This window comes from Saimiri boliviensis, chromosome 10, assembly GCF_048565385.1.
Source record: "Saimiri boliviensis isolate mSaiBol1 chromosome 10, mSaiBol1.pri, whole genome shotgun sequence".
Lineage (NCBI taxonomy): Eukaryota > Metazoa > Chordata > Mammalia > Primates > Cebidae > Saimiri > Saimiri boliviensis.
In genome coordinates, this window is record NC_133458.1 from 78,848,089 (window position 1) to 79,108,921 (window position 260,833).

The window sequence follows — 260,833 nt, forward strand, 5'->3', positions numbered from 1 at the left end:
ACTTTCCAAAACACTCTCTTGTCACCTTAGGTCTCAGGGAAGAAAGACAGGAGGAGGAAGGAAATATTAATGTTGCAACAACAGGATCTCTTTTCCTCTGCCTCTATGACAGGTTCAGAAATGGAAGACAGAGAAGGATACTTTATAGAAACACATGTGGTCAATTATGGTCTATATACTGATGACTGCAAAAGCTTGTTCAGTGCTAACCACTACCCCGAGCCAAGACCTGTAAATCCACATGCTCACTGAGCAGCTGCCTTGTAAACCTCAAGAAACCAATGTGTTCCATCAGGACTACTACACTGTTCACATACCCACTTCAACACTTCTCCTTATGATTTCCTATTTCAGAGATAATTCCTTTATTTCCACTGAACCAGAGGCCTGGAAGACATCTCTGACCACTCTACTTCACCCCATAGCCATTCAACTTTTAAAACATGTCCTTTCCTCTGATATCACTCTATTCTATTCATTTTCTTCCCTTCTCTGACAATACATTAGCGCATATCACTATTGACCTTCACCAGGTTGATGAGGACACTAGCTCACCTTCTTCCCTTCATTTGTGCTCCCACACCTCTTTAAACTCTTTGAGTGGCCGCACAGATAACCTACAGGAGTCTGCAGCGCTGGCTACTCTTCAACCCTATTTCTCTTTCAGTCTCCTACCCCAATACAGCCCTCCAGTCTCAATAAACAGCTTGAGATGATGGACACTAACCAAGCCCTCCTGCATTTTCTCACAATATTGGATCTCTGGTCTCAATTTTTCTCTTCTTCACCTTTACCTGGCTTTCTCCCGCCTAAGCTTAAGCCTCAGCTGTGACATCTTATTCTCCTCAGAATTTTCTTCACCACTAAGAAGGATTCTCACAGCAACCATCCTTCACACTCTCACAGCTCGTTTACCCACTGCATTAAAAAATCCCCTTTCCCTGTCTAACCCACCAAACTCCGAGGTCTGTGAAGATGACAGTTTCTGTGTCAACGTTATCCCCAGGGCTGGCCGAGTGCCTGAGACATCATTGATCCTCAATACAAACTTGCTTGATGTAATTGAATCTACCCAAACTATAAATTTTACTGATGTGGAATGATAGGTCTGTGTCCTCAGCGGCCAAACTTATTCAGCAGATTGAAAAGGGAGCCAGGAATAAAGTCCAGGCCAGAGCTCCAGCAGTCAGAGCTGCCTGTGTGGCACCAGCTGCGAGTCCTGGCTTCCCATGCAGGAGGGCGCCAAACTGCCTGTTAAACAGCGGAACTGCTTTGTCCTCTCAGTTAAATTGTTCCCTCAGATACTTACTAAACAAAGAGAAAATCTAGTTAATACATATGTTCTTTCCAAATTGGCTTTAATTGCCTCTAGGCACTATTAGGCATAGAAAATTTTCTATAGTTAAATACATTTTCAGGAATCTGGTTGTTTCAAGTCATGGTGTAATCTATTCCAGACTACACTTTCTCAGCACTGCACTATTTCAGTAATACCACCTGGCCATGTAAAAATTTCAATTATGGTTTCAGTAGTAGTGGAAAAATTAATTATATTAAAATACTTAGATGATCTGATTCTAAAGGGCTCAGTTAGAGCTTGAGTATATATGAATATATGAAGAAGAGTTGAAGTAAATATGAAGGTAGGATATTTTGTGGAAATAAAGCAACATTTTAAAGTCACTTTCCTATAATACTCTATAAAATCTGTGGTAATTAAATCTTAATAAGTTTGTTTTGGTTGGGGGGTGAAGTACTGAACATGCTAGATGCTTAAATATATCAAAAATATGAAAGCAGTATTTCAAAATAATGGAGGGTAGCTATTCCTGTGAGCTTATAAATTATATTATAAAGCAGTAATTACTTTAAAATTAGGTGGAAATAGCCTTAATTACATAGTGGAATTTGGAAAGCAAGAAATAAAATTTCTCAATTCATTGGAAACATGAATTATCTCATAAACTATGTTGGGATAAATGGCTAAACATTTGAGAAGAAAATAATGCTGGATTTCTAATTTAGTTCTTACACAAAACAGAGTAAAATAAAAATCTCAAACATAAAAAAGGAAAATAATAAAAATAACACAAAGAATTTTATTTTTTTACTTCTTAGATTCAGAAGATTTTTCCAAGTCAAAAATTAAGCCCAAGCCAAGTACAGTTAGTCACACATATAATCCCAGCACTTTGGGAGGCTCAGGTGGGAGGCTTGCTTGAGGCAAGGAGTTCCAAGACCAGCTTAGGCAACACAGTGAAACCTCAACTCCACAAAACAAACAAACAAACAAACAAACAAAAACAAATTAGCCAGGTATAATGGTGCACACTTGTAGTCCCAGCTATTTAGGAGGCTGAGGTAGGAGGATATCTTGAGCCTGGGAAGTCGAGGCTGCAGTAAGCTGAGATTGTGCCACTGCACTTCAGCCCGGACATCAAAGTCAGATCCTGACTAAAAAATAAAGTCTAAAGTCCAAAAGAGAATATTGTCACTGTGCAAAATTTGGATATATTCCAATATGAAACAATATCATAAATAGTATTACAAAGGTTACAAGGAAAAAACAAAATAAGAAACAAATGCTTGCAAAATGTCCATTCCCCAAAATTTATCTATGAATTTAGAGCTAATCTAATAAAAATACTAGTAAGTTCAATTGAGGATGTATTTTTTTGTTATTTTTATACGTCTTATGTATTGTTTAGAAACCAATCAAAATTAAGGTAAAAATGAAGTTACATTCAAAGATTGCTATTGTGATTCATAGCAAACTGTTCCTAATGTTTTAGACATCTCTACCTTGTCATGTAAAACTACAATTATAGTTTAAACAGGAGTAGGTCACTTAATTAAATTAAAATACAATACTTAGATGATTTAATAATAATGAGTTCCAGGAAATTGATATTATATATTTAAAAATTAGATTAAAACCATCTATATTTTGAAAACTATTTTAGGAACTAAAATAATGTCAAATTTCAAATGTACCATCAAGTAACACATTCATCTACAATACATGAATCAGAATTATTTTAAAGAGAGAAAACACATCAGATGTCCTGTTCTACATGTGGGTGCTCAGGAGTTTGCTGCTTTAAACCTAAATCAAACCTGTACATTTGTCTGTATGCCCGAGCTTTCACAGCTCACCCCTCCTACTTCCTTGGGGATTTGAGGATGCAGGGGATGCCCAGACCCTCTAGGGCCACTGCCCTGGGCTTCACACAGAATAGTAGGCTCTAAGTGGTCATGTGAAAAAGCTGGATTTCAAACTCTAACTCAGCCATTTTTGCTTATTGTGATCAGCTTATTTTTTCAGATCGTTGAGCTTTCTCTCAGTTGACAGAGCTGTCAAGCACCTCTCTTGAGCTATTTTCTCAATTTTGATGAAGGAAATGGTGTTTTCCAATGGTTTCTCCGAGTCGTTGGCCATTATTCTGTAGAAGTCAAGGTTTAGATATTTGCACATAGCTCGGGATGTTTCTTTTTCTAAGCAGTTAATTCCCTTCTCTATTGATTTTCTGCAAAGCTGCATTTCAGGTTCTTGATGTCGTTCAAGTCGCATCTGGCACTTTAGTGAAAGCTTTTGAGTTTAGCTTTCAAATTGTGCACTGTCACCCTGTGTTAACTCTGCTTAGAGAATTTCGACTTGAATTACAAGTGCTTCCTACATTTGATTTTATTCACATAACCTTTTAAATATTCTATTTTTCTCTCAAGATTTTTGTGAAGGAAACATTTAAGGATATTGATGAATTTCTGCATATTAACTTGAGTCTGATACTCTTGGTTTTCAATTTCTGACTTACTGTTTTAGTCTGGTTCCTTTTGTCTCATGCATATAACCTTCTGTTCACCCTTTAACACAGTTTAGACAGAGAATTTAACTAGCTCCAGTTATCACTTACAACCCCTTATGTGCTGAAGTTTGCAAGCATTTCTTTAGTTCTTATACTCTTTCTTGTCATTCACATGCAGCACCTTTAGGCTTTCCTACAACTGTACACTTTTATCAAAATTATTAGTTATACCCCTCTGACGCTGTTCTACATATAGGCTTCGGAGATGCATATGTTGTTGGCCTCAATTACGGGACTGGTGGAATTTTGATGTCTCTTTGAGTGACTATATCCTTTCTTGAAAATGAGCCATCATCACTCTATTAAGTGTCATTTCAGAGGCCTTTCCTGCCTGTTCTTTGTACAAGAACAAGATCTTTGCACAATACAAGATCTATTGTATCTTCCAGTGAAAATGAAGACCAGTTCACATCTTTACTAAGTACTAACAAACACAAAATTTCCAAAGTTCAGAGGACTAGTCTCCATTGCAGGTGACTTCAGGGCTTCAAAGGCATGTAGGTTCAGTCTAAGCTTTAAACTGACATGACTGTATTCTTCAACTTGGGGAGAAAATCTTTTAGCTAGCTTGTATTCCTTCAATGTACATCAGCAATATACTATAAAAACAACCAAAATTGCACACACCAAGATTACCAATGGAATATTATTCCAGACAGAACAGTACAGATGCTCCAGGACTAGCCAGAAGAACATTTTTATGGTGATGGTAAGTCCTCCGTGGCTCCATGTGGGCACTACAGCTCTGCCTCTGACTAACAACTGGTAAACTATAACTGCCTGTCGGGAATATTGTGTGTATTCTACCTCAAACCAAGCCAAGTACCTGGCACCAGCACAGACCATCAGTGGAGCTGAAATTAAAGAGAGGCTTGTGTTATAAACTAGTGCTCATGAATTTTGGTTAGTTACTGTCAAAATAGAAAGGATTATTCTTTGTAGAGTACCTTGTGTGGATGGAAAGAGCTGATTACAGCTAGAAGAGACTGAACTGATTAGCCCGTAAGCTGTGTGACCAGAGGCCACACCTGATCCTACAGAGCTTAATGGATCCAGTCAGTACCATGTCACAATCCATGCTCCATACATGAGCTTTTCAAGGTTTAATTGTACAGCAGACTGCAGTAGCAGATTCATGTGCCCATGTCCCTGGGTAAGGTTCTTGGATTTGAAAATTCCGTCTACAAGATGTTGATGCCTCATCCATTCTGTGTACTAAGATCGTAGCAATTTCCCTCCTCTGGGAGGAATCACCTTATTTACTTTCTTTCAGTCACAGTCCCTAAGCCCCTTTGGCCATGACTTGAGACTTTGCTATAAGCAACTCCATTCACTTTTCTGCCATGAACAAGTCCATTCGAAACTCCATTTTTTCTTGAAAAAACAAAACAAAAAACAGGCTCTTCTTTGGTTTTTCCTATTTGTTGTTGTTGTTACATGTTTTAACTTTTAAAGCCATGGTGATTTTATAAAATTCAAACTAATCACACATTCAGGCCAAAGAAACAGTACCGAAAGGCAACTGCTAATTAGCAACTTCTGAAGAGATTCCAGATGAGGGAATGGAGGACCAGAAATCTTCATGATTCAGTAAGTCTGGCATAGGTTCTGTGACCTCGGTGTCCAAATGATAGTTCAATAACACAGTGATTTTTGATTTGAGATGTCTGACCTGATTGTGCAGAAATTAAGAGCTTAGACTTTATGGCTGGGAGGACCTTTCCAGAGTTCTAGCTGTGGGTCTCATTGTGTCTCTTATTTCTAACATAAGGGTGTAAATATGTGTGTCCTAGGGTTGTGGTGAGGGTGAAACCGGAAAGCAAATGAAAACCACTCTCACCACTCCCACATGTAGTAATCGCTTGATAAATTGAGCTATTACTAAATTTTAGATAGGAATGAAAATTTAAATATGAGCTAGTGGGAAAAGAAAATACAGGCCTAATCAGCTTCATTGGGTAAGCATGACTATGCACTACTACATGCTTTTCTCTATGGGCCTAAAGAAGAAACCTTTCTAGTTTTATAGCATGAATCAGAAATATGTGCTCCTGCGTTGTTTTGCAATAAATACAAATAAACAAGTCCATGGATTTATGTAGATCTTTCAAATGAGGGATGAGATAAGACTGTAGCTCACCACATTATTAACACTGAACATCAAGTACACAAAACCGTACAGGAGAGTGTCTTTGTCAGTTGACAAGTGAAACGTTATACATTTCAGTTTACCCAAAAAGCTTGACGTTTGCTTCATGTAAAAGAGGAATAAACTGCAGTTCAAAATAAGAAAACAAATGAACATAATACACTAGAATAGTAAACAAAACAGTGTGCACATTAAGAAAACATGGACTTTTTACAAATGACGTCATGTTTAGCAGGACTTTAATGGCTTTCAATAGAAATCAGCCTTTCAATGGCTAAATTATCATAATCCAACAATGTTTTTCACTAAATGTATCATATGATAACATGACATCCAAATTTTATCTGGGTTTCCTAATTTTGAAGGCTTATTGGAAGTACCTATTATTGCCAAAATCTTCTTACGTGGTTTAAAAGTTTTTTTTTTTTTTCAAAATTATTATTTACCAAACAAATATTTTGTCACCCCAATAACAGATAAGCTTTATGGATTACTATGTAAGCTTTATGGATTTCTCCTTATAAAAACCTGTATGTATAGATTCTTGTACTGGACTCTATATTTTTGTTTGGTGATCCCTGAGAAAAATTGTACAGTTTGGTTAAATTTATTTTTGGTAACTTGTCTCCTTCCCTTGTCAACAAAACCTCCCTCTCTGGCTATCCCTGAAGGATTTATCACCCAATCCAAATGGCTTTTTCTAAATTATTCATCAATTATTTTCTGATAAGATATAAATTAGCTCCTCTAAAGTATTTGTGTCATAATACAGAATAATCTTGAAAAATAATAACTGCTGTGAATGCAAGCATCATTTCAATGCACTTTTCTTCTCTCTGGAATCTTTGCCCTTCAAATCCAGTTTGCCTAGTTGTACTATGATACCTCAAACAGCTATTGATTTTGGGTTTTATTGTTGTTTTGAGAAGGAATTTTAGTTTAATGTAAGCTATTTCATATAGTCAAAGAGAGAAGTCAAGAGCATGCTTAACAACAGATTTTCCAAATACCTAGAGAGTTACAGATTTACATATCTAGCTAAACAAATAGCTATCAACATAGGTATAGGTATAGATAGATATATATAGATTTATTTTTGCAGGAATGAAGAAAGAAGTGACCCAGTATCAGCCGCCCATTATCTAATCTCCTACTCCTTTTAATGAAGGCATAGCATTATTTTGATCCAGGCACTCTTTTTGACATTGATTGTTGAAAACGCAGTATTACTGTGCCCTGCTGAGCCATGTTTTTGTTGTACTGGGCACCCACAGCAATTCACTTGTTCCAAGAAAAACACAATGTTTTCCAGGTGTTGTGATTCATTTCCATAATCCCAGCTACTCAGGAGGCTGAGGTGGGAGGATAGTTTGAGCCTAGATATTCATGATCACCTGTGAGACATAGCGAGATTCCATCTCAAAAAAATACATATAAAAAAGCAATGTTTTGAATCAGTGTTTATATACCATCTAAATAAATGTGATACACAGCAGACTTTCCCCAGTCCATGCCTGAAGTTCCCAGTCATGTCCCATGTTCCCAAGGTCTGTTCTCACTATCAGAAGGTGAGAGGGAAGGTTCCCTGCAGGGGCACATCTACCCGAGAGTTGTTATCCCAAAACTTATGCCCTGCTTTCCATTGATTGAAAACCACCTCGGTCATCTGCTGTAGGGACCTAATTTCTATCGGCAAATATACTTAATCGTCTTTGTCGTTCTGGAAATAAACCTATGTGTAACCGGTGACAAAAAGTCAATTGTTGCTTTTCTTTCCTTTCCATTACAGCTGTATTCCATAAAGAATGTAGATGCTTTTTGTTCTAAGCCCCCAAAGCAAAGTGATTAAAAATATAAATTAGATAAATTCATGTTATAAGAAATCTGCAATACTTGCAGAATGAGGCAGTCAAGTAGAACCATGAAGAGTCTACTTAAAGTAAGTACCAAATGATAATAATGGAGTTTGATGATAATAATTAGATGATGATGATCATTCTTTTCTTCCTTATGAAGGCAGACAGCAAAAATCAATTTGTCTGCTAAAATTTCATATGTATCATTTGTGCACCCAAGTCACATTTTTGTACTTGCCATAATATCTAAATCATAACCATAAACTGGATAGTTAGTATGTTTCACAAGTTATCAAGTTAAGTATTTACTCAGTCAATAAATGAGTTTACCGACATTCTAAGATTCTAGCCACACCAACATCAATACTATACACTATGTGAATTTGAGTAATTTTGCTTGCTAACAATTACTTCATAAATTCCCTCCAACTCTTCTCACACTTGAATTCGTAACTAGGCTTTGCAATAACACTACTCCAATATTAAAAATAACAGCAACAGCAGGAGCAGAAGCAAAAACAAATGAATTGCTACCCTATCCTTTTCCCTCACTGAATACTAACTTAAGACCAGAAGTAATAGTCACCATCCTTGCCTTGATCTGATCTTAAGGGGATGCTTTCAGCATTTCACCATCATGTTGTCTGTGGGGTTTTCGTAGAGGTCTGTAATCAAACTGAGAACATTTTCTTCTATACCTAGTTTGCTATGTGTTTTAGTGGAAACAGATTTTGAATTTTCCAAATGCTTTTACTCAATTTATTGAGATGATCATATGTTTTTGTTTCTTTTTTAGATAATTAGTATACAAGTCATATTGACTTATTTAGTCATTTTAAAAAATTTCACTTTCACGACATAAACCCCACTTGGTCATAATATTCTATCCTTTTGTTATATTACTAGTTTTAATTTGATAAAATTATTTTAAGAATTTTTGTATCTACACTCATAAGAGATATTTGTGTTGAAGAAGAGGTAGGGCTAGTACTGGGATTCAGATGATGGAGGCTGAATAGAAAACTGAGGTGCCAGAGGTTTATGACTTGGTGTTTATGGCTCACAGTCCAGGACTTGTTCAGTATTTTGCTGCAGGATGTACAAAATGGACAGTGTAGAATTGGTCCAAGGACCTTACTTTTCCAAACCTTTTTCTGTAAGAACAATCAAATACATTTAAAATTTATGCTAAATTGAATAGATTAAACAATGCACATGAATCTTCAAATTACTTACTAATATAAGCAATTTTTAAAATCATATATGTTGTTTGACATTTGTCCTTCACAAAAATGGATGCTTTCTTGAAAACAAGCACTAAGCACTTGAAGAACTTAAATATTTTTCTCTTTCAAATTCATTTTATATATCATATATACTTCTGGAAATATAAACCAAGCACACAACACATGTTTAGTAAATATTTTTTGGCAAATAAGTGCATTTTTATGCATTATTTGAGATGGCAGAAAGACAAAAGACATAAATCTAAATACCTGACTGAGTATGCAGAACATCAAGAGTACTATCAAGCTCTACAAACAAGCAAAAAGGACACAAAATCTTATTATTTACAAAAAAATAACAAGTTCAAAACTCGAAACAGATTAAGGTCAACAAGATAGACAAAATTTTATCCTAAACAGTTTTTAAATAGTGACTTTGTTTTCATGCTGTAGATAGTTGTGCATAAGACAGATCTAAAAAGTAAGGATGCTCAGAAAATAATAAAAAGCCACACTTATTTAATATCCCTATCTGTAAGAACACAAGAGCTGTTAAGACAGGCTAATGAACGTTCCCTGGTTTGCATTTTTTTAATTATACTGTATTTTAAACTTTGTTATTGATTAATAATAACAAAGTCATTGCTATAGATTCTAAAAGTTGGAAGGATAGTTTCTAGAGATCTCTTTTACAGTACAAAAAGATACATGAATCATATCCCATATAGAACACTGCTGACTTACAGGGGTTCAAATCTCCAATTAACAATTCCAACAGAACAAGCGCAGTTTGAAAGTGAACTCATTTCCAGTAATGAGAAAACACGTGCCCAACAAAAAGGGTCGGAGGGCCTCAGAGCAGCCGAGGAGGAGGCAATCACGCATGCAGGAAAGAGAAGGGACCCAAAACCATCGCAAAGACAAGACCAGCGCAGGCTGGCCATGGGTCTGGGCCAAATATCAGGTGAGGTCTTAATACACAAGGATACTTGCAAGTCTTCTGAGAGTCAGGTCTTCCCACTCTGGGCTGGACGAGGACCCTGCCCTCCACTCGCCATTTCCCTCTCTCTCTGACCTTGCCTGCGCTGGGAGCATCAATGTCATCACTGCTGTCCCTGGTGGGGCCCCAAGAAGTTACAGAGCCCAGCCTACTGCTGCAGGAGGATGGGGCCACCACAGGTCTCAGCCTTCTTCTCTTTAGACATCCTCTGCTACTGATCTGCCTTTGGTGGATCCCCACCCCTTTTCCAGGCATCATTACCTCCTCTCATGCAGTGAAGCAAGCTTCACAGAACCCTATGATCTGATTAGAAGCTAAGGTCCCCCTGATTACACCTGCAGACAGGTCGTTATCTCCTAATCTCAAATGCTGATGTGACAATGAAGGTGGACAGACTTCCCAGAACGCCCGCGCTTGTCACCTCTGGTCCCAGGGAGAAAAAGTGGAGATTAATGATGTAGCAGCAGGATCTCTCCTCTCTCCCTAAGAGTTGAGTGGAAAACTTGACAAAATTGTATTGGTCACATCTGGATGATTAAATATACCAAAATAATGAGGGAATTCTTAAACACTATAGTTAGTGACTATCCTTGTAAGTCTTAAAATGTGAAGCAATGATCATTTAAAAACACAATGGAAATAATCCTAAATACATACAGGAATTCAGGAAGTAATAACTAGGACATTTAAAATAATTGGAAAACTCAAATCATCTCAAAAACATATTTTGGGATAACTGGCTAGCCATTTAGAAGAAGAATATAAGGGTAAATTTCTTGTTGATTTCTTATCTAAAATAGGATGGAATCAAACCTTGGACATAAAAAAAAGTGAGACACAGAGGAGACTGTGTAAAGGCAGAGGCAGAGATGAAAATTATGCAGTCACAGGCAATGAAATGCCTGAAACCTCCAGAACCTGGTAGAAGCAAGGAAGGGGTCTCCTCTAGAGTTTTCACAGGAAGTGTGGCCCTGTGACACATGGAGTTCACATTTCTGGCCACAAGAGCTGGGGGGTTCCAGGACAAGCTGGCTAGTTCTTTTTCTATAGTCTGTGGTAAACATGCCACAACCAGTCACGAAGAATAGCAACAAAAAAAGTCTGATGAGGCAGAGAAGCACTTTACTCAGCACCATAAGTGCTTCATCATTTGATTTTCTTCACATAACCTTTTGGATAGTTCTTGATTTTCTCTTTGAGTTTTCTTTAAGGAAATATTTAACAGCATCAGTGAATTTCTGCACATTGACTTCTGACTGATAGCCCCAGTCTCCATCTTCTAAATCGCTCTGATGATGTATTTCCTTGTCGCATCATCTATGTAACCTCTAAAGGCAGCAGGCACATGTAAGGGATTTAGCACAGTATCAGTGAGAGATTTTAATCAGCTCTCTTTATCATTTACAGTGATCCATGCCCTGCTGTTACTCTTCTCCACTCCTATGCTCTAATTATGGAGAAGGCTGCTGTAGAAGACATATATGTCCATGTCCCTGGGTGAGGCTCTTTCTTCTCCAGATTTAGTTTCCTTCTGTAGCCTGTTTTCTTCTGTGTTGAAATTTGCAAGCATTTCTTTCTGTTCCTTCAGTTCCCATACTCTTCCTTGATATTCAGTATGTTCCTGGGCAAACACTTTTAGACTCTTCCAAACATGAGTGTTTTCATCAAAACCATTACTCATTCCACCATGATGTTGTTCTCCATATTTTTGTGATGCCATTAGAATAGTTCTGGCCCCAATAAAATGGGACTGAAGGAATTTTGATGCCTCTTTCAGGGACTATATCTGTCATTGAGGATGAGACATTCTCTCCATTGAATTTTAGAGGACTCACCCTTCTGTTCTTACTTAATCAAGGAAGTCTACTGTATCTTCCAGTGAAAAGATAGACCTGTTATAACCTTATTAAGTGCTTCCAAAGACAGAGTATGTAGCAACAGAGGACTGGCCTCCACTGCAGGTGCCGTGAGGGTTTCAAAGGCTTCTGTAATCAGTGTAATATTTACACTGTCTTTTCCATATACTTAGACTTGGGCATAAAACATTCTGGCTACCTTTTTTTTGCCCTCAAAGTATGTCCACTTTTAGCTGTAAAAACAGTAAAATTTTCACACACAAAACTTCCCTAAGGAAACTCAAAGATAAATGATATCTTTGTCAATACTTCAAAATGAATGAATAGCTGCATAGCTTCTGTAGGACTGGCTGGACTGATAGTTTGGTTGTAGACAAAGCTCCTCCATGGCTCCAAAGGGTACTTGCAGCTCTGCCCCTGCTAGTATCCTGTGGGCTGTGACTACTTGCCTAGAACCCTGTGAATATTCTCCTCTGACTCATACCAGTGTCTGGTGCCAGGATGGACCATGAGTGGGACTGGAAAGGGAAGCCAGGTTTTCTCAATGAGTGCTCTCTAACTTTGCTTCCAGCACTGCAAAAGCACAAAGGATGGTAATTATATAGGACATTGTGAGGCATGGAAAGGACTTAAGACAGCCAGAGCCAATCAGTCATAAACAGTTTTCATCCTAGGCCACCCCTGGCCCAATAGGAACATTAAAGGATCCAGGCGATGCCCTGCTTTAACTCTTCTCCATTCCTATGCTGCAATTCTGGAGGAGGCTGCTGCTGAAGACATACATGCCCATGTCCCTGGGGGAGGCTCTTTCTTCTCCAGATTTAAGGTTTCCTTCTGTAGTCTGGAAGACTGATCCTTTCTGCAAAGGCCACATAAAGCTCACTTCCGTGGAAGAAAAGTACTTCTTTTGTGTTCTGTCAGAACAGGAGAGCAGACATCCAGGTAAGTAGGTCTTCACAAAAGTCTGGCCTCATACTTGCATAAAATAGTCACTTGAGAAGTAAAGCTGCTTTAAAATTTTAGGAATGAAACCTTGGATGTGAATTAGGAAGTAGAGAGAAAGCACAGGGCCTACCAGCTTCACTGGGTAATCATGAGTATGGACATGTCTTTTCCTTTCTTTTAAATACCAGTCTTCCTTATTACCGATTATACAAGGCATATTAAATAACACTGATTGTATTAGTTATATTAACTATTAGCTAATAGTCATTGCATATTCAGGTATAATCTATTTTATATATATTTAATTTTGAATTTTATATTCAAACAAAAAAAATGGATGCATGATTTATTCTGCATGCAGACTTTTCAGAAAGATTTTCTGGAAAGCAACCTGAAGTTTATTCCTAACCTTTTAAAAAGGAATGTGTGACAGAATAAAACAAGGCTCTCTAGACAGTCTCCTGCTGCTTCTCCTATTTTTCCTGACCTAAACATTCTCCCAGAAAGGTTTCCTCTGCTTCTCAATCAGTGGTGTGGTTCACTCCTTCTTCCCTGGCAAACTGCTCTCCTCACTGGGCCTCTTATCTGTTGAACAACAGATACTGTTCTTACTCGCTGACTCATACGCGGGTATCACCAGTCCTGACCTTTTACAGATTTATATACTCAACGTGTATTCAGAATAAGCCAGACTTAACCCACCTATAATGTACACATTTGCCTACAATCTGGGCTGCATCTAACTCAGCCTCGCTACTCACTTGCACTTCAGGAAAACCAAACATCACTCTTGAATCAAGCACATTTGCTTTTATCCCATGGAGTTGATATTGTATCTTTCTAGAGTTATTTTACCCACTGGACTACAAGATTCTTGAGGATTAGAGCCTTGCTTATTCATATTTGAAGGCCTAATGCATAACTCAGTATTGATAATTAAAACATTGACCTAAATTTAACTGAACTCAAACCTACATCTAATATTCTACATCTGTCTAACTGAAACCTACATCTGTTTTATTCATAACTTGACTGCTGATGGATAGATTATTAAAGTAACCTGGTAAAAACCATAATATTCTATTCTTATCCAATGGTAGTTCCTAAAATTAGGGGAGAAAGATGATAAATGGTCTAAATGTGCCTTAGATACAATTTATCATAGAGGTCAAAATTACTTTAAAACTTAGTCTTTAAGTGAATAGTAACTGCATAAGTTTGCCACATGTGTTGAGCAAAACAAAGAAGTCACAGTCTATAAAACTAGGAGTTCCCTGAAGTGTTCTTACCCAGGATTCTCTGGGTCACCTACAACCCTTCATTATCTCACTCTTCCCAGCCTTTTTACTTTCAGGTAATACAATCACAGTTTTAACCACATCATTGATGGAAAGAGCTTCCCCAAACTTTTAAAGAGGCATAACATTTCAGTATACATTGCACAAATCCCTGATTTTACCACACCCTTAGGTGCCTTATAACAAGGATACACAGCATTAGGATATGTGAAAAGATGGCCCAATTTTTTTTTATTGAGAAAAAGATCTTAATCTAAACACAATTTTTTCCCAAGAATCTAGTTTGCCATAGTTAAACAGTATCTATTGTTATGTAGGCATGACCATAAAGTAGCAAGAGATTTATGTAAGTAAAAGTCAGTGCACCAAAATATCAAAGATCATAGTTTTTTTTTCTTAAAGTACCAAATGTAAATATGACATTCACATTTTATCCATGTTTTGTAATTTTTTAAGGCTTACTAATGATGTCTTTTTAATTTTTATAAAACAAAAATAAACTTCCTATGTAGTTTAAAATAATTTTATCTGGAAGTTGAAATTATTGTTTAACAAATAAGATATTTTGTGTCATCTTGCAAAGAGGTAAGCTCTGGGGATTTATGTAATTGGTAGAGAATTTACCTTATATAAGGTTTGAAGAACAGGTTCTCATGCTGGACTACACATTTCATATGATCTCTGAGCAAAATTATGAATTTGTTTATTTGGCTAAGTTACCTGTGCCCTTTGACAGAACAAAACCAAAAATAAACAACCTCCCTTAAGGTTATTCCTGAATTATTGGATTTCCCTAAACAATTTCTCATTTAGTAACAAAATCCCCATGACATATTCATATCACAATACAAATGGCTCCACCAATAACAAAAAATACTGCTATTTCACCTTTACCTTAATTCTTAAGTAACCAATTATTACTGTGCCTTACGTCATTCTGCATATTCACACACACACAGATATCACACGTGCTCATGCACAAACATATATGGGTACATGAAAGAGGCGTTAAGGATTTCTGTTTGTGTTTTTACAATATTGAAGTTACGTTAGAGTTATCTATGCAGATTGTTTTCTGTGTTAAAACATATTGTAAATTCCTCTATGTAGATATATAGAGAGTTAACTCATTATTTTTAACTGACACATGATATTCCATATTGTGGACGTATTACAATCTAGCCAACATTTCTCTCTCAGTGGATAAAAAAGGTAACTTCAGATTTAGACGCCCCTGACCCTCAATGCTGCCACAGATCTCTTACAAATACCAGTAGGTCTGGGCCACTTACCTCTGTGGAATTTATATTCAAATGAGGGAGTACTATATATTTTTAAATGTTTCATAATTTTCCCTGGTGAAATTCTAAGTGAGGGAAAATAATTAGTATTCCAACCAAAAATAATGAGATGTGCCTTCTTCGTATTCATGACCCTTTAGATTGTATTTGTCCTATCACTTGGCAATATGATGGATGAACGAGGGTATCCTGTTGTTGCTTCGATTTTATTTTCCTCAATCCCAATCAGTGAAGTCGAACATTTCTTCTTACCTATTGACCACGTGAATTTCTTAAAATGTGCCTTTCTGCCTTATATTTACCTCAGGTTTGTAATGGGCTGACTCTTCTTTTTAAGAACTTTAGGTATAATTACGGTAAATACCTTCAATTCCCCACTAGCGGCAGCTTTTTTTTCTCACTGTCTCTTCTGTCCTTTGAATGGCACACTTTTAAATACCTGAAAGGTGATGCTATTCAGGCTACAACAGTGGAAACATTTCTTTCCTTGAAGCATACTTTCTCAGGATTATTCATATGTTCCTTGCAGTGAATTAATTTGGTCCAGTGTATAGCAATTATCAAGTAAATTTATTTAAAATGAGGCATGAATGAGATATTGGAGAGAAAAAAATAAAAATGGATGTATCAATTCATACTTGCAAAGAGTACTCTATCCTCAGGAGTACTTCAACAAATATTTTCATATGTACAATCATCAAGTGAGGGCAGTACAGATATAACTTTAGGTCTATGTTATTCATTTTACAGATACAGATACTGGGGCTCTCGGAAGTTAAGTGGCATAGCCATGAAGGAACATTTCATAAATGACAGGCCACAATCTAGGACATGACACTCCTGGTTCCCAACTCAGAGCATCTTCCACAAAATCATTCTCTGCTACAACTTAAAGCAAACAAAACAACTTTGTTGTTAGCCTAATAATACCTATTTTTATAAAGACTTTTATTAAAATGTATACACAGTAAAGTATACATCTTAAATGTAACCGGTTGATAAATTTTTTTCAGAGTAAACCTACCTGCGTAACCTATGCCCTCTTCAAACTTAGAACATTATCAGCTCTTTTCTGGTCTGCCATTACCCTGCCAAAGTTAGACTGCTAATCTGATTTCTATTACTATAGGTTGTTTTGTAATTTTGAATGTCATTCAAATGGAATCTGTCATTATTTACACATGTCAGTACAGGTGACAATCTTTCTTCTGTCTCACACCTTATGCTGGTGACTTTTATCCATAGCATTAGCAGGACTACATTGGGTATACAATTCCATTGTATAAGTTGACCATAATGTAATTAACCATTGTTCTGTTGATGCATCTGTAGTTTATTGACTGACAATCTCTGTCTTATTTATGGGAGTATTTGTACCATGTACATTTAATAAAATTACTGATGCTCTTTTGTTTATATCAATTAAATTGTTTTTCATTCTCTATTTTTTCATCCTTGGTTCCATTTCCCACTATTTTTGCTTTCTTTGAGTAAATCAAATTTTTAATATTTAGGTTTGTTGGGAGTTTTTTTTTCCCAAACATCATCCTATGACTTTGAGATTATGCCTGTTTTACTATTCCTTTACTGGTATTATAGAGATTACAGCATGACTCCTTTACTAAATGGGTTTTACATTAACATAGCACTTTCTAAATTCTAAATTTTATAAAAGTTTCAAAGTATACCTAATTCCCACCATCATTGCTATTGTTATTGATTATATTAATTTTACATTTATGTAAAATCATAGATGGAATTACTAGTATTATTTTGTATTTGTCTTCATGTATTTACATTTTCATCTTCTTCATTCTTTTTTTTTTTTGCTGACATATGAAATTATTACTTTAGGAATAATTCCTTCAGTTGATGAATGGCATTGAATCTGGGTATATGGGAGGTGTGGCCAGGACTTGTGGTGGAAGCTAAAACAAAGTATTAGTGGATTTCCTGATCTGAACAGCATGGCTCATAGTGCTAGTCTGGTTGAATGTTGCCACAAGTCATAAAATCAGGAAACAGTGACATTTGGTCCGAGAACATTAGATTGTCAATCTCTGACCTAGAATAACAATGGAATAGATTTAAAGTAGAAGGTAAATTAAATAGATTAAAAAATACACAAATTAAAATCCCTAAGATATTTATTAATATCAAGAATTTTGATAGTCACATTCATATAGTTTAGGTATTTGTCCCCACTCAAACTGCATGTTGAAATGTAATCCTCAATGTTGGAGGTAAAGGTGGGGTCTGGTGGGAGGTGTTAGGATCATCAGGGCAGATCTCTTGCAAATGGCTTGGACCATCCCCCTGATAATAAATGTCTCCTGCTCTAAGTTCACATGAGATCTGGTCATTTGAAAGTATGTGGCAACTCCCCACCACACACCCCTTCCCCTGCCTTGCTCCAACTTTTACCATGTGCAGTACCTTCTCCCACTTTGCCTTCCACTATGAGTGAAAGCTTCCTAAGATCTCCCCAGAAGCAGGTGCCAGTGTTATGCTTCCTGTACAGTCTGCAGAACCGTGAGACAATTAAACTTTTCTTATAAATTACCCAGTCTCAGATATTTCTTTATAACAATGCAAGAACAGCCTAATACATATATGTATTGTTTGACTTCAAAAATTCATCTAGACTTACACTTTCTGAAAACAGATCACATAGGAAATTTATATTTCTTTTATTTTTCCCAACTTGTTTTATATCTTCTTCTGGAAGCAGCACACAATAGGAGGTCTGTATGCAAGTTAAAATTAATATATGCACTTTGTTGAGTTAATTCATTGAGATGACAGAATACATAAATATAAACTCTAAATTAATACACGGAACACAGAGAATTCCATGAAAATATATAAACAAGAAAAAGGATGTCAAATATACTGTTAACAATGAAAGATAACAGGTTCAAACTTACAAAAGATAAGTTCAAAACTATTGTGACTGTTCTGATATCATCAGTTAAGATTCTTGAAGTTTAGGCATCAGCAGCTTCCTGAAATGTAATGTGAATTTAAAAGCTAAAAGTTTTAAAAGATCTACTTACTGGTCGACCTTTAGGAAACTCTAACATTACATGAAATAGTATAAATAAATGAATACAAAAAAAAATGTGTCTTTTGTAATATGAAATACTCTTCATCACAATATGATACAACTCTTGCTATCAAAAACATCTAAATTTCTGAAACACTATATTTTCGATTGGATAAATCGCTATGATCTCTCTAAAAATGAATATTCTGTGCCTTCTGATACAGCAGTAGCTTACACACTTGCACACACATGTGCACACACACACAAATCAATGCGGGATACAATAAAAATAGCTCTTTAGATTCATATTCTATTACAATTGGCACCCATGTCATCTAATATCTGAGAAGATAGTAGAAACAAGGGAAAATTTTTTGTTGGTGACAGTACAAAATTGTCTAGAAAATTTTCAAAACAGACAAGCAGTAAAGACAAGTTTGTCACCTCCTGGTTACTTACACTCACCTTCCAACATAAAGCATCCCATCTGGGATCAAATCTGGGAATACGCACCTTGGTCATGATGGATGTGAAAAAGGGTGGACATAAAACAAAGATTATTTTCAAGTCTGTATTGGTTCTATGACTGAATGAATTTTAAGGTATTAGTGGTGTGTAAACTAAGCCATTTCCACACTTTGAATATGTGATAATATTCTACATTATTATTGAGCTATACATTCAAAACAAGAAAAATAAACAGTAAAGATACTATCACCTCCACTTACATATTAACAAAAACAAAACAGGTACACAACATAGTATTTCCCCTGAGCCTTCTTTGAGGTGTTCAGAAGATGTTGACAGCTATAAGTATGATCCCCTAATTGTTACTCTTTTGATTTACAGTAAGTTCTCTTTATAGCTTCTTCTTCAGGAGAACCAAGTAGAAGACACCTTATTTCCCATTCAAAGGTTTTCATAATGATTTGAGTCAAGAATTCAATAAAAATTATCATATCATCCTTATTTTATTTTGATACTAAAATTGTACGTTATAAATTCGATGACAACATTCTAGGAAGTAACTATCACAGTCATTGACTCCTTTATCAGCTGCATTCACTATAAAATGTTTTCTAATATCATGTCTCGAAGATAAAACTTCTTATATTACTGCAGTTAATGACTTGTAAATAACATATCTCAACTGAAGCAATCTTTCACTTTAATTATATAAGGATTTGAGTTAAAGATTTTAATGCCCTTGTGATGCTTCCTAAATATAGTAGATATTCAGTAACTAAAAATTTCTTCTCACTTCCCCTCATATTTCTATCAATAAAACATAAAAAAGTTATCCTGTTACGTTTGAAGGAGCTTGGAACCTGGTAAGTGACACTCTTTGCCTTAAATAGAAAGATACCAGGGCTATTTATGTTAAGGCTAAGAAGATGCGGACATGTGGTCTATAGCAAAAAATGAAGTGTTTTTTTTTTTTTAATTTTGGTTAATTTTTTAAATATTTTGTCTAACTGTAATAAATGCATCTCTACTACATTATTTGGATGTATTTTTTAAATGTCTGTAAGAAAACATGGTAAATCTTCATGCAGAAAAACTAAAGTATCTTTTCTGTTGAAATTGTGCTCATATTTTCACAAAATATTTTAGCTAATTGTAATAGATACTTATTTTGTATAGCATACATAAATTTTAAAAAGATTTTTGTGATGATATTTCCATCAGAAAGAAAGCCACTCAATATTCTTGAGGGTTTTTATGATACGACTTCATAACTTGGGTCTAATATTCATTTTTAAATAGTATGATGTGTGGGAGGATAGCACTTCATTTTTATAAATTAAATGAACCATAATAAAATAGATGAAGATTAAATAGATAATTACAAAGGCAATATCATATCCTAAACAAGTAGGTATTGCACTTAATTTTTTAAGTTGCAGATATACTTCCCATATGTGGACAGATTAAGTTTTTACAAAACATAATAGTATGTGGAAAGTAAGACCAAACCATGTTTCATTTAATATTCCAGTCAGTATAAAATACCGAACAGTAAGTACAAATGCCTAAGGAATACGTGTGTGTGTGTGTGTGTGTGTGTGTGTGTGAACTGAACTGTATATTAAGCTATGTTTTCTTTGACAAGATTGAAGGAGTTGAGCAGGGGGCTCCTTTATGGAGATCTAATTCAAAGTAGCAAAAAGGACTGTAAAAGAATCAGTGTCTGATTATCTTTCTAGTAATTAGAATTCCTTTGCTTCTTGGAAGCCTAACAGGGTCCATTAGAAGTTACTGACAGCAGACTAAAGGAACCTTAAGACACAGAGTACCAGAACAACAAAACAAAAAACAGGACCACAAAGAGGATACCACAGCTGCCCGCATGCAAAGGAAAACTAAAGACCAGTGGTGCCAAGTGACCGTTGCAAAGGCAGGGATAGTGCAGAGCGGCCATCAGTCAGGGCCAATCATCAGATCTAGACATAAAGATGCCCAGGGACATCCTACACGCCATCTAAGAGTCACAGCCTCCCACCTCCACTCCAGGCAGTGCGCCTCTCCCCACAGCTCCCACCTTCCCATCCCACCAGGCTTTGCCTCAAAGCCAGGATGCTCCGCACCAGGCCCAGGCTCCTCCAGTCACCACTGCTGCACTGGTGACAGTCAACGAGGTCACACTGCCTGGGCTGCCAGGACAAGGAGGATGGGCCGCTAAAGCCCCTCAGTCCGTCTCCCTGACATTCCAGCCTGTTCCTGCTAAACCTTCAGGGTAGCTGTGGCTAATAACTCTTTGGCTCAGCCGGCCCTTCCCGTGGACAGTAACACAGGCTTTGTGCTGTCCCTCCCTGACGCCTCCCTCTCTCTCTCCTCCCTCCCCAAACCTCAGCAGCCCATGCCCCTGTCCATCCTGCAGTTGATTCCAGCATTACCTCCCACTGGGCGTGGACAACCATAGGGAACACTCACAGAATGTACCTTGGCACCTCTGAACTCGAAAAGTCACAAGTGTTTGGAGAAGAGTTGGTGAGCTGGTTGTCATAGAAACTCACCAACTATAGGAGGCAGAGGTGGACCCCCCATAGATGAAGCCTGACAGATCAGTTGGAAGGGACAGTGCCCCTGTCATCCCTGCCCACACATCCTTAACTGTTCTATCTCCAGGGCTTGATTGCCCATGAAAATGACCATGCTTCTCAGAAGGTACCTTTGGTCTGAGTGAGAAGGTGGGACAGAGAAGACATTCATGTGATCATAGCAGCATCCTTCTTTCCCTGCAGCATTCACAGGATTTTAGAAATGAAGGGAGCAGACTCTATCCAACTTGTATAGTCAGTCACCACTTATATGATGATGTTTCCAGAGCTCTCAGCTCAAACCTCTCTCCTAACTTCATACTCATAGATTGAAATTCCTATTGAACAGCTGCCCCTGGTCTCTCAGATCACAATATGTCCAGCCCTGGGCATATGTCCAACACTGCACCATTCACATACCAGCTTGAAAAACTTACTTTCATAATTTTGTATTGCAGAAATAATTCCTTCATTTCCCTTAAACTGGAAGCTTTCAGGTCATCCTTGCCTCTCTTCATTGCAGCTCTCACTGCCTAGCAGTACCCCAAACCTCTGTGCTCCCTTAGCATCATTCAATTCCATTCATTTTCTTCCCTTCTGACACTGCATGGATATAGCCTCTCCTCTAGTTTACAGTCTAACTTCTTTCCTTGCATTTTGCTCACATTCCTATTGAAAAGTTAACAATTCAGCTAGGCGTGGTGTTTCACACCTGTAATCCCAGCACTTTGGGAGGCCGAGGCGGGTGGATCACGAGGCCAGGTGTTCGAGACCACCCTGGCCACCATGGTGAAACCCCATTTCCAGGAAAAAAAAGAGAAAGACAGAAAGGAAAGTTAACAATTCATCCTCACTGCCTTTTGTATAAGCCCCAGGTGCAAAAACTACAAAACTCTTCAGAGTGGTCCCATCTTCATATTTGTCCTTTTTTCCCACAAGAACATATCACCTTTCCCACACTCTCATCTGGCCATGTTCTTCCTCATATCTTTTATATAGTGCTTCCCAGGCCAGAAGGCTTTCAGTTTCTTACCTTTTACCTATCACCTACTCAGGCTTAACTCTCAGCTGATACTAGTTTTTCCAGCCTTTTCTTGACTTGCCAACAAGGACTCCCAAAGCACCATATACCTAACATTTTCAACTCTTACCTCTAACAACTGCATGAAAATTCCCCATTGCCCCATGTCTTTACTCCAATAATTAATGAGGTCCTTAAAGATAATGTTTAGTCAAGATGTTATTCCCAGGGAAAAGCTCAGTACCTGACACATTGATGACACTCAAAAAAATACTGGTCTGATAAAATCGAATCTGGTAAAACGGAATGGTGTTGATAAGTAATACAAGGGTGTAAACGGATACAGTTATTCAGTAGGTTATAATGGAGTTAAAAAATAAGGCCCATGATTGGTTTTGGTGGACAGAGTTGCTTCTGCAATCCCCTAAGCTGAGAAACCAAGCTTAAAACTCAGCCACTTTGTTCTCCAATTTTTTCTCTCAGATGTTTAAAACAAACAAGAGTTGGTGGTGATGAATAGGTTTATGACATGGATCTTGGTCATGGTTTCACCAACGTATACATGCCTAAAATTAATCAACTCATATACATTAAAAAATCCAGCTTTTTGCATACTAACACTAATTCATACATCAACAAAATCTCTTTGAAAAAAAGGAGAAAACCTAAGTTGACATCCTATTATTGCCAAATGGCTCTATCAATTAAAAAATAATAATTAAACAAGTTCTCAAGAATTTGTCTATTGTTTTTTAACTCACACTACAATCTATTGCAGACTACATTTCCTTAGCAGGACACATCTCAGTGGTATTATGTCTATACTATAGAATATCAGCTGCTAAAGAGGTGCTATAGACCATCCACCTCACTCCCTTCATTTGACAGATTACAGAATTGTGATTCATTCATACTCCTTTCTGTAAATGCAAGGTATTGCACTGTGAAGTCAAATGTATCAAATGTCATCATGCTACTGTTTCTTTGTTTATCCTACTTTCTCTTCCTATTATACCTTTCCCAGAATTTCTTACTGACAAGACCCTTTTATGAATCAGCAGAAATAAATCCAGTGTTGATGAAGCTATAAATTTCATACTAAAAGAAGTGTTCTCTAGAGTCACAGTCATTGCTCTCTATGGCCCCTCATTGTTGGACCCATTAATCTTCATTCATGCTTGCACAGTGATTGCCAAGCTGTATTTTAATAAACTTTACGTGACTCTCTCCAACATAAAAAATGATTTATTTCTTCCAAATATATAAAAGTGATACTGACAGCTTGTGTTCAAAAAGAAATGCTGTTGAACAGATAGCCCTAGAACTATAAAGCGAATACGGCACTTTTATAAGCATTCATCTCAATCGCACTCTGCTAAGTGAAACTAGACAGACTCACGTGGCTACATGCTGTTTGATTCTACTTATATGTAATTGTTGCAATGGCAACACTGTCTGGTCAGAGAACAGATGATTAGTTGCCAGGGGCTAGGAGTAGGGGCTATGTTGAGTCCAAATGGGCAAAGAGGGACATTTTGAGGTAATGTATGTATATCTTGTTGCAGAGTTAAGTACACACTATTTACATTTATGAATACTCTCAGAACTATATACCAAGAGGATATATTTATTGTATGGAGATTACTGTATGTTAAAAGAAAAAACAAAAATAAATAGACAGCAGCCACAGTGTTGACTCATACCCATAAACCAGAACCTTATTTCTGCTTAAACTATCCAGCCCTGCAAGAATGAGGGCATCAGAGAAATATGCTACCAATACTCTTTCTTTCTTTCGACTATGTTGCTGTAACAGAGAGATCACTGAGGACTCAAATGGGCACTATATAACTCTATTTTATTGCTTTTTTGTATGTAGGTAATAATCTATGACATGAGAAGGTTTATGTAAAAAATATAACTCACAAATAACCTTATTCTTAAATTTCAGACTATAAAAAAGTAAATCCCAAATCTCTAGAGATACAGAACATATAAATGGTAAATTCTGAAATAACACAAAACTCTAAAATTTGAGACACTCACAGAATTAAATAAAATTAGAGAACAGCAATTTAAATGTCAATATGTTATTTACCATCTGAAATAGCAAAGTTAGAAATATAGTACCACGCTTTTATTTCTCATGAGTCCACAAAAGAACTGAAATAAGGGACGGCACTAATATATATATATATTTAATATAATAATATAAAAAAGTGACTATTATAAAAATATATATTTTTTTGTTTGTGTCTGCATGTGTGTGTTTGATATAGGGGTGTGCAGAACACAGGAGAGTGCTTGGTTTTTATGGGCCTATTGCTTTAGTACTTTCTAGGTACTGAGAACTCTGTTTAGTAACCAGCTTTGTCAGGGCATGGGACTTTTGTCTTGGTCATCATGGATCTGTATATCCCCTAAGTCTAGGCAGAAATACAATATCACTTTTGAGTAATGTATCCAGTGCCCCACTTGCTGCTACTTTATAGTCATGTGGGGCACTGGATACATTATTCAAAGGTGTTATTATTGTGTTTCTGCCTAGACTTAAACTACATTCACTCTTTAAAAGACTCTGACCCTCTATCTATCATTTCTTTATTTTTTAATTCTAAAGGAGTCTGCTTCAGATATGCCCATGTATTTTTGTGTTTGTGTCAGGTGACAGGTAAAGGGGGATTTTCTGTTCTCATCATCTTTTTCCCAAAAGGATTTTTTTTGCCCTCCAATTTTTCTATCTCATTCAGGATTTAAAATTTTCAAAGTGAAGAGCTAGAATATACTTTAACAAGTCTGGTCTCATCCTTTTAATAGTCATTTTATCAGTCATTCATTATACAAACAGCCTAATGAAAGGGAATAAAGAGAGAAAAGAAACCAAAAATAGATTAGATTATCTAAGTATTGTACTTTTATAATTATGACAAAATGATTAAAAGTAAGCTTAAAAATAAATATATGGCACGTGAAGAAAAATCTAATAAATATAGAAAAACCCTTAATCAATATAATTTTACCTATAATTTATCACAACACATATTTGTTATATATAACAAATATTATATTTGAATATTTCAACATATATACATTTGAATCAATATATATGCAAATGTATATTATAATATAAATACATATATAAAAAACAAAGAAAAAGAAGAACCTATATGACATATGGGACATAATAACATGACAAAATATTCAAATGTTGGGATTTTTAGAAAGAGATATCAAAAACATATAAAATCTCTTTATTAGAATAATAGCTGAAAACTTCCCAAGTCTTGCAATATGTATACACATTTAGATACAGGAAGGTCACAGATCCCCAAATCGATTCATTCCAAAAAGGTCTGACACAAGGCCCATTAAAGTCAAGTTACCAACATTCAAACAGAGAATTATAAAAAAAAAAAAAAAAAAAAAAAAAAAAAAAAAAAAAAAAAAGCAAGAGAAAGTCATTGTATCAGTCCATTCTGATGCTGCTATAAAGAACTAAGTGGGCTTGGCTAATTTATAAAGAAAAGATGTTTAATTGACTCACAGTTCCATATGTCTGGGGATGCCTTAAGAAACTTACAATATGGCAGAAGGTGAAAAGGAAGCAAGTACATCTAACCACAGTGAAGCAGGAGAGAAAGCACAAAAGGGGAAATGCCTTTAAACACACTTTTAAGTCATCACATCTCCTGAGAACTCAAGGGAACAGCAAGGGAGAAATCCACACCCATGATTCAATCACCTCTCACCAGGATCCTCCCCTGACACATAGGGATTATAATTCAACATGAGATTGGGTTAGGGTGGTGGGCACAGAGCCGAACCATATCAGGCATCCAATCACATATGAGGGAATTTACATCAGACTCAGCAAAAAACTTACAAGTCAGGACAGCATGGAATGATATATTCAAAGTATTGAAAGGAAAAAAAAAATAAAAACCTGTCAACCAATAATACTGTACCCAGAAAATCTAACTTTCAAAAATTAAGGAGAAATAAAGTCTTTTCCAGATAAGCAACAACTGAGGGAATGGATCACCATGGTCTTACTCTGTAAGAAATACTTGAAGGATTCCTACTTATGGAAGCAAAGAGACAGTGTTTACCATCATAAAAACACAAGAAAATACAAAACTCACTGGTAGAGCAAATATAAAAATGAAAAAGCAAAATGTCAAATGTTACCACTATTAAAAAAAAAAACACCAAACTGCAATGACAAACAATAAGACGGAATGAAAGAACAAAGGATATATAAAACAACCATGAGACAATTAGCAAAATGACAGATATAATTCCTTACTTACAATAACCTTGAATGTATACAGATTAAATTCACTACTTAAAAAACATAAACTGGCTTAATGAATAAAAAGCAAAAACAAAACCAAACCAAAAGACCCATGACCCTACTATAGGCTGCCTACAAGAAACTTATTTCTAAAGTGATGAAAAAAAGATATTCCACACAAATAGACACCAAAAGAGAAAGGAGTAGCTATACTTATATCAGATAAAATAGACTTTATGTTAAAAACTGTCACAAGAGACAAAGAATATCATTATAAAACGATAAAGGATCAATGTAGCAAGATAATTTAACAAATATACATACATATATGTATGCACCTAACATTGGAGCACCCAGATATATAAAGTAGATCTAAAGGGAGAGATACACTTTAATACAAAGCTACTGTCAGCATTGAACATACCATGTAGACAGAAGAAACATTTAATTTAAACTGCACTTTAGACCAAATGGACTAAAAAGACATTTGCAGAACATTCCACTGAACATTCTTCTCACGAGCACAAGAAGCATTCTCCAAGATATACCATTTGTTAGGCCATGAAACAAGTTTCAACAAAGTTTTAAAAATCAAAGTCTTATCAACTATTTTCTCAGACTACAATAGAACAACACTGGAATTCAATAGCTAGACAAACGTTGAATACTTTATAAATACACAGAAATTTGTTTTTAAAATGCTCCAGAATAAACATTGAGTCAATGGGGAAATTAAAATGGAAATCAAGTTTTTTGAAACATGCAAATTTGCAACATATCAAATTCTGTAGAATATAGCAAAAGCAATATTAAAAGTTTATAGCAATAAATGCCTACATCAAAAGAGTGAAAAGATTTTAAATAAACAACCTAACAATGCAAGAACAAGTCACACCTAAAATTACTGTAAGTACAAATTATTATAAGACAAAAGAAATTTATTCTATCATGGAGCTGAAGGGCAGAAGTCAGACATTAGGATTGCTTAGCCAAAACCAAGGTTCCTACAGGGCTTCCCCTACTTCAGAGACTCTAGGTTAAATTCCCTCACTGCCTTTTCTAGATTCTGGTGGCAGCAGGTATTCCTTGGCTCTGGCTACATTATCAATGCTGCTGTTCCTCCTATCAATGTGGTTGTTCAATTAAAGCAGAAATCTTTTGCCTAGCTCTGTTTCCCTCAAATCAGCTTTTTATGATAAACACAATCAAAGCAGCATATTCCAGAATTCCGTGGGGAAATCTAAACAGACTTGAGCCATGTGTCTGTAATTCAGACCCATCTATTAGAGCACCACACCAATGCTCAGGATTAGCTAGAAGGACATGTATGTGACCATCGGCAGGTCCTCCCTGGCTCCAAAAGACACCACAGCTCTGCCTCTGGCCAGTGTCTATCACTACAATGCTTGACTGGTACTCTGAATGTTCTACATCAAAGCCTAGCAGTACCTGGCAATCAGGACCGACCATTAGTGGGCCTGGTAGAGGAAAGCAAAATTTTGCAAACTAATGCTCTCTAACCGTGCTCTGGTACTATCAAGAAGAAAGGGCTGTTATTTGTACAGTACATGGAGTAAAGTGAAAATGAAAAGGCTGATTACAGAAAGAACAGAGTAGCCCAGGAACTGTGAATACTCTAGGCCCACCTGGTGCCATAGGAAACCAAGGAAATGCAATCAATACCTTAACCCATTCTCCACACATGAATGTTTCATGGTATAATTGCAATGCAGGCTGAAAGTGGAAAGCTGGTATTGGGTTCTCGGTTTTTCAGATTTTTAGTTTTTGCAGTCAGGAAGACAGATTCTGTCTACAAAGGTCCCAGAGTTATCACCTTTCTAGGAGTAATCTCCCACATTTGTGTAGTTGGACTAGATGATTAGACTCAGAGAATAGAAGGGACACAACAAAGACATTACCTCACAAATCTGGGTGTGCGTGTCAATGGCAGGAACTTGAGAGAAATCAATCTGACCCACTGTATATTCACACTTCATGATTTTTCAGTGGAGCCAATGTGTTTCATTTCAATCCAAGCATCCTTAGTTAGGAGGGATTCTCCCCTAGTTGTAACCCAGTGAACCAGAAACCCTCGATCATATGGACCTTCTAACTTCAGCACAGCACAAAGACACCAAGGTTTTCCTGGGGAGGATCTGCAATTCATCGTGTTGTCTTCAGAAGTGTGTTTGCTTCTAAAGAGAAAATGAATCTTTCTTTCAATTATATCAGCACCTCTCATATTTTTTCAATATAATCTCATTGACCTAGCTTTTCTTCTGGCAGTCTTAGTCCCTGTCTTTGTCCATTTTGTGCTGCTCTCACAAAAAGTACCACAGACAAGATACTTTATTAAAAACCAAAATGTATTCTTTCACAGGTCTGGAGACTGAGAAGTCCAAAGTCAAGGCACTGGTATCTGGTGTCTGGTGAGGGCCTTTTCACCATGTTCATTTTTGTTAATCACACAAAGAATATGTGCTTGTTATAAATATTTTGGTAAACAGAAAAGGAGACAAAACTAACATGGCTTTAAAACATATTAATATTTCACCACCATCAAAATGATTGAAATGATTTTCAATCGTTTTCCAATTTAATTAAGCTTACTTAAAAGCATTAGTTAAAATGTTATATAGAATTATTTGGATAGAAATGTCATTATTTATTTAACATTCTCCTATTAATGTATGTTTAATTCGTTTCAACGTTTTACTGCTACAAATGTAGGAATGGTAAATATATTTGTACATAAAACTGTGTACATCTCTGATATGACTATTGTTATATTTCTAAAAATGGATTTAGTAGATTTAATGTATTAATATTTTCAAAGTTTACATGATGGCAGATAGCTTTCTAAAAAAATACCAAAGTACACCTTCATTACAAAGAAGTGTCAGCCAGTACACATACTCAATTAGCACTGAGCATTATACATTTCTAATAATTTGATGGTTAATGAAAGTTACTAGAAAGAATGACCATGTTTCCAGAAGGCAGGACTCTCCTCTGAAACCCTTAGTTATATGCAAGGAACTGAAAGAATAGCGAAGAGATATACTTTTAGGCATGTTACATAGTACTAAGATATGTACTTCTTTAATATTTATTTTCTTTGGATATATATCTTAGAATTATTGGGTCAGAGATAGGTTCTTATTTTTAGAACACATGCTTAGAATAATTATAGATATACAGATACATTATAAAGTTAATACAAAGCAGCCCTGTATACCCCATACCTAGTTGCCTCTATCATTAGTGTCTTATGTTAGTACAGTGCATATGTTCCAATTTATGAACCAATTTGACACATTATTATACAAAAGAGTATATATATTATTCATATTTTCTTAGTTCTAATCTATAATGTCTTTTGTCTGTTAGAAGATGCTATCTGGTGCTGGGGAGGATGTGGAGAAACAGGAATGCTTTTACACTATTGGTGGGATTGTAAATTAGTGCATCTATTGTGGAAGACAGTGTGGCAATTCCTCAAGGATCTAGAAATAGAAATATGATTTGACCCAGCAATCCCATTACACAATCCCGGGTATTTACCCAAAGGATTATATATCATTTTGTTATAAAGACACATGCACACATATATTTATTGCAGCACTGTTTACAGTAGTACCGACTTGGAGCCAACCCAAATGCCCATCAGTGATAAACTGGATAAAGAAAATGTGGCACACATATACCATGGAATACTATGCAGCCGTAGAGACGGATGAGTTCATGTCCTTTGCAGGGGCATGGATGAAGCTGAAACCATTATTCTCAGCAAACTGACACAAGAACAGAAAACCAAACACCACATATTCTCACCCATAAGTCGGTGTTGAACAATGAGAACACATGGACACAGGGAGGGGAGCATCACACACTGGGACCTGTCAGGGGGTAGGGGGACTAGGGGAGGGATAACATTAGGAGAAATACCTAATGTAGATGACCAGTGGATGGATGCAGCAAACCACCATGGCACCTGTATACCTATGTAACAAACCTGCACGATCTGCACAGGTACATCAGAATTTAAAGCGTAAAAAAAATAAAAATTTTTAAAAAGACATGTAGACGCAAATGAGCAAATGAAAAATTGTTCAATGCCATTAATATTTAGAAAAATGCAACTTTATGTAAAAGAAGATGCTATCTGGGTTACCGCATTATATTTACATTATATTTTTTCATCTTGTCTCCTTAAGCTTCTCTTAGCTGTGACTGTCTGCTTTTTTTCTTTTTTTGTTTTTTGAAGACTGTAACAGTTTTGACGTGTACTGGTCAGGTCTTTTGTAGAATATCTCTCAGTTGGGATTTATTTTATATGTTTCCTCTTGATTAGATTGGAGTCATGGGTTTGAGAGAAAAATATTCCATAGGCAAAGAGAAACAATGTATTGTACTCCCGTAAAGTCCTAGAATTTGTAATGTTTTTGGCATTAAGATATTAAATTTTATCATATAAAGAAGAAAGAACACAAGTTATCAGTTTCAATGAACTTTGAATCAAGTTTGGGATCTTATACTTTACAAGCTGGATAATTTTGGCCATTAAGTGTTTACAATCTTTTCTTCTGGATTTTTGAAATGAGACTCACAGTCCAATGATTATCTAGCTAGAGAGGCTTTCAAGATTCTCTAATTTATTGCTGCATTCACTTTGTGACTTCCCTATTGTTTAAACTCATTGACACTGGTTGTATCTGATTGAACCAGAAATTCTTGGCTGGTTCATGTGAAGAGACCTGGCATCACAGTTCTGCCCCATGGCATGTATTAGTCAGCTCTGGCTGCCATAGCAATATGCCATCACCTGAGTGGCTTAAGCAACAAAAATATATGTTCTCCCAGTTCTGGAGGCTGGAAGTTCAAAATCAAGGTGCTGACATGGCTGGGTTCTTCAGAAGGCTCTCTTCCTGGCTTCCAGAAGAGAAGGCCACTTTATTCTGTCATCATATGGCAGAGATTGATTTTCTCTATGTTTCTCTCTCTCTCTCTCTCTGTTTCTCTCTCTCTGTCTTTCCCTCTCTGTCTCTCCCTCTCTCTCTCTCTCTCTCTTTCTCTCTCTCTCTTCCTCTTCTTATAAGGCCACAGTTCCATCAGTATAGTGTCCCACTCTTATTTCACTCACCTGACCATAATTACCTGCTAAAGACTCTACTTCAGGTACAGTAACACTGAGTAAGGGCTTCAACTTAAGAACTTTGGAGGAACACAATTCTGTTCATAGCAGACAGTTCCAAGTCAGATTCTGATTCTCTAAATCCATTATGTCCTTATCTTTGAATAATCTGAAAGTCACCTGACTGAGGGATGAGCTTCAGTCAGATCAGTATTGCACCAAGAGCCACAGCAGTACACTCAAGAAGGAACAACACGAGGCAGATATGTGCAGTGGTTAAGGCCACAGCTCCTGGAATCAAAACGACTTGTTTTGAAAATTGGCTCTGCCACTTACCAACCAGATAATTCTGCGTAAAATACTTAACTTGTTTTTGCCTCTGTCTCTACTTCTGTAAAATGGGGATAATAATAGTATTGCCTCATAAAGTTATTGTGTGGATGAAATAGACCACACATGTGCGGCTTTAACAAACCTGGCATGTAAAATGTGCTCAATAAAGAGTTGAGGCTTTTGTTATTGTTAGTATTGTTATTTCTCAAGTGGTCTATCAATGGAATCTCATTAACTGAGCAAACTCATTTAGTGCAGCCAAAAATGAATTACACATTACTTTTTGAAATAGTCAGAGTAAGAAACTGCCTATGGCCTCTGTATGCCCACCCTTTCTCTCATTTTTCTTTCTTTCTTTTTTTTTTCTGGTTAACTGTTTTCCACCCATCACAAGTTATCTAGTATATCACATCTAGCAAACTTACCGGCCCTCAACTGCTTCCATGCCTCCCTAATTTCAGTATTAAGAACGGAGGCTCTTGACATTGTGTTAGTCTCAATGTGACTTTAAGCATGTTACACAAAGTACCCAAGCACCATTTTCTCCTTTAGAAAATAGGAATAATATAGAATTGTCTGTCACTGAGGCAGTATGAAATTTAAATAAATGATGTACATACAATAATGAGCATGATGCCTAGTGAGTACTCAATAATTAACAGAATTCTTTGGGTACTAATCTTGCTGTTTCATTATTACCTGCACAATGATTGAAATACTCTATTCATTTGTTGGTGACACAGTAAATACATAAATTAGAATATAAGATCTAAGATGGCAAACTACATCATCATAACCAAAGATCTCTAAATACTAACTTCCCCAACTGAACTAGAAGCATTTGGCTCTATAGGTTCTGCCTAGTTTTTGTTCTAGGCTTGTCAATGTTTTTTTTTTTTTTCTTTTTTAAAGGGTCACACAGTAAAAATTTTTGGTGTTACTAGCCAGTCTTTTGCAGAGAATATTTCTCTCTGCAATGTGAAGCCAAAACAGTTACAGACAATCTGTGACAAATGGGTACAGCTGCGTTCCAGTACAAACTTATTTACACACACAGAACACTGTTGTGTTTGGCACACCAGACATCATTTGCTGACAGATTCCTTGCAGATTACACTAATAATTTTCTATGACGGCTTTCCCTCATTTTGAACTACACGATCTTATTTTTCAATCTGTTGAAACTCCTGCCACACCTCTATTTTAGAACTTCTGTGTGTTCTAATCTGTACAATAATAAAACCAGAGTAATATAACATTCCAATTATAACTGAATAAAAAAATGAGTTTTGGTTAGAGCTGGAGATACCTTCTCAGTGATTTTGAACCTTTTTTAATATAAAAGAAAAATTGCAAGAAAAGTGGGTCTACTAGTTTTGTTGAAGATGGAATGAGAGTCCTGGAGCCCCATCCCCAGATTCTAGAACAGCTGCCAACTGGCAATCATACCCAGTAACTAGGGCTGACTTAGCCAAAGAAGGTATTTCCTGGAAAAAACAGGCAATGATATGAAACAGAGCCTAGAATCTTTGAAGAATCTGATGGTACATTGCCCTTGCCTACACTTCTCTGGCCCAGCAGTCCTCATAGTTTATTTCCTGTATGTTGTTGTGTCATTTTGTCAGTAAAGCTTTCAGCAGTCGACACCATTAATATAAAAATGTTAAATTCATTTTATATGAGATAATGTTAATTTTGTACATAAAACAAAATTACTTTGCAAATTGAGATTCAACGGTAACATTCTATTAAAAAAAAAAATTTCTTTGGCTCGGCACTGTGGCTCACGCCTATAATCCCAACATTTTGGGAAGCCTAGGCAGATGGAGGACCTGAGGCCAAGAGTTCAAGACCAACCTGGCCAACATGTCTCTATTAAAAAAAAAATAAAAAATACGAAAGTTAGTGGGGCAAGATGGCTCCTGCCTGTAGGCAGTCCCAGCTATTCTGGAGGCTGGGGCAGGAGAATCACTTGAACCTGGAAGGCAGAGATTGCAGTGAGCAGAGATAATGCCACTGTACTCCAGCACTCCATCTCAAACAAAACAAAACAAAACAAAAAACCACGCTTTTTTCTTACATGCAGGGTTTATTTTTATAATTAAAAAAAAAAAAACACCTCTATGGTGAGGACATAAATACCAGTTAATTCTGACCTTACATTCTAAAATTGATTGTATGTGACATATTAACTCCCACAAATTACTACTACGCTCATTATACTAACTGCTATAAGTTAATGTTACATATTCTATTGAATCTATTATTTTTATATATTCTGTATTTTAAGTTTAGTGGAAATCAAAAAACTTTGTGCATTGTTTTATGCTGGTGTTTTGTCTTTTTATCCATGAGCACCATGTGATTTTATTAAATTCTTTTCCTTTTTCTTTTTTTCATTCTGAGGTGGAGATTCTCTCTGTCGCCCAGGCGGGTGGAGAACAGTGGCATGATTTTGACTCACTGCAACCTCTTCCTTCCGGGTTCAAGCGATTCTCCTGCCTCAGCCTCCCAAGTAGCTGGGACTACAGGCATGTGCCACCAACCTAGCTAGTTTTTGTATTTTTAGGAGAGATGGGGTTTCACCATGTTGGCCAGGCTGGTTTCGAACTACTGATCTCAAGTGATCCACCCACCTTGGCCTCCCAAAGTGCTGGGATTACAGCATGAACCACTGCGCCTAACCTAAATTCTTTTTCTTAAGGATCCTGAGACACAGGAAGAAATAATTTAAAATTTCTGCTCAGTGTCCTTGAGATCTCTTGTTTTATCCTTATAAATGATTATTTGGTAGATTTCTTGCTCATTTGACTCCTAATTAATATATTGTTAACTTCTCTTCTCTGTCCATTGCTTCTTTCACTTTGTCTACATACTTTTCTTGCATGATACATTCTCTCCCATGGCCTATCTATCATTCTTACCCACCAAATCATACATGTGTATCCCCAGTCTGGATGTTGTAACTGAGCTTAAAATCCATATACCAACCTCTGACCCCAGCATGTCCAGGATTTAACATATACCACCCACAGCACACAGTTTTCCATGATTTGAGCTTTGTAATTGCTCAGCCTCTACTCCTCACATTTCCTGTATCACACTCATAGATCATTAAAACTGAACTCTACTCCTTCCTCATTATACATTTGTGTTAACTTCATAGAATTAAAATTATATCCAACTTTATTTTACCTACTAAGCTATCCACTCCTTGAGTTCAATAATTCATCAACTTCAAAGTTTTATTTATTTATGAAGATCTATTACCTAACTTGGTATTTAATAGTGATAATGAATATTGTTTGCGTTGAAGTGAACTAAAATACATCAAACTCAAGCCTCTTCTGATATCCACAGTTATATAGCTCACAGGTGGATGTGAGGGTGTGTTGGTGCCAATTGTAATACTCTATTATTATCCATAGGTGGCAGCAAGCCCCTGAAACTGGGGGAAAATGGGCCTGAGTACAGAGGCTTAAAGGACATTTTCTAACTTATATTTTAGTCTTAAAATGATTAGCAGCTGCATAGGCCCTTGTTTTCCAAAAATGCTAAGCAAGGGGAAGAAAACACAATCTATTAAGTTGGGAGCTCCTTAAAGTGGGTGTTTCTGTCTTAATTACTCAGTATCCCCAGCGTCCCTACAAGACCTCATCGTCTCACTCCTTCCAGCCTGTTCTATGTGCTGTTGTGTTGGTCTCTACATCTGTTTGCTGGTAGCTGAGAAAAGCAATGAAGTTGATTAAATTTGGTTTTCTAACATATTTTTCTCTGGACAAACCTCTCTCTTTGGCTGTTCCTGAAGTGCTTATCACCCATTGCATATGGCTTTTCCTGAATTATTTTTCAATTAATTTCTAATGAATGTTAATTTTTTGACATATGACATAGACTGTATTATCTATATATGTCCTATGAAATATTTATACCATAATACAGAATAATCTTTAAAACAATGATGACAAAAGTTACCAAATTCTGTCCATTCTTGTATTTTGTAGGTAACCAATCATTACCACAGGGCATGCACCTTCTCCATATTTATACCCACTCATAAAAAGCACACACACACACAGAGAGACACACACAGAGACACACACACAGGAATTTGAGGTGGTTTTGGTTCTTTTTTTTTTTTAATGAGCTTATGTTGTCTTAATTTGTATAAAATAGTTTTCTACCTTAAAACATATTATACATTCCTCTGGATTCATATGTGTACATCTAACTTATTTTTAATAGATACAAAATATTCCACAATATGGACATACCACAATAATCAATATTTTTTTATAAACAAGTTAATATCAGTTTCTGATAGCCCCCTCCCTCAGAGTTTCATCACATAGATATTTTACAATCTATCTGAAGAAATTACCTTTAAGAAAAAAAGAAATGGTCTTTTTGTCTCTGTGGAAATCAATAGATAGAGACTCCAAATCATTTTTTATTTTTAATTGTATTTAATTTTATTGATATTGCCAAATAAGTTTCTGGAAAGCAATAACAATAAATATTCCCATGAACATGATAAGGAGTAAACCCACATCTTCAATGGGGAAAGACTGAATGCTTTCTTTGCATTATGCCTGAGGTTGCAATGTTTTGAATTTTTGCAATCAGACCTTGGCGATGACCTTGGACAGTAGAATATAAATAATTCCCACATGCTTAGCATTCCAATAATAGAACACTAGGCATAAATGGGTTTAAGCTCAAGAACAGAACAAGAATGTCTGCTTTCGCCGCTGCTATTCATTATTGTACTAGTAGCTCTAGCCAGTAAAACTAGGTAAGAACAGACATCTAAATTGGAAAGGATTAAGTAAAACTATCTCTTTTTACAGATTACATGATTCTGCATATAGATAATCCAAAAAATTCACAAGAAAGCTATTAGTGCTAAGAAATATAGTTAGCAATGTTGAACAATATCAATACACAAAAATTGTGTTTCTAAAATAATTGGAATGAACAATGCAAAAAGGAAATTAATAAAGCAATTTCATTTACAATAGCATTTCAAGAATAATATACATATCTAGGAAATAAATTTAACCAAAATGTGCAAAACTTGTACTTGAAAACTACAAAACATTGTTGAAACAATTTTGAAAGAACTGAATAAATGGAACAACATTCCATGTTCATGAGTAGGAAGATTTAATATTGTTAAAACATTACCTCAATCCAAAGTGATCTAATATTGTTAAAACATTACCTCAATCCAAAGTGATCTACAGGTTCAGTGCAGTCCCTATCCAAATGTCCACAGCTTTTTAGCAGAAATGGAAAAGATGATTCTCAAATTCATATGAATTACAAGAGGCTGTGTACAGCCAAAACATTTGTTAAAAAGAAAACCATAGTTGACTCACATTACTTGCTTGTTATGGACTGCAGGTTTCTGCACCCCTAAGACATTTTTGTTGAAACCTAACCCTCAATGATGTGAAATTAAGAAGTGGGATCTTTGGGAGGTAATTGGATTTAGATGAGATCTGCTTTCACAAAGGGAAAGAGACTAGAGTTCACTTTCTGTCCACCACATGAAAATAGAGCAAGAGGCTAACCATCTGTAAGCCAGGAAGAGGTCCCTCATCAATACCCAACCATTCTGGCACTTTAATTTTGGACTTCCCAGCATGCAAAAGTCTGAGAAATAAATTCTTGTTGTATAAGCCACTTAGTCTATGGTATTTTTGTCACAGCACTCTGAATGACTAAATACTGCTCAAACTGACTAAAATGCTGGTTTTATTATAAAACAAAATAATCAAAACACTGTGGCACTGGCATAAGGATAGACACATAGATGAATGAAATAGAATTCAGAATCCAAAAATAAACTCATACATCTATTGTCAATTGATTTATAATAAAAACCACACATCTACAACCATCTGATCTTTGACAAACCTGACAAAAACAAGCAATAGGGAAAGGATCTCCTATTCGATAAGAATGCTGGGAAAACTGCCTGGCTTATGCAGAAAACAGAAACTGGACCTTTTCCTTATACCTTATACAGAAATTAACTCAAGATGGATTAAAGACCTAAATGTAAAACCCCAAACCCAAAAACCCTAGAAGAAAACCTGGGTAGTACCATTCAGGACATAAGCATGGGCAAAGACTTCATGATGAAAACGCCAAAAGCAATTGCAACAAAAGCCAAAATTGACAGATGGGGTCTAATTAAACTGAAGAGCTTCTGCACAGCAGAAGAAGCTATCATCAGAGTGAACAGGCAACCTCCAGAATGGGATTCACATTTTGCAATCTACCCATCTGACAAAGGTCTCATATCTACAATTTGCTGTAAAGACATATGCACACATGTTTATTGCAGCACTATTTACAATAGCAAAGTCATAGAACTAACCCAAATGCCCATCAATGACAGACTGGATAAAGAAAATGTGGTACATATGCAACATGGAATACTATGCAACCAGAAAAAGTAATGAGATCATGTCCTTTGCAAAAACGTGAATGAAACTGGAAGCCATCATCCTCAGCAAACTAATACAGGACAGAAAACCAAACACCGCATGTTCTCACGCATAAGTAGGAGTTGAACAATGAGAGCACATGGACACGCAGGTAGGGGAACAATACACACCAGGGTCTGTTAGGGGCTGGGGGAACGAGGGGAGGAAACTTAGAAGACAGGTCAATAGATGCAGCAACCACCATGGCACACATACGCCTATGTAACAAACCTGCACATTCAGCACATGTGTCCCGGAACTTAAGGTAAAATAAATAAACTAACAATGACACCAAGTCTAGTCAATAGGAGAAGAATAGTCACTTCAAGAAATGATGCTGGGCAATTGAATTTCTACGTGCAAAGGAATAAAGTTGAGCCCCTTTCCTCACATTGTATGCAAATGTTAGCTAAAAATGGGTTAATGACCTAAATATAAGAGTCAAAGCTATAAAACTCTCAGAATAATATTTGGATTTGACAATAAGTTCTTAGATATTATACCAAGAAACACAAGTAACAACAACAGAAAAGATAGATTGGACTTCATCAGTATTAAAATCTTGGTAACTCAATGAATATTATCAAGAAAGTGAAAAACAATCTACAGAATGGTAAAATATATTTGGAAATTATATATATAATGAGTTTACTATCCAAAATATACAAAATATGACATTGTCTGGGTGGGGTCTCCAGTAAAAAATGATAATTATAAAATGGGAAAAAGACTGGAAATAATATTGTTCCAAAGAAAATATGCACATAGCCAATAAGCACACAAAAACATCCTCAACACTGTTAGTTATTAGGGAAACACCAATCAAAGGGTATATTTAGATATAGACATAATGGCAACCATAGCTATATCACCTATCAGTTATCATCTACCTTTCTGTCTCTATGAAATTGCTTATACCTGATATTCTTTATAAATGAAGAGCTTCAATTTCTTTTTTATGGCTGAATAATATTTCATTAATGTATTATACCTATTCTATTTTTTATTTCAAATAGCTTTTGGAGTACAAGTGGTTTTGGGTTACATGGATGAATTACAGGGCAAGAAATTCTGAGGCTGAGATTTTGATGGATCCGTCACCCAAGTCACATTGTAGCCAAGATGTAGTTTTTATCCCTCACCAACTCATCCCCCATCTCTCTTGTGAGTGTCCAAGGTCCGTTATATCACTCCATATGCCTTTGTGTATTCATAGCTCAGCACCCACTTATAAGTGAGAACATACAGTGTTTGGTTTTCCGTTCCTGAGTTACTTCACTTTAAATAACAGTTTACAACTCCATCTAAGCTGCTACAAAATATATTATTTCATTGCTTTTTATGGCTGAGTAGTATTCCATGGTGTATACATACCACATTTTCTTTATCCACTCATTGGTCAGTGGGCACTTAGGTTGGGTCCCTATCTTTGCAGTTATGAATTGAGCTGCAATAAACATATGTGTGCATGTGTCTTTTTCATATGACTTCCTTTCTTTTGGGTAAATATTCAATAGTGGGAATGCCAGATTGAATGGCAGATCTACTTTTACTTCTTTAAGGAATCTCCATAGATGTTGCACTAATTTACATTCCCACCAGCAGTGTGTAAGTGTTACCCTTTCACTGTATCCACACCAACATCTATTGTTCTTTGACTTTTTAATAGTGGCCATTCTTGAAGGACTGATAGTATCTCATTGTTGTCAGCTCAAGTAGTAAGTCATTGGTACCCAGTGGGGATTGCCAAGCTCAGGGAGGGATTGTTTTAGGCTAGGGATTCATCATGGACAGCACTTATCAGCGCAACAGAAACAGTATCAGCCCCAATTGAAGGAATTAATACAAACTGCTGCTTCTCAAAGCCCATGATTCTCAGCAAAAGCCTCCTAGACGTAAAGCTCTGGGAACAAATGCGGAGAAATCATGCATAGGAAAAAGCACACGGGAAATGCTCCAGCTATAGGTCCTTGTCTTAAACAGCGTTACGGGAGGAACTCAGCCTGCCCAATAATTGATAATTGACAAGGCAATCAGGTGTATGTTTATAAAAAGATAAGGCAAAGCATTAGAAGCCAAAGCTGCGTTGCCAAGCAAAAGGGGAAAAAAAGGAGAAAAGAGGCTCTGGCAAGGAAGCTCCGCCCCAGCCGGCAGCTACCTCTCAGGCAGAGGAAGCAGCAGTAAGCAAAAGGAGAGGCTAGACACCGGGGGAGCGAACACAGCAAAAGGGCTCGCAAACCCAGAGCCCGCAATTGCTCCGAGAAACTCAGCTTGTGTGGAGAAGGGCCGAGCCCAGCGCCCCGGAGTTAGCCTACTAGGGAGGGGCAGGAGGCGTGCACAGGAAGGTCCGCTTCCCATTTTAATGATCACGAGCTCAGGAGTTTGAGACCATCCTGGCCAGCATGGTGAAACCCTGTCTCTACTTTAAAAAAAAAAAAAAAAAAAAAAAAAAATTGGCTGGGCGTGGTGTCACATGCCTGTAGTCCCAGCTACTCACGAGGCTGAGGCAGGAGAACCGCTTGAACCCAGAAGGCAGAGATTGCAGTGAGCTGAGATCGTGCTGTTGCACTACAGCCTGGGCGACAGTGCGAGACTCTGCCTCAAAAAACAAATGCATCTTTAGTAAGGAAAGTTGTAAAACTAAGTCAGAAGAGACTTAAGGCATGTTAAAGTTGTAAAAAGTGTTATAAAAGGGAATTTATGCAAGTAGGTTATATAAATTTTGTTTTGAAGGTCTCAGCAAGTTTTAAAATATTATTTGCAGAAGAAATTCTGTGTGTAAACATATTAGTTAAAAGTTAAAGAAGTATCTTTCAGTTTTTCTATAAACATTAAAATAAAGCATAACAAGCTTTTCTTAAAGCACTAACCTGCTCTTTTACAAAGATTATAAAAAGTCTCTTAGCACAGGCACAACTCCTAGAATTTCCAGTACACTAGCACCAGCCTGGAAATTGCGTCCTTAATAAAGAGTGAAAAGAAGAAACTCAAGCCAGCCTAAGAAAAACCCTGAAGAATAGAGCAGCTACCTCAAAAGAAAAAGAATTTAAAAGGCTAAGCAAATCCTGCTTCACTTGTTATTCACTTTGTCTGCAACCTGTACTTGCTACGCTCTATGAAGCCCATCTTCTAAGCTACTTCTCTGCCCTATTACTTAAACTAACACCTCTTTCATAGCTTCTAACAACACCAACTGCTTAACTAAAACAAATTTACACACTTACCCCCAGTAAAGTTTCTCAGTAATGGCATATTGTAAACTGAAATGCCAAATAACACTACAAGTCAGACACAAAAGATTCAGTTGCACTTACAGCCTTGATAGTCTCAGCCGTAGTCATCCTGGGAACTGCCAGCGTTGCAGTAGCATCTATTAAAAGTCAGTACAAACAGCTGCTTTTGTAGATAATCTGGCCCAAAATGATAGAAAGGTGTGCAAGATCAGCTCTCCTAGTTAAACCCCATTCCTGGGAGTCACTTTTTAACTGAAAAAGAATGTTGCTAATTGTACTCATAATTGTCTTATGTTATTTGTAAATCCTAGGCTGTAAACCAGAATAAAAGCAAGAACCACCTTGCCTAACAGACCCATGGCTAAACCCATCAGTGTCCAGCAGACAACAAAACCTAATATTGTTAACAGAAAAAAGGGGGAAAGGTTGGGATTTGAGGTCTCAATTTATTAAATAGGTTGTCTGTTCCTCAACTTATGTTTTCTCATGCTTTTTCAAAGATCAGTTGGTTGGTAAGTATTTGGCTTTACTTCTTGGCTCTCTATTCTGTTTCATTGGTCTGTGTGCCGGCTTTTACGTCAGTTCCATGCTGTTTTGGTAATGAGAGCCCTAAGTATTAAGGTAGGAGGCGAGACTTGACTGTGGAGGCAGGGCTCAGACACCAGACCAAACGGAAGACTAGATAAAACAAGGCTGGGGCAGAAGCAGCTTTTCATAGCACAAGCCCATCAGCGTGCCACGTCAGTTTACCATTGCCACAGCAACACCTGGAAAGTTAGTGCCCCTTCCCACAGCATAACCCGACAACCCAGAAGTTTCCATATTTTTCCTAGAAAGTTCTGTATAAGTATGCTTTAATTTGTATATAAGTAAAATTGGGTATAAAATATGAGTGCAGAGCTGCCTCTGAGCTGCTATTGTGAGCATACTGTCTGTGGGGTGGCCCTGCTTCCCAAGGAGCAGTACTTCTGATGCTGCTGTACACTGCTACGTCAATAAAAGTCAACACCACTGGATCACCCTGAATTCCTCCCTTTGGAGAAGCCAAGAACCCTCCCAGGCTAATCCCCAATTCTGGGGCTTGCCTGTCCTGCATCAGTATAATTTGAAGTCCTGTAATGTGAAGCCTCGAGATTTGTGCTTTTTGCTAAGGACTGCTTTGGCTTTTTGAGCTTTTTCTTGGTTCCATTTGAATTTTATGATTGTTTTCTCAAATTATAGGAAAAATAATGTTAATATTTTGATGGGAATTGCATTGAATTTGTAGATTGCTTTGGAAGGCCAGTCATTTTTGCAATATTGAGTCTTCCAATGCATGAACTTGGCATGTGTTTCCATCTGTTGTGTCATCTATGATTTCTTTCAGTGGTGTTTTGTAGCTCCCTTTGTAGAAACCTTTCACTTCCTTGGTTACACATATTCCTAGGTATTTTATTTTCCATTTGCAGCGGTGGTAAAAATGTTGAGTTCTTGATTTGATTCTCAGCTTGGGCATTGTTAGTATTAGTGGAATAATATTTCATTAATGTATACATATTACATTGTGTTTATTCCTTTATCTGTTGATAGGAACTTGGAATATTTCCATCTTTTGACAAATTTGAATAATGCTGCCATGAACATTGGCATACAAGAATGTATAGCTATATATTCATCTACCTATCTATCTAATTTGAATTCAATGAGAAAAGAGGCTATGTGTGGGCATGAGCAGCCCCTCTCACTAATCTGATACTCCTGTTGCTAGAGGCAACTCATTTTTTATGATCCAGACTCTCTTTAGGGCTTGACTGGTGATAATCATGTTATAGATCCCTCCCTGACTATGTCTTTGACTACCTCAGGGCACTTTGCTTTAGCTCACAGCTCACTTAGAAAGCTAAATTTGTGAGTTGCATTATCTAATAAATGTTGTATTCAATGCAGCTGTCCTACTCAGTTCCAGATCAGTTTTTGCCCATGCTCCCAAGTCTATTCCCACCACCAGATGCAAGAAGCTATTCTTCATCGAGGCATGTTCCACAGAACTGTTATACCAAAAACTTGGGTCTGGTTTCTAATTGATTCAACAGCACCTCAGTTGTTTAACAGTTTGCCAAGTTGTTATTGTCAAAGATACTTGTTAGTAATTTAAGGAATTAGAATTTTGTGCAATCAGACCACAAGTAGCCATACTGTTACTTTTATTTTCTTTATAGATGCAGTCTATAAAAAACTTTGGTGCCTATCCTTTTTTTCCCCTAAGCTTCCCACAAAAATCACAAAGCATAAGGAAATTCTCATGGTAAGTAGTCTACACAAATGAGAGTAAAGCAGCCAGGCAGAAGAAAAAAGTGTTTACTAAAGGTGAAGTTCAAGGATAATGATGAAGTTTGAGAACAACAGTAACACGATGTTAATGAGCATGTGTCTTCTCTAAAGGAACAGAGAAACATTTTATGCTGTTAAAAATCAAATAAATCTTGTTTATATCTGCCAAAGTCTACAGTAGTAATGGCCGTATATCATTCATTATATTTGTCAAAGTATCCATTTTAATTTAATCTAATTTAATTCAGCCAATAAATATTTACTGAGACTATGGGATCCTAGGATTTTATGAATTTTAGAAATTGATGGTCTATAAAATTATCTCATAGGTTTCTTCCAGCTCCTTTTAAACTTGAAAGTATAACGAGGTTTGGTAATAACATAGTATCTGCATTAAGAGCAACAGTCACAGCAAAAACAAAACAATTCTCAGAAAGACTTTTCCTTAGACTATCTGGAAAAACAAATTAGAAATTTTTTTATTTTATTAAATCAGCATTAGGCTCTTGTTTCTAATATATGCCTTAACACTGCCAAACATTTTACTAAGAAATAAATACCTAATGCAGTGATATTACCTTTCACGGGTTTACATATATAATTTGAATAGTCATAATTTTATTTCATTATTTAATGACATTACTGTATTAGTATTGATTATGTCATAAAATAAAAATGTCATTACTAAAAAATACAATAAATTCAAAGAACTTTAAATTACAGTGAATAAGAAGAAAATAGGTGTACGTTTGTGTTTGTACATTTGTATGTGTGCCAATTTCGGTTTACAGCTGTAAATACTTTCTAAAAAGACAAAGCATGTAACTTACAGACCTGACATTTGATTCTCATGTGACTCACTCTGATTTATTGAGTGCCATATGGCTTATTTCACCATATTTTAAATTCTGGCATGCTATGAAACACCTTTATTATATTACTTATGGAAAAACAATCCCTCATTCATGTGAAAATATTTTGTTTATCCAACAGGCCCCACAGAAAAGACTGATATTTTGATGAATAATTTTGGTCTCTTCCTATCTTTTAGGTAGAAACAATAAACTTAGTCTATCCACGGGCTTCTAAATTTTTTCCTCTTTTTAGTTAATAACTGTATGTAAACAATGAGGGGAACATTTAAAAATAACAACATATTATTAAAGTTTAATATATCAGGAATGATATAACTTATTTACCCTGTCTTTATTTTCCTATTTTGCTTTGATAATAATGTCAATACATGCTTTGAAATAAATGTTTTGGGAAGTTAATATAAAATTCTAAAAAGCTGAAAAGTATGACCAATAGTCACAGTAGCCAGAGACAACTATTCTTAACATTTCCTTCTTTATCTCCTTTTTATTCACCTTCTTTTTAATATTTTTATTAGTTACATCATGCTTGATCCCTCACCATAAAAAAAATTTGTAAATAGTAATGTTTGGGGTTTGGGAGTTCTTGTTTGTTTGTTTGAAGGTAGTAGATTCAGAATAAACAGACTTCTTACTGAGTTACTGGCTCATCCCAGAGCAAGCATCCCAAGAGAATGATGTGGAAGCCAATGGCCTTTTTCTGAAATCATATAGCATTATTTTACTGTGTTCTACTGGTGGAACTGATCATAAACCTGCCCAGATTCAGAGACAATTACAAAGTCTTCCACGTCTCAATAGAAAGAGAGTCAAAGAACTTTGGTCTATGTTTTAGACTACCATTATATGGTAAGACAAACTAAAACCCAAAGTCATTACTGACACTAATTTAATAGGAAAAACGTTTCTACAGTGGAAATGTCTGTGCTGTTTCTTATTCTGTTCCTCTAAAAGAGCTCATATGCTACCTTTCTTACATTTAAGTATGTGAGAATATTTGTAAACATCTCCAATAAAATTAAGTTCCACAATAGGAAAGAGATTTTAGAGATATTTTAGAGGTAAAAAATCAGAATGTTGTCCCTCATAATTACTATAAATGACAGCCAGAATTACTGATAACTTGCTTTGTGTCACAAATGGCCAAGTATAGTATCGGCTCATGTAATTTTCATAAGATATTTTAAAACAGTTATACTGAATGTTATACTGTGGAATATTCTGCCATAAAGTGGACCTAATATGTATTGATTTGTAAAGAAGTCCATCATATACCAAGTGAAAAAGAAAGGTTCACTGTGCATTATATAAATATTTATTTGTTTGCAATTGTCAACTAAAATATTCATGTCTGTCATTCTAAAGGATGGTATTAACTTAGAAAAACATCTATAGGAATACTTATCAAATTGTTATAGTTGGTACCTTACAGAGTTGGAAATGAAGTAGGAAAGGGCATTTTAATGTTTGCATAGACTTCAAATTGTTAGAATGCATATATGTGTTTATATATTGCTTCTACAGTAACAAAACAAATTAATATTAATTTTTTTAAGGAAAAGACTTGGACCAAAAGAAAACTGAGAGTAGGAAACATAAAACAAAGCCAGGAGCCTAATCAGGATGATGGGCAAGATTTCCAAGCCAATGTCTGTGCTTTGGGAACCTAAAGTGACAGTCAACAGATGACTGGATAAAGAAAACATGATAAACATATCAATGGAATGCTATTAAGTCACACACAAAAAATGCAATCATGTTTTTTGCAGCAACATGGATGGAACTGGAAGCCATCATTTTAAATGAAACAACTCATAAATAGAAAAACAAATTCCACATGTTCTCACTTATAAGTGGGGGCTAAAGTGTATGCATGAGCATAGAGTGTGGAATAATAGTCGCTGGAGATGCAGAAGGATGGGTTGGTTGGGAGGATGAGGGGTGAGAAATTACTTAATGGGTACAATGTTTGCTATTTGGGTGACGGTTATCCAAAACGCCCAGACTTCACTAACATAATATATCCATGTTACAAAACTACACTTGTATCCCTTAAATTTATACAAACAAAATAATACAATGTTTTATTTGCCGTTATTAAGGTGAAGAAGAGCTGTTTCAAATTTGTAATTTAGTGGGTATGGTTTTGTATTTTGAAGACTGTTAGAGCTTGATCCTAATTTGTTAAAAATGGCTTAAAATATTATTACAAGCAGAAAACCCGACTCAGCCATTGGCAATTATATTTGGTAGTAAAATTTCTGACTATTTTTAAAGAAGAAAATTATTTATCAGAATCATTTTGGGCTTAAAATTTTTGACCCAGATTTTCATCTAGACATGTTTAAGGACAATGCATGCTAATTCAGAAATAAATTTTAGTACGAAATTTTTGTTTAGCTAACAGAAATAAATTTTAGTATAGTGTATATTGTTTACTACATATGCACCCAAAATGTCAATAGCTCTGACTTTTAAACATCTGTTGATAATGTGAAAAACAGCTCATAAGAAACAATTATTCAAATTCTAAGATAGACATTCAGTTAAATAATTTCTTGTTTATATGTTTTAAATGCATGCTATTTCATTCTCTCTCTTTTGTTTTTAATGGTGGCCACTAATGGTCATACGACAAATATATAAGGTCGCTTCAACCTTTTTTATTGTAGTAGTTGAAAAAGCTGCCTTTGAGGAAATTGTTGCCAGATCTAGCACCCTGAAATACAGGCAGTGCTTTGTGTTATTCTGGGAAGGACTCCTGTGAACGGGCCTGTTAGTGGGAGTTACTACTTCCTTATTGTTTCTGGGGTTTTATACTGCAATGAAGTGTCCCAAAGCAGATGTTTCAGACCAATAGACAAATGTTAAATCAAATGCAAGAGCAGCCCATTTGCTAACAATAATCCTTTTTCCCTGGGAGATATTCTTAGAGATGCATTTTCCTCATAATCTATCAGGAACCGTCTTTCCTCCAGCCTAGACTGGAGGAAAAATGGGCAGGAGCAGAACTGAACTTGAAACAGTAGGCAATATAGGCTGGACTGGGCATGCTACATTAATCATTGTGTGTGTGTGTGTGTGTGTGTGTATGTGTATTTGAATACACACACACACACACAGAGAGAACATTTGACTAAGTCAGACTTAGTCAAATGTACTGCCATATACTTTGACAGTCTCCTCTGGGCCATAGAGCCAGATTCTTCCCTGTGGTGGTGGTAGAGGTACCCACCTAAAGAAAAGACATGTGATTTTACTGTTAACATACTCAGTAAGGGCCAGGCACGGTGGCTCATGCCTGTAATCCCCCCACTTTGGGAGGCCAAGGCGGGCTGATCACTTGAGATCAGGAATTCGAGACCAGCCTGGCCAACATGATGAAATCCTCTATCTACTAAAAATATGAAAATTAGCTGGGTATGGTGGCACATGCCTGTAATCCCAGCTACTTGGGAGGCTTAGACAGGAGAATCACTTGAACCTGGGAGATGGAAGTAGCAGTGAGCCAAGATCGCACCACCGCACTCCAGCCTGGAGGATAGAGTGAGACTCTGTCTCAAAAAAAAAAAAAAAAAATGAAACCCAGTAAGAATTTAATTGTGGAAATGGGAAATGAGCAAGGTTTTGGCCTTGAGAGATAAGCATTTGCTTTATTCTTGGAGAATAGGAGGAAATTGGACATGGACTCTGAGGTGAAAAAATGCCTGGAGCATTCAGTGGTGGGTGAACTGACTTCTGTCTAGAGCAGGCGTCCCCAAACTAGGGCCGCCGGGCCGCATGCAGCCCCCTGAGGCCATTTATCTGGCCCCCGCCACACTTCAGGAAGGGGCACCTCTTTCATTGGTGGTCAGTGAGAGGAGCACAGTATGTGGGGACCCTCCAACGGTCTGAGGAACAGTGAACTGGCCCCCTGTGGAAAAAGTATGGGGATGCCTGGTCTAGAGAATGGTGATTAGCTAGGCAGACAGCCTGCCTCTGAAGGACTGAAGCAGGTGAAATTCAGCGTGTTTCTGCTTTAATCTAACACTGCAATGTATTCTAGATATTAAAAGTCACAGCCCGTGCTGGGCATGGTGGCTCACACCTGTAATCCCAGCACTTTGGAAGGCTGAGGTGGGCAGATCATGAGGTCAAGAGATTGAGACCATCCTGGCCAATGTGGTGAAACCCCACTAAGAATATAAAAATTAGCTGAGTGTGGTGGCACATACCTGTAGTCCCAGCTACTTGGGAAGCTGAGGCAGCAGAATTACTTGAACCCAGGAGGTGGAGGTTGCAGTGAGCTGAGATGGCGCCACTGCACTCCCGCATGGTGACAAAGTGAGAGTCCATCTCAAAAAAAAAAAAAAAAAGAAAAAAAAGTCACCGCCCCTTCTCAGCTGTGCTGTGAAAAATACGAGCACACAGAGTGCCCCTATACCAAGGCCTAGGAGGTCATCAGCAGTGGTGTCTCTAGAAAAATGGCTGGGGCATTGCTCCAGATTAAACATGAGGCAAGAGTGTGGGACATTGAAAGAGCTAGGAGAATGCTTAGGGCTGATTTCTAGTGGGGTTTAGAGCTACAGTAATTATGACATAAATAAGCATTACTTTATCTTGTATCAGAGACTACAGTGGCCAGATATAAATAAAGGTTCAAGTATTCCAAGAATACACTTTTGTACTATTTGTTAAAAATTCTCACCAAAAATAGAACCCTATCCAGGGAAGTTATTTGAATTAGTGTCATTTCCAAAATGACTTGGAAAATGGAAATTACTTGTCAAACATATACCACAAGTAAACTACATAAAGAGCTTGAAACCCCTAAATTGCCAGCCATAAAGTCCATGTCCCTGCTACAATAAAACAGCTATCTTTGTATTCTCCATAGGTCTCTGTATGCTTCATTGCAGTTTTATTAAAATAGTCCATGTTTTCTTAATTCTCTTCACTCCCTTATTCTCCACACTGTTACCTCGCACACCGGGATGTCAGCTCCCCTGCTGTCTAGCATCCAAGCACTTACTGGAACCTGGCCTCAGTTGTTCCTGTTCTAACCTTCCTCCCAAAAGGAATCCAGAGGAATCAGGACTGTACATCAAGCCAAAGACTTTTCTTTAACATTCTCAAACAGGAGCAAAAAGAGGAGGTCTATATTGCATATTTCATAAGAAGAAACTAAGAATTTTTTTTTTTTTTTTTTTTTAGAAAGTCTCACTCAGTGGTCCAGGCTGGAGTGCAATGGCATTACAGTTCACTGCAGCCTCACTCTCTGGGCTCAAGGGATCTTCCTGCTTCAGCCTCACCAGTAGCTGGGACTACAATCACCACCATGCCCAGCTAATTTTTGTATATTTTTTTTAGAGATGGGGTCTTGCCATATTGCCCAGGCTGCTCTGGAACTCCTGGACTCAAGCGATCTACGACCTCAGCCTCCCAAAGTGCTGGGATTACAGGTGTTAGCTACCACACCCAGCCCCAGAAATTCTTATCGTTATTTTGGCTCCTCCCTCCGTCTTCCAACTCCTTCCATTTTCCCTCAAAGGCTCAGCCCTGCTTATTCTTCCTCTTTCTAGAGTTTCCCTTTGGAAAGCAATTTTCTCTCTCTAAAAGCTCTCTTCCTAAAAACTTAAACAAGAGACAAAGTAGGTATGTAGAGGCTCAGTCTGAACCCCAGCACTGCCTTACTATATCCTCTCCTCCACAAGAACAGGGAACCTCTCTCTTCAAGAAGTCTCTCACCAATAGTCTTGAGGGTGAAACGTTCTTCCTAGGCATGAATGGGAATTATCTCCCTGTGAGAAAATACCAGTAAGCTGGTAAAGAGAAAAAAAAAAAAAAAAAGAAAGAAAAGAAAAAGAAAACAGATGGAGTCAGGAGGTGTTTCCTTTGTGTCTGGAAGGCTGGTTGTGTTATGTGCAGACTCGGAGCAATGGGAGGTTGGCAGCGCTCTCCAGTGATGAGCCTTTATCCCCAGTCATCCCTCGCTGCTTTCCACAGAGGCCCATGTGGATGAGGAGGGGCCAGAGAAGGAAGTGGGGAGGGGAGGATTCCAGAGCTAATCGATCAGATGTCTCTCCACAGATTACTCCGACAGGATGGGAAAGATATTAATAGCTTGCAAGGAATAGCTTGTGCTTCCCTCAGAAAAGGATGCCCTATAAGCTTGAATATTTACCATATATCATGTGATTTATGTTCACCTTCCTCTTATTTTTTCATGCATTTAAAAACTAAAATTGTAATAAATTAATTAGGTAGGTAATTCTAGGGTCTTTGATGTAGTAAAAAGGCAGTAATATAAACTTAAAATCTATTTGAACTGTGCTAATGGGGACCACTCTTAACTTGTCCATGTTTGAGCCAAGTTCTTTAAAACAATAACTTTTATTTTTTAAAAGCAGTATTTTTCAATGTAGAAAATTAATATAAAGACTGTCAAAAGAATATATATTTTTAAAACTATTAATAATCCTACCACAAAAAGATGACTAACAATTTTGGTGCACTTTAGTAGGGGAAATATGGTATGTAAATAAAGAGAAAGAAATCTATTTCCCTGCATGCTGACCTTGGTGACAGTGTCAGTAATCAACTTAGAAAGCCGTAAGAAAAAAGGTCATTGGACAGCTGCCTGTTCCTTCCTCTCTGAACAATCACTGGCTAGCGTTCTTCTTTCAAAGTTCTCAAGTAAGGGGCAAAACCATGTTTTATGAGGTCTGAAGCTTATATTATCTGCACTCTCCTCATAAAAAAGAATGCAAAATTATTCATACAAAATCAGATACAATCATGAACATTATTTAGAAAGAGAAAAATCACAACATATTGCATAATTTTAAAAGCTGAAAAATATCTACAATACAAAATGCAAACAAAATGTATATATTTTTTAATAACTACCTCACATGCTTCTAAAATACTTTTTCCTGCACTATTTTTGGCTACATACCTTTTGAGTATCTCCTCATGTGACAAAAGTGTTACAACATTTTCTGTAAAGAGAACAGGAAGATAAAATTCAGGCTTCTGGCATAGATGATAGAAAATTTTTATTAATAATAACATAGAAAATATTATTAAAGTTTCATAGCTCATCACTAGAGCTACTGTATAAATTTTTAAGGCTACTGTTTCTTTCTTTTATAAGCTATAGGATTTGTATGAATTTCCAGAGACTAGCTTTTGAGCATGTGTATTTCAAGACCAAGTTTTTCAGCATTATGCACATTTCCACTGTCTGATACTGTTGGGCATGTTTATACAGTGACAGGCCTCTGATTCGGATGCTGACATCCTTGTGACCTGACACCACCTGAATTGGAAAGAATTGATAGAAAGTCATTCCTACACAGAGGAAGCTAATAATGACAGGAATATTCATGGAAGAGACTGTAAACCACATAAATATATCTCAGCATGCTCAATCTCAATGCATCCTCAACTTCCTTTTAGCCAGCCAAAAATGACTGCAATCACTCTAATTACCATAGTATACTTACATAAGAAAAGTATAAAGAAAGTAAGGTGGAGAGAGGACTGTCTTAACTGATTCCATACATAACACTGTACTTCTGGGAATGTTACAAAAGCAAATACTCACAGGTATTCCTAAGGCCCCTTGCTGGGACTTGGAAGTAAGGGGTCAGTGGAAGGTTGTAAGAGGCCTCAAAGCTTGTGCTTATTGGTTTCCTGGTAAATCCATCTCTGCCTCCAGACTATGTTTTGTTTTACTAGAAGCTCATCCTCTGAAATTCCTCTCTCACTCGCAATTGATAACTCTTCGTGAACATGAGCAGAGCTGTATGGCACAAAGCATCCACATAGTTTTGTGACTATTAACCCAGCTGAGCAGGTCTTTTCATGCCAAAGTGTATTTCAGTATTTTAGTGGATGGCACTAATAAATTCAATCATGGTTGTAAATGTTATTTGTTTACATCATAAAAGCAAACAATAATAATAGTTAACTCACATATAATGATGTTCCCTTATGTTTATATGATGTTTTTAACTTTCCAATGTACATTTCCATAGAGCACTATGGTTATTAACTAGATTTACTCTCACCAGTAAAAATCCAGACAATACATGTAAATATGGATTAGTAGAAAGACCCATCATCTCACTTATTTACATAGAACAAAACCTGCATTTACCTACAGTATCATGGTTTAATGCGTAAGCACACACATCAGGAGCTACAACGCCTCCCCATGTAAATACACGCTATTCTGTATATACAAACTACTTCTATAGCAACATGAAGATTCAATAAATAGAATTGAAAATCTTAGTGCACTATTTTGTCTTTATAAATATGTCTTTAAGTACTTTCAAGTATTCTAAAAAGCATTGTCATTAGAAAACTTTATTTCAAATAAAATATATACAAAAAACAAAAATGAGAATATAAACAGAAATGCACAAAATAGGCATGGCATTCTGGTTTTTGTTTAAGTGGTAATTCATCAATAGCCTGTTACTCAAACCAGAAAAAAAAAAAGAAAAAAGAAAAGAAAATGTCTGAATACTACTTTAACTAGGGGAACAGTACACTAGCTATGTCAAACTGCTTATTGAACCTAAATCCATGTTCTGACTCCACATTATGGGATACCAAAAAGCTGTTTTTTCCAAGCAAATCATGGACATGATTGTCTATGAGAAAAAATTGACTTGAAAAGGTATTCCGTAAAAATCAATTTGATTCCTTTTTAAAGCAAAGACTTTCTCTGACTACACCAAAGAAAGTGTTATAATCACATCTCATTCAACTAACACTAAATTAAAGTCTCACAAATATATTTAAAATTAAAATTAACCTTGAAAACAAGTAAATGTAGTTCTGACCAAAAGAGTTTTTTATTTATCATTGGTAATTTTTAAAAAGGTAAAACACATAAATAAAATAACCAAAGATCTTTTTATTAACATGCCCCCAATATATGAAAATTCCAACTGTTTGAAAATTTAGCTATTATGGCCTCTGTATATGTATATCAGTTAGGACAAGGATGTTATCTTGAGTTCTGTTATTTATGAATCAACTTCAGATTCCATGAAGTCTCTGAAATTATAGCCATATTTTCTTTGAGGAAAAATACTTTTAAAGGAAGGTAATTCATAGTGTTCAACAGAATCTCATATGGACTGTGACCCACAAGGCTTCAATACCTAATGGACATCACTGTCAGCTGGAGTGAAAGAAAGCAAAAAACTAAAATCTAAGAGAGGCACTGGTGCCCCAGGAGATCAGGCTTAAGTATCTGTCTTCAAATGAATTTTTATACTGATGAGTTAACTCTATATATAACTATTATTTGTTTCACCCAAGGTAGATTTCCCTCTTTCTTTCCTAGGAACCAGTCATGTATTACAGAAAATACTTAAATGAAGATATGGAACTTTTTCACTTAGTATTTCTGAAAATTACTAAAATCTAAGGCTACATATTTTTCTCTTAGTTTCAAATAATTTGTAATAAGAATTGCAATTTCTCTTGTAAATAAATAAAAGGAAGTCTCAAAACGGTTCACTCATTTTTTAAACTTAATAGGCTACTCTTAAAAAATAAGAAATAAACCCTGCTTTTTGGTTCTTGCGGTGTGTGTGTCATTTGCTAGAGAGGAGCATTCATACATATACAGTCCATACTTGTTTTTTCCACTCAACATTTCATCATTCTGTTACTTTCTTAAAAAACTCTAATAATTTGCTGCCATTCATTTTAGACATATTAATTTTTCATATCCACTGATATTTACCTTGTAAAAAACTGGTGGTTGAAAAATCATCAGTATATGCAGTCAGGATTTCGACTTTTAAGATATGATTTATAGAAATTCATTTTAATTCCGAAAACTTTCTGTGTTATGTTTTGATTTCCCTAAATTAGGAGGGTACTTCCCTCCACATTTTCATTTTTTGTTTATATTTTGCTTTATGTGCTACTCTTAAATGTGTAAAACATCTTGTTCTTTTTGTTCCCCAAGGGATTGTATTTGGCTTCAGAGTTGTAATATATTTCGTTTCTTAAGAAAATAAAAATGTCTTTTATTGATATCACGATTATTAATTTTTGCAATTAAATTATAATATCCAGATTTCAGAGTACAAAAATAGACTAATCCTCTTGTTTATGAACAACATAATAACTTATTGGGTCTTCCAGGCCCTTCTGTGCTAGTAATATCATTCTTATCAAGTGGTTTTTTTTCCTCAATTACTTTCAGAGTAATGTATTTTTTTGAGATTTTAAAAAAATCAGAGCTTTTTAAAAAGTTATTCACTACATTATAAGTTCTTAAAAATTAATCTCAGAAGATTCTGAAACATCTATAGAAAAATAGTAGTCTTCGATAGTCAATATTAATAGCAGTGATTTCAAGAATGTTTTAAGTTTGAATGCTAAATTTGCTTGTCATAAAATATATATGCACTTCATCCAAGAAGAAACTATTACAAGGCAAATTTATTGAGAGAAAAAAGGATTTTTTAATTATGTTGAATAATATTGATGTTAATGTTATAAAATTATCTGAACTCTGCTATGTGAGAGGACTAATTAAAACCACTTGAAATAGCTAAAGCATCTTATAATTTCTCTGTAAGTAATTCATAAATCCACTGCCTGGAGCAAGTAGAAGATATACAGATGGCTTGATTCAGCAAGTTCCTAATGTGAGATGTTTCAAAAGCTCAGACAGTTTCTTATTAATGTACATTCTTATTAATGAAGTCCACAGAAAAGCAGGAGTATATTTGGAAATTTTTAAAAAACACATTTGTAAAATGTTTTGTTTTGCATGTAAGATATTTTTTCATGCTGTTTCTATTCATATATAAGTAGATGACTTCTTTGCTCCCTCCCAAGATATTGATTTTATCATTACGACTGACCCTTAGCCTGGTTTTCACCTCTGGCACCAGCGGTGAAAAAGAAGAGTCTTTTCTTGGAACCCCGAGCCTCAGCTTTGCAGTTCTACAGGAGAAATCCCTCTTTCGCCCATCATAAAAGACACAATATAGACAGATAGGCACCCTACAGAAGAGGGGTATGTGTGTGTGTGTGTGTGTGTGTGTGTGTGTGTGTGTGTGTGTATGTGTGTGTGTGCATACATTATTTCAAAAGAAATTTTAAAAACTATTCCATAATTTAAAAAAAAGATTTCATTAAATGTACTCTTTTCACCTAGCAATTATAAACTATCAATTTCATGTGAAAGAAATTTTATGAAATCTATACATAATTCATGAAACCTTATTTTAGATACTAACTTCAATAAATTTCCTTACCAAGGGGACCAATATTACAGGGAGCAAAATTAATCATAATTTCCTCTTCTTTTTAAATCCCTATTCTGTAGTAGAGATATTAACAAACAGTAAAATAAACTTGAGGTAGCGGGAAGAATCACTGTTTATACCATCAGTCTATGATGTTCTTTATCAGTGCAGCCCAGATAAACAACTAGGAGCTGAAACCCTTGTCAGAGTACTTGATCAGTTGTACCTCTCATATTCACCAGGTGATTTCCAATGTATTCTAAGCTCCACCTGAAGATGGTATTTTAAAAGGCATGGACACATTAAAAAGCAAAGCATAATAGCTAAATTAAAGAATTCCTATGAGAACTTCTTTCTACAAAAAATGTAACAAGTTTATCTTCCCAAATAAATATGCAGTGACATTTAGTTATATACAAAGAATTAAGTTTGCTTTTCTAATCCGGAAACTGTTAAAAGCATAAAGACCAAAAAAAGTAGTCAGGCACAGTGGCCATGCCTATAATCTCAGTGCTTTGATAAACTGAAGCAGAAGGATTGGTTGAGGCCAGCAGTTCAAGACCAGCCTGGGTTACATAGTAAGATCTATCCCCATCTCTAAAAATATTAAAAATAAAAAACAGGCAGCAGTTATAAAAAGATGATACACAGAAAGAAACCTTCAGTGGATAACACATGTATCTAAAAAAAAAAATTCAACCACATTTACAATAAAAATGCAAATAAAATTAAATTGAGTGTCATTTTCCTTATCAAATTAGAAAATGTCTTGGAAGGATTACACAAAATGCTGCTAGATGTACAGTAAAACAGAAATGCTCATATTCTGCTGATGAGATATAAACTTTCACAATTTCTCTGGAAACAATGGGGCAGTGTCTATCTTGAACTTAAAAATGGTTATGTACTTTGATTCACTCCTCCATCCCAGTCTAAGGAGATAATCAGAAATGCAGCCAAACACTTGTACGCAAAGATATTCTATCTAATATTACATAATCAAAAGTTGGAAACAACTTGAATGTCTAACAAATTTAAAATATTAAACTAATTATTGTATAACTATATTGTAAAATTGTATTTACCTATTAGAGATGAGGTTTTGGTAGATTATTTTACATCGTGAGAAAATGCTCACATTCTAATGAAAAGAGAAATAAGTTATGTCAATGAGTCAGTTGTCTATTAATGCATGACATATATACATAGAACCCCTTTTATAGTCAATATGTTTAGAATGATTATAACAGTTCTTTTCTTTTTCAAAATAAAAACAATGTAAAAGTATTGAAAGTGTATGCACCTGTAATTCTAGACCTAGGTTTATTATTAATCTATATTTAAGCCAAAAATATTAAGCAATGATAGGGCTTACCTTCTTAGAACTATGATTAGCTTTGACTGAAATGTTTAGTTTTCATTTGGAATACCGACAGTTAGGCAAATAAAAAATGTGCTTTTAACCAACGCCAAATACTGATAAGTTTTATTCGTGGGTCATCTGTCAATTCTAGTGACTGGTAGACAGGAGGGAAAAGGGGAATCTGGGTTGGACTCTAGAAAACGGTAAGACACCCTGGCTCTGACAGTCACGAAGAAAGTCCGATACAAGGGAGTAACTGTGGGCCAATAACGGCAGTGGAGCTGCCAGGCTCCTGCAGGAGAGAAGAAAGCTTCCGCTTGGGATAGGCGGGGCCTACGCCACTATTTGGTAAAGGAATATGCTCTAGACAGAGGAGAGTTTACACCAAAATGTTCTACTTGTCTCCTATTCTTCATTTCTAGCTGCTTCCTCTACTATTTTTCTTCAACACAGCCTTAATAAATGCAATTTCAACATGATTTTGCAAAGTTGTAAAGACACCCCTTCTGGAGAAGATGCTCAAGGGAAGCAAATATTCCCTCTGCTCTCCCTCCTTTAATTTGATAAAAGCCAGAGTTATGGCCAAGCATCTTATTTATTTCCTCCATTATGATGCAAGTCTTGATTGCCTGCTTACATCAGAAAGGACTGCATTTTTGAATAATGATTTGCCGACTTTTCTAGGTCCCTTTAGTCTGAGTTGACATATAAAGACAAATCGTTGCATAAGCGAAACTTGATGTACTTAAAAATTTGCCAAGAGGATAGATCTTAAGGTTATGCGTACTCTAACCACAAAAGGAAACAAACAAAGGGAATGAGAGGAAATATCTGGAGGTGACGCCTAAGTAAGTTTATGGCATTGATAGCAATGATGTGTTTTTTTTGTTGTTGTTGTTGTTGTTTTTTTTTTTTTTTGAGACGGATTTTCGCTCTTGTTACCTAGGCTGGAGTGCAATGGCGTGATCTCGGCTCACCGCAACCTCCGCCCGCCTCCTGGGTTCAGGCAATTCTCCTGCCTCAGCCTCCTGAGTAGCTGGGATTACAGGCACGCGCCACCATGCCCAGCTAATTTTTTGTATTTTTAGTAGAGACGGGGTTTCACCATGTTGACCAGGATGGTCTCAATCTCTCGACCTCGTGATCCACCCGCCTCGGCCTCCCAAAGTGCTGGGATTACAGACTTGAGCCACCACGCCCGGCCGCAATGATGGTTTTAAGGGTACATAGTTATCTCCGAATGCTTAAAGTTATCTACATTAGATATCTACAAATTCTTGTATGTCAATCATAAAGCAATTTCTTTTTTAAAAGCAGTCTTACTCTCAAGAGGTTAATGGTAGAAAAAAATAGCACTGAGCTGTTTTTCTTCCTTTTCAGGGCCAATATAAAACATGTTTTAGCCCCGCTGGCATGCATAAAGTATAGAACCAGGTTTCGATGCTTATTTCCCAAGTTAATGTGGTGCTGACCTTAATACAAAACATGGTGATTAGACACACACTTTTGTAAAATAATGGTGTAACCGCAGGGATGGTATGGTGACTATATTACTAATAAAAATAAAAGAGAAAGAGATGCTAGCCATAGGCTTTGCTTTCACTTTTGGAGAGGAATCTGTGTAATAGAAACCATTGTTATATTGAACTGTCTTTTTAACAAATATTGTTAAATTTCCTAGGAAGAGTAAGGTCACTCATAATTTTAGTGATCTTTATTCATCTAATCACGGATAACCAAACAATCATGAATACATTATTGGGCAAAGTTTAAGGTAAATGGACAGATACCCTTTTTAGTTGGAAAAGAGCTGCTATAGCAAAAATACTTCAAGGAAATTCTCAAGATTTTTTACTCCTTTTCCTCTATTACCAGCAATCATAGAATGTTAGAAAAATCAGAATATATGTATTTAAAAACAAACACCTACATCTAATGCAAATTTAAAAAAATGTCAGTCCCAGAAAGCTAGTCTTCATAATTGAACATCAATCGGAGTCTATTTCCTAGAATCTATATTGTATTACCAAGAGGTAGAATGGTACTAAGCACACATATTTTGATGCACATCACACTGGAATGTACTTCCAAGATGACTGATGTGTGTCACCTTGGAAGAAGAAACGTTTCTAGTCTATTTATTCATTTTTATATGTCACAGTCATAAATACACTGGCTTGATAATTTCAGTTCAGAAGAAATATGTCTCTTAGGAATATTGGCATTTGTATGTGGATACTTTTTGAGAAAACTATCAATCGATTTATACATGATACTGTGAACATAGCCTATTTACTTTCCCTCTGATTTAACACAGAAGGCCTACTTAACCACATCTGTATGAAAATCAAGGAAGGGTGGTACCACTTTTTCTTCACTTACAGATGGACGGATCATCACATGAACCAAAAATTTCATATATTGCCACTTCTACTCATCAGTTCTGAAGTGTCTCCAGAGTTGAGCATGGAGCTTCTCATTGTCTACAAAGGTTTTTCTTGAGATAGCATCTGTTAGATTTGAGACAAGGAAAAACACACTTTGATTAAGCTTTTCAGATTTCTTAAACACAAAGAACAGAAATTGATTTCGTATTATGAACAGTGCAAATTATCATACTAAAGCTAAAGAACATAAATGGTGGTGGTGTTTTAACTCATTGCTGATTGGTTTTTAGCTGCTATGAATCTTTTAATCTAAGAATATCACCATGAGAGGATCAGAAAAATGGCAAGGGACATACCTTTCTCCAACAAATTGCTGTTATGGTTCTCTTATCGTTTTGAGCCTGGAGTGTCTCTAGAAGAAATACAAAGATAAAGCTGGATCTTATGTTGGATTATGGTCACCTTGCATATGGAATGGATATCAAAAAATAGATAATGATAATAATCTCTGAAAAAGGGACAGATAACTATAAAAATACTTAAGCACTGTAGATTTATTCAAACTTACTGAAGCAATTTGGTTTTCAAATTGGGCTAAGTAATAGCAACCTTCCATGATTTTTAAAATAGGTTGTTCTTAGGTGTGTTTTGAACCATGATTTGATGTTGTATTCTTTTCATATTTCAAAATATGAGATGGCTCAATTATGGAGGAAATGTGACTTAATATATCTAAAAAGTATTCATTTATGTATATGGAGATCAGAACGTTTCTGCTTCTATCAGGTACTTTCTGATTGAATTTAGATAAGTTACCTAACGTCTTGACTAGTTTCCTATCTTTGCAACAGAGAGAACTCTTCTTTCTACAAGTACAGAAGTAGAAAGTGTGTCATTTAATTCTACCCTATTTACGTATTTTCTTATAATGCATCAATTTGCCGGCATAATGTATAATGTATATATGTATACACTATGCTATTATCACATATTCTGCCATCAGTCACTTTTTGTGATTTCATGGAATGTCATACATCTGGAGGTGAGCTACAGTCTATTTCATGTTGGAGGTGTAATAGAATAGAATACACATTGTACTTTTATTAGTACAGCATTCTAAATACTTTTTTCTGATTCTTTGGATTAAAGCTTTCTTATTTTGTCTGCTTCTTGTATGTTATTTAGGATTTACTCAGTTGCAATAAATTTTTAAAAAAAAATTTAGATGCTCCTCCCCCAAGTTTGCCTCTGTTTTATTATCTTAGGTAAATATCTGTCCTCTTCGATTAGTTCATAGCAACTAATTTGTATTTTGCATCTCTGTATGACTTTCAGAAGTATTTCATTCTTAATTTTTTATTGGATTAAATTGTACAAAGGAAAAATAAAAATAAATTTTTGAAACCAAGCTTTTCTCTATGCCATCATTCACTAATTGCCTAACATTCAAATTATAATTTGCATATAATAAGGCCTCTAAAGTTGAATTTCATTAGACATGCTATCAGCTGGGTTAAAGGGAGTTGAGAATAGAGTTGACTCATAAGAAGATACATCCAATAGAGTCATCACGAAATCATGAAATCGTATTTATTACCTTTCCTAGATGAGACATAGCTCATGAAAAGGTATCTCCACTGATTCATCATTTTAGCAGATGAGTCTGAAAATGCTGACAAAATCAAAACTGTAAATTTTCCTGTGTTTCTTCTATATATTTGTTTTGCCTGGAAGGAAATCTAACCCCAGAAAATTAAAGTGGCCTATACAAGTTCAGCCAGCATTTATTTATATAATCTTGAATAAGTCACTTACCCTTTAAGATTCCAACACAGCTTTCTCTATTAAATGGGGATAGTTGTGGTGGAATACAACTCCATTCCTTCCAGCATTAAAATTTGTATGAGTCCTAGAAGTTCTATAGTTCATATAACGTTCTATAGTTACATGTGAGTCCTGTAAGTTCATCTGAACTTAGTTATATCTCATTTTCCACACACTATTCATTCAACAATATTTACTGAGTACCTACTGTTAGGTTCTATTTGCTGTTTGCTGCCCTAGTTCCATAGCATCTAGGTGCAGTCTGATAGGCTGACAATACAAGGTCAACATTTTACAGTTTCATCATTTTATGGATTACCTCTTAGACAATGTATTAAATCTATTTTTTCTATTTCTGTATATAGGGAAGGAAAATATTATACCCATTAAACTGTGATTTTTCAGTTGATTTTACATTTTTCAAACTGTTTTGATGAAGCAAAGTATTCCAATGTAATATATGATAGTATTTTAGCCAACACTGTGGGCTCTGGATAGAGTCAGACCACCTATATTCAAATTCTTATTTTCACTCTCCTTCAGCTTCATTCTCTGCACTACAATTATTTTCATCAACTCAGATAATTTCATAATTTCGTGGTAAGAATTGAATGATAGTAAGTGTGTAGAATAATTTCTTTAATATTTTAAGAATAAAATTACTATCTGATAATATTATGGCAAATAAACTGATAAATTATTGTCAAATCAAAATATAATTATCAAGTATCCTTAATTTTTATAATTTATTCAACCTAGTTTTTTTCAGAAATTAACTTCATGAGTGTAATTCAACATATCTCTAAGAAGTATCCATTTGTGTATATGGAGATTGAAACATTTCTGCTTCCCTCATGTATTTTCTGGTTAAATTTAGGTAAGTTACCTAACATGTCAAGACTAGTTGCCTATCTCTGCAGCAGAGATAACTCTTTCTTCTAAAGCAGGCAGAAAATTCAAAAAATCAAATGAAATACTTTTGGGAATAATTTTGGCAGCTTAAAATATGAGCCTGATAATTACCCTATTTGGATTTCTCATCCACCTGATACTTACAATGTTGTTATTCTAGAAACTTGGGAAGAGAACTCAGGAACTAAATTTTTTTTTCTTTCTTTTTTGTTTTTCTTAGGAAAGAGGAAAACCTGAGTTAAATTGAGGTAACATCTTTCTTTTTTCTTTTTTGAAATAAAGAAAGAGAAAGAGAAAGGGGGAGAGAGAACAGGAGTCTTGCTCTATTGCCCAGGCTGGAATGCAAGCTAAAAATAGGTATTAAAAACCTCTTTTATGCCGATAATTGTGCTTAACAGCGGAGACAAGAAGGAATAAGGGAAGAAAATGACAAACAAACAGCCAACCAATATTTCATTTAAGTCTGTGAAATGCTATGCAAATGCTGAAGAGTGATTTACTTCCAATTACGTTGTCACCTTCAAAATAGGTGTAATATGGAACTAAATTTTACAAGTCTGACTTTGAGATCAAAATCCATAGAGACAACCTATTAGAATAACAAAATAAACTCAAATAAAAGTAAAACTACACTGATCCTTTAGGAAAATGAAGATATAGTTTATGGCCTTCAAAATGCGGTTTCTCCGGAGCCTGGAGTCTGGCTTCAGCAAGAAGACAGTGAACCAATGTGTGACCAAGGTGTCTTTTAAAACCATATAAACTCCTCCTTTTACTTCTTGTGACCACATAATAACAACAGAACAGAATGTCAGTGAAATTTTGAGTCAGTTCTTTAGAGAAGGCTAAAAAATATTGTGAATGTTTTTCAAGGGATTAAACTAACCCAGCAGATTAATTTGGACAAATGAAGGCTTCAGTCTTTAAAGCCCAGTCTCTCTGCAAAACTTCAGTAAGAAAGCCAGGGTAGTGGAAAAATTGCAAACAAAAATATTTTCAACTGAAAACATAAAAACAGATTCAGTCTCCTTTAAGTGATCTATAAAGCACTTAGCCTCATCACTGGCATGTGGAACAAGTCAGTGTACCTGTTTAAAATTTTTAAATATTTGTGCAGTTATAACCAATAAGAAACAAACAAGCAGCTCTCTATGCATGGGAGACACCAGGTCATAATATCAATAATGTATCTCTTAATTTCCAAACTGATTTATGGACATTATCTCACCATGCTTAGAATCAAAAAATTCTGTTACCACTTTGTTCAAAGCAAACACAAAAAACTTTCTACAGGAAGCATGCCAATTCTCAAGTATCGTGTAAGTAATCAGAAGAATATATATTGATTGAAAGATGATTAAGCTAAAATTAGTTTAATGAACTATAAATATTCAGTGCCTCTGATAGATATTATTTTTCTTTAAAAAGAAATATTTTTTTTGGTAAAACTTTCAAACATTGCTTAATTTGAAAAACATCTATCTTCATTTGGCTACTGCCCTTCCCAAATCTCTATCAAGACTATGAATTAGTAACTTCAAGACTGTATAACTCACCATTAAATTTCCTATATCTGAGAAAGAGCTCTTCATTAAAACTCTGCTTCCAAAATGAGATTCAATCATGGCAAATGCAAAACAGTCCACATATGACAGGAAAATCACAAATGCAAATACAAACTAACTAAATTGTAGCTTACTCTCCATTATACTTTTAGAATAGTTCTTGGAAAAGTCAAGTTTTTTCTTCAATTAAATGATGTATATAGGGAGGCAAATGAGAGCCAGAATCTAGGATTTCAGAATGAAATAAGTTCTAGATAAATTCAAATCTCATCACAGAATCGTTTAGCCAACAGCCCATATGGCCAGCTGCACCTTTATGAATGTGACAAAAGCAGAGTGGTTTGAAACAGCTCAGCAAAAAATTTTTAAAGCACTTGGACATTCAATGTGGATAAATTATAGCTTATAAATTATGTATTTATCTAAGAAGTAAAATTTAAAAAGAATTGCTTGAAAATTATATCCATAGCATATATGCATTCTGAGGTAGCTGTCATAAGAAAATGCAATTTAACAATAAAATGTTTCTTGTAAAGTATTATTTTCAGAGAAATTAATCTTAATTATAGTCAATATGTGGGAGGGTTGGGGTTGGCTAAGAAGAGTTTCCATATATTTGCCTACCTTTTATTGTCCTAGTTTACCCTGGAAATTTGAAAGAAAAGACCATAGAAAAGAAATATCCAGATACTGGTTATTTATGGTGAAGATATTTGCAATATAAAAGGATTCTTATTGTTGCACTGGAATAAGAAGTATTGGGGGCATATAAAATATCATTTTCATCATGGCCAGTAACAGTATAGACAAAAAGCAATGGACATCTGTCATGAAAAAGATTACCCCAATAGTCAGTATACATTTCAAGATTTTTAGTCTAACATTACATTGTTATTAATAATTAGGCATGTATATATCATTTGGCTGGTCATTCATATGCCACTGCTGTCCCTCATTTACTCAAGTCTCTTTAATTCAGCAAGTTTATTTAGTGAAACACATTCATAATAAAATATTAATGAAAAGAGAATTTTTGGAAAAGAAGACTGAGATTGATTGAACTTTTGTTTTAACTAAGAAGCAGAATTCTGTATAGGTCTACAGTATTTGAAAACTCAGTTAGCAGATCCTTTTAAATGTATACACTAAATGTATGTAACTTCGTCTCAGAAAGGTAACTTAGGACATTAAGTTATAAACTGTGCAGATCCCATTTATTTTTCATTTACCCCATGATCATGACACTGGTCTACGGTTTGGTTTGGAGCTGAAGTTTCTTCACCTGTATCTAGAATTGGGAATGCCTCCACGAAGCCAGAGGGCAAGACAAATACCATTTGCTGGGCAGAGTCGGGGTTTATCAACCAGAAAAGCCAAGATCAAAAACCACAGGCAAAATTGATATGTAGGTCATAAAATCAGAATTTTAGAAGAGATAGGGACAGGAGCAATCCTGCTACATTTTGGACAGCAGTGATGTGTAGAAGATGGACGGCGAAATAACGAAGCTGGCAGGAGAATGTGACAGGTGGCATGGACATCTGCTTTCAATGGCTAGTGGATGTATCCTTCATGGAAGACCCTGGGGGTCTCTAAAAACCGTGATGGATGTAGACAGTGGGTGGTAAGTCTAGTCCTTTCATTTTTGAAATTTTCCAATACTGTTGCAGTCTTAGATTTAGCCTTTTTGCTGAAAATATTTCTTCATAGAATTGTTATTTTCTTACTGTGGTAAACACAATATGAGGACAGACATTTAATAATATTAATAGCTAACATTTGTTGAGTGGTTAGTATCATTCAGCCAGGGAACTGAGCACTTTGAACGCCATGCCTTATTTTACAAAGTAGTAGTCTATTTACATTTTATTTCTGATGTAACTAAAGTTCAGTAAGGTTATATGAACACCTGTTTGTAATAGACAGACGAAACTCACTTTAACATGGTAAGAATGCCCTCTGCTGGTGGTTAACAGCTTCTACACCATCTACTTTTTGAAATGATGCTGGTAAACAAGAGCCCAGGACGATGTCTTCATATTAATTAATTACTACGCACTACTTTTATAACTCTGGTTTGCTATTCCTAAGGTCAACATTGCATCCAGAAGGCCATGAAAACAGGATATATTTCAGGAGAAGGAATTTTTTTATTAAAATGTTATATTCCAGGAGTGGTTTTCAAGTCTGGAAAGGAAATTGCCTTTAGTTGGGGTATGATATGGAGAGGGAACATTTTATTAAAGTGTCCTGAACTTATAATAAGTCAAAAAGTGTTCTGGGGAAAGAGCTACATTTGAGACAAGATGTATGTGGCAATAATAGGGAATAAGTATCTGTCTTCAGGATGCAGCACTTAACATTAGGAAAAAATAAAAGACAGAAGCAAAATGCCAATAACCAAAGCAAAACATACTTGTAATAAGATTTTTGTTGTTGTTGCAAAATTGACCAAGAGTGAGAATGAAATGGTGCCAAGGGAGCAATTTTTCCCAGGATGTAATTCGAAGACCTAGCCATCATTCAAATCTTCAAATTTGCATTCCTCCAGTTTCATCTGAAGAGCACCAGATTCAAAAAGTAGTCTCTGATTTTCTTCCTTAGAGGGAAAGCTAGTGTAAGACTCTACTCATGACACAGGAGCCAACAGAAGATCAGATTTCTTGGTGCTGTGTGCTCCCATCAGCAAGATCGTCTGGAGGGAGTATTTAGTACCATCTACAAGGAAAAGCCAAGACTTGTTCGAGGAAACATGGCCTTCTCTTTTTCAACTATTCTTCATGTTATCATCATGTCAGCAGAATTCTTCACAGGGATCACAGTAAATGGATTTCTTATCATTGTTAGCTGCAATGAATTGATCAAACATAGAAAGCTAATGCCAATGCAAATTCTCTTAATGTGCATAGCGATGTCTAGATTTGGTCTGCTGATGGTGTTAATGGTACAAAGTTTCTTCTCTGTGTTCTTTCCAAACTTTTATGTCTCAAACATTTATGGTGCAGCAATGATCTTTTTTTGGATGTTTTTTAGCTCTATCAGCCTCTGGTTTGCCACCTGCCTTTCTTTATTTTACTGCCTCAAGATTTCAGGCTTCACTCAGTCCTGTTTTCTTTGGCTGAAATTCAGGATCCCAAAGTTGATACCTTGGCTGCTTCTGGGAAGCCTTCTGGCCTCTGTGATCATTGCATTTCTGTGTATTGAGGTAGATTACCCTAAAAATGCAGAAGAAGATACTCTCAGAAATACCACTCTAAAACAGAGTAAAACAAAGATAAAGAAAGTTAGTGAAGTGCTTCTTGTCAACCTGGCATTAATATTTCCTCTTGCCATATTTGTGATGTGCACTTCCATGTTGCTCATCTCTCTTTACAGGCACACTCGTCGGATGAAACATGGACCTCATGGCTTTAGAAATGCCAGCACAGAAGCCCATATAAATGCATTAAAAACAGTGATAACATTCTTTTGCTTCTTTATATCTTATTTTGCTGCCTTCATGACAAATATGACATTTAGTTTACCTTACAGAAGTCACCAGTTCTTTCTGCTGAAGGACATAATGGCAGCCTATCCCTCTGGCCACTCAGTTATAATAATCTTGAGTACTTCTAAGTTCCAGCAACCGTTTAGAAGAATTCTCTGCCTCAAAAAGAAATGATGAAGAGGAGGACCAATGTGAACTATTTCTTTCCTTGATATAGATTCAATGGACTTACTTGGGTTTTGTATGCTGACTTTCCCTCTCTCTGGTAATTTTCTGCCAGTGTCTGTCCTCCAGGACAAGTGAGGCACTAATACTGATGTTGGATGGGTGGGATATGTTGCTATTTCAGGACTTATCTACTTAAAACTATTGTATTGGTGATACATTTAAGTAACAAGTACTTCTGCTGGAATATAGTTATATATTAGAAATTAAAAAAATACTAAGACTTTATTTGGCTGACCAAGGTAGTTCTTTTAATTTCTCTTTCCAAGTCATTGGGAAGCACCTGGCTTAAACAAGGAAAAATATCTTGATTTAGTTCAAGAATTGAAACAATAAAATAATTTAGATTTAGGGGCACTTAAGTATTTTTCAAAGAGATTCAAATTTTATGTTGAACCTGTCTGTCATAGCAATGTCCCCAGAAATACTGGTTAGGGTCTTATTTTGCTTTAGATTTCAGATTGGTAGATGATAAGATGCAAACTGAGCTGGCCTGCCTGTGTACACATAAACATAATCCAAAGTCTCTATTTTTTGTTGTTGTTGTTTTTACAAAACAAATATTTTTCAACTGTCAGGAGTACTAAACTCACTCCCAGAGAGAATGTTGAGGAGGTTGCTAACAGCGAAATCCCAGTAAACAAATGTTCCACAATAGCGACCTTAGCTTCTTTCCAACTGAGAATTTTGTCTGGAGTATGGCAGCAGCAAATGCCTTGAAGGTCTAAAAAAGCAGGTCTCTGTTCACTATCAAAATCTATTGTCATATTTGAATTGATTCTGCTTTTTGAGGATCTTGAATAGTCTTACCGTAAAAAAGAAAAATATGTTTTGCAATATCTGATATCACTTAGGATATCTGTTTAAATCTACAAAATCCATGCTGGATGTGGTGGCTCATGCCTATAATCCCAGCATTTTGGGAGGCCAAGGTGGGTGGATAGATTGAGCCCAGTAGTTGGAGACCACCCTGGGCAAATGGCAAAACCCAGTGTCTACAAAAAATACAAAAACTAGCCAGAAATGGTGGTGCATGCCTGTAATCCCAGCTACTTGAGGGGCTGAGATGACAGAATTGCTTGAACCCAAGAGACGGAGCTTGGAGTGAGCCAAGATTGTGCTACTACACTCCAGCCTGGGTGATAGAATAAGACCCTGTGACAAATAAGTAAGTAAATAGACCTATAAAATCCTTATTGGATCTTGAAGAGAAATGTACAATTTTAATGGTAAAAAAAATTGCTATTAAAGTAGATTAAAAGTTTCTTGGGTGAGGAAGAAAACTAGATACATGTAGGAATACATGCAATGATTTGCTCTTAGATAAAATAAAATTTAGAGTCTGTATTAGCAGTTCCTTGACTGTACTCCGAGGGGGAGGTTCTCAAAGTTGACCAGACATGAGAATCCCCTGGAAGGCTTATTAAAACACAGATTGTTGAGCCCCAGCTCCAAAGTTTCTGGTTAAGGAGGTTTGAGATTGGGCCTTAGCATTAGCCTTTCTCATGAGTTTCCATTTATATTCACGCCCTTGGTCTGGGACCATACTTTGAGAACTGGTTTAGAGTCTCTATACTGCAGAGATTAAGAACCGGGCTTCAGGCCAAATTGGATGGATTTGCCTCTTAACCCAGCTGGTTATTAGATGTATAACCTTGGGCAAGTTGTTAGACTCTCTTTCTCTGTTTTTTTTCATCTGTAAAGTGAGATAATAAAAGTAACTACTCCCAGAGATTCCTGTGAGATTTTGTTAGTAAGTGTAAAATACCTAGAACACTGCCTGGTCCACAGCAAAAATCAGTTAAGACAAAATATCATTTGGTCCAAAAACTTCCAGTCACCACCCTCAGGAAGGCATGAAAATTATTTCGAAAACTTCTCTAGTGTTTTGAAATTGGACAAATGGAACTAAAATTCTACATTAGTACTTTGAGAAAAAGAGGCGAAGTCTACTTCAGTTTGGAATAGTATATAGGGTTAGTACTGGGTGAGTCATAAAAGAGAATAAATGAATATTTTGGAATGCTGTAAAAGGCAGCCGACTAAACAAGGTGGTGAAACAGGAAATTATGAATCACTGGAGGATGACAAATGGACAATAAGTATCTTAGGATGGGAGTGAATGAAGGCATCAAGAGGCAAGGGTGTGATAAAAGAGAGAAGGCAATAATGACCATTTGTCTGTGTCCTTTGGAAAAGTCACTGATGGTGGGATCCACATGGGTCTCAGCTGTGGTGCACTGTGATGTACATGGTGCCTGATAGATGCTTGACCTGGTCAGTAAATATGGAACAAGATAATTCTTCTTTGAAGTATCACTCACACTTAGTCAAAGCAGCGTATTTTAATCTGTGTGACTTGAACATAGATAATTGAGGAAGAAGGTGTCTAACCATAATAAATTTAAGAGGCTCCTTAGGAAAAAAAAGGGGGAGGTGGAAACCCCCCACAAATTAAGAAGCAAGCTTTGAACATCAGAAGCAGTGACACAGACAACCTCAGCCTTGAAAAGCAGCCAAATTTAGTGTAGGTACAATATGATAGCATCACACATCATTAGGTGTATTTCACTCATGCATAGCCCTGCTTTGTAAACAAATCTACCGTGAATTGATCTCCACTTCTGAAAGTGATCAGAAAGTCCCACTTCCCTAGAGCAATCACTAATCATCTGTTAAGAAATATATATTCTAGAATTTATTGAGGTTCTGTGGTGCAATAAGCATGACTGTCCTAAAATGACACTGAGAGCTCACCTTGGGCTGCCTGGACACTGAGAAAATTAGAATTCGGGGCTGCTCCCTCCTCCTAGTGGTAAGGCTGCTTTCAAATTCAACCTACCACTGAATTGTTAGCCCTTTCCCTTGAAAAAGAGGAATGCAACTTCACACAGGTCCCCAAAGTCACCAGGTACTAATAGACAACTTTCCCAAACAGCTCCTCTGAAGAGCTGGCATCCAAACTCAGTAAAGATGGTGCCCAGATAACCTGTCCGTCAGTCTGTTCTGTCCGCCTTCTCCCGTTGATAAAATTGCTCTCAGGCTTGCTCTGTGGTAAAGGAGAACGACAAGAGGAGAAATTCTTACACCGAAAATGTTCACCCACCATGTGTCCAACAGAGTGTCCGGGGCCTGGTTATTTACCCGGGGATATTAAAATGATTCGACCACACAAACACACTTACTTTTTCCTCATCTTTGGTTGCATATTTGTTACCCGTGAAAGCCTATTCCGTATCCTGTGCTGTGTGACATGCCAGATGGTGGCCAAAAAGTGGCTGCTTTGCACAGGTGTTTCAAGGATAAACTCAGGCATGTCTAATCTCCAGCGTCCAATCCTAAAGCACCTCACCTTCCCAACAGCTTTCCAAAGAGTGCCAGCTCATTTACCACTGCCAGTTCTCTTACTGTGCTGATATGTAATTAATATGGCTTTATGAACCTGAATTTATGTAAATAACTATGTTATTTTATGGTCCTCTCACTTTTCTTAAGCTTCAATTCTTTCCTATTTGTGTTGGTTATTTCCAGTTTGGAAATCCCCTTTGATAGAGAAAGAGACAAAATAAGAGTTAGACTGTTTAGTTACATTACGGCATTAGTTAATATTATTTTTTCTTCCCAAGTAAAGAAAGTCTCTTGTTTTTATTTTCTTTCTCTGAACATTATTTAAAGCCCATTTTACTTCTTTTATAACTTATAGAATATTTCAAGGTACAATTGTCTGTCATATAAAAAATTATTACTACAATAAATTTTAACATTTCATTTGTACGAATATGTCATTTAAATAACTTACTTAAAAACATTCATGTTCCTTAATGCCTAAAAATATAGAAATCAGAATGTTGAGATTTTCATTTGCCACAGCTTGACGCCTTCCCAAATTTGTGCAGCTGAGAAACTCGAAATTTCTGACTCTAAATTTATAGTTTGGAAATTCAGAAATACATATTCGGGAATTACCTAAGAGGAGAGTTTTGGGTGGTTCTATATAACTGAAGTCTCTTAGCTACAAACTAATGTTTCCATATCAGAAAATTCCAAGAATGCATTCATGAGAGCATTCAACAAAATTCCAGAATGTTGCTTATGCTGTTCATCCATCCAAACTCCTTTCCCTTCTTCTCCCCTTTCATTAAGTATTCCACTGTCATCAAGGGTCAGTAATGATCTCAGATGCTCTAAGAAATCTTCTGAGACATTCTCAAGCTTCAGAGACCTTCTTCTCACTAATTTCTCATGAGAGTAACTGTCAGGACAAATTACTTGGCATTTAGCAACTTATCTTGTGATGTATTCTTTTAGGTTTGTATCTTTTCTAGTCAATTACTTATAATGTATTTGAAATCTGGAGTCATAATGTATTTTTGCACCCCAAACAACTAATAATAGTCAACTAAACATAATTAAGTATTTGTATACATTCTTTGGATAAAGAACCATGTGTATCTCTACGCAAAAAAACAATGAGGCATAAATCAGATAGCATAAAGATAGGTTAATTCTATTTCAAAACAGTAAGAAATGTCGTCAATTCAACTTTGCCACCATTTACATTAGGAAAAAAAAACACCACCTTAAAATTGAACATCAGGGAAAATAATACAGAAAAAATTTATTTTGGCTTCTCACTTTATAAACTAGGACAAAATTATAAGTAATGCACTGCCACCTGGTGGCAAACGTTCACTTTAAATGAAAAGAAAAGTTAAAAGAAAGACTCCAGACACTATGGATCTCTGTCTAGGAAATTTTATATTTTGTTAGAAAAATATTAGAAGAGAAACTAATACCCAGGTCATAGGAAATGCTGGACCAAAGAAGAGTAAATAACTAGCCCAAATCAAATAAACTGTAAAGAAAAAAAATCAAAATTATTTATGGCATTTATAATTGGAAACTTGAATTGTGGATATTCAATAATACCAATGAATTGATGTTCATTTTTTTAGATGTCATAATGTACATATGTTTTAAAAATAAAAGTGTTCTTATATTTTCAAGGAAACATTCTGAAATAACTACTGATAAAATAATATGATGCTTCAAAACAATATGGGAAGGGAGAAAAGTTGGAGATATATTCGAGGCAAGTATGTGAAAAAAGATTATCCGTGAACTGGCAAATTTTTAAACTGCATGATGGTTACAGGGGGATTCATTACACAATTTTGTCTACTCTTGTACATATTTGGAATTTTATATTTAAAAAGCTTTTTAAAAACTTATCAAGAGATACGTATCTATTGAGTGTAGGATTTGATTAATAAAAACGAGGAATTTTCCCCATAAATTATATTTAATTAATAAAAAGGAGGAGGAATCTTCCCCATAAATTATATTTGATTAATAAAAAGAAGGAGGAATCTTTCCCATAAAATATATTTGATTAATAAAACGGAGGAATTTTCCCGATAAATTATATTTGATTAATAAAAAGGAGGAGGAATCTTCCCCATAAATTATATTTGATTAACAAAAAGAAGGAAGAATCTTCCCCATAAATTATATGGCAGAGGCTGAGTGTGGCAGCTCACACCTGTGATCCCATCAATTTGGGAGGCAAAGTCAGAAGAACTGCTTGAAGCCAGGTGTTTGAGACCAGCCTGGGTGACAAAGCAAGTCTGTTTCTGAAAAAAAGAAAAAGGAAACAAAAAGAAAATGACGTTACAATAATCACTTGGTTGAGCCATCGATTAGAAGGAAGAACTTGTCATCTTCATTTGTTTTAAAAAATGTCCTTTGAAGAAATTAACTCAACTTTCTTAAACCCAAGTTGAAAACTGCCTGTCAGAATCATGTACTGTATCAAATGTCAAACTCATATATGTTATAAAGCAGATTACTAAACAATTACAAAACTTGAGTTGTCAAGACTTACTTCATAAAACTGGATTGGAGTTCAATTATTCATATGTTCTCTTTCTGTGTATTTACTGGGTATTGAGCTTGTTATTGTGCTGTGTTTCAAACTTTGGAAATAAAAGGCTGAGATTTATTGCTTTGTTGCTAGGTTTTAGGCAACAACCAGAGGCCCTAGTTTTACTTTTCTTTTTCTACTCTGACTTGAGATCTGTAGAAAATTAATTCGGTTTCTTAGCAACCCAGATGAGTAAAACTTAAATATACTTTGGCTTCTTTTGTAAAGCAAAGGATAATGTTTCCACTAAAAACTGTTAGTCTCTCTTGGCTTTACAGAAAAGATTTGGTGAGATATATTACTCTGAAACTTTAATGAAAAGCTATCTTTCAAATGGTAAGTGAAGTAACTGGTTTTCTGATGAATGTTCCTGCCTTTTGTTTTTATTTTGAATTTTTCTAATTGTCAAACTGACTAGATCTTTGGAGCCAGTAGGTTTTATAAGTTAAGGTATATAAAATGAATTCACTTATGAGTAAAGCAATTCATTTATCTATGATATAATAAATAAATAAGAAATTATGAAAAGAATTTAAGAAAAAGAAAGCCCTGCTGAAAGACAGTGCTGAGATTCCCTTTATACAAGTTTACAAATATGCATGAATTCGTGGTCTAAGAATTTTACTGTGCATGATAGCAGATTATATTACATTTTTTATATTGGCAACATTAAGATATCAAGTGTATCTGTCTCTATTTATTTTCCTATCTATCTCTACCTATCTATCTACATCCCAAATATAATGTCATAAAATTAAACTCAGGTGTGTAAGAAAAGGAACTTTAAATTTGCATATATTTACTAACTAAAGAAATCTGTTTCTTTTTTATTAGCAAATTATAAAAGCAGATAGCAAAAATATTTAGTAACTTTCCTGGAGAAAATATTTGAGGAAGAACTTCAAATGAATGTTTTTTGTATTGTCACTATTATGGTGAAGTTTTTCTATATTTAGGAAAAAATATGATTAGATGTTTCGGTTTTACAAACAAGTCTCAAAAGGTAAATATAAATTTCACAATTTGGCAAACATAGTCATTAGGATTGAACTATATAAAATTTGCATTTTTGTAAGGTTGAAAATGGTTGAATGACAATTTCACACAGCTCTATCTAAAACATGCAGAACTAAGCATAGAGTTTGTAGAGATAGAAATCCTTGTCCTAATAATTTTATAATCTAATTAGGGGTTGACATAAATAAATTGTCCAGGTACAAGTCAAAAGGTAGATTTGAGTTCCATTGTTGTATTCAGAAAAAGAAAAGGATATCTGAAAATGCCGGTGATTGGAGGCAGCATTTAAACTGATCCTTGAGGTATAAATATACTATCTTAGGTGGAAAATGACTCTACTTATTGAATGCAGATAAAGTCATTCTTTTATTTTCAATGAAACATCTTGGACAAAATATAACTTTTATAAAAGCAACATTTACTATTAAATCTTTAACTAAATGAGAATATTACTAATTTATTTTTTCCTTAATTTATCAATCATATATTTCATAACTTTGGATTTTTCTACGCTTTGTTTTTTTCTATGTAAAATGAAGATTATGGTGCACTATTCTATGACAGTCTTCAATTATTCAACTAGACCTCCCAGTTGATTTATTTGTGCCTAGGAACTACAAATACATTTGTGATTCTGTGATTTATACATAATAGAAGCTTAATTTTACCTACATATTATTCAAAAGGATAATATGCATTAAAAATTCATAACATAAGGACAAAATAAGGTAGCATACAGAATTGAAACAAATTTATTCTCTTTTAAAATGTGGCATAGTACATTGAGGTCTCGAATGTACTTGCTTCACTTCAGATCACAATGCAACCAGCTCAGAAACAGTGATGATTATGGCACTGAAAAAATACAGCGATTTCAAGTTTGTCAGGCTATCGTGGAAAAGTCGACCATGTTGTATAACAAGTTTAAGGACATGTTTTTGGCTGGTGAAGGAGATTCCATCATCACACTAGTGCTGAATAAATCTGTTGCTGAACAAAGACAGTATGAGGAAGCAAATAAAATTAAAGATTAAGGGAAGAAAGTGACAAACAAAAAGTTAGAAAAGGAATGGATGCAAGGACTAAGTGGATGATCTGATACTCAAGACAGTAATTACCCACAACACAACGGAGCGAGCAATGAAGAAAACACAGGCAACCCTGAGACCAGCACTAGGAAAAAGCCATCCAGTGACGAGAGAGAGACAAAAACATGGCTGATGGATTCTACATTACATAGCAAGGCTGACATATCTGGAATGTAGAGAGCATATCAGAAGTTTGCACAGTTCTCATCTGTCATATTTAGACTGCTCAAAGTTTTAAAATTATTATCAGCATAGGTTTTGATGTTGAAAACTTGTTTTGAGGGAGAAAATCTCTATATCTTTGTTAAAAGTAATAAAACATTATCAGTAACTGTTCTTGTGCAGTAGTAACAGCTACATTATATAGTAACTATGTTGCTGGAGAATTATTTTATTCCTTGGGAAGTGTCATGTTCTTGCTCTTTAATGTTTTCTGTGTCCTTACATATCTGTGCATCTATTTTTTCTTTGAATTTTTTGAATTTTCTTTTGTAGTTTAGGGCTTTTTCTGATTATTTATCTATGATGTTGGTTGGGGCAATTTGGTTTTGATTCTGAATGTGTGCGGTAGTCTAGTCTCTATATGGTTTCTTTGCCTACAAACAGTTAGTGGTATCTGTGATTTCCTCAGTGGCTTAGGGTGTGGTCATGAGTGGAGGCTCTGATGGAGATTTTCTGGGAAGAGAGATTGCAGGTAAGTCCATCTTCAGGCCCAAGTGGTTGCAGCAATGGTCTAGGTGTACCTGTCCTTTAGCCCCCTGGAGGTGGGTGGTATATGCTGGTGCTGGTGTTAGTTGTCCAGTTGGGCCATTTATCAGGCCTCCACGTATCTTGCCCAGATGGTGGTAATGGCAGTGGTGGGCCAGGTTGGTGGACAGGTTTTTAGGCCCCTGTGCAGACAGCATGGTGTGGGCCATGACAGTAGCAGTGGCAAGATGACCCTCTTATTCCTGAGCAGTGCATACTGGTGTTGGCAGTGGCTGGGACTGGCTGGGCAGATCCCTCCCCAAGCTCCTAGATGGCACATGTGAGTATGTGTTTTTAGTGCTAGCAGTAAGGTGGGTGGGCCCATCTTCAGGTTCCTTGGGAGAGTGAATAGATGGTATAAGTGTTGGAATGGATAGAAGAATCACCAAGTCCTTGGGTGGTGTGCTCAGGCTCAGCGGTGTGGTGCCAATCTGGAGTGTCCGTCCTCAGGCCCCTGATGGTGTGCAGGGGGATAGGCTGTAGCAGGCAAGCTGAGACAATATGTGATGGTTGGTATGGATACCTGATCTTAGGGCTCATGCTAGAAAGCACAGTGGCCCTGCTGTTGGTGTGGGTAGATTGCTATCAGCAGTCTCCTACAAGCAGTGCTCAGGCTCTGGGAAGTGAACCCAGAGACTGAAGCTGCTTGAAATCTCTGGCAGCAGCAGTGACTGCAGTGGTGAGTGTGAGGAGCCTGATTTTCGAATGTGCCCTAGAGCACAGAAACTATGCTGTTGGTATGGGCAGGATTGGCACAGGGAGTCTCCAGTTCTAGGTTGCACTTGTTTCAGCTTCCTGCTGCAGTAGTGACTTCAGCATTTTGTAGAGAGTGGAGATGAGGATCCCACCCTCTGTTGGTAGCCAGAGCACATAACCATACTGCCAGAGGAGCAGGGTCACCACCCACAGCCCAGACAGGCAGCTCTCAGGCTTACCTGCTCTTGGAGGCAGCAGCAGCAACAGCAGCAAACAGACGTGAGAAAGAACCCCACCCTCTGTGAGCCAGCTTTAACACAGGCCACACTGCTAGTGGGAGCATGGTTGCAACTCACAGCCCCAGACAAGCAGCCCTCTCTTGCCCATCCAGCCCCTGGGGGCAGCAAGAGCAGCTGGAGCAGTAGTAGAATGTGAGGAGGAAAGAGATCCCATTCTCTATGCTTAAGTCCAAGCACAGAGGTGACTGCCAGCAGGGATGTGGTCACTCCTTCCAGCCCCAGTCAGACAACTCTCAGGCCTGCTTGCCTTGGCTCCTGCTGGCAGCAACTGCTATAGCACTGTGCAGGGGTTGGGGAAAAGATCCCACTCTCTGAGTGTGAACCCAAGCACAGTACGTGACACAGTTAGAGGTGAAGGCACTTATCAAAGCCCCAAACAGAAAGCTCTCAAGCTCTGTAATTTGGCTTTCTTTGTGCCCAGTGGCTGCCTCGTTGGTGTGCTGCACCATTGTTTTTTCCCAAGGAATAGTACTCTGTGAGACAAAAGTACCGGAGAACCCAAGCATCTATGGGCTCAGCCAGCGTTGTGCCTCTGTAGCCCTCTGGGTGGACACCAGGGGATATAAACAGAGGTTCCTAGGATGTGGAGATACGAGAGCTATTGTTCCCAGAGCAGGATCCAGAGTGGTGATGACTAGGCTCTCACAATGGTGCTATGCGGCAGCCACTTAGGTCTCAAGGGTGAGTGAGACCCAGTACATTTTTTTCTGGTACAGTGCCCTCACTGGGTCTCCAGATCAACATCCACACTAGCCTTAGAACTAATGTGAGTAGAGGATCTCTCCCATGGTTAGGATTGCAACAGTCCACAGTAAGGATGTAAGCCAATGAGGGTCTTCCACTTACTCTTTCTCTGCAATAAGGATCTCCTGTGGGCTCCCAGACAATCTTGGCCAAGCTGGCCATTTGCTTTCTTCTCCTTCTGTGTCTCAAGGATTTCCTGTGACATCTCTGTTGAACGCCAGTGTTCGCTACTAGATGTTCTATCGGAAGTGTGATTATCTATTTGGTTAAGTTTTGTTTCTTCTGTCCAGAGAAGGCAAGTGCCTGATGCCTCTAGTCAGCATCTTGAAACTGTCTCTACATTTGAGATAGTTCTAGTTTCTTGATGAAGATGTTTATTGCTGTAAACCTCCTTCTTAGAACTGCTATTGCTGTATCCTATAGGTTTTGGTTGTATTTCCATTTTTATTTGGTTCAAGAAATTTAATTTTTTCTTTGACTCATTTGCTGTTCAAGAGCGTGTTACTTAATTTCCAGGTATTTGTATAGTTTCCAAAGTTCCTTCTGTTACTAATTTCTAGTTTTATTCCACTGTAGTCAGAAAAGATACTTGATATGTTTTCAATCTTTTAAAAATTTGTTTAGACTTGCTTTGTGGCCTAACATGTGATCTATCCTGGAAAGAGTTATATTTGTAAATGAGAAGAACATATATTCTGTTAGCTGCTGGGTGGAATGTTCTGTAAATGTTAGGTTTATTTGCTTTAGAGCAGGCATCCCCAAACTTTTTACACAGGGGGCCAGTTCACTGTCCCTCAGACCATTGGAGGGCCGCCACATACTGTGCTCCTCTTCACTGACCACCAATGAAAGAGGTGCCACTTCCTGAAGTGCGGCAGGGGGCCGGATAAATGGTCTCAGGGGGCCGCATGCGGCCTATGGGCCGGGCCGTAGTTTGGGGACGCCTGCTTTAGAGTGCAGTTTAACTTTGATACTTCTTCACTGATTTTGTCTAGAAGTTCTGTTCATTTCTAAAAGTGGAGTTTTGGGGTCCCTTACTATTATCTTATGGCTGTCTATCTCTCCCTTTAGATAAAATAAAAATTTGTTTTATATATTTGGGTGCTCCAGTGCTGGGTGCATATCTATTTGCTACTGTTATATCCTCTTGCTTAATATACTTCTTTATCATTATGCAATGGCCTTCTTTGTCTCTTTTTACATTTTTTAAAATCTATTTTATCTGAAATAAGCATAGTTACTTCTGCTTATTTTTGGTTTCCATTTGCTTGCAATATCATTTTCCATCCCTTCACGTTCAGTCTATGTGTGTCTTTACAGGTGAAGTGAGGTTCTTGCAGGAAGCATGTAACTGAGTCTTTTTAAAATTCATTCAGTCTATATTTTTTAATTGGGAAAATTAACTTGTTTACATTGAAAGTTATTACTGACACTTGAAGTCATACTCTCTAACTTTGTTAATTGTTTTCTGGTTGTTTTGTTTATCTTTCTTTCTTCCCTTCTTATTATCTTTATGGCTTGGTTGTTTTCTGTAGTGATCAATTTTGATTCCTTTTTCTTTTCTTTTTTTTTTTTGTTGTTTTGTATGTTTTTTTTTAATTTTTTTGTGCCTTTTCCTTTCTCATTTGTATATCTGCTGTCGTTTTTTTTTTCTATGATTAGTATGAAATTTACATTTGATTGAAATCTTCTCATTACCTGACCTTCTTCCATAAACTGTTTCTTCTCCTTTATTCCCTATTTTGGTTAATAAACTGCAATGTATTTAAAACAAAGCCCAAGATACTGGATTTGCTAAGTACCTCATGAGAACAATATCCCTTTCTCATCTTCATGCTACATTTTTGTTTAGGTTTTTAACTATCTCTCATCTAAATTGTTGCTACGTTGGGTTTGGGATTTTCTTTCTTTCTTTCTTTCTTTTTGCCTTAGCTTTCACTTTTTATTATGAGGCTGTCCTCCATACTGATACCACGTGGTCTTTCTGAAATACAAATAACTTGCTAACTATTTTCCTGTTGTAATTTTTTAATTTGTTCCCTGTTGTCTCTTTGATGAGTTTAAAACTTCTTAGTGTGGCATAAAAGACTTTTAATGATATAACCCCAACTAGTTTCTCTAGTTTTTCGCATTATACCATTTTTCACTGTCTCCTCACAGAGAAGCTATGCTCCTTTTACATGCTTCTTGCTTTTCTTTCAGTATAGCATACCCCATTATAAAATTAAAATATGTATATTAGTATTTGGAAAACAATCCATCATTGCAAAATGTTATAAATTTTTGAAAATGTACATTTTCAACATATCTGAAGCATAGTTTCCTTTCATTCACTGTAGTTTCCCTTCATTTACAACTTTAGTATATCGAAAACTAGCATGTAGAATTTTGACCCTCTATTCTGATGCTATAATGAAACAACACGAAATTATATCACAAGACAAGGAAATGCATCCTCACCTCAGGTCCTTATTTCCCAGGAACCAGCATTGTTGTACTATTTCTACTTCACCAAATATATTTTAATTGGTAATTAGCCTTTCCAAGGAGACTTTGAACTCATTGAATCATCCAATAACATATTGATAATGTCATTAAATCTGAGAAGTATAATAATGATTTCCTTGTCACTGGTTAGCTAGTCAGCAAAAAGGAAATCCATGATTCTCATTTATAAGTTTCAATAGCAGTAATTACAATATACTAGCGATGGTTTAGGCAGCTACAGGTATCCTAAAAGCAGGTGATGACGAATTTCACATACTTTCTATTTCTAGGTGAAACATTATTGCCTTCCTTTACCACCTGGAATGTTTCTACTTACCTTTCAAGATCAGTCCAAATGACAGCTTTTGACATCACATCTATTTTCCTGATAAAGCTAGCTGACCTATCTCCTTGCTTCTCATAAAACTAGTAATAGCTATCCTATAACAAAGTTTTATTTTTGGTTTTTATGTTTGTCTTTTAAGTTAGCATTTTAGTTACTCAAGGATATGGATTTTATGTCAATCATTTTAAAAATTACCAGCCCTAGTGCAGTGACTGCTGTGACAAAGGTTCTGAATAAATATTTGCAGCAATGATGCTTTTTTCCTTCTCCTCCATCCACATTTCCTGACATTTCTGAGCTTTTTTTCTGCTTCATAAATCTTTCGAAGATTAACTTTGCTTGGAGCGAAAATGTTGAATACACCTTTGCTGTAGTGACAAGCTTCACCTATTTCCATGTCTGTTGCAGATTCCTCCATGTGAAAACGCCCTCCACATAATGTACCATGCGTCTCAGAGAGGTACAAGAGATAGGGATATTGCAAAGAGGCTGCAATATTCTTCACGACAGGATCTCAACTCCACATGGAAAAAAAGTGGTCTGCAACCTCGACAATGTAAAATGAAAGTTAATGTATGGGAAATAAAGCCACCTGATTTTAGCTACAAACTGTATACCTCTTCGAGAATTCCAGAGAGACCATCCAAACCCCTTAAGGAAGAAAAAAGGAGGAAAAAAAGCAGTTTTCCAGATATAATGCTTCACTTGCCTAGCATAAGGCATCATCCTAAGAAGGCCATAACTCCTAAATTTATAACTACATTTCCACGTCTGGATTCACAGAAAGCAAAGTTAATGTTTGTGAAGAGTGGACAATATCCAAAGGGTGTATATGTCAATCCCAAACCACATGACTTTCGACAGGTACAACAGAGAATTTGAATAAAAACACTTTAATATAGATAAGGGAAACTATGTATTTTTTTAAATTCATTTCTTAATGAGAAAAAACTATTGCATATAGGAAAAAGGTGATATAATGTGTATAAGGATGCATCTTTTTTTTTCTCACAGAACAATGCAATTAAGATATAGCAATAAATGATAGAAAAGAGAGTAAGAACCTGATTGTTTCTGATGAGGTTTTATCTGCCAGGTCGAGTGGCCAACTCTGATGTGGACTTTCTTAGGTTTCAAGAGAAGATTGGGTTTAGATCTGATTGGATAACAGATATCTGTTGCCAGGAGTTTATAATCTAGAAATAATAAAATAAATGTGTGGTATAAATTAATGAATGAATGAAAATAGTTAAGAAGGGATACTCTATTACTTTAATGAATCTTTTGGATGATTAAAAATTTAAATAATATATGGGCAGTAATTAGATTTAGAATTTAAAAGGGTGATGAAGAATATGGAGATGCAAATAAGGTCAAATATGATTTATGCAAAATATGATTCCACTAAAATGTGAATATATTACATTCTTAGTTTTCTAATTTAGCACATAAAATGACTCTTGCTAGGCAAAGAGGCATTAGAACTAACAGTACAGGATCTAGAAATAGTGAGATTAAAGAATAAATGTATTCCAGTGGGAAAGTATAGAATAGTAGTTAAGAGCATGGTTTCTGAGATCAGAATATCCCTGTTCTTTTACTTTCTAATAACTTTGGACAAGATACTAACCCTTTTTCATTATTTATAATGTGGGTTAACAAGGTTACATATTTTATATGGTTATTTTAAGTTATGAATGAACATATGCAAAGCACAACAGAATTTGAAATGTTGAGGCACTCAATGAATGTCAACTCTATGAGCTTAGGAGAAAATATGGAAAATCCAGGGAGCCATAGTCAATAACTCTCTTTACGTATTCAGGGCAGCTAAATGCTTTGATTAAATAATTTAGTAATCAAAGTAATATTTAAGTAAATAACATGTTACCTTTTGGAGAGGAGGAAGGTCATTTAAATATTCAGTGTTACTGGTGTATTTAAATACTTTAGTAAGCCAGTCACGGTGGCTGATGCCAGTAATCCCAGCACTCTGGGAGGTCGAGGCAGGCAAATCATGAGGTCAGGAGTTTGAGACCAGCCTGACCAACATGGTGAAACTCTGTCTCTACTAAAAATACAAAAATTAGCCAGGCAGCCAGGCATGGTTGCATGCACTTATAATCTCAGCTACTTAAGAGGCTGAGGCAGGAGAATCACTTGAACCCCAGAGGCAGAGGTTGCACTGAGTCGAAATCACGCCACTACACTCCAGCCTGGGCGACAGAGCAAGACTCTGTCTCAAAATATATTTTAAAAATAATTAATTTGCTAACCACAGACTTACAAAATTTGAGTAAATAAAACTCAAGAAATGGTGGACATTTTTATTTTAGCAGAATTAACTTGTTTCTATAAATGAGTCAATTGGAGGCAGAGTGTTATAAATTATGTAACCACCAGATGTCAGTATTGTCACTAATTAAATCTCAATGAAGGCTTTTTGAAAGGAACTTGATTTCGTGTTGTATTCAGTTAAGACTCAAAAATCTTGTATTAGGGAATCTCCTTCTTAGGAACTTTTAATATTGTTCTATATACTTGTGGCAGGTGACGCATTAAGAATAGAATCCTGTTTAACTTCTGCTTGGTACCCTCACTGTTTCATGCCACATTTACTTAGCTTTTGAGTAGAGACCTTTGTGATGTTTTATTTGATCAGTTCATGGAGTGTACAAATTCTATTTCAGTTAAAATTGATTCACTTAAACCACTAAAAATGCTACTTTGTTTATAGCTTATATTTATATATATAAAACAATAATAACTCTATTCCAAGTTTGACAAATTATTTAGCTTTGTTCAATATTTTTGCTGCATTGCTGAAGTAAGTTCAGCTCCAGAAAAATAATATGTAATTCTATGTGTCATAAATTAAGATTGAGTTTAGGATTAAGTTGTCAAATTTTGAACAGACTCCCTTAATTCCACACTGTTTAAGATAATATTTCTGATCTATTCACAAAAGGGTAATTGAAGTACTCCTCTCCACCACAAAATGAACTGTTTGTACACTATTTAAATCTTAGATTATTCTTTTAAATTTTCATAAACAAGTTTTAAATACTACATTTGAATACCACAAAAAAGTGTCAAAATTACATTTTGGCAAGGAAATATTTACGATTAGGAAAAATCAAATTCCGACTACAATAAGAAACAATGCATGTATTGGTAATATTGCAATCTTTTCTTCACATATCTAGTGCCAACCTAGTTTACCCGACTTTAAGACAACTTATGAAAAGGACCCCTTTGGATTAAAATTTAAGTCACAATCCTTAAGTACAGGTAAGCTGTTATGATGTTATGAATATTGCAAAAAATAAGCTCTCTGCATTATATATTAGTATTAGTAACTGTAAAAGCTTTTAACTAAACAGGTGGATTTTATTATCACCTTTAATAATATGGTAAATTTTTAAATGCCTTTTAATTATTTGCAACAATACATTTACTTTGCTACCACAACTGTTAATATATTGTTAAAGATTATTTTTGTGACCCAATGTGTCATGTATAGAGAATAAATGGACTGTAATGCTTAAGAGAATAAACTCTGGAGCCATGCTGTGCAACTCTGAATCTTTGCTTTACTGCCCTAAATCACCTAAACTGTCTATCTACTGGTTTCCCCATCTGGAGGTGCAGATGATAACAACTGTATCTACATCATAGAATTAATGTGAGCCTTAAATGTGCTAAAGGCACTTAGTAATGTATTAAAAAGCACATGGAAATAACATACAAACAGGCATGCTATAATTACTGTTATGATGCCATTTGTTAAGTGTTAATTCAGAGTTAATTTGTATTATTCAGCATTTATTTCTATTAGGATAGATAATATCTGAATGCAATATTTATATGTTATAATTATATATAAATTAAAACAAAATGTTAACAGTGATTGTCTCTAACTAGTGAGTTCACAGTAACAATTTCCTCTTTTTCAAAATAAGGGGCAAATAATTTCATACCTGTAAAACTACAATAATTTATTTTAAAATAATGTGCAAATTTTAGCATGTGTTGTGAAAGTGTCATCTAGGTGTGTAATTAAAATGGAACATGTCAACTTTCCTAGTACATGCTATGTGTAACTCATTTTGATAGAAAATGTCAAAGATACTTTATAAGGCCCTCAAGCTTAAAAATACTTTAAGTAAAACCTAAGGTAGAATGTAAATGTGAAATATACCATCCAAAAGGAGATAATTTAGAAAGACAGATCCACAGAAATAAATGATGGGATTGGAAGTGGGGTTTGAAGAAAAACAAAATTAATTCCAGCAGAACTGACAGAAAAAATAAGAAAAGGGTTTTTTAGATTTATATATATAAATTATTCAGCAACTTACCCCTTCTGGGTTCTGATCTCCAAAAATGATACATCTGAGAGACAACACGAACAAAGACATGTGTCATTGCTAAGCTTTTCATTTGTTTTCATATCTCTAGTACATGGATGCCATTTACTGAAAGACGATAAACAGAAGAACACTACAGGAAAATTTATCACCCACAAGGGTCGTGAATGCACCTGGGATTCAAAACTAATTTTGACAAAAGCCCCATGGCCTGTTAGATCGGCTTCATTTACGGTGAGTTTGACTTTCTCTGCAGCTGTTGGGAAATGCTTCCAGCAATGTTGTCAACAGTTGCTTTAATGCAGGAGTTTTTTTATTACTTACAATGTAAAATATATTTATGACTTTAAAAATAAAGCAGATAGTCTCTGCTTTTTTTTTTAGTGCAAATAGTGGATTATTTAAAATTTCGGATTTTCTTTTCTTATTAAAATTAGAATTGGTGTAGTGGAATAAGGTGTTGATGAAAACAGCCAAACACTGTAAAAATAGTTGAAGAGGGTTTTTCAGAGCCAAATTGATGATCATGACCTGTAACAGTCTCAGGAAGTCCTGAGAACATTTGGCCCAAGGTGGTTAGTTTACAGTGTGATTTTATACATTTTAGGGAGACAGAAGTTATAGGCAAAGATATAAATCAACACATATAAGGTATATTGGTTGGGACTGGGAATGCAGGACACCTTGAATCTTGGAGGCTTCCAGGTCATAAGTACATGTGAAGCAGGGCAGACAAGCCCAAAAACTGGGGCATAGGCTGGGTAGGTTCATGGCTTCATCCAAGAAAGAATTCAAGTGCAGGCCTGTGTTGTTAGACAGCATCTTTTATTGAAGTGGCAGTGTGCATAAGCAGCAGGAGCAGAGATACCCCATATGCACAATCCCCATGTAGCAGCTCAGGGGCACTTATGCAGTCATATTTACACCCATGTTTAATTACATGCAAATTAAGGGGTGGGTTATCCAGAAATTCCTAGAAAAGTGGTGGTTCCTTCCGGATGCTGTCACGGCAATGCTCAAGGGTCATGACCCTGGTGGGGCTGTCTCCTGGAGAGATGCTTTCAATGCCTCTTCCCTGTTTCAACCAGTCTTCCATCTGGTCTGGAGTTGAGTCCCACCTCCTACCTCAGATTCAGAGTCTCTGATTGGCAATTGGTTGAAAGAGTTAGCTTTGTCTAGAGGGGTTAAGTAAGCTTGAGTTAAGGTAAAAAGTGGGGATTGTGGAAGCCAAGGTTCTTGTCATGAAGTCGAAGACTCCGGGTAGCAGGCTTCAGAGACAATAGATATGAAGGTCTTATGAGACCTTAAAAGATATGACACTGTCTGCAAAAGAGCAATAGCTTTGCAGGGCCATTTTGAAATATACCAAAACATAGTACATTTGGGGGTAAAACACTTTTATTTCCTTCAGAGCCTGCTATTTGTCATGTAATGCTACACTGGAGTCAGGTTGAAATGGAGATCTTATTGCTACAGAGTTGTTTGTCTGTTTTGTCAGTCTTAAGGTCTCTGTTTTAATAATGTTAATGCTGGTGAGTTGCGTCTGAATTCCAAAGGGAGGAGGGTATAATGAGCCATGTCTCCTTTTCTTCCCATCAGAGGCTGAACTTTCTTTTCAGGTTTCTTTCTGTCTCTTCACTCATGAAAGGGGGCCATTCATTTGGTTGGGGGGTGGAGGGCTTAGAGTTTTATTTTTGTTTTACGAAGGCTTAAATATTGGAAGAAATTTTTCCCAAATTTCCTCTTATGTCATTGGGAATCACCAGAAGTTCAGTGAATGACAGTCACATGAGAAGGCCTGAAAAGTCAGCTCTGTGATACAATCACAAAAACAATGTTGGAGTACATACTTTTACCCTGGCTGAAAGTCAGCCCTAGTCACGTAAGGATGTTTTGTAAGCCCTTTATGTCTAAGCAGAGCAAGATGTGAATCTGTATAACATATACACTTTTAAAGTGTATATTAAATAGCAAATTTTAAAGTGTAAATTTAAATACAAATTTTAACAAATAAACATTTAAAGTTAATATATGTCTGTGTGCTTTTACTCACTTCCTTCATACCATCTTCCTTCAGAGATATAGAAGGCAGCGTGATGCGTACAGTGCATTTATGGATCGTGTGGAAGAAAAGTTTACAAAGATATGCAAGAGCAGGTGGGCAAAAAAATTAGGATTTGTTGTTAAATACTTTTAGTATCTCTTTAACATTACTACTCAATTTCTGTTTTAATAAAACATATTTTATCATATAAATGCTCCACTGTCATAGGAACTATAGGTGAAGTACTTGCATGGTGCTTAACTGTTTTAAGTGGAGCCTAAAAGAATCCAGTCCCTTTATCAAATAATTATTATTTGAGAATTTCATCGCAACCTGTTTTCTAGGTGCATAATCACCTCTCACAGCTCTCTTTATTCACATGTCAATGTCATCTCTGAGAAGTGGAGGGTAGATTAATGTCGTAGATAGAGTTTGGGCTTTTAGTTTGATGAAATGAGTTCAAATTAAGAGTAATCCCCCTACAATTTGTGATCTTCGATGATTTGCTTAAATTTTCTGAGCCTGTTTTCTCAGGTTTTTGGAGAATTAAATAAGATGACATACATAAACTGCTGGCACAGTCCCTCATATCTTCTTGATTCAGTTATTACTATTATTGTGAATGATAATATAGAGATATGGCCTTGCATGACCATAGTAAAGTAACATATTGCCTGTGGCTCAGTTTTCACATCTGTAAGAATGAGAGTAATAACAGTACCAACTCTGTAGAGTTACTAGTGAAGGGCTGCGTTGTCTGGGGAATTACCCGTGGTTTGTTGTCTCATGCTGAGAAAGAATTCAGGGCAGGGACACATGTGGGTGGATTAAGGAGCAGAAAATTTAATAGAAAGACGAAAGGAGAGAGGAGAGCAGCCCCTTGCCAGAGAGAAAGAGAAACATCAGGAAAAGAGGAAGGCAGGCCTACTGCAGCAGATTTCATAGGCAGGCTGGAGGAGGCGGCGTCTGATTTACATAGGGCCCACAGATCGGTTTAATCAGATGTCACATTTACACAGCTACGGGAAGGCTGGCCATCCCACCCTAACCTTATTATGCAAATAGACTCTCCACTCGACCAGCACCACCTTCTCTGCTCTTTACTGTTCATGTGGCTGGTAAAGGGAAGGGAAGAGGGAGCCTCCATTTTGAAGATGCTTTAGTCTCAGGTAGTTATTTTCTACCAGCATTCACTGGTGCCAGCGTCCAGCTTGCTTGTCTGTGTCTGCAGCTGCTTTTTGTTAGAAAATGATTTGGGGCTGCTTTTCATTAAAAAGAAAAACCTTACGGAGGACTTCCATACTCTATCTGCCTAAGCAATTTCCTCTTAACTCCCGTATCGCTATGAATAGACAAAGTTCGTATTTGTGAAACACTTGGAACATGGCACATGACACTTAGTAATTGCTACCTAAGTATTTTATGAACAACAATTCAAAACCATGCATTTTTTGTGTACAAAATAAAATACGTAAAATGTCTAGGGACTAATGAAGTCAAGACCTTTATGAAAGATGAGAAAGAGAGGCTACTCAGTAAGATTAGTCTTTGGATTTGTATGAGGGACTACACAGAGCGAATAGTCGGCAGATAGCTATCTCCAAGAGGACCACATGACAGATGAAAAAAGAGTAGATAGGTGGCCAGAAAGCTGTCTCCACATGGGCAAGAATTTGCTTTAAGTGGTAAGTATGAAGTCATCCAACTAATGATTTGGGATGTAGACTTGTTCTGACAAAGTTTACAAAATGGTTGTCTTAAAATGCAAACATCCTGCCGTTTGGACATAAAATTATTGATTCGTGTAGCATAGTGGGAGCTTCTCCTATATAGTTGATGTACTATAGCTTAGTGATTGGTGGTTCAACATAGAAGAAAATGGCATGGTGGTCCATCACCAAAAGTTTCTTTTTTGAAGGTTGTTGCTGTTTTTTTCTTTTTTGAGATGGAATCTTACTCTGTCACCCAGGCTGGAGTGCAGTGGTATGATCTCAGCTCACTGCAACTTCCACCTCCAATATTCAAGCGATTCTCCTGGCTCAGCCTCTTGAGTAGCTGGGATTACTGGTGCCCGCCACCACATCTGCCTAATTTTTGTATTTTTAGTAGAGACAGGGCATCACCATGTTGGCCAGGCTGATCTTGAACTCCAGACCTCAGGTGATCAACCCACCTCAGCCTTCTGAAGCACTGGGATTACAGGCATGAGCCACCGGACCCAGTCACTAAAAGTTTCTTAAAGTGATTACAGAAATTCATAGATCACTACTGCTCCCTGTAACACTATGAATTCATGGCCTCTACCCTTTTATGAAAACTTCAACCTTCATAGGTATCACTAGGAAGCATACTTCAAAAGCAAATCTACCTGAACATTTCACAGGCTTCTCACAATAGAAATGTTTTCATCTGAAGTCATAGTTCCTCTTATTTTTCCATTTTTTTAAAAATATTTAATGTATTTAGCAAACGGATTCCCATGAAGGTTTAAATAAAATGGCTTTATTTTTCTCAAATCATGAATTTTAAATATGCTGTGTTGGATCTCCCTCCCCTCAGCTTGAGAACAACTTTGGCAGAGCCTACAGATTTTCAACACTTCATTTGTACTAGCCCTGTCGTTTCTATAATTTAAACACACATTCAACCATAAAAAAGTTATGTAAGTCAATTTTAAAATATTTGTAATTTAATATATGTTCAGCCATGAAAATTCAGGGTAAGAAATAAATATGACTTCTATTTCACATTGTACATGAAGAAATAAATTCACGTGGATTATAGATCTAAATGTGAAAGGAAAAATAATGACATTTCTGAAATACATTTAGAGAATTAAATGATATCTTAAAAAGAAGCACAAAAGCACTGTCTGTTAAGAAAAAATTATTGAACGTTCTATTTGAACATTCAAACTACAAACTTCCATCGAAAAACATCATTAGGAGAGTGAAAAGGTAGACAGAGAGTTTAGAGAGAAAATATTTGCTACCCATGTAAGCAAGAAAATGGTTTGTATTAATGATACATAAAGAACTCATGCAAATAAGAAATAGGCATAAAATCCAATGGAAAATAACAGGAGGCTGGGCATGGTGGCTCACTTCTGTAATTCCAACACTGGTCGGCCAAAGTGGGAGAAACTCTTGAGCCCAGGAGTTTGAGACCAGCATGGACAACGTTGCGAAACCCTGACTCTACGAAAAATTTTAAAAATTAGCTAGGTGTGGTGGTACACACCTGTGGTCCCTTGAGCCCAGAAATTTGAGGCTGCAGTGTTTCTTCTACTGCATTCCAGCGTGGGTGACAGAGCAAGACCCTGTTTCAAAGAAAGGGAGGAAAGAAGGGAGGAAGAGAAGGAAAGAAAAAGGAAGGAAACAGGGATTTCATACAAGAAAATCTCTAAATGACAAAACATGAAGTAAGTAATCCGAGAAATATGCAGTAAGATGCGCAATGGAATTCTGTTGCACAACCACCAAAATAGCTAAAATAAAAAGATAGACAACCAGCAGCATAGGATTATTCATTGGTTTTCATGCTGCCAATTAAGACATAACTGAGACTGGGCAATTTACAAAAGAAAGAGATTTACTATACTTACAGTTCCACATGGCTTGGGAGACCCCATAATCATGGTGGAAGGCAAGGAGGAGTAAATCATATCTTAAGTGGATGGCAGAAGGCCAGAAAAGAACTTGTGCAGGGAAACTCTTGTTTTTAAAAACCATCAGCTCTCATGAGACTCATTCACTGTCGGTAAAAAAAAAAAGCATGAAAAAGACCTATCTCCGTGATTCCGTTACCTCTCACTGGGTCCCTCCCACAACACATGGGAATTCAGGATGAGATTTGGGTGGTGACACAGCCAAACCATACCATTCCACCTCTGGCCCCTCCCAAATCTCATGTCCTCATATTTCAAAACCAATCATGCCTTCCCAACACTCCCCCAAAGTTTTAACTCATTTCAGCATTAACTCAAAAGTCTACAGTCCAACATCTCATCTGAAACAAAGCAAGTCCCTTCTGCCTATGAGGCTGTCAAATCAAATGCAAGTTAGTTATTTCCCAGATACAATGGGGTACAGGCATTGGGTTAATACAGGAGTTCCAAATGGGAGAAATTGGCCAAAACAAGGGGGCACAGACCCCATGCAAGTCTGAAATCCAGCGCAATAGTCAAACTGTAAAGCTTCAAAATGATCCCCTTTGTCTCCATGTCTCACGTACCAGTCAGACTGATGCAAGAGGGGGGTTCCTATGGACTTGGGCAGTCCTGTCCCTTTGGCTGTGCAAGGTACAGCCTCCCTCCCAGCTGCCCTCATGGGCTGGTGTGACGTGTCTCTGGCTTTTCCAGGTGCACAGTGCAAGCTGAGAGTGAGTCTACCATTCCAGTACGTGGAGGACAGTGACCCTCTTCTCACAGCTCCGATAGGTGGTGGCCCAGTAGGAACTCTGTGTGGGAGCGCCCACTGCACATTTCCCTTCTGCACTGCCCTAGCGGAGGTTCTCCATGAGGACCCTATCCCTACAGCAAACCTCTGCTTGGGCACCCAGATGTTTCCCTACATCTTCTGACATCTAGCCAGAGGTTCCCAAACCTCAGTTATTGACTTCTGTGCATTCGCAGGCTCAATACCATGTGGAAGCTGCCATGGCTTGAGGCTGGCACCCCTGATGCCATGGTCTTTTCCTCCTAGGCCTCTCGACCTGTGATGGGAGGGGCTGCCACAAAGGTCTCAGACACCCTGGAGACATTTCCCTGGTTGTCTTGGGGCTTAACATTCAGCTCATCATTACCTATGCAAATTTCTACAGCCAGCTTGAATTTCTCCTTAGCAAATGGCATTTTCTTTTCTATCATAGTGTCATGCTACAAATTTTCTGAACTTTTATGCTCTGTGTCCCTTATAAAACTGAATGCCTTTAACAGCACCTGAGGCAACTCTTTTTTTTTTTTTTTTTTTGAGACGGAGTTTCGCTCTTGTCACCCAGGCTGGAGTGCAATGGCGCGATCTCGGCTCACCGCAACCTCCGCCTCCTGGGTTCAGGCAATTCTCCTGCCTCAGCCTCCTGAGTAGCTGGGATTACAGGCACCGCCACCATGCCCAGCTAATTTTTTGTATTTTTAGTAGAGACGGGGTTTCACCATGTTGACCAGGATGGTCTCGATCTCTTGACCTCGTGATCCACCCGCCTCGGCCTCCCAAAGTGCTGGGATTACAGGCTTGAGCCACTGCGCCTGGCCCCGAGGCAACTCTTAAATGCTTGGTTGCTTAGAAATGTCTTCTGCCAGATACCCTAAATTGTCTCTCTCACGTTCAAATTTCCACAAATCTCTAGGGCAACGGCAAAATGCTGCCAGTCTCTTTGCTAAAACATGACAAGAGTCACCTGTACTCCAATTTTCAACAAGTTCCTCATTTTCATCTGAGATCACCTCAGCCTGTACTTTATTGTCCATTTCACTATCATCATGCTGGTCAAAGCCATTCAACTAGTCTCTAGGAAATTCCAAATTTTTGCACCTTTTCCTATTTTCTTCTGAGCCCTCCAAACTGTTTCAACCCCTGCCTGCTACCCAGTTCCACGGTTGCTTTCACATTTTCAGGTATCTGTCAGCAGTGTCCCACGTTACTGGTACCAATTAACTGAATTAGTTCTTTTTCATGTTGGTGATAAAGACATACCCAAGACTGGGCAATTTACAAAAGAAAGAGGTTTATTGGACTTACAGTACCACATGGCTGGGGAGGCCTCACAATCATGGTGGATGATGAAAGGCACATCTCACATGGCAGCAGACAAGAGAAGGGAGTTGGTGCAGGCAAACTCCCACTTTTAAAGCCATCAATCAGATCTGGTGAGACTCATTCACTATGACTAAGGCAGCACAGGTAAGACCTGCCCCCATAATTCAATCACCTCTTACTGGGTTTCTCCCATGACGTATGGGATTTGTGGGAGTTGCAATTCCAGATGAGATTTGGGTGGGGATACAACCAAACCATATCTATAGGCAAGGGTGTGGAGCAATTAGAACTCTTATACACTACTTGAGTGAGGAGAATTGGGCAAGTACTTTGGAAAAATATTTTGCAACATATTCTGAAGTTGAATATATACACCCATATAATTTATGACACAAAATTTCATTCTAAATGCTGTAAAATTAACTGATATATATATTTGTATGCACTAAAAGATATGTATAGGAATGCTTACAGCAGAATTTCTGTGATAACCTTTAGAGACAAGGTCAATGCCGATAAATAATAGAATGGATACATACAGTGTGACGTATTTACACAATAGATTAATCAGCAAAGAAAATGAACAAAATGCTGCTATATGCAAGCAATAGGTATGAGTCTCACAAACATACCAAGCAGTTTTTTTTAAAGGCAGGTGCCATATATATGTACAATGTGTATACACACACACACACACACACACACACACACACACACACACACACACATCTGTATATGCTGTATTGTTATTCCATTTATATAAAGGAAAACTTTTGTCCATGTGTAAGAAATCAGGAAATTGGCTTCCCTTGGTTTGAGGGGAAGGAGTACAATAACCTTCTGGGTCCTGGAAATGTAATATTTTCTGACATTGATGTTGGTTACATAGACACATTCATTTTGTGATACTCCATAGAAATATTTATTTAATATCTATGCACATTCTACATGTATGTAAAACTTTAATAATTTTTTTGATTGTGAGATTCTTTTTAATTGCTTTAAATTTCAAAAAGAAAGCAAGCATCATTGATTCTAAATTAGCACTCTAATCTCACATCCAATTCGAAATTTCTTTGCTGTTTTCAACAAAAGTCTGCCCTGTAGGATCTAGGGAAGAGAACATTGTCTCTTGTTTCTCTCTTTCTGTACCTTGTCTCAATCACACTCCATCGCTTCTTGATCTGCCTTTTATCTCCAAGGTGTTGGTGTCCAGAGGAGAAATGGAAGAAACAGGGGCAAAAAGCTCAGGTAAGAGACACTACTGTAATTGGCCATAACATCCTCTGTGTGGCTGATGACCAAATCGTGACTGGCTTGTGGAGGACACTTTTGCACATTATTCTCTCTCCTAGACAGAGGCCTCATTCAGCACAGTCCTCTGAGAACCAAAGTCCAGCAACTTACCCTAAGTCCTTCCCTCAGCCCACTACCTCTTATAGATCTGAGAAGAGACATCTTACCATTGGTGGGATTACACACAAGACAACTGGATCTCATCTATTTTATTAATTCACGGTGTTTACAGAACCCTCTATACAGCTCACCAAATGGCGTGAGTACAGAAGACCCCCATTTTCCTTTCTCCTTTCCTTCACATTGTGAGCCACTCATTTTTTCATCTCTAGATACAAAGTAGGCAGCATGCTCTATGATCAAATGCACGTCCCTAAAACCTCTTGGGGACATACATGAAACCACTCCTCTACAAGGAGCTCCTGAACCACCTTGTACTAAGGAGCCCCACAGGAAGGCCCTGCAGTTCTGTAGCTCAGCAATCATTCATCTCGAGCAAGACTGCTGGTTTCCTCCTCTCATATGCACCCTCAATCTTTATAAATGATAATCCTGATCATCCATGAGTTGGCTTTGCAGAGATTATCTTTTGTCTTTTTCTCACAGAAATTAGAAATGGGTATTCCTCAGGGCTTCACCCCAAGGGTAATGATGCCTACTTTAAAAACAAGGTCTTCAGATATTTGATTGTTGAATTCCTTAATTTGGATGGAATAGAGCCTGTGAGTAGGTGGGCTGTCCTATTCACCTTTTAAAGAGCCCCGTAGGGATAGGACTTCTAGCAGTTTCTCTATGGTGTCACCAAAACACCAGGGGTTTAGTCTAGGTCCTGATGCTTAACACACAGAAAGCCAGTCACTGAGACAATGAGTATTGCCAAGAAAGAAGTCTTTAATCAGGTTCTGCAGCCAAGGAGATGGGTGCTCAGTCTCAAATTCATCTCTCTGACCCAACTAAACCTATGGGTTTATATAGCAGGGAAGAAACATAACAATGTGTAAGAAAACAAGAACTAGGGAAGGACAAGGATGCAATTATGATGAATGAGGGCTCCAGGCTTCTCACTGTCAGGATGTCACAATCTGGTGAGTTTCAGTTCTTAGATACTTTTTAAAGAGGCGTGAAGGTCATTTCCTGAGGAAGTAACTCAAGTAAAACAAATGGAAGCTTCAAGCTTTAAGACCAGAAAGGTCAATTTCTTTGTTTATCAAAAAGAACGGTTTATGGGATTATTGGGTTGGTTTCAGTGGACCATAGGAGTATCTTCCTTCTAGTGTTAGCTTTGAGGCTTTTCCCCCATTTCAAGACAACAGAAAACACATCCCATTTCCACATCCTTTAAAAACTTGTAGTCCTTCCCTAAAGGAGCTCCTACCTCCTCTCACCTAAGTGAGAAGCCTCATTGTAATGCTTCCCTGCACTATTCTACCTTATTGGTGCTAATGGAGAAGGAAAAGTTGAATTATGTAAGACAGAATGTATTTAGAAGCCCTTATTTTTGCAGCATTTAATTGGCATTTATATATCAAACTCAGCAATGTGCAATCATTTTCACAGGTATAACCTTACTCAGTTGTCTTCTGACCATGCAATGTTTAGTCAGGCATTATAATTATTATGATTGGAGATAATTATTATTATTGTTATAATTTTATAAGCTGGGAAACTAAAATTTTCACTGGGCATTTAATGTTAACATCACTTATTCAAATGGCACTCCGCAACACCTTGTACTTGCCCTCAGTTGAATATGCCTGCTTTCTGATAAATATGAAAAATGAATTTGACTCTTTGGCCAACAGAGTCTAGTTCTACTTCTACGTCATAGTTGTAGTCATGTGCAACCATTCTTTTTTGTTATCGTGCCTTTGTCAGCTTGGTTTTCATTATTTCTGTAGTGAATAAGAGGATTAAGCAAATGATATCTAGCATTTGCAGCCAAGTTTCTGTTCCCAGGAGTGATCTATCAAGCAAGTCACCCTTTATAGAAGTTGATTCAGTGAGTTCTGCTCACACATTTTTCTTTTGTTCATTTTAATAGCTGATGGACCAAACCAGCATAGGGCTTCCTGAACTCCGGCCTGAATGTTCATCTGCCATGCATTTCCCAGTGAGGAATGAATTTTGGCACCTTCCTGGATTCTACAGAAATCTACACTCTCCCAGAAGCATGAGAAAGTGCTAAAACAACAAATGAAAGTTGCGTAATTTGAAATGCCCTTGTTACAACATGGATCAGAATCCAATCATCAGGCTTTGGATTTAGTCTGTGAAAGTTAGATCTATGAGTGCTTATAATGTTGTGCTTTCTGTTAATACCCAAGCTTAAAGAGATGCCCCAGTCTCAGGTAAAGCTAACGTGAGATGAATGAACAAGAATATGCTTACTAATTTTGACCACCATGTCCCTCTAAGGCCAGAGATTGCAACTGTTTGCATCCTTCATAGAAATAAGAATTACCTGGATGTAGCATATATTTTACTAAAGGATGACTGTTATGATGGGTGGGGAAGTAACAGTTAAAAATCAAAGATTTTTACTCAAAAAAATAGAGAATAAGATAGCAACCAGAGCTGAAGTTATTCAAATATAAATGTGGCACTTTCTCAGGAGATTATCATCCAAAGAAAAAAAAAATAGGAAAGTTTAATTCACAACACAGTGACGTTCTCCTACAGTTTAAATTGTTCCTAGAAATAGATTTTATTTCAGGACTCACAGAATGCCAGATGGTTAGTGATAGTGTTCATTTCTGGGGAAAAAAAGAGTGTATGTATGACCTTTGTATTCACATATGCAAGGTGGCACAGGCTGAAACAATCAACATTTACTTAGTATGTTTATGGTATATCGAAATCAATATTTGGATGTTCATTTTTCAATTTTTTCAATACACTTTAAGATGCTTATCTGAGACACACAAGTATATCAAGGGAGAAGATCTCCAACTAACAGAAATAATAAATGTCTTTAAAGATCATCAGGCTTGGAGAATTTATAGTTCCAACTAGAGGGAAAGGTCTCTCTTTTAGCATGTTAAAACAAATTTCTAAATTTTTGTTTAAATATTTTCAAGGAAAGAAAACAAATGACTTGAAATTTCTTCTTTGTTTCTGATCAAAATTTGATGACTATAATTAAAAATTAATAAAAGGGGAGGGTAGGATTTAATGCTATTGCCAGTTTTATCGAATGGATTATCCTATCACCTTTCGAATTTCACTTTGAAAACTATTGAAATAAAGACAAGTAAGTATTTAATAGCTCTGTTTACATAAGCAACATTAAGTGGAAAAATGAGGCAATGAAATTAAATCATTTCCCAAAGGATGTTTTGCATAACTTAAGTTCCCTGGAATTTGAACGTGTAATCTATGAAAAGAAATGTGCTGTTTAGAAAAATAAAGGCAGCAAATACTGGATTAAATAAATTAGATACCTGAATTTACTGAGGATATGTGAGTAGAAAGGTAGAAGTGCCCCAGGACTTAGTCCTTGGCCCGATCTCTTTCCTATCTGTATACACTCTCTTGGTAATCGCATCCTTTTATTTATTTATTTATTTTTTAGAGACAGGCTCTTGCTTTCTTGCCTAGGCTGGAGTGCAGTGACACAGTCATGACCCACTGTAGTCTCAAACTCCTGGTTTGGATTCTCCCACCTCAGCCTCCTAATGTCATTAATTCTTATTGCTTTAAACGTCATCTTCACACCCAAGACTTCCTAATTTGTATACCCAGCTCTGAAATCTCTTCCAAACTCCAGACTTAGATGCTTATCTAGGGCAACCTACTAGTCATCGCCTCATGATCTCCTATTAGACATCCTCTCAAACTCACCAGATCCAAAATTTAACTGTGATATTATTTTCCAGTCCCTGCACAGTCTTGCTTATCTCAGTTAATAGCAATTCCATTCTTACACTTGCTAAGGCAAAAAATAAAAATAAAATGGAGATATCCTTTTTTTCATTTTTTATCTCACACTCTGACCTGTTATATCATGAACCCAAGTTTCCACTGCTTTTAGTAAATGCATTGGCCCAAACCCTGTCATCTCTTGCTTTAATTATTATAATAGCTTCCTTTCTACAGTTCCCCTGGAGGCGACATTCACCTCAGTCTATCCTCAATACAACAGCAGAGTTGTCTGTCTGACTTTTTAAAATGCAATTTTTATATTATTCTTCCACTTAGAACCCTCCAATGTCTTTACATTTTAAGCCAAAGTTCTTCTAACGTCCTTCGTTATGTAGCCCTGGTTATTTCTCTGTGCTCATCTCCAACTACCTTTCTCCAGTCACTGGGCTCCTCCAACTAATAGAGAAACCTCATGAAGGAAGGAATTTTGTCATGTATTCACTGCTGTGTCCCAGTGCCAAATAGAGTAGCTGATATATAGTAAGTAGATGCTCCTATATAGTTATCAATGAATTACTTCGCTCAAATAGTCTGAGGGTTGTATACAGTATAGATGACTTAGTTATTGATTCCCACTCTGGGGAGCCCACAAAAATCAGTCATCCACTAGCAGTTGAAGAGAACTAAGTTTGATTTGTAGGTAAGAACTTTTATTTATAAGTTAATACCTCTGTGGAGTCATTTGCTCTTCCACTGCTTTGCATCTGTCAGGAATACTAAAATTTTAAGATTCTCGTTCATTGCACTTAAATTGGAAATACTACCCCATGACGTAAAAAATGAAACTTTTAGGGAAATGCTTGCACTTAAGTTATTGGTAAGTCTATGTCTTTCCATTAGAGCCAGACAAATATTGGCTTAACTTCAAGGCTTGCTGAGAACATTAATGATTAGCTGCTCAAATCAGCATGAAATAAATAGCCTACATTAACATAAAACTATGTTATCTATGTTCACATCCTTGCAAACAATAGATAATAGCAATCTATAAACGTCTGGTTATATTTATCTCCGTGTACTGTTTGTGAATTCTGGATTATAAAGTGACTTTCAGAACAATATTAGATTATGCCATAGCTGAATTTTAAGGAAAATACTATGCTGTTAGTTTAAAGAAGAAGGGCAGTAAAAGCCAACCTATATGTCTGTAATATATCAAGAACTTGGCTGCATCAAAGTATAATTTTTGAAAAGTCAGACAATAATTTGTATGTATATTATTAGTTGAAAATGAAATCTGTCAAGCCTTCTAAAATATTTTTTAAACTGGTTGCGGTGGCTCACGCCTGTAATCCCAGCACTTTAGGAGGCTGAGACAGGCAGATCCCTTGAGGTCAGAAGTTCAAGACCAGCCTGGCCAACAAGGTGAAACCCCATCTCTACTTAAAAATACAAAAATCAGCTCGGCGTGGTGGCCGGTACCTCTAATCCCAACTACTCAGGAGGCTGAGGAGGAGAATTACTTGACCCCAGGAGGTGGAGGTTGCAGTTAGCCAAGGTCACACCACTGCACTCCAGCCTGGGCAACAGAGTGAGACTCTGCCTCAATTAAAAAAAAAAAAAAAAAAAAAAAAAAACTATTAATTCACTAGACTGAACACATAGCAAAGATTTATAACTCTTCACTAAGGGACTCAAGAAGATGAGAAAGGTGGTTAAAAGACCATTTTGAAATTCTGGATATTTGTACACATGTTTAAAAAATATATTTATGGGCTTTCTAGGTTATTTACAAAGCTACTTATCTTTCAGGACAATAAAACCATAATCGATAGAATTATCCTCTCCACCAGAGAGAAATAATTTGCATTCCTACTGGAATGAAATCTACCACATGATATGTGATTTTACAGAGTCAGGACCTTAGTTAATGATAAATAGTGAGTAATACAGAGCTGCATGCTTTTAAACCAGTACTCCTCGGATTTTCAATAATCAAACTGATAGCATCATGTGGCCAAAGTCTGAATAAAATGAAGTCTTATATATAGTTTTTTTAGGATTATAAAGTAGTATGATATCCTTGGGGAATACTTTGGGAGAATCTATTAAAATTTAAAATATAAATATAATTTGACCCATCACTTTCACTTCCAGGAATCTGTTCTTCAGAGGAATAATACTCATATGCTAGGTAACATATAGAAACCTGTATCTTTATTACTGTAAAACAAAAATCCTGGAGAGAAAAACTAAATGTATGCCAATGAAACAATGGTACAGCTGTACAAGATAATAGAAGACAGTAATTTTTTTAATGAGATAAATCTATGTATGCTTTCTTGAAAATGTGGTCCATGACAAGTAAAAACTTAAGATAAAACAAAAATGCACACTATTTTGGTGCTATATATGTATGCATACTTATACATATGTACATTCATGCAGGCCTATGTGTAAATATATATACATGCATGCATATATATGTGCATGCATGCACACACACTTGCTTTAGTCTGTATATATGTTTATAAAATAATAATAGCTAATATTTACTGTGTCTTTAACTTGTGCTAGGCACTATCCTCCACACTTTACACGAACTGATTCAATCCTCAGAATCATCCTACGAGCTAGAGATCAGTATTCTCCCTTTGTAAAAGTAATTTGCTCAAGTCACACAGTTGGTAATAGAGCTGGAATTTATTTCATAAAGTTTGTCTTGAGAGCCTGCACCTCTTAAACTCTCTATTGAAAGTTCTCTAAACAGCCTCAGCTTGAAAGGAAAAGCAGACCCCTGGTTAGTGCTGTCAAACTCTTAGCATCCCAAGGATCTTATTCTTTCCTCTAAGTCATGCATGAGCATTTTGAGGGTTCTTGTTTCCTTTTTCAAGGCTTAGGTTCCTTTTGCTCTCTAATTCAGGTCACCAAATTCTAACTTTGGTCTCTAAATAAATACTTCAATGGAGTAAAACGGAAGGTCTGTGAATTTAAAATGTTAAGATTCTATTAGATAAGGAATGCAGCTTTTGGAGAAAATACTGACATTTGATTGACAGAAAAAAACCTTTCCATTGCAGACACAGTAAGATTGATTTAATTCCAGGCTTGCTGATAATATTAATAATTAAGTTTAAACCAATGAGGAAAAATGGACTGCATTTGCATAGAGCTATACAAAAATTGTGAACTAAAGATGAACCTGTTCCACTCTTTGGTCAAATAATTACATTAGCAATTGGTAAAGGCCAAGGTATAAACTGCTGCTTGTATTTCCCTTTGTAATATTTTTGAGTAAGTGAAAAATTTGAGCAAGTTTTGAAAAAGTGACTATCTAAAAAATTAAACGATATTATTGTCCATATTATGTGGAGATTATCAAGCCCATATTTAGGGGGAAAAAATGTTTTCCAAAGCGATTTCAAACCTGATGCATGTTAAAAACCAAAGGAAGTAGTTTTAAAAAACTAAGCATATTTTAGTAGATTTCAGGATAACTTTCAGAATCCTTCAGCTGTGTAGCTACATGCTGCATTTTTGCCTTTTTCTATACAGCAAATAATTTTCTAAAACTTGTTTTCAAAGCAATTATTGTACCAGATTCACTGCTATATATTTTAAATTAAATGTGAATGCTGTCCCAGAGCAAATAATAACTAGTACCTATTGAGCATATTTTATGTGTTCTAGTTATTTATGTACATTGTATGCACAGTCCAATTGAATCTTTACAACAGTGTATGTGTGTTTCATATATATGAGTTTAATATAGATTTATCATCACCATTTTCCAGATGGGGAGGTAGAGGAAGTTACTAATTTGCCTAACTTCACACAATTAATAAGTGGAGCATCTGGAAATCAAACCCAGGTAGTTTTTATTTTTTAAATTGCAAAGTCCAGATCCCTAACCACTATGCTCAATGTCTCTAGAGTTTAAGCATGTTAATGGCAAGAAATGGGTTTCCAGTGTCTTTTCATCTCTAATTTTATAACTGGAAAACTACTATGATAAATCATAGCTCCTAAACTACTAAGCATCAGACATATTCATTTTTCTACAAACTTTAATGCACAAAGTGAAACGTGATTTTTTTTTTAGTTGGAGAATACATTTTCTATGTTTTTTAAGCAAAGATAATCACCATATTTTTATTGACTATAGAGAAACATTCCATTTTTTTCACAAGTTGAAACAGAAGTTAAAATATTCAAATTTTAAACAGTTTCCTTTCATTGAGATAGGACTATAAATATTTAAAACTTTCAATTTCATTTGTAAAACTTTTAAACTGCTCTTAACAGATGAGTGGAGAGCTTTCTGCAGAAAACATTCACTTTTAATTTCATAGTCCCAAAAGAGAAATTTGAAGGCCAAGTTGAAAATCTGCTTAGATCATTCCAATGACACTAAAGAAAATGAACCTCCAGAAGATGTTTTGAAGAAGTTCCCTTTCCCTAAAAAAGGGGCAAAGAAGCTAAAAAGATACATCCTCACAATAGAAAGCCTAAATGGCAGAGACCTACAGAATTATTTATTCTCCTCAGCCTATCAAAAGTCTCTTTCAGATTTTAGCATTCACCATTCAGAGTGTTTACATTATCATGAACTTTCATAATAAATGTGGTAATAAATGCTACACTACTAATTTTCAGGTAGTGTTTTAATGTAGAAAACTCTCCCTAAAAGTACATAATCATTAATTTAAACATTTCAATAAGATGAGCCAGTTTTACTTACTAATAATCTCCTTTGGGTGATTGTTCTCTGTACTTTTATAAATTAGTTTTTTCCTTCACAAAGTCACTTGATTATATTAGATACTTATTACTTGACAGTTAGTAGTACAATTGCTTGATGAGAGAAAAAGTAACATCTATAGACAAGATGTGCCCTACACAAACTTGGAAAGGCAGAAAGTTACAGATGATTATCTCACATAAGGAAAAGCAACTCACACTTGACAGTGTAATTGTGCAATTGCTTGATGAGAGGAAAAGCAACATCTGTAGACATGATCTGCCCTACACCAACTTGGAGAGGAAGAAGTTACCAATGATTACATCACGTAAGGAAAACCAAATCATATCTGCCCATTGTTTTGGAAAAGGAATACAAATGTCAGCCCTGAACATGGTGGGCCTAGTGGACCGGCGCCTTTAACTCTGACAAATGTATCCAGCCATAAACGCTAAGAGCTTTATTTATTTCATAAATATTTAAGATGGCAATTACAGCTAAATGATTTTTAAAACTACACAAAACCTAAGCTGATTCTTTTATTAAGAGAAACTATACTGGAGCCTTTTAAACATAAGCAAAAGTTGATCTAGGAGAACAGTGAATATATGCTCATCACTTAATATCAACAATTATCATCAGTCACTTTGCCAATGCTAGCTCATCTATCTGCCCTCAACTTTCTTTCTGGAATATTTCAAACTAAATCCCAGACATTGTATCATTTTATTCACAAATATTTCATTATGTTGCTAGATGAGAAAAAATGCTTTTTATTTTTTTACCTCTTATTTGAAGGAACATATTCATACACTAATTTTTCATTGTTATTGTTTGAAAAATTAAATATTGCAATCACTTAATAAAGGTCATAAATGCAAGACAATAGTAATTAAGACAACTAGAAAAAATAAAACCAAAACGGAACCATTTTCCTTTATTTTTCTGCCTTCTCTTGCTTAAGTACTTACCAAACCATTTTCTTCTTGCTGCGTCCTTGATTCAAAAGGTAAATATGATCAGTGTTTCATTACAAGCTTTACAATTAGATAAAAAGTAAGACCAACTTAATACAATATAAAACATATTAGCCTTAACAATAAGTTAACTTTTTCTGTGATGTTCAAATGATTTTTGAAGTTCGTAAGGCTACAGGATTTCAGGTCTTAAGAATAAGTATTTTTCTACATGTTGTTAAACCAGACGGCGATACAATAGTAAATTAATAACCAAGGTTTTACAGTTCATGTGAAACACTTCCTGAGCTAAAGACTATTCTTTGTGTCATATGAGCTAAAGTAATACACAGGAAAAAGTGGACCTAGAACCAGTACACTAATCTCTAATTATTCTTTATATTATTCTCCAGGCTCCCAAGATTTCTTTAAATCCCTAAGTATTTTGGGGGGATTTTTAAATTATGTTTTGCTTTGGGATTCTGGATTTTAAGTACACAGAATTGAATTGGCATTACTCCTTGGTTCAAGACTGACTTTTATTCTAACAGTGCACTTCCCTTCCTTTATATTTCATTTTGAGATTGTTTCCATTCATTATTGCCTCATTCATCCCCTTCCCATCTCCACCAGGCATCCACTTACATTCCGACAACATACACTCTTCCATACCACATTCCACATAGTTCACAGCCATTTGTAAATACGTGCTTCCATAAAATTTGTTTTTGCTAATACGGGTGTGCTCTTAATTATGTAAGTAATATTGCATTCTGTTGCATTACTATTTTATTCAACTTTTTTTTATTTGTCTACATTGCTATTCTTTCCATGTTGTTTATTGCCTCTGACGCTGTATGTTATATCTCTCATGCATATCCATATACCACATGTTACTTATACATTTACGTGTGCCTTATCTCCTAGGTTGCCTTTGACTTATTTGTACACACAATATGCTCTGGCAGGGATCATTGTACACATGTTCTTGTGCATCTGTGAAGAGCATGTCTAGGGTACAAATACAAGAGTGGAATTTGGCAATACAAAGTATGTGCTTCCAGTTTTCACTAAATATTGCCAGATTGCTCTCCAAATGACTACGTTATGTTGGAGCTGCCTCTCTCAATATTGTATGAGGTTTCTCATTTCCCCACATCCTCACTAGCCTTTGATGATGTATACATTTTTAATCTTTCTTATTTTTAACAAACTGATAGCCACAAAATAGTGTAACAGAAGAAGTAGAGTCATAGTGGTTGTAGTGTTTAGGTGCATGGGCTCAAAGCAGCCTCACCTAGATTCAAATGCTGGGTGTGCTGCTTAATACTTGTATAGCTTTCTGTGCCTGTTTTCTAATCTGTAAAATGAGATAATAATGCATAGCTCAAAAAGTTGCTATAAGTATCAGAACAGTTATATTTTAAAAGAATTTAGAATAATGCCTGGCCATTGTAAACACTCAAATATTGGCTATGGGTGATTCCTCCAATTAATTGGATGCGAGCACTGAGTACTCTTCATGTTTACTGGCCACTCACATTGCTTCATATTGAAGCGGCATCATCTGGGGTAAATACCTATGGTTTGTTGCCTGATGCCAAGGGAATCGAGGACAGAGAGTCACAAAAAGTGTGTTTGAGAGGAGGTTTAATAGGTGAAAGAAAGAGAAAAAGAAAATAGCTCTCTCTCCTGTGGAGAGAGAGTGGTGCCTGAATGGGTCTTCCAGTTCTGTGGTGAAATACCTGGGCTTCTATAGATGAGCTTGAGGAGGTGATGCCTGATTTACATGGGGCCCAAGAGATTGGTTGGACCAGGTGTGCTGTTTGCATAGTACAGGAAAAAGCAGGCCATCCCACCCTAATCTTTTATTACGCAGACAGGGTCTCTACCAGGCTGGCGCCATGTTGCCTGCTTTTTCACTACACACGTGGGGGCAAAGCAAAGGGAAGAGGGAACCTCCATGTTGCCTGGAATACTTGGCTTCCAGGTATTCATTCTCTATTGGCACAGCTGCTGGCATTTACCTATGCAAGCTTTTAGCTTGTTTATCTAAGCTTGCCGCTTGATATTTCAGAATGCTTTTTGTTAGGAAAAAAAATGATTTGGGCTGCTTTTTTCTTTTCTTCGAGATGGAATCTTGCTCTGTTGCCCAAGCTGGAGTGCAGTGGCATGATCTTAGCTCACTGAAACCTCTGCCTCCTAAGTTCAAGTGATTCTGATGCCTCAGACTCCCAAGTAGCTAGGATTACAGGTGTATACCACCATGCCTGGCTAATTTTTGTATTTTTAGGAGAGACAGGGTTTCACCATGTTGGTCAGGCTGGTCTCGAACTCCTGTCCTCAGGTGATCCGCCTGCCTTGGCCTCCCAAAGTACTGGAATTACAAGTATGAACCACCACATCCAGTCTGAAACTGCTTTTTATTAAAAGGAAACCTTATCGATGACTCTTACCCTCACTATCTGCCTAGTTTCTTTCTAGCTCCTGTATCGATATTCAAAATTACTGTTCCATAAGATTTATTGAATTTCTTCTTGCTGAGTTCTTTTTGTTTATATGTATATTCTTGATATACTTACTTAATAGAAAATATTTGTATTTTTACAGTCTTATCAGCCAACATTTTACTTCATCTTTGTTGTCTTATCTTGAATTTACATCTTTAGTTTGATGTAGTCAAAGTTATCCATTCTTCCCTTTGTACTTCATGCTGTTTTGGGATTTTGTTTAAGAAAGCCCTTTCTTCTCTGAGCTCATAAAGACATTCAATTTTATAGATTTTGGTTCTTTTGAATTTCTATTTTGTTTTATATTACATTATTCTAATCATTTGATAATCACTATAGTTTCTTGTTAGTTCTGTTTATTTGTCAGTACATTTTCTTAGATTTCTTATTCACACAATTACCATCTACAAATAATGAGTTTTTATTTTTCCTAGTAATTCTTAATATCTTGTAAGTCTTTTTCCTGTCTTTGAATTGTCAAAGACTTCTATACCCTGTTGAAAAGCAGTGAGATAGTGGATTTCTTAATGTTATTTTTCTTATCATTTTTGCCAACCATAGATGAAATCCTTCTAAAGCTTTTTTATTTAATATTTTATTAATACAATTTATTATTGTGCCATTAAATTGACATAGTTGCCTTCTATGTAGACTTCTAAGAATGTTGAAAAAGAGGACTTTTATTACTTTTACTCTAGCAGGATAATCTTAATGCTTTTTCTTTAAACAAAACACATTTTTTCCTTGGTAGGGGAAAATTTTATTTATTTTTGGCATTGATATTCATAAATGAAATTGAACCATAATTATATTTTCTTGAATACCTTTATTGGGTTATGTAGCTATAACAGCCTCATCAAAATGATTTTAGCAGCTTTTCTTTAATTCTGTTTTCTACAGCAACTAATGCACAATAGGGAATAAAGGTGATTCACATGTAAAGCTTTTTGGGCCTTGTATTTTATAGGATAGAAGTTTTTGTTTTTAAAACAATGTTGTTAATTTAACATGTGTTTAAGATTTTATATTTTTTACTGCATTAATTTTTGCATTTTATCTTTTCTATAACTATGTTTATTTTACCTTGAATTTCAAATTTATTGACATTTACTTGCCTAGACTATTGTAACAAAAATGTCTTATACTTACTTATGGAAAGTCTAGAAATAAGAACTTTAAAAGATTCTGAAGTATTATTAACCTCTATGACTTATCATCAAATGCTGAGATTATACATTGTTCCCAAAGGGTAGTTTAAATTAGTGCTAAAGCACAATCTTCAACTGATTTTTAATTTCATGTGGAAAAATATGTAAGCGCTGATAAGACAGTTTTGGAAAAAAATAGTGAAGACCTGCCACAGCAAAGATCAAAGGGAAAGAAATAATTAGTGTGACTAAAAAAGCAATCTACAGATAAATGAATAAATAAGTTAATAGATTAAATGGAAGATTAAGAAACGAAAATTTTACATTTGATAAATATCTTTCAAATCAGTACATATGCATCATATAACAAATCTTGTTAAGAAATGTGGTTATAATTTAGATTAAAATTATATCTTTATCTGATAACACAAATACATATTTCAGATGAGGTAAACATCTAAGGAAAAATTACAAAGTTTCAAAACTACTGCAACAGAGTGTATGAGAATGTTATTTAACATCACATTAGGAAAGGTTTCCTAAGGATAAAACAAAGAGGGAAAATAGTGTATTTGCAACCCATGTAAAAGGAAAAACTGATATACTTAACACAAAAACTAACACAAAATATATTCAGATAATGTAAGGAATTTCCAGAAGAAATAAAAATAGTAACTAATGTATAGAAAAATGGTAAATTTCACTAATAATCGCAGAAATACAACTTTTATAAAATGAGATATAATTTTCATGCATTAGACTGGAAATAACTTTTTAAGGAAAACTTGTTACAATTTAGGGCTAAGATAACGGAAAATGGTCATTTTTATCCACCCACTTACAAAACATAATTTGGTGATATCCTTAAACTTTGAAAAAAATGTGCAAATCATTTGGCCTAGAAATTCCACTTTCAGAAATCTATCTTACAGAATAGTAACATGTATACAAAGAACAATATGTGTGGAAGGTTATTAATACATTATTTGAATTGATCCATGTAAAACAACTAGAAGTACCAAAATAAGGAACTGCATATTAATTAATACAATGAAATACAAAGCCATTATTTTTAATGAGGTAAATCTACACAGACTTACCTGAAAGAATGTTTACAATCTGTTAATATGATGTTGTTTTAAATTTAAAAAAAGCTGCATGCCGATATGCACTCCATTTTGGTTGAAGTATATATGGGTAGATTAGTTTGTGGGTTTATGTGTCAATAACTACAATGTGCTTTTACTGAGCATTTTACTAGCTGGCAAGAACTATTTCAAGAACTTTATGTGCGGCCGGGTGTGGTGGCTCACGCCTGTAATCTCAGCACTTTGGGAGGTTGAAGCAGGCAGATCATGAGGTCAAGAGATCGAGACCATCCTGGCCAACATGGTGAAACCCTGTCTCTACTAAAAAATACAAAAATTAGCTGGGGCGTGGTGGCATACACCTGTAGTCCCAGCTACTAGGGACGCTAAGGCAAGAGAATTGCTTGAACCCAGGAGGCAGAGGTTGCAGTGAGCCGAGATTGTGCCACTGTACTCCAGCCTGGCACCTGGGGACAGAGCAAGACTCTGTCTCCAAAAAAAAAAAAACAAAAAAAAAAACAAAAACAAACAAACAAACAAAAAAAACTTTATTTGTATTGACTCATTTAACCCTGGTAACAATCTTATCATATAGGACTCCCATTTTAGAGATGTACAGTATTATATCATATCTTAATTTTGTGTAAAATGTTATCAGAGCATATTCCTAGATTGTACAATTAGGAATAATTTTAATGTCATTTGTAGTTGGTATTTTCAAAATTGTCTTCAATAAACATGTGTAACCATGGTAATCAGAAGAAAAAAATGCCCTGTCGATACTGAAATGAAGAAACGGTAGAAAAATAAAAGGAATTCTCCTTCATCTTTACTGCCCCAAGTATCCCAGTGCCCTAAGACTTCTTGGGTGAAGCATATTGCCCTCCATCTTTCTTCATTGGGCGTTAGCTAAAAGCATGAGTAGCAGCCGTCCAGGTAATACTTGTTAAATGGTTTATTTTAAATTCCTGTCATTTCAGGAGAGGAACTGGGTAGGCATGGAGTTGATGAACCTCCCTTTGCCACGCCTCAAAATATACGGTTCTCTGAAGTCTAAAATAAAAAATCTTCAGAAATCCTTTCAATTTGCTTACTCCATAGAGGCCTGTGATTTCAAGGAAGCCTCAAAATACTAAGGGGAAGCCAAGAGTTAAAGGAGTTACAGTCAAATTGCATAATTTAAACTCCTATAAAGGGAGGTTGCATCAAAAAGAGAATTGGCTAAAGGAAGTCGTTACTGGCTAGCAGAAAAAAATCTACAAGCTTTAACTTTTAAAAACAACCTTCAATTTGGTTTAAATGAATGAATTAACCTTATTTTCGTAAGTATCTTCACAAAAAAATGATAATCGGATTATATCTGACTTTTTCCATCATTTTCTATGGTTACACAGTTCTAATATTCAAGTATTGTTGGCATAGCCCTTGAAAATCTGAAGTTATTTTTCACAAAGTGGTAAAGCAAGGGCTACAAATAAGCAAGCAAAACAGAACAGATTGTTAAGTGTGATTATTAGCAAAATAGAGACATTTAGAAAAATCAGGCAAAAAGAAGTTGACATAAGGCTCAAACACCGTTAGCCTCAATTTTCTTATATTTTAGACTATACGATCTCCATTTATAAAAATATAATTTTAAAGGAAAAAATCATTTAAATCAAAAATTTTCATGAGTCTTTTATCCTCAACCTTTGTTTTGGTTATAAACATTTTTTAATGTATAAACCCATAAAGTTATGATAATGTCTTCTGTCAATAATCAAACACGGGTTAGAAATTGCTTACATAATAATAAAATATTACATTATAGTATTAAGAAGAAATGTCAAACCAGCCAACTATGACATGCCATAGTAAGTAGCGTTACAAAAATAAACCATGTATCATAGCAGCAGACATTCAACAGCAACAAAACCTTCACCTTAGTACTGAACCTTGGACCATAATAATTCATTGCTTCATATTACTTTATAGTTATAGTGTTATGTGTAGTTTAAAAACAACTGACTCATGAAAGAGAAGGTCTGAACTCCTGACTGAAGATCTTTTAAGAATGAGTGCCGTGTTTTTTAGTTCTAGTGTGTTTAGCATGAGCAGGAAGGATGGAAACACACTTCCCTAGAATGTATTTTTACTTCTAAGTGAAGCTTTAATAGGTACTGGAAAAAAGGGTCCTTGCTGATTATCAACTGTGTTTGTTGATTGTGTGCTCAGGGCTTTGCCATATATAATCTCTTTTAATCCTCATAATGCTCAGGTCTCCTGAGTCCAGTTTCTATGCTTATATCCTCAAATCATTTGGTAAATCAAACGTAAGTTATTACAATTACACAGGACTACCAGTAAAGGAAATGTCTTTTTGATTATATTATTTCATTATTTATAAATAAAAGAAAGCAAATAAATAGCACATTTGAAGGATTTAGCTCTCCTGAAGGAAAATAAAAGTGCAGTTCCTGTCTTTCATACGTTTAGTTTTAACAATTCTGGGATCATGATGCAATGATATAAATGAAATGTTGCTAAACTCTGAGATTCTACTCCCTGAGGAATGAAGACCACTTGAAGGTGACCAGTTTTTCATTTTTACCAACCTGTTTTAGTGAATTGCACAATGAATCAATTATAGTATTTAACATAGTTTTTTATTCAGAGGATTAAGGTATGCAATATTCCCCTCTAGGTATTGATATTCTAGAACACTTGCCTTGAATCCAGTCACATGGCCCCAAACCTCAAACCTCCTGACTCCTGGTTAAGACTTATTCACATTGGGTGTCTCTTCCTGTACTGAGGTTGCTAAATTGATGAAAATGTAAGTGCAATTTAATCTAGAACAAACTATTCGATCATACCTAGTCAGCATGTATTACTAGAAAGCCAGTGAATCAATTAATGAGACATGAATCTCTAGGTGAACCTTCAAACTTGAGAGAGAAAACATACTTTAGAGTGTGGGAGCTGCTATGGTGAAAGCAGATCTGGAGTGTTGGGACTGTTGGAAGCACAGAGGATGCTGGAATTTAATGGATCCGGGGGAATCATGACCCTAAAGAAGCATACTTTAAAGAATTAGAAACTCCAACAGACAGGTAAGGAAGAAGGGCAATAACACAAATGGAAGGAAACTATTTGCTTTTAGGAAACTAGGGTATGAGAGAGGAAGAGAAAATAAAAGCCAGGAAAGGAAATTGGCACTTGGTTTTGGAGACCATTTGTTGTGTTGAAAAATGGGTAGTCCTTAACTAGACTCTGGAAACATTATTCTTTGAGGACTGAATTTGGAGAAACGAATTCATCACTTGTTAGTCTCAATGGAGTTTACTGCCACTTACTATGTACCAGATACATTTCCAGGCTTATGTGTATTTATCCATTTAATCCTCATGACAATTCTACAAGGAAATTTCTATCAGCCTCTCCATTCCACAGGTGAGAAAACTGAAACACATAACATTTAGTAACTTGCCCCAGCTCAGTGAGCTGAAGAGTGGAAGATCAAGGATTCAACCTAGTTCAAAGCTGTATTGTGAGTTAGGCCGCTCAACTTTCACTGCATGTCTCTACTGAAGATCAGAGGTGAGGCAAGAGAGTGGGCTACTAGGAATGGACAGGGTTGTTGACTGAATATAAAGAAAGTGTGCTAGATCCACATTACAATTCTGTTAGTGAAATTAGAAAAAAATATATGTTTGGATAAAACGATAAGATTGTTGTGAATCTGCTGAACTTGACCTGAGCCGGACCAGTCAGGTAGCTGTATCTAGCAGAGAGTTGGAAGTTTAGATACAGAGTTCACGTAGCCAGGAGAGGACTAGGGTCAGGGGAGTGAGGCCCTTGCCTCATGCACAAAATTAAAAGGATGACAAAAAAGAAAAAAGGAAGCTAGTATTTCAGCATATAAAATAGTATTCCAATGCAACACTTTTTAAATATCAAAATTAATGCCAAAACTATTAACTATCAAAGTTTTAAGCAATGGCAGGATCAGTACTTTTCCTTTGTCTCAGCCTATACAGCACTATTAACAATCGTGTCTCTATCTGAAATGTTATCTTTGAAGTGTAATATTTGGCATTAATTTTGAGCTTTAAACTATCACCTTAAAATAGAATTTATCTTGATTGATGCTTTGTCATTGTTTGTGCCTCTCTAACTTTTGCCACCTAAGCGTGTGTCTTACTTGCCTCACCCTAGCTCTGGCCTAAGCTAGAAGGAATTTCACTTTCATCTATACCAAAGCTTCTTTTTACCTCTCCAAGAAAGGAATGATCACTGAAATTGAAACCGAACTTGAGACACATCTAGTTTTTAAATTATCTTAAGTCTAGAGCACCAGTTCCTATGTTTTTTTTTTTTTCCCCAGGAGGAAGAGAACACATGATTTCACTCTACAGATAAGGAAACCGAGACATAACGGCTCCAAGTTAAAACTAAGTTTTTAGTGCTGTATGGGACACACTGGATCAGAAGCTTCTCTAGGTACAACAGGAAGAAAACAAACCTATAAGGTATACTAAAGTGAACAATACCTGGCCAAATAATTTAGACTGAAAGAATAAGTTTTTGGAATGAGCAAGTGCTTTTTGATGAGAGAAAGAGCTTGAATTCCCATTCATCAGCTGGGTGACTGACCTGTGGCAAACTCCAAAGCTTCAGTTTCCTCAGTAAAATGAGGTTATCATAACCACCTCTCACTGTTTTGGTCAGGAGAAGAAAAAAGAGAATGTAGTTAATAAAACTTATCCATCAGGATCTCAACTTATAACAGACTGTGCATGCAAAATAGGGAAATTCCAGGAGATTTTTTTTTAGGAAGCTATATACAAAAGTACAGAGGCAGAGAAAATTAAAGAAACATGCGAGGGGAGAGTTGCTATAACCCATCAGGAGAGAAAAGCCAAACACAGTAATTTGCCTTTAAAAGAACAGTGACTTTTTGCAGAAGGAGACAAGGAAATAAATACTCTGACCTCACTCTCCTTTCTCCCTCTGGTCTCCAACCAAGCCTGAAGCTAGAGGACATCAGAGCCCACTTGATTTAGCTCTTGCAGATCAGCCTCAGGGAAGATGGAAGGATGCAGGATAGAGTAGATATCTAAAGGAGCAAAAGGACGCTCACCACCACATAATAGTGTTTCCTAATTATTGAGCGTTTTCTATGTAACAGACACAAATACCTTATTGTGTCAACTCATTTAATCCAAATAACCATCTTACAAGGCAAATACTATTATTTTCCCATCTTATAGATGAGAAACATGAGGCTGGCTGTATGTAGTCAAGTAATTTGCTGAAAGTCTCAGAACTAAGGATAGAAGCAAGAATTGAATCAAGGCACTCTGTACCATAGCCTAGTGTCAAAGATCAGTAAGTGGGAGTAACTGGTTTCACAATTATCATCATTATCATAAAAGCTATTTTTTCAGGGGGTTATTTCAATTATAATACTGCACATGCATAATGAAGTATGTTCAATATGCTATTTGTAATACTGTATTGGCAAAATATACACAAAATATAAATGCCTAATGTTGGGGCTCAGAAACTATTGCCACAAAATGTGACACTTGGACATGCTGAGAGGAAGAAGCCTCAAGTTCCCTTTGACCTTTCTTCACCAGTCCTCTCTTTCCCAAAGCACAGGATGAAGCTGTTCTCTGAAGTTCCCTTATCTGCCTAAAGTCTGGACCCACTAAGGAAGAAAACAGTTACCTCTGGTTCCTTCCCTGACTTTCCACAAACTGAAGTGGTATTGCAGAAAGGCTGAAATCTGTCAACACACATGGACAGACTTTTGTCACAAACCACTGTCTGCTCTGCAGGCTTAACAGACTTTGTCTCAGGCCATTGTATGTTCTTCAAGCCCATTGAATTTCCCTAAAAATCATTTACTAACCCCCAAACCACCCATACATCCGCCATCTGCCTTTCCTCTAATAAGGATATATAACCATCTCTACCTCATTGGGAAGTTGAGCAATCACTCTGTGATTCTCCCCCACGCATGCTGATAAATTTGTATGCCATTTCTCCTGTTAATCTGCCTTTTGTGAATTGTTTTTTCAGTGAAACTTCAGAAAGTAGAGGGGAACTTTTCCCTTGGCCCATACACTATGAACTGAGATAGACAAAATAAATTAGTATGTTTAATGTTTATAAGGTGGAATACCATGTAGTCAGTAAAAACTGGTAGCTCTATGAGTACTGTGTGTTGATACACACACACACACACACACACACACACACGGGGACAAGGGGGTGGGATTCAGAAAGGTTATATGCTACAATTTCTGTTAAAAATTTAAAATAACTACATTACTGATATTCTTGTTGGCAATAGAGTGTCTCTGGAAAAATACCTAAGAAACTGGTAATTTAATTGCCTTTGGGGAAAGCAACTGGATGGCAGGGTGACGCGAAGATTAATTTTTGTTGCACACATTTTGTACTTTAAAATTTTTTCCATGGTCATGTAATAACTTACTTAAAAACATACTTTACTAAAGGAAAAAATCTAATTTTGCATTATTATTGACCTTCCAGGGACTCTTGTAATTTGAGAAAGTGAATGAAAAAAATTTTTACATGCATGAAATTCAGCTTTCTTACTCTATGCTTCCTGGGTGCTCTGCTTTTTCAGTAACAGAATCTTTTGCCATACCAACTTGTTAAATGAATGCCAAATCAAGAGCAAATCTTCCACTTGTGTTCTACAGTGCTTTACCCATGCTGCAAAAGCAAAACCTGTAGATAAAACAATGAGAAAATCATCACCTTGAAGCTAGGTAACAGGTAACCCAGAAGGCAAGCCAAGAATAAAATTACAGCCACAAACAGCCCTGCAGAGAACATCTCAGGAGCAGGGCTACTGGGATTTTTGTTGTTGCTTTCATTTTTCTTTGTCAAAGGAAGCAGGTGGTGAGACAGCTCAACCACAGCTCCTGAACTCTTTGCGATTTACAGAGCTCTGTCCTCTGGGGTAAGACTAATATTCTTCCAGGTTTTCTTCCTTTCCAAGAAAACTGACATGCTGTTTTTCATGGTATTTTCAAACTGGAAGATCAACACAGAGAGAAACTTTGGTCATCAGGAATAGAGAGATTGCCCAATGAAATTACAGAATTGATCATTAGGATGCTTACAACTAAAAAAGCAATTTTTAAAACAAGGACGCATAGAATTTTTCCATGCTAATGTGGCACACTCCTCTGCTGCCTAACGGTAGGTGCTGCTATCAGCACAGGAAGCCTCGTTCTAAGAAAGAATTATTTTAGCGGGCCAGAAAGAACAGGTATTGCTCCACCCTGTAAACTCTGACTCAGCTCCGTATGGCTGGCGCGCTCCTTCCTCACCTCACCCCTCTTGCCAGGCACAACTGAGAACCAGAAATAACAGGATTAGCGAAAGCCGTGGAAATATGCAGGACGGTGGTGATGGGTATGCACGGGGAGTGCCAACTGGTTTTAATCGTTAATGTCTTCCTCTATTGCTAGAGAAAACGTGTCTCCTTGGAGGAGGCATTTGCACGAGTCACTATAAATTCCCTCTGAATCTGAAGACTTGCGGGACGCCGATTCCGCTCCTGGCCTGGGGCAGGCAGGGCGTGGGAGTTTGGAAGCCACGCTACGTTCCCGGTGGGAAGCGATCGCCGCCTCCTCAACTCGCGCCTGGACACTTAGCCCCACCCGTTTCGTGGCGCCTCCTCCCTGGATGGCAAACTCTATAAAGTGACGGGGAATAAGGTTCCTCCTGCTGCTCTCCGTTTAGTCCAACTCCGAAGTCAGCGATATCCCGCGTCCCCCGGAGCATCGCGTGCAGGAGCCATGGCGCGGGAGCTGTACCACGAGGAGTTCGCCCGGGCTGGCAAGCAGGCGGGGCTGCAGGTCTGGAGGATTGAGAAGCTGCAGCTGGTCCCCGTGCCCCAGAGCGCTCACGGCGACTTCTACGTCGGGGATGCCTACCTGGTGCTGCACACGGCCCAGGCGAGCCGAGGCTTCACGTACCGTCTGCACTTCTGGCTCGGTAAGGGACGGCGGGCAAGGGGACGACGGAGGGGTCTGGGATTTGCAGGCGTGGGAGCGAAGGAGACCGCAAACCGAGCTAGACTGGAGACCTGTCGCGCCACTCGCGCCCCCACGGGGCTGCGCTTTGGGGCCGGCCACTTTCTCCCCTCGCAAGTCAACTCGCCAGCTGCAAACGCGGAGCTCGGGCGTTGCCCGCAGTGGACTTAAACCGTGAGCTTTGACCTTTGCCAGGTTTAGTTCCTGTACTTCGGAGATGGTGACTCTGGCTTCTTCCCCTTTCACCTTCAAGTCTCCAAACGCCACTCTCGTCCAGGGGCGCTGTCTCAGCGCGCGCCCGGTGGCCAAGACCCGCTGACCTGCCGACAAGTTCAGTCCTTCTTTCCCTATCGGGATGGAGAGGAAGTTATAAAGTTTGGGGTTATCTGCTGCCGCTAGGGAGAAGTATTTTTCTTTTTCTTCACACATTATTTTTATTTGTTGCCTTTGGGCAATGGCTTATTTTCTCTATTATTGCGGGTATTACTGTTCTGGGCCTCTTTAAAACAGGAGTCTACGCGCTCCATGCTGCTTGCAGGTCTAGTAGAGTTCTAATAGAACTCCACACATTCATTTCAGCACAGTAGAGCCCTGTTAAAATCAAATGTCCTAAACACATTATCCATTATTCATTACGAAGCTGGCATCCTCAGATGGAAGCAAGAAAAAAATTCAGATTTTTATATATAAATAAATAGCTCTATATGAGTGTTTCATATATATCTTTAGATATATTGCTTTGTTTTTTTAATCATTATTATTTATTTAACAAGAAGACAGGATGGAACAGAAATGGCTCCTTCAGCAGTAGTAATTATTTTGAGCTGCATTCGTGCCAGGCTGTCAGGACACTGGGCCTTGTGTGCTCATTTTCTACCTTCTGCTTTTACTCACAAACATCCTGAATGTCCAGCCTCTCCCCAGGAGGTCTTGTGCCAGTAGGCACACCCTGTCTAACAACGTGCCGATTCTCTGAGCCTTTCTGCCTTCTTTTAAAATTAGCTGGCCTGCCCAGTACTCATGCTTGTTTAGTTTTATCCCTGAGCTTAGGAGGAAAACACACAAAACCACACACATACACATTTTTAGGTCCATGAAAGCCAACATTGTAATTTTTAACATTTGAAGATTTTAAGAAACAAAATATTTGAATAGTGACTGTCTAACCATTGACAAACACCTGGAACAGGCATTTGAGAAAAGAGAAATGAAAAATACGTAGATGAAGATAGGACTATTAATTAAAACATTTGGAGTCAAAAATTCATGTTAGCTTGAGGAGGCAGAGAAAGCTCAGGCTAAGTTCTAAATACATTTTGGTTTCTCGTTGCATTGCTATTATTCCTAATATAATGTAATGCACAATCATCTATTTGGATTTTGTGCCAGAACACACTGGAACTTTAATATATAACCCATGTTCAAGAATGGATAATCCCAGATAGAATAATGATGTCCTTACACAGGACTTTCCATCCAGAACTTAAATCTAGTATGAACACAATTGTTTAATTCTATACACTTTTATCCACGGTGACTTCTTAACTAATATGTTTTGCAGGGTTTACAGATTCACCTTAATTATTCACTTAATTAGCTACTTAATTATCCACTTCATACTCATAAATTTCCAAAATATAATAGAAAATGCTTTGGGGAGAAACATTTTGAATCTTAAAGACTTGCTAAAACTGAAGTCAATCACATGTTAATATCAAGCAAATTCATTTAGTAATTATTCAATAGGCCCAGTACTGTACAGGGCACTTTTGGATATAAATAAGTAATGAACCTTCTCTGCAAGTTCATCACCTCAAAGGTGCAAAAAGACAAAAAGGGATATAACACAGGTAGAATGTGATCGTTAACTGTGAAAGTGCGAAGTGTCTGTGGTTATTGGGAAGCAGCAGCCTTTTGAGAAAAAAAAGAACAAAGAGAGTAGTCGGGAGGGATTTTGTGACAAGAGAGAATCGTGGAGAGAAAAAAAAGCTTCAAGAAAAATAGTCAACAGGACCTTCAGATGGGATTGCCCAACAGCTCTCCCTACTTCAGCTCCCTAAGAAAACAGAATTGCCTCCAAAATAGTCTAGTCTAAGTCCTAAATTAGGATGAATCCATGAGAATTCACCAGAGAGACAGATTGAGAGAAAGTTCCAGGAGGGAGAGCTGAAAGTCCAGGAGAAAATTACATTTGGTTAAAGGAAATCAGCTGGAAGGAAGAGAAACTGAAGTTAAACTGAGATGAAAAAAGGTGCATAGCATAGAAATGAAGAAACAGGTCAAGTGGGAGGCAGAAAGGGGAAACAGGAAGAAGTTGGACCTAAAATGAGAGAGAACACAGGGAAAGTCGTCTTTCCAGGTTTCTGCCTCAGTGTTTCCATAACACTTGGCATATATCCGATTATTTTATTGTCTTAACATTATATGCTTAAATATATTAACATCATATGCTTCAGTGTAATGAAAGTTAACATTTATTGCAAACTTAAACGTTACTGCATTAGTCCTTCTTTAAAAACATTTCAGCTTTGCACCTAGCAGTTTAAATGCATTTACCTTCTGATTCTAGTTCCTTATAGCACCAAATCAAAGGGCAAGTCTAGATAGTAAAACTGCTCCCTGTGACATCCCTAACCCACACTACAAGCTCTTAACCTCACTCTTTCTCTTTGCCAGTTTTAAACTTCACATAAATATATTTTAAAGCAGTATGCATTTATGTTATAAGTGGGCTGTACCAGGCCCTGTGCAAGGCCTTGGGAATCCATATACAACACAAAGAACTTACATGAAAGACTGGCTAGGATGCTAAGAAACTGGATCACTTACATTGCTGGGGCATGGGTGTGGCTACGTGCAATGGTACAGCACTCTGGAAAGGAGTTTAGTAGCTTCTTACAAAACCAAATATACCGCTACCATATTACTCAGAAATTGCATTCATAGGTATTTATTCCAGAAAAATGAAGTTTTGTGTACATATAAAAACCCGTACCTGAATGTCCACAGCAGTTTTATTTGAATAAACAAACACTAGAATCAACCCAGATACTTCTCAACAGGATACTGGTTAAACAAGTTGTGCATCTGTATCAAGCAATACCAATCAGCAATAAAAAAGAACAAATTATTGATACATACAACAACTTGGACGAATCTCCAGGAAATCATGCTGAGTGAAGAAAACTTAAGAGGCTTTATACTGTATGATTCCATTTATAGAAAATTTTTGAAGTGACAAAATTTTAGATTTGGCATTGCCATAGGTTGGGGATAGGGTAGGGAGGGGTTGATGTGGGCACAAGAAGAGTGCATTATGAAAGGGCAACATGAAGGATATTTTTGGTAGAACTATGCAGCATCTTGATTGCGATAGCAGATGTATGAATTTATACATGTTGTAAAATTTTATAGAACTAAATGCACACACACACACACACACACACACACACACACACACACACTCCAGTACAAGTAAAACAGAAAATATGAATAAAGTAGGTGGATTATATAAATGTCAATATCCTGGTTGTGGTATTCAGTGCTATACTGTACTATATGTAAATATACTAAGCCATACTATAATTTTATAACTTGTCACTACTGGGGAAACTGGGTCTATTGATCGGTGCCTGTCCTTCAACAGTACCATTCTGTTTTAGTCATGTTAGGTATAGAGTAAACCTTAGTATCAGATAGAGTGATTCCTCCTACTTTATGCTTGTTTGTCAAGATTATTATAGCTATTCGAAGGTCTGCGCCTAACTATGTACATTTTGCAATAAGCTTGTATATGTCTTTTGTAAACCTTACTGTGATTTTGCTAACATTAGGCCTATAGATCAATTTGTGAAGGATTGACATCGTTATTATGTGGAGTCTTAAAATCCATGAACATTAAGCATTTACATTTACTTAGGTCTTCCTTGATATTTTTTATTGCCATTTTGTAATTTTCAGCATACAGATCCTGTACATGTTTTTAGACTATATGCCTGAGTATTTCAGTTTATTTAGAGTGATGGTAAAAGGTATTGTGCCTTTAATTTCAGTTTCAGCATGTTCATTGTTTCTTTATAGAAATGTGACTGATTTTTGTGTTACTGATGAATCTTGTATCCTGCTAACTTGCTCAATGCACTTTTTATTTCTAAGACAGCTTTTATTCTGGGTGGGGTGGAGGGGTGGGGTATGTCCCTTAGGGTTTACTAGGTAAATAATATTGTAATCTCTAAATAGAGACCTTTTCATATCCAATTTGTATGCCTTTTTTTCTTTTTCTTACTTTGTTGCAGTGGTTAGAACTTCTTGTACTAATTGAATAAGAGTGGTGAGAGTGCACACCCATTTTCCTGATTTTATGGGAAAAACATTCAGTCTTTTACTCTTTAGCATTGTTCTACACTTTTTGTTGACTCTAAATATCATTCAAAGATATTCCTCTCTATTCCTAGTTTGGCTTATTTCATTTTATTATGAATGGCTGTTTGATGAACCTAGTTTTAAACCTCTCTTTTTATCTATGTTTTAGATATAAAATCATTATATCCTCAAAATACTTATAGGAATTTGCAGGATGGGATGTACTCAAGTCTAATATAATATGAAATAACATGGCACAGCATAGTATAACAACATAAAGGACACCGGTAAAATCAGTGTAGGGAAACAACAAATGGAAGTCATAAGCAGATTCATAGGGAAAACTAAATTGATTCTTAAGCAGATTTTATACACAAAGTTCATAAGTTTCTAAATACTTTCTGTAATTCCATCATGCTACAACTGAATTTGATTATAATTTTTGCATTCAAAGGCTGACATTGGCTTAATACCTTAAACCTTTCTCAGGCGTTTATTTATGCAAATATTCGCTGGCCAACTCCATTACATAAGCATCAGCAAATGACAGCATAATTTAATTAACTTACTTTGAGTTCATTCATTAACTTTATGCCTGTTCATTTACATCTACTTAAAGAGATTCGGGTTTCAACTTGTAGTCAGGTAAGGATGTTTATGTCAAATACATCATCTTTAACACCTTTGATGTTAAACTTGATTCCAAGTCCTCTCTTAAAGCAGCTCTCTTAAAGCATCAAAAAAATCTACCTCTATGTCTTTATGGTATTCTCAGTTAGGGTTCTGACCGTAAATGGCCAGAAGAATGACACTAGAGTCCTTTCAGATTGCAAAATTGCCTATGTGTTAAATACTTAATTTTGATCACAGCACGTTCACAAAATTGTTATCATGTCAAGTCTTCTAGCTACTGAGTTGTTGGTTTATTTTTCCCCTCAGAAGATACCGTTCTCCTCTGAGAGTAAGAGGGGAATTATAAGGAAATCTGATTCTTTAATATAACTGACTGATTTTCCATCTTCAACTTTGGCGAATATTCTCAATTAGGGTTGTTCAGGAGAACTATTAAATTATTACAGCTTCTAAGCTTTTATGCATCAGTTATCCATGGAAGAAATTAACATACCTTGTCACCATAAAATTGTACTGCTAATGAGAGCCTGAGTACAAAAAACACCTACAAGTGTACTGTAGTTTCCAAGAGCCTGTGCTTCAGAGTCACACAAACCTACATCTGGTTCTTTTCTGCCAAAAGTTGCTTTATGACCTCAGGAAGTTTGCCCAGCCTCTCTAAGCCTCCATTTTCCCCATTAATCTGGTAGAAAATAGTTTCTGCCTTATGGGGTTGCTTGAAGATTAAATGAGCTCATGCATGTAAAACATCGGCACAGTGTCTGGCCCATAGGGGTACTATAAAGGTATAATGTTGGCTATTATTATTTCTAGAATCATTTAAGATTTTTATTACAGCTTGGATGTAGTAAGAGTTTCAAGTGTTTTCCATAAAATGTAAGTGCCCCTCTGGACTGTCCTTACTGTGACCTTTATGTACACTACAGACACTGGTTCTTAGGAATTGTTTTGACCTTAGTGAAGTTACCTGGATGTGATCTGTATTACAATTGTGAAAATTAAATGTATGTTGTATGTAGAATACCTGAAGCAATACCAAGTACATTAACACTTAATGTTAGCATGCTGCTTCTTTTGCTCTTCCTTTATTCCAGAGATCATTATTTTATTCAAACAAAACCAATCAGATGGTGAAGTGGGGAAAAAGATTTAAAAAGGGGGTAAAATTAAATTATATTCATTTTTCCATTGTAAAAACCACATATTTAATTATGGCTCATGAGGTTCATTTTCCTCACAAACAGTAGTTAATATATTGACATATCATAAGAACAAAGAGTTATACCAGGCATCCGCAAACTACAACCCGCGGGCCGTATGCGGCCCCCTGAGGCCATTTATGCAGCCCCCCCGTCACACTTCAGGAAGGGGCACCTCTTTCATTGGTGGTCAGTGAGAGGAGCACAGTATGTGGCGGCCCTCCAACGGTCTGAGGGACAGTGAACTGGCCCCCTGTGTAAAAAGTATGGGGACGCCTGATTTATACTAACAAAGGCTAAACCAATTGTCAAATGTTTTCATAACTTGATCTTATTGACTATACCAAATTAATGCTTAATGAAATCTCATTGGAACAGGTTGTTTTTATCTTCCTGAGCAACTTGACACAGCAGTGTTTCCTTTAAAAATTTGTAAAGGAATTGGAAAAAACAGAAACAAAAAACAGGCCAAGCACGGTGGCTCACATCTGTAATCTTCAACAATTTAAAGCAAGAGAATTGCTTGAGCTCAGGGTTTGAGACCAGCCTGGGCAACATATGGAGACCTTGTCTCTACCAGACATTTTTTTTTAATTAGCAAAGCATGGTGGCATGCACCATTAGTCTAAGCTATTTGTGAGACTGAGGTGGGAGGATTGCTTGAGCCCTGGGTTTTGAGGTTACGGTGAGCTCTGATTATGTCATTGCACTCCAATCTTGGCAACAGAGCACCAACCTCTCTCAAAAGAAAAAAGATTAAAAATTTGTTAATTATTAGCAAAATTATATATTATACTATTTAAGCTAAATGATCTTTCTGTAGAAGACTGTTTGTTGTATTGACGCATAATTGAAATGCAAATTTATGGCATCTTTCGTATCAGAAATTCTGCCTTAATCCTTTTACTTGTTTGATAATTGAGGTGCTGTTGTTCACTGTTTTAGGAAAGGAGTGTTCCCAGGATGAAAGCACAGCTGCTGCCATCTTCACTGTTCAGATGGATGATTATTTGGGAGGCAAGCCAGTGCAGAATAGAGAACTTCAAGGGTATGAGTCTACTGATTTTGTTAGCTATTTCAAAGGTGGTCTGAAATACAAGGTAAGCAGCTCCCTCAGTTTCCATTTTCAACCCCTGTCTCCTCTTGTCCATCCATACCTCCTGTCTTCATAAAATGAAAATTCATTGAGGGCAGGGTTTTTTTGTTTGTTTTATTTTGTTTTTATTTTAATCTGTTTTGTTCATGGCTATATCCCCAGTACCTGCTGGATACAAAGTAGGTGTTCAGGAAACGTTTGTGGAATGTGTGGTACAATATGTGAAATATCCTGAAAATTTAATTTGATAGGTTAATTTTTTAAAGAGCTTTCAGTTATGTCTTCACAAAATATCTCTTTAATATTTTGTAGCTATTTCAACAATTAAATATTGGCAATTTGGGTATTAACAGTTTTCGGTTTTGCTATTATAGAGAATCTCTGAAGTTTCTGCAAGTAAACTAAGCCTTCAAAATCTCAGTTGGTCTGGAATGTATTAATACAGTATTTATAATAATTATAATTTTAGTTACTGAAAAGAATTACACATGTACTTCCAAAATAGTGTGGTTGTATCTTAGAAGGGGTGCAGATGAAACTTTTGAGCTGAAAAAGTCTGCGAGTAAACTACACACAGGCACATGCACACTTTATACACACTGGTCTGAAACACAGATCAATTGGCTTTACTTCTGAAAATGAACCATCAAGAGCAAATAGTTACATAGTCCTATCCCTTCATGGCACCCTTCAGTAAAGGACAGTGTTTTTGTTTGTTTGTTTCGTATTCTCCCAGTTAGCTCTGCAGACTGGCCCTCCCTTTTCCATTCCTGCCACCCACCCTACCACACACATTCAGTTAAAGTGTGAGGAATATCCTCCCCAGACTAACATTACAGAAACAAGCCTTTCCAAAATCAAACATGCTCCAGCAAGTGTTCTGTACACCCCACTGCCCCGCCCTATAAGCATGCTACCCTAGTGAAGGCATGAAACCTTAGAGTTTCACTACAATTCTGACTGTTAGTATATACTGAGTCCACTTACTAAGACGACAAGGTTTATTTAAGCGTTTACCTGTTTAGAGTCTTGCTTGAATATTTTGTTGATACTATTGAGATCAGAACAAACTTATACATTATAAGTTATCTTATGTCTATTGAAATCATTATTTTATTCTAGGCTATGAGCTACCCTAAATACAAAACTATTACTTCTCATTTTTTTAAATTCACATGAGCTCCTACAGTTTATGTCAAATGATTCTGAAACTTCCTTTATGTCATTGAACCCAACATTTTAAATAAATTGAGTCTTGTAGTTACTAAAACCAGGTGCTGTGACACCATCCTAGTTATGAACCCATTTCTGCCACATACGACTTGTTTGCTTTAGGGCAAGTACTGAGCTTTCTGTTCTCAGTTTGCCCAAACAAACAATGAATATTATAACAGCTTCCTCATACAGATGTTGTATTAAGGAATAAATTAACTAATAAAGTAATTGTGTTGGGCGTGGTGGCTCATGCCTATAATCTCAATATTTTGAGAGGCCGAAGCAGGCAGATCACCTGAGGTCAGGAGTCTAGATCAGCCTGTCCAATAAGGTGAAACACTGCCACTACCAAAAATACAATTAGCCAGGCACGGTGACATGTGCCTGCAATCTTAGCTACTGGGGCAGGAGAATTGCTTGAACCCAGGAAGCAGAGGTTGCAGTGAGCCTAGGTTGTGTCATTCCACTCCAGCCTAGGAGACAAGAGTGAAACTTTGTTTCACAACAGTAGCACGTAGATGAAAACTTGTATTTATTTAATTACATAATATTAGTTTATTCAACCAAGAAATGTGGCAGTCTTTGTAAAATTATGGACTGGGAAATCATTCATATATATATATATATATATATATATATACATTTTTTATAATTTGAAGTTTTAATTGTCCTGAAATCAATATCTAATCTATACCATCTTTTCTTGGAGAATGGTGGAAATGTAAAGTCAATGGAAATTCAAAGAATGTGCTAATGACAAATTAGCTTTAATTTTCCTTGCTATTACTATAGAGGTTTTTGATCTTTCAATGACAGTTTTGTTTATACTGTAGCTCAGTTGTACACATATAATTAATTATAATTAATTGTGGAAATAAAGATATGGTTTGTATCATTTCATTAGAAAAAAATGAAAAGGTAAAAGATGATTGCAAATAAGAAGATGTGGTTGATACAGTTAATATTTTCTCTGAGGGTTTCCTTTAATTCAATATTATTGTATTTCATTTTGTTTTGTTTAGTTTTCTTGTGGTTGTGGATAGAGTCAAGATACTGCATCTCTCCTAGCTTAATTTTAAAACACTGAGAACTAGCATATTTATTAATAGAAGACCTCTTTACCAGAAAATAAAGAAGACATTTGATTACTTTAAATATCAAAACAAGACCTATACATAAGATCAGCTCACTCCTGGCCAGCACTCAACTCTCTTCGTTGTCCCAGCCCTGTAACAGTGTGAACTTTTGGTTGCCTTCTTCTCTGGCTGCTGTCATCCGTACATGTTACCTCTGACCCTCCTCTAGCCACCTGTCACCTTCTTCCCTGAAATCTTTGCCTTCTTGCTTATTAATTATTTGGAGGTCATTAGTGTCCAAAGGGCAAGAGCTATGGCTTCTTTTTGTTTTTGCAGCAAAGTTTTATACACTGACGGTTCTCAGTAAATACTTGCAGTTGTCAATAGAGTGTTAAGACAGAAAGAATGAATAGACAAAACAAGCACAATATGTTGATTACCAAGGAGTTCTCTCTTGTCTTATGCAATAAGTGGATATTTTATCTTGGCTTGACAGGTACAGTTTTGGCACAAACACTAGTGGTATAATTGTGCTTTGCTTTGTCTAGATAAGACACCTTGTCAGTTTTCTCTTTGATTTTTTGTTTGTTTTCCTTTGTTGATCAGGCTGGAGGTGTGGCATCTGGATTAAATCATGTTCTGACCAATGACCTGACGGCCAAGAGGCTTCTACATGTAAAGGGTCGTAGAGTGGTGAGAGCCACAGAAGTTCCCCTTAGCTGGAACAGTTTCAACAAGGGTGACTGCTTCATCATTGACCTTGGCACCGTAAGTTTCATATACACGCATCGATGTCTAAAGGAAAGTGAATTGCTTTCAGATAAAATCAGATGTACATGTCTTTGAAGAGAAGCACTTTTTCTACACACTGGAATGTGGCCACGTTTATGTGAGATGAGTAATTGGCAAGTATTTAAATGATGCATAAAGTGGGACTTCAAAGTTTTTTATTTTCTTTCATAGGTTTAGAAAAATGATGTAGTTCTTCCTACCGTAGAACAGAAATTGACTAATTTTTAATACATTTCCCCTTCTCTTTGAACAGAGCTTCCTCTAATTATTTTTGTCTCTAATTGTGCATGGGAAAACATAGCTTGAGGGGAAAACTGGTTCCCCAGCAACAAAAGGCTCTAGAATATAATCTGGACATAAGATGAATCTAAACAGCCACCTAGAGAATTTTAAAGAAGTATTTTGACATACACATACACATACACACACACACCATACCATTTCACACTTTTCAATTATCACAGGGTTTAGAAGAAAAGGCACAAATACAAATATCAAGCATCATCTTAATGGCATGAGCAATGGTATATTATATCAGACTTATGTTTTCCTCCTGGGAAAGATGCTCCTCTAATAATCAGGTATACTTATTAATCACTATGATCATGACAAAGAAGGATTATTGCAAGACCTTTTGCTAGACCCTATAAGTTAGAATATAAGCTGTATCTTTAAAACTCTGTAAGGTTTTCGTAACAGAAATAAAGAGCATTTCCCTCCACTGAAAAATAATGTGCAGAGCAATGAAAGAAAGAAAGCACAGCACTTATTAGGATCTCCTCCACCTGCTTTTCATTATCGTTTTCATCACACCATACATCTCAACATTCTAATTATCATTCCTAACATTTCTGGGCCAAAGGTTGTTAACAGAATCATGAGCTGACCTGCATTGCTTCAGTTAGCATGAGGCTTGTCTACGGAATTTGCTCAAGGCTGCAAAGTCAGTAAATGGTGAAGCCAGGATTAACTCTTAGCATATCTGATGCCCCGCTATGCATTTTGTTTTATTGCATCACTTGGGCAGTATTTTGGAATAAAGCAGTAGACAGAAGCCAAAAGAGCTTATTCTGTCTGCATAGAGGAGGGACACAAATGATTCTGAAAATAGAGTTACAAAGTTCTGTTTAGGCAATATTAATTTAACAATAGTACAGAAATTAAATGTACAAGGTTATACATTGCTTGGAAAATGATCCCATAATATAAACTGCATCAGTTTAAGTGGGCATGAATCCATAGTTTTATTACTACTTATACATAATCTTACTGTCTTAGATCATACCAGCTTGTGTGCAAAGTTGAGATCACAATAATATAAATGCCCAAAGTAGAATTCTTAGTATTACACGTAGACACCTACACCCTAAATGGCAGTACTTTTGCTGTGAATATCACAATAAATTTCATGGGAAAGTCCTCTGTAACTTCAAAAGCTAATTCATTCTCCTAACAGATGTAAGGCCTAACTCTAAGATCTAGGCAGAATACAGATACTGTTCCACCCTTTCATTCTCCCCTACTGCCAACCCCTACCTATAAATAAATAAGTAAATAGCTGCTGCAAATAAATGTCCACAGCCACACGGTTCCGAAAGCAACTGAAACATTCAATCTCTCAAACTCTATGCACAATAATTTTCTATCTCAGCTTTCATCTCCACCACTTACACTCTAAAGTACTTTATAATATATAAATGCTTTTAAAAATAAAATGGCATTTTTTATTAGAAAAAGACCTCATTTCTCATTCCAGTTGCTGTACTCTGAGGTTCCGATCTGTAAAAGTACATATTTGATTAGGTGATTGCAAGGGTCCCTAAACTAGAAGGACACTTCCCAATGATAATGTAATTAATTACTGTCATTACCTGAAAATATTTCTTTTCTTAAAAACACTTTTTATGTGTAAGATAACTGCTATGTAAATGCAATAATCTATTCAATTATAATGAGTGGCTTCCAATTCACCTTTCTAATTACGATCTTCCACAAATCGTTAACGTCTCTAAGCCTTAACTTCATTTGTGTTTACATCTTGGCTCTGATTTCTGATGCTGCTTTTATCCTTAGCTGACTATGATTCAGTCTCATCTGACACATAGTCACTCTGGGAAATGGCAGTTATCATCCCAGTTTCAAAATGGGAAACAAAAGCCTCAGGCTTTAGAACGTATGTGCAAATCTCTTCACGTTCATGCCAGTTGTGTGGTGACCCAGAATGGCGGGGAGGTTTTTCTAATCCTACTTTACATTCTTTTCGCCACACTATGCTAACTTGGTAGTATATAAGATAGTATGGCCTGGTAATAGAAAGTCTTGCAACAGGTTAAGAATCTGCTGAATTCAGAACGGATGACGCCTAATGTGCTGAGATTCCACTGAAAGCAGTAGTATTCACTAAATAATTTATTTTATGGAACAAATACAGAGTTTCTACAATGGGCCACATAGTTGGTTGTGATGGTAGACAGGTTGTAGTTCTTGCGCCATATGCTCTCTTCCCATAGTTAATGCCAGTCTGTGGGTGTATGGCCCACAAATCCAGGCTCATATAATAGGGACAGAGACTCTATTATAAGATTCCAGGGCATTCATCTATTTAATAGTAAATTATTTTTATCTTATATAGTTAATTATCTTTAATAACTTTCAAGTTCTCTTCTCCTATGCCTTGTAAAAGAGATATTTGGAATGAGACATATTAGTTGCAGAGATATTGGTGCTTGGTTATCTCTTATATTTTGGAATTTTCCTATTCTCAAAAGGAATACCCTGGTGAGAATCAAGCGCCAGATTCCTAGATAAACTACAGCAAATACTCCCAATATCTGTGTTTGTATTACTAACCTTTAACCAGTTTGTATGTTGCCAAAAGTTTCTAAATGGTGATAAGATCCTGAAACTACCTTGTCAACTTTATTTTGGGGTGTGTCACAATAAACAAAGAAATACATGGAACTAAAATTTTCTGTGCCATAATATTTTAATAGCAGTCATTGTGCTAGTTATTTAAAGCAACATTCTGCATTAGAGGGCCTAAAAGGATGAAGGTGCAGTTTCTTTAAGTTTGTATTATGACCCAGGTATGAAAAACTCAGGCTAAAAAGTCTAGTTACCACTCAGCAAAGGCCACCTGGTCAAAACTAAGGCCATGGATATTGCCTAAATCCCATACCTTGATCAAAAGAGAAATCAGCTTTTTTGATCAACAGTCACTATTATTAATATGATATTCCATAGGTCTTAGAAACATTTGTTTTTTTATCGAGTTTTAGATTATAGTAAATATTCCTGGACATTACAATGTAACCTCGCCAGCCTGAAGCATAAAATAGTAAAATTATCAGTTTAGCCAGTTTGAAAGTGAAGAAAACCATCAATATTTTGGAGAATGATTTAGACCCATTGCCTCATATTTAGCATATTTTCATAAAATAATATGAAACATGGCTAGATCCTACCAATTTACGGAGTCAGGGAAAACCACTTTTGAAGGATATATTTTAATGTTGTTGAATTTATTAGTCATGATTTTCCCACTATTTTTAAAAATTTTTAGAAATTAGTAAAATTACATCTAAAAATACTGCAAAATGCTACCAGTATCTGCAGAATGTGAATGAAAGCCCATATTCTTAAGATTTGGGGTCTGGGGTTAACTCTTGGAAAGGTATGTCACAGTCAGCCACTAGTGAAGAATTAGATTTCACAGGAGTAGGAATTCCTGTGGTAAGTTACTGATCCTGATGTTCCCCATGTTCCGTTTCCTTCTTGTTTGGTCATCTGTGCAGCTTTACCCTGTTCTCTTCGCTATTTATAATCTCTCACGCCGTCTCCTGTTGTTTAGTCATGCTGCTTTGAAAAAGCAGTCTCCACTTCCTCATTAACCAGTCAGTCTTTAACCCACAGTCTGACTTTCACTCCCACAGCTCGTCGGAAACTGTTCTTGCTATGGGCGTCGATGACCCCTGCTAAGTCCAGTAAACACCGTGACATTAACCACTGGATTCTTGTGTTGCAACCCACACTGTTGATTTTCCCGTCTTCTGCAGCCTCACTCTTCCCCTGGTTTCCTTGTTTTCTTCCCTTTCAGCCACTCTTATTCTTCTTTTCATGGTCTGCCCACCCCTTCAAGTACTTCTTTAAAAGGAATTTAATTATTGTCTCTTCTTTTATACATTCTTCCTAAGCAAACTTATCCCCACCCAAAGCTTCAACTGCTACGCATGGGACAATCTAAACTTTAAGTCTAACTCAGACCTCAGACCTCTTGCCTGAGCTCCAAGTCACTATTTCAGATATTTCAGCTTATATGTGTCATGAGAACCTCAAACTCAACACATCTAGAAAATGACTTCTCTGTCTTTATCTTACGAACGGAGCCACCACTCATTCAGGTGTTCAAAGCCAGAACCCAGGAGTCATCGTGACAACTCCTCCCAAGTGTTCCACTTGCCTTTAACTGCTATCCTAGTCTATTCTACCTTCTAATGATCTCTTGAATCTTTCCTGTCCTCTTCATTGCTGTTGATACTGTCTTAGTACCCCATACCTGACAAATTCCTTCAAGTCACCAGGCTTTTGCTTTTGTAGATTGATTCCTTTGCGTAGAATACTCATCTCTTCTTAGGCACCTTTCTCCAGCAGGCATCTAATATTTTCTCATCCTTCAATATCCACCTCAGATATTGCCTTTTCCATAGTTTGTTTCCTGACCTTTTCTCCTGTTTCTCCTGTCCAATGTTCCTTCCTTATAGAGTCAGGTCTGCAATTAACTTTCCCGTCACAATGCAGAGACTTGCTTTTCAGCCTTTTTCATATTGCTTGTCCATTTACTTATCAGCCTTAATCACTCTTACTTTGTTTCCAAAGTATAAAGCCTAGAACTTATAGTCACTCAATAAATGTTCCAACAAATGCATATCTGTCCAGCATAAAGCATATGACTCCTGCAGTCATGTGTCTAGAGATATTTTTCTTGATTCATTTATAACTCAACTGTGTCCTATTATCAAACTCCTATTTTCCCAGAAGGGTTAAAAATAAAAACAATTTTGATTTATTGAAATGAATTTTGAATGGCCAACAAGTAAATGAAAAAATGCTCAACATCACTCATTATCAGGAAAATGGAAAGCAAAATGACTATGAGATATCATCTTATCCCAGTTAGAATGGCTATCATCAAAAACACACCCAAAGAAAATGCTCATGAGGATGCACAGAAAAAGGAACTATTATGCACTGTTTGTGGTAATGTAAATTATGTCATTATGAAAAACATTATGGAAGTTTCTCAAAAAAATAAAAATAGAACTACCATATGATCCAGAGTCCCACTATTGGGTATTTATCTAAAGGAAGGGACATTAGTATATCAAAGGGAATACTCATGCCCCTGTGTTTATTGCATCACTATTCACAATAGTAAACATATGGAATCAACCTAAATGTCCATAAACAGATGAATGGATAAAGGAAATGTGATATATACACAATGGAACAATAATCATCCCTAAAATAAAGAATGGAATCCTCCCATTTGCAGGAACATGGATGAATCTGGAGGATATTGTGTTAAGCAAAGTAAGTCAAGCACAGAAAGATAAATACTTCGTGTTCTCATTCAAATGCAGTGGCTTAAAAAACAAGAGCTCATAGATCTAGAGAGTAGAATAATGGTGATTAGAGACTGGGAAGAGCATGGGAAGGGGAGGATAAAAGTTAATTAACAGATACAAAATTATACCAAGATAGAAGGAGTGAGTTCTAGTATTCTATAGTACTATATGGGGAGTACAGTTAACAATAATTTATTGTATGTTTTTTCACAGCTAGAAAAGAGGACTTCGAGTGTTATAAGTGATAAATGTTTGAGATGACCGATATACTAAATACTCTGTTTTGATCATTATGCACTTTATACTTTAATCAAAATATCACTCTGTAGCCAGTAAATGTATACAATTTTTATGTGTCAAGTAAAAAGAGAATAAAGGTGAATTTTGTTAGCCATTAAAGTAGTTTGAACTTATTCTACCCATCTTTCCATCCCTCAGGAGCAGGGGACACGTATGTAATATTATGGCCTGGGGTGGGGAGTGAGGATGAGGATGGAAGTGTGAGTCTGGTTTGCAGTCAGCAGTCTTCACTAATCTATAACCTTCAATGAGGCATAGTCATTCCATTCATTTTTGAGCTTTGGACTTTGGCCTGTGTTCCCAAGATATTTGCTGGGGACCATCCACAGCCTCATTTTGGTCTTCTGATGTCATGGTCACACATCACTGCAACACCCTTTCTGGTTCTGTCAGCCACCACTACCCTCTTCTCAGGAAGTCTGCTTTGTTTTTCCCAGGCTACCCTGAAGTTGTGGGACATAGTATCCTCATCGTACCTGTGACCACTGGCCCAATGGCTTGGATGCTACCCTCGGTCATTTCTGTTCTACTGCTTAGGCTCATGGATGGGGGTAGGACAAATTAATTTGAACGCAAATGTGCTGGGCTCTTCTCAAAGATTCATTGCTTTGGGTTAGATTTCCTACTTCTCTCAGTCTTTTTCTTTTTTACTTTTTGAACAAGACAAACTAGTCTTACACCATCTTACATTTTTGCCTACTCCATGTTTCCTGCAAAATATACCCCAGCCCCTAAGACCTTGTGCTGCTTAAGATGCAAGACCAGCTTTTGAAACAGCATCCTCACTTATCCTGGCCAAAAAAATTCAGCAAAATCAAGCTTCTTTTAAATTAAAATTATGTTGGCTTTCAGACTTCTGTCTCTACTATTACTTAAAAATGCCTGTTTTAAAACGAGAGACTGAACCAAATCTTCTGTGTTCTGGATACATACCTTACCCCGAAGTAATACATACCACTAGATTTATATAAGGAGAGCCTTTAGGCAACAAGAATGGATAATGGGAAAGATATACCAAATTTTAAACCTCTAAAATGTATCTTGCAGTTTCAGTTGGGATGAATGGCATTTATTCTGTGCCTAGTGCGTGCTGAGTGAATAGAATTGTAAGGGTAAACAGCAGATAGGCTTTGACCTCCAAGTATTGTCAACTGCTGGGAGGCATAGACACGTAACACAAGTAAGAGGATGGCAAGGTAAAATGGGAGACATGCTGGAGGAAAGGTATAAACCCATTATAATTGGAGAATGGATGAGGGCACTAGGAAAGGCAACTCTTAAGGTATCATGATTTGTACGTTAATACTCAGCCATGGTTTCACAATAGAATCATTTGGAAAAGTTTTTAAAAATGCTGATAACTGTGACTTGACTCCTAAAGATTCTAATTTTAAAGTTTTGGAATTTGGTGTTGGTACTTCTTAAGACCCCTTCCCTCAAGGATACCATAATATAATGTACATTGAATATTGAAAATCACTTCAAGAAAATATCTAAAGGTGCTGGACAAATCAGGACCATATTGTTGCCAGGGGAAGGCTTCCGAATTACCAGTGACAAGTCCACATGGGTCTACAGCAACCTCAGTTCTTGCCTCCCAAGAAGAAACAATTTGACTGAGGGCCATAAAGCAGAAAAAGAGACCAAGACAAGTTTCAGCACAGGAGTGGAAATTTATTTTTAAAGGCCTTAGAACAGGAAGGAAAGGAATGGAATAGACTCCTTTCCCATGATTCTTCCGTTAGGGTGGACCACCTGCATGCGCAGTGCCTTCCTTACCCTTGGGAGGTGAGCACACGCAGTGTGGTGTCTAGGAAGTCATACACGTGCCCATCTCAGGTTTTCTTCTTTTTTCCAGTGGTACACCCCTAGAAGGTCATACTCCACCATGTTGTCTACTTCACATGCCCAATAGTTGCTTCTCCCTGGCACCTGCATTCCCATTTAGTGTAATAGTTGTGGACCATCAGGAAACGCCCTCTTTCAGGTGCCAGCTGCCAATCTATCACTTTTAGAGAGACAATGTGATAATTGCTGAACCATCACCTGACGTTCCTAGTGGTTGGACGAGAGCTCTGTCCTGCCCCACTCATGCCTGTGTAACTACCTATAACAGTATGCCTGAAGAAGCAGTAACTCTTCATGTGGGTTGAGCAGTTGAATCACCAACCTATATAGCTGGCAGAAATGCTTCTTGTTAAAGCATGACTCTAAGCCTTTTTTCTTTTGGTTTGGCGAATACTAGTAAGAGAGTATAATTTCACCTGTGCTTACTGGTGCTACGCAAAGAACCCTTCCAAAACTGTTTATTTGGTCTGTGAGTGGCATCACTACCAGCAACGAAGCTAGAATTGTCCAAGTCATTTGCCTTTTCCCTGTCCCTCTAGTGCACAGCCAATGGCATTACTGACCAATCCTATAGACTTTGACCTTCTAAGTATTTATTTCTCTCTAAATATTTATTTCTCTTCTCTCTGTCACCACTGATCTGCCCTAATTCAAATATAGTTGCTTCCTTTCTGGTTGCCAAGCCTTCATTTTTAAACTATACTTAGAGAATCTAAAGGCTAAAGATACATCTTAGTGAATTTCTGTATTTGGGTAATTAGATAAGACAAAGCTAGTATATGGCAGGAAGAGGAAAAGGTCTGGCCTCATGTTCTCCTTTAATGAAATTTTAGATTTCACTAGAATAATAACTTAGAAAAGGACAAAAGAGCAGCAAGCATAAGCTGAATTCTTTGCACATGTTGAGCCAACAGCACATAGGCTGTTTTGGGTGCGCCTTTAAACACAGCCTCTGAAATCTTGCTTTTCCTCCAGGGCATCATTGAACTTTGTTTTACTTTTGCTCTTATTTTCTGTACTCAAATGATGTCTGGCTACATTATTAACTCACCACATAGCTTAAAGAAATTTTAGAAACCTCTGGTTTTTGAGACCAATAATAAAACACCCCTCCCCAAGTGTGGTTGTTTCTATAAATATCACTTGCTTGCTTTTATTTCTTGTGACTAGTGGACCAGACTAACTGCTAGTAACAGATTGTATTTATGGTCTTATTTCTTCTTTTTCCAATTGTGCAGAATAATGTTGTTCTTCTTTAATAGTTTGTATATTAAGAGTTAGAGGATGTTCATATGCAATATGTACATCACCATCTTCCTGCCAGAATTTAAGTAGATTTCATTCCAAATTATTCATAATTGATAATTTCATATTTACAGGGCTTTTTTTTCCCTTAACATTCCTTCCCTAACGAAATAAAATACTTAGTGTTGAGTTGCTAAATGCCTTAGGATCTTAAACTGTGAAATAGTTGCTCCTGAAAGTGTTTGCTTTACAATTTTCAGTGTCTAGCATACTTAGATCAAGTTGATAAATAGTGTTTAAACTATTTCCTGTTAAAGCATTATAAATAAAATAGACTACAGTGAAAACTTTTTGTTGTAGTAATAAGTATTTACCTATCACATTAATTCAGACTTTTTTTTTAGCTTTATGAAGGAATTTATTTTTTAAACTTATTCCCTGGAGGAAACCGAATAAGTTTAATTATAGAAGAGAGTTTTTTCAAGCCTGGTGCCAACTGAATACAAAGTTACCTTGTGCCAGAGTGGTGAAGTAATCATAACTAATTACCTCTGAATAGAGTAAGTGTTGGGCAGGACAGTTTATTAATAGAACGCCACACATTTATTTCAGCACAGTAGAGCTCTGTTAAAATGAAATGTCCTAAACACATTCTCCACAAGATGGAATATAAATTTTCAAATTTGATGAAATGCTGAAATTCTGTTTAAGCTTTTAAAGCAAGTTTTAATGTACTGCTGCAACCATTGAATGAACATTTAATTAGATTGAATGAAAATGGTGTTTTCAGCCTGGAATGGTGGCTCACACCTGTAATCCCAAAACTTTGGGAGGCCAAGGAAGGCAGATCGCTTAAGCCCAGAACATCAAGACCAGCCTGGCAACAAGGTGAAACCCCATCTCTACAAAAAAATACAGAAGTTTGTCAGCCTTGGTGGCACACACCTGTAGTCCCAACTACTTAGAAGGTTGAGGCAGGAGGATTCCTTGAACCCGCAGGCAGAAGCTGCAGTGAGCTAAGATTGCACCACTACACTCCAGCCTGGGTGACAAGAGTCAGACCCCGTCTCAAAAAAGAAAAAAATAATAAATAAATAAAAAGAGAGAGAGAGAAAGAGAAAACAGTGTTTTAATAATGACTTATCAAGCAATGTGACTTTTAGCCATTTACAATTAAAGTTATTATTTTGTTAAATTTTTTATCTCAACCATTGAAAAATAAGTCTAAATAGGAAAATAAGTCACTTGTATGTAAATGGTGGCATAAAATAAGATAAAAATTAAAAAGTGAGAGAATACAAGTCATTCACTTTCATGTTGAATCAGAAGTTTTCTGTAACACTTTGCTTAGTAATTTAGTCTTTAAGTTAAACAGAAAACTTCGCTTTTTAAGTTTTAATATTTTTGTATTTCCTAAATGTGTTTTTACTCTTTTAAAGTTAAGCTACTTAGGGAAACTGTGGTCTTTAAGCAATAATGAGAAATATTTTCTATAACTAAATTTACCTCTGAATTGATACGCATGTAAAACTCCCAACTCACTGTAATATCATAGAAAATATTCTGGGATCCATAAAATATTTATAGACTCCTATGTTAAGTAATAATTATGTTCGTAAAATTATCATGTTCTCATTCACTTTAAAACACATTTTACCATGCTCTGATTATGTTTTACAGATGCTTATAAAATTTACTGTAATCATATAATCTCTTTGAACTAGATGAGAGGTCACTTACACAACTAAGGTAACAAAAACATAAACATCTGTTAAATGATTGTATAAATACCTAATAAATCAGTAGTGAAACTTGCTAATAAACCTGAAAGTTCTAGAGAGCTAAGTTCTGATTACTTCACTTTCACTTTAATGTAAAATATAATTATTAGAAGTTTGCTTCCTCAGACTTGCAGAAAAAATAATCACTTGTAAAATATAATTAAGCTAGGAAGAGGAATAAGAAAAACACTAGTTTGTATTTCATGGTGTGTGTGTGCATGTATATATATAAAATGTGAAAATGTGGTATATATATATATATATATCTCCACTTGTTGATTGATGGGCATTTTGGCTGGTTCCCTATTCTTGCAATTGTAAATTGTGCTGCTATTAATGTGTGTGCAAGTATCTTTTTTGAATAAACTTCTTTTCCTAGATACCTACTAGTGGGATTGCTATATCAAACAGTAGATCTACTTTCAGTTCTTTAATGTTTTCCATAGTGGTTGTTACAGTTTACATTCCCACCCAACAGTATAAAAGTGTTCCCCTTTCATCATACTCATGCCAACATCTATTTTTTTTTTCCATTATGGCCATTCGTGCAGGAGTGAGGTGACATTGCATTGTGGTTTTGATTTGCATTTCTCTGATAATTAGTGACGTTGAGCATTTTTCATTTGTTTATATTCTTTTGAGAATTGTTTACTTATATACTTAGCCCACTTTTTTTATGGGATCATTAGTTTTTTTCTTGCTGATGTGTTGAGTTATTTGTAGATTCTTGATATTAGTCCTCTGTCAAGTGCATAGTTTGGTCATATTTTCTCCCATTCTGTGGGTTGTCTGTTAACTCTTGGTTCTTTCTTTTGCTGCGAAGAAGCTTTTTAGTTTAATTAAGTCCCATCTATTCACCTTTTTTTGGTTGCATTTGCTTTTGGGTTCTTGGTCGTGAAGTCTGCCTAAGCCAATGTTGAGAAGGGTTTTTCCAATGTTATCTTCTAGAATCTTTATGGTTTCAGTTCGTAGATTTAAGTTTACTCAGCTATAAAAGGAATAAAATAATGGCATTTGCAGCAACCTGGCTGATATTGGAGACTATTACTCTAAGTGAACTAACTCAGGACTCACAAGTGACTCATCGTATGTTCTCACTCACACGTGGGAGTTAAGCTATGAGGATGCAAAGACATAAGAATAATACGTTGGACACTGGGGACTCAGGAGCGTGAGGGATGGCGAGGGACAAAAGGTTACACATTGGATACAGTGTACACTGCTCGGGTGATGGGAGCACCAAAATCTCAGAAATAACCACTAAAGAACTTACTCATCTGGACAAATGCTACCTGTTCCCCAAAACCCTATTAAAATTAAAAATTAAAAACAAAAACAAAGATACATGCAGGGAAAAATATTCTGATTTATAGGGTCAGTGTTTCTTTGTCATGAGTCAAGTATAAGTAAATGTTTTCAAAACAAACAACACTAGTTTGTGCTCAGCAGAAAAGTCTGCTGAGCTGCACTGGATAATTAGATGTTACAAATTCCCTGTTGTGCACGACAGGTGTGGTGTGCTCAGAGTACATCATACCTGGTACGCAATGGTTGAATGCTAGAATCGCTTGGGAAGCTTCTGATAAACACAGCTGCCCAGAACACACCTGAGATTTCCTAAGGAAAGGGCTCACATCTATTTTTAAAAATTACCTTGCTACTCCATTATCTGATTTTAGTGCTCAGTGGCTAAGAGTTGACAGATCACTGGGAGCCATTTATTTTTACTCTTTATAACTGCTAACTTTGGCATGGTATTCAAATGACCTCCATCTGTGAGCCTCATGTTCCAATGCTCAGATGTAGAAAAGAGGTTAAAAAGACACAAAAGAAGTACACTATTCTTTTAGAAATAGGAAAGAAACACCCTTTGACCATAATAAATAACTGTATTTGATTCTTGAGAGAAAAGGATTGCTAGACATCGTCATTTTTATTTTATTTCTTAGAAAGTTTTGCATTGCTAAAATGCATATTTTTATTCTTAAAGAGGACTGTAGATTAGGTCATCAGGGATGTTAAGGGAGCAGGTCAGAGAGACTGTAACAAGCCTACTTTGTTCAGAATCGTGTTTCCTGTACCTACAGGAGAGGCTGCTCTGTTTTAGAAGCTCAGTAGACCATTTTTTGAGTGAAGAAATGACTCTGGGCTGGAAATGTAATCGGAGAAAAGAGTTCATTTCCCTGGATGTTTTATTTTAATGTTACTAATTTATTTATTCTTTTTAAAAATTGCAAACACACTGTCAAATGCTCAGAAAGTGGCAGCCTAGGTCCATTTCCCTCACACTGAACCACAAGTCTACATGGTGAATTAATGAAATGTGTGTGGGAATGTTTTGAAAACCAAGCACGGTGCAAATGTATTATTGGCCAATTTTTCTACCTGTCCATCTCTCCTTGCTAGTTTTTTCTTATTTATCTCTGTATCCTCAGCATAGTAAGCACCTAGTAATATATATGACATAAAAAAAAATCACTGACTTAGATCCAATAAGCATTGAAGGCTTTCTTTCTGCATATGCATGCCGTCTGACTCTCTTAAAACTGTTTATCTTTTTTTTTGTGCAAACACAGAGACGGAGCTTTTGTTTTTGTTTCTACTTAAATGTAATATATTTTTCTATGTGTTTATTGTGTTCTTGATGATGTGCCTTCACTAATTTTCTAAATATGTATTTAAACATTTTTTCCTAATTTCTAACTACTGAAGAGGAGTGTACAATATCTACGCAATGACATTTATGTGGCCCTCCTCTTATTGAGGGGCATTTGTTTTGTTTCTTTTTTTTTTTAACACATATCCCATGTTTGAATATTTATGTAGTATAGATTCATATAAATGAAATTTCTTGACATTAAAAGCACACTTAATTTTTTGATAATGATGCTAAACCACCCTTACAAAACCTGTGTCAGTTGATACCACCCAAATAGTGGGTGATAATGCCCATTCCAACAGCCACTCCAGGTTTGAGTATTGCTCAACTTTTCTTTCTTTCTTTTGGTAAACCCTGTTCATGGAGTAGATATTTTTTATTATTATTTTACATTTGTATTTGTATACCTTCTGGACACTATACTAAAATCTAAACTATGTAGTAGTTTAGTGTAAGTAGTAGCTAATGTAATCTCCACAATATATCACACTGGTGTTCTGTTTCTACTGATTCATGTTTTGATGTTAACGTAAAATTTTAACAGTTAGGTATGAAATTTTCCCTATGTATCATAATTTATATAACTATTATCCTATTCTTGAACAATTAATGCCTTTTGAGGCATCAATTAATGCCTCACCAATATAATCACATAGCAATAAAAACCCTGGTATGTGTGTGTGCTTTTCTCCTTTTATGAATAATTTATTAAAGTAAGTGCCAGATAGTGATATTACTGGGACAATATCACTCTTTTTATGTCTCTTGATAAGAATTGTTAAATTGCTTTGCATATATTAATTCTCTTGATTTAACCATTCCAAAATGTACATGTGTATCAAAACACCATGTTATACACAATAAATATATACAATATGTATTTGTTACTTTAAAAACATGAATAGTTTAACCAAAGTGTTATATCAATTTCATGATCATCAGGAGTATCTTATTTTAGCAGATTCTTGACTACTTTTCTGAAGTATGGTATATTTATTATTTCAAATTTAATCCATATGTTTACTTTTATAAATTGTTATTTATAGATTATATACACAAAGAATGGAGATATATATATATATATATATATATATTTATATTTTGCAGGCTTAAAAACTGCTTACTTTATACTGCTAACTGAAAGCAGCAGGATGCAGAATGAAGTATAACAATTACATACATACCTTAACAATAGGTCATTTAATTTTCCTTTTTTTTCTTAAATAATCACCAGTATTACACTGAGGCTGAATGTCTTTCTCATATTCTTAGTGTCAACAGATCTGTCTCTTTCTTTTAGGAAATTTATCAGTGGTGTGGTTCCTCATGCAACAAATATGAACGTCTGAAGGCAAACCAGGTAGCTACCGGCATTCGGTACAATGAAAGGAAAGGAAGGTCTGAACTAATTGTCGTGGAAGAAGGAAGTGAACCGTCAGCACTTATAAAGGTATGGGGACTCATGTTGTTTGTTAAACGGCTACCACTTGAAGTCACGAGCGTGCGCGCGCGTGTGTGTGTGTGTGTGTGTGTGTCTGTGTGTCTGTGTGTGAGAGTGGGGAGAGAAGGGGAAAGAGATTCAACATATTTTTCAATAGTAAGCCTAGCTACGATTAGTAAGAGTAAACAACAGGGTTATCTAAGTAATGGAACTGGGAAAATAAAAAGTCATGACTATTACTATCATCATGGGTGTCACAATCAAAAGAGCACTGCCCCTATCTTCTATAGTATATGAGGAGAAACAAATGAGTGACACTTTTGAAATCTATTATAAGAATGTATTTTGGAAGAAAGACAATATTAATAGTTCATTCATCTCTTCTTCTGGGCTTCTCAGTATTTTTTTCAAACACAGTTGTTTTCTTCAATTTTAAAATTAACAGTTGAGTGTCCCTTTTCCGAAGTGCATGGGACCAGAAATGTTTCAGATTTTGAATTTTGGGGGGTGGGGTGGTGGGAATATTTGCATATACAAAATGATGTATCTTGGGGATGGGAGCCAATTCTAAACACGAAATTCATTTATCTTTCATATACACCTCACATGCACAGCCTGGAGGTAAATTTATACAATATTTTAAGTAATTTTGTGTATGAAACAAAAGTTGTGTGAAGTACTTGTGGGTGGAATTTTCACTTGTGGCATAATATCAGGACTCAAAAAGTTTCAGACTTAAGAGCATTTTTAAAATTTAATTTAATTTAATTTAATTTTTTGTTGCATTTTAGGTTTTAATTTCAGATGTTTGGATTAGGAATGCTCAATCTGTATTTTGTTAAAAGAATGATTATAAAATCTTACACGAATAGTTTAAATATGTCAGTGTTTAAAATATTTCAATCATTTTAAGCTAAGAATTACAGGCAACACACACGATTTTAGTGTCGTTCTTAAATTAATATGAAAACTAGGTGATCATGGCTCTATAGACCTACATCATTTACTTAACCATTATATACCCTTAGGCATTTGGTTGTGACCAAACTTTGTCTTTTTAGACTATTACAGTGACTGCCTAAGGGAATATATTGTATGTATTCCCTTAAATAAGATTATCAGTTAAGGAGTATAACCTTCAGGCACAGACTTTCACATTAACGATGTTTTGGAAATAATTTTAATTCGGTGGGGAAAATTCTCATAGTATAATGCTAAGAGAAAAGGCAGGATATAAAATTTTATGTGCAATATTATCTTAATATATAATGTGTGTATATAGTTCTATATTCATACATACATATATATCTAGAAAAATATGCTAAAATATTACCAGTATTACATCTTGGGATGTGGCTGAATATTTCCTTCTTCTGTCTTTGTTATAACAAACATATATGATTCATTTTATAATCAGAAAAAAGGTCATTTTAAAAATTAAGATAAAATTAGGGATGGTTTTACTGAATTTTCACTGGTTAGAATAACATAGCTGATAAATCAGATTTTGAAAAGTATTCGAAACAAATTCTTGATCTTTTGATACTCTTTCAAGGCCTCTGTTCTAGAGATGTGATCAACCATGTAAATCTTCTAACTTGGCATATTTGGAAGCAAAAACCTATAAATAAAATGTATTTCTAGTTGACCGTAACCCCTTGTTTGAATAGCTATGTTTGGACAGAATCAGACTACGGAAGCAGACTCACCCTGTGAAGTGGTAAGAAGTGTTAGATTAACTATCAGACATCATTCATACTTCTCCAGGGTTACCCTTGGCCCAAAGCAATATTCTAACTACTCATTGTCTCTGATTCCTCATTTGCAAAGTGAAGGGTTAGACAAAAAGGCTTCTCCAGTCCCTTTAGGTTCTAATGATCTGTGATTCTACCTTACCTCTTGGGCAGCAGCTGTGTTTAATTACCACTCATCTGCCACTTGTAGTCTGTTCCAGGAAGTGCTGCTGCTATGGCTGAGGGGCCTTGCTGTGCATGTACATATTTGGTGTCCTTTACTGGATTTCATTCAATGTTTTGAAAAAGAAAGTATAAACAGTCAATTAATACATTACATTGTAAAATTAAAATAAGAAAATGCAAATGAAGAAAAACTGAAAAAATTTTGGCTTTAAAATATTAGTGATAAGGATAAAGAGATATAATGCTTAACATAAAATGTCATGTCTGTGTTTTCAAGACTTTTCAGTTTTGGTTTTTAGAAAAATTCTACAAAGCACCCACTTTGTTTTCATTCAATACCTTCAACGTCTATACTACATTTAATTTGACTACTTTCACTCACATAATGAACTGAGATAAATTTTCATTGAAGACCTTTATTAGATAAGGAAAAAAACAACATTCAGCGGATTTTTGTTTTCGGAAATGTAGTTTTGCAGCCTGATTACAAGAAAGAGTAATTATTTGATTAATTAATTGAGCACCTATAACAAACTTGCTTGACTTCTAGGTTTCCTTGGTGTCGTAATGATAAAGATAGAATAAAAAAAGCCCATGAACTTGGTTGGGAAGAATTAAAATTTTATTTTCACTAACTGAAGTAGAGCCTTTCTTCCAACTGTGAAAGTAATCAACAAACATGAGTAACATGGACAGTCCTGTGACTTTTCAGATCATATTACAGCTATTGTAGACAACCTCAAAATATCATTTACACTCATTGCTACTTGGCAATTATTGTTGCTATTAGATCTGTTCCTTACTAGTATTTAATGAGTTAATGAAAAGCTCATATATTACTCTATCAAACTTTGAAATATATATATTGATATTTTAACAGTTGCATTTCAGTGTAATTCATTTCCGTTATAATACTTTGTATCTTGTTTTATGCATTTAGCAAAATTTTTTTTTTTTTTTTTTTTTTTTTTTTTTGAGAAAGAGTCTCGCACTGTTGCCTGGGCTGAAGTGCAATGTGGTGATCTTGGCTCACTGCAACCTCCACCTCCCAGGTTCAAGTGATTCTCCTTGCCTCAGCCTCCCAAGTAGCTAGGATTACAGGTGCCCACCACCATGCCCGGCTAACTTTTTTTTATTTTTAGTAGAGATGGGGTTTCACTGTGTTGGCCAGGCCAGTCTCAAACCCCTGACCTTGTGATCCACCTGCCTCAGCCTCTGAAAGTGCTGGGATTACAGGGGTGATAGTAAATATTTTCCTTAGAAGGGAACAAGTAAACTTCAGAAGTGGTCCAAATCAGTCTGTAACACACACACACATACACACACACACACACACACACACACACACACACACACAGTATCTTCATTTACGATGAAAAAATATCATTTATTTTTCTGAGACTCTAATGCAACTGGTGATTTTGTCAGAGTCTGAAAATCTAAAAGTTTTTCAAATATCGTTTAAATTTGACCTTCTAAATGATTCATCCTGTCACCCAGGCTGGAGGCAATGGTGCAATCTCGGCTCACTGCAACCTCTGCCTCCCGAGTTCAAGTGATGCTCCTGCCTCAGCCTCCTGAGTAGCTGGGACTACAGGCGCTCAGCACCATCCTGGCTAATTTTTTGTGTCTTTAGTAGAGATGGGGTTTCACCACGTTGGCCAGGCTGGTCTGGAACTCCTGACCTCGTAATTTGCCTACCTTGGCTTCCCAAAGTGCTGAGATTACTGGTGTGAGCCACCACACCCAGGCTAAATGATCCATCTTAAATGGAGTTCTTCTAAAATGATTTAACTTTAAAAACTTTAAAAACATAGTCTCTCTATGTGAAAGTTAGTAATGGCTTGAAAGCAACGATATTTTAATCAATTAATGAGCCTTTTCATTATTCTGTATTCAATGCTGAATTTTTGGAACTTGACTAACACATTAAAGTGCTCAACACTGAAACTCAAACTTTTCTGTGAGTCTTTTGAAAAATTTATCTTTATTTTGAAGTATTTCAGCTGTTGATCACACTATTTTCACACAGTTTTGATATGGTTTATCTCCAGAGTGACCATAAATTTATCCTCCAAAGCAAAGCACATTGTGAGTATAAGGGGGCACTAAAGAGACAGGACACAATCATCATTAACAAGACCATCTCGGGAAACAGGATGGGTGCTCACCCTCCTTTCTGTATCTTTAGTATAGGCTCATGTGCCTAAATAGGAAGACAATCCTGTATGTAGAAATAACTCTGTAACTAAAGTCACATTTTTACTCTGAGCATATTTTTGCTGCAAACGTATTTATCATGAATGACAGCTCATAAATTATGTAAAGCTTTTTTCATGATAGTTCTTTTCATATTTAAAATAATCAGTGAATGTGAAGGAAAATTAAATATTTCACTAGCCCTAAGGTCCCAAACTTTATTCCTTGATTAATGCTTCTGTAAACATTAGTAAGAAAGCTTAAACAAAAACCTGAGGAAAAAATAAATCTATATGATTTATAGACTTTCATCAAAAAAAAATAATAACCAGCATCTGGTAGATACAAAAAAGAATGAAGTGAAGAAGAGGCAGGTTGTTTGAAACAACAACAAATTATTTTTTTTAATCTGAAAAGACTTTTTAAATACAGTTTAATGAATTTGTTAAGCCTATAATCACTGTAAATGCTGGTGGTGAAATAATGGCAGTAAAAATACTACAGGGAGATGGTAGGCAGATGCTGTGTTGCTGAACTGTTAGGTTTCTTGCTTTTAAAAAATTGATTGCAAGGCTCTCTGGAAAGTCATATGCGCAATCATTATTTCAGATTTTGGACCTAAAAAAAGAAAATCAGAATAACATACGATGTCTTCATTAATAAGTGTTTATTCATTGGGTTAGTTCCCAGTGAAATCTGAAGACTCTACTTACTTTATTGTTTGGTTGAGGAGATAAGCGTGCACTAGAAAATAGTCAAAATGTGTGGAAATAAATCATGAGGGTCCTCAGAGGCCAGAGAGCATAGTCAATGATATCACAATTTGTTGGAAGACTTCTCATGATAAAAATCCTATTTTAGACTTTACAATATTAGCATCGTCTAGATTAACCTCCAAAGTTTCTCCCCCAAAAATGTGTTCCTCTTGTTTGTATAGGTCTTAATTGACAATATGAAAACAAAATAATGTATTCAACCATTCTCTTGGAAAGCTGATAGGATATTTATGCTTATCTGGCTGTCATTTTAGTAAAAACTGGAGTTGAATAGGGAAGATAGTTCTTAAGTTATCTTTTAGAGATGTACTCTACTTAGTCTATTTAGGCAGAGTAAAATTTTAGCCATTTTTCCTCAAAGTATTTTGCAAAATAAAATTATATGTTATCAATACTAAATTTCTTGAGGGAAGGCACTGCCTTTATATTTGTGTAGCCTTCACAGATCTAACTCATTGATCACTCATATTTGGATAATTAAGACAATTAACTGTGAAATACATAGTTCCAGAAACTAAGTATGCTTGATTTTCTGTTTTCTAAAAGATAGTCTTGCTTTAAAAATTCCCTTGTTTTAGGTGATATTGTTGATGTAGACATGAACAAACTCATATACTGATTAAAATAAGTTTTAAGACCAACTGGAGTTATATAGAAGGGCAGTTTGTATTTACAAAGGATAATCCAAATATTATGCTCCTCTTGTTTTTTCAGATGATAGTTACAACTAACCTCTTGAAAAACAACAAACAAGTCTTGAGTTTATTTATACTTAATACAATACTGCTCCACATATTAGGCAGATAGCATATACTCCAAGTAAAGTGCTTCACACTGTAGGAAACATGTAGCTGTTATCTAAAACTCTCCATCTGTGAATTAAAATGCATGTTACCTTACATCCTTCTCAGGTTACATCATTACCCCTTTTAGAATCCAGCAGTCACAAAACTCGAATTCTTTTCTGGCCAGGACAGCATGTAACACTGCTGCCAACTGCCCTGGATACCCTGATTGGCTCTTGCCTGCAATTCCAGCGCTGCCTCTTTAGGAACTATTGGGGCCACCACTGCTCACCGCTTTGGACTAAAGGTGAATGTGCACCATGAACTCCAAGGAACTACAGAGATACGGTGCTTTATTATTGAGTCATCTAATACATTTGTCTTATTCTTCCCCCAAACTTAATGTCAAAAGGCTGTGCACATTGCTAGTGCTTCCAAAGGTCTTAAACAATTTAAATTTACAGAAATAGGAGTGATTTTTAAATTTAAAAAACTTAATCATTAGAACATTCATACATTTCAGCATACAAAGTAAAAGACTACCAAATTAAATTGGAATTTGGAAGTTTGGATTTTGTCAACATTCCTTAAAGTTTATCTGTGGAAATATTTGTCCTAAGTTTACTGGACTTGCAATGGATTTGTATTTTCATATTTTAATAAAAATATAGTTGCATATTTAAATAATGATTGTTTTGAAAACGATACTACAGAGAGAGGAAAGAGCTTCATTTCTGGGCTGTAATCTTTGATTAGATAAATCAATCATTCTCTATTTATCTTTGTAGAGTTGTATCAAATGAACCAAAGAAGTATTAGTAATTGAAATGGGGAGCTTTGTGAAAATCCTCCTCATGACCACTTTGGAACAATGTATATAGTATTTTTGAAACTGTTTAAAGCCTTATAGGAAAATGTTATAAATAAATATACAGCTAGGCTGGTGGTGTACACCTGTAGTCCCAGCTATTTGGGAAGCTGGAACCAGAGGGTGGGAGGATTGCTTGAGTCCAGGGGTTCAAGGACACCATGAGCTATGATCATGCCTGTGAATAGTCACTGCACTCCAGCCTGGGCAACATAAAGTGACCCTGTCTCTTAAAAATAAAATCACATTGCATCTGGAAACAAGAGTGGGTTTTACTGGTTTCCTAAATGTAAGATTAAGTGCTTTACGGGTTTGTAATACCTACACAAAAAATAAGTCATTTAACTATTTTTCTGTTGCCCTCCTACTTTTTTCATTCCTAGTCAAAACTCTGTGCTTTGTAAGAATGGAAATTTGAGTTGTTTGAGATATCAGTTGGGTCTAAACACTTGTGTGTTTTCCAAGTAGTTTTAACTCCCTTATTTATCCCGCGTTTATTTTCCTGGGACTTTTGTAAGTCCTTGGGAAATTAAACAATGTCTTAAATATTTTGGAATCCCTCATTCATGTAGCATGGTGCCTGGCACACAGGCACTGCTCATCAAGCATTTGTCATTTGATTGAAATAACATTATTATGAGAATCATTGGGAAACAGGAGGTCCATTTACTGACTTACTATTCAAAGGTTTTTAAGTTAAAGGGAGCAAGTATATTTGCAACTCTCTCTAAATTAGTCCTGAGGGTACATTGCATATAGGAAAGAGATGAACTATCAGACATACAAGCAATTAAGACTCTTTGGCTTTCTCCTCTTTGTTGCATTGTGTTAATGCATTTTCTACATTTTGCTTTACTGCAATAATACTTATCACACACCTGAAATCCAAAGAATTACAGTAACAAGGAGTACCTGCCCCAGGGTTGTGATGCTCTCAGGAACACTACAGTTGCTATAGCTATTTAGATGAACCATGTATTGTTGGCTTACTGTTTGTTGGGTACTGCTCAAGGCACTACTTATTTGTTGTCATTTAGTTTAATGAATTTGTTGTTTGGTTTTCTAATATTGAATTTGGTTACACATTTTCTTCCTCACCAATTCATCCAGTAGGGGAGGCTGAAATATTCTGAACAAAGATAAGAAATTCATGTAGTAACAGTTTACCATATGCTGCAATAAAGTGATAACATTTCAGATAATACCCCCCTTTGTCACACCAAAGTTCAACATGAAGACTTCTAACCTTACAGATAAGGTACCACTTTTATATAGTCAGTCCAAATTAACACCACTTGGCAATCATCTCTGAATGAGGTCATTTTCCCTTTAGCTTGCAGCTGAAGTGAGGGAAAATCGATAGACTCTGTAAATAGGACAACGCAGTTCCAAGATGAATGGGTTTAATGGGTAGGACAGGGGAGAGGGACAGATCTTCCTCCCACATTGATTAGCTTATCAACTATCCCAATTGATAAGCTAATACAAATATTGAACTATAATGGCAGGTTTCTATTCTAGCCTTTTAGTATTCCACTTGTTACAATAGTGATAATATATAATAAAAACTAAGAGTCGAACTGTATTTTTTCAGTAATTTTAGGTCAAGTTCATCTTATCCCTTGTGCTAAGAATTAGCCAAACACAGATAGAAAAGGGCCAGATCTCTGGTTCAGTGATTCACAATTTCTTGCATTCATTTTATAAATTAGTTTTTAAGTATATAATAATAAACAGTAATATTTACTTTATATCAGTTTCTTCTTACATATTGTGCTTAGAGTTAACCAACCCCAGATATGAAAATGTTGAATCTGCAAGAATCAGCAATTCACATCTCCTTAGTATGTATTTGCTAATAACTATTTGTTTAATATCATGAAGATATATGCTCACATATTGGAAAGAAGCCCCTAAAATGGAGGCCATCTGAATTGTGCTTCCAAGCACTGTTTTTCCATAATCTAGAATCACAGTATGTTGGAATTGGGTTATATTGACAGCACTTGTATAAATCAGTGTTATTGTATTAGAATTGCTATTATGTTTGCACGGGTATCTAATGCATCAGAATTTCTAGAATAACATTATTTTGAAAAAATATATATGTAACAACATGTTTATTTAAAAGACTTTAAAGTGACTTTGTAAGGAAAGCATTGTTTGTTCACGTAAATACAGTATTCTGCTCAGTGGAAACCAATAGGAAATTCCACACTCTACTAATTAGTGTTGGATACTAATTAGTTGGCTATCCTGTAATCTACTAATCATGAAAAAGGTACTAACATGCTGCTAACATATATTAATATCTGTATGTATTCATAGAGAAATTAATTAAATGTATTCATCCATACATCTATGAATTCTGTACTCATGGAGAATTCTGAAAAAAAATTCATAGAAATATATTGGAAACAGAAATCATATGCTATGCATCACACAAATTAAATATTAATGCTCTACTGCAATGAATAAACTAAAAAGCAATCTGCTATCAAAAATACATTTTAATGATGTCTGATATACTGCATGTAGAGAAGACAAATACATTGATTAAAAACAGTTTTACAACAAGCAGCAAATGCTCTACAATTGCATTGTGATATTCACTGTTATGGAACACCATTGTTAGGGCATGGCATGACTTCTCTCATCTCGTGTTCTACATAGGTAAATGCAAATGGCTCACTGGTAGGCTGAACTTTCTGTTCATTCCTTAATCTTTGTGTTGCATTTTCTTGATAGCACACGAGTGCTTCTTATTATTAACACAGGAATTAAATAATCTGGGAAATGAATTTTAATTGCTGCAAAAGAGCTAACAACTGCTACCCTGAAAACATTCAGTGCTAACCATAGAAGAGGCACTCTTCTATGGGCTTTACAGGATTTAATTTTTACAACACTTAATATGAAATGAAGGCATTTTTTTATTCCCTGTCTATGTTGTGTTCCTCCAAAAGTTGACTCTGAGACAAGAACTTGGGGGCAGGATGTTATTTGAAAGATGACCCTGATAGCACCAAGTAGGATTAAAGTGAGACATTTGTTAACAAATGCCTTATTGCAGTGAGCAACTGGGGCTAAGTCTCAGACACCCTTAGCCATAAGCCCTCAGAAGGCTGAGTGGTTGCTTGGTCTAGCCAGTAACTCCCAGCACTCATTGCTTGAGAATTGCTCCTTGGTTCTTAATGTCCCAGCACCTCCAGTCTGCCTTGTATTTAGACACAGTGCAGCTCCACGGCTAGATAACGCCAACAGATAGAAAGCAGAAGACTTTGAGCTTTAAGACAATATCTACAACAATATCTACAGACAGCTCTGTGGCCAGATAATGCTGCCATGTGGAAAGCAGAAGACTTTGAGCTTTAAGACATTATCTGCAAATGATCTCTAAGTTAGATCAAGGTGATAGGGGCAGAACACCAAGAGCATCTGCTACATCCTTACTTTACAGATGAGGAAACTGAGTCATAGAGAGGGTATGTAATTTGCTCAAGTAGAAACAAGAATAAGTAGATCACACCCAAGCGGTCTTTCTTACAGACAATGTGATCTTAAACATACAGAGCAAGGAAAATCCCAACTGCTGTGAAGTTATTTTATAACTTCAAAAAAGAAATTTTTGATAATTATGCCTTCCTCATTTTATACATTCCATATAATAGTTTTAATAGTAGTGTTTCTACTCAGTGGACTGGTGATATGGTTTGGCTCTGTGTCCCCAATCAAATCTCATCTGTAATTGTAATTCCCGTATGTCAAGGGAGAGACCTGGTGGGAGGTGATTATATCATGGTGGCAGTTTCCCCCATGTTGTTCTCATGATAGTAAAGGAGTTCTCATGAGATTTGATAGTTTTGAAGGTGATAGTTTTTTCCTATGTACTCTCTTTCTCCTCCTGCCATGTAAAATGTGCCTTGCTTCCCCTTCATCTTCCGCTGTGATTATAAGTTTCTTGAGGCATCCCCAGCCATGCAGAACTGTGACTCAATTAAACCTTTTTTCTTAATTAATTAAACTTCACTTCAGTTAAATGACCTGACATCAGTGTCAGGTATATCTTTATAGCAGTGTGAAAATTGACTGATTCACCTGGCTTAATCCTTTGTTTTATATCTCTTACTGTTAGCATTCAGCCCTTCATCCAAACTACAGAGGCAATAGGTTCAGGGAAACTGGGGTACACACTTTCTTGGAAAGGATATACATTTTCCTAATGGTGGCATTAAAGTTATGCAAATATTTTTTACATGGCTCAGAATACCTGAAGAGCCATTTTTGAGTTTGCTTAATTAAAATATCATGCTTGGAAATTTTTCGGATTATGTAGATAAAAAAGAAGTTTTTCCAAGTCTCTTGCCATTAAAACAAAACTTGGCCAAATTGAATTAAAGTTATACATAAATCAGATTTATTTACCTTCTCCTCAAAGGATGAGATAAAATTAAAGAAGTTCATATAAATGTGTGTATATGTATATGTATATGGTGATAAAGAGCAAAGAAAAAATCCTCCTGGAGGTTTAGCTTATGTTCTGATCATAGGAATGCCCTAGAGCTCCTTCATCTTCCCTCTGCCTCAAAGGAAGAAACTGGAGAAGAAAAGTGATTTTTTCTTCTCCATTATTCCCTTTATCCAACTTAGCTTTTTATCCAACTTAGATTATCAGAGGGTAATATTTTCCAAAGTCAGTGAAAATAAGCAAGAAGTTACTGAGACTAATGTTACCAGAGACACCGTGGTGAAGCACCAGCCATGAGATGAGAACGATCCTTTATGGACCCAGTGGTTTTGGGAGATGGGACCTAATGAGAGATGATTAGAGCCCTCATGAATAGCTTGACATCATTATTGCAGAAGTAGGTTTTTTTCTCATGAGAGTGGGTTTATTATTATGAAAAAGTGAGTTTGGCCCCTTCTTGCTCTCCACATTCTCTTGCCTTTCTTCCTTATACCATGAGATGAGGTAGCAAGACGGCCTTACCAGATTCTGGTACCTTGATACTGGACTTCAGAATGTGGGAAACAAATTTATTTTCCTTATAGATTGCCTGTCTGTGGTATTCTGTTACAGCAACTCCAAACAGCTAAAACACTGCACTGAAGGTCAGTTCACCTAAAGCAGGGATCAAAGCTAACCTGTTAACCCTTGTAGATTCAGCTCTTTCCCACAGAGCTGGAATATTATAGATATTCCACAAATAAACCTTAGATAACAGATACATCTTTCCTCACCAAAGTATGGTCACGTATACAAGACTATATGGGAAAATATAATGGAAACACATAGGAGGATCAGATAATTAGTTTTCCAATCAAGGACTAATGATATCATAGACACCACCATTGTGGAGAAACTTCAGTGAAAGGAAGAGATTACTATATCATATTTCTTCTTCTCGCATAATCACCTATTCTTTTGTTGACTGCATAAAAGAGTTTTCTCTAGGTTTTGCCTGGAGCGGGACATAGAGATCTATATTCAATTTGTAGTTTAAATCTAAGATATAAGATTTTGGCAAAGGTACATTACCAAGAGCTATAGACTGCTTTATAAAATCATTAGATCAATACATGAACCAATAATAAAGTGTAAGTCCATGAGGAGGTGTGTAGCAAAAGGCCAGTGGTAAAATCATTATGCAAAGGATTAGTTCCGTAATATGCAGGGTCCTATAAGACAGAAAGAAAAATGCTTTGACCAGGGCAAGATTTGACTCTACATACGTAAAGATGAAGAAAGGATACAGGATCTACCATGTGTTGACTTTTCACCATATGCTAGTTGGAGTAATAATCACATAATAATTGAGTTATATTATTTATTATACCATTTTAAATGTGGAAAAAAGATTGCAGAGACTCTTAGTAATGGCTCCATCCAGTTCTGCCTGCCTGATCCTGCCAAATGAAGGGAGGTGCCAAAAAGACAGGGAGAAATGTATAGAAATTAGGAACCCCAAAGGCAAATTTTGGAAGCATTTATTCAAGCGCTGATCAGACAGAAAGGTCCAAAGTGGGTTTGAAGCTTTAGGGAAAAAGGTTGGGTGATATCTAGAGAAGGCTAATGTCCTAAAATCTTAATACCTGAGATTTGCCTCAAATCGGCTCCCAGACCACCAGGCCCTAATAATTTGTCCAGGGGAGATGCGTTCTAGCAAGCTAATGTGAACCTCAGAAATGTTTGGCAGATCTATCCCAATGGTTGAGGTAGATTTACCAAGCTAGCAAAGCTGATGCCACTGAGCACTTGAATCCCATCACCAAACCAGGCCCAGAAGGTTTTTAAAATATACAATGCATGCGCTTCAATCAGAATAAATAAATCAGAATTTCCAGAGGTTGGATTCAGACATTGGCATTCTTTTTTATATCAGCCCAGATGGTTCTAATACGAAGCCAGTGAAAACAACTGCCTTTATTTAATAAGTTGGCATTCTGGCTTATGTCTTTCAATAACTTGTGATTTTACGTTCTATGTTATAGTAGCTTGTAAGGTAACTTTCCATATTATAGTAACTTGTGGGGTAACGTTCTTGTGAGTTTGACACTTCTACATTTATCCTCTGCTATGCTGATATTACAGGAATACTGAAGATCAGTCCTGCCTTATGATAAGTTCCCTAATGCCACAGCGTTCCCTGAGGCCTCTAGAGCTGCACTATCTGTATGGTATCCTCAAGACATGAGTGACTGAGTTTACATTTAAATTTATGAAAATTAAACACAAAAATTCAGTTACTCGGTCACACTAGCCACATTTCAGGTACTCAGTAGCTACAAATGGCTAATGAGAACTGTGTTGGACAGCACACATACGGAATATTTCATCATTGCAGAAATTTCTACAGGACAGCACTGCACTAGAGTTAAGCCTTTTGCAGAGGGCCCAATTCACTTTGTCTTTTTATCCAAATATGTGTATCACATGCTTTCCCTCCTTTAAAATACCTTCACCCACTCTTTAATCACCCTCTATTTGATTTATGAGTAAAGGGGTAGAGGTATTTCTGAGGTAGGGAATCCCATCACAGAGAGAACAATAGAGTAAATGTTGGAATCTCATATCTAGGGTGGAGCTAGCTAAATAAGACCACAGCTTTCCTCAGAATCACCGGTCATTTTATATCTCTGTGGATCTTCCCTATTATCAAATATTTGTCTTACCTAAGGCATTTTATGTAAACATACCATAACAACCAGGATTTGCTTCATTCTTACAATCTATTTCTATGCTCCATATGTTGCAGTCTACTGATTGCTTTTCAGTTAAGGAAAGGAAGTAAGATACAGAATTTACTAAGTAAATAAAATGTTTGTTCTTGGAACCTGTGAGATGATTCTGTTTTTAGTGAAAATAAAAGCAGCGCCATCTACCCTACAATGATTAAGGTGAGAAAAATGAGATGCCTCATTTCTATATAAACAGCTTTGAAGCAGAGGTTAGAAGGCATGGGGTTTACATATTTGCTTTAATATTTATGACACACAGATCTAAGGCAAAACTCCTAACTTCCTTTAGTCTCATTTTCTTCAGCTATCAGGTTAAAGTGCTCATGATACAGGTCCTGCCTATCTCTCAGAGTTCGCTGGGAGAACATAAGGCCCTCAGTGCTAAACGTCTTTAGGACTTGGCACATTTTCATCCAGTGATATGTAGCTTCGAGTTAGGTATTGTCTTCCAGGTCATGGATCATTATTGTTTTCTTATGATGCACGACAAATATTTATTCTAAAGTGGCCAAACATTTTGACATTTTTGTGTAAAGAATAGAAACCACATCTTGAGAACAAGCCAGTGTAAATGTTGGAATTGTTTATCCAAAGTAGGCTGAGTGGCTAAAAGGTAAAATAAATAAATAAAAACAGATGTACATGTTGTGAAAAACTAAGGATTAAGAGAGTAAAAAAGTATAGCAATTGTTTCTTAGCTGTCTGGTCCTTCTTTCTAAAAGTACTAATTTCCACATAGGCCTGCTTAAGTTTTAAAAGAAAAGTTCACCTTGGATCATAGTACGGAAATAAATAAACAAACAACAAGGATGATCTTGAGACAGGTCTTGAGAACCTAGAAATTCTGAAGCTAGGAGACTATTAATCTGAAGCTAGAATTGTTTATTTGTTGTAATTATTTAATATAAATTCCTTCTGACTTATTTTGAATTGAACGCTCATTGAAGGTAAAGAGTGAGTAGCAGAAAAGAATGTCTAAGCAGAGAACAAAATTCTATTTCACAAATTTCCAACCTCTTTAATGTTTGGGAGTAGTGCCTTACATTGCAAAACATTTCCATTTTATGTTACTAAACAAACGTATCACTTCAACCTTATATGTCTACCATGTCATGGTAGACAATCAACAAGCACTATTACTGTATTAATCATAAGTAACTGAATCAACTAAAGAAGAACAATTCAGTTTTGCTTCTGCCACACGCAGTCAACATAGGCAGAAATTACATGCAGCCTTAGGTAAAGCCCGGAGGAAAGACTGGGCATAGCTTCCACGGGGAACACTGAGGATGTCAGCTTGATTAGAGGAGAGTACCAGATAGGGAATGCTGAGAAATAAGGCAGGGAGCATCTGAAGGGGACTTGGGACTCAGACAGAAGTTTTGGGTCAGTGGGATCACCCAATTCAAAATAATCTAGATCGCAGGTTCCTGGCCCTCACCATAGACCTGTTTATTGAATCTGTTAATATTGCCAGTATTCTCAACTGCCAGCCTGTTAATGGTTGGTAGTTGAGAATCTGTATTTTACAAAGTTATCCAGGTGTTCCTTGAGTACACTGAAGTTTTTTAAGAACCACTGTAGCAGATGTTAAATATAAATCTTTTTTATTTTTTAGTAATTTAAAATGAAATTTTTAAATGTTTTCCAGCTTTATAAAGGTATAATTGACAAAGTTTGTGATACTGTGTTATTTTGATAGATGTTGAAGTTGTGAAATGATTACCACAATCAAGATAATTAACATCTGTCACCTCACATTGTATGATCAAAGTATTTTAATATCTTCTTAGTAAATTTCAAGTATAAAATACATTATTAATAACTATAACCATCATAATGTACATTGTCTCCAAAACTTATTTATCTTATACCTAAAAGTTTGAGTTCTTTCACCAACAATACCCCATTTCCTCTATTTTTCAGCTCCTAACAATCACCATTCTACCACTCTATTTCTATGAATTAGACTACTTTAGATTCCACATATTAATGAGATTATGCATTATCTTTCTGTGTCTGGCTTATTTCACTTAGGGTAATATACAATAGGTTCATCCATGTTGTTGCAAATGACAAGATTTCCTTGATCTAGAGTCATATTCCTACAACACAGGGGTAATGTGAAATGAGGGGCCTTGCAGCCAGTGCCCAGAATAACTTTCAGGATTAAAAGATGAGGTGACACTGAAGGAAGTAGAATTGGCAGGAGCTATTACCCATAACAAGAAGGATGAGGGCCTTCACTAGGGTCTGAATAAAGGAATAGACAGGAATCAGTGACTAACCATTATCATTAAAAATAATAATAATGACTAAGTGGGTAGGAGACTCAAACTTACAAAAAATGATTGAAAGAAAGAGGTGCTCCAAATTTGCAAGATAAATCTTGGCTAGAACAATAGACACAATTTTTATTTAACATCCTTAAACAAGGCTTCTCTGTGCTTTTACCCTGTTAAATTCTCAAAATATATGTTATTTCACATACAAAGGATTACATGAGCTAAATGTCAATCATGTGAGCAACTGAAAATGAAAATGCTTTACATTCAGGCATGATCCTCCAAGCTGTATTTACAGTTTATATCAAAGTTCAAAATGTATGCTGATAAAGTGAACATATTTAATTACGTTGCTCTTTCTACGCAGATGTGTCCTTAAGCTCTGGACAATGTGGTTAAATATTCATTTATATACCCCAGTGACTTCAAATATTTGATAAATTCTTAGTTGAACTCAATTTTAAAGTGATCCTTAGAGATGACACCTGACAATATACGGCATCTCTCTACGCCCTGGAGTTAAGCCTGTTTTCACAAAATCCCCTGGGTTCAGTTCCCAACTATGCTGCAGTCCTTTGAGAAGCTAATTAAGATGCCTGGCTAACAGGGAGGTCTGAACTGCGGTCTGAAAATTAAAAGTTAGACTGTGCCTCAAATCCTGGACTGGTTCCACCCACTGGGAGGTTTCCTAATATTAGATATCCCCTTAACACAAACTGTTTATTCCAAACTACTGCCTTTGTTGGAGTAGAATTAGAAAAGTATTTGTGAGAAGATCTTTGATGGCTCTTACAAGCTATACGTACTTCTAGCAAAAATGTTTTTTTTTAAAAGAAGCTTTTCATCACAAGCGTTTTAGTTTTTTTGCTTGATCCTTTTAGCAAAAAAGAAAAACTAAATTACAATCATTTAGCATGTACAATAATTAAAACATTTTATTAATCACAGTATAAATACAAAGATGGGCATGTTCTCAGAGGACATAAGGATTAGATCTATGTACATTTTTATTGTTTTCTGGTATTTTGCACTACATATTTTTATGCAATATATTGTAAAGAATAGTGAATATAAAACATATTATGCAAGGAACTCACTGTGTGTTAAATATTTGTTGTATCTAAATGAGCACCTTTGCATTTTCTAAACTTGAATTTATATCTATATCATAAAATTAAATTATTTAGAATAAGTTTCTATTTGATTCCTGTCCTTAACATTCTATGGTGTTTGTGTTAATTAATAAATTAATTAAGGTACTCATAGACATATTTTTTATATTAATAAAGAAATTCAAAGCAGATGCAAATGTATGTTCTACCAAACACTTTACTTGGACTTCTGGATTGCATCACATATTCACAGAATAGAGAAATACATTTATTCATTAATTTGACAAATACTTCCTGAGCATATACTATCTCCTAAGCACTGGTGCAAGTGCCAAGGATACAGTAGAAAACAAAACATGATTTAGGTGATCAACAGTTGGCACTTTATTCTATGTATCAATAATTATAATAGCATTTTACCCCCACATAGTAATTTTTGTCCAAATATTTATTATAATAAACTAATAAAAGATATTTTTTGTAGAAGCACAGGTCATAGAAGACATTCTGCTGCAGAGCTGAAGATAGAGTTCAAATTTTAATTAATTCCTTCTAATTTTCAGTAATATGGACGCCAAGGCTTTCAAATTTAGGATTTTCCTTTCTTGGAAATTCATATCACCAGCAAACTCAGTGCTCGTTTACTTAATGCAATAGATTGATCTGACCCATGTGAAAAGGACTACCTTGTATGAATTAACAAGTGTTTGAGCCTGGTCATTTTAATTGCAAATATTTTATAATCCATGTCTTTATAATAAAGATGGTTTACTATTTTTCTAACTCTGCATCCTTTAATGGGCGGTCTTTATCTGTGCATCCACTGTTTTCTTTTTTCAGGTCTTAGGAAAAAAGCCAGAGCTTCCAGATGGAGGCGATGATGATGACACTGTAGCAGACATAAGTAACAGGAAAATGGCTAAACTATACATGGTGAGTTCGCTGTAACCAAATTTTATTGTTTCTACAGGACTGGATGTAGCTAGGGAAGATACTCCCTTTGCTGCAATTAAGAACTCTCCTCATTGTCCTCCAAGAGAAATGTGCAGATAGAATCAGTTCTTTGCTCTTGTAAATTTTTTTAAATTAAGTTTTAATACTTTGTTATTTTTATTAAAAAAACAAATATGTGAATTTAGTGCTATGACTTACATAAAATTCTATATTGTTGTTGTGCTAGTTTGCAACAATGTTTTGTTTAATATATAGTACTCAATACAGTGTTTCCTTTATGGAGTAAAAATATTTTATAAGATTTTTCTTACAAATTCTTGATAAGAATATAAAGTCTTCACCCTATTTTAAAACATTGTCTTTAGCCATAATGAAGGAGTCTTTGTTACAGGAGGTCTGAGCTACCAAATGAAACAGCTGGAGGAAAACCGGGTAAAAACAGTTCTGTTCTGGGCATTGATGTACCTACTTCCGTATCAGCTCTATGGCACACGATTAGCAGCACGACTTTGCTCAGGACATAACCATTCTGGGTCTTAGTATTCTTATCTATGCACACAAAAAAGAAAGTAGTTTCCTTCCAACTCTATAGTTGTTTATTTTTTGTTTGTTTTTTCTGTTGAGGGTAATAAAAGCTGCAGGAAACTCTACTTAAGGAGACTGCTACAATGGTATTCAAGTGTTCCCTCCCCTTGCAACTTTCTAAGCATATGATTTGGAGCAGATTGTAAATATCCATGCAGAATTTAGTCATTTTCTCATCTGTAACAGGAAGAAACTATATTTGCTGCTCTTTAAGGGATTTTTGGCTTGGAAACTGCGATTTTATATGAAGACCAAATTAATAACTTGTGCAGTGTAACTTCCTTTTCATAATGAAGAAGTGGATTTTTTTCTTCCTAGATGTGAAAGGAAATACGGTTACCATTTCTGCTAAATACTGATAATTTTAATATGAGCCATACAGAAAGTGTTATCTAAATATTTGTGACTGCTTTTAAAAATTACTATTTCTAAAACTCATTTCAATAGCCCAACAGATATCTTTTATTTTACATCATCAATCAAAACTGTCCTCCCTCTTGGACAGCATTATGAACTAAATAAGTATTTTCAAATGGGAAAATATTCATCCTGAAGCCTAGCTTCCTCTAGTGGAACTATGCTGTATTACATGGATATAACGGGTAAAGTTCCTTTGAAAATAATTTGGGTTTCTTAACAAGGCTTGGAAGCAGAATCACCTGGGGCACTTTCTAAAACTACAGAATTTAGATTCCATCCTGGTCCTGCAAAACTCCACCACTGATCAAGGGAGGGCTCTGGAATCTGTATAATAGGTAACTAAACTATAGCCTCCAAGCTGGCCTTTGAAACCAGTAAATTCTAACCTGCACCTTAGTATCATTTTCAATTTTGTAAGACCACTTAAAATTTTGTTTTAGTATTCTGTAGTCATTTCCAAATGGACAGAAGACATTTACTTTGATAATTTATACAAGGGTACTGAAATTTCAGGACGTATGTTGAAAAAAATCTTTATGCATAAACTGTACCAATACCTTCCTTAGTAAAGTGCCTGGCATATAGTAGATAGTAAATGTTGACTGAATTAATGTTTAAACTTCATCTTCTTGTGTGTATATAATGATGTAAGATTATTACCTACTTGAAAAGATTGCTTTAAAATGCACAAGAAATAATCATGTAAAGTTAATTACACGGTGCTTAGTACCTAACGGCATCTAAATAGACCTCAGCCATTATTATTATCACTACTCTTTTCTGCTATTTTAGGTACAGTGTCAACACTTAACTTTTTATTTATAGTTCCATTACACCAAAGGACTTTAAAAAAAATGGAGTATAATTAGTCTTGTGGATTATTTCTATTTTCTTTAAAAAAGCCTTATTGAGATATAATTTATATACCATAAAATTCATACATTGAAAGTGTAAAATTCAATGCTTTTTATTTTATTATATTTACTGAGTTGTACAATCATCACCATAATCTAATTAAAGAACATCCTTAGCATCCCCAAATGAAAACATGGAACTCATGGTTTTTATATTAGGTTTCAGATGCAAGTGGTTCCATGAAAGTGACTGTGGTGGCAAAAGAAAACCCCTTCTCAATGGCAATGCTGCTTTCAGAAGAATGCTTTATTTTGGACCATGGGGCGGCAAAACAAATTTTCGTATGGAAAGGTAAAAAAATTCCATTGACAATGCTGTATTTCACATTTATAGATATTTCCTCTATAAGAGTAAATAAAATATATTTTTTTGATTTTTTTAAAAAATCTACCTTTTAATTAAGACTTGATCTGTAAATTTTTCACATAAAATGCAACCATTTTCCTCCTACCAACATCATGTACCAGGGATTATGGAGTTAAAAAAAAAAAGAAAGCATTTGGGCAATATAAAAAGAATTGTTTTACAAATAACATTTCTTCCCATATTGTTAAATATGTTTAAGATACCAGGAAAATTCTGCTATTCTTTCACTACTGTATTTAAATTAAATTATAATTACATTTATTATGATACACAAGCATTTCTCATAGAATGCCTTCCTTCTCTGAAGTTCTTTCTCTTTAATTTACCTTGTATTTTAGGTAAAGATGCTAATCCCAAGGAGAGGAAGGCTGCAATGAAGACAGCTGAAGAATTTCTACAGCAAATGAATTATTCCAGGAATACCCAAGTATGTGTGAAAATGAACTGGCTAGAAAAAAATAGAAAACATGGGAGCTCATGACATCTCCATGAACCTCATGAAAGAGTTTGGGTCAAAGTAATGTCTGCATGTGAAGTGATTCTCCACCTGCCTGTCTGCTGCAATCTGGTGTCACATGTCCCTCTTTATCTGTGTAGAGGTTACACTTTTTTAGAAACTGAGCATCAGACTTTCCATAGGGTTGCCTACTTACTTCCTCCACAGCCTTTAATTCAATATAGTAAACTACAGTAGATTTAGCTAAGAGCACTTAGGAGTTATTAGTCCTTAAAGCAAGTTGTGCAGACTTGGCCTGACATGCAGATGATATTTGTCTTCATCAAAATCAATTTAGACCCTGGCTAATTACTCCTTTCCTTTCTGAATCTCTCAGCTTCATCTACTCTCTTCATTTTTATGTCCCTGCACAAGTAACACAATGAGATAATAATTTCTTCCAGGTCACAGATCTCTTGTGAACCTAATGTTAAAAGAGAAACTTATCTTACTGCAGGGCTGACATTAAAGAACTTGATTCTTCTCTCAGATATTCAAATTCAGTGGCAATTACTTTAGTTGTGACAAAAAGCAATTTTGGTTTATATGAGCTTGATAGCTAAACCAGGATAATTGTTTCATTTCCTTAGTTCTGTCTCCACTGCCAGATTCATATTTTCCCTCAATTTCTTATTTTCCTGTTTATTATTATTATTATTTTAAATTGCAGATTCAAGTTCTTCCAGAAGGGGGTGAAACATCAATCTTCAAACAGTTCTTTAAGGACTGGAGAGATAAAGATCAGAGTGATGGCTTCGGGAAAGTATATGTCACAGAGAAAGTGGCTCGAATAAAACAAATTCCATTTGATGCCTCAAAATTACACAATTCTCCGCAGATGGCAGCCCAGCACAATATGGTGGATGATGGTTCTGGCAAAGTGGAGGTATTTACCTGTTTTTGTTTTCATCAAGTGCATTAATGCCAGTGTATATAGAACTATAACTTCAGGGCCGGGCATGGTGGCTCACGCCTATAATCCCAGCACTTTGGGAGGCTGAGGCGGGTGGATCACACGGTCAAGAGATGGAGACCATCCCAGTCAACATGGTGAAATCCTGTCTCTACTAAACATACAAAAATTAGCTGGGCATGGTGGCACGTGCCTGTAATCCCAGCTACTCAGGAGGCTGAGGCAGGAGAATTGCCTGAACCCAGGAGGCGGAGGTTGCAGTGAGCCGAGATCGCGCCATTGCACTCCAGCCTGGGTGACAAGAGCAAAACTCCGTCTCAAAAAAAAAAAAAAAAAAAAAAAAAAGAAAGAAATATAACTTCAGGAAACTATAAACATTTTAAAACGTGAATTTTACTTGCCAATAAAGATGGTCCAAGACTGTTTACTAAGTCACAAAACTTAAAACTGGTAGAGCTGCTTGTGGTCATGGAGTTCAAGAGCAGCCTGGGCCAGATGGCAAGACTTTATCTCTACTAAACAAATAAATAAGTACAGGCACAATGGCGAGTACCTGTTAAGTCCCAGCTATTTGGGAGGCTGAGACAGGAGAATTCCTTGAGCCCCAGAGAAGGAGGCTGCAGTGAGCTATGATTGCATCACTGCATTCCAGCTTAGGCAACAGAGTCAGATCCCATCTCTAGAAAAAAACAAAAAAGGGTGGAAGAGGCATTGTCTGATCTTCATCCCTATTTTACAGATGTGTATGCTGAGATCCCAAGAAGTCAGGTGGTTTGTACAAGATCACCTAATCATTGTCTTAGAGACCTGATGTGAAACTCAACTGTCTTATTTCCTGTCCAGAACAGTTTTTTATCTGGAAAAGTCCACATCTGGGATTGTTCCTAACAGTGTGTTGCTCCAAATGTACCAACCACCATCAGTTTTTCCTTCCCTGGCATCCTGGGGGCATTCATGAAAGCAGATTGAGCATGTCTTATGTGCTAAAAACACAACTTTTGGAGCATTGAAACTGAGTTTGTTGTCTATTCCACTTTAGACAGAAACTACCAAAAATCTTCTTAATCACTATCCTGAACTCCAATCTGTTCACTCCCAGCACATCCTTTAATCATCTAAGTTAATGAGAACTGGATGATGTCACTTTCCCTTTTAAAATATCTTAATGGCAACCAGGTGCCCTGACTCAGGCCTGTAATCCCAGCACTTTGGGAGGCTGATGCTGGGGGTCTGGGGAAGGCAGGGGAGATGGCTTGAGACCAGGAGTTCAAGATCAGCATGGCCAATATGGTGAAACCCCACCTGTACTAAAAGCACAACAGTTAGCCAGACATAGTGGTGCTTACCCACAGTCCCAGTTACTTGGAAGGCTGAGGCATGAGAATCACTTGAGTCTAAGAGGTGGATATTGCAGTAAGCCAAGATTGCACACTGCACTCCAGCCTGAGCAACAGAGCAAGACCCTGTCTCAAGTATATGCATATTTTAACACATATATAATAAATATATATGTATAATAAATACATATATATATATATATATTTAATATAATGGTTTTCCACAGCCTTCCTGAGAACATTCATCTTCAGCCACACCCTTGACCCTTTCCCTCCTCTTGGTTTCACCCTTCCAGTGCCGTGAGGACTGGCTTCCCCTCTGTCATCCACCTAACATTCCTACTCCTCCTGGGCAACTCAGTTAAATCACAAGCCATACCTTTTTTGAGAAGGCTTCCCTCAGCACTGAAGTGGCCTTTCTCTGTTCTCAACCTTTAGTGATATTTTTCCACAGAATTTCTCATATACAAACCACAGAACTGTTCATTTAATTCCAGATTTCTGCTAGACCTCTCATCAATTCCTCGAAGACAGGAACTAAATATTTTATCTCTATATTCCCAGGGCTTACCACAATGCTTGGACCAAAGTATATGGTCAAGAAATCTGTGAAATAATTTTTCCTCCTTTCAAAGACATGAAGCATGAATCTAAGGGGCATGGGTGTTGGTGAGCGGGGAGTGCCAAGGGAGAAGGTCATAAATGTCCCTCCTGGCTGTTGTCAGCAGGGTATCAACTTCTGGGTCTGCATCTGTTTCCTGCTCAGACATTCCTGCTGGAGCTCAGCCCTCCTGGCAAACTTGGTCCCCAGCACCAGCTGTGTCCTAGCTGCAGCTTTCTCTGGTGCCATCCTAGGGCTGCTGAAATCTGGACTCTGAAATCTGGGGCTCTCTGTCTTGGAACTTGTACTCTCTCTAGGATCTAAGGCTTCTGCTCTCTGGGATAGTGTGGGGTGGCCTCTCTCTAGAAGCACTGCATTGTTTCTGTTTACTTGCTCATCTTCAGAAAGCAAAGAGTCTGCCCTTCCCTCCCCCAAACTTAGGCAAGTGTGTGTGTGTGTGTGTGTGTGTGTGTGTGTGTGTGTGTGTTTGCATGTACACACACAGTGCCTGGCAGCCTTTCCCTCATTTGTTATTCACCTGTTTCATCTACTACTCTCATCTCTCCAATTTGGAGGGTCTTTAATCTGTGTTGAAGATGAGGAGGTAGAATGAAAGTGGTTTTGCCTGCTTTTATCCCCTCATCACATTATCAATCTAACACCAGATGGCACCTTTTGAAAACAGAAGTCATGTTATCTGCATGGTCTTAGTCTGTTCAGGCTACTATAACAAAAATACCATAGATTGGGGGTTTAAGCAAAAATATTTACTTCTGACCATTCTGGAGTTTGGGAAGTCGAAGCTCAAGGTTTTGATGGGCTCAGTGTTTGGTGGACGGTCCACTTCCAGGATCATAGACCGCTGTCTTTTTGCTGCATCCTCACATTGAGGTGGAAAAGGAGCTAGAGAGCCTTCTGATTATAAGGGCACTAATTTCAGTCATGAAAACTGCAGCCTCCTGACCTAATTACCTCCAAAAGGTCCCACCTCCTAATATAATCACACTGGGGGTTAGGATTTCAACATAAATCATGGAGGGACTCAAGCATTAAGTCTGTTGTAGCATCTTTAGTATTTAGTCACAGTCTACCAAGTCTTGCCTGGGAAAGTAATAGTCTTCTATCTTAAAGGACAGGGAAGAAAATATTTATGTCATTTCATAATTGAAGGAAAAAATTATTATAAAGTTGAGATATATTTCTGAGATTAATCTTGCAGATTTTTATTTCACTGGTGTATCATGTTACTTCCACAAGTAGATCAAACAATAGGTTAATTAATTACTTAATCACCGGGCTCAGAACTGAGCTTAATACTGTAGAGGAAGCAAAAGAAATATAAAAGCACTTAAAATGTCAGTAAATTGGCAAATTAATAAAAAAATTATTTCCTTTGCTTGATTTGTAAACTAGTTATAAAAAAATTTAAAAGTCATTTAATAATAGATTTGAACCAAAAATTATTTAAAGCGTCTGAGAAGTATTATTAGATAAAGAAAACTTTAATTTGGTGTATATATTCCATTCCTTCCAGATTTGGCGTGTAGAAAACAATGGGAGGATCCAAGTTGACCCAAACTCATATGGTGAATTCTATGGTGGTGACTGCTACATCATACTCTACACCTATCCCAGAGGACAGATTATCTACACGTGGTAAGTTTATATCTGGCAAAGATCTCAGGTTCCACAAGAGCCAGATTTTGCTCCAAGGTATTAAATTCCATGCATTATGGGGTAGAATAATCCTATAATCACCCCAGTGAGATTTGTATAGCAGGAATATAGGGTTTTTTTTTTTTTTTAACATGATTTTGACTATGTTTTGCAGCTGCCATCCTCAGGCAGCAGAATTTACAGTAAAATCATGCTATCTAGACTAGGAAAAAAGTTTTGATATCCTAAACCAGTAACGTTCTTGTAATGGATATATAATTGAATATCTCATCTCATATGCAGGCTAACACTGCAACAGCAAGTGTCAGGTACCATGTCTTCTTATCGTTAAAATTCACAAGGTCCATCCTAACTTGAACTGTGAAGTTGCAATATGGCAAAACCTCTACGAGAGACAATCTATGATTCTATTGAGACCTCAATTTGATGCAATTATTATTCTTTGTTTCTATTAAATTCACAACATTAATGGAAAAAATAAATATGCAATTATGTTTTCATCTTACATGGTTTTCCATAATTTGAGTTAATTGAAGTCTAAATTTACTTAAATAATTTAGAGTAAATACCAATGCCCTGTTCAAAGAGGAAATCACCAAATGTCTAACCAATTAATTTATGTGCATACACCATGCTGGGATATGTCAAGGGACAGGGATTCTGTGACAAATTATATAATGTGAAATTCTCTAACTTGTTATTAAGTGACATCAGGTAAAAATAGAGTATTGCTAAGGCGGCTGGAAAAAAGAAAATAATTCTCAAAAAAGATCTTCAAGCAGAGAAATGTGGGTGTAAGGTACTAAGGCAGGGCAGGATCCTACCTTTGCTTATATAGTGATCAGAACCTGTGACAGGTGTATAGAATATAAATGCATTCAGTTCTCTGCTTACATGGTGACATTTCTTTTTGATGAATCTCACACACAAAAACAGAGTCACACCCATCCCTGTAGTCTAGTCATGTACACTGCCTAGTGCCTTGAGTCCAGCCAATTTCAGGAGATGGGATGAAACCAAAAGAGTGGTCTGGGAAACCGAGGCATCAGTATCTCCTGAGAGCCTCTTAGAAATGAAGACTCTCATGCCCCAGCTTTGACCTACTAAGGCAGGACCTGCATTTTAGCAAGGACCTTGAGTAATTCATATGCACTTTCGTGATTGACAGGCACTGTCCTAGGCAGTGGTTTAGAACACTGACTGTATACTAGAATAACCTGGACAATTTCTCATAATTCCAAATGCCCTCACCCACACTAAATAAATCAAAATCTCAGCTGGGGGGACTCCTGAAATTCTAATCTATATCACCACATCAATGTGAACCACTGCACTCAGGCTCATCTTTAACCCTACAGTTACTCCACATGTTGTCCTAGAAAAATGCATTTAGCTATTTAGCTCTGCAGTTAACGCGTCATCTTAATAGCAACCTTTTTGTAAGCAGCATGTTTTCAGTAGCAATGTGCCAGATATTTCCTTTTCCTTGTTTTTTTTTTTTTTTTTTTTCCATCCAAAAAAAAGTGGCACAGGGGAGATTAAACAGGTGAAGTAATTTAACTCAAAGTCACAATTGGTAAACCAACATTTTAAATCTTAATCTAGTGGTCTCTTTAAGGTCCAAGTGTATCTGTACCAGGTAGTTATGTCCTTATTTTGCAATTCCCTTTTCTAAAATTTTAATTCAGACAAGTGTTTGTGCAACAAAATCATGGCATTTATGGGGTAAATTAATTAGTCCCAGTTAGCTTTTCTTTTACATTTTATTTCATTATCTTCCTCTTAATTATCTGAAAATCATAATTGATTGTGGCACTTAGATCAAATGAAAAAAGACTAAACAAGTAATGCAAAAGAGTGCTTTGAAAAATTAACAATTTGTAACCCATATAAATGCCGATGTGGGCATAATAAAATAGAACAAATCAGGTTACAAATTTTAAATACTAAATTTAAGTTTTAAATAGTAGCTATTTCTTAAATCATTTGAAACTGTTTATTGAGCATTTTATGTGCCAAATATTCTGCTAATTTCTGGAGATACAGTGGTGGAAAGAAAAATACAATCTGTGCCTTCAGGAGCTTATACGTAATGAGAAGCAGATAATTAATAGGTTTTTTAGTGCAATATAAAGGATTTTATGTAAGATCAAGCTGAGTGATCTTTGGATAATTAGATACAGACCCTCTGCCAACCTCCTAGGCTATTAGTGAAAGGCTCTGCTATAGTTTGAATATTTGTACCCTCTAAAACTCATGTTGAAACTTAATCTTCAGTGTGGAAGTATTGGGAGCTGGGGCCTTTAAGAGGTGATAGCCCTCATGAATAGATAAGTCTATTAATGGATTAATGGGTTATCATGAGAATGGGACCAGTGGCTTTATAAGAAAAAAAAGAAACCTGACCTGGCACACTCAACCCACTCACTGTGTGATGCTTGCACCGCCTCAGGACTCTTCAGAGTCTTTGCCAGCAAGAAAACCCTCACCAGATGTGATCTCTTGACTTTGGACTTCTTGGTCTCCATAACAGTAAAAATAAGTTCTTTTTCCTTATAAATTACCCTGTCTCGGGCATTCTGTTATAAGCAAGAGAGAACGACGTAAGACAGGCTCCTAGAAAAAGTGACATTTAAGTGGGACCTAGATAGGCAGACAAATAGGGAAGTTGTTTCAAGCAATACAGGAAAAAAGTATGCTCTAATCTACTTATCATAAGGAGCACATTTAGGGGGCAAAAGATAAAACCAGGGAAATTAGAAGGAGCCAAATTGTAAATGGCCTCATAAACCATCCCGAGGAGGACGAACTTTATTTTCATGATACTGAGTGCCCCTCAAAGACTTTGTATGGGGTGTTATATGATTGGTTTTCATTTCATTTCACTTCATTTCATTTCAGACAGTCTTGCTCTGCCGCCCAGGCTGGAGTGCAGTGGCACCATCTCCGTTCACTGCAACCTCTGCCTCCCAGGTTCAAGCAACTCTCCTGCCTCAGCCTCCCATGTAGCTTAAATTAGAGGCACACACCACCATGCCTGGCTAATTTTTTGTGTTTTTAGTAGAGATCGTGTTTCACCATGTTGACCAATCTGGTCTTGAACTCCTGACCCCAAGTGATCCACCCGCCTCGCCCTCCCCAAAGTGCTGGGATTACAAGCATGAGCAACCATGCCAAACCTAATTTTCATTTTAGATAAATTATTCTGATTGGCATCTACAGAATGGATTGGTGGAGGAGGGCTAGCAGCAGGAAGACCATTGGGAATGTGTTGAAATAATCCAGCTGAATGATGTGGCCTGAACTGAGTAGTGACAATAGGGAAAGAAAGAATGAGACTATTTTGCAAGGTGGCAAGTTATTGGCACCAGAAAGACTGTTTATGGGGAATGGAGAAGAAGACGAAGTCGAGAATAACCTCTTGGTCTCTGGTCTGAGTATAAATGGGTAGTGTGTTATTTCGTGAGATTAAAAATCTTAGGAGGAAGACAGGTTTGGCCCACACTGTAACAAAATGCAAAAGGAAAAAGAAGACAATGAGAAGGCACCACATTGTTAATAGTTAATGTCTTTGGAAGGGAATGGAGGGGATGGTCATTTAGTTTTCTTCGTTTCAATTGGAAATGTTCAACATTTCTATGGTGAGAACATATATATTTGGGGGATATCAAGAATGTAAGTTAGATACTTCAGTCCTTTTGTGAGTCTTTGCCATTTGAAATCATGGATGTTAAGTATGTAAGTTTGTTAGTGTTGTATGGTTTGTGGAACTTCAAAAGCTTCCACAAAAGTAGTGAAGGGTTTTCAAAAAAAATACGCAGTTCCATTGAAGACTGGCTTTCAAATTAAACAACTTTCCAGTTTATGTGAGAATTTCAATAAAGGATATAAATAGGTTAACTCCAAGAGGCAGAGTTAAAGGTGAGAAACTAGAATTAAGTCCATTTCTGAATACACACAAATTGGTCTTTCTCAGTTATGAAACCACTTGTATTCTGAAATGACAGGACAAAAATGTCAGCAATGATCTTCTCTCTAAAACGTCAAGTAATTAAAATTGAACAGATGACAATGATCAATCTCTTAAAGTAGTAAATCTGATTTTTATGCAGCACTCATATTTAATGAGCAACAACTACCACAGGTTTATAAAGAAAAAAATGTCAGAGTATTTGCTCTGTTCAGCATAAGATTTCAAAATTAGAAACAAAGAATGACTGTGTTACTTCTTGATTGTAGTGGAATTCTTGAATCTGTGTGAATGGAAGTATGATACCTAGGATCAGGAAGAGAGCTTTAAGATAAGTAGTTAAGTATTTATTAAGAGCGTCAGAAGGCAGAAACTTAGTTATGTTTTTCAGGTTTGCTAGTTGAAATACTCCAAAAAAATAAAAGGAGCAAAATGAAGACAAAAGTTGGGTAACATTGTCTGTTTGGTGGTTGCATTTCTTCGCTCCAGAATAAAAGCAAAATGGAAAACCACCATTTTTATCAGCAGCTGGGAGCAAGAACTCGGGAAACCACAGATGTGACAAAGACAGACGTGACAGACCCTGCGGTGGCTAGTCATCATGCAGCTCCATGTAACTCCCCACCTAGGTTTCCAGTGCACACAGAGGTGTTGGTTAGCACTGTAGGCTCATGGAAAATGTAGGTTATTGACATTAAAACACTACATTTTTAGTAGTTCCTTTATTAGGGAAAGTACTTTTTATTTTCTTATCAACATTTGTGTGCATTTTTTTTTTGCAACCCTCTGTAGAACATTTTACATCAACCATTTGTCTACGATGGTCCAATGGAAAATTCTGTGATAAGATAAGCACCCTGTCCCCAGTGTTTTGTGTGTGTGTGTGTGTGTGTGTGTGTGTGTGTGTTTCCCAAGACGGCAGATTATTTTAAACTGTTCTGAGTAAGGAACAATTTAGTGTCAAAATTTTAGAAGAAAAGGTTTATTATGTTGGTGCAAAAATAATTGCAGATTTTGCTGTTACTTTTCATAGCAAAAGTTGCAATTACTTTTAAACCAATATAATAGTTAACTCTCAAAGTCTAAATCCAAGTTTAGCATTCCTGCTGCTAACCACTAGTAAGATAGAAATGGGAAAGCTGGCTAAAGTAAACAATGCTCAATGAGTGCTTTTACCACATTTGGGGTTTTGTTTTGTTTTCTTTTATTGTATTCTCTACAAGCTCATCAAACAGCAGATCTCCCACAAGTTACAGGTTAAAGTGAGACAGAGTTAACAGCCACAAGCTACCCTAGAAAGACAGGCTTACAGATGAACTGGACATACTGATTGACTGACCCTTACCTGAGTGCTGGAGGCTTAGCTTCTTGAACAGCCTTATTAATAATTCCTTAAGGTGGGTGGGGCACAGTGCCTCATTCCTATAATCCCAGCACTTTGGGAGGTCGAGGTGGGTGGATCACCTGAGGTCAGGAGTTTCAGATCAGCCTGACCAACATAGTGAAACCCTGTCTCTACTAAAAATACAAAAATTAGCACCTGTAATCCTAGCACTCGAGAGGCTGAGGCAGGAAAATCGCTTGAACCCAGGAGGCGGAGGTTGCAGTGAGCCTACTTCACACCACTGCACTTTAGCCTGTGTGATGGAGTTAAATTCTGTCTCAAATAATAATACTAATAAATAGTTCCTTATGGAATTGCTAAAATGACAAAATGGGGCCTCTCCATTGTCTACTTCTTATTATTATTTTCTTGATTTTTCTGGGCTCCAGACATTTGGTACATTCTCACTAAATATTCATAGAAAGACAAACTGCCCCTAACATCTTACCTATTAAGTTTGGCTCATATTCTCATCTCAGATGTATTATTTTTCACTGTAGGTATGTTTTCTTAAAAATAAGCAGCTCCGACTTGAAATCGGATGAACCTGATTACTTGGCTAAATTATGTAAGGAGCAAAAGCTCGATTTCTTTAAAAAGGAGATAAAAATGCCTGCAATAAAATAGATACAAATAGCCCTGCAATATACAATTCTAGAGAACACATAGGACAATTCAATGTTAAGAACCTTGACAAAAACAATAGCTTAACAGCTCATATCATGCTAAAACAGTTTCTTCTTGATCTTTAAGATGATCTTAAAACTTAAAGGTAAGGTAATTTATTTCACTTTCATTTCTCTAGGCAAGGAGCAAATGCCACACGAGATGAGCTGACGACATCTGCATTCCTGACTGTTCAGTTGGATCGGTCCCTCGGAGGACAGGCTGTGCAGGTTGGGATATTTTTACCCCCAAAACTCACACAAGTTACAGTCTTGCTAGCTGAATGGATAGCTATAGCTCCCTCCCAAGTTGGGATAGAAATTTGACATTTTCTTGATAGGAACTACGTTTTCAGTTTGAAATTCAAATATTCCTACTCTCACTCCAAACTAGTTCTCTCAGATTTTGGAAAGGGGGTAGCAAACAAACACAAAAACAAAAAACTACCAACAGATTTAAGATACCAAAAGAATCTTCCCATTAGAATCACACCCTGTCAGTGATAGCTGCTTGACATTAAAACTGTTTTACCTTTATTATTGTTTCCAGCTGTTGTTTAACAGATGTGGTAGGCAGATTAATGCCCCCAAGGTGTTCGTGTCCTAATCCTCAGAACCTTCGAGTGTGTTATGTTACAAAGCAAAGGAGCGTTAAGGTTGGAGATGGAGTTACAGTTGCTCATCAGCAGATCTTAAACTAGGAAGACAATCTAGGATTACCGGGTGGGCCTAGTGTAAACACCATGGTCCTTATAAGTAAAACAGAAAGCCAGATTCTGTTTGGGGAACAGTCAGCACGGGGAAGACTCAATCAGTGATCCTTAGCTTTCAGGATAGAGGAAACAATTATATATTACATAGTTGCGAACTCCTAGAAGGAGGATATTGAACGTTCCCAACACAGAGAAATGATAAATGTTTGAGATGATAGTATGCTAGCTACCCTAATCTGATCACTATACACTGTATGTATCTCATGAATATCTACAATTATTAGCCAATTTAAAAATAAAATTAAAAAAAGAAGATGGAAGACATGCCCCCACAAAGGAATATGGGCAACCTCTAAAAGGCAGAAAAAGCAAAGAATGGATTTGTTCCTAGTGCCTCTTGAAGGGACTATAGCCCTGCAATAGCTTGGTTTTTAGCTCCATGACTAAATTGTTATTCCAGATTTTAGCCCAGTGATTAAATTAGCCCCATAACTCATTTCAGACTTCTAATCTCCAGAACCGTAAGATGATAAATTTTGTGTTGTTTTAAGCCATGAAATCATGGTAATTTGTTAGACCAACAATGGGAAATAAATACAACAGTACAGAATAAGCATAGATTAACAATTCTAATTAATAGGTAGAAAATAGAAGCATTTTCTTACACTCTCAAATCTTAAACAGGCATAAGTTATGTTTTGCACAAATAAACATAAATAAACCTTGATGAAGTAGCATGAGTCCGTATTTTCCCTTTTAGGTACCAGAATCTTTACTGAAACAAAGTCCAGCACCAAAAAGTGAGGGAGGAAGTGGTGAAGAGGGAGAAAGAATGAACAGAAGTGGGGGAGGGACAAAGAGAAAAGATAGGGAGAAAAGATAGGGAAGGAGAGGGAAGAGAAGAGAGGAAAATCATGGAGGAAGAAATGAGACAGGAAAGAGGAGGAAGACGAAGGGCAAGAGAGAGGATAGTGTGAGAGAGAAGATAGATGTATTTTTTTTTATTTGGGTATTTCTGAAATTACTTGTTGAGAGCGACTGAATCCAAATTCAAAATGAAAATTTCATGTAATTATAAATGAGTCAACTTTTTAGTATATCTGTCTAACTTATCTATCATATATATATCTAGAGACAGAGAGAGATTAAAATAAAGAAAAAGCAGGAAGAGATCATATGCTGCTTTATTATAAAACTTTAAATGTTATACAATGTCAGACAGTATCAGTGTCTAGTTCTAGATCTCCTCACTGTGTTTAAAGAGACTGCTGTTTCTAGCCTGGCTCAATATTCTGTTGTCTCTTCTCAAGTTCAACTGCTCCTCCTTTTATATTTGTGGTGGAGTATCTGCTACTTGTTTCAGAACCCTTATTAGTTACCATGAAAAAGTTTTGATCTTTGTTTATTTAATTCCTTACCATACAAGGGACATACAGACTTCAGGGAGACCCCATTTTCCTCTAGTGTGCTCCAACATGTCTGTCTGCTTTCTTGTTCATTCTGAAAGAGGGCACTTGCTTGTTCCTTGTCCTTAGAGCTAGCATAAGCTTTCTCTCTCCCTCTTTCTCATTCCCTGTCTCTTCCTAGCTGGAGCTACGCACACTGCTGCCTGTTTTCTGCCTGTCTAGTTTCTTTGGCCAGTTTTTGAGAAGGCGTCTGCTCCCATGTGGTGGGAAAAGATCTTACAGACTAGAGTTCAAACTCAAACTGGGTGTTTACTTGGCCGGTGCAGTGATGTTTCTGATATAGCAGTATCAAACATTCCCTTCACATGATTGTGCCTGTTTAACTTCCTCATTCCTGACGTCAAGGGAGCTAAGATTCTATGTGGTATAAAAGGGCTTTTCGGTTTTATTTTCAAATCTTTATGTGTGTAATTGCTTATTTAAATGTAATAATTAAATGGAGTGGCAAGTCAGATACTTAGAACATAAAGTATTAAGATGTGGAGGCTGAAGTTGGTCTTCCATTTGGTTTCCTTTCCATCTTGGTAAGAGTTAGTAGATACATACAAGTTAAATCTAAATTTAAAGGTGCATATTAATTTTTAAAAACAAACTAACTTGCTAATTTTTAATTAAATTAATAACGTAACTGAATTCTTTAAACACACTTAGTTCTATGCAATTTACTTGATCTTTAAGGTATGCCATACCAAACTATTAAAAAACTTTGAAGATATTCATTGTCTTACATATTTCATAGTACTATATTTGATACACTAGAGACTAGATTAATGAATTCCCATGAATCCTAAATTGACAACAAAATGGTAATTTTTAGTTTAATCACTAGATGGCAGTAGCTTACAATAATGCATTAAAAAACCCTAAAGTCCTGTATTGCAGTTTTAAATGCTCCTTCGTAGAATATATTAACCATATTGAACATCTTTTAATCGACCTTTTTTCTTTCTTATTCTCCTTTGATAGTAAGGGATGGGACTTTAACAGTGGTTCCTTTTCTCTCGTGTTGGCAATTTAAGTTTTCTCCATGTCATGTGAAATGCTAAGCCAAGTTTCAGATATTTGCGCGACTGTAACTGACAAAACATGTCCATAATTTGCTGCGCACTTATTTGAATGCCTACTAATTGAAACATATTTGTGAAGTCAATTATTTTCAGTGCCCCTGTGCCTTCCTATAATGGTACATGCATCAGAGTTCCCATTCACCTGGCTTCTAGAAAAAGACATACCAGCGGAAGTGAGACAACACAATTTCAGCATAGGAAAGAACAAATGAAAACAATGGGAGACTGACATGAAATTTGAACTCTTTATGTAAATGCATCAATGGTTTGTTTGAGAAACAAGAAATTCTAATCCATCATTTGGGTTTAATAAAAATCAAGCCGGGTGCGGTGGCTCACGCCTGTAATCCCAGCACTTTGGGAGGCCGAGGCGGGTAGATCATGAGGTCAAGAGATCGAGACCATTCTGGTCAACAAGGTGAAACCCCGTCTCTACTAAAAATACAAAAAAATTAGCTGGACATGGTGGTGCATCCCTGTAATCTCAGCTACTCAGGAGGCTGAGGCAGGAGAATTGCCTGAACCCAGGAGGCGGAGCTTGCGGTGAGCAGAAGTCGCGCCATTGCACTCCAGCCTGGGTAACAAGAGCGAAACTCTGTCTCAAAAAAAATAATAATAATAAAATAAAATAAATAAATAAAAATCAAACAAATAATTCCCCCCCCCTTTTTTTTTTTTGCAATTTCCTTATCCTAAAAAGTAGCATTTTTAAATACTAAAAGGTAGTCTTGGCTTATATTAACCATATTTACTACTACATTTCTATAGGTAAGAAAACATATTGTTTATTTTTGCCAGTTTTAATGCTTGCATAGAATCTTTGTGTATGCATAATTCTTTTATTTTACAAATGCAGAGATATAAAAATAATGAGTATGATCTGGGGTCATCTTATGTTGTGAAGCATTTGAATGTACATCTCTTAACCTTCTGAATCAGATCCAAAACACACAAGACCCTAATACATCTGTAAATATCTGTAAGTGTTACTGGCGCCCTTGGAAGAGGAGTAATTTTCACATAAGGTCACAGACACCAGCACTTTGGTGTTATCTTTTCTCTTTCGGAGATGTAGATGAACAAACTTACATCTTCATACTTTTCAAAAGCAGAAAGTATTGCAGCATGGTGATGTTTCCCCTGACAAGAAACTACTCAGGGACACAGTGCCTAGGGTAACAACAGATTCTTAAGTCAAAATGGAAAACTGATTATCATTAGCCTATATTTTCTGTTAATCATTATTCCTCCTGCTCTTGACTTTTTATTTTTTGTTTTATTTTCAAAAAGAAAAAATAAGAAGACCTTTAGAACTAAAACATTCTTTCATAGCACTCTTAATTATATTTCTTTTATTCTCCTCCCCCATCAGATCCGAGTCTCCCAAGGCAAAGAGCCTGTTCACCTGCTGAGTTTGTTCAAAGACAAACCGCTCATTATTTACAAGAATGGAACATCAAAGAAAGGAGGTCAGGCACCTGCTCCCCCTACACGCCTCTTTCAAGTCCGGAGAAACCTGGCATCTATCACCAGAATTGTAGAGGTAATGTCATGCATTCCATAAAACATGCCCTAGTTATGGACTTCCCAATGGACCTGAGCCACCAGCAAATATTAGACTTTTGGCAAGTAAACTCCCTTCATTTCTATAAGTAATCCACTGTTCAAAAATTTAAAAACACTGAAAACAGGAGAGTTAGGTAAAAAGTAAAACTCCAGATACCAGACCTCTCACATTTTTCAGTTGCAATGAACCCAAACAAATAAATTTTAAGAATACTATTACAAATTAGCTGTCAAAATCATGAAGCTGCTTAAGCTCCATCCTGAAAGGCCTGAGGTGGATGGATCATGGGTGATGGTCAGGTGACTGACCACACTGGAGAAATTGTAGAGGGAAGGCCCTCGTTTGCACAAGTATAACAAATATGGGAGGCATGTCCTGCCATATTGGACTAGAACTGTAACTTAACTGGCCCAATGAGCTGTTTCCAACTCCTTCTGGGAGAGAAATCAAACCCTATGCAATGGTACCACAAGGTAAGGAGACCTCCAGGTATAGACAAGGCCAGTCTGCCCAGGTTTTTAAATGGCTGAGTGCTTTGACCTTAGGACAGTCCTGTTATACCTTATCACCACTGAAGGTCCAGTCACCCCCGGTCACCATTGAAATCCAAGTCTCCCACATCACTCTTACACTGCCTAGCACACTCTGCATATCAAGCCTGGAGCTCTTCCCAGCCTTCCCCTCCATACAAGCCAATCAGCACACCCGTTAAGCCCGGGTCGATCATCTCATCCCTCCACCTGCGACTTCTCTAAGCCTCCCTCTGCCTGCACCTGATTTCTCTAAGACTGTCCTCTGAAGATAGATTCCCCTGCAGTGCTCCCAAGTGGAAACTGTGTTTTCCCAAGGCCCACTCACCATGGCCTCAGGATGGGGCTGGACAAGTTCCCTACCTGCTCACTCTTACCTCTTTGATTTTATCTTGCCTCTCTCCTTTTTAATCAGACTTTCCCTCCTCCAGACCTCTTGTGTTATCATAGACTGAACTGCCTGTCTTTGCCCTCTTCTTTGATGGCTTCAGCCATTGTCTCACTATTTCCATCTCTCAGGCTTCTCTCTTCCAGCAGTCTTTTCCTTGACTGCATTTCATCTCACACTCACATGGTCCTAGACTACATTTTGCCATTTGCAATAACTATAGCTCCTCAGAAATCTGTTTCAGTCATCTAATCAATGACAACTGTCTCCCGTCCTTTGGCTCCTTTTCTCCAGAATGCACATTCTGACAACTCTCTAGGCCTATAGCTGAATCCATGAACACTCTGCCTCCTTCACACCCCACCCTTCATATCCTCCTTTCTCCCGAGATCCCCAGCACCCACTTCTCTCTACTGATAACTCTGATTCAGAGTTCAGAGAAAATAAATTATGTATAAATCACCTTCTCCACTCCCCTGCAATTTCATTAATTTGTCTGCATCTGTATATATATTCTCTTTCCCTCCTTTTTTATGAAATAGATATCAATTTTTTATTTATATTTTTAAGTTCATAAATATATTATCAATTTCCATATAATAAAGTATCTTATAACTGAATAATATATACTATTATCCATAAATTAGCAATGAATAATGTATTTGTGTAAAGTGATACATCAATAAATGATTTATTAAATGTTTATTACATAGACTATGGCTCCTATCTAAGGCCCAATTCCTCCCCTGCCCATCTGGCCAACAAATTCTATCCAGGATCCCTTCCTCTCTTGCTTTCCTAAGGAATCTCCTGGATTTCTGTCTTTCCCATGCATTTATTCTGCTTCTAGTTCATCGTGATTGCAGGCAGTAATCTCCTTTCATTTCTGTATCATCAATGTATTTTTCTATCTGGAATCATTTACTTTGAACTACAAAGATGGCTGTAACAAAAACCTCCTGTCATTTCTTTAAAAACTGTGTCTTGACCTTGAGCATGACCTTCTCCAGCTACTACATCATTTCTCTGTCCTTCTTAAGAGCACATATCATTGAAAGGTTTGTCTTGCGTGTTTTCACTCATTCACTATCTCTACTTTTTAAAGCCAATTCTCTCTAAAGCCACCTCAATCAGGTGTCCATCCCACTGGTCCACTGAAACGGTTTTTATCTAGTTTGCCAATGACCTCCCTCATGCCACAATCAAAGGTCACTTCTCTGATCTCATTTTTCTCAGCTTCCCACTAGCATTTGCCAGTCGACCTTTCCAGGTTTATTGAACACTTCTATTTTCACTAGGTGAATGTATCCCCACACTTACCATGGTTTCTTCCTAACCTACTGGCCACTCCTTCTTGGGTCATTTGCTGGGTTTTCCTCTTCTGCTTGAACTCTTAAGTCCTTGAGCACTCCAAGCCTCAGCCTTGGCCCTTTCACCATGGTCTCATTCAGTTATATGGTTTAAATGCTGGCATATGTATTGATCTCATCCAGAACCTTCTGTACACACCTTCTGTGTTTAATTACGACTATTTTTTTGACACTGAAAAACTATCAAGATGACATTTAAACACTCATTATCTATGAGCATTCCCAGTTGATTTCAATGGGAAAGTCAACCAAAATGTACCATTGTTACATTCTGATCTCTTCCCCAGTGGGTATTCCTTTATGAGACCTCATCAGCTGCTTGCAGTGCATCTCTTTACCTCCCTGCAGCCTCTCAAACCAGCTTTCAAATTCCTAGCATCTCTAAAATGCACCAGTCAAGATCATTTTTTACAACTCTTCCTGTCTTCTTTTCCTGGCAGTCTAAGGCTTTATAAAGGTTCTGTTTTAGATCTCATTTCCTGATCTCACAACAGTCTAGGCACGGGTCTCTTGTCACCTTCTATCTATCATCCTGGCTCTTTCCTCTGTACCCATAATGAGATGCATAGGTTAGAAATTGGAGGCTCTGGAAGCTAGACTTGGTTCCTGTAATTCTCCACCATCACATCTCATAGATTCCTTGGAGCCTGGTCCGTGAGGCCTCCTTTCTGCTGGGAGCAGATTTTAAACATTTTCCTGAATGTTCCCAATTCCTGGACATGCCTTTAAAACTTCCAACAGCCGTTCCTTCCTCCTCTTGTGGTCTCTCCTTGGAAAAGGCTCCTGACAAACCTGGTGAAATTCAACTCTCCACATCGTGGATGCCTTCATCCTGGCAGTTCAGTATGGTTGGCCAAGTAGCACCATTTGGTACAGCAAATCACCCCTGTCTTCTTGAAGCATTTTCCTCACTTGCCTCAAGATCACTACAGTCTCTTGTTTTCCTCCCTCTCAGCTGTTTCCCTCAGTCTTGCTTTCTGGTTCTTCTTCCTCTCTCTGGAATCACACATCACACTCGTTGCACAATAATGCAGAAAGTCATACCAGTGACATAGTACCACAGTCATATGATCAGAAGGTTCTCATAGTGATGGACACAGAGTCATAAATTCACAAGTGACATAGACCAAAGTGCTCCAACTCTAAGGTTTAAAACACCATGGAGGTATCCCAGAGCTGCCTTGATTTAATTTCCTGGGGTAGGGAAGAAGGCTACGGATGCTTTGCCACAGTCACAGTTTCTGGGACATGTTTATTGAGGGAGCAGCAATGAATTTGAATCACTGTTTTATTTTTCTTCATATTTCCAGGTTGATGTTGATGCAAATTTACTGAATTCTAATGATACTTTTGTCCTGAAACTGCCACAAAATAGTGGCTACATCTGGATAGGAAAAGGTGCTAGCCAGGAGGAGGAGAAGGGAGCTGAGTATGTAGCAGGTGTCCTCAAGTGCAAAACCTCAAGGATCCAAGAAGGCAAGGAACCAGGTGTGTGCTGTGGGGCCAAGGGCACTAACTAGAATTTATATTGATATGATGGCTAATCATCATTTTTTCACCAAAAAGTCACTTTCTAATGGCTTACAAGGGTTAACAATCTCTCCATTAGTTGTGGTTGGTGATGGTACCTGATTTCTTTAAGTAACTTCTCAACATTGATGTCAAAGAGATAATATTTGTTCATATAAAGCAATAGCAAGCATATTTCCCTGAAAAGGCACTGGATAACTGAGTGTGTTTTCCACAGAGGAGTTCTGGAATTCCCTTGGAGGGAAAAAAGACTACCAGACCTCACCACTACTGGAAACCAAGGCTGAAGATCATCCACCTCGGCTTTATGGCTGCTCTAACAAAACTGGAAGATTCATCGTAGGTGTCTTTAAACAGTGGGATAGAACTTAACAACGCTGGGAGGGGCATTGCCATGTGGCTCTCACACTGTCAGACGTGCTATTGTTCCGAGTCTCAGTTTCAGCCTGCCTGCAAACCATGCTCTACACAGGTTTTTTTGTTTGTTTGTTTGTTTGTTTTTACTTTTAAGTTCAAGGGTAAATGTGTAGGTTCATTACATAGGTAAACTTGTGTCGTGGGGGTTTGTCATACTGATTATTTCATCACCCAGGTATTAGGCCTAGTGTCTGTTAGCTACTTTTCCTCATCTTCTCCCTCCTCCCACCCTGCACCCTTTGATAGGCCCTAGTGTATGCTGTTCCCCTCTATGTGCCCATGTGTTCTCATCATTTAACTCCCACTTACAAGTGAGAACATGCAGTATTTGGTTTTCTGTTCCTTATACAAGGTATTTTTAAGGGATAATGATGTAATGAATGTGAAAGCATTAATACTGTGATGTCCTATATAGATTAAGCTGCTCTTAAAAATAGCAGCTACTTTACACCTCTGTGAGCATGCAGTTGCTGTATGAATATATATGTAGTTGGTTTTGTTAATTTAATAATTTGTTATTTTCTATGGGCAGCAATTGTTGTTTCTGATCAAACTATGTAAATTTTACAAGTCAAATTCCCACCTGAGAAAAAATTTTCGCCATGTTGACTGAATTAAAAACATTATGGAAATGTGATCATTGTGCAAAATCACAGAAAGCTATATATGCAGTTGCAAATTAACTGAAATCAACAGGAATGTTTCATTCCATAGTCATTTACAGGCTTTGACTTCTAGTCAATCAGAAGTAAAATTAGAAGTATGTGTATACATGTCTTAGTTCAAGCTGCTATAACAAAAATCCCATTGACTGTGTGGTTGAAACCACAGACATTTATTTTTGACAGTTCTGAAGGCTGGGAAGTCCAAGATCAAGGCACCAGCAGATCTGACACCTGGTGAGGGACCACTTTCTAGTCTCCTGTGTCCTCACATGGCCAAGAGAGCAAGCTCTAGTCTCATTCTTTTCTTATAAGGACACTACGCAGGGGCACGGCACCCTCATGGCCTCATCTGAACCTAATTACCTCCCAAAGGCCCCACCTCTCACTACCATGCCATTGGGGTTAACAAGGAATTCTGGGGGGAAACAAACATACAATTCAAAACAGTACAAGAGCGATTTTACACTGCACTCTGGAATATCCTGGACCACAGCCTTTCACCTCAGTTTCAAAAAAAAATGTTATACTCTGTTTGATGTACTAAATTTTTGGTAAATTTTTCATTTAAAGAATTAATTCCTCTTTTATATAATATTTGATCTACAGATTTTGGTCAACATGTCCTAGTAAATGAATGCAAACGTTATTTTTCAGCACAGGAAAGAAAATTTCCCATGTACTTTGCCAGATACTTTGATTACTAGAAATAAAATTATTTGAGATGAAGTGGTTCAAGTCCCATTTGCAGCTTATAAATGATTTGACCTACAAGTTAAAGATTTAAACAGTGCATTGAGATAAATCGTTGGTTGCTATATACCACAATTTGTTCACCTACTTTACAGGAAATCCCTGAACTTGCTATATTTTATAGATTTGTCATCAGAAAAATCTGCTGTTTTATTGTTTTGACTGTTAACTTGATATTGCATCCAAGCAACTTATTTTTTTAGCATATGCTTCTACAATTTCCTATCAGCATTATTTATCAACATTGCTATAAATAAGTTGTTTGTTTCCGAGAAAGATATGTTTTACAAAAATAAACACCTAGCCTTTGTTCTCAGTTGGGTTTTAAAAAAATCTGTTAGTCTTAGGCTTTTTGTTATGCACATATATTAGCCTTTAGGAGAAATATACATTTCCTCTGCAGCAATTCATTTTCTTGTTTGATATCTGGAACCCCTTCTGCTCCCTTCATAGTTAAAGGAAAAGGATTGTTGCTAAAAGGTATTTGATCTTATAATTACCATCAGAAAGTAGGCTTTACATGTGTAGATTCCTATGAGGCAGCTACAAGGAAGCAGAGACTATTAGCTAAAAGCACAGCTTTTAGAACCAATCTGCCCACGTGTTGTCACTTAACTGGTGGTAGTACTTGATGGCTGTGTGACTTTAGGCTGGTTACTGAGTCGGGGCTGTATTTGTCTCAACTGTAAAATGGCGGTAATCATAGTACCTTCTTCAAAGGGTTGTGAAAATTAAATTAGCTGATGCATGTAAAAGATTAGCACAGTGCCTGACACCGAGTAAGTGCTATTTAAAGTTTTTCTTTTTTAAATCATTATGTGATTGCTATATGTCCTACAAAAAGATACTATAAACACATTCTTTGCCCCCTAAATGGTCAAGGCTTTTTGTTTTGTTTGTTTTGTATAACAATCTCAAAATCTCATCAGACTACAACAAACATGAATTGTCATGGTGAGATGTCTGCATGCTGCCTGGAACTACGTTCGTCTAAGCTGGGTGCATGCTTTAGGTTTATGCATATTTTTCCAGGGACAAAGCCAAGGACACAAAAGGCCCCTGATGAGTCACCTTCGCTAATATGACATGGCCCAAGGCCCCAGTCAGCTCCACTACACTGCAAAGTTACATGGCAGAGGGAGTAAATAAAGAATTGGGAACCATAATCCAAACTCCTGCCTCAGGATCAGAGGGTTTTCACCCAGAATTCTCCAAAAATGAACTTTACATTAATACATGCCCATTGGTATTGGATGGATGAAGCTAACCCTTCCATTACCCTTTAATGCTAACTATAATGTAACACAATTTAACCCATTAAAAATTAAACAAAATTTTGTACATGCAATATTATGTTATAATGTCATCTTATTGAAAATTTTTGATTTATTAAAATTACCAGGCCTATTGACTTTTTAAAAGTAATCTTGACCTACAAAATGAAAGATAATTTAATACTCAGCTCAAATATCTTTGGGAACTAGATAGGCAACATAAATCTATGAAACAACTAGTCATAAGGGACTGGAAGTACAGAGGATGTAAGCAAATTGACTATATATGTGGGCATTCAAATGTGTCAACCTTAAGGATGAGATTTAGAAAACATGATTAATTAGATAGTTTATGGAAATACAAGGCTTGAGGAGAGCCACACGGGAAACACTGACTCCAAATGAATTGGGTCAGCATTTTAAAGTGGAGGATTTCACGTTTCACTGACCATAAGCAGAGACAGAGCAATTTTAGCAGGATTATGTAATTTTTTTTTTTTTTTATATAAGACCGGTGCATACTTACAGTGATTTGATTAGTTACAGATTGCTATTAAAACATTTCAAGGAAGAGTACTTTCTCAATCTGTGGGGAGTGATGATCTGAGGGGGGTCTTATCTCTGGCACCCTTTGGTATTTCTGATTATTTGCAGAAAAAAAGGCAAAAGTTGGAGCGCATGCCTCAAGACTCAGGCCACACAGCCACATTCCTTTTAAAGCTCAGAACATTTTAAGGTTCCACCAGCTTTATATTTGAATTACTTAATTTCACAAATGTGATGTTTATATTAAACACTGTGCTGGCCAAATATCATCAGTTTATAATGCCAAATTATTTAAATTTTTATTACCTGAAAAAGAAGGAAAAAAAATACTACTAAATTTTATTTTTACTATACTCAAAAAGAAAAACCAACAAAACAAAACAAAACAAAACAAAACCAGGGCATTTGTAACCTCTGTATTAGAAAAATTACTGCTTTACTGTTTGCTCATATAGCTTTTTATACTTTTCAGATTGAGGAAGTTCCAGGAGAGTTCACCCAGGATGATTTAGCAGAAGATGATGTCATGTTACTAGATGCTTGGGAACAGGTAAAACTACACTTTGTTCATAACAAGAGAATACATTTTTGGTTGGGCGATGACAGAACTTGCTTTGAGAAATGGTAAGTCTAGATATAAATGAGCCTAAAGATTTAGACTGTACTAAAATACACACACACACACACACACACACACACACACACACACACATACAGAGACAGTAAAAAATGAAACTAATACATATGGCAAGTTGATTTCTTACTATAAAAATATTCCAGAGCTACCATCTTTGGTTTTACAGTTGTAGGCAAAAAACTTATATTTTTTTATTTACTTGTAAAAGTTACTAATTCCTAATTTGTTTATAATTCATTTAACTAATAAGTGCATTCGTGTGTACAATGTCCTGGGGGTACAATGCCATTTAGGAAAGCGACATAGCCAAAGTTTCTCTTGAAATGTGACAGGAAGCCATGGGTATCCCTCCCTTAGGGAAGAAAACAGGCTAAATAGTTTTGAATCTACATGATAAAATATGTTACTGTTTTATGTATCTTAATTTTCAAGAAAATTAATGTTGATTTGACATGCCATATCTGATAGTTTTTTTAACGTCCACATAAATTAACAGTGAAAGAGAAAAGTAAATACATTATGAATTAAATTATATAGAACAAGTGTGAAATGCTTATCTGAATTAGGCCTAGAGTCAAGCACAGAGATTGTTCCTTTGAAGTTTGTTCCCAATTGATAAACCATTCAGTTATATCACTCCCTAGCTTCTGATCTACAATGACTATGTTTGACTTGATGGCCCAACATCAGATTCTTGCCAAGTTAATGGATTACCTATTTCTAGATGAGATTTAAATCTCCAGGTCAATTAAACACTATTGTATATTTAAGAATTTATGCAGCTGGGAGCGCTCATGCCTGTAATCCCAGCACTTTGGGAAGCTGATGCAGGTGGATCACGAAGTCAGGAGTTCAAGACCAGCCTGGCCAACATGGTGAAACCCCATCTCTACTAAAAAATACAAAATTTATCCGGGCGTGGTAGCGGGTGCCTGTATTTCCAGCTACTCAGGAGGCTGAGGCAGGAGAATTGCTTGTACCCGGGAGGCAGAGGTTGCAGTGAGCCGAGATCACCCCACTGTACTCCAGCCTGGGTGACAGAGCAAGACTGTCTCAAAAATAATAACAAGCTGGGCGCGGTGGCTCAAGCCTGTAATTCCAGCACTTTGGGAGGCCGAGGCGGGTGCATCACGAGGTCAACAGATCGAGACTATCCTGGTCAACATGGTGAAACCCCGTCTCTACTAAAAATACAAAAAAAAATTAGCTGGGCTTGGTGGCGCGTGCCTGTAATCCCAGCTACTCAGGAGGCTGAGGCAGGAGAATTGCCTGAACCCAGGAGGCGGAGGTTGCAGTGAGCCAAGATCACGCCATTGCACTCCAGCCTCGGTAACAAGAGCGAAACTCCATCTCAAATAATAATAATAATAATAACAAAAGAATTCATGCTTCCTTACTGAGATGTATTTAATTTTTCTTATTTGTAGTCAACTCTGTTGTTTCTGTAATCATACTTTTTAGAATATTTACCATGCCATCTTTCATTTTTTAAAATCATACTTTTTATGTACACTACCATGCTGTCATGATTTGTTCTGTGCCCTGCACACAAATATTTCAGCACTTTCGGTATGAATTAAGAGTACAGTCTAAACATAACAGACCAAAATTTCTCTGCCAACAAGTGATTTTAAAGTGACTTCAATGGCTGGGCACAGTGGCTTACGCCTGTAATCCCAGCACTTTGGGAGGCCGAGGTGGGCAGATCAAGTAGTTGGAGACCAGCCTGGCCAATGGGATGAAATCCCATCTCAAAACAAAAAATGATTTCAATATAAGGTAATTTAGGAATTTTCTTTCATCATTAGAGTACCCAACCCACACATTTGACAAGGAGGATATATACAGATTGCTTAATTGTATCACTTTAAAAAAAAAAAAACCTTATTATTTAAACACTAAACATTATAGCATGTTTACCAACATCTTATAGGGAGGGTACACTACTAGAGGAGAAAAACACTAACCTTAAGTCAGAGGTTCCTAGAGGCAGTCTGGGATCACCCATCAACAAGCTCTATGTCTAGATGTGGTCCCTTCCAGCCGATGTCCACATCTAGGAAACAGGGATAATGACTGTGTAAGTAAGGACAAGAGAAAATCTCCCCTTCACTGTCCGAAGGGTCACATAAAAATCAGTTGATAAAAGGCAGATTAATAGGAGAAAAGACACAAATATATGAATGTGCACAGGAGTCATACAGAATGTAATAACTAAAGAAATGGCCAGATGGTTGATGCTTTTGTACCATTTTGAAGTTACATAAAGAATGGGGGATTGAAGGAGGGCAAAACTGGTTATGGGAGACAGAGAAGAGGCCTCGCTAGGAAAGGTGGTAGTGTTATAGATAAAACCTCACATAAAGTATAGATGGTGAATGTTTCTTTCAAACCTTTAAGGGTGTCAGACTGTCAGTAAATCTTCCCTAGATGCCAAAAACAAAGGGCCTTAGAGAAAGCCCGCTGCATCAATGCAGATTCTCTACAGATGCAAATCTCCTTCCACAAAAGTCAGATTTGCAGGGCTATTTCTGTTTGCTAGGCCCTTGAACAGCGATATTAAAATATGTCAAAGAAGTGTATTTGGAGGTGAAATATTTTGATTTCCTTCGACTGCCGTCACACCCTAGAGGGTGGATGAAGAAACAAAATCCACCCAATCTGTTGTTTTTGTGAAAGATCACTTTACACACTAGAAAATACCATGTAAACATAAAATATCCAAGTGTGAAATGTGAAGTGAAACTGGTTGAATGTAAATTTAGATGTCTCCTGATGAGTGTGAACACTGGGAAAGTGATGGTATCTCTCTGCGTCACCGCCTCCACCTCCCTAACTTCTGGGGATGTTGTGAGGATTCAATGAGCAGTGTGTGTGTGAAGCACTTTGCATAGGGCCTAGTGCTGAGTCAACATCCCAGAAACCATACATATTGTTATTGTTTCATTTTTCAGATATTTATTTGGATTGGCAAAGATGCTAATGAAGTTGAGAAAAAAGAATCTCTGAAGTCTGGTAAGCAGAATCGATGGACAATTATGGGAGTAACCTGGCACTATTATGACCAAGTGTCTGACTGCTCTTTGCCACCATGTCTTACAAAAATACAATTCAAAATCAGGAAGTAGTTTAGCATTCATCCTCAAAACTAAAGGGTAATCGGATTTTTTGAACTGAAGAATTTCAGAATGGACACAAGAAAAAATATGTTTTGTTATCTAATTTAGAATAGAATTATATCAAGGTAACCTTAAAAACTTAAATTCACTTCAACCTTTGTTTTATTATGCAAAGAGTAAAAACCTCCATGACTGCGATAAGCCAGAATTTTTAAACTTCCTTTTGACTAATGCCATTCTTTCTGGCACAATTTTCCTTTTATTGAAAAGGATAACAATAATTATGCCACTAGGACAGTTCCATAAAACTTGGAATTCTTTCAGGCATTAATGAGACTCGCATGATGCCTTTCATGGCAAATGAGAGAAATCAAATGAAACCGTTTTTATTTGTCTACCTGTTCAATGGAAATTTAATTCATTACCTTCACTTGAAGAATTTTATTCAAAGAATTTTCATTTTCAATGTGGCCAGTATTTGTTCCTCAGGAAATTTATTTTATTACTTTTATTGGAAGAATTTTCTATCTATAGTTACTTTAGTTTAACCCAAACTAACTGAATTTATATGTCTTTACAACTCTTTTCAGCAAAAATGTACCTTGAGACCGACCCTTCTGGAAGAGACAAGAGGACACCAATTGTCATCATAAAGCAGGGCCATGAGCCACCCACATTCACAGGCTGGTTCCTGGGTTGGGATTCCAGCAGGTGGTAAATCCAGTGTTTGTAAAAAGCAAACAAACATTACAAGGCAGTTATCCCATTGGTGTTTTGGGAGAGGAAAAGAAAAAGCTTTTTTGTTTATTTGTCTTTTGAAAATTAAGGCCGGGTGATGGCTCACACCTGTGATCTCAGCACTTTGGGAGGCCAAGGCGGGCAGATCATTTGAGGTCAGGAGTTAGAAACCACCCTGGTCAACATGGCAAAACCCCATCTCTACTAAAAATACAAAAAAAATTAGCTGGGCATGGTGGTGTACACCTGTAATCCTAGCTATTCGGGAGGCTGAGGCAGGAGAACTGCTTGAGCCCAGGAGGCTGAGGTTGCAGTGAGCTGAGATCATGCTACTGCACTCCAACCTGGGCAACAGAGTGAGACTCTCAAAAAAAAAAAGAAATAAAAAATAACCTCAACCAAACACCTATTTTTTTAATGCTTAGTTTTGGTTTGAAATTCTTCTTAAACTGGAGTTTTCTTACATTAATTAATAAATTAAAATAACCTAAAGGAAACTTTCATTATGGGCCAATATTAGCTCTTCTGGAAACTGATTTATATCTTTTTTTAATGACTGTTAAACATAAATTACTATGCACAATCTAGAGAGATTTGTCAGGTAGAAAATTTTATCATGCAGTAGCCATTCGTCAAACTTGTTTTTTAACATGCCAGAGAAGAAAGCTGTAATGCCTTGGAAGTTACTCTCTTTTGTGCATATTGTGTCCAAAAGATGTGTATACTTGTAGTAAGATTTATGGTAAGGTGGCTTTAATAATTTGTTGTTATTTTCCTTCTTTAATCAATGTGACCTTGATGCCATTAACTCCTGAGTGTTATTTTCTAAGAGGAATTTTATCTTTTTTTTAACCTTTTTAAAAGCCTTTGAAAACACAGTTCTTTCATGACAAAATGAACTGTATTGTTATCCATTTAGATATATATATATTTCACAGTAAATGTTTAATATCACAAAAGATACATATAGAAAAATTTCACTAGTGCTGTCTTTCATTATTAAAATACATCTCTTTGAGAGTTTTGTGTTATGACATTTTATTCAAATTTGATGAGTTAATTACACTATTACTTTTAAGGTTAAATACTTCTATGTATAAGTAGATTTGAATTTAATATTTCTTAATTCATCCTCATTATGTGGTCAAAATTAAACAGCTGTTCCATGGTTAGATAATTGTGAAAATTTTAAAATACAAGATTGCATGTGAAACACAGGTCCCCAGAAAATAGGAGTTGAGACAGAATCTGGAGCCCCAGTAAAGTAGAAATTGGATTTGGTCATTGGTAGAGGACTGGATAGTTGAGGAGGGAAGCTACACTTCATGGGAAGAGGAAACAAAGCAGGGAAGTGATCTGAGGAGTTTTCTGGGGAAATGAAGGGCATATGTGTTTCAAATTTGGTCCTGGCATGCAGAAGCGGGCCCAGTTTGATTATGGCCTAATGGTAAATGCTCCCGTGAGGTCCTGGAGCTTGCGCGGGAAGTAAGAAAACAGAGTGAAGCTGCACTTCCAGGCACTGTTCATTCAATAAACATTTATTAGGCATCTATTCAGTATCAGTCACTATTCCAGGCACTTTGGATTCAACATGAATGAAACAGACAAAAATCTAAACTTTTATAGTTTTTATACTCCAGGGAAGAGGCAAAAAAAAATCAACACATAGATATATTATAAAGTATATTAGAAGATAGGTCCTATGGAGAAGAAAATATAGGGAAGGAGGCTAGGTAATACTATTAGGATGGTCAGGGGAGGCCTAGTTCAGTAGGTGATATCTAAACAGAGAATCGAGGCCAGGTGTGTTGGCTCACACCTGTAATCCCAGCACTTTTGGGAGGCCGAGGCAGGTAGATCATCTGAGGTCAGGAGTTCAAGACCAGCCTGGCCATCATAGTGAAACCCCATGTCTACTATAAATACAAAAAGTAGCCAGGTGTGGTGGTCAGCACCTCTAATCCCAGCTATTCAGGAAGCTGAGGCAAGAGAATCACTTGAACCTGGGAGGCAGAGGTTACAGTGAGCCAAGATCACAACATTGCATTCCAGCTTGGGCAACAAGAGCAAAACGCTATGTTAAAAAAAAGGGAAAAAAAAAGAATCAATAGCAAGTGGGGAGTGAATCGCAGGGTTACATGCAGACCGAAGGAGTACCAAGAGCAAAGGCTTTGAAAGGAAAGCATGATTGGTAGAATGAGCTGAAGTCTAAAGAAACAGAAAGATTCCAGAGTTCTCTTCTACTGTCACCACTGGACAAGAAAAGTTTTCATCACAGCCTGAGCTGTGAAAATGCTGCTTTTCCAAATCCCAAACCCAGAGGCTCAGAGGCAGTGATGGTAACAAGACAGCAGCATTAGCAGCACAAGCACTGTGGGGAGGAAGTACCTATGCCTCTGCCCAGCCTGAGCAGTAGAGGTGAACATAGACATTGCCAGCAACTGTGTCCTAGAAAGGGTCAGCTATGGAGTTGGCATTTTAATTTCACACGTAAAGTTGATGTGGCTTGAATAAACACCTGCAACACAAGCAAAATCCATATAAAACAAAATCAAAAACAACCTCCTTCTAAAAAGGTGAACATTTGTAGGATTAAAGAAAATTATTCTAGAGAGTGTTCCACTGTTCAATGTCATTGGGTAGTATTAAAACTCAAATTACATGTAATTCCTCATAGAAAATAGTTCTTTGGATTTGAAATGCAGTTTCATACAGCCTAATTAACAAATAGAAAAGTTTCATAATTACTTGTTTTTCTTTGGTGGAGCTAATACTTACTAATTTTTGATATGAAATAGATTTCTTTCTTCTCTGTTTTACTCAAAGATTTTGGGGATCAGAAATCAAATCAAATATATTTAGCCTCGGCTACCAGTGCTTTACCAACGGTTTCTTGCCCCAAACAATATAGCACACTCCTAGTTGTTTGAAATTTGTGACTAATAAATTAAAAAAAATATATATTTTAGTGAATCCAGAAAAAATAGTTAGAAATAATTATTCTAGTAAGAGATAATAAGTTGGGCACCGTGGTATGTGCCTGTGGTCCTAGCTACTTGGGAGACTGAGGAGAGAGAAAGTTTAAGGCTGTAGTGAGCTGTGATAGCAACTGTGAACAGCCACAGTACTCCAGCCTGGGCAACACAGTAAGATTAAGATCCCATCTCTGCAAAAATAACAATAATTATAAAGGAGTAGTACATCTCAAGAATTAAAATAAAGAATCAAGTTATGGCATTACTTTGAGCAAAAGAACAGGAAACAGTACCCAGGTAAAATCAACAATTGTTTTGTGGCCTTAGCTATTATTTGTTTGCTTTGTTTTGCAAAATAATCAGTAAACTGGCTTCAAAACAATTTCTGGATTGGATAGCTTATTCAGAGGGATATAATTCTAATCAAAATGAAGAAAAGAATAATAATATATGCAGCATGGGTTTGTCGTAATTTTTTAAAATGTATTTTCAAAAATTGTCTTGCTCTGTCTTCTTATTTTCTCTTTACTATAATGACCTCCCTTTTAGTTTTAATGACTTATGCTAGAATTTTTTAAAAGTATAATATGTATTATACATATTCTCTAAAATATTTTTTTCTATTAAATACCAACTGAGCTTATTGTGCTACCTAAAATATTCATGATGCAATGCTTTGGTCTTAAAGGAAAAAAAAATTAAAAGATGGAATCACATCTTATTATATGTGCCTGGTAAATTCCATGTCATTCAGAAATTTTAATGTGGAAGTGAAACCGTGAAAATAATGTAAAATACATGAAATTACATTGGAATAGAGAAATCATCTCTCAGTAGCTGACAGACAGAACAAGAAGAATCTAAAAGACTTGAATAATACTTTCAACCAACTTAATTAATTTGATATTTACTGAACACCACCAACAATACCAGCATGTGTATTTGTTTTTTAAGGGAACTTAAAATATTTACCGGGACAGAAAATATTCTGGGCCAAAAAACAAATGCCAACAATTAAAAAGATGAAATCATACAAACTGTGCCTCTAATCACAATGGAACTAACTGAGAAATCAAAAACAGGTATCTGGCAAGTCCTCAAATATTTGGATAAAAGAAATCACAAGAAATATTAGAAAATATTTTTATCTCAATGAAAATTAAAACCAGCCTATCAAAGTATGTGGAATACAGCATACAGCTTACCTAGTTTTTCTTTTCTTTTCTTGCTTTTTTCTTTTCTTTGTCGAGGTAGAGACTTGCTCTGTCACCCAGGCTGCAGCTTACCTCGATTTTAAAAGGAAATATAGGCCGGGCATGGTGGCCCACACCTGTAATCCTAGCACTTTGGGAGGTCGAGGTGGGCAGATCACCTGAGGTCGGGAGTTCGAGACCAGCCTGACCAACATGAAGAAACCCCATCTGTACTAAAAACACAAAATTAACTGGGCATGGTGGTTCATGACTGTAATCTCAGCTACTCAGGAAGCTGAGGCAGGAGAATGACTTGAACCTGGGAGGCAGAGGCTGCGGTGAGCCAAGATCATACAATTGCACTCCAGCTTGTGCAACAAGAGTGAAACTCCAACTCAAAATAAATTAATTAAAATAAAAAGAAATTTATTGCATTAAATGCTTACATTAGGTAAATAAAAAGCCCTCAAATCAATAATCTAAGCTCTTACCTTATGAAATTGTAAGATAACAAATTATATCTAAAATAAGAGAAGAGGGAATGATAAAGAACAGATTTTTTAAATTAGAATAAATTAATAAAGTCAAAATTTGGATCTTCCGAATTATAAAATGATAAAATTCTAGCCAGACTAATAAGAAAAAGGGGGGAAAACATAAATTACTAATATCAAGATTAAGAAGGATACCACCACTGATCCTATGGACATTAAAATGTATAAGAGAAATAGTTTATGCCTCTAAACTTGACATTGATGAAATGGACAGATTCCTTGGAAGGCAGAAACTACTAAAGCTAACTCAGAATTGGACAGATAATCTAAGTAGGAAAATGCACACACACACACACACACACACACACACATACACACACATTAGTGACATTAAATTAACCCTAGCAATTTGTGAGGCCAAGACAAGTAGATTGCTGGACCCCAGGAATTTGAGACCAGCCTAGGCAACATGGCAAAACCTCATCTCAACAAAAAATACAAAAATTAGCCAGGCAACATGGCAAAACCTCATCTCTACAAAAAATACAAAAATTAGTGAGTGACTGTGGTTCCAGCTACTGTGGAGGCTGAGGTGAGAGGATTACTTGAGAGGTGGAGGTTACAGTAAGCCAAGATTGCACCACTGCACCCCAGCTTGGGGAACAAAGACTCTGTCTCAAAAAAAGAAAGAAAGAAAATTTTAAAAAATTATAGTCCAACTTTTTTTTTTTTTTTTTTTTTTTTTGGAGATTCCAGGATTTTCCTCTGTTGCCCATACTGGAGTGCAGTGGTACAAACACAGGTCACTCCAGCCTGGACCTTCTGGGCTCAAGCGATCCTCCCACCTCAGTTTCCCAAGTAGCTGGGACTCACAGGCACATATCACCAAACCAGGCTAATGTGTTTTTCGTTTTTGTAGAGATGGATCCTTGCTATGTTGCCTGTGCTGTTATGGAATTCCTCGGCCTTTTAGAGTGCTGAGATTACAAGTGTGAGCCACAGTGCCCAGTCTAAACAACTCCTCACAGAGAAAATCCAGGCCTATTTGCACTTTACTGGTGACTTCTATAAAACATTTAAGAAATTTTACTGCAGATTGGGAGGCAAAAACACATTTAAGAAAATAATAAAACCAGTACTCCTCATAACATAGATGTAAAAATATTAAAAGTTCATCAAATTGAATCCAGCAATATATAACTGGGTTTTATTCCAGGAATTCACTTTAACATTTAAAAATTAATCAAAAATTTTCCATACTAGCAGACTGAAAACCATTTGAAAATCTGAATAGATAGAGAAAAGCAGTTGATAAAATTCTGCAACCATTCATAATAAAAATTCTCGGCAAAGTACGAATACAATGGAAGGTCTTCCATCTTAAAAAGAGTATCTACAAAAATGTACAGCTGACAGCATACTTTAGAATGGAAAACTAAATGTTTTACACTAAGATATGGAACAAGAGATGGATGTTTGTTCTCATCCCTTTTATTCCATACATTGCTGGAGGTCCTAACCTGTCTAACAAGGCAGAGTTTCTCAACCTTGGCACTAGAGACACATAAATAATTATTTATTTTGGGGGGCTGCCCATTCATTATAGAATAGTTAGTAACACAGCTGGCCTCTGCTTGCCAGACACCAGAGGCATCCTCCTCTCCCAAGCCCCACCTCCTTGGTTTGTGTCCACTTCCTCCATCTTTAAAGCCAGCAAAATAGCATCTTCAAAATCTATGACTTCTTACCTGGCCTCTGTTTCTGCTGGTCACATCCTTTTCTCTGTCTCCGATTCTCCTGCCTCTTTCCTTCACTTGTAAGAACGTTTTGCTTATGTTGTCCAATAGTCAACATAATCAATGGATTATTGAGCCATCAGATAATGTAGGTAATCGCCTCCATCTCAGGATTCTTAATTTAATCACATGTGCAGAGTCCTTTTTTGACATGTAAGGTAACATTCACAGGTCCTAGACATCTTTGTCACAGTATGTAGATATACTTGGTGGGATGTTTTTCTGCCTGGGTAAAAAGGTGTACAGTAAAGCTAGTATTATATTCATTTGGTATATTGTGTAAAAACTGGTATTTTGAAAATCTGGTTGATATTCCCACTCTCTTCCATTAACTCTACCATCAGCCTGGACCTTGACTGATTGATTGATTGAGGCAGGATCCCACCTTGTCACCCAGGCTGAAGTGCAGTGGTGTGATCATGGCTCACTGTAACCTTGACCTCTAAAGGCTCAAGTGATTCTCCCACCTCAGCCTCCTAAGTAGCTGGGACCCCAGGTGTGCACAAACACAACTGGTGAATTTTTGTATTTTTTTGTACAGACAGGGTTTCATCATGTTGTCCAGGCTACTCTTGAACTCGTAGCCTCAAGTGATCCTCCTGCCTCAGCCTCAGCCTCCCAAAGTAGTGGGATTATAGGCATGAACCACTGTGCTGACCTCCTCACTTCTAAAATAGAAAATAATTGGGCCAGGCATGGTGGCTCATGCCTGTACTCCTAGCACCTTGAGAGGCCAACACAGGAGGATGACTTGAGCTCAAGAGTTTGAGACCAGCCTGGGAAATATGGTGAAACTCCATCTATACAAAAATTACAAAACTTTGCCAAGTGTGGTGGTGTGTACCTGTGGTCCCAGCTACTTGGGAGGCTGAGGGGAGAGGATCCCTTGAGCCTGGGAGGTGGAGGTTGTAGTGAGCCATGATCATGCCACTGTTCTCCAGCCTGGGCAATTGTCAGAGCCTGTCTCAAAAGAGAAGAGAAGGGAAGAGGAGGAGAGGGGAGGGAAAATAGTGGCTGGGGGAAAAATATAGTCAGTATATCATCTCTTTCTTATCCTTAAAGAATTGATGCTCTTGTTCCAACCTGACAATCTTTCATACTTGGGCAGAAAATAAAAACTGACATATTGGGCTCATATAAGGCTGTGGCTGTCTATATAATTACAGTAACACCACCTGAAATATAAAAGTATGTATGGGACCATTATGGAAACAAGGGCGTGCATAGGATATTTGTTGAGTTAAACCAAAACAAAATATTTTAAACTAAGGATTTCATTTCGTAAGATTACTTTGAGCTTCAGATTTTGAGAGTGATATTTTCCTATTCTCAGTTACAGGATATCTGTAGATGTTATGAATTTTACAATCCAGTAAAGACATCGCTAGAAAGGTAATATTCTCAGCAGGTCATCAGTCAGGGTTAGCCAACAGGCTTCTAATGATACATAATATTTAACCCAGGTTTGATAAAGAAGAATCATTATTTTGAGATTTCAACTTCTGAATACAAATGTGCTTCAAAAAAGGTCATGTTTTATAAGGTCAGGTATTATTTTACATGAACTTTTATGGAGGGCACCAGAGAGACATTTATTTTACAGTTTTTGAATCAGCTGCTTATTTGTGTCTGCATTCTATTATTTCCTTTGTAATGTCTCAGGCTCCAAGAGGTCATCAGTAACTCAGAACAGAAAGCTTATATAATGCCTAACTGGCCTCTCTAGAATTCATACATGGATGATTTCTATGATGACATTCCTAAAAAGCATAGGTCACCATCAAACATAGCTATAAATATTTGTCAAGGAATTTCATAAATGATACAGTAGCAAATCACTTCATATTTCAGCACCCAAACTGCCACAAGCTCAGAAGGATGTGTAGACAGAAACAGTCACAGAATAATGATTCCCCAAATTTTAATGAAAAAAAGTTAACAACAAAAAATCTGAAAATTATGTCCTATTTCCTAATAAGGATTACAGATATTCTATAGCTTGCAAAAATATGTTATGCTCCTAAAATTATGAGATGTATGGGTTTGTTAAAAATATATTTTATACTTATTTGATTTTAAGGTAATAACTGAGACCAGAAAGAAAGGGAATAATTTTATTCAATTATCCAGGCATGATTATTCTCCTCCCAGGAGAGTAAACCTTCAATAAGTCTTGGTGAAATCAGATGCTTTCCTGGGCATTCCCAAGTTGACACCTAATAGCCAAATATAACTGACAGATTACTGATGCTGTTGAAGTTTCACTGCTTTGTCTGAAAACAGTGTGGTTGATTCCATTAGCAATGCAATACTAGAGAACATTGCATGGTGTCTTGATAGGTTCTTTCATTAAAAGACCTTTGGAATAATCTTGGCTCCACTGTTATTAGTTGGGCCAGATAATACTAGGTGAACCACTTCATTGCTTTTGACCTGTTTCTCTAGTGGTTAAGCATGTATTTTGCTCGCCTACTCACCCCAAATAAACCAGCACAGCTGCCTGAAGTCAGGAGGAAATAGTTGTGCCGCTACCCTGGTTAGGCGAGCTGAAAAGAGAAGGAAGTCATGAACAGGAGCATGGCACAGTCTCAGAATATACAGAATATGATGAAGACAGAGAAACTGAAAAAAAACAAAGTAAACCAACATGTCAAAAAGTAGATATGATGAGGAAAGGAATTATAAGCATAAATGTTCAACTACACATGGAAAGATTCCAAAAAACAAAAGGGGGTGAGGAGGTAGTGGGAAAAGCTCAATGATTCCCCAAAATAAATAATAAATAAAACAGTAATGCTGGTGAGGGCAGGGTGATGGTGAAAAAATTGAATTCCAGAAACTATTGCTGGTTTGTAGTACTTTGTGCATGATGAAGTTTCTTAACATATGCAGAGGTGAGAAGTGAAAACTAGGATGAAACACCTGTGCAGAAGTTAGAGGGAACTCCTTCAAAACATAAACACAAATTCTTCTCTTATAATAATATTATCAGCTGTTTTACATACTTACTATCCTCACCTTTTGTATTTACTTTAGCTTTCTGCCATCAAAGACATCAGTAAGAAATTTAGATTTTATTGAACATTCCAAAAAGTAAAAGGTAGAAGTTTACAAAAGATTTATATATATATATATATATATATATATATATAGGTGTTTTAGGTTTGGGAGTACATGTGAAGAACATGCAAGATTGTTGCATAGGTACATACATGGCAATGTGGTTTGCTGCTCCATTCCCATCACCTATGTCTAGCATTTTTCCCCATGTTATCCCTCCCCAAGTCCCCACCACCCACTGTCCCTCCCCTAGTTCCCCCCAACAGACCCCAATGTGTGATGCTCCTCTCCCTGTTTCCATGTGTTCTATTGTTCAGCACCCGCCTATGAGTGAGAACATGCGGTGTCTGATATTCTGTTCTTCTGCCAGTTTGCTGAGAATGATGGTTTCCAGGTTCATCCATGTCCCTACAAAGGACACAAACTCATCGTTTTTTATGGCTGTATAGTATTCCATGGTGTATATGTGCCACATTTTCCCTGTCCAGTCTATCATCGATGGGCATTTGGGTTGGTTCCAAGTCTTTGCTATTGTAAACAGTGCCACAATGAACATTCGTGTGTATGTGTCCTTGTAATAGAATGATTTATAATCCTTTGGATATATACCCAGTAATGGGATTGCTGGGTCAGATGGAATGTCTATTTCTAGGTCCTTTAGGAATCACCACACTGTCTTCCACAGTGGTTGAACTAATTTACACTCCCACCAACAGTGTAAAAGTGTTCCTATTTCTCCACATCCTCTCTAGCATCTGTCGTCTCCAGATTTTTTAATGATCACCATTCTAACCGGCGTGAGATGGTATCTTAATGTAGTTTTGATTTGCATTTCTCTAATGACCAGTGATGATGAGCATTTTTTCATGTTTGTTGGCTTCATATATGTCTTCTTTTGTAAAGTGTCTGTTCATATCCTTCACCCACTTTTGAATGGACTTGTTTTTTTCTTGTAAATCTGTTTTAGTTCTTAGTAGATTCTGGATATTCACCCTTTGTCAGATGGGTAGATTGCAAAAATTTTTTCCCATTCTGTTGGTTGCCAATTCAACCTAATGATTGTTTTGTTTGCTGTGCAGAAGCTCTGGTGTTTAATTAGGTCCCATTTGTCTATTTTGGCTTTTGTTGCCAATGCTTTTGATGTTTTACTCATGAAGTCCTTGCCTATGCCTATGTCCTGAATGGTTTTGCCTAGGTTTTCTTCTAGCGTTTTTATGGTGTTAATCCATCTGGAGTTAATTTTAGTGTAAGGTGTCCAGAAGGGGTCCTGTTTCTGCTTTCTGCACATGGCTAGCCAGTTTTCCCAACACCGTTTATTAAACAGGGAATCCTTTCCCCATTGCTTGTTTTTGTCAGGTTTGTCAAAAATCAGATGGTTGTAGAACTGCGCCATTGCCTTTGAGGCCTCTGTTCTGTTCCATTGGTCTGCATCTCTGTTTTGGTACCACTACCATGCTGTTTTGATTACTGTAGCCTTGTAGTATAGTTTGAAGTCAGGTAGCGTGATGCCTCCAGCTTTGTTCCTTTTGCTTAGAATTGACTTGCCTATGTGGGTTCTCTTTTGGTTCCATATGAAGTTTTAGGTGGTTTTTTCCAGTTCTGTGAAGAAGGTCATTGGTAGCTTGATGGGGATAGCATTGAATCTATAATTAGTTTGGGGAGTATGGCCATTTTCACGATGTTGATTCTTCCTAACCAAGAGCATACAATGTTTCTCCATCTGTTTGTGTCCTCTCTCATTTTGTTGAGCAGTGGTTTGTAGTTCTCCTTGAAGAGGTCCTTTACATTTTTTGTTAGTTGTATTCCTAGGTATTTTATTCTCTTTGTAGCAATTGTGAATGGCAGTTCATTCTTGATTTGGTTCTAAGTCTGTTATTGGTGTACAGGAAAGCTTGTGATTTTTGCACATTGATTTAGCAATCCTTCCCCCAGAACTTCTATTCTTCACTGAAGCTGCTGATTTTTCTTATTTTTACTTCATTCATATCCCACCCTCATTATCCTAGGCTTTGCCAATGAAAAGAGTCAAACTCTGTAAAATATTTGAAGATATTTATTCTGAGCCAAATATGAGTGACCATGGCCCACGACACAGCCCTCAGGAAGTCCTGAGAACATATGCCCAAGGTGGTCCCAGTGCAGTTTGGTTGTATACATTTTAGAGAGGCATGAGACATCAAATACATTAAGAAATACTTTGGTTTGGACCAGAAAGGCGGAACAACTCAAAGTGGGGTGGCTTCCAGGCTGTAGGTGAATTTAAACATTTACTGGTTGACAGTTGGTCGAGTTTGTCTGAAGACCTGGGATTGTTAGAAAGGGGATGTTCAGTTTCAGATAAAGGTATGGAAACCTAGGTTCTTCTGAAATGGCTGCCCTTAGAGACAGTAGATGACAAATGTTTCCTATTCAGATCTTAGTGAATCTCTTTAGGATTGGAGGATCTAGAAGAAAAAGATCTAGCTATGTAAACAGACATTCTTTACAGATGCAAATTTTCCCCCACAAAGAACAGCTTTGCAGAGCCATTTCAAAATATGGCCAAGAAATACGTTTTGGGGTAAGATATTTTGAGTTTCTTATTCATCTTGTAATGTTATGCCAGAGTCATGTTGGAAAGTAAATCATGATATACAGGGTAAAATAAAATCCATCTGAGGGCATGACTCCCCCAGACCCCTTAGACAGGAATTTGGGCAAGATGAAAAAAAAAAAAAAAAAAAAAATCAGAGTTTAGTCCTCACCTTCCAGCTCAATTCTACCCTTCAACATGATCATGCACAAAACAATAATCAGAAGCTCGCTGAGCTGGCAAAGGCTGCTTGCCTCCTTAAAAGGCAGAGGGAGGGGGAGGACTGCAAATCTTGTAATCTAATAATATTTACTTTATTGCTGTCATAATAATTATACATGCTGTATTAGTTTTCCAGGAATGTCCTAACAAACTTCATAGTGTAAAACAATAGAAATTTATTGTCACAATTCTGGAGGCCAGAAATCCAAAATCAAGGTGTCTTCAGGACCATGTTCCCTACAAAGGCTCTAGGGAAAATTTCTTCATTGTCTCTTTCAAATTCTGGTGGTTCCAGGCACTCCTTAATTTGCAGCATCAGAACTCCGATCTCCAACTCCTTTATGCCCTTTTTCACTGTGTCTTCACTATAAAGATAGTTGTGATCAGATTTAGGGCCCACCTAGCTAATCCAAGATGATCTTATCTCAAAACTTAACTTAATCACATTGAAAAAAATCCTTTTTAAAAATGAGGACATATTTGGTTTTTGATAATTAGGACATGGACAAATCTTTTTAGAGGCCACAATTCAACCCACTATAGATGCTCATTGTAAAAAAAAGTAAATCAATAAATACACAAGCCCCAAAATACAACACTACAGAGATCTAGAGGATTGTCACTTTGTGAGAAATCATTGAGCTATACACCCTTCACTTTAACCCTTTAGAGCACGCTTATAAAAAGAGTCTCAGAGAGACCTGTCACTTCTTACACCATCTGAAATTATAAACTGGGAAGTGAACTCTCATCGGATACTGAATTTGCCAGCACCTTGACTTGGATGTCCCAGCCTCCAGAACTGTAAGAAATCAATTTCTGTTGTTTATAAGTCACTCAGTTTATAATATTCTGTTGTAGCAGTCCAAATGAACTCAAGACAGGTAGACAATAGGGAAAATAAAATCTGCAAAGGAGCCTGAGTGGAAGACAGTAAGGGAGGAGGGGAAAAGGAAAAGACTGGGGTATCAAAGAAATCCAGGAAAAAGAGAAGGTGTCAGTACTGTCAAAGCTGCTGTGTAATCAGGGAAGATAAAATCCCAGAAATATTTGTTAGATTCAGCAAAGTGAGTTAACAGAAAGAGCTAGTACAGGAAACTCCTTCTTAAAGAAGTTTGGTAGTAACCACAATGGAAAGCTCAGTAAGTACAGTGGGATCTGGGGTTGCAGAAAGTTTTGTGTTTTCTTTTAAGAATGCAAGAGCCTTGAAAATATTTACATGCTGCAGGGAAATAGCTAGTACAAATGTAAAGTTTTAGAATGCAGCAGAGATTTAAATAAGAGATGGTAGGTACTGAGAAAAAGCAGGGGTAGATAAGCTCCAGGCACTGGAGAAAGACTAGCCTCAGGCAGGTGGCTCTTCACTTCCAATGTCACTGGAGAAAAGAATGGTGCCACAAAGTTTAAGGAGGTGTGATTATCTGCTGCGTGAGAAAGGACATGGTATATTTGAACATTTGAGGCAAGTAGAAAAAGTTTAAGATAACTGTTAAAATGCAAGCTCTGGATGAAGGGACCCCCCCACAAACAGGCTTTGTGTGAGGAATATGGCTGTTTATTCACCTGGGTGCAGGCAGGCTGAGTCAGAAAAGAGAGTCAGCAGAGGGTAGTGGGATAGAAGTTGATCTTATAGGTCTGAGGTAGGCAGTGGAAAGTTAGTTTAGGGGGGTTTCTGCAAGCTGGGAGGGGGTTGTAGGGTCTGGAATCACAAGGTTGACCAAGGTCAGTTACAAAGTCCAATTGCCTTATCAATTGAGGCAGGTATAAGGAACAATAGAAGAATGTCTCAAGTTAATTAGGTGCCATAGCGGTTGATCATTCTTCCCCTTTTCGTGGTTTTCCAGTTACTTCAGATTTTCTATTTCCAGGAACTAATATAGAGTGTACACGCAGGTCACAGAGGTTATCATGCAGGCCATGAGGTGATCAGTTGGCCTAAAAGGCCTTACAATAACCACTAAGGAAAGAAAGAGATTTCAAAAGAAATAAAAAAGTGGAGGCAGGGTGGGATGGCAGGTGATGTTAAGAGCCCAGATGTGTTTTATATCCACGCATTTGAAAAAGTTTCGGCCGGGCGCAGTGGCTCAAGCCTGTAAACCCAGCACTTTGGGAGGCCGAGGCGGGTGGATCATGAGGTCGAGAGATCGAGACCATCCTGGTCAACATGGAGAAACCCCGTCTCTATTAAAAATACAAAAAATTAGCTGGGCATGGTGGCGTGTGCCTGTAATTCCAGCTATTCAGGAGGCTGAGGCAGGAGAATTGCTTGAACCCAGGAGGTGGAGGTTGCAGTGAGCCGAGATCATGCCATTGCACTGCAGCCTGGGTAACAAGAGCGAAACTCCGTCTCAAAAAAAAATAAATAAATAAATAAAAGAAAGAAAAAGTTTCAATTATTATGGGTGGATAATTAAGTTACTTACTTCCAGCAGCATTCCAGGCCCAAGAGGAAGGCAAAGACACATTGCCTTTTTGGTCAGATTTTAAATTGCCCTTATTTTCCCTTTTTCAAGTTTTCTACTACAAAATTTTTACAAAATCTTATACCCCAGGAATTGAAATTTTATGCTGCTGAAATTTACATATAATAAAATATGTAGACAGAAGAAGTTTAAGTAATAACATATTTGGGAAAGAATCATTCATTTAAACCCCCTTCTCCCATCCTCTCCATCTATCTTAGAAGTTACATTCTTGGTGCATGGAAAGATACTGTTCACAAATAAGCTAAGTAACCTAAAAAGCAATGTGGGATTTCACATATTTCATTGAATATTTTAGACTATTAGGTCATCCAGCACTTTTTGACCAACATTTTCTCTACTTTTTGACAGCCCATCTCCTACAAGAACCTAGAAGCCAGTGTTTCCATCTGTCCTTGCAGTTAGTAGTGAGAGTTGGGCGGGGCACAAGCATGGGTCCTAAATACCACCTGTCGAATGCAAGCATATCAGGCTTAAATTTGGAGCCAGGGACACTGGCGCTGTGGGATCTATTTTGGTGAGGACAGGGGTGGATGCACCCAGTTTATGGAGGTGTCCATTGCTGAGGCTGTGGCAGTCATGTCCAGGACTCATCCTCTGAAATTCCAGTCTATGGTGGCATTGTTCAATAATGGTTGCAGGTCTGTCTTTGCTGTCAATTAATCAATAGTTAAGCCAGAGCATTGTTTTTGACTGTGCAGGCTCTAACTCTGGCTCTCTGGCCCACGAGCAGATTCAGGGAGCTCCTTAGTATCTTTTTAAGATTCTTTCTGCTTAACTAACCAGAATTGATTTCATTTGTTGGCAGCTAGGAACTCTGACATAAACACACAGACCAGAGGGTTGGATTTGAGAGTTTCTTAAAAAAAAAAAAAAAAAAAAAAAAAGACTTCTCCATATAGTCGCTTCTAATTCTGACTTCAGTGAAGGCTGTGTTCCAGGACATCAGTGGATAAAGTAGAAAGTTCCATGATCTCAGTAGAGTCCCCAAAGTTGCTTTCACAAATAATTTCAGACATATCAAAAATGTAAGAAAAGGCCAGCAACATTTTCTCCCTTCCATATGTGAAGTGATTTATTATCAGAGATCCTCAGGATGGAAAAAGAGAAGTCTGGCCCCTTTAAGTCATTTAGAATCATGTGTATAGAAAAAGCACAATGGAAAAAAAAGAGCAAATTTAAATTTTAGTGCTCCTGTGTATAAATTAAATATGGTGTGTTTAGGGCTAAAATTATAAAGAAATATAATATGTGGGGAGATACATAATGACAATGATTAAAGACAAGTTGTATTTATTTTGCATGTTTTAATAAATAGCTAGGATAGTGTCATGTGTTTATAATTCTCCAGAGTCCAGTACAGTGCTGTCAAGAAGGCAGCCTCTAAATATTGTGCATATGTACTGATATATTCAATCTTTGTACAAATGCATGTTTAATTTCCATGACATAAATATCAGGCTGCAAAGCAAATCCACATACATAACACTGTCTGCGTTTATGCCGAAACTTCACCAGTCGCATGGTGTTCAGTTTGCTAAGAAGTCATAATGTTCAGCCTGGATTGGAATGTATACAAACACAGCTGCCAAAGTGGAGACTTGCGTTTCCATGCGCTCACACAATGGGGTGCCAAATACCTTTGCGTAATCTTTGTTTAGTTCTTTTCTTTGATGTTGTAGCAGTGCAATTTTTCTACTTTATTTGGAATGGAATTATTTGTGATGTGAAAACATAGTGGACACAATCCTAACTTGAACCCCTCAAAGGCATTCTGTTGTTTTGTGAAGTCTTGTATATTACACAGGAAATAGTATATGTTCATTGTTTGCTCGTCAGCAAATCTTACTCTTCAGATGACTGGATATTTTGATGCAAAAACTCAGATCTACTGAAGCCTGATGATCCTTTTCCTTTGAAGTAAAAAACTGTAATGAATTCAATCAAAATTCAGTTCTCCTAAGCATGACATGAATAATAGCCTGCATATATATCCTGAAGAGCTAGACTATTGCCATTTTTTTTTTAACCTGCAGACTTGTGTGAGACTTAAAACTCCTTGTACCTGGGCAAGTGGGTCAGCCTGAGAAACACGGTTTACTGGTGGAAATCAGTTAATTTTCAGAGACTGCTTTTGCTTTTCTTCCCCACAGTTCATTGAACGGTGTATCATCAAAATCAGTCTTAGAATATTTTTAGTATACTAAAAAGAAAGCACACACTCATTAGCAGTCATTTTCCATTTTTTCTTAACTCTCCTCCCTTCCAGCCCTAGGCAATCATTAATAGATTATCTGTCTCTATGGATTTGCCTGTACCAGATATCCAGTAAATATATGTATATATGGAATCATGCAATATTTATATGGAGTCATACATACATATGATATAGAATCATACATTCGATCCTTTGTGACTGACTTCTTTCACTCAGGATAATGTTTTCAAGCATCATCAGTATTTCAGTGCTTTTTATTGTCAAATAATATTACTTTGAATGGATACACTACATTTTGTTTATTCATTCATCAGCTGACAAACATTTGGACTGTTTCCGCTGCTATGAACATTCATATACAAATTTTTGTGTAGACATATGTGATACAGGTTTGGATTTATATCCCCACTCACATCACATGTGCAACTGTAATCCTTAATGTTGAAAGTGGGGCCTGGTGGGAGGTGATTGATTCATGGGGTGGAGTTCTCATGAATAGTTTAGCACCATCCCCTCCATGCTTTCTTGTGATGGTGAATGAGTTCTCACAGATCTGATTTAATGTTTAAAAGTGTGTAGCACTTTCCCCCTCTCTCTTCCTCCTGCTTCAGCTATGTAAAGTGCTGGCTCCCCCTCTGTCTTTTGCCATGATTGCAAGTTTTTTGAGGCCTCCCCAAAAGCAGAAGTAACTATATTTCCTATATAGCCTGCAGAACCGTGAGCCAATTAAACCTCTTTTCTTATAAACAGTCTAGTCTCACGTATTTATAGCAGTGTGAAAAGGACTAATACAATCCGTTTTTATTTCTCTTGTGTAGGTACATAGGCATGGAATTACTGATTTATATGAAAAATCTATGTTTAACCTTTTGAGGAACTATCAGAAAATTTTCCAAAGTGACTGTACCATCTTCTATTCCCATTAGCATTGCATATAATTTTTTAATCATCAAAATAATTTTATATTTTTGGAATTCATAAAAAGTTTGAATTTCTATATTTAATAATACTCAATATTTGAGTAAAATCTAAATAAAGAAATTTTTTTAACTGTTTAGAAATTATATTTTAGAATTCAAAATATTAAATGCTAATTGATTTTTGTTTGTTTGTTTGTTTTTCATTAAAGACGGAGTCTTTCTCTGTCGCCCAGACAGAGTGCGGTGGCCATATCTCAGCTCACTGCAACCTACACCTCCTGGATTCAAGCAATTCTCCTGCCCCAGCCTCCCGAGTAGCTGGGATTACAGGCACCTGCCACCATGCCCCACTGATTTTTTTGTATTTTTTGTAGAGACGGTGTTTCACCATGTTGGCCAGGCTGGTTTCAAACTCCTGACCTCAAGTGATCCACCCATCTGGCCTCCCAAAGTGCTAGGATTACAGGTATGACACCACAATAATTGATTTTTAAATTCTGATTTTAATATCCATTTCTCAAGTGGCTCATGCTTGTAATTTCAGCAGTTTGGGAGACCAAAGTGGAAGGATTTCCTGAGGCTAGGAGTTCAAGATCAGCCTGGAATATATGGCAAGACCTCATTTCTTAAAAAAAAAAAAAAAAATCATTTATTTAAATGCGAATTTTTTTGCTTTATTACATATTATGATATTTTGTAAGATTACAAGCGTATATGAAGTTCAAAAATCCAGTTATAGCTTGCCATTCATTCCTATGTTATAATTCGATGCTCTCCTATAACTTCTTACCAAATAAATAGGAAGTGTATTTAGTAATCAAAAGTAGAAAATATTAACCATGCCCATCATTTATAATTTCCATTTTTAATAAAATATACAAAATTCTTAATATTTTCCAGATGTTTGCCACTTGTATATGCAAATAAATAAAACTAGGAAATAATTACAATTTTTCTCTTAGATATAAAATACATTTTAAACTGGTCTTCTGATACTAATAGTTTAACAACCATTATTGTGGTCAGATTTTGATACACACTCACACACAAACACACACACACACACACACACACACACACACACACACACAAAGATCGGTAGTCATCCCCAGATATTTTGGTGGATCATTTGTACTTTCCCTATACCTCTGCTTTAGTATAAAATACGTTTTTTTTTCCAGTATGAGACAAAAACAGTAGGATTGAGTTCTGTTTTTTAGTCCAGAACATAAATTATTCTCTACATAGCAGGAATTCAAATTAAACACTACTTATCTTTGTAATCATTCAACACACAAATTACACACATAACTTACTAATATTTCAGATTTTTCCTGAAACATGCCCTTATCTTACCGTACTTAGTACTTAGGATACCTTGGAGAAAAGTTTAATTGAAGAATTACTGAAATGTTTGAGAATCAGGCTTTGTACAACCTTCTATCTAATAGTCTTAAGGTATGATTTATAACATAAGTGATTTATCAGTCTCCCAGGCTGATGTAACCTTTTAAGTTCCTGAAGAATCACACTGAGTATGAGTTTAAATAAGCCATCCAGCACACTTTCAATTTATGTCATAGAGAGTTGCTTTTCTAAAGGAAATACAAAGACTCATATAGGTTTAATATTAGATGATCACATGCGGCATTAAGATAATCCCATTTTCTACTAATCAGTAGTTACCTTTAAACAGAAAATAGTATGACAATCCCCAATATCAGTTGTTTTCTCTTGTGGGTGTTAAACTTTAGACTTTATTTCATTCCCTGATTTTGAAACTACATCTGGATGCCTTCAGACCATAAAATTCTTCTGGATTGAGTATGTCATAAATTTGCTGCCAATTCTCAATAGATTCCAGACTGTTAGTAATTAAACCTTAAACTTTGTATCTTTATGATAAATGAAGCATACTAAGGGATAATTACACTAAAAACAGGAAATGTACTTTCAAAACAAGAACATGTTAACCTCCCATATAGATACACACACACACACACACACACACACACACACACACACACACACACACATAATTATTTTTCTGCCTTCATCTGTCATAGTTGAAACTTTCTGAAAGAACCTACTTTCTTCCTTGGCTCATGGTGAGTTGCCTGCATTCTACATCCCAAAGCGAGTCAGCATGCAATCAAGACAGAGCTTTTACCTCAAGTAAGCCAAGTTACAGATCCAAAAATTACTAGAGTTTAGTAATCTTCAGCAAGTAAACCTCTTAACCTGACTAAGCCTTAGTTTCGTCTTTTATAAAATAAGAATAAATCACACAGATCTTGCTCTTCCTAGAGGGCAGTTCTGAGATTAATTGATAAATGTGAAAAACTACTTATTTTTAAATAACCCTGTAAACTAACTGCCTTACATTCATTTATTTAACATATGTTGGTTTTTAGAGAAATGCAATTTTTTTTTCAAGTATCAAATTTAGGTCTCAGTTTGGTCATTAAATTACTTGCAGATAGCCAGCAATTTTATCTTTCTCTTAGAAACTATGCTGTGTCTGTACTCAGTTTATGTGCTTTATACCAAAAAAAATTCCATAGTCGCTGGGCACGATGGCTCACACCTGTAATCCCAGCACTTTGGGAGCCCAGACTGGCGGATCACGAGGTCAGGAGATCAAGACCATCCTGACTATTATGGTGAAACCCCATCTCTACTAAAAATACAAAAAATAAACCACGTGTGGTTGCACGCCCCTGTAATCCCAGCCACTCGGGAGGCTGAGGCAGGAGAATTGCTTGAATCCAGGAGGCAGAGGTTGTAGTGAGCAGAGATTGTGCCACTGCACTCCAGCCCGGGTGACAGAGGAAGACTCCATCTAAAAAAAAAAGAATTCCATAGTCTAGAGTAATAATATTAATTGCTTATAACAAAAATGCTGTTTTAGTTAAGTTCTGTGGTCTTCAGAGACCTAAAGAGTAAAAGTAATCATATATTAATAAAGTAATATTTTATCTAACAATTATTCATATTATAGCTACAGCAACTTCATTCATTCTCCCCAAAACAACCCAGAAAGGAAAATGAGGCACAAAGACTCTAAGGCACACTTAATTTGCTCATTTATGCATTCTACAAATCCTTTCTAAGGGCTTATTAACTGCCAGATTTGGTGGTAGAAACTATGAGACCTGCAGTCCTGTTTGATTCTTCCTTTGATCTTGCACAACCTAAAGACAGTGCACTTACCACTTGTATCTCAGATCTTCCTTAAAAGCTTGTTTTACTTTTCGCAACACAACCTTCTGTGCCAGGGATGACCTACATTCACTACAAGTGAACGTAAGACCTACATACAGTCATGCTATCTATCAGTACAGCTGAGCAGACACAACTCCTTCTTCCTCCACCTCTGTCCAAGCCCTCTTTTAGTTCTACAGACAAGGATCACATCATGGATACGTACTGGCCTGGATTGTAAGCATAGTAGAGAAGCAGTCTCCCCTGCCAGAGTAAACAAACCTGTCTCTGGCACCATCTCTTCTGCCTCCCTTCCAACAATTAAAGAATTGTACAAAGCAATCTGGTTTTTAAAAATTCTATGAACCTCAAAAGATAGGCTTTTCTCCAAGTGTCTGTATTCTGTCTTCTTTAGTATTGCCACCTACCTTCCATCTTATCAGTGACTTGAAATTTATCCTGCACTGACTTCTGATTGCTTCAGTCAGTGATTTCCAGTTAGTTCTTGTTCTATTAGTTTCTAAAGACGTTACCCTGAGATAATCTGATTAAGTAGATCTGAGTGGGAAAACGGTAAAATCTTTTGACCATCACATAAGAGTTGTAGCCTTCAGAAACTTCTAATTTTCACAGTGTGTTGTTAAAACAAGTATTCTGATGAAAAATGAAAAGGAGAGTTGGGAGCTACAAATTATATAAATTATTAGTCAGATAGAAATGTGCTCCTGCACTTGTTTTTAAGTACAGCTATAAAATAGATACAGAATCAAACAAATCCAGGTTTGATTATATGTACGTTTCCTTATTATTGTACTTTCTATTCCCAACCAGAATGCTCATTAGTGCTGAAACTCTTATATAAAATTTATCACTTTTATAAATCATTAACATAGGATGCACAAAACAGCTATGTTGCCCAAGAAACAGCTTTTATTTTAATGCATGCTGCTATCTTTCAATCATTCTCTCCCTACTGCTTTCTCCTCATGATAGCATTATGTTCAATAGCAGTTTGCAGACTGTGAGTAAATCAAAATCTATTACCTACATAATCAAACATGACATATCTATTAGTATATCTATCTTGTAATCTAAAAATTCCAGCTTTAGCAAAAATGGCTGCATTTAAAGAAAGTAACCTCACCAGGTGATTCTAGTAACAGTTATGAAAACCACTGTGTTGAACTAGTCTATATGTGTACATGTATATCACTGTTACTGCAAACCTATGTACTACTCCAGAATCACATCTTCTCTACCACATTGATTCTTCCTTTTGTGTTGTTACTCTGATTAAACACCTAAGAATCTTATGACTCCTCCCTTACCCCATATATCTTATAAAACTTTAGGACCTGTCAATCTTCTCTGAAAATTATGAAACTCCTATTTTCTCTTCAATTCATTTCCTCTAGATTACCATCATTTAGCACGTCCATTATCACTAACCAGAAATCTTACCATGCCGTCTAACTAGTCCTATTCTCTATTCCTACCCAATCCCACATACTGTTTTTTTTTTGTTTGTTTGTTTGTTTGTTTGTTTGTTTTTGCCAGAGCAATCTTCAAACAGCACAGATCAGGGCTTGGCAGTCTTCAAATGAAAAAATATCTTTGATGACTATTCATTCTGTGACTGGTATGTTCCACCTCTTAAGCTTAGAGTTTGGGAAGGTCACAACTCAAGTTTTCAAAATAAATTGCCTCAGGATAAAATGCTGCCTTCTCCGAAGACCAGTATTTTTCCCTCTAGGCCTTTCCTCCTTCACAGAATGATTACAAAACCATGAGAATTTAATTTTAAAAGCCAATCCTACTTCAAAATGCTTTGTGATGATAAAAGTACACAGTAATGTAACCAGTCATCCAGCAGCCTCTGTTATTCAGCCATTGTTGTTTCAGTCTGTGCCACTCCATTGTTGTTCTAAACAGGTCTTCCTGTCATAAGGCACTATTGATAAAGACATCTGCAATGGCTGCAGTAGTACTAACACAAAGGAAGAGTGAGCCTACATTCAGAGTAAGTACACCATGCTAGAAAGACAGAGTAAGGAGGGACTTTTGGATTCACCTACAGGATATATAGAACTAGACCTTCTCACCTCTGTGCAAACTCTGATGTGAAGTCCAGGTCACCAGCCCAGGCCCCCTCTTCTCTCATACAAGTTCCTAGTTGGGGCTCTTTCCCGCTGGAGACCTTGCTTAAGACCATCACAGTGTAGAAGAAAAGATCCAATAGGTGGATTTTTAAAATTCTTTTTCACCCAGATGTTTCTTGGGCTCCAGACAGTGACAATCTAGATCACGGTCTAGCAGAGGAATTAGACATAACAACGAAGAATTTTCGAGTAATCAGTTTTTAAAGTAGAGGTGTATATATGTCTATACCTCTACTTTATATACATTAAATAGAAATGGTACAATAAGGAGTAATTTATTCTGGTTGGGAAAATTAAGGAAGCCTCACCAAGTGCAGCTTCTGGAACCTTATGCTCAATGATGAAAAGATCTCCAGATGGATAAGGTTCCCTGCAAGGCTGCAAAGGGAGTAGATATGAAACATTATGGAAATCATATGAAAAAGCATAAAGACATGAAATAGTATGGAATGCTTGGAGAAACCAGAGTTTTCCCATGAGGATAGAGCACAGAAATGAGCATTGGGGAGTGGGAAAAAGGGAATTTATCCAGACCAGGTTAGAAAACAAGTAAAGAAACAATAATCAAAGGCTTAGAAATTGGGATATTACAACCTCGGGGAGCTATGGAGATATTTTAGGAGGGTGTAAATCTGTAGTATAAACATGGTACATCTTGCTGAAACACTGATTTCTCTTTCTGAGGGGGAAAAAGGAATTTATAGTGATTCTTTTTCTTTTTAACACCAAAAGTTAAATGTCATTCTTTTAGTAATAGTTAAGACTCCTTGTTTCATTAACTCTTAATTGAATAGGTTGGTTTTTGGTTTTTTGTTGGTACTCTTTAGGAGGTACTCAGTGACCTTTTCCATAATAATTTAAGGCAAGAAACTACTGCATCCAAAGGTTCGGATCTACTACAATTCTTTAGCAGTATCTTAAACTTCTTTAATCCTACTTTTAAAGCATAGAATGTATACAGAAAAGTGCTTATACCATAAGTGTACAGCTTGATGAACTGTAACAAAATAAGCATGTCTATGTAACCACTAACCAGGTCAAGAAATAAAACATTACTACCTATTTTTAAGAAGTTTTGCTCCATGCCAGGTAATCTACTAAGTGTTTTATGTGGATTTTGTCACTGACTGGGTATAGGTTAGTAACATTAATGAGTCATCAATGAAAGTATAATTGCCTGACAGGTTGTTCCTGTCCACTGCCCGGAAAAACCCAACACTGAGAACAGCAGGAGTTGAAATAGTGAAACAGTTTCATAATTGCAGGGCCAGCCAAGCAGAAGGATGGGAGAAGTTTCTCAAATCCATCTCCCTGAATTTGGAGGCTAGGGTTTTTCAAGGATAGTTTGGCAGGCAGAGGGCTAGGGAATGCAGAATGTTGACTGGTTGGATTGGGGATGAAATCATGGGTTCAAAGCTGTCTTATTGTGCTGTCAGTTCCTGGGTGGGGGGTCACAAGAATAGTTGAGCCAGTTTCTTTGTGTGGGCTACCAGTGAGAGTGGTGCCAGCTGATCCATCAGACTGTAGTCTGATAGATCAAACACCTGTTAAAAGAAAAACTTCAGCCAAATTAAATTTAAAGGAGTTTAATTAAGCAATGAATGATTTTCCAATTGGGCAGCCCCCCAGAATCACAGCAGTTTCAGACAGACTTCAGGGATACCTTGTGGTCAGAACAAATGTATAGACAAAAAAAGAAAGTGATGGAAGTGACATACAGAAATCAGAAGTGGGTATAGAAACAACTGGATTGGTTACAGCTCAGCATTTGCCTTATTTGAACACAGTTTAAATACTCAGCAGTGTATGGCTGGTTGAAGTATGGCTTCTGGGATTCGCCAAGACTCAGGTATTGTTACAGGTGCATACTCCTAAATTAGGTTTTCAATTTTGTCTACCTATTAAGTTAGGTTGCAGTTCCTCCACAAGGGACTCAAATAGAGAAGTTTGGAATCCTTCTCACGCCATATTTAGTTCGCTTTAACACATCAATCTTGGGTTTTACAATAGTGATGTTATCCATAGGAGCAACTGGGGAGGTTAAAATCTTACGACCACTGGCTACATTATCTCCTGAACCATAATTCTAAATTGTGACGAATTCATTAATTGCACAAAGACAGTTTCGGTACCGGAGCAAGGAGTGAGTTAATTTCAGAATGAGACTATTATCATATTTGTTTTAAAGCTAAACTATAAACTACATTTCTCCCATAGTTAGCTTGGCCTACACCCAGCAATGAATAAGGAGAGCTTGTGAGGTTGACAGCAAGATGAAGTCACGTATGTCATATTTTTCTCACTGTAATAATTTTTCTATGACAGATTTCTTCACTTTGTCATTTTTGCAAAGGTGATTTCAAAAGAAGTCAAAGTTCCTAACCAATATATTCAAGTCACTCATTATCAGGGTCTATCTTTTTCCTTGTATTTTTCTCATGTCATACAACCCTATGTTCTAGTTTATAAATAAATCACTTGCCATTTCCATGGAACACATCCTGATTCTCTCCTACAACTTTGCCTAGGTTGTTTCTTCCTAGAATCTGTAGGGCTCTTAACTTTCCCTTACCTTCCCCCAGCATGCATAGGCACAAAGTCTTTTTTCAGAATCCAGTTTCAATACTATCTCTGCCATGATGTGTGCCCACTCTTCCTCATTGAAAGCAAACTCGGCCACACACAGTGGCTCACACCTGTAATCCCAGCACTTTGGGAGGCCGAGGCGGGTGGATCACGAGGTCAGGAGTTCAAAACCAGCCTGACCAATATGGTCAAACCCCATTGCTACTAAAAATACAAAAATTAGCTGAACGTGGTGGTGTGGGCCTAGAGTCCCAGCCACTCAGGGAGCTGAGGCAGAATTGCTTGAACCTGGGAGATGGAGACTGCAATGAGTCAAGATCATGCTAGTGCACTCCAGCCTGGGTGACAGAGCAAGACTCCACCTCAAAAAAAAAAAAAAGCCGATTCACATATGCAAACATTTCCACAGGACTTTATGTTGTGGAGGCCAAGTTTCTTGGCCTTCAGAATAAAGATCCAATTTCCCAGTGAGGTACAGAAGCTTATATACTATCTTGAGATTATAGAAAGAATGGAGGCTTGGATGCTGGTAAAACAGCTATGGGAGGTAGGAGAAGAGGAATTCTATTCGGAGGCAATATAATCACTAGAGAATGATTAGATTGGGGAACAGAAATTCACTTGTAAACAGTTCTCTTTGGAATTTAATGATTTTTGGAGACAGTTATTAGCTTAAAAAAGGGTCTGTTCAAGTGTGGTTACATTTTTGGTCTTCTTTCCTATAATGAATGATAACATAACAAAGAAGGAACAAGAACATTATTCTCTTTGGTAAGCCCTTAAGTGGATGGGGGAAATCTCTTCCAGTACTTGTTGATCTCTAATAGTTTTGAGTTTAAATATCTCATTATATTAGGGAGCCATGTGTTGGGGTGAAATATTTTTATTTTCTTCAGTGTATACCCTTGCTATAGCCCTTATCTTTTTCTACGTTGGATTATTGTTATCCTAATTTGACTAAGTTTGTTGAAGACAGGTTTATTTATGAATCATTTTCTATCCACTTAACTATTAAAATCTCATTTTAAAGAATTAACTGTGTGTAGGAGTCCATTTTCACATTGCTATAAAGAACTACCCAAGTCTGGGTAATTTATAAAGAAAACAGGTTTAATTGGCTCATGGTTCCCCAGGCTATACAGGAAACATGGCTAGGAGGCCTCAGGAGACTTATAATCATGGCAGAAGGCAAAGAGGAAGCACACATATCTTTACATGGTGACAGGAGACAGAGCAAAGGGAGAGGTTCTACACACTTTCAAAGAACCAGGTCTCGTGAGAACTCTATCATGAAACAGAACTAAGGGGACAGTGCTTAACCATTATTAGGAACTACTCCTATGATCCAATCACCTCCCACCAGGTCCTTCCCCCAACACTGAAGATTATAATTCAACATGAGATTTGGGTGGAGACACAGAGCCAAACTGTATCACCATAACATTTTGTATATGTGACATTTTGACACACTGGTCATTTTACCAAGCATCACATCTATTTTTAGCCATAAAAAAAAATGTGGATTTGCCTATGCCCAACAACTTGAACATCAGTGTAAAATAACTATTTTACATATAGTAGCATTGAGGTATTCAATATATATTTCCTTAATGTAGACTGAAACATAAAATACAATAACAAGTAGAAATTTAAAATAAATTAAGGAATTAAGGTAATAAATTAAGGTATTAAGACAAGGTAACAAATTAAGGTATTAAGACTCTTTGCATTTGTGGTATATTGGATTAGACTTTTTTGTATATTAGACTTTTGAACCACAAGAGAAAGCTCACTTAAGTTTTGCCATATTCTCCACAGGCAACCAAAATATATTATTTATAGAGTGATAGATATGTTGATATTCAAACATATACAACATACTTTTTATTTTTTTCTATAATAATCTTTCCTTATTATCCAACAAGAAAAAAGTTTCTAGTTAAGCATACTGTTTTTCATCAGTACCTGAGGACTCAGAATGGAAACAAAAATTCTACCTGACTTATAACTTTAAAATGACCCAATTAAATAATTATATAATTTTAAAATGCCCCTCAAATGCTAATTATAAGGTAATGAAAAAGTAGTTTATTATTGACCATCATAAATCACTTATTTCTTCCTTAGAATTAGTAAATTATATTAAAATTACTTGATTTATCCTTTGTCTTCCACATTATCACCTGCCTAACCTGGTCAGCTCCTCCACTTCCCTTAGTCCCTTAGGTACACACACACACACACACACACACACACACACACACACACAATGACAAATGTGAAGTTACAGTTTTCTAAGTATCTGTTTCAGTAATAGCCCACTGCTTTATAACATATTTGTAGAATTTGTCTTTAAGTATGTGAATTAATAAAATACAATAGGTTTAAGAGAAATGTAATGAAACCTTCTCTTCCTATTATTTTCCCCAGACTCTTAGGCCAGTCTTTCTAAACTGTCTTAATAAAATTACTCAGTGGGTAGTCCCTTGCAAAAAAAGCTAACATATTGTTTATTTGTTTTGTATATAGCCATAGAATTCATTTAAAGATATCTTAAATTGTTAGGAATCCTTTAAAAATTGACAGTGGTCGGTACTGAGGCAATATTTCTACTCTGTATCATTTCATATCAAAATATTTTGTCTTAATTAAAACATACCAAAGTGCTATGATACAAATTCTCTTTTGAGCAAAAACTGAATTTCCCTCATTAACTATAGAGATGATTTAGATTCAAGAATTTGAAATTAGTTATCTAATTTCCTTATTCTTTTTTTTTCTTATTGAGACAGAGTTTCATTCTTGTTGCCCAGGCTGGAGTGCAATGGCCCAATCTCAGCTCACTGCACCCTCCACTCCCAGATTCAAGCAATTCTCCTGCCTCAACTTCCCTAGTAGCTGGGATTACAGGCATGAGCCACCACACCAACCTTATTCTATTTTTCACAAAGGAGGGAGCACTTGTAATTATATATGATTGTTCTAAACAATCATTTGAAAAATGATTGTTATATATTTTATATCAGGCACATAAGAACCCTTGATAGTAAGATTTTGCTTTATGTAGACAGATAAATATATAGGGGACACATTTTATGAAATTAAAATGAGAATTTCTGCCCTTTCCCAACTCGTGATATTTTTTTCACATCTTGTTCAAGGGGAATAGTGTGATAGCGTTAAACACACACACACTCAGATATTTGTACCTCCACTCCTACCACAGGATGACCACCAGTAATAAAATAAATAAACAAGTATTGGATAAAAACAAACAAAAAAAATGTTTCGACCAGAAATGCTTAAACAGAAAAAATCTGGCTGAAGCATGAGTTAAACATTGATGGTTTGAAGGTAGAGAAAAATTATTTTTCTCAAAATCATAATGTTACTACCTTAAAAATTGTAAAAGTTTGAATACTCCTTTGGGGCCTCCTGCTCTTGGGTCCCTTGAATGGGACCATTAGGTATGAAAATATAACAGCTACTTGACTATTAGTCTAATAGTGAAATAACTGTTAATGCAGATATTTTACACTAAAAATTAGGCACTCTATTGTATAATATTGCATTCAAAGTGGTTTCTCCAGGATTTGTTGTCTATTTAAGAATAAATAAGCATACATCATTTGTATTTTCTCGGTATGAAATTTTGCCTTCAAAACTATCACTTTTTTGTGGAGATCTGTGGTTTCCTTTTTGACTAGTTATTCTTAGGATAATAAGTATTCATTCAATAAATCCACTGAATTCTTACTGTGTGCCACACAAACATTACTGTAGATATGGGGGATGAGGCAGCACACAAAATGGACATTATCCTTGCTTCCTGGAGCTTACAATAGGAAATAAGAGGGAGGATAGGTAGAGAAGGAACATAATAGACAGATATAAATCATTGTCAGGTAGTAACAAGTGCAAAGAATAAAAACGATAGCATAGTAAGGAACAGAATTCTGGTGAGAGAGTGCAAGGCAGATACTTTAGATAGGGTGTTCAGGGAATTCCTCTCTGAGGCGGTGCTATTACAGCCTGGGAAAGAGCTTAACCTCAGAAGCAGAGAGACTACATGAGAGGCTCTGGAATCTGACGGACATCAATTAAAGACACAGCAGTGGTGGTGGTGAGAAGTGGTCAGGTTTGATGTATGTGTTAACAGGACCTGCTGAGGTGTCATGTGTGACCTGAGTAGGTAGATATATTGGGTTCCAATGAAGGTGACAGAATGAAAGGAGCATGTTTAGGAGCTGAGATGCTTATCTGCCATTCGTTTGTGGAGTTCAAGAAAGACATCTAGGTTGAGATGAATCTGGGAGAATATAGATTAAGTCCCTAGTATTGGATGAAATTATGTAAAGAAAAAGTACAAAGACCTAAGGAGCTTTGGAGTACTCCAACAAGATGCCATGGAAACTTTTAACAAAGAGGATTAAAATATTCATGGAAGGAAACAGAAATTTACAAAAGCGTGGACAGAGTTAGATTGTTGAAATAAAATATAACACACAATATTGGTTAAAATTGGAAAGAATTAGGATTGTTCTGATGTGTGACCCTATTGAGGCCCTGTTGAACTGGATGTTCTTCTCACTGTCAATCATCCCAGTGTAACCAAGTCCAAGTAGTTTAGCTTCAAAATGCATATTGAAACTTTTTCCTTTCTTGGGTTTAGCCTTGAAACATACTTTAAAACTCCATTTCCTACCCTTCCCACCAGAAATTCCCTTACCCACTAGTTTGCCTAAGCCTTTTTTTTTTTTTTTTTCCCCAGACAGGGTCTTGCTCTGTCATCCAGGCTGAAGTGCAGTGGCATGGTCTCAGCTCACTGCAGCCTTCACCTCCCAAGTTCAAATGATTCTCCTCCCTCAGCCTCCTGAGTAGCTAGGATTACAGGTGCCCGCCAACTTGCCTGGCTAATTGTGGTATTCTTAGTAGAGACAGGGTTTCATCATGTTGGCCAGGCTGGTCTTGAACTTCTGATCTCAAATGATCTGACCACTTAGCCTCCCAAAGTACTGGGATTACAGGCATGAGCCACTGGTCCCGGCCCCAGGGGATAATCTTGAGACAAAATAGACACAAAGACCCAGCTGTGAAATTCCGGAGATTATCTAAAGGTGGTTAATCTACAACCTGGCCATTGTTGAGAATCTGATGCCAGCTGAACTCCAGGTAGACCATGACTCAAGACAGCCACCAGAACAAGACATAGACCTTGTACCCAGCACCACTCCCACATACCTCCATTGCAAGTTCCCCTTTTAAAACTACTCTTCCTTGACTAAAGCTTGGGATGGTTCCTCTGAGGCCTGAGCCCAGCCATTTTTCCATTTTTTGGCATTTTAAAAAAAGCTACTTTCCTTTTACCACATCTCACTTCTCATGCTTTGACCTCTGAGCAGCGAGCAGCTGAACCTAAGTCAACTACACTAGCAAGAGGCAGATAAAGTTAGGAAATAGGAAAATAGAAAGTGAGCCTTGAACAGTGTGGCATGATGCCTTTTTACCACTGTGCCTCGTGGTAGCTGGGCCTGGACTCAGGTATGGAGAGGCACGTGAAGGCCTTGTAGAGGAAGGGGCAAACTGTTCTGTGACTTGGAACTGGGTGGAGCTAGGCCCTGAAGCTGTCCATAAAAGAAGTTCAGGAGAAGGGTTTAGACTTGTGGACTCTGGAAATTCTTACCTAGGGCCCATTCCAAGTGAATTTTGAATTGTACTTCCCTTCTGACATCCTCTTTTTAAAGTTTTATCAAAAATTGTATGCTGGCTCTATGCTGCCATGGATGAAAATGAATTAACCTAAATGTGGACTCCCTATAATACAGTGGATGAGAGACTTGGAGCCAGACACAGGAGACAAACTCCTCCACTGCTTTTTAGCTGAAAAATCAGTTGAGGTAAATTAATTAGTATAGGTGAGAAATCCACAATAACCAGATGCAAGTAGTAGAAATGGGAATGGAAAGACATGGATTAAAAGGAGATTGATAGCTAATCCTAAGTGGGACACAGGAGAATTTTTTTAATGTCCCTGAAATTTCTACCTAGGACAACTAAATAAATTGCTGTCACCTGAAACAGGAACTAAGAGGAAGGTCATGTGTTTAGCAGGTATAATAATAGTGATAGAAGGGAATGAATGTTTATATCGCTCTGAATACATAATAAATATGCATAGAAACAACTGAAGTGAGGTATCCTAAACATATATTATCTACACACACGCGCGCGCTGTGGTAAAGGTGAGGAAGGACGTGATTTCAGTATGCACATGCTTAACTTATGTATATCATAAAAAATCAGGCTATGGAAGAGAGGAAGAATGCTATATGCATCTGATTTTTATTTTTTATTTTCACACATCTGGGGATACAAGTGCAGTTGTGTTACATGGATATATTGTGTAGTGGTGGTGAAGTCTGGGCATTCAGTGTAGCCATCACCCAAATAGTGTACACTGTACCCAACAGGTAGTATTTCATCTCTCACCCTTCTCCCACCCTTTCATCTTTTGAAGTCACCAGTGGCTATGATTCCACTCTATATGTCCATGTGTATTCATTGCTTAGCTTCTACTTAGAAGTGAGAATACAGGCATTAGATTTGATCTGGGTCCTGACACTTAATTCAAAAAGAGAAACAAGGTAAATTACTGTTGTAAACTTACCCATTTCTTATTATTAGTATCTCTTAAAAGTGTCTAATCATTAATTATCTGAAGTACTTACTTCAAATAGAGATCACTGGCTCCTCTCCTGATGATTCTGATTTGGGGGGTCTGAAATACGAGGAACCAGGAATCTATACATTTACAAGCTTTAAGAGGTGATTCTCATCCTTAGCCAAGTTTGAAAAACCATAATTAAAGGCAAAGTTCCCAGAGCCTCTAGTGCCTCGGTAATTTTTTCATGGTACCTCAGGCCAAAATAAATATCCCAAATTTCTATTTATGAAGTTGATAGATCCAAACTTGATAGTTGTAGTTGTTAATAAAGTCCAACAGATGTCACTGTGTTTCCCTCAAAAAGTTAAACTATCCCACAGAACCCCTAGGAATTCCGAGGCCCCCAGGGCACCGAGGCACTGTTTATAAGCTACAGCCTAAAGGGAAATTTCTTCTGGCATAGTATATAAATAAAATCTCTGAATGAGCCTTCTATAAGATCATGCAACAAAGTGAACTTTGTGTCTCACAAATTCGATTGCTTTTAATAGCATTTGTTGCTGTTTTCATATGATTTTTATATATAGAACAGGCATACTACACGTTTTTCTACAGAGGCAGAAAGCAAATTTATTTTGTATGTGTGGGTTGTGGGGGGCACAGATGACTTGATTGCATATTCTTTTCTTATCCATTCTCTTGCAACCCTTTAAACACATAAAAACTATTCTTATCTCCTGAATTTGATCTACAGGCTGTAGTTTGCCAGCCACTACTGTAGTTTTACAACCTAGGGCAGGCGTCCCCAAACTGCGGCCCCCTGAGGCCATTTATCCAGCTCCCCTGCCGCACTTCAGGAAGGGGCACCTCTTTCATTGGTGGTCAGTGAGAGGAGCACAGTATGTGGTGGCCCTCCGACGGTCTGAGGGACAGTGAACTGGCCCCCTGTGTAAAAATTCTGGGGACACCTGAGTCCTAGGGTATAACATTACAGTGCAATTCAGTGAGGGTGATTCTGCAAGACTGGAAGCCCTCAATGTTTCTGTTTTCCTTTTTTCCCTTTTTGCTCCAGGGAAGACTGTGCAAGGAATACTTGAAGGGCCTACTGATTTCAGAACTACTGTAAACCGAGGGTTACCACAGAATTTTCTTGCTCAGAATTCTTGATTTAAGGAGAATCTGCAAGCTATTCCAGTTTAATAAAGAATCTCTGCTGAATTTCCAAGAAAAGGAAATAGGTTATTGCAATAAGCCCTTTAACACTTATTTGCTGATTATGTGAATGGCTAATGAGATTCCACAATCTTTAATAAGGCCATCCTTAGTTTATAGTAGATTCATGTTTACAGAATATGCTGTATTTCTAGCTCTTATTCCCAAAATCAGTGTGCTGTCTTGAAATTATGCATTGTACTTAAACCTTGTATTTCACGTCGGTTATTTATTTATTTATTTAATGAGACAGAGTTTTTCTCTTGTTGCCCAGGCTGGAGTGCAATGGCGTGACCCCAGCTCACTGCAACCTCTGCCTCCTTGGCTCAAACGATTCTCCTGCCTCAGCCTCCTGAGTAGCTAGGATTGCAGGCACCCACCACCACACCCAGATAATCTTTTCTATTTTTAGTAGAGATGGAGTTTCCCCATATTGGCAAGGCTGGTCTCGACTTTTTAGAGAATCCAGTATAACAATTCTGCATGTTCCTATGCTAGTAACAAAAGAGATAAATATCACTGGCAATAGCGGTCTTGAGAAAAACTAAGATATTTCTTGAGGACTCCTACCCATATTTAAAAAGAAAAAAGTACACTTTTTTAAAAAGTGTACCATATAGACTCTTCCAAGTTACAGTCTCTTGCAGCCTCCAGCAAAAAGATGTTTTTTGATGAAAGCTTTCCTACAACTTTAAGTCATTATTTCTTTTGCACATTGTCATAAGCATCCTGAAATTATTGCTGATAAAATTTTATAAATTTATATATCCATTTACTTAATTTTTCTCCCATAGAGATTCCAATATTTCACAAAGCAGGGACAGTGCGTTTGGCTCACCTCTATCTCCAAGCACACAGAATTGTGTCTAGTAGGTGTTCAATAAATATTTGTGAACTTAACTGATCAAAGACAAAATTACGTTTAATCTGAATCATCCAGTGAAAAGCATGCATTTGATGACTAGTAGACTTAGATTAACAGTTCCAGGACCACCACTAATTTTGCTTGGGTCATTAGAAACACCCCTTTAGGGCTTCTGCAGGAAATATCCTATCTGCTTGACCTCCCTTTCTGTTATATGCCTTTGCCACTCCACTCTGATGAAGGAGCAGGTGGAGGCCAAGGAACAACAGTGATTTACTTTCTTTTCTTTTCTTTTTTTTTTTTTTTTGAGATGGAGTTTTGCTCTTGTTACCCAGGCTGGAGTGCAATGGCGCGATCTCGACTCACTGCAACCTCCGCCTCCTGGGTTCAGGCAATTCTCCTGCCTCAGCCTCCTGAGTAGCTGGGATTACAGGCACGGAGATGGGGCTCTTTCGCCCAGGCTACAGTGCACTGGCGCTATCTAGGCTTACTGCAACCTCCGCTTTCCGGGTTCCAGCGATTCTTCTGCCTCAACCTGCCAAGTAGCTGGCATTACAAGCACGCGCCACCACGCCCGGCTCATTTTTGTATTTTTAGGATAAACAGGGTTTCACCAGGATTGGCCAGGCTGGTCTCGAACCCCTGACCTCTGGATCCGCCCGCCTTGGCTTCCCAAACTACTGGGATTACAAGTGAGCCACCGCGCCCAACCCAGATATTTTCTTGGCCATTTTCTTAACAACGGAGGCCAAAGGAAGCATGGTGGGTTATTTTTGGAAGGAAGTTGCACTGAGCAGAGATGCAGCTCAGCAAACAAATCACTGCAGCAATTTAGGAGCTTTTTGACAACGCGATTTTTTTTTTTTTTTCCCCGAAGACGAAGCCTCGCTCTGTTGCCAAGCTGGAGCGCAGTGACATGATCTCGGTTCACTGTAACCTCCGCATGCCAAGTTAAAGAGATTATCCTGCCTCAGCCTCTTGAGTACCTGGGAGTACAGGTCCGCGCCACCACGCCCAGCTAATGTTTGTATTTTTAGTAGAGATGGGGTTTCACCTTGTTGGTCAGGATGGTCTGGGTCTCCTGACCTCTTGATCCACCTGCCTCGGCCTCCCAAAGTGCTGGGATTACAGGCGTGAGCCACCAAGCCCGGCAGAAATTTTTGCCAAAGACCTAGAAATGTTTGCAAGACATGCGAAAAGAACCACCATTAACACTGAAGATATGAAGCTTTTGCCCGGGAGGAATAATGTACCGCTAAAACACATCATAGACAAAAGTGAAGAGCTTGTTCAGATTAATGAAGAACGAAAGTCACCGAAGAAAAAGAAGATGGAAACAAAAACGCAGAGGCAGAGGGAAGTGAAGAATTAAACTCTCTCCCACTGCTTGGAAGATGCAGCTTTCGGTAGGTAGAGATACCTCGTATGTGTATGGGCGCAAAGGGAATTTTGAAGGGATAGAGGTTTAAAAAAAAAGGCTAGATGGCTTTTTGTGCTGTTTTCCAAGGGTTAAACTGCAAACGCTAGTTTTAAGGGAACTGGACCCTCGAGCAAAATGCACCGATGTCTCACCCCAGCACACACAAATGCTGTGCAGTTGAATGGTATACTGGAGGCAGTATCTACTGGAATTAATAAAATTGTGTGAGCAACTTGAAAGACAAAAAAAAAAAAAAAAAAAAAAAAATTCATCTTTCAGAGTGTATTTCCTTATGTGTCAAACTGGACTGTTTCTACCTGTCGCCAGCTCCCGGGGATGCTGCTACAATCACGCGGAACAGCGGGCTCATTTGCTCTACAAACGGCGACGGCAGGCGCAGACCCGTCCCGCAGACCCAGGCCACCGACGCCAGCCACCGGGGGACCACCCGGAACAGGCGAACTCTGGGATGCCCAACCGCGCACGCGCCAGGCGTCCTGAGGGAAGGCGGGGCCGGGTGGAGCCCGCGCCAAGGTGGCGAGCCGCCGCAGACCCGGCCACCGGGAGCCACCGCTCTGGGGCGAGGCCGGAAGTCCCAGCCCACTTCGCGGGCAGCCCTCGCCAGGCTGACTGGAACGCGACCTTGTTTTGGCGTTGCTAGGAGACGCGGCTCCCGCGCGCCCCCCACTGGCCGGCGCTGGGGCGGCGCACTGGCGGGGGGCGGGACCTGTGGCGTGGAGCTGCCGGGCGAGCACCGTTAGGGCAGCCTGGCGCGCGGCGCCCGCCCGGCGCCCAGTCCTCCGCCACCGCCCACGCCTCCCTGGTGCCAGCCAACAGGTATCAGCGCACCTCCCCAGCGGCTGAGAGAGACGCTGAGTGAAGAGGAGGGAAGGACGGTTAGTCAGGTGAGCCGCGGCGGGGTGGGCGGCCAAGGGCGACCACGCCCTGCCGAGGGAGAAGAGCCGGCCGCGTGCGGAGGGGCGGGGTGAGGGGATCCCGCTCGGGGGAGGGTGGGCTTACCCGGCGGGCGCGCCGGGTCGGATCTCTTGCGCCTCAGGGACCCACACAACCGGCACCGTCGGGCCGGCGGACAAAGGGTTAACGCGTTGGCGATGACTGCGGGCCCCGGATGTGAGAGCTCGGCTTGGCGCCCTGGCCACGCTGCAGGTGCGCCGGGCCGGGTGGAGCCGGCAGGCTGGCGGCGACCTGACCGCTCGAGGCTCCCATTCCCCTGCAGAGGCCGCTCGGCTCCCTCCGAGAACGCCGCCTCTTCTAACTTAAGGGCAACAGGTGGTGCCGGTGAACCAAGAAAGCGCCCAGTTCCTCTGCGCTGGGAGCGGCAGTTACCCTCACCAATTAGGGAGCGGGGGCGGGAGTTGCATGGCTGCTCTGATGCAGGTGACCAATGGGATTTGGAATTATGGGTGGACCGGGAGGAGTGGGCGTGGTCGGAGTCTGAGTCCAGGGTTTCTAGTGCCGCTACTGCCAGAGCTGCTTGGAGAGCTGAGCTGGAAGGACGTGGGGTGCTTCGCCCTGCGTAGAAACGCCTGCCCATGCGTTCCCATTTGGACCCAGACTCCATATCGGGAGGTGAGAACGTTATTTTTAAAGGGGTGGGAGATGATAGTGATTTTGCAGTGCTGTTAAGCCTGTCGAATTAGATTCCCAAGATAGGACCTGTGAGTTTTCTGCCAAACAGGCACTTGGTGGTTACCGCGACTTAGACCAGATACTGGTGACTGGGTTCTTTCCAGAATGAGGTCTTTGAGGTTTGGGGACCCAGGAGAATAGCGTACATATTGCTGCAATTTAAGTAAACCAAATAATTTCAGTCACTGTTATTCCATCATTTGTCTTGGATTGTATGCATTTTCATACACGTTTCATCGCTTCTGGTTTGTTTAGCAAAGCAAGTTGTAAGTTATTCGTGTTATTTTAGCAAAATAGAATAAACCTGTTTACTGTATTGTTTCAGAAGAATAACTTATCCCTTCTTCCCTCTCCCAGTAGTCTTATAGCTGGATCCCCTACGAAGACAAGTTCTAAATCAAGAAGAGGAAAGCGTTTCAATTTGGGACATTTATTCACAGCTGGAAATGGGGAATGGGCTGTCAGACCAGACTTCTATCCTGTCCAGCCTGCCTTCATTTCAGTCCTTCCACATTGTTATTCTGGGTTTGGACTGTGCCGGAAAAACAACTGTCTTATACAGGCTGCAGTTCAATGAATTTGTAAATACTGTACCTACCAAAGGATTTAACACTGAGAAAATTAAGGTAACCTTGGGAAATTCTAAAACAGTCACTTTTCACTTCTGGGATGTAGGTGGTCAGGAGAAATTAAGGCCACTGTGGAAATCATATACCAGATGCACAGATGGCATTGTATTTGTTGTGGACTCTGTTGATGTCGAAAGGATGGAAGAAGCCAAAACTGAACTTCACAAAATAACTAGGATATCAGAAAATCAAGGAGTTCCTGTACTTATAGTTGCCAACAAACAAGACTTGAGGAACTCATTGTCTCTTTCAGAAATTGAGAAATTGTTAGCAATGGGTGAACTGAGCTCATCAACTCCTTGGCATTTGCAGCCTACCTGTGCAATCATAGGAGATGGCCTAAAGGAAGGACTTGAGAAACTACATGATATGATAATTAAAAGAAGAAAAATGTTGCGACAACAGAAAAAGAAAAGATGAATATTTATACCTATTATATCTGTGTGGAGTAGGTTTTCTCTGGTCTGATTTTGACAAATAGAAGAGTGTCTACAGCCTGGTTTGCCTGTCTGCCCTCCTGGATGCTATTAAAGCTTTGTTTTGTTGAACAATCAGATGCCCAACTCTGTTGCCTTGTGGAAGATGAGTAAATGCAGTGCTTCTTAAAGTGGTCTCTTCTCCCTACCCCACAATTCTTTTGGTACTACCATTTGGGGAAGCCAAGCAAGGATAGTAAATTGACCAGATCACAGTTGTGGAAATTTGACCTGAAGTTAGTGAAATAAAACTTTAAAGAGCGTCTACCTAGTGTTTTTTGCTTATATCTTTTGGGGGGAAGCCTTTGCAAGAAAATTGCATACAAGGCTTTGTAACGATAAAGTGCTAATTGATGGAAATGTTAAGGTAGATTACCATATATGCAGTTACATTGATCACATTGGTCCACCAGTCCTTTTTTGAAGTAAGAGACAAGGAGTAAGTATTTGCTTTTTTAAGTTTTGGCCAAATGATTTTTTGACACTTTCTGGAATCAAATAATTTAATGGTATAGTTTAATTCTAGACAATGTTTAAGTTGATCTGCCTTTAATAAAAATAAGATATTTGGGGTATATTCAAGTGCATGGATTAGTTTTCCTGATAAAGCATGTTTTGGTGTGTATTCTTACTTTTTAGAAATAGCTATGCATTGTTCTACACAGGTTTAAAACAACTTCTTCGGGGATTTAGGGCTATTGCAGAAATAGTTTGTTGTCAGAAGCACTTTTCACTTGAAGAACCTAAAATAATTTACTTGACTCATTCATAGTAAATATGGGCATGTAACCTAATATGCACTGGATACATATATGGATTTTTGAAGAAGGCAATTGATTTAGTCAAGAGGATGTAATTACAATATGTGGTCTCTAAAATATTCCAGTTATGAGATATTTTATTAATATTTGCTGGCTGAAAAATGTGGTTTTTATATATTTTTGTAGTGTGTTGGGAAGAGCAAAAGCTTTATAAATGTACCTGATGCGCTGTAGAATGAAAATGTGAAAGAGATCCTGTATGTGTTCTGAGCTTTAATTTTTTGTTTACAAATTGAACGGTGTTACATGGGCTGTCCAGTCCTGATTATAGAGAGGAAGAAATGTTAACAGTATGACAGATAAGAATTATCATGATAAAAAATGAATGGTAAAATAACAAACCTGTTATATGAAAATTCACTAGTGCTGTTTACATTGGAATGAAAAAACTCTGTAAGGAGGAAGGACCTTTTATCTAATTCTTACCTACAGGCAGAGACTTATATCCAGTGATCATATACTACTAAATCAGCTTATTTTTTGTCTGAAGCTAACAGCTGTTGGTTCTGAAACTCACCAAAAGAAATGCACTTTGCTAGCAGGATTGGTTTTGGCTTTGGTTGTTTTTGTTGTTGTTGTTGTTTTTTAGTGGCATAACTGAGTTTTTGGAACCTTGATTCTTGTGTCACACAAAATGAAGTAGCTTCATGTGGAGCCTTCGTATGTTAAATATTCCTGCAATAGTGATGGTCACTTAGAATGTTTATAGAAATGTGGATAATAACTACCAATAACTACTTGAAGCACTAGGAGAACAGTATTTGACTTTGAATTTTGATGTATTTCCACTTTTGCTGAAGCTTTTAATTAGATGTGTAAAAACAACTGGCCAGCTAGGCTGTTTAGTCCTATAGTAGTTTAGATCTGCTTAGATGTGAGAGGCATTGAAGGCTGCTTGATTTTTTTTTTCTTCTTTCACTGATACTGAAATCATGGTATCTGCTGCAAACATGAGTAGATCCATGATGGATTAATAAAGCTTGCTGAAAAAAAAAATCTGTGTATCAATTAGATTTTTCAGTCTCCTTGTACTTTGTGTCTACCTACTATATAAAATAGTAACTTTTTTAACTATTTCAAATGTTTGCGTGTTGACCCTTTGTGACCTAAGAACTTAAGCAAATTAATGTTATCTAAGTTTTTCATATTTAATGAACAAAAGAGAAAATAGCATGAACACTGTACAAAGTCTGATTTATAAAAGACAATTCAGCTATAAAACTCATCATAAGATTTTCCAGATTGCTAAGTTCAAGTTCCTTCCCACCTATTCCATTTATTGACACCATAGTGTAATGAGTCTTTAAATCCTGAAGAGTTTAGACTGTGCTCCTATATCTGGTTTTTATTATGGCACACCTTTTCCTAATGCATATTTTTAAAATATTTTCTTGTATTTTAAGTTACTGGGTTTAATACAAAATATTAATCAAGAACTGCTCAACTGAATCCAAATTATTATCAAAGAACAAAGTTCAATAAAAATAAAATATTTTTATACTTAAAGATATTTAATTTTAAAAATGTGCAGAAATCTTAAAATGGTTTATAAATAGTATTCTTAAAGCATCAGAAGTATACTAAGACTTATGGAAAAATTATTGGGAGACAAAAATATAAAGTTTTAAATATATGTATATATGGGAAGAATTACTAAATGAATGATGGTTTATGAACAGAGGGAAAGGCATAGACTTAGTTTGTACAAGCTTTTTTTTTTTTTTTTTTTTTTTTTGAGACAGAGTCTTGCTCTCTTGCTCAGGCTTTAGTGCAGTGGCACGACCTCGGCTCACTGCAACCTCTGTCTCCTGTGTTCACGTGATTCTCCTGTCTTAGCTTCCCAATCATCTGAGATTACAAGTGCACCACCACACCCTGCTAATTTTTGTATTTTTAGTAGAGATGGGGTTTTGCCATGTTGGCCAGGCTGATCTCGAACTCCTAACCTCAGGTGGTCCACCTGCTTCAGCCTCCCAAAGTGCTGGGATTACAGGTGTGAGCCACCACACCCAGCCTGTACAAGGCATTTGACACAAGGATTGTTCCATTAATTATTCATTGTGACCTTGAAGGAACTCTGGTATTTCGAGGTTCCATTTAGTATAATAATTTCCTCTGTAATGTAAACAATGATTTCATCAACAATAATAAAGATGCAAAAAAAAGTGTTATCAAACTTTAGATGATATTAAACACCGTTCAGCTGATGCAATTAAGAATCTTGGGTATAGCATCAAGTTGGAATTTTACCTTTGGAGCTGGAATTTTACCTTTAAGGTTTAAATTTGGCAGAACATTCTGGAAATGGATCCTGGTGATATGCAATACTGTAGTGTTTAAGCCTTAATATGAACCAATATAAGGTGCCAATGTAAAGTAATAATGTTAACATGAAAATCTATGAAGATCAGAAGTAATAATCTCAATAAACCACAGCCAGAGTATGTATCCAGTTCTGTGCATGAATATTAAAAATATAGTAATACCTGTATAGGAAGGTAGTTTAGGAGGATGTTAAACGTACTGGCTGAAAACATGAGCTTTGGAGTCAGATCAGTGTTCAAGTCCTGGTGCTTCCATTATTACACATGTGACATTTTAGCAAATTCCTTGAAACTTATGATGAGAATGCCCTCCTGGGTAAATGAAGACTGTCTCATAGAATTTTGAGAGGGTTGAAATAACATTTATTAACTGTTTCACATATTGCCAAGCGTTTGGTAAAAATTGACCTATTGTTAACCAGTAGGAATCAATATGTTTATTACTTCACCTGGGGCAATTTACTTGCAGCCTTAGTTTCTTCATTTGTAAACTGAGGATTATATCTACCATTGGGGTATAACTGATTAAAATGATTAAATCAAGCAATGATATTTAGTGGAGTAACTGACACTTTATTAAGCGTTCAATGAATAGTTATTAATAGCCAGAATATGTTATGATCAATCTATTTAAAGAAAATACTTGTTGATCAGGTGTGGTGGTTCACACCGACAATCCCAGCACTTTGGGAGGCTGAGGTGGGTGGATCACAGAGTCAGGAGTCTGAGACCAGCCTGGCCAATATGGTGAAACCCTGTCTCTTCTAAAAGTACAAAAATTAGGTGGGTGTGGTGGTGGGTGCCTATAGTCCCAGCAACTTGGGAGGTTGAGGCCGAGGTTGAACCCGCGAGGCAGAGGTTGCAGTGAGCCAAGATCGTGCCACTGCACTCCAGCCTGGACAACAGAGCAAGACTCCATCTCAAAAAAAAAAAAAAAAAGAAAATACTTGTTTTGGCGGGTGGGCATGGGGTGGAGGATATAACATGGTGAACTCATACATATCACAAAATGGCAACTTGGTGGAACTTGGTGAAACTCTAAATTTCCTTGAAATATGGATTATTTCCTTAGGTTTCTAAACTACCAATTTATTGTAACACAATATTACCTTTTTCTATAAGAGACAAAATTTAATTTAAAATCATGGTTATTTTTTAGTATAGACATAACATCAAAATACAATACCTCACTTTCAGACATTAAAAATTTGAAATTGTCTGTATACATTGTGGTTCCTCAAAATGCCTCAAGATTGTTATCAGTAATTCACAAATTTTATCTAATGATAGGAATCTGTATGCTGACATTTAATGGAAACTTGCAGTATTTATGGGCACATCTGGTTGGTGACAGTGATTGTGTTTGTGGGTGATTATGTATGCTGTGTTATTTTCGAGTTACTTTCAGTCTTTGGTCTTGTTTTTGTGTCTTCTGTTTATGTTGCCCTGAAGTGGAGATTACCTATATTAGTGGTTGATGAGAGATATTGAAGTTGATTCATTTCAGTAAAGGTCTACCTTTAGATAAAATCTTAACTTTCTATTATGACAGATTTCAACCTTACCCAAAAGTAGAATAACATAATGAATACCCAAGTATCTGTTATCTAGTTTCAGTAGTTATCAACTTAGGGCCAATCTGGTTTCCCATACTTCCATTCACTACCTTCGATGCCACTTTCCTTTTCTTTCCACTTGTGGATGATTTTGAAGTGAGTTCTGGGAATTACATTTTATTTATAAACATTTTGGTGTATGTGTCTAAAAGATACTTTAAAAAATTTCACTATCACATGTAAAAAAATGCATACTTCTTCAAAATAGCCAAATATCCATGCAGTGTTTAGATTTCCCTTATTATTTTAAATTTGTAAAAAGCTTTTGGAATCAGCTTTCAATGGACTATAGTCTACCCATTGTGACTGGCCAATATGTGTCTCTACAGATGTTTTCTCTCTCTCCTCTCTCTCTGATTGAATATTCCCTCCTATGTAGTTTCCTACATTCTGGGCTTTGTTGAATGCATCTCCATAGTGTTTACATGTTTCTTTGTACTTTGATTTTTCTGCAATATTCTTTTTTTCCCCCAGGCTACCTCAGAGGTGATGGTGCTTTGTACTCCCATCAGTAGGTATTATGTCTGGTTGTCGTTTGTGATGTTGGTTGATGGTCACTGTCTCAAGTCAATGACATCTAATAGAACTATCTGAAAGAATGGAAATATTTTATGTTCATACTGTCAAATATGGAAGTCATTAGCAACTTGAAATGTGACTAAAAGGACTGAGGAATTTAATTTTTAGTTTTATTTTAATTAATATTAACCTGCCACAAGTGACTGGCTACTGGAAAGGACAGTACCTGCAAGATCCTTTAATCAAAGCTGCAGAATGGTGACATTTTATATTCTATCAGTCTTTATATATTAACTGAGTCTTTCTATAATAAGAAATTTCTTAGCAATGATTTGGTTATTCTTAGATTCAGTTCTTAAAGGAAAGGAAGGCAAGATAAATGCACGTTTCTCTTGATTTACAAATTTTCAAAATGAGTTGATTTCTTAGCATCCTGAAAAGATAATCAACGAGGTTGTTGTTTGAATATTGCTACAAACTTGCACATTAAGATATTATCTGAGGTCAGGCACAGTGGCTCACACCTGTAATCCCCATACTTTGGGAGGCCGAGGTGGTTGGATTACCTGAGGTCAGGAGCTCCAGAGCAGCCTGGCCAACATGGTGAAACCCTGTCTCTACTAAGAATACAGAAAATTAGCTGTGCATGGTGGCACATGCCTGGAGTCCCAGCTTCTCGGGAGGCTGAAGCAGGAGAATTGCTTGAACCCAGGAGGCAGAGGTTGGAGTAAGCCAAGGTTGCACCATTGCACTCCAGCCTGGCTGAGAAGAGCAAAACAGTCTCTCAAAAAACAAACAGACCAAGATATATTTGATATAATTCCGTCTCTTCCAGCTTATTATTCCTATTTATGCATAAACTGTCTCATCTTTAGAGAGAACTGAGTCTTTTTCACATAACCCTAGTAATCTTGGATGGTTTCTTTGATTTCTCATTGAACACAAAGTCCCTATCTTAGCCTGTACATTTCCTTTCCCAGATCTGCTGTTTTTCTAGGACGCCAGGTTCCTTTTATTAGGAAATGATATTTAGAGTCCAAGCCTATACTACTGGATTTGTCATTGTTTCTGGGCTTTCAGTGAATTGTACTAGACTTCTATTTTTTTAAGATTAGATACATCGTTTCACGGTGATAGTTTCAATTCAAAGATTTACATTCAGAATGATAAGACATTTATTTAGCTTCAGTGATATTATTTCTTTTCATGCATGCCAAAAATATTAGTTATGAGCAACACACAGTTGTTTATTTGCTTTCTTCCACTTTAATCCCAATGTACTACCACTGTCAACAATAGGATGACTGGTAATGGTTTAAGAACATTGTAGTTCCCTTTGTCCTTTATGTATATCTCACTGGGGATAAATTCTTATATTTTAAGGTCACTTGGAATTTTTATTTTATGTGGGACTATGTTTTAGGTATATCCGTTTCACAAAATCTCTTATTTACTTAGCAGAAATGTTGACTCTGGTTTATTTAATATAAACAGTTCTTCAAGTATATTTAAAATACTCAATTTGGGATTTAAAAAATGTACACACAATGCTTTAGGAACCTCTTTTTTGTAAATTGAGGTACACAATCATGAGGAATGTTTTTCTAGGCAAATTTTTTTTTTTTTTTCCAGTTCAGGCAGTGGTTTTGTGAAAATTCAAGTAGTTTACATGGAAGGCATCTGATATATAACAGTCTCTGGTTGAAAAAGAACTCTAACCTTCCTGTTGTATCTTTGTAATGTCAACCAGAATCTGAATTTTTGTTTTATGGGTTTTTTTCTATGTCACTTTTTAGTGCAGAAACTGAATGAACAGCATGGGATTAGAAATTGTGGGCATCCAATGGACTGAAGTATTTCTTAAGTATTCAAATGAACAGTGTTTGTTTCCTTTAATCTACCATCTACCTGAAAATACCCTGAAATGGGTGAGTGACAAAATGGAGTTCCCAACAATGGCATTTTTCTAAACTGGATATACTTCAGAATGGCTTAAGGAACTCCTGAGATTCCTAGACTTCAGACATTTTGAATGGAATCTTTAGCAAATGGCTCCAGTAATTTACATGCCAACTCTTTGTAGGATGTTATTTAAACACACGTAGATCAGCCAGATTTAGAAACCATTGCTTTGGAATTTAGAAATTGTGGACTGGGGATGCCAGAGGAATAATACTTTTAATGGCAGGAATAAAGGGATCATAAATAGAACTGGCTTAGCGAAACTTAATGTGTCTTAGACACTTTTCCTTCTATACAGTGGGACATTTTTCATTGGCTTGGCATTTATGTTGTAATAACCAAACTGAGAGCATTGTCTGATCCAGGAATGTCTCAGATCAGATGTATTAGGGGAAATCTGAGTAAGCCCAGGGAAAGACTATAGGGAATAGACACTTTTCCTTTTACTGATTTTATATATACTGTATGCTTAATAGGTGGTGTCTTAGAAATTTACAGAGTCCTGCCCATTTCACAAGAGATCAGTTAAAGCTTTAAAGGTGAAGTGCTATTAAAAATGAGTGCCTACAGTGTTTTTTTTCTGTAACCCTCTTGAGAACTTTGAATGTCATAGGTTGCATTGATCAAAGCCAATTATTTTGAGGACTAGCAGATATGGTGAGGAAAAATAAAAGACCTATGACAGTAGCAAAATTGAAGAAAATGGGGAGATCTAAATGGCCTGCATCCAATAGACTAAACTCAAGACACATTTGATTAATCAAATAAAACATAATCAGTCTATTCTATAGAGAAAGATGGGCCTTCTTGCTTGATCAAGCAGCAGCTCCTCATGTTAGAAACTGGATGTTTATTTTAAAATTTACAGATAGAGTAGTGGCATGTATTAGTGGTGTAACTGAATCCAAGTTACTTAATTTCTCTTAGGTGCTGCCTTCTCACCTTTAAATGGCAACATTATCTCTGTTACAAGCTTATTTATGAAGGAAACTTTATGAGTCATCTGGCATGATTTTTAGCAAGTACACCAAACATTGACTTGAGAAGTAAATGCACAACTACCTCATGCTGCTAGGTGTTTGGAATATAGCAATGACCAAAACAGAGAAGGGTAGTGTGTCTTTCCTGCTCTACAAAATTAGCTCCACAAGGAGCAGGCATTTATCCATTGCCATATCCCTAGCTCTTACAGGCGGAGAGGGATGTACATACTAAACACTCACATATGTCTACAATTAACAAATAAATGAAGCTTAATTCTAGAGGGATAACAGAAAAATGTTAGAAAATTAAAAATGTGTAAAGTGCTATGAAGGAAACAGAGGGTAAAGATGAGAAAACAATAGGGCCATCTTTTATTTAATAAAGCGGTTGGAGAAGATTTTTCTGATTTATTTAAAGAGCTATGGGAAGAGTAGAAGAAAGAGCATCACAGGCAGAGGGAACTTTATGTGCAAGGACCCTGAGATGGAAAAATCACAGAACCCAGGTGGACTAAGTATGCTTAGAACTGATAAGCAAAGGAGAGAATGGCCGGATGTGAAGTTGCAAAATCAGAATACAACATTTATCTGACTGACAATTGTATCTTTAATTATATTTTGCTTTTATTTAGTCTTTATATATTTAATTACAAATTAATGATACTTTGTTTAAATCTGTCACATTTTTCCATTTGACCTTTTGTTTATTTTTAATGTCCTTTCTTTCTTTTACATTTATTAAATATTTTTATTCCCCTTCCCCGCCCGCCCCCACAGCACTGTTATACATTGTTTTTTTTTTGTTTTTGTTTTTTTTTTTTTTTTTTTTTTTTTTTGAGATGGAGTCTTGCTCTGTCACCAGGCTGGAATACAGTGGTGCAATTTCGGCTCACTGCAACTTCTGCCTCCCAGATTCAAGTGATTCAAGAGATTCTCCTGCCTCAATCTCTTGAGTAGTTGGGACTACAGGTGTGCATCACCATGCCCAGCTAAGTTTTGTATTTTTTAGTAGGGACCAGGTTTCACCATGTTGGCTAAGATGGTCTCAATTTCTTGACCTCGTGATCCGCCCACCTCGGCTTCCCAAAGTGCTGGGATTTCAGGCTGAGCCACCGTGCCTGACTTATACATTCTTTTACTATTCTTTATGTTATTCCATAGTTGCAGCATACATCCTTGACAGAATAAAGCTTAATGTAAATTAGTGCATTTACCATTTCTACTTTTTGGACAATATAAAAACATAAAAACACTTTTAAACTGTATTTACCATTCTCTCCACCCTCCTCCTCCTGTGATGTATGGGCTTTTGTTTTTGAAATTTTAGCTGAACATATTTAAGATCCCTGAGACATGACTATTATTACTTTTTGCATATGTATCCTTTCTGTGCTCTGTTTTTTCTTGATTCTCTGGAGTTTCATTAGAATTAAAATCTAGGAAAACTTTTGACTATTATTACTTTTTGCATGTTTATCATATATATCTTTTCTGTGCTCAATTTTTGTTTTCATTCTTTAGAGGTTCATTAGAATGCAATCTAGCAAAACTTTTAATTTTGGGATCTGGGATCAGTTGTCTTCTGTCTGAAGAACTTCCTTTCGTATTTTCTCAGTACAGATTCTAGAGACAGATTCCTTCCTTTTTGGTTTCTGAAAAGACTTATTTTGTTTTATTTTTAAGTGATAGTTTCACTGTGTACAGAATTTCAAGGTTGGTATTCATTTTCTTTTAGTACAGTTGATTCTTGAACAATGAGGGCATTAGGAGCACTGACCCCTACACAATTGAAAATCTGTGTGTACCGCTGCCGCGTGTCAAACACTGTGGGCACCATCACCACCACCTACAAGGCAGATGTGATCCGTTGGTGTTTCGGCCCCTGTGTGCGTGCTCGCGTGTCGTGCCTGCGTGTGCGTGCTCACGTGTCGTGCCTGCGTGTGCGTGCTCGCGTGTGCGTGCTCACGTTTTGTGCCTGCGTGTCAGGCCGGGTCTCCAGACCCAGCAGCCTGGTCCTGGCCATCCCCTCACTGAGCTGGAGCCACAGGGGCTGCGACCTGCGGGGGCAGTCTCCAGGTCTGTCATCAGCACCTCCTGGCAGGAGAGCTGGGGTTTACTGGGTGGTGTTGGGTGTGAGCACTGCCCACACGCCTGGCTAGGCTAGCGTCCTGCAGCTCTGGCTGAGTGGCGCCCTTTCTCGTCCTGGGGTCGCTCCCGTGATCCTCAGTGCGGGGCGTGGGCACTCCCCGGTCCCTCCTCCGGCTTTGGTGGGTGGCTCTACGGGAGGCAGCAGGCCAGCCTCTGAGAGCCAGGGTCGGGGCCAGGCTCAGGTCACCTCTGACCTCAGGGCTCCGTCCGAGTGCCCTTCCAGCCACCCTGTGGTGCTGTGACCGTGGTCATCCCCAGCTTACCCGGTCAGCAGGAAGGGTCGGGGCTGCCAGCTCCACTTGGGGCTCCATGAGCCTCGTAAGAAAAGGCACGGAGGCCCCTCGTGCCTTCAGCAAAGCGTGTTGCATCACCGGAGCGTGGTCTCGCTGCTGTGCAGGACACTCTCTGGCCCCCGCTGGTTCTGAGAGCTTGTCCCCGGAGGAAGGTCACCCAGCCTGGCTTCAAAGGTGACAGGTGGGCTCTAGGGAGAAGTGTCAGGGACCTCTCCCCAACTGGGGCTTCTGAGGATCCCATGGCCATCAAGATGTCCCCTTTCTGTCCTCTGTCCTCCCCAGGGGGGTCCCTATTCCTGTCTCCTGAGGCAAGCTCTGACTCCATGTGCACTGACAGCTTCAGGCATGGCTCTGATGAGGCTGCACATGGCTGATAGGTGCTGTGGGAGGCCTGGCCACCCTGACCGTGGGGCAGTGGGGTCTCCAGGTGGCCCACAGCTGGCAGCCAAATAGATGTTCCCCAGACAAGACAGGCTACAGGCTGACGTGTGGTCGGGTTTCAGTTTGGAGTGGGGGAGGTTAGAAGGGAAACCTCAGTTTGCTAGCGACCTTGGCCTCGGGCTGTGGGCCATTAGTGGGTTTCAGGGGACAAGCTGCCTCTCCCCAGGGAGAAGGCTGTACCCTAGAGCCTCTGAAGGAGCCACTGGGACCACAGACCCCGTGAGAAAAGAAAAAGAAAATCTCTGTGTACCTTTCGACTCCCTTAAAAATTTAACCACTAATAGCCTACCATTGGCCAGAAGCGTTACAGATACCAAACAGAAAACACATGATTTGTATGTGATATGCATTATATACTGTGTTCATACAATAAAGTAAGCTAGAGAAAAGAAAATAGTATTGAGAAAATCTTAAGGAAGAGAAAATAGATGACATAAGTACTGTACGGTATTGATCCATATTGTAAGCTTATGTCATCTGTTTACAAGATGAATAGTCTGGCCTGAAATAGTGGGCAACCACAGCTTCAGACCTCAATCTATCCAGATACTCAACTTTCTCTTTTAATGTCATAACCTTTCTCTGCTTCCTGAGTGCACTTCCAGCACCACTTTTGGCACTTCATATGGTTTTATTAAAGATTTATGTATGATATTGCACTAAACATGGTGAAAAACAGGAACCATGAAAAACAGGAACCATTTTTTTTTTTTTTTGAGACAGAATCGCCAGGATAGAGTGCAATGGCGTGATCTCAGCTCACTGCAACCTCTGTTTCCTGGGTTCAAGCAATTCTCCTGCCTCAGCCTCCAGAGTAGCTGGGACTACAGACACAGGCCACCACACCCAGCTAATTTTTGTATTTTTAGTAGAGATGAAGTTTCACCATATTGACCAGGCTGGTCTTGAACTCCTGACCTCAGGATCTGCCCACCTCAGCCTCCCAAAGTGTTAGGATTACAGGTGTGAGCCACTGAACCCAGCCCAAAGGATCACTTTTTATTGCAATACACAATTTACTGGAGAGACAGCTGCTCAAATGGTAATGATTAGTGTAACATGACTTTTTTTTTTTTTTTTTTTTTTTTTTTTTTGAGACAGAGTCTTACTGTCACCTAGGCTAGAGTGCAGTGGCACAATCTCAGCTCACTGCAGCCTTTGCTACCCAATTTCAAGTGATTCTCATGCCTCAGCCTTCCAAGTAGCTGGAATTAGAGGAGTGCGCCATCACACCCCAGGTAATTTTTGCATTTTTTGGTAGAGATGGGGTTTCGCCATGTTGGCCTCCACCCACCTCAGCCTCCCAGAGTGCTGGGATTACAGGTGTGAGCATGACACAACATTTTAAGCTTGAGCTTACTCGCAACACTTGAGCTTACTGCAATAGCCACAGGAGGTGGCTATGAAATTGTTACAGTAGTAAGATGTGTACTATCGTGAATTTTATGCAGTTATGATTGAATATTGCATCTTTATTTTTGTTTACATTTCTGTCAACAGCAAATGGTGTCATGTATGGTCTGTAAATGTGTGAGAGAAAGTTTTCATGAATTTCAACTTACCAAAGTTAAAATTTCTTCTGAGTTTTTCAAATTGCTCCACATCTCAAAAAAAAAAATTCTGATATATTTATTTTTAAAAATCTGCATGTAAATGGACCCAGGCATTTCAAATCTGTGTTTTTCTACGGTCAAATGTACCTTAAAGTATGTCAGAAGCATGGGAAAAAAATTCAAAGTATTTTTGAGAAAGTGAGCTATCCTTTCACTCAACAATAATAATCACAGACAAGATTTCTGTGACCAAGAATTTCTCACCACCAGCAAGCAATCAGTTTTATAGCAGAAACCAGCTAGGTGTCCTCCAATTCAGGTCAATTCTGACACTATTTTCCTACACATAAAACCACAGATTGAAGCCATGCATGGTGGCTGACACCTATAATCCCAGCACTTTGGGAGGCTGAGACAGGTGGATCACTTGAGGTCAGGAGTTCAAGACCATCCTGGGTAACATGATGAAACCTCGTCTTTACTAAAAATACGAAAATTACCCAGGCATAGTGGCAGGCGCCTGTAATCCCAGCTACTTATGAGGCTGAGGGAGGAGAATTGCTTGAACACTGGAGGCAAAAGTTGCAATGAGCCAAGATTGCACCATTGCACTCCAGCCTGGGCGACAAGAGCAAAACTGTCTCAAAAAGAAAAAAAAAAAAGGTTTAGGGCTTAGTACCCAAGACCATCTCTGACCTCCATCAATCTCAAGTCCAGACCTATGGAACTTCTGACCTACCAGCTTCAATGTGGAGTTTCCATACCCCATCTTTGGGTTTGATTAATTCGCTAGAGTGGCTTGCAGAATTCAGGGAAACTTAATATATGTTTATCAGTTTATTTATTTCCTTCCTTTTTTTTTCTCTTGATCCTGTTGCATCCTTCAAGGAAAGAGGCCACCATAAGGCCAAGTTGAGGTTCCAAGGAGATCTTTTCTCTCTCTTCCCACTTCCCACTTGTGCTTTCACTCAAGTGAAGCCAGGTGTAACTATACAGAGCCAAGAGAGTCATTTACTGGTTTATTATAAAGGTTATCACAAAGGATGCAGGTGAAGAAATGCACAGGGAATAGTATGGGGGAGGAGGTTCAGAGCCTCAATGTGTTCAGCTATCCAGAAGCTCTCTGAACCCAGTCCTCTTGTGCCTTTTATGGAGGCTTCATTGGATAGGTATAATCGACAACTGTGTAGAAGTGTGATTAGACACAAAGCGTATGACCTACTAATAGGTTGAGTGGGGAAACTCAGCAAGGCCTATCTGGTTCAGATTCTTTTTGTCCTCTGTGCTGCATTCTTTCCTCCAGGGAATGTGGCAGGACCCCTTCTGAAATGGAGGTCTTATGACCTACAATCACATAAGATAGATCAGAGAATGCCTTTATGGCCAGCTCCAAGACAGAAAGGCAGGGAAGATTTCTGACTTTGGGAAAGGAGGAGCAGATGAAAGGAGGCAGGAGGTAAAAAAGAGGGATTATGTTTTCTGAGGACTATATCTGTGGTTTTAAGTGCCCCAACATTAAATACTGTAACAAGGGATATGGGAGTTATAAGCCAGGAACTATGAACAAAAGCATATATATATAGATATTATATCTATATATATATCTCATAATATCACACATATCCTTCTATTTTATTCTCATTTCCATTGTTTTTGTTGGGAGGTCAACTGTTAGTCTAACTTTTGCCCTTGTGAAGGTAGTATGTCTTTTATTCTCTGGTTGCTTATAAGATTTTTTTCTTTGTTTTAAGCTTTTGCAGTGGGACTATGTGTCTAGGGGTGGTTTCCTTTATACTATTTTGTCAGAGATTTGTAGAGCTTCTTGAATATATGGCTGAAGCACCTGTAGGTAACACCAACATCTAGGTATCTATGGATCTGTCTCTTATTTTATTTTGTTTTGTTTTGTTTTTTTTGTTTTTAGACAGAGTCTGGCTCTGTTGCCCAGGCTGGAGTGAAGTGGCACAATCTTGGCTCACTGCAACCTCCACCTCCAGGGTCCAAGCAATTCTCCTGCCTCAGCCTTCCAAGTAGCTGAGATTACAGGCACAGGCCACCATGCTCAGCTAATTTTTATATTTTTAAGACAGACAGGGTTTCACCATGTTGGCCAGGCTGGTCTCAATTTCTTGACCTCGTGATCTACCCACCTCAGCCTCCTGAAGTGCTGAGATTACAGGAGTGAGCAACTGCACTCAGCCACTGTCTCTTATTTTAATCAACTTTTGCCCTTTTACGTTTCTTCTTTTTATCTGATTTACTGCCAAACATTGTAAATAAAAATTTTAGTTATGATTTGAGGCTCAGTAGGGTGTTATCTTTCCCCAGAGAGAATTTACTTTTGTTACTGGCAGCAAGGGTTGAGTTAGGTCATTTCTCTGGACTTGATTTATTTCAGATCTTTCCCCCAAATTTTCACTCTCTTGGTAGCTCTCTGATGCCTTCAAACAATTAAAAAACAAAAATTGTCTAGTTTTTCCTGCTCTCTAAGCTGGGAGATTATTCTGGAACAGATTTAAAAATTATATTATTCTAAAAGCGATTGGAAGATAGTAAAAAGTTTTAAGTAAAGATTTGACATAACCTGATTTCCATTTTAAAATGACTTTAAATTAATTAGTTGTTTGGTCATGTCTTTTCTTAAAATGTCACTAAAGCTTTCTTTTGCCTACATTTCTATTGATATCATCCTAGTCTAAACTATATCTAAGTCATTAACTTGGATTATTGTTTTTATCTCACTTTCACGGTCCCCTGAAAGACATCTAACATACCAATCTTAGATTATTTATCCAGAGATTTGGTTTATGTCTATATTTGCAAATTAAAAATAGTTATGAAGGCTGGCTGTGGTGGCTCATACCTGTAATCCTAGCATTTTGAGAGGCAAAAGCAGGTGTATCACTTGAGGTCAGGAGTTTGAGACCAGCCTGGGCAACATGGAGAAATCCCATTTCTACTAAAAATACAAAAATTAGCTGGCTCTAATGGCATATGCCTGTAAGTCCAGGTACTTGGGTGGCTGAGGCATGAGACTTGCTTGAATGGGTGAGGCAAACATCGCAGTGAGCTGACATTGAGCTACTGCACTCCAGCCTGGGCAACAGAGAATGACTGTCTCAAAACAGAAAAAGTGATGGGATTTTTAAAGTAGCACTATTAGTCATACAGAAAAGCAAATTAACTTAAGGTGATTAAGTAACTTGCCGAAAGTAACACAGTTAAGTCACAGCTATGTGTTGAATCTAGGTCTCTTCAATTTTAGAACCTATATCAATTATTTTATATTACAGATATGCATTCAAATTATATTTTCTTTAAATGAAGCAGCATTTATATTCTTTTGCTGCCAACAAAACTTAGTTAAAATTTAAGTAATAAAAAAAGTTAAAACTTTTGTTTATGCTCATTGATGTCAAAGTTGCTTGAGCTAAAATTGAGTAAATGGTTTTCGAACCAAGTGACTGGTGCTGTCAGAATGACAGAAACCATGTTGGGAATGAGGCCACCCAGGAAGAAATCTTTCTCTGTGAATATCTGTTTGTTTGTTTGTTTTTGTATATATTTTTTTTCAATCAGAGATTGAGGGCTTTGAAATCCCATAAATAAAAAGTCCTGGGCCAGGCATGGTGGCTCACGCCTGTAATCCCAGCACTTTGGTAGGCTGAGGCAGGCAGATCACCTGAGGTCAGATGTTTGAGACCAGCCTGGCCAACATGGCTAAACTCTGTCTCTACTAAAAATACAAAAATTAGCCAGGAGGCTGAGGCAGGAGAATTGCTTGAGCCCTGGCAGCAGAGGTTACAGTGAACCAAGATCACGCCATTGTGCCACTCCAGCCTGGGTCATAGAACAAGACTCTGTCTCCAAAAACAAAAAAAAAAGTCCTGGATATGGGTAAATAAGAGTATAAAGATATTTCACAAAAACAGCATGAGGAAATGAATATTTTCTTTCACCCATATATTAGTTTCATGTTTCTTCTATAATAGGACTGTAAAGCAGGAGGAAACTACGAAAAGTTACCATGTAAGGGGTGAAAAATAAAGCAATTCTTCCAGATGTGGTTGCTAACAGATAATAATAAAAAGTGAAGCCCTGAGCCAAGAAAAGCCCCAGCATGACTCAGTATAGATCAAGATTCCAGAAAAAGCTGATTTCTTTCTGAACAAAGAACATGAAATAAAGCACAGCTGATCCATATGCCACTACATTCATTTCAGTTTTGTTTCCATCTATCTTTTCAGAGATATTTGACACTAGGCTGTGTCATTAGTTATACTATTCTAGAATATGAATCCTTTCTATTTATACATAAACATTTACATTGATTTCATATTTATAATATTATAATTGTAAAAAGAGGGTATAAGGTATAATTTAGTCCCTTGTAATTCCTTATTGTTTGATCAATATATATTTTTAAAAGATCAGAGACTTTTTTTTCCAAACTACAGATTCTTTTTTTTTTTTTAAAGTTTTGTGGGTGCATAGTAGGTATATATACTAAAGGGGGAAGATGAGATGCCTTGATCCAGTATGTAATGCATAGTAATCACATCATGGAAAATAGGATATCTGTACCCTCAAACATTTATCTTTTGTGTTATAAACAATCCAATTATACTCTCTTAGTAATTTTAAAATAAACAATTAAATTACTATTGACTATAGTGACCCTGTTGTACTATCAAATATTAGGTCTTCTTCATTCTTTGTATCTATTTTTATTTGTACCTATTAACCAGACGCACTTCCTCTCCACCCCTTCAGTACCCTTCTCATCCTTTGTTAACTATCCTTCTACTCTCTATCTCCATGGGTTCAATTGTTTTGATTTTTAGCTCCCACAAATAAGTGCAGACATGAAGTTTGTCTTTCTGTGCCTGACTTATTTCATTTAACATGACTTCCAATTACATCCATGTTGTTGCAAATGATAAAATATCATTCTTTTTATAGCTGAATGGTACTGCATTGTGTATATGTGCACATTTTCTTTTTTCAATTATCTGTTGATGTACACTTAGATTGCCTCCAAATTTTTGCTCTTATAAACAGTGCAGCAGCAAACATGGGAGTGCAGGTATTTCTACAATATACTGATTTCCTTCAATATGCTGATATACCTAGCAGTGGGATTGTTAGATCATATGGTAGCTCTCTTTCTGGTTTGGGGAACATCCAAACTGTTCTCTATAGTGAGTGTATATGGCATCTTTACTTTAGTCTTTACTAGGAACTACAGTAATTTTCATTTCTGAGTGTACTTAGAAACATTGAGTATTTCAAGCACTTATTTCTCCAGAGACTAAGATACATATATCCCTACAAGCATGGACATGGATTGGGAGTAAGGAGAAGCAGAGCCTTTGCTGGGTTTTGTTTTGTTTTGTTTTTAATAAAATTGCTATTGATAGTCTTCCCATTAATCTCAGCCTCAATATCTTCTATTTATATTTATCAGATTAAATTGTCAATTTCCATTTCAGTTATACTTTAAATTCTTGATATGATTTGCAGGGGGTTTTAAAATTTTTATACTTGTTTTGTTTTGAGACAGGGTCTCACTGTGTCACCCAGGCTGGAGTGCAATTGCATGATCACTGTTCACTGCGGCAGTGATCACTACAGGCCCACACCACCATGTCCAGCTAATTTTGAATTCTTTGTAGAGATGAGGGTCTCACTGTTGCCCAGGATAGTCTTAAACCCCTGGACTTAAGCAATTTTCCCAGCTCAGCCTCCCATTGCTGGGATTACAGGCATGAGTTACTGTGCCCAGTCTTCTTGATATCATTTTTATTTAGCTAATATATTTTGGAATACGATGAATCACCTATGTATCTTGGAGTGATTATTTGTAATTTCTTAGATTTGAAATGCTGTGATTCTGACCTGATGGATAGAATAGAAAAAAGTTAGACTAAAAGTATGATGGGATGACATGTAACAGCTCTCTAAGAGACAGAAAGAATGATATTATTAAGACTTGGGTTCTGGAACCAGGCTGATTAGGTAAAAATGCTGGTTTTGCCATTTATCAGCTATATAACTTTGGATAGGTTATTTGGCCTCTCTGAGCCATGCTATCCTCAACTATTAAATGGGCTAACAATAATATACCCCTTTAGAGTTGTTATGAGGCTTATAAGAATCAATACATGTTAAGTATTTAGAATCTTGCCCTGTCCTTAGTTATCATACAATATTATCATTCTTATTAGATTACCAATAAAATTTTGTCTGAGATGCCCAAATATAATGAGGTTTGTACAGAACAGATATGAAATTTCTGACATTCTGTCAAGTAATATCATTTTCGGAAATTCTCCAGAAATTTGAATGAGCTATGGCTCACTCCCCATATAATTTTTATATCTATACCAATTCTCTACATGGAAGTCTGTGATCTATATTATAATTAATAGAGGTGGATAAGCAAATTTTAAAACTCTTTAGGAAGAGTGAAGGGTGGATTGTTTTGGCATAAGTGAACATGAGAGGATCAAAGAGGTTTTTCAGAAGACGGCACTAAAAATTTTGCCTTTTGGCTGCAGAAAGGAATGTTCAGGGAGCTCTGATCTGCAGGATGAGCAGCAGGCAGCGACAGACATCTTCAGGTTCTGCCTTTATTAGACGCTTCTGACCCTCTGTTATAATTGAAAGTCAGGTAGAAAGAGGGCTTGTGCTGTACCCTGGAAGTCACCAATAATTCTAAGTAATAAATGTCACCGCATTGATTACATAGCCTTCTTGAAATGTCGATGGCTTGGGGTTTTACAGGTGTAGTGTATACTAAATTAGCCATGACCACAAACAGGATGTCATTGTCATTCCTTTCAAACTACAGAGTAGTAATTTGGCAATGTGTGAACACCTGGATTTGTGACTCCTTAAACCTGAAATAAACGGGAGAGAAACAGTCTGAGTCAACTGTCTTTGTGACATCTGACCTATGGTTCTACATCTCTTTGAAAACATTGTATTTGGATAAATGTATATATATATATATATGTATGTATATACTAGCTTTTGTTTCTTAGAAAAGTAGCTCCTTGAGGGAGGCATTACTTTGCTGTATTATGTACAACTATGTGGGTGCTACAGGAATGTTAAGTACTACTAATGATATTACCGGTAGTTCACAGGTGAGGCATTTTGTGAGTCACCACTTACTGTGTGTTCACAATGTTTGAACTTGGTTTTACAAATATATCAAGTTATTTTTTATATGAACTTGATTATTAGGATATTTAATCATCCAAGTCAGAGTAAAGGACTAGCACTTCACACATTTTTTTTTTCCACTTTCAATTTTGGAACAATTTGAAAGCCAGAGAAAAGTTGTAAGAATCATATAAAAAAGGTAGGTATACCTTTCATGCAGAGACCTCATCCAGGGTTGGCCAGTTGTTTTAATAAAGTCCTTTATGGTAAAAGGATGCAGTCCAGAATCAGTATGGTATCTAGTTGTCTCATATTGGAACAGTTTCTTCTTCCTTCCTTTCATGGCCATGTCATATTTGAAAATTATGGATCAGTTGTTTTGGAAACTGTTCCTGAATTTGGGTTTATCTAATGTTTCCTTGTAATTATATCCAGGTAATGCATTTTTTGACAAAATTTCACAGAAGTGATGCTTTGCTGTTTCCTTGCATCCTATCATGTGGCACATGGGGTCAGTGTTTCCTGATACTACTGATGTTAACTTTGATCATTTAAATAAGATGGCTTATGTGAGCCTTCTCTATTGTAAAGGTACAATGTTTTTGTATATTTTGGAATGAGTAATTTGTTTGTGGGGAGAAATTTTGAGACTGTAAAATCCTGTTCCTCCACCTACTTCTACCCATTAGTTTTAGCATTCATTGCTATGTCTTGCTTGATTATTACTATATTGGTTGACAAATGTTGATTTTCTAATGCTTTCACTCCTTCACATTATTTCATATTAAATGCTGCATTTATTTATCTATATTATTGAGGACTCATGAATTCCTATTTTATTCAGTGTACTATAATTCAATACTATCATCATTTCTTTTGTTGCTCAGATTGTTTTAGATTTGACCAGTCGGAGTAAGCACCTTTCCAGGTTGGCTTCTGTGTTCTTTTGACATGTTCTCACTATTCTTTCAGCACTTCATTACTTCCTGACACAATCAGATGATTCCAGTTCATTTATTCTTTCCTTGTCCCTGTCCTGAGATATGCCATTCCTCCAGGAATCCCTGTTTCTTTCATTAGAGTGGCATTTAGAAACCAAGATCTGAGTACTAGATATGCTGCAAGGATACTACTCCTTCTAGGCCTTCCTCAGTGGAAAAAATAATTTATATATATGCATATCACTGTTGCTCTATTTTCCCCTCTCTTTTTCTCTCCCTCATATAGGTGTATGTATGTATAACTACCTACCTATATATTTATATATACACATATATACTTATTTGTGAGTACACACCAATACCTCCAATTCCTATTTCCTGTCATCACAAGGGTTTATTATAGTTTTCTTCCTTGTCATATTCATATATTCCCTCTCTGATAGTATGATGATAATGGCTTCTATTATCTTACTGTATTAATTGCTCAATCCCCCCATATGCAGTTAATCTACCAAGCTTGCTAGACTGACTTTCTACCCTTTTTTACCTAATTGCTTTTTTTTTTTTTTTTTTTTTGGTGCTGTGACTAATTGCTTTTTCAATGAATAGTAAGTAAAGGACAGAGTAAAGGATGGAATGAACGAGGAGGAAGAAAGAAATAGAATAACATATTTTGACATCTAAATTAAAATTTAAAGATAGATTTTTGCATTTTTATGTGTACAGGAGGAGTAAGGTTCTGGGAATCGAGTTTATTCTTAATTTTTTTAAGAACTTGAAAATAGGCCAGGCGTGGGGCTCATGCCTATAATCCTAGTGCTTTGGGAGGCCACAGCAGTTGGATCACTTGAGGTTAGAAGCTTGTGAGACCAGCCTGGACAACATAGACCGGGTGTGGTGGTTCATGCCTATAATCATAGCACTTTGGGAGACCAAGGCAGGTGGATCACTTGAGGTTAGAAGCTTGAGACCAGCCTAGCCAACATGGTGAACACCATCTCTACTACAAATACAAAAATTAGCCAGGATGGTGCCACATGCCTATAATCTCAGCTATTCTGGAGGGTGAGGCACGAGAACTGCTTGAACCCAGGAGGCAAAGGCTGCTGTGAGCCGAGATTGTGCCACTACACTCCAACCTTGGCAACACTGTAAGATTCTGTCAAAAAAACAACAAAAAAAATTGAAAATATATTCTAATATTTTATCTTTATGTATTCACTCATAATACTTAATGGTAACAATCATTAGGCATACGAAGATGAATGAGAGAGAGTCTGCAAAGTTCAGATATGATAAGGCAAGCAGACAGGTTAAAATATTAATAATTCCTATAATAGTAGAAGAGTTATAATAGAGGAATATAAAGAGTTTCAGGAAGAAACTGAGGTACACTATAATACAGAGAAGAGAGCAGTAGATTGTGTATAAGCAGCAGAATGATTTGTCTCTTCATTAAGAGACGATCCAAATGCTTATAGTTAATTTCTGGTTGGTCTTCTGAATTCTGACTTTTTCTTAACTATTTTCTTCTGCTCTAGTCAGGCAATAGAGGATGAGAGAAAGTTAGACACAGTGAAATCCCCCTTCATGGTCAGGACGGTGACTGAGCAACAGGGAACACAACTATTCCTTATAGGCCTGGTGTCCTGTTTTTCCCAGCCCTCAAGTTGGGAGCCTTTGGCATATTTTGCATATAACCTCTGACTTTGCAATGGATTGTAATTTCATTATGTTTAATACCATATAATTTTTTAGTACTGTATTTTTTTGATGGCTCTTAAAGCCACTGTTAAAAATATTTTTATATTACCAAATACTGCCAATATTCTAAAATTTTTGTTCAAATGTGTCATTATGCATAGTTAATGGACTTAGTAGGCAAATCAATTTTTATTTTTTTGTTTAAAGGGTTCTCCATTGTGTACGTGCCTTTAAAACATACTTATTAGTTAAGTATCTCAACAATGTGGAATGTGGGTTGGTTTTATCACTCTCTAATTAAAAGTTATTGCTCCATAACTTCCAAGAAAGGAAGTTAGGCACTTGGAGAAATGGGTCCAGTATTACATTGTGCAAATAGAATAAATAAATCCAGATTAATGATTCTCAACCTGTTTTCTGCCCTAAATCATCAGAGAGATAAATAGAGCCTCTGTTGTAAAAACTGAGTTTCAGATTATAGCTCCTGAAGCCATTATGACTTCTCAGTACTGGCCTTCTAAAACTTAATATGTTCAATTTTCAAAGAAAATCTATTTAAAAAGACAAATACTGAGATTACAAAAAAAGGAAATAGTCATGTAATACAGAATTCACCTTTCTCTAAGCCTTATAGAAATGGACAGCTCTTTAATATTGAAACACACCACTAAATAAAGCTACCTTTCTCTATGCCTTATAGAAATGGCCAATTCTTTAAATATTAAAACATATCACTACCCCAATTATATATTTTATAAAATAAAAATATTTCTTAACTAAGTAGTAGTATTACGACTGAAATAATCTGTGTATATTTGATATGTGACATGGATAATGGGTCACACCTTGACAAACATTTCAGGCCTATTGAAAACTGGTTGTAACAGGATGGAGTTTGCATGAAGGGCTCATTACAATTACATCTTGGACACAGCACAGTGACAATTTCTTTTTTTTTTTTTTTTTTTTTTTTTTTGAGACGGTGTTTCACTCTTGTCTCTGAGGCTAGGGTGTAGTGGCGTGATCTTGGCTCGCTGCAATGTCTGCCTTCTGGGTTCAAGCAATTCTCCTGTCTCAGCCTCCCTAGTAGCTGGGATTACAGGTGCCTGCCACTATGCCTGGCTAAGTTTTTGTATTTTAGGTAGAGTCAGGGTTTCGCCATGTTGGGCAGGCTGGTCTTGAACTCCTGACCTCAGGTGATCTACCTGTTACGGCCTCCCAAAGTTCTGGGATTACAGGTGTGAGCCACTGTACCCAGCCAACACTTTTCTTACAGCTTTGATAGTCACAGAGTTCATAGGCAATTCATGTAAACTGAAAATGTTTAAGTAGTCACATGAATGACTGCATTTTGGCAATCTCTCTACCTCTGTGTGTCTACTCATTTCTATATATCTAGAAATTCTGCCTCAGTCATCATCTTGGGCTCCTATCTTAGTATAAGTAGAATTACTCACCATTACTTACTTTGAATCTAGATGATTTCTTCACTGCTACTTTTAAAACCAGAAAGTCACCAAGTCCAGCACAATCTCCTTGTTCATTCTTTTAAGACCTTCATTTTATTCCCTTTGGTTTCACTCATAACTCTGGTAAAAAAGGTAAATGTCATGTTAGTAGATAAAAATTTTTGAAAAATTTGTTTTCAAAGTTGTTAAAAGAAAATACTCTTCTGAGTGTTTTCCTTCTTGGTTGTTATTAGTAAGAAAAATCTTTTCACAATAATACTACCAAGCATAATTTTCAGCAAAATATAATACTACCCTTATTACACAGAGTCTCAAGAAAAAAGGTAATACGTATTATTTTGCATTTAGTGATAGAAATAGTAAGGCTCACAGTAACAACTGATTTTAAAATAATGATTAATTTTCCAGCTAAACTAGTCATTTGACAAGCATTTACTGAAAGTACTTGAGAAAGCAGCAGCAGTAATGATAGCAGTAATAAAGCATAGCAGGCTAGACTTGCCTTTTTAATGCTCATGACTCTTGTGTAATATAGATAGTTACCAAACTATCGAAACCACTGGAAGAATATCCTATAACATGGTTAGGGAGACCTTTGTCCTCGGATTTATTAGCTAATGACACTGTATAATGGTTTGGCAAGTAATTGAATTCTGTTGACTCCTAAATGTTTGGTAATGTGTAGTTAAAACTATAAAGTCTGACAGAGGACATGGAGTTGGCACCTTTTCTTTTAGATTTTTCACAGTAATCTTCCAGTATGTTCTTATTTTTCATGGAAAAACCTAGTGTGTCTGTCTCCCAGCAGGTGAAATGAAATGTCAGCAATAGACTTTCATTCTGAAATTCAGCAATTTCATAAGCTTATTGAAATTATGTTTATCATTTGCTAAACTTTACTGTTATAAATATTACATGGCAGAAATAAAATTATGAGTTGCTGGTACATTAGTTTATTCATTTAAACTTTTGTAACACAAAGTTCATAGCATTCTGTATTTCTGCCAACAAATATCTAAATTCAATGTATTTTTAAGTTATAATATCTGCAATCATAATAAATATCATAGGTCTTTTAAAATATAAAAATTTGATAAATAAAAGTAATATGAAATGTTCCTGGTCACAGTGGTAGTAAATATGAATGCCAAACTGAAATACGAAAATCTGGTTGAGGATTTGCTTGGAGTAAGTTTATAAAATTTGTTTTCAAGAAAGAAAAACATAGATTGAAAGTATTTCTTTTTAATATGGTTTCAATTTAATTTAAAAACAATGCAACAAAACCATTCCTATGTACACACATAGGCATTAAAGGTGTTCCTAGCACAAAGATTCTCAAATGTTCCTAGTTCATTCCACCCTTAATATCTGAGAACGTTTTTCATGGTGACTCTAGGAAAATAGGAATGCCTCATACGTTTATTAAGTAGTTAGGCCCAAATTTAGTAGTAGCAGTTTGCATAGTGTTTGACAGATGTTTCTGTGTTCTCCTGAAAATTTAAAAGCACTCTATAACACTCCCGTGGGCCCATAGTATCGTGGTTGGGAACCATGGTCCTAGCAGCATTAAGAGTGTGTGTGTATTGTATGGGAGAAAAAATATTTTTACTCTACTTATATTAGGTTCAGTGCCTGAGACCCCTGTATCAAACAAAAAACTAACAACCAAAAGCATACACATTTATTTAATAGCAGTTTTATGTGACATAGGAACCTTTAGAAGAAAATGAAAACTCAATAAACAGTTTTCAACCTGAGTGTTTTTCCATAGTAGGTTTCATGAAGAGTGGAAAGTCATGGAGAAATATGATAGGACAAAGGGGATATGAGCTGCATATAAGGAGCTGAGAGAAACTTGTCAAGGCTTATTTGTTCAGATCACTCTCTGAGGCTCTGTGTTTTTGGAGATAAGGATATTCCCTGCCTCCAGGAATAGGGAAGCACCTCTCACATAAGGATCTTATGTACTGCTTCAGTGGGAGATCAGAACATGCTTCCTGATTTTATGACCTGCTTCACGGGAGAAAGGAGGAAGAAGTTCACAGAGACCTTCCTGCTTAACGCTATTTTCTCAAATTCCTTTAGCTTAAAATATTCACTATGCCAAGGTGCCATATTTGGGGTAGTGTGTCCTGATGTGTCTCTCTCTCTCTCTCTCCTGAACTCTCTTTCTATCCGCATCCACAGACACACTTAAAAGTTAGTCTCTTGTATTTTATTTGCTAAGTAAAATTACATTTTGTTGTAATTTTCTCCTAGTGCTTACCGTGACTTGGTATTTTCTTGTTTACTTAATTGTTTGTATGTTTAATGTTTATCTTCCTTCACTGGGCTATGGGATATAATAGAGCAGGAAAGTTGTCTGCCTTGTTCTCCACTGTATTCCTAGAAGCTGGAACACTGCCTAGAGTATACTAGATATTCAATACACACTATTCAGTGAGTGAATACACATCTTCCAATGATAAATGTTCATTATCAAGGACAGTATGTTGTAGACTGAAATATTCTCTAACTGCCATATATTTTATAAGAAATATACATCTTTCTTGGAGTTCTATTATCACATAATGCAGTTTATCTTTTACTGCTCCCAATTGTGTTCTTCAGAATGTTTAGAATAAAAAAGGAGTCAGGTAATCCAGTTACAGAAAGAAAAGCTTTGAAATAAATCACTGTCCAACGAAAACCATACACACAAACACACATACACAAAACCCACTCTATTACATTTATTAATCTTGGTGAAGGGAAGGGAAGTCATATATTTTACCAATTAGAGATATTTTAACTTTTTGTTTTCAAAACTTTAATAAAACATTCAATAATGTATTGAATTTTAATTTTCAGGAGACTGTCAACACGTTAGGCTGCTCTGGGGCTAACTTTATAAATGTTTTTTGACAAAAATCTCACAATAAAGCTTCTGCTAACTATCCATGCATATTTTCAACTTTTTTGGAAATGTATTATATACAACTTAATGAATTAAAAAATTTGGAAATATGTTAAGTTACTGGGCTTTTTAGTAGTTTCAGGAAAGGTAAATCAATATAGTGTTTCTGTTTCATCCTAGTAAATGATTCTTTTTTTTCCTATGTGTTTCCTTGGAATGCAAGTTCTACAGATCATTGAAATGTAGTCTTTTTGACAAGAAGTTTACACATCTTTGGGTAAAGGTGGCTAAGCAGTCTTTAGGCAAAATGATCCGATGACATTAAACTCGAGCAATTATGAGGGGAATCAATATGGACTGATTATGAAAAATTCAGACTCCTTTTTCTTAATTTTCAGGGACCAGAGGATTTTAAGTTATATAAGTTTCTAAACATGTATTCGGTTTATCGAGATGAAGCCTAAATTGGTGGTGGTAGTGGGGTATGTGTGTGTATAGAACCTAAAAAAGCATTCCACTGTAGATAGATTTTAACTGTCCAATTAATTTGCATTCATGAAATGTGTAACATATCAATATTTTGCTCCCAAAATACAGATCTGCAGTGGACATTGACAATCAAAGCTTCAATGATTACTTCACAATATTCAGCAGTCCACCCCATGCTAACTGGGGATGTTTGATTTTGCAGCCTTTTTCAGAGCAGCTGCTAAAAGTGGCTCCACATCATAAGAGGGCTTCCCTTCCTCAGTCTGTGAGAGCAACTAGGTTTTGCATGAGTGAAAGGAAGAAAAAGCAGGAGTCTGGCAAGAGATTGCAAAGAGCAGGCACCGGGCTCCACTAGAGTTCCTTCCCACCGCATTTCTCATCCTGTCTTCTGCTTAGTGGATGTGTCTGCGTGGGCGTGCACACACATTAGCTGATGAAACCCCCTTCCTGTTGCACAGGGTCGGAACTAAGCAGGGTGGGTGTAGCTTTGGAGGGTTCTGAAATCTAAAAACCAGCTTCCTTTCCCACCGCTTTCCGCTGAGTCAGTTCACTGCAGAGTGCTCTGCAGGATCTGGAGGCCTTTGTGTTCAGATTATTTTACTAGCTAAAAAAGCCACACCCTTGTGCTACACAAACAGAACACTCTGTCCTTCCAGGAGGTCCGTACTTTGACCACAGCTCTGGGATTTCAAAGCTGCCTCACAGAGGCTTGCCTATTGTGATGTAAAGTGTTGGGATGAGTGAACTGTCCCTATGTTATAATGCAGCTTCACAACTGCTAGTTTAATGGCTCACAGTGCTGCTAGTGGGGCGTTGAACAACAGACCCTATCATTTAAACCAGTCTCAGAAATCCATTTAGTACCAAAAAAGTTCAATGACAGAAAAAAATGGAATCACATTTTTTGATTTAGAAAAAATCTATTCATTTATTTTTTATGTTTTATTTATTTGTTTTAGAGACAGTGTCTCGCTATGTTGCCCAGGCTGGCTCAGACTCTTGGCTTCAAACCATCTTCTTGCCTCAGGCTCCTAAGTAGCTGGGAACAAAGGCACGAATACACCTTTCTTCTTTCCTTCCCCTTCCTACCCCTTCCCTCCCTCTTCCTTCCCCCTTCCCTTCTCTTTCCTTTCCCTTCTCATTCCCGTTCTTTTTCTTTTTTTCCTTCTTTTCTTCTTTCTCCTTTCTTTCCTTTTTTTTTTTTTTTAAAAATAAAACCACCCATCTATTTATAGTGCACACACATCTATTAGGATGGTAAATGACCATTGGTGCACAGGCGGCTGGAGGAAAGAAACGGTGTAATGGAAGGACAGCTGAACTTGGACTCTGAGCCTCAGTTGGCAACCTTAAGTCCACTGCCTTCCAGCCTGGGAGCAATCATCTTCATGAGATTTTAATTGTATTCCTGTTCTCCTCAAATGTGTCTTAGATAATATTACATTTTGAATTCAAATAACAATAAATAACTGCCTTTTACTGAATAGTGATTACATGCACTATACTAAATGCTATGCCCATTTTCTCTTTTTATTCTCAAGGTAACTTTATGAAGTCACTTCTGTAATCTTCTTTCACTAATGAGGGGAGACAGACTTAGAGGTATTAAATCTCTATAGAGATGGCCACACTGTTAATAATGGGGAGAACAGAACTTCTAGCAAGATCTGGTAGTCTCCAAGGCTCACAATTCCAACTGCTAAGAAATTTGGCCCATTAATTATAGCAGCCTTGGCATAAAGTAGAGCTTGGAGTCTAGTCTGGTCAAACTAGGGGGCCAGAAGTCCTGCTTTGAAGTGCTGACTTAGGAAGCACATTGTTTTTATTTAGATGGGGTACTGGAAGTGCTGACAAATATTACTGGAAAACTAAGCACCTCTCTCCACTGGCCCATCAAGCTCTCTCCCACATACTCTTGGCAGAGTCACCATTGCCTCTTTTATTGCTCTGCAACCTTATTTCATAAAATTATTTGGGGATCATTTTTGCATCAGCTGAGCAGACCTCTTTAAAGTTTCTTTTTGCAATCAGACCTCCTTTCTGGAATGGATATTCATTATCATCCATCAAACAACAGCCTAACTCTTCTTCAAAGTGACTCTCAGAAAACATTCATGTTGACATTTCTTTTTAGAATTTCACACTAATCTACACCTACCAATTTTAGTTCTTACAAATAATGTTGTAAAACAACCTGCTCTTACCCTTTGTTTGTTTGTTTTCTTTTTTCCTTTTGATACAGGGTCTCACTTTGTCACCCAGGCTGGAGTGCAATAGTACAATCATAGCTCACTGAAACCTCAAAGCCTGGGGCTCAAGTGATCCTCCGGCCTCAGCCTCTCAAGTAACTAGGTCTATAGGCACGCACCACCACACCTGGCTACCCAGCTTATATATGTGTGTATATTGATATATATATACCTTTTTAGTAAATACATTTTGTCTGTTTGTAGAGGGTCTTTATTGCCCAGGCTCATCTCAAACTCCTGGCCTCAAGCAGTCTGCCTGCCTCAGCCTCCCAAAGTACTGGGATTGCAGGTGTCAACCATCTTCCCCAGCCATTTTTCCCTTTTCTTTTTTCTCTCCTTCCTTCATTCCTTCCTTCCTTTCCTCCCTTTTTCTCCTTCCTTTCTCTTTCTTACTTCTTCTCTCCCTCTCTTCCTTCCTTCCTTCCTTCCTTTCTTTTCTTCCTTCCCCCCCCTCCCCTCCCCTCCCCTCATCTTCCCTCTTTTTTGGAGTCAGGGTCTCTCTCTGGAGTGTGCAGCTGCGCAATCTTGGTTCACTGCAACGTTCACCTCCCAGGCACAGGCAATCTTCCCACCTCAGCCTTCTAAGTAGCCGGAATTACAGGTGCAAGTCACCACACCCAGATCATTTTTATATATTTGTAGAGATGGGATTTGGCTATTTTACCCAAGCTGGTCTCAATGTCGGGCTGAAGCGATCCACCCACGTTGGTCTCCCAAAGTGCTGGGATTACAGGCATGAGCCACTGCACCTGGCTTGAACCAATTTGCTTCTTAACTAAAGCCAATTGGGTCTGTCTGAGGCATTTAAAAAGTTTTTGCTTATATATACATATATTTTTATATTTTTATTTTAAATACAAAACCTTATATTAGTCAAAATCAATATAAATAACACTCATTTGATGAGAAGAACTAAATACAAATAGTTCCAAGAAGTGTTAATATTTTTATCTTAATTGTTTTTGTAAGACTGAGCTGATTTGATCACTCCTTCTAGAAACACTATTCTCTCGGCTTCTGTGATATCATACTCAACCTGATTGCCCTTCCACCTCTCTTGCTGTTTCTGCTTGCTCTCCTTTGCAAATTTTTACTTCTTTACTCAACTGCCAAATGCTACAGCATTTTGGATATTCTTTGGTCCCTTTTCTCTATTCGTTTTCTATTCATTGCTGACCTCATCCAACCCCGCAAATTTGAAAACGATCTTTATGGTGATGAGTCTAAAATTTCTATCTTCAATCCTGACATCTCCCCTGGTTCCAGATGTCTCGTCTACATTTCCCTTTGTATGTATAATTAAAGTGGTGGTCCCATGGCAGAGAAAAGGACTTTTAATTTTCTGTCAGTGATTTCAATCCTAACCTTCTCCATCTAATTAAATCACGATTTACCCTGTTGTTCAAACTATTTCACAGTCTTTTGTTTCTGTACCTCTCCGTA

General features: G+C 37.0%; 3 protein-coding genes, 2 long non-coding RNA genes and 1 other non-coding gene across 9 annotated transcripts; 3 read left to right on the plus strand and 3 right to left on the minus strand.

The window, feature by feature from the left end:
- Positions 1 to 52,175: 52,175 nt before the first annotated feature.
- LOC141579963 (uncharacterized) lies at positions 52,176 to 67,814 on the minus strand. Its single transcript, XR_012511954.1, has 6 exons — positions 67,022 to 67,814; positions 60,661 to 60,716; positions 60,300 to 60,427; positions 57,640 to 57,695; positions 52,870 to 53,067; positions 52,176 to 52,261 (listed from the first exon to the last, which is right to left on the minus strand). It is a non-coding gene; the product is annotated as an uncharacterized LOC141579963 (long non-coding RNA).
- Positions 67,815 to 82,013: 14,199 nt separating this feature from the next.
- On the plus strand, positions 82,014 to 88,231 carry C10H7orf78 (chromosome 10 C7orf78 homolog). The gene is made up of 4 exons (XM_010349349.3): positions 82,014 to 82,528; positions 84,871 to 84,955; positions 86,126 to 86,268; positions 88,112 to 88,231. The coding sequence occupies exons 1-4, from the start codon at positions 82,103 to 82,105 to the stop codon at positions 88,229 to 88,231; spliced, it is 774 nt and encodes a 257-aa protein (XP_010347651.3). The 5' UTR covers positions 82,014 to 82,102.
- Positions 88,232 to 116,763: 28,532 nt separating this feature from the next.
- Positions 116,764 to 191,889, plus strand: SCIN (scinderin). Its single transcript, XM_003938658.4, has 16 exons — positions 116,764 to 117,459; positions 124,637 to 124,791; positions 127,685 to 127,846; positions 142,628 to 142,777; positions 160,792 to 160,884; positions 162,984 to 163,116; positions 163,530 to 163,618; positions 164,358 to 164,573; positions 168,073 to 168,194; positions 174,375 to 174,465; positions 178,853 to 179,023; positions 182,646 to 182,823; positions 183,083 to 183,204; positions 186,990 to 187,067; positions 190,109 to 190,169; positions 190,864 to 191,889. Exons 1-16 carry the CDS (start codon positions 117,261 to 117,263, stop codon positions 190,989 to 190,991), a joined length of 2,148 nt encoding a protein of 715 aa, XP_003938707.1. The 5' UTR covers positions 116,764 to 117,260; the 3' UTR covers positions 190,992 to 191,889.
- On the minus strand, positions 138,134 to 228,300 carry LOC141580103 (uncharacterized). The gene is made up of 7 exons (XR_012512138.1): positions 228,075 to 228,300; positions 199,947 to 200,015; positions 197,422 to 197,695; positions 193,400 to 193,529; positions 189,122 to 189,210; positions 144,665 to 144,782; positions 138,134 to 139,656 (listed from the first exon to the last, which is right to left on the minus strand). It is a non-coding gene; the product is annotated as an uncharacterized LOC141580103 (long non-coding RNA).
- On the plus strand, positions 227,780 to 231,626 carry ARL4A (ARF like GTPase 4A). Of its 4 annotated transcripts, none has more exons than XM_010349323.3 (2): positions 227,780 to 227,959; positions 229,062 to 231,626. In XM_010349323.3, exon 2 carries the CDS (start codon positions 229,151 to 229,153, stop codon positions 229,751 to 229,753), a length of 603 nt encoding a protein of 200 aa, XP_010347625.1. In that variant the 5' UTR covers positions 227,780 to 227,959; positions 229,062 to 229,150; the 3' UTR covers positions 229,754 to 231,626. The 4 variants fall into 4 exon arrangements, with proteins under 4 accessions (XP_010347625.1, XP_003938710.1, XP_003938708.1 ...); XM_003938661.4 differs by having other exon boundaries at positions 229,065 to 231,626; XM_003938659.4 differs by lacking the exon at positions 227,780 to 227,959 and adding an exon at positions 228,314 to 228,644.
- Positions 231,627 to 243,338: 11,712 nt separating this feature from the next.
- Positions 243,339 to 243,477, minus strand: LOC120365490 (small nucleolar RNA SNORA64/SNORA10 family). The gene has a single exon (XR_005580415.1). It is a non-coding gene; the product is annotated as a small nucleolar RNA SNORA64/SNORA10 family (small nucleolar RNA).
- Positions 243,478 to 260,833: the final 17,356 nt, after the last annotated feature.

Bases quoted from the DNA above. Each gene is read 5' to 3' on its own strand.
- C10H7orf78 (XM_010349349.3), top strand. From the start codon at position 82,103: ATGTACCATGCGTCTCAGAGAGGTACAAGAGATAGGGATATTGCAAAG. The intron at 82,529-84,870 runs GTACAACAGAGA...TCACATATCTAG, and splicing joins AACCACATGACTTTCGACAG to TGCCAACCTAGTTTACCCGA. The intron at 86,269-88,111 runs GTGAGTTTGACT...ATCTTCCTTCAG, and splicing joins TTAGATCGGCTTCATTTACG to AGATATAGAAGGCAGCGTGA.
- ARL4A (XM_010349323.3), top strand. From the start codon at position 229,151: ATGGGGAATGGGCTGTCAGACCAGACTTCTATCCTGTCCAGCCTGCCT.
- SCIN (XM_003938658.4), top strand. From the start codon at position 117,261: ATGGCGCGGGAGCTGTACCACGAGGAGTTCGCCCGGGCTGGCAAGCAG. The intron at 127,847-142,627 runs GTAAGTTTCATA...TCTTTCTTTTAG, and splicing joins TCATCATTGACCTTGGCACC to GAAATTTATCAGTGGTGTGG. The intron at 182,824-183,082 runs GTGTGTGCTGTG...TGTTTTCCACAG, and splicing joins CCAAGAAGGCAAGGAACCAG to AGGAGTTCTGGAATTCCCTT.